Source organism: Leucopleurus acutus (assembly GCF_964270905.1).
Source record: "Leucopleurus acutus genome assembly, chromosome: 2".
Classification (NCBI taxonomy): domain Eukaryota; kingdom Metazoa; phylum Chordata; class Mammalia; order Artiodactyla; family Delphinidae; genus Leucopleurus; species Leucopleurus acutus.
The window spans coordinates 164395069-164652598 of record NC_139143.1 but is presented as its reverse complement, the minus strand read 5'-3'; the positions used below and the strand labels follow the sequence as shown (position 1 = coordinate 164652598).

Here is a 257530-nt window from a genome sequence, read left to right as displayed (position 1 = left end):
CCATGGGAAGAGAATGAATGCTATTAAATGGGGGTGGGAAGGGTGACATGGTCAGATTGGCATTTTTATTAGACCTCTCTGGCTGTTGGGTGGGAAACCAGTAGGGACTTGATTGTAAACTGGGAGACCAGTTAAAAAGTGATTGCCAACGTCCAGACAGGAGATGATGGAGGGTTAGGCTCAGGAAAACAGGCGGAGAGAAGTGGGCCACATTAATTTATTTATTTATTCAAGAAACACTGAACACCTACTATGTGCTAGGACTGAGGTGCTGGAGATTTTCAAATGAGCAAAAACTGACAGGGTCCTTATGCTCACGGAGCTTACAGTCTAGTGAAAGAAACAGACATTACTTTAATACTACAACCTGGACTCCCCTGGTGGTCCAGTGGTTGACTCCTCGCTCCCAATGCAGGGGGCCCGGGTTCAATTTCTGGTCAGGGAACTAGATCCCACATGCCGCTCTTGTGGGATCCCGCATCCCACGAGACCCCTCAGGCAGCAGCAAAGATCCCGCGTGCCGCAACTGAGACCCGGCGCAGCCAAATAAATATTAAAAATACTACTACAACCAAATGGACAATTACAGCTATGACAGGTACATGAAGGAGAAGTATGTGGTGCTGGGAGGGTGAATAATGAGGAATCTGACCTGGTCAGGGAGGTCAAGAGGAGGGTGTCCCTGAGAAAGCAATGCTGGAGTGGAGATCTGAGCGAATAGGCGTTCACAAGGCAGAAGGCTGGAATGCCGCGCAGAGAAAACAGCAGGTGCTAAGGCCCTGTGATGACCACAGCCAGTGTAGTTGGAACAGAGAGAGTGAGAGGGAGGATGCGGCCAGCGAGAGAGGAAGGACCAGACCATGCAGGACCTGATGGGCCATACTAAGAGTATGGTCTTTATTGCAAGAGCACTGGGAAGCTGTCGAGAGATTTCAGCAGGTGGGTGACACGATCAGATTGATGATTTGAAAAGATTATCAGAAGCTACCACCTGGAGAGGGGATTGAGCGGAGAAGGAGAGAGGAGTGACAGTAGGGAGTCCAAACAAGAACACCAATTCTGGTGAGACGTGATGGGCCCTCCATCCAGTGAGGGGTAGAAACCGAGAGGTAGACAGAGGAACTGAAAAAATGGGGAAAAGAAAAGAAGGTGTCAAGGATGACTCGAAGTTTTCTGAGGCAAATAAGCAGATGGATACTGGTATCGTTCACTGTGAGAAGGAGCTCTGGAAGAGACCCAGGTTTAGGGGGACAGATCATGAGTTTGACCTAGAAGTTGGTGGTGGATAACAATTTCTCCTATAGGTCTGGAGCTCTGGGAATGGGTCTGATCCCTCAGGCTGGGAGGAAGGGGCCTGGAGGCCAGGAGGGAAGAGTGCAGGGGACGTTCTAGGAGGGTGCAGTGTCCAGGCGCCTGGGGCCTGGGTCCTCTGGCACATCACGGGGGGTTGCTTTGGAAGAACTGGCCAGGCTGCAGAGAGGCTGGCCTCCTGGTCTATTTCCTGGTTTCCTGCCTGAGCTTTAGGAATGTCCGGTCTGTTCCTGAGCAAGACCGAGCAGAGTGGAGGCGGGGGCAGAAGACTGTGCTCCGGAGAGCCCTCCCTTTCTCCCGTTCTTTCCCAGCAGGGCCAGACCAAGCAGGGCCAGAGGAGGCAACAAATGCCCTTCCCTCCTCCTCCCTTCATCCCAGCCGCCACCGCTCCTGAGCGTCGGCTCTCTTATAACCGCCCAATTCTCCTGCTACTTTCTTTACCAGCTTCATGGGCGTCAGTCCGGATGGGCCTCCGTCAAAGGAGCGGTCATTCCACCCCTCAGCCTGGGCCCGGCTACGCCATGAACGGGCATCTGGCTCCCCCTCGTGGTTACATGAGCACATTGGCGAGCTAGGTGAGGCCGGAGCTGCCGGGACCAGAGGCAGGGCTGTGGCCAGGGTCCTGGCAGAGAGGTCAGGAAGTGAGTGTCCAGTCCTGGCCAGTGACTCACTCTGTAACTGTGGACTGTTCTCGTGACCTCTGTGAGCTTCTATTTCCTCGCCTGCAAATTAGGGCTAGTGATCTGGGTGAGGCATTCCTTGAGCTAACACATAGAATAAAAGAGTCTTGTTAGTTGCAAGACCCCCTCCCTAACTGGAGGGGCCTTGACCTCCTGGGGCTGTCAACAACACCTCCTGTGTACTACCAGCCCCTTCCCCAAACCACTCCACTTCGGGACAGCCTCGTTAGACATACCTCGATGTGGCCAGAGCATTGTGATACATAGGGCCATGTCCGTATTTTCAGGGTGCTCAGTCTAGATGTAGAAGGAGGCGTTGAATGCAACCTAAGAGGTCAGTGACAGAACCAGGCACAGGATGTGATGGGAATATAAAGGAGAAATATTTGATCCAGATCTCAGGGGCGGCTACCCGTAGGAGATAACTTCCGAGAAGCTCCTTTAAATTAAGGGCTGAGAACTGAGAACATTATGCCTCGAAAGGACAGCCCCTAGCACTCAGCTCTGGTCCACTGTTGCCAGGTGGATTTGGATCCCAGCATTGCTGGCAATGGCCAACAAGGGTAGAATGATGGTTTGGGTGTGCCCCAGGTGTGGGCAATAAAGGTAAAGAATTAAAGAATCATAATAAAAAAACTAAAAATTGGCCTGCTTTTTATCATCACCACCCATTGGCAATTTTAAACAACATCAGTTAAAAAATGCTTCTCCTGGACTTCCCTGGTGGTCCAGTGGTTAAGACTCCAAGCTTTCACTGCTGAGGGCTGGATTTCAATCCCTGGTTGGGGAACTAAGATTCCACAAGCCGCGCGGCACAGCCAAAACACACACACACACACACACACACACAAAACACTAATGCCCCATTCCCTCCACCCAGGCCAGTCCCCTGGCAACTAATTTTTTAAAATTAAAACACTAGCATTTCAGAGAAAACTTATCTTAAGAGCAGGATTCAGACCCTGGGCTTTAGGTGCTTGTATTCCTCAGGGTTGACAGTCTGCCCTTCTCACAATTCTGAAGTTGATCTCATCTGCTTTTGGGGCTTAAACTACTGTCTAGGTGAGAGGCTGTATGATGCGGTTAGGAGCAGGGATCCTGGAGCTGGACTTCTGGGGTTTGAACCCAGCTCTGTCATTTAGTAGTTGTGTAACCTTGGTTACATTATTGAACTTTTCCCCCTCATCGTAAAATGGCAAGAGTGAAGGAACAGGGACTTCCCTGGTGGTGCAGTGGCTTAACCAGATTCTTAAATCTGCCTGCCAATGCAGGGGACACGGGCTCGAGCCCTGGTCCGGGAAGATCCCACATGCCGCGGACCAGCTAAGCCCGTGCACCACAACTACTGAGCCTGCGCTCTAGAGCCCGTGAGCCACGACTACTGAAGCCCGCGCGCCTAGAGCCTGTGCTCTGCAACAAGAGAAGCCACCGCAATGAGAAGCCTGTGCATTGCAACAAAGACCCACTGCAGCCAAAAATAAATAAATAAATAATAAAAATACATTAAAAAAAAAAAGGCCCTGCATGAGACCAAAAAAATAAAGTAAAATAAAATAAAATTTAAAAAGAGTGAAGGCACAATACCTCATAGGGTTGTTGTAAGAAATCAATAAATTAAAGTATGTAAGAACTTAGAAGGAATTCCCTGGCTGTCCAGTGGTTAGGACTTCGTGCTTTCACTGCCGAGAGCCGGGGTTCGAACTAAGATCCTGCAAGCTGTGTGGCGCGGCCAAAAAAAAATACTTAGAAAAGTGTCTAACAGTTGATAAGGGGTAGATAACATTTTTACTGTTAACTTTTTGCTAATGACTCCCAAATAAGAATCTCCAGTCCGGGGCTTCCCTGGTGGTGCAGTGGTTAAGAATCTGCCTGCCAATGCAGGGGACATGGGTTCGATCCCTGGTCTGGGAAGATCCCACATACCACAGAGCAACTTAAGCCTTTGTGCCACAGCTACTGAGCCTGTGCTCTAGAGCCTGCAAGCCACAACTATAGAAGCCTGCACACCTAGAGCCCGTGCTCCGCCACAAGAGAAGCCACCACAGTGAGAAGCCTGCATGCAGCAACAAAGACAAATGCAGCCAAAAATAAATAAATATATTTTTTTTTTAAAAAAGAGGGCACACTATTAAAATTAAATTAAAAAAAAAAAAGAATCTCCAATCCAGACCTTCTTCCCGAGGTTGACAACATACATATGTGTCTGCTGGACGTCTTGGCTTGGACATCTTGCAGGCACCACCAATTCAAGTCCAAATCTGGACTTAGAAATATCACCAGAGAGCATCACAGGATCCACCAGCCTCTCAAGCAAGATCCCTGGGAAGTCACTCCTCCTGCCGCCTCACCTCTGTGATATCTCCTACTCCGTCCCTAGTGCCCTCTCACTGGCCCAGGCTGCCGTCATTTCTGCCATCCTAGAAACGGCAACAAGGTCCTCTCCTCCAATCCAGTCTCTTCAGAACAGCCACAGATGTGCCCACACACTCCCCTGCGTAAATCCCCTCAGGATAAAACGCGAACCCTATAGAGTGGCTTCCTGAGGGCTGCTAACCCTGCAGCTCCCACACTCTTCCTCTCTTCTCTGTGTTCCCCCAACCCTGGATTTGTGACTCCTCCCGATGAACTGTTTCCTGGCCCTGGGACACTCTTCCCTGCCTGCCCGTCTCCCACCCTTAGCCGGCTGATGACTGTTCAATTAAATAGCTCTTCTTCCAGGAGGACTTCTTTGACCCCAGAGCTCTGGACCTACCCTAGCACAACAAATGCTTTATTTCAATGATTTGTCTATTAAATGCTCCTCTGCCAGAACCTGAGTCACAGGAGCAGGGACATTTCAGTTTTGTTGTCCACCATGTCCCTCGTAGCCCCCAGTGCCGGGCACACCATAGAAGCTGTCTGTGTGCAATAAATGTCTGACAGAGAAACATGAGCGAGAGCATGGACGCCAGAACAGGTGGGAGAGTGAGGGACACTACTTGGCGGGTTGTGTTTCTGTGGTGGCGTGTCAGACCGGCTGGGATGATGCCAAGCGTCCAGGAAGATGGGCAGGAAACAGGCACCGAACGCCTTGTATCCTGATTAGCTGGGAATTTTGTTCTTCATCCCATGGCATGGAAAACCACAGCAGGGTTTTAAGTCAGGAAGTAACGTGATTGGAGGTGAAACACCAGCTGGCCACAGTATGGAGGCAGGTGGGCCAGACTGCAGGCAGGAAGACAGTTAGGAGGCTGTGGCAGTAAGATGTCTCTGGAAGGACACACAGGGAAGTGGGGAAGGGAACTGGGTGGCTGAGAGGCAGGGCAGAAGAGACATTTCATTGCATGTTCTTTTGTCCCTATGGAATTTTAAAGCATGTGACTATATCACTTGGCCAAAAAATCATTTTAGGGCTTCCCTGGTGGCGCAGTGGTTGAAAGTCCGCCTGCCGATGCAGGGGATGCGGGTTCGTGCCCCGGTCCGGGAGGATCCCACATGCCGCGGAGCGGCTGGGCCCGTGGGCCATGGCCGCTGGGCCTGCGCGTCCGGAGCCTGTGCTCCGCAACAGGAGAGGCCGCAACGGTGAGAGGCCCGCGTACTGCAAAAAAAAAAAAAAAAACAACAAAAAAAAACAACATTTTAAAGAGTGGATGAAAGGGGGCTTCCCTGGTGGTGCATTGGTTAAGAATCCACCTGCCAATGCAGGGGACACGGGTTCGAACCCTGGTCCGGGAAGATCCCACATGCCGCGGAGCAACTAAGCCCGCGAGCCACAACTACTGAAGCCCACACAGCTAGAACCTGTGCTCCGCAGCAAGAGAAGCCACCGCAGTGAGAAGCCTGTGTGCCTCAACGAAGAGTAGCCCCCGCTCGCTGCAACTAGAGAAAGCCCACTCGCAGCAATGAAGACCCAACACAGCCAAAAATAAATTAATTCATTAAAAAAAAAGTCTTTGTTGGGAATTCCTTGTTGGTCCAGTGGTTAGGACTCTGCGCTTTCACTGCTGAGGGCCTGGGTTCAATCCCTGGTTGGGGACCTAATATCCTGCAAGCCTGGTGGTATGGCCAAAAAAAAAAAAAGTCTTTGTTGTTACCTGAATTCAAATTTAACTGAACAGCCTCTATTTTATTCGGCAACCCTATACCCCAGCTTTTCTCTTCCCTCTGCCCATACTGCTTGGCCTTTCCCCAATGTTTTTTTTTTAGTATTTATTTAATTGGCTGCTCTGAGTCTTTAGTTGCAGCATGCAGTATCTAGTTCCCTGACCAGGGATCGAACCTGGGCCCCCTGCATTGGGAGCGTGGAGTCTTATCCACTGGACTAGGGAAGTTCCCTTTCCCCGATTTTTATTTTAAATCTTTTTTAGAATTTTTTTTTAATTTTTGGCTGCATTGGGTCTTCCTTGCTGCGTGTGGACTTTCTCTAGTTGCGGAGAGCAGGGGCTACTCTTCGTTGTGGCACGCCGGGTTTCTCATTGAGGTGGCTTCGCAGAGTATGGACTCTAGGCATGCAGGCTTCAGTGGTTGCTGTGCGTGGGCTCAGTAGTTGTGGCACGCGGGCTTAGTTGCTCCGCAGCATGTGGGATCTTCCCAGACCAGGGCTTGAACCCGTGTCCCCTGCATTGGCAGGCAGATTCTCAACCACTTGTGCCACGAGGGAAGTCGTTTATTTTAAATCTTGATTTGAATAATTCTTACTTTAAAAGTCACTCCAATTTATTTTAAAAATTGCCACTAGACTTTTCTGCAGTGTCCTTGTCCTCACACAGTGCCACACAGAAGCCTAGGCCGCCAGGGTCTGCCAGGGGTGGTGAGTGGGAGGGGCAGGGTGGGTAGCCCTGGCACCAGGCCCTGGGTCCTGGTGATGGGCACTGGTAATTGAGCCTGGATGCTGAGTACTGGGTTCCAAGCACCGGGCACCATGTCATGGCTCTGAGCTCTGGGCTCTGGGTCCTGGAAACCAGGACCAGGGCAGAGGCCACAAGTTCCTGGTTACTTGGCAGAAGTTATTGGGCTCAGGGGCAGTCATGAGCCTGGTGTCACTTACTGCCCCGGGGCAGGAGGAGCTGCCTAACTCCAGTTGTTTTGTAACAGCTGCTGGACTGAGCTAGAGGAGAAATTTAAGGAGCTGGGGGTGGGGAGGAAGGGATCTGTGGGTTGAGCAAGGCCACTTGGACAGGCTGACTCAGGTACCAGGCTCTGGGGGGGTGACAGCAGGTTGGAGCTCCAGGTCTCAGGGAGACAGACAGGTAGGACCCTCAGGGTAAAGGCAAGATGGGTGGTGGGAGGTGTGGGACCCTTTAGCCCCCTGTCTTTATACCCTCCCTTTTGCTAAGCTCCTGGCCCAGCTCCCAGGCCAAGGCAGCTGGAGTGATGAGTGTGGCCGAGGGAGTACGAATGCCAAAAGCTTGTCTCACGTCTCAGAACACAAGGATCCAGCCAGAGCAGATGGCATGGCTGAGAGTGAGAAAAAGAGACCAAGAGATAAACTGAGATAAACAGGGACATCACCAGAGAGAGACTAGAGAAACAGGACAGGACACAAAATAAGAGACTGAATGGCCACCCACAGAAGTGGGTTTTGTGGGGAAGGGAGGGATGAGTAGCTACCCAGCCAGCAGACCTTTCCTTTATCTCTTCCTAGACCCTGCCCTGAGTGTCTCCCCACTGTGTCTCCTGCCCTAGTTTCTCATCCTCAGCACTATTGATGTTTGGGGCAGGAAATTACACAATGTGGGATTGAGGGGTGGCTGTCCTCTGCATTGTAGGGTGTTTAACAGCATCCTGGACTCTGCCCACCAGATGCCAGTAGCACCCTTCCCCCGAAATGTGACAACCAAAAAATGTCTCTGGACATTGCCAAATGTTCCCTGGGGAGGAATTGCCCCTGACTGACAACCTTCCCTGCTCCCAAGTAGATCCATGTGCTTGAGAGCCAATTCCTGGTTTCTGGCTCATTCTGGTTCTTCCATCCAGAGCCCCCTTTGCTCCCCACATGGCTTCAACTGTCCTGACTCTGAAGCCAGGGAAACTGCGAAAGCTGCTGAGACTGAGAAGGGGTCTGAAGATCTGCTGAAGCAGCTGTGAACAAAGTACCTGTCTTCATGGCTTTTCGGGTCTTATTCCATCCAGAAGCCACCACAGGGTGTTTTGGGGTGCTCTAGGGGGTGTTTTGTGAGTGGGTATACACTCTTGTCTCTAAGGGAGGAGGGAGAGATGAGTCCCCAAGTATGTCTGGACTAGGTATTTGTAGCAAGTATTCATTTTACCCACAATACTCAGATGTAAGACATGTCATATTTATTTATTTCTCTAAATCACATTATCTGCTCCAAACCCCCTGCCAGCCAAGCTGGCGGGAAATTCAATCACTGTCATGTTTTGGGAATCCTCTACCCAGTGTTGTGCTGGTAAAATGTTTACAAACGGCTTGAGGGAAAGGGGGAGGGGTGTGTTAGGGAAAGATCTGTAGCATTTGCCAATTTCCGTGGTGTAAATACTCCCACCACCGCCAACTTCAAGCTGCCAACCTGATGTCACTGAAGGTGCTGCTGGGAAGAGGCCAGCAGCAGTGCACCGTTATGTAGCGCTTCCACCATGTAGACATGAATAACCTCAAGAGCATGTGTAATAGCAAAGTGCAGGAAAATAATTAGGAACTGACACACTTTGAATGTTATTACCTTTGAATATACTTTATTTAATTGTAAGTTTACATAATTTAATTTTTTATAATGCCCCCACCCCTCTAAAGCACTGTGTTTAATTCCTGTGTTTATCCGATCTAGAATATTCAGGGCGGGACTGTTTAATCTTCAATCAACTTTGATTTATCCTCGTGGACCTGCTTGGCTTAGCCACAGTGGTCTTTTGCTGTCACTCCCAAGCCAGCATTCTTAGTACTCACACGTACTCACACACCCATCCCCTCCCCAGCACACAGAAGCTCTGCAGGCCCATCAGAGGTCCTGGGAGATCAGAGTGGGAGTGGTGCAAAGTCCCTATTACTCAAGGAAAGACAACAGCCACAGCCAAGACACGCAGACCCCTGTTCACTTTCTCAGGCTTGGGAAAACCTTCAAACCTTTTTGGATGGGGTCACTTCCTCCCCTCCCCAGCCTGGAGGCTGGGAGTCCTGTAGTCTGGAATAACCCAGCTTCCAGTCTCCTAGAGCGGGGGCCTTAGTAAACAAAAGCCCTGCCTGGGGGATGTCTTTTGATGCCTGGCAACCTTTGACAGCCTCAGTCCCCACCCCCAGGCAAAAAGGAGGAAACTCACCCACAGCAAGGAGACCAAAATGCAAATTAGAACCTCAATGTATTTCTCTGCTGCATAGTCAGACTACTGTGGTGGCAACAACCCGCTGAGGCACTGAACTAAACAAAAGGGAGAGTATAGGCCATGCAAGGAGAGATTACAGCTAGACTTGAGACTTCTGGACCTGCCTGGAGGGAACTAAATGCAGACACTGTGAGGGTAAGTAATTTCACCTCCAGGCTGCCCCAGCGACCACTCAGAGCTGATCTGCCTCCCCCTGGCTCACAGGCTTCCTCTGATGGCTTGTGACTACCTCAGGATGAAGTCATAACAATAGCTGAGTGCCTGGACCTTGTAAGGTAGGAGTTGTCCTGTTTTACAGAGGAGAAAACCCGAGGCCCAGAGAAGGAAAGCCACTTGCCTAAAGGCACACAGCTAAAGAAGTAGTCAAAAAAAAAATTAAAAAAAAAAAAAAAAGAAGTAGTCCAGCGACTTCCCTGGTGGTCCAGCAGCTAAGGTTCCGTGCTCCCAATGCAGGGGGCCTGGGGTTTGATTCCTGGTCAGGGAACTAGATCCCACGTGCCGCAACTAAAGTTCCCACATGCTGCAACTAAAGATCCCGCACGCGGCAATGAAGATCCCACATGCTGCAACTAAGACCCGGCACAGCCAAATAAGTAAATACTAAAAAAAAAAAAAAAAGAAGTAGTCGTCAAGGCTGGAATATGAACTGAGATCTGACTCTAAAGCCTGTGTTCTTTGCCCTGTGTGACCCCCATCTCTCATCCCCACCTGACCCTCATCTACTTCTGCAGCATCCCCCATACCACAACCGCCACCCCTCACCATACAGGACCCAGGGAAAGGAGAGCAAGCACGAATCTATGGCTGAATTGCAAGACGACAGTCTTGTGTTAGTCATTGCTGACCAGACCACGGGGATATTTTAAAGCTAGTGTTACTAAACTTTTTTCTCCCTAGCAAGATGAAGAGTTTCTCAGCCTCAGCACTATTGATATTTTGGGCAGGATAATTCTTTGTTGTCAGGGGCTGTCCTGTGCATTGTAGGATGTTTAGCAGTATCCCTGGCCTCTACTCACCGTATGTCAGTAGTACCATGCCCCACCCCCAGCCCCGCCCCCAGGTTGTGACAACCAAAATTGTGTCCAGTCATTGCCAAATGTTCACCGTGGGGACAAAATCCACGCCAGCTGAGAACCACTGAGTTAGACAAAAGATAAAACAGCAGCTGTTTCAAGAAAGCAGGTCTTATAAATAAAATGTACCAGGGAGGAATAAGTCCCCTCTTCCGAAGTAGCTTGGGGGAGATAGATCACTGAGGTTTAGGCTTCTGCTTCTGATGCAAGAGGGGGCTGGGGGGGGAAGCTTCTAAGGCCTGAATCCCAGTCAGGAGCCGGGCCTGTGGTGATCCTCTGAGGCCTGACACCGACTTCCCTGGGAATAACTGGCTTTACCGGTACCCGGCTCTATCAAATCAGAATCCAGGAGGGGTCAGTGATGTTATATTTACTGCCATCCCCAAAGGGGATGCCCCAACTGCAAAAGGAAGTTGCTCAGAGCCAAGGTGGGAAAAGAGCAGCAACGCCTCTCCAATTTTACAGACAAGTCAACTGAAAAAGATGTTTCCTTTTTTTTTCCTCTAAGTGGATTGTAAAATGCATAAACCAAAGGATGCATTTTAGATGTTTGATAGAATGATTGTTGAACTAGAAATTATGTATAATAAAAAATATATTATACAGTAAAAAAAAAAAAAGCAGCGACTGGTGGCTGGTGCCACATGCTGCTGGCCCACAGGCCCTCTTCTAGGAGTCTCTTTTCCTTCTGTGTCTGGTACTGGTTCCTTCTCTAAGTGTCTGTCTCAGTCTCTTGATCAGCCCACATGAGTGGATTGAGGAGAACCGTAGTGAAGCTGTTCGTGGGGATGGGGGGATGGGGATGGGGCTATCATCGAGAACAGCCCTTCCAAGTGCCCTTGAGGGAGCACAATATTCCCTTAGATGAACCTTTCATACCTCCGCACCTTCCCACTTTTCCTGTGACACCCCTCCATCTTTCAGGAATCAGCTGAATGCCTCCTCTTTGGGAAGTCTTCCCTGCCCCTCTGAGGCTGTTGGTCACTGGAGACCCCTAGAGCAGAGATCATACTATGTCCCATTTGTATATTTTGTATCCCTTCCTAGCTCCTAAATGGGGGTAGGAATTCAGAGAAGACCTGACTCAATTTTTTTTTTTTTTTTTTACTTTTTGGCCCTGCCGTGTACCCTTCGGGATCTTAGTTCCCTGACCAGGGATGGAACCCGTGACCCCTGCAGTGGAAACGCGGAGTCTTAACCGCTGGACTGCCAGGGAATTCCCAAGACCTGAGTCAATTTATATATATTGAGAACTTCTGTGGCAGTCTCTGTGCTTAGGGAATATACAGAGGACACAGGACACAGTGCAGTCCAGTTCAGTGAGAAAACCAATGAATGGAAGCTGGTACAAATGCTAGTGCTGGGGTGTGAGAGTGATACTTACATACACCACCCCGCCCCAAACCCTGAGTTCAGACCAGCCGGTCAAGGCCGTAGGGTGGAGAGCCAAATCAGTTTTATTGCTAATTGCTTATATTTGGACCTAAACTCAAAAACTTTCCCCTCCCATGTCTAGGCCTTGGCAAGACTCACCTAAGGGACAGTCTGGGCAGGACAGACAAACCTACCCAATCCTTGGGCCAACCCTGAGAGTGGGATCAGAGAGGTAGATCTCCAGACTTGCCTCTAGAAATCTGATGGTGCCCTGGCCATGTGTTCACCACGTGGAAGGCAGGAGGAGGAGGATCTGAAAAGGGAGGGGAGCCAGAGTCTTATTTGCTTGTTTTTTTTTTTAACATCTTTATTGGAGTATAATTGCTTTACAATGGTGTGTTAGCTTCTGCTTTATAACAAAGTGAATCAGCTATACATATGTTCCCATATCTCTTCCCTCTTGCGTCTCCCTCCCTCCCACCCTCCCTATTTATTTGCTTGTTGAAGCTTCTCTCAGCCTCATCCTTCCCACTAAACGTTCTTTTGCCTTAGGGGAAGAGCAAGCGAATGAGAAAGGGTATGGGAGTGCGGGTGGGGGTAGGAATTCTCTGGGGTCTCTCTCTCTCTCTCTCTCTCTCTCTCTCTCTTTTTTCTTTCTAACTACAGTGGTTCTTTATTTTTTTATTTTTTGGCTGCACTGCACAGCTTGAGGGATCTTAGTTCCCCAACCAGGGATCGAACCCATGTCCCCTGCCATGGAAGTGTGGACTCCTAACCACTGGACCACCAGGGAATTCCCCTGGGGTCTCTTTTATAAGGGCACTAATCCCATTCCTGAGGGCTCCACCTTTAAGACTTAATCACTCCCAGAGATTCCACTGCTAGATACCAGCACTTTGGGGGTTAGGTTTCAACATGAATTTGGGATGGGCACAAACATTCAGTCTATAGAAGCCAGTATTGGGGTCTCATCCCAAACCAACTGAATCAGAATTTCTGAAGGTGAGGCCCAGACATGGATATTAAAAAAAAAAATCCCGGGGACTTCCCTGGTGGCGCAGTGGTTGAGAGTCCTCCTGCTGATGCAGGGGACATGGGTTCGTGCCCCAGTCCGGGAAGATCCCACATGCCGCAGAGTGACTAGGCCCGTGAGCCACGGCCGCTGAGCCTGCGCATCTGGAGCCTGTGCTCCGCAACGAGAGAGGCCACAACAGTGAGAGGCCCGCGTACCACACACAAAAAAAAATCCCGGGGACTTCCCTGGTGGTCCAGTAGGTAAGACTCTGTGCTCCCAATACAAGGGGCCCGGGTTCAATCCCTGGTCAGGGAACTAGATCCCACACGCATGCCACAGCTAAGAGTTCGCATGCCACAACTAAGAAGTCTGCATGCTGCAACTAAAGATTCTGCATGCCACAACTAAGACCTGGTGCAGCCAAAAATAATAAATAAATAAATATTTTAAAAAAAGTCCCCAGGTGATCTAATGTCAACTTGGTGGAGAATCTCTGCTTTATAGAAGTGTAAGCCTTGGGAATAGGAAGATGGGACCTTTGACAGTGGTTCCCAAACGTGTCTGATGTTGGAAACTTCAAAAATAGCGGGAATTCGCTGGCGTTTCAGTGGTTAGGACTCCGCGCTTCCACTGCAGGACTGCAGGCGGCATGGGTTCGATCCCCGGTCGGGGAACTAAGAACCCGCATGGCAAAAAAAAAAAAAAATAGCCATGCCTGTGTCCCACCCCCAGAGATTGTGATTTACTTGTTCTGGGATGTGGTCTGGGTGTCAGAATTTTTAAAATATCCCAAGATGACTCCAATGTGCAGACAAGTTTAGGAACCACTGGACTAGAGTATTCTCTGATGGTAGATGCTAGGCAACTGGCTAAGGAGTAACCACCTCCTGCTTAAGTTCAGCCATTAAAAGCCTCCTCTTCCCAATGATCATCAGCAAAACAAGCAACTGTTACCTTGACCAGAATGTTTGGTTTGGTTCTTCTGCAAAGCAGAGATGGAGGTGAAGGCACGTTGGTTGGTCTGAGCAACAGCAAAGGTAACTGCTCCCCTTTTCCACAGGTGGACCTTCAAGCTTAGAGGGTCACACACTGGTGCTAGTCCCAGTCTCTTCTGATTTCCCCTCCCAACTTCCTTCTCTGAAAGTCTCTTGTACACAACAGATAGCCCCAGCAGCTCCAGCCTGCTACTCATGACTCCAGCACAGAAGTGACAGATACTCATTTCAAATGAACGCATTTATTGGCTCATGCATGGAAAAGTCAAGGTGCTACTAATTTCAGGCATGGCCGAATCCAAGGACTCAAATTGGTATAGCTGAGAATTTGTCTTTCTCAACTCATGGCTCTGCTTTCCAACTCTGTTGGCTTTGTTCTCAAGAAGGCTCTCTCCAAATAATGGCAAAGATGACCATTAACAAGTCCAGGTTGGGGACTTCCCTGGTGGTGCAGTGGTTAAGAATCCGCCTGCCAGTGCAGGGGACACAGGTTCGATCCCTGGTCCAGGAAGATCCCACATGCCGTGGAGCAACTAAGCCCATGTGCCACAACTACTAAGCCCGCGCTCTAGAGCCCGCGAGCCACAACTACTGAGCCCACGTGCCACAACTACTGAAGCCCGTGCGCCTAGAGCCCGTGCTCAACAACAAGAGAAGCCACAGCAACGAGAAGTCTGCGCACCGCAACGAAGACTAGCCCCCGTTCTCTGCAACTAGAGAAAGCCTGCGTGCAGCAATGAAGACCAAACACAGCCAAAAAAAAAAAAAAAGTCCAGGTTGCTAGTCTTCTAGTTTAGCAAGCCTAGAAGAAAGAGAGGGCTCTTTTCTCAGTGTTCCAGCATAGGTCTCAGGCTGATGTTCACTCTCTCTTGTAGCCTGGTTTGAGCCACGTACCAATGACTGTGGCCAAAGGAATGAAATGTGCTCATCAGCCAGAGTGGGGGAATGAAGTTATCTCAAAGGATTATCAGAGTGTTGTTACCAGAGGAGGAGGATTGGAAAGATGCTGAGTAGGCACAGCAACAGATGGCCGATCCATCTGCTCCCAGGTGGTGGAGGAATGAGATGTGCAGAAACCACAATATAAGGTAGGATCTGACAAATACAGAGTAGATGTTGGGGTACTCCTGATGGAGGGGGACCCTGAACTCACAAGATAAGCCGTTGATAGATGGGGCCATTGAGGAGGAAGGGCATGAGCTGGCATGAGGAGGCAGGAAACCCAGAGTATGGTCAAGACAAGTACACACAACTGGAGCATTGTGTATGAAAGAGCTGAGGCTGGTGAGGACATTGAGTCTAGATGCTGGAAGGCCTTGAGCTTGCCCTTCATCCCAGTGGCAATGGAATGCCTTTGAAGGTGAAGGTGAAGCTGGGAAGATAATCAGAGGTTAGGCCACATGGCACCTTGTCGGCCACACTTAGGATTTAGGATTTGGTCTTGAGAGCACTGGAGCCAGGGCTTCAGATCAGAGTTGTACTTGAGAGATAGCACTTGGACTACCTTCTGAAAGATGGCCTGAATGGAAAGAAGCAGGAGGCAGGGAGACTGAGGAAGAGTCCTTAATCATTGCCAACACTTATATACCCTTGACTCTGGCCCAGGCCCTGTTCTAATCACTTTGCCCGTGTTAAGACATGTGAAGGCCTGAAACAGGGTACTAGGAGATTCACCAGATGTTCCGGGGACAGAATACATGGGACCTTGTGACTGATGCCATATGGTAGATGAGGTAGAAAGAGGAAGCCAGGATTCCTCTGAGATTTTGAACCTGAGCAGTCAGAAGGATAGAGAGCTCTTGTAAGAAACAGAAGTAAGAACTGAAGAAAAGTTCATACACATTTACTGCTGCCAACTCTATGCCTAGCTCACTGCCAGGCCCTAGGAAGACAAAGAACAAGCTCATTGTTGCCTTCCAGGAGATGGCTGTCTGTGGGAGACACAGGCATGTAACGGATGATTTCAATACATCGTGATGAGTGTGGGGAGACTTGTACAAGAAGAGTGGGGTAGGGAGGCAGTAATAGCACATCCATCCACACAGCTGCTCATGCCAGAAACCTAGGGGTCAACCTTGACTCCTTCTCTCCCTCTTTCATCCAATCACCAAGACCAGTAGATTTGATCTCCTAAGTATCTTTCTTTCTTTTTTTAAAAAAATATTTTTTTTTGGCTGTGTTTTTTGGGTCTTTGTTGCTGCGTGCGGGCTTTCTCTAGTTGGGGCAAGCGGGGGCTACTCTTTGTTGCGGTGTGTGGGCTTCTCATTGCGGTGGCTTCTCTTGTTGTGGTGCAGGGGCTGCAGTAGTTGTGGCTCGCGGCCTCTAGAGCACAGGCTCAGTAGTTGTGGTGCACGGGCATAGTTGCTCTGCGGCGTGTGGGATCCTCCCGGACCAGGGCTCGAATCCATGTCCCCTGCATTGGCAGGTGGATTCTTAACCACTGCGCCACCAGGGAAGTCCCCCTAAGTATCTTTTGAAACTGCTTACTTTTTTTCATCCCCACTGAAAACACACTAGATCAAACCACTGTGTCTTCTCATTTGAACTATTGTGATATACCTCCTAAATTGGTCTCCCACTTTCATTCTAGTTTGCCCTAATCCATTCTCACACTGAATAATCCTTTAAAATAGGAATTTCATTTAATTGTTTAGGAAATTTATTTAATCCTTTTTTTTTTTTTTTTTTTGGCCATGCTGTGCAGCATGCAGTATTGTAGTTCCCTGACCAGGGATTGAACCCGTGCCCCCTGCAGTCGAAGCACGGAGTCTTAACCACTGGATCGCCAGGGAAGTTCCCCTATTTAATCCTTTAAAAAAGGAAATCTGAATCCCTCCCCTGCTTATACACCTTTCAATGGCTTCCCATTGCTCTGAGAGTAAAATCCAATATCCTCAACCTGGGCTACCCAACCCAGCAGGATCTGACCTCACTAAGCTCACCGTGCTTTAGTTCCTGTTACACTCCAGAGTCAATAGTAGGCCTAACAATATTTAGGATGTGCCAAATTCCTTCAGGCCACAGGGCTTACCCGTGTGTTGTTTCTTCTGTCTGGAATGAATGCTCTTCCCCAATTCTCAACCTAGTTAACTGTAAGTTTATCAGTCAGTTCCTCAGGGAAGCCTCCTCTGACCTTGAAGTCTAGGTCAGGACCTCAGGATTCTCTGTCAAGAATCAGCAAACGTTTTCTATAAGGGGCACATAATAAATACTTCAGGTTTTGCAGGTCATAGAGCATCGCAACTATTCAACTCAGGGTCATAGCAGCCATCGAAAATACATAAACAAATTTATGGATGCTGAATTTTGAATTTCATATATACTTCTCATGTGTCATGAAATATTAGTATTCTTTTGATTTTTGTCAACCATTTAAAAATGAAAAAACAGGGCTTTCCTGGTGGCGCAGTGGTTGAAAGTCCGCCTGCTGATGCAGGGGACACGGGTTTGTGCCCCGGTCCGGGAAGATCCCACATGCCACAGAGTGGCTGGGCCCGTGAGCCATGGCCGCTGAGCCTGCACGTCCGGGGCCTGTGCTCTGCAACGGGAGAGGCCACAGCAGTGAGAGGCCTGCGTACAGCAAAAAAAAGAAAAAAAAATAGAAAAAAGAAAAAACAATTCTTAGCTTCTGGCCATAAAAAAACTGGAGGCGGGCTAGAATTGGCCCGTAGACCACAGTTTGCCAACCCTTATTCTGTGTTGTTTTATATATATATGTCTCATATAATCTCCTGTGTTGCCCTTATCACAGTAGTAATTAATTATGCACATGATAGACTCCTTAATGTTGTCTCTCCAGTTAGAATTAAGCTCTGTGGAAGACAGGGACCACATTTATTTTGTTTACTATTTTCCTCCTGAGCTTCTAACACAGGGCCTGGACCATAGTAGGTGCTCAATAAATGAATGGAGTGATAAGGTGTTCTTTTCCTTGAGAGGCACTCCAAGCTTAGTGGAGAATACAGACGTATGAACAATTAACTAGGTAATACTTATTGGAGAAAAGAGTTCAGTTTTCCGCAGGTTTGGTTTGAGATACCAGTGGGAAATCAGGGTATGGTGACAAACATCTGGAACTGAGTTGATGCTAAGACATAGATAAGGGAGTAAAATTCACAGAAGAGCTGTAAAAGCTACCTGAGTGTGCCAATCACTTAAGGAGAGAGGTCACTCAGGGAGAGAGGTTGAATGAGAAGAGAGAGAGGAGGCTGGAACTATGGGGTAAGTTTATGGGCTAGGGAAGGGGCAGAGGTAGGAGAAAGGTAAGAGATCGAACACAGAGGTGTTTTGGAAATAAAGAGTAATGACTATGTATTTTTGTATCTACCTAGTTTACCACCGTGTTCCTAGTACCTTGCACTAGGCATAGCCTATAGTAGACACTCAGAAAATCTGTGAATTGAAAATAAAATTGAAACAGAACCTTTCAAGAAGCACTACACAGCATGCAGCCTACAGGAAATGCTCAAAGAAAGAAAACAGTGTGGAAGGAATGCTGCTGAGGCCAGTAAGGGTGAGAGCTGATGTGGCACCATGTGACATTTGAGTTGAGCCTAGTGAGTTTTTCTCGCAGGAAGAATATTCAATATTTTTTTCACTTTTACTTTGTTTACATTGCCCTGGAGATGCAGAAATCCATCAAAACTGATCTTTGTTCTAAAGAGCTCACAGTCTGGTGGAGAAGACAAACACAGTTCTTGATAATTATAAGATGGAAAGGTACTGTGGGAGGACAGAGATGAGGAGAAGCTCGTAAACTTGGAAGGCTTCACAGAAGAGGTGACAGTGGAGCTCAGTCTTAAAGGTTGGCGTTCAGTAGGGTAGGAATTCTAGCGCAAACCAGCCTGTGCAAAAAACTTGATAAATGCCGTGGTTGTCAAACTTCTATGTGCGTTAAGAATCGCTGGAGAAGTCTGTTTATAATGCAGATTCCAAGGCTATACCTTCCGGGAAATTTCTCATTCTATAGGTGAGGGCATCCGCTTTAATAAGCTTTACAGGACCACACTCTTTAAAACCTCTTTATGTGCTCCCATTGTCGTTGGAAGTGGGGGGCAGCGGTGGCGGGAGATGAGAGTGGAGAGCTTTGCACACCCGGGCTTCTGGGTCTCCACAGGAGCACACTGTCACAATAAAAACAAATTCATTTTGAGTCGCGCTTTCAGGGTAGTAGCTGCTTTTGTATGCCATACTTTGTCGGAGTCCCGCAACAACTCTGTGGGGTAGAAATTAAGAGTCTCATTTCATAGGGGAGGAAGCTGAGGCTCAGAGAGGGGAAATTTGCTCAAGGTCACGAAGCGAGAAGTGGCAGGGCAGAACCCGAAAGCCAGGCTAGCAGATTCCCAGCTCAGAGACTTTCCGACTACGAAGGGAGGCCGCGAGTGGGTGGGGCTCAGGCCCTTGCTCCAGGCTGCTTCCAAAATGGTGGGGGCCTTGGCGTCAGCAACGCCCCCGCCCCTTCCGTCCACCTCCCTCCTTCTTCCCCAGGCCACCCAGGCGGGGGGAGGGGATGGAACGGAGCAGCCCACGTGACTGCCGACAACCTGGCGCGTGACGCAAAGCGGCGGGCCCGGCACTCGCCTTGCCTTGTGGGAAACGTAGTTCTACAGACCGTCAAGTTTGCCAGGAAGGCGGGACCTAGGACTACATTCCCAGGAGGCCGCGGGGCGACGCCGCAGCAGACGTCGTCGGAGAGCTGGGACGCGGGGCGCGCTGTCGGGCGGGGGGTAGGTTCGGGCCGGTTGTGCCGTTGCGAGGTTGCTGCTGCCGTCGCTGAGGTGGGCCCAGGTGAGTGAGGGCCCTTGATGGGAATTAGGGCAGCTCAGTCTGCTCCAGTCGTTTCGTCTTTTATCTTTTCTCCGCGGCCGCTGGCTCACGGTGCCCGGCAGGCCTGGCGCGGAGCTGCTCCCCCTCGCCTGCTCCTCGGCTTCTTCTGAGCGGGCCCTGCTCGCTCCGGCTCCTCCCCCTCCCCGCCCTTCAGGGCTTCCCCTCGCTCCGGCCTAGCTCCCGACTCTCAGGGCCGCGTTTCCTCCGGAGCACCCCCTATGCTTCTTTTTCTTGCTTGCAAGCTGCCAGGGAGGGGCCTCCACCTCCTCTATCTCCCCCCCCTTAGTCGGGTGAATCCTGAATCCTATTATTTGGATTTCTCTTTTTCCCGGAACTCTTGAGTGCCCTTCCCCCCAGCCTAATCTCCATTGGCCTGGATCTGTCTTCTTCTAGGGCGCGTGTGGCTGACACTCAGTAAATGTTGGTGCCTCTTCCGTTGTTTTCTGCCTTGTGGCCAGAGGAGGCATAGTCCAAATTTATCACCCACGGGAACATTGGTGCGCCCACTTTCATTTCTCTTGCGCTGGAGGTGAGGCCGACTTGTGTTCCAGTGGTAATTGGCGTGTGTTCTGCCTGAATAAGGTAATTTCCTTCATCTCCCTTAGCACCCAAGCAACTTTTATCAGTTATCCTCTTTGCCTTTCTAAGTCATAGGGATGGAGTATGGCGGCAGAAACTGGCGAGTAGCGCTGCTGCCCAGCAGTTGGAGCCATCAGTGGTAGTTGAGTATTTACGAGGAGGTTGTTCATTGGATTGAAGGAAAAGCCTCTGAGAGCGTGGTAGGGCCTGGCGGGAGAGAGCCGATGAAGCTTCTGGTGGCAGCGTAACGGAAGGATCCTGGAGCCAGCTGCCTGGGTTCAAGTTTTGGCTCTGCTAGCTTTTGGTTTCAGGTCGAGGAGCTTCACTTCCAGGTCCTTCAGTTTCCTTATCTGCAAAATAGCGGCAACACTGGTTATTTTATAGCGTAACTATGAAGGTTAAATGAGGTAAATTGAAAACCACTTAGCTCATTACCTGCCAGGTATTAAGCACTAGTATCATTATCGTCACTTTTAGAATTTATAGGTTGTAGGCCCAGACTGGAAAGGCACGTATCACACCATCTTTTTCTTTCCCTTTCGGATGGCCCTCCCTTTTCTTGTTTGTGGCAATATGGTTTGTTGTAGTTTTTTCTGTTATCTAGACAGACCGATGTGTGTATCCAGCCTGTTAAACAGCCAAAGCTGGCTGCTGCCATGAAGAACTTGTGGAACAAACTGGGCTTAGTTTGTTCCCTACTGGGAAATTAGTTTTGTGAATTAGTATACATGCTTTAGCAATATCAAAAGCAGTTTTCTTCTGCAGCTATTTAAGCTTGATTGTATTTTGTAGAAGAGTTGATTGAAGTTTCTGTTAGGAACTGTCTAACTAAAAGCCTTTACGTTCAATACAATTCCATCTCTGCTTTTTACATCTCTTAGCACTAGTGAAAGATGTCCGGTTTTGGAGACTGGTGTTTTTAGCCTGCAGATTAGGTACAGTCCAATTGTAGCGGTGGTGGTGTTAATAGTAGTCATAGCAGCAGTAGTAGTAGTAGTTCTTTAGCATATTAGTTTAATAGCATAATTAGTACAGGTTTTTTTTTTAATTAAATTTATTTTTTATTTTTAGCTGCTTTGGGTCTTTATTGCTGCGTGCAGGCTTTCTCTAGTTGCGGCGAGCGGGGGCTACTCTTCGTTGTGGTGCGCGGGCTTCTCATTGCAGTGGCTTCTCTTGTTGCGGAGCACTGGCTCTAGGCATGCGGGCTTCAGTAGTTGTGGCACACCGGCTCAGTAGGTGTGGCTTGCGGGCTCTAGAGCGCAGCCTCAGTAGTTGTGGCGCATGGGCTTAGTTGATCTGCGGCATGTGGTATCTTCCCAGACCAGGGCTCGAAGCCGTGTCCCCTGCGTTGGCAGGTGGGTTCTTAACCACTGCGACTACGCCACCGGGGAAGTCCCCAGATATACATTTTAAAATCGTTTTTGCCAGGGGTGTAGAAAATGGATTGTGGGGCTACCAGTTAAGAGGCTGTTGTACTGTTATAGCCTGGAGATGATAGTTGCCTGAAGTAGAGAGATGGAGTGGAGATGGCGTTGGTGGGAAGAAGCAGAGGGTTTTGAGATTAGGTAGTTTCAATATTCTCTAGAGCAAGACGTTCTTTCTATTTTTTTTTTTTTTTTTTTTTACGGTATGCGGGCCTCTCACTGTTGTGGCCTCTCCCATTGCGGAGCACAGGCTCCGGACGCACAGGCTCAGTGGCCATGGCTCACGGGCCCAGCTGCTCCACAGCATGTGGGATCCTCCCGGACCAGGGCACGAACCCGTGTCCCCTGCATCGGCAGGCGGACTCTCAACCACTGCGCCACCAGGGAAGCCCCTAGAGCAAGACGTTCTTAGTACGGTCCATGGACTACAGGGAGCTCATGAACTCTAAACGTTTTGTGAGGGAAGTGCATTTTCTCAAGGAGTCATTACCTTCCATCATTCATTAGAGTCTCAAAATTTAAGAACCAGTGCTCTATAGAGTTTGTAATTCAGGTTTTGTTTTGTTTTTTTTTTTTTGGCTGCACCAGGTCTTAGTTGCTGCACGTGGGCTCTTTGTGCAGGTTTATAACCCATAAAAAAGTAATTGCCCATGGCTTACCAGGAGAGTTAAGAGTCATGGGTACCCTTTCTAAAAGATTGCCTTTTTTTTAAAAAATAAAATTTATTGTATTTATTTAGTTTTGGCTGCATTGGGTCTTCATTGCTGCGTGCAGGCTTTCTCTACTTGTGGCGAGTGGGGGCTACTTTGTGTCGCAGCGTGTGGGTTTCTCATTGCAGTGCCTTCTGTTGTGGAGCGTGGGCTCTAGGCGCAAGGGCTTCAGTAGTTGTGGCAAGCGGGCTTGGTAGTTGTGGCTCATGGGCTCTAGAGCACAGGCTCATTAGTTGTGGCACACAGGCTTAGTTGCTCCACTGCATGTGGGATCTTCCCGGACCAGGGCTCGAACCCGTGTCCCCTGCATTGGCAGGCGGATTCTCAACTGCTGCGCCACCAAGGAAGCCCAAGGTTGCCTTTCTTTAGGGAACTCGTTTTTTGTTTGTTTTAAATCAGAGTTAAATGCTGTGCCATAGAAAAGTCACCTTTTAGTTTCTTTTTCTCTAGGAGTTATGGGCCGATGCACATACTGAGGAAGCTGAACATTAGTGAGCTCAGTTTCACGAAAATCCATATTCATTCCTACTGTTTTCTTCCACTGGGTTTTGTTTATAGTTCCTATTTTAGTGGTAGAAATGGAGCACCTTAGTGTGTGAAGAGTGAGATTGTTTTCTTCTTGCTTTCCTTCTAACAGTTAGGGGTTTCATATGTATGTTTATATATTTTGTAGTGTGTTTTTCAGATGATAGTGTGTTACTGGAAGCATAGGGTGTGCTTTTTCCCACACAGTTAGAGCTCTACCACTGAAAGAACCATGTATTTTTCTTTTTATGGCAGATGTTGAAGACTGAAGGCTCATGGACTAAACCCAGTCGACAGATGTGTTTTGTTTGGCTCACACAGTGTTGTAAATTTGAATTAGTTGTCAACATTGAAAAACAGGGAGAGTTCATGTAAAAATGTGGATTCAGGCTGCTTTGAAAAATCAGATCTGGCAGCCATGGACCTGTGTTTCTGCTTGCAGCAGCAGTCTTTTATAGTTGGGCATGTCCTTATATCGCCACTAAAAAATATTTTTTCTGCTGTATTTGTTTCCTTTGTTTCTTCTTTTAAAAAAAAAGGAAATTTTAGATAACTTCAGAAGAGGGAGATGGAGCAGTGCAGTGGGGAGGGGGGCCCCAAAACATTGAATTATTTTCTTTCCAAACTGAAGAAACCCAAGGGCTTTTAGAAAGCAAAAGGCATTGATCTGACCCCTGACCATGCCTTTTTAGCTGGCACGTGTGCACTGTCCTCATTTTTGTTCTGCCTGATTTGCTTTTCAGCATCTGGAATGCAGTAACTGCACAGCTTGGCTTGTTTCAGAAGATAGAAGGCCAAGCAAAGAGAAGTTGCTGAATGTCTAATTAGAAGACTTTTGGCGCCTGTCCTGAGGCAAAAGTGTGTGTGTGTGTGTGTTTAATGTATGCATTTGTGAAGTCCATCGCTTTGCTTTCAGAAATCCTGTGTGTGTTTTGGAGAGGTTCATAACTCAATTTTATTTTTGTCTATTTTAATTAAAAGGTCAGGATACATAAAGGATTTAAAAAAAAAAGTATTTGGCTGCGCTGGGTCTTAGTTGCGGCGTGCAGGATCTTCATTGCGGCATGCGAACTCTTAGTAGAGGCATGTGGGATCTAGTTCCCTGACTAGGGATTGAACCCGGACCCCCTGCATTGGGAGCATGGAGTCTGAGTCTTAGCCACTGGACCACCAGGGAAGTCCCTACAGAAAGGATTGATAGAGGAGTCATAGAGGTGAGACTGCTTTCTGAAGTTACTGTAGAGATTTCTTCACTCCAGGCCTCTCCATTGTATCAGGGCTTCCCGGAAAATGATCCCGTTGTATCTAAAGGATGTGTCCTATGTGTCCTAGAGTCTTGACTAAAACCTTTGGCTACCAGATTATGGGCTATCAGAAAAAACTTTAAAAATGAAGGAGATTGAGGAAGTTGGTCAGGCGCCAGAGTGGGGTTGCCCAACAAAGAAAAAGAATTGGGTGAATTTTTTAATGTAAAAAAAATTCTTGTTTCAGGTGTTATAAAGTTATCCTTTACAAAGCCTTTTTTTTGGCCGCACAGCATGTGGGATGTGGGATCTTAGTTTCCCCGACCAGGGAGACCAGGGATCAAACCCCACACCCCCTGCAGTGGAAGCACGGAGTCCTAAGCACTGGACCTCCAGGGAAGTCTCACTCTGACAGTTTTGATGTCCCTTTGTATGCATGTATCACATTGGAAAGTGTTCTGAGAGAGGCTTTTCTTGATGACCTTATCTATAATGGTACTCTGATCATTAACCAATACCCCTCCCCAACGCCGTGTTATTACTATGGGATATTACATTATTTTTTTTCATCTGTTGTGTCTTCACCTTTTTAGAGAGTGAAGCAGGGATTTGTTTGATTCACTGCTGAATCCCCACACGTAGGACATTCTCTGTTAAAAAGAAGAGGCTTAGTAAATATTGAGATAAAGGATGAATTAATATGGGAATAAATAGATGGCTGACTGGGTGACAGTCTCTGGAAGTGCTCCCACTATCGAGTTCTAGCTTACTCAGATTCTGTTGAAAATAATTTGTATGGCGGTTGGTGAGATTGCCAAGGGGCAAGGGGCAAGAGGGTACTTGCTGGAGTGATAAAAGTATTCTGTTGTTGGGTTGGGTGGTGTTTACATAGTATATTTTGTCAAAACTCACTGAACTGTATCTTTAAAATGTGTACATCTATTATATGAGTTATAATAATTTATAAAAATTTGTATTCAGAACTCATTCTCTAAAGGCTGTTCTGTAAAACTGAGGTAATGCGGGCTTCCCTGGTGGCACAGTGGTTGAGAGTCCACCTGCCGATGCAGGGGACATGGGTTCGTGCCCCGGTCTGGGAAGATCCCACATGCCACGGAGCGGCTGGGCCCGTGAGCCATGGCCGCTGAGCCTGCGCCTCTGGAGCCTGTTCTCCACAACGGGAGAGGCCACAACAGTGAGAGGCCCTCGTACCAAAAAACAAAAACAAAAACAAAAAACTGAGGTAACTCTGTAGGTAGGCTGTGGTAATGATTGTTTTCCTTGAATTTTTGGTAAGTTTAGCCAAGTGTAGGTGGGACAGGAGGTTTTAAAATACTCTGGAGTGAGGAGGTGCCTCAGGCGTTATGAGGGAAGGAGGCTAAGCTGGCCAGGCTCTGAATAGCCCACCCCCATTTCAGTCTGAGGTGCTGCATTGATATTTTATACTTTGGGGTTTGGTAGGGGATATTTTCTGTTCCACTTTTAGCAGAATATTTTCAGCTGTAGTGTTCATTTAATAGGGCATGGTCATGGAGTTATATGATCTGTGGTACCTAGAGACCTTGGAATGAGATGAGAAATGGAAGTCGTTTCTTATCAGAAGTTTTTTGTTGTTGTTTTTAATTAAACTGGGACCTTGGGGCAAGTTGCTTAACCCTTCAGTGTATCTGTTCAATTTCAGATGGAGATGGAAATCTCTTATCTACTTCCAACAAGGGTTATTGTGATGGCTAGATGGTTAGTCCAGTGCCAGGGTTAATAGTAGGGATTCAACAAATTAATTTTATTATATATGGAAGATGGATTGCTTGTTAGCTACTTGGGAAAGGGAAGTAGTTATATGGCATTAAATCTGAAAGGACAGTGAGAAACACCCAGAGCCCTCAACTGATAGCATATGGAAAGTGCTGAGTACATGATTAAGTTGGTGTTCAAGATTGTGAGGGAAGGATGACTTAATTATTCAATAAACAGCTCTGGAACAGTTGGCTAACCTTTTTGAAAATTACGTTAACTTGACAAAATAAATCACGTGAAAACGAGAGATACAGATTAAATCAAAAATGAAATACCATTTTTTCCCTCAGATCTCCATCATGATAAAAAAAACAATATAACGGTTATTGTTGGTGAGGGTGTGGGGAAATGGACATTCTCAAGTACTCCTGGTAGCAATATAAGGTGCTGTAGCTGTTCCAGAGAACAACACAATGTACCTGTGCTTTTAGGAATATACCATAAGGAAATAATTGCACAGGTCCTTAAAGATAAGGATAATCATTACAGTGTTACATTAAGTGAAAAATTAAAGACAACCTAAATGTACACTAGGGAACTGCTTATGTTATAGCATGTGTGTACAGTGGAATGCTAGGTAGAAAAGAGAAGTAGATGGAAGCACCATATTTGTTGACATAATACAATGTGTAGAAAAATGCCCAGAACTGATGCTTTTGTTCTGTTCAAAAACCTTTCTGTGACTCTCCATTTCCTCCTTAGTCAGGGTTTATTAAGCGTGCATTGAGCTTTAGATTCTGTTGGAGAAAAATTACCTTAAATATGTGGTCTGTGGTCTAGATCTGCACAGTTCATTTTGGTAGCCACTAGCCAAATGTGGCTAGCTTAGTTTGAGTTAATTAAAATTAAATACTTAGTATACTTATTTAGTATACTTAGTATAGTTTTCACACTAGCCATATTTCAGGTGGGCAATAGCAGCAACATGTGAATGGTGGCTGCCATTTTGAGGAGCATAGATATGGAGCATTTTCCTCATCTCAGAAAGTTCTGTTAGCGAGGATCTAGATTGTCTTTTCATGTTTTTGTCAGCATTGCTTCTGCGTATGATAGGTGGGGCCTCAGAGTGGTTGCAGTTTTCTCCCCTTAGAGTTTACAAAAGAATTTTGGACTTTGCTTTGGCTATCATTTATGCATCACCATTTTCATAATATTTAAACTCTCTTTAGCTCTTAGCCCACAATGGGTTTGTTCAGAATGCAGAGAGAATGCTACCTCTGTGGCCAAAGGGGAAAACATGGGGACAATTTTGCTAAACCTCCTAGTTCTGGATTAGAATTTTTTTTAACCTATTAGAGTTTCTGTTCTTCACTTTAAAAACAACTGAGCAGGAACTGGAATTGAGATTCATGCATGGATTGTTTTTGATGTTGTATGGCTTTTCTTTTTTTGGGGAAAGAGGGCATTAAATAGTTACTAAATGTCTGCTAAGTGCTAGGCATTTACTAAAATGAAAATAACGTGGTATACAGATCTTTACTGATTGATATTCTTTTAGGATTTAATTTCTGTCCAGGTTAGTTATTTTTTAGAAGTGGATGGATTTATTGCTTAAATGGGGGCTTCAAATATTGCCTTCAGAATATTGGTTATTTATGTTGGATGAGCTAAATCTTAATTTGTTACTTTGGGGCTAGGGTAGGCAAATATATTCCCACTGTGTTAGTGTTATTACAGTTGTGATGATCCCATTGAATGTGGCTGAAATGAACTTTTAGAAGATTTAGTGTAAGTTGGCTTTTACATTCTCTCATCCCTTTAGGCTCATGTTTCTCTTATACTGGGTAGGTTAGTTGCTCTGCATCAAGTGTTTTTTTTGTAGGGATGAAAATTTCTTTGATTTTTTTTTTTCGTCCAGTGTTTTATTATGAAAGATTTCAAGCATGCAGAAAAGTTGAAAGAATTGTGCAGTGAGTACCCATACGCCCGCCACTGAGATTCTACGTTTGTTAGCATTTTGCTATGTTTACTTTATCACATATCTTTTTTTTTTAATCACATATCTTTATACTCATCACTCCACCGTATTTTTTTTCCAGGTTTTTTTGTTGTGGCTAAATATACAGAACATAAAATTTACCATGATAATTTTTAAGTGTGCAGTTCAGTGGTATTAAGTACATTCACTGTTGTGCAGCCATCATCACTGTTCATCTGCAGAATGTTTCATCTTGCAAAATCGGTACTCTATACCCCATTAAATAGTCAGTCCCCATTCTCCCTTCCATCCCCAGCCTCTGACAACCATCATTCTACTTTGTCTCTAAGGTTTAGACTGCTCTAAGTACCTCATATAAGGGGACTCAAAGAGTATTTGTCTTTTTGTGACTAGCTCACTTCAGTTAGCATAATGTCCTCAAGGTTTATCCATGTTGTAATATGTCAGAATTTCCCTTCATAATATTCCATTGTATGTAGGTATATACCACATTTTGCTTATCCATTTATCCATCAGTCAGACACTTGGGTTGTTTCCATGTTTTAACTATTGTGAATAATGCTGCTGTGAACCTGGGTGTACAAATATCTCTTCAAGACCTCGCTTTCAGTCCTTTTGAGTATATACCCAGAAGTTGAATTCCTGGATCATATGGTAATTCTATGTTTAGTTTTTTGAGGAACTGCCATTCTCTGCCGTTTTCCACAGTGGTTACACCGTTTACATTCCCAACTACAGCGCCAATTCTTCCACATCCTCACCAGCATTTCCTCCCTCCCTCCCTCTCTCCCTCCTTCCCTCCTTCCTTCCTCCCTCCTTCCTTCCTCTTTTTTTTTTTTTTTAAATAGTAACCATTCTAATGGGTATGGGGTAGCTTTGGTTAGCATTTCCCTATTGATTAGTGATGTCCTCTTTTCATATGCTGTGGACCATTTGTATATCTTCTTTTGAGAAATATTTGTTCAAGTCCTTTGCCCATTTCCTTATTTTTTTTGAAGCATTTTAAAGTAAGTTGCAGAAATCAGTACATTTTATATTTAAATGCTTCAACATGCATATCATTAGCTAGAGTTCAATATTTATGATTGAACTCTTTTGAGTCCTTTTTTTTTTTTTTTTGTTACGCGGGCCTCTCACTGTTGTGGCCTCTCCCGTTGCGGAGCACAGGCTCCGGACGCGCAGGCTCAGCGGCCATGGCTCACGGGCATGGCTCACGGGCGCCACCGCTCTGCGGCATGTGGGATCCTCCCGGACCGGGGCACGAACCCGTGTCCCCTGCATCGGCAGGCGGACTCTCAACCACTGCGCCACCAGGGAAGCCCTATGAGTCCCTTTTTGGGGGAGGACAGGGAGGTAAAATTTACACACCTAAATGTTACCATCATTTCTTTAATTTATACGTGCTTCGATAGAAAGATTTTGAGTGCCAGTTCTTAGCTGGAATAGTTCCCTTTCCTCTGATTTAATGATGTTGGTCTCAAGTTAGATTTACTTTTATCAAATTAATATTGTGACCATATAATTTATCTTTTTGAACCAGGACACTATTGAGAGAGGGGATGCTATTAATACACTGGGACAGCAAGTGTAAACTGACTATCTTGAGCAAACCTGGATATAAGGTTAAATATTAAATAAATATTAAATAAGAACTAAAGAACTAAATATTAAAGAACTTTTATAGATTGAGATTCTTTTCAAAGTAAATGCTTATTTAAGCACTTTACATGCATTATCTCATTTAATCCTGTATATTACAGGGTAAGTGAAGAGTTTCTTGTTTTACAAATGATAAAGTTGAGGCATAAGAGATCAGTTTAGGAAGAGATAAGATTTGAACCTAGGTCTGACTCTAAACTTCCACTCTTAGCAACTGCTATATTGCTCAGAGTAAGGGTCCAGGGAGTGGATTGACCAGTAAATGAGGAGAGTCCTCACATAACAGAACATCCCATTTTGTTATTGTCATGCTTATTAGATCCAGAGTTAAATTATTTAAATTTCGCTTCAAGAATAAATGGACTTGAATCTACCAGCCGACTGCAGAGGCTTTTTGATTCGCCTTGCTGCAAGTAGAATGACAGGAAGATGTATTTCAGAATCAATAATATTTGCCTAGCTTTTCTTTTTTTTTTTGGCCGCTCAGCACGGCTTGTGGGATTTTAGTTCCCTGACCAAGGATTGAACCTGGGCCCTCAGCAGTGAGAGTGCAGAGTCCTAACCACTGGACCCCCAGGGAATTCCGTTGCCTAGCTTTTTTTTTTTTTTTTTGCGGTACGCGGGCCTCTCACTGTTGTGGCCTCTCTCATTGCGGAGCACAGGCTCCAGACGCGCAGGCTCAGTGGCCATGGCTCACGGGCCTAGCCGCTTCGCGGCATGTGGGATCTTCCCGGACCAGGGTACGAACCCGTATCCCCTGCATTGGCAGGCGGACTCTCAACCACTGCGCCACCAGGGAAGCCCTGTATCTGTTTTTTGATATGAGAAACTTAGTAGTAAGATTACACACCTTGTTCAAGCCTGCACAGTAGTGGAGTCAGGATTCTAATCCATGTCTGTCACGTTTGCAAAATTCTTGCTCTTAATCACTCTGCCTGTATTCAACATACACTTTTTTTTTTCTTTCTTTTTTTTTTAAGAAAGAATTATTTTATTTTTGGCTGTGTTGCACAACCTGCGGAATCTTAGTTCCCCAGCCAGGGATGGAACCCGTGCCCCCTGCAGTGGAAGCGCAGAGTCCTAACCATTGGACTGCTAGGGAATTCCCCTCCACATACACTTTCATATGCTTGTCCTTCAATGTGGAGTTGTTTCTTTGATTTAACCTTAAGAGCATTGCTTTATGAGTTCTATTTCAATCTTTGGAAGTTGTTTGCAAAAGTTTAAATGTGTGTGGCCAAGAAGCTTATGAGGTACGTGGGAATGCTTGTACTTTTCTGTCACTATTATAGAGAATTGTATTAATCCTTTTTTCCTCTAGAGAGGGACTGAGAAATGAAGTCTAAAGTGAGCACAACAACAGGTTCAGCATTGTACAGCATTTTTTTCATGGTTTTAAAGTATGCAATCTGAAGACATGTAGAAAGTACAAAGAATAATACTGTATAGCTGGTGCCCATGTATTGACTATTTAAGAGATCAGTTTAATAAATTTAAGAAATAAAGCTTTACCACCATAGCTAAGTCTTCTAGAATTGTTCTCCCCTTCTCCCCCAACCTCTCTTCTAACTTGGTGTTTATGCATTTTTCTAGACTTCTATTAAAAATGTATGCTTTTGTAAACAAAATACACTATTTTTGTGTTTTTAAAACTTCATGTAAATTGTTCAGTACCAACTGATACCAAGAAGTTCTTGTTTCTTTTTTTTTTTTTTTTTTAGCGTTTTTCTCCTTTTTTTGTTGTTGCTTTTTTGTAACTTTTTTTTTTAATGTTTATTTATTTATTTTTGGCTGCGTCGGATTTTCATTGCGGCTTGTGGGCTTCCCTTTAGTTGTGGTGTGCAGGCTCCTGAGTGTGTGGGCTCTGTAGCTGCGGCACGGGGGCTTAGTTTCCCACAGCATGTGGGATCCTAGTTCCCTGACCAGGGATTGAACCCTTGTCCTCTGCATTGGAAGGCAGATTCTTAACTACCGGACTACTAGGGAAGTCCCTAGGTCTTGATTCTTGAAACCAAGAAGTTGTTTTTTGTAACTTCTTTTTCTGCTCAGGCTTCTGTTTGTGGGATTCATTCATGGTATGTGTGTTCTTCATTTTCACTGTTTTATAGTATTCATTGTATGAAAGTGCCAGTTTTTATTTATCCATTTTGTACTGTATCCTGTTTGTACTCAGAGAGCGCTGCCAAGAATATTCTTGTATATATTTTCTGCTGACTTGAGATGATTTCTCTAGGGTTTATACCTAAAACTGGAATTTCTGGTTCACGGGATGTGCACATCTTTAACTGTCACATTATTCTCCAGAGGAATTATACCAGTTTATACTCCCAATATATGCATTTCTGTTGCTGTACATCTTAATGGCACATGATGTCGTTAGACTTTAAAATTTTTTGCCATTCTTGTGAGTATGAAATATTTTATTATAGTTTTAAGTTGTATTTCTCTGATTAGTAGTGAAAATGAATCTTTGCATGTGTGTATTAGCCATATAGGTTTTTTCTTTTTTTAATTGATCATCCCCTTAGCCCACTTTATTTTTAGCGTTTATCATCACTTGGCATACAGTATATAGTTACTTGAGTGTATGTCTTGCTCCACCAACCACAAGATGAGAGACTTTCTCCTTTTGTCAGTGTTGTACCTCTAGTGCCAAGGACAGTGCCTGGCATACGTAAGTGTTCAATAAGTATTTAATAAGTTAATCTTTTTTTATCTGAATAATTGAGTTTTTTGCCTTTTTTATTGATTTGTAGAAGTTCTTTATATAGAGTCTGGATTTTAATCCTTTGTTTATGTGTATTGCAAATATACTCTCCTAGTATGTGGTTTTGTTTTGATTTTCTAAAGCATATAGACATATTTATCAATCTTTATGTCTATGGTTTATACTTATAACTTATTTCAAATCCTCTACCCGGAATTTGTACAAATATTCTCCTATATTTCCTTCTAAATGTTTTAAAGCTTTTCACATTTAATGTTTGTTTATATGCTTTTTTTTTTTTTTTTTAAAGTCCACTTGGAGTTTATTTTGTGTGATGTGAGGTAGGGGTCATTGGTGAGCAGTTACATTGCTTATAAATGTTTTGGAAATAAGATGCATTTTGTGAGAAACCCTGTATTTAGGAGTGGCTAGGTGGCCTTGGGATTTTGGCATTTTGTGGGAAGAAGAGGTTTGCATCCCTAAAGGTGTTTGTAAATTGATGTTGGGTTAACATCAGCAAATTTACAAAGCAGTTGCAAATTTATTTCTAGAATTAGCAGAACCAGAATATATGTGGACATTTTGGGTAGAGTTCCAAAATTGCTGATAAGACTGTTTCTTAATTTGTTTGAAAATAAGTTATTTGGCAGTACTCTGGGAAGTAGTTTTGATCTTTGTGTCAAACCTAGTAGCTTCTTCCAATTTGTAATTTAAAAAGGAAAAATAAGAAAGAAAAAAAATCTCTGAAGGTGAATGTACTTTAGTAGGTTCTCCAGCATGACATGATCATATCCAAATTGGTTGCTGGAATAATGTCACAAATATTTGTAACAGATTATTCCGGCATCAAATTTAGTCTCTTTCCTGTTGCTTGTTTACAGATGAGATGAAATGTGGCTCATTTAGAAGTTGGTTATCCTGGTCTGATGCTCTGGGTTAAATGGGTTAATCAAATTACTATTTTGGATAAATTTTTTTAGTGAAAGTAAGCAGTTGTGGAAGATAATACTCTGAATGTACCATCCACTTTTCCAACTCTGAAATTAAGTTTTTTGGGAATTCCCTGGTGGTCCAGTAGTTAGGACTTGGTGCTTTCACTGCTGTGGCCTAGGTTCAATCCCTGGTCAGGGAACTAAGATCCGTAAAACACACAGCACGGCCGAAAAATAAATAAAATAAAATTAAGAGTTTTTTTGTGGATTGAAATTTCGTTTCAAATAGGCCTTTAGTGAATTAGATTTATTTATTTATTTATTTAGATTTACTTTTAGTTAGCCTCTCCCTGTAGCTTCCAGTAGTGTAAATTTAAGGCAAATAATAGATAATTTAGGGAAGACATTTCATAAAGCACATTTAAAAATTTTTTTCCTGTTAGATAATTAATTGGGAAAAAAAGTGAGAAATTAGAGCAGAGTGGATGAAGTTTGTGGTTTAAGGCTCTTTAACAGGTAAAAGGTAGCATGATGATGTGGAAAGAACCGGGACACACTGAGAGCTAAGGGCCTTTAGCTCTAGTTTTGCCTCATCTTCTTGGGCAAATCTCTTCCTTTTTCTGGGTTCAGGTTTCCTTCTGTGAAAAGTAGTTGTAGTTTAGATAATGATCTCTAAGAGTGCTTCCAGTTCTTAATGCTTTGTGATTCTAATTCTAGTGAGATTTGTCCATAACTCTCATATGCTTCTGGGTCAGATTGGAGTGGATCATGGTCTCTTAATCACACGACTCTCTGCTCTTTGATTAAAGCTAGCTGTAGACTGACTCAGGGCTGCACACCCGGTACATGGTCTGATGATAATGAACTTTCTCTTTATTCTCCTAGTGCTAGGAGAAATAACAAATAACTATTTACAAATAACTATTTCAGTGAGGTTTAGAAACAGAGGCATAAAAGTTATAAACGTAGGTTGGAAGTTGTATTAATACCAGGGTCTTGGCAGATAATGATAATACTGAGCAGAGATAAACTGCTCTGTTGTATTATAAGCACCTTAAAAGGGCACAGATTTTCGGATTCATCTTTGTGCTTTCCATAGTGCCTAGTGAAGGAAATTAACATTTATATTATTACTTGAGTCCTTGCTATATTACTGTGCACTGTACTATGATTTAGATGTTTTCCTCATTTAATCGTTTCAGTAGCTTATGAGATAGTGTTGCCCTTATTTTATAGGTCAGGAAACTGAGACTTAAAGGAGTCAAAATGCTTTAAACTAGTTTTTTTTTTTTTTTTTTTTTTGCGGTACGTGGGCCTCTCACTGTTGTGGCCTCTCCCGTTGCGGAGCAACGCAGGCTCAGCGGCCATGGCTCACGGGCCCAGCCGCTCCGCGGCACGTGGGATCTTCCTGGACCGGGGCACGAACCCGTGTCCCCTGCATCGTCAGGTGGACTCTCAGCCACTGCGCCATCAGGGAAGCCCTAAACTAGTTTTTATGTGACGCCAGAGTCTGTTCTCTTTATTGTCTCAGTATGCTGCCTAGCAAAGACATTATCCATTGGGTGCACTCAATGAATGTTAACTCAGTGAAATACTTGTGAAATGTTTTATGTTCATTGTTTTGGATCTTTTTTTTTTTTTAAAGCATTTATTTAGGGCTGCGTTGGGTCTTAGTTGCAGCATGCGGATCTTTTGTTGTGGCGTGCGGGCTTCTCTCTAGTTGTGACTTGCGGGCTCAGTAGTTGCAGTGGGCGGGCTTAGTTGTCCTGCAGCATGTGGGATCTCAGTTCCCTGACCAGGGATCCCCTGCATTGCAAGATGGATTCTTAACCACTGGACCACCAGGGAAGTCCCCCAACTAAGTATCTTACTAATAGGACATCCTTAAGGCAAGGCAACATGTGGTTGGCAGTTGTGTTCCAAGGTAAAAAATTAAACCTGAGAGGGGGACTGGAAGTTGAGGATAGGGAGGGTAGAAATGAGGAAGGAGACCTCTTTTCATTATGTAGTCTTATACAGTTTGAAATTTTTACTGTGCTTGTATTACTAAAATGAAAAAACTAGGTAAAAAGAATTAAACATTTTAAGTTTGCTAAGGCAAATGAAACAGTTTAAGTTAATATCTCAAGTTCTATGATTCTGTACATGTTTTTACCATTTTAAAAACTGTGTACATGTGCCACAATATGGCTGAACCTTGAAGACATGCTAGGTGACGTAAGTTAGACGTAAAAGGACAACACTGTATGATTCCACTTGCCTGAGATACCTAGATTAGTCAACTTCATGGAGACAAAGTAGAGTGGTGGTTGCGGTGATGGGGGTGTTACTGTTTAACAGGTGCGTGGTTTGTCTTGGGGAGATGGAAGAGTTCTGGAGATGGATGGTGGTGATGGTTGCATACCAGTGGGAGTGGGCTGAATGCCACTGATCTGCACTGTACGCCTAAAAATGGTTAAAATGGTATATCTTGTGTTATGTATATTTTACCATAGTAAATATAGTAATAGTATAGTATATATATATATACTATATATATATAGTATATATATATATTTTACCATAGTAAATATAGTAATATATATATATTATTTAGCTAGTATTTACTCATTTTGTTATTCAACACTGGGGAATCCAAAAAAAGGAGTTTGATCTGGTACTTGCCCTCAAGGAGCAAAATAGTCTAGTAATATTGCATGATTAGTATTTTTCAAGGAATAGATGCTTAAGTTGTAAGGAAATGGTGATAGCTTATAAAAAGTTGTAATGTGATAAAATAAATTCTGGAAAAGTAGCTGTTAGGATTTCCTGACAGTCTTACATGCTGAATAGGCCAGAGGATTCAGATGAGAAGGTTATAATTTTGCCCTGAGGCCCCTCTGCATAGCCTGAGAGCAAGATTTTAAAAATCACCTGTCCAGGTAGGAACTGTCAGGTACACAGATGGCATGTTGATCCGTCTCTCTCTCTTGTAAATTGAGAACCTGGGGCACAGAATAATGGTGTCATTTAGGGGTCAAGCTCATTCAGCCTGGAATGAAGTATAGGTTTGGGTTTGTTGCCAGAGTGTTCTGCTTCTTTAAGAGATTTGGAAGATGTAGTGTCTTATATTCTGAGTCTGCCATAAATCCAGACTCTGAATTATCAAGAGAGAGAACATAATTGTTTAATGACCTTGTGACTATCCACACCAGCTAGTTGAAGTCTTGTTGTCTTTTAACTCTGTCATTTTGACATTGGCCTGATTCATAATTATTATTATTGAGTACTAATGGTGTGCTAAGCACTTTCAGTAACTTTATGCATATTAATTTATTCAATTTTCATAACCCTTTGTAGTAAGAACCAGTTTTACAGGTAAAGAAACAGAGATAGTGAGATTTAATTAAGAAATTTATCACAGGTCTAAGTCAGTTGGTGGAGTGGGAATCAATCAAATCTAGGCAGTCTAGTTTTAGAGCATGTGTTCTTTTTTATTATTTATTGGTTAGTGCTTTGCAGATTGCTTTGGGATGATGGATTACTAATTTTATTTGCTTTACTGTAAGTTGCTGGGCATAAGTATTTAAAAATGACATTTTCTACTATTTGAGACCCTACAGTTTTGAGAATTACTGTTCATTAAGGGTTTATTCTTGTTTGGCCATTTGCACTACATGACTTTGTTAGGCAAGTTATGTAAATTGAATACAGTTTTTATAATACAGGTGTATTAGTGAGAAGAATGGGATTCTTTTGGGGGAGATAACACTTCTTTTAATTGGGGTCCATAGCAATTGATGGCAAATGTTCATCTGTTAATGATGAAATTTGTAGTGAGATTTTACAAATGTCATCTTTTTAAAAATATTAATTTATTATTTTTGTCTGCGTTGGGTCTTCGTTGCTGTGCGCAGGCTTCCTCTAGTTGTGGCAAGTGGGGGCTACTCTTCGTTGCGGTGCGTGGGCTTCTTCTCATTGCGGTGGCTTCTCTTGTTGCAGAACATGGGCTCTAGGCTTGTGGGCTTCAGTAGTTGAGGTGTGTGAGCTCAGTAGTTGTGGCAGATGGGCTTAGTTGCTCTGAGGCATGTGGGATCTATTCCGGACCAGGGCTCAAACCCTTGTCCCTGGCATTGGCAGGCGGATTCTTAACCACTGTGCCACCAGGGAAGTCCCCATATGTCATCTTTGAAAACGTTTTTTCACACAGGTCCTGCCAAATACTAATCTTAATCCATGAGCATATGATTTTTTTTCGGAGCATATGATTTTAATTGAGCATATTTATCACTTGGAAGGCTTTATAGAATTCTGTTAGATTCTTTTCTCGATATTTGCTTTTTAGCCTGCCCTTACACTGCACATTAATCATTTCCAATTGATGATTAGATGGAAGTTCCTTAGTTGTGTTTAGATGGATTTTGAAATATGGAGATTTCCTTTGCACTTGCATTGAGGAAATATAGTAAAACTGTAGTTTGAGCTAAGAAAATATGTCTGCTTCAAATTTGTGTGGGACTGGAGATCTCATTGCTTGTTTTAACGTTCGACAGTACAGGAAATGAAAAAAGTAACCAGCATTACTTGTGATTCAAACAATGTATGTTCATTTTAATTTGCTGTAGTATGTTTCCCATAGAAATGCTGTTTTGTCTTGTTAATTTTCAAATGGATTTATTAAGAGACGTTATTAAGTGTGCAGCAAAAGCTAATTTCCAAAGCCATAAAGTATTCAGTAATAGTGTTTAAGGGTGATTCGTCTTCAGACAAATTTCAAATTCAGTCTTTTGGGTTTTTTTTAGAGTATTTATTTATTTAGACTGCGCCGGGTCTTTGTTGTGGCATGTGGGATCTTTAGTTGTGGCATGTGGACTCTTAGTTGTGGCATGCATACTCTTAGTTGCAGCATGCATGTGGGATCTAGTTCCCCGACCAGGGATTGAACCCGGACCCCCTGCATTGGGAAAATGGAGTCTTAACCACTGGACCACCAGGGAAGTCCCTCAAATTCAGCCTTGAGCTTAAAAAAAAAAAAAAATCACAATAAAATTTTATGGCTGCTAAGCCATTTAACTGCTGTTTAGTAGGCAAGTCAGGATTCACCTTCTGTTTCTGACAAATTCATAGAACTGATGAATCCATTACAGCAGTGGATTGAGAGCAAATGAAGGTCACTCTTGACAATACTGGATCAATAAGCATGTGATACATTTTTTTTGCAGAATACTTGCTGATGAACAGTACAGTGAATAAACCATTTGCTTGAAATACTTTACATTTTCACAGGCTTTGTAAATTTGTCCAACTAAGCCCTTTTTTCTCCACACGTTTTTACCACCATTATTTGTGCACATCTTAGCAGATTCAAGTTAAGATTGTATTGAATTAATGTTCTCTCAACCTTTGTGAAAAGATTCTTGCCAGTGGTTGTTCCACACAGACTGTTTTGTTCATAGTGTTCAGTCACTTCAAACTTAGCGTTGACGTCACTAAACAACTGAGCAGTTTCAGTAATATCTGTTGAATCATCTAGAGCCATGGAACACCACTCACAATCATTTGCCTTTTTTTAAAAATAAATTTATTTTGAACAGTTTGATTTACAGACAGTCTCAGAAAATAGTACAGGTGTTCCTATATATACCCCCATATCCATTTCACCTGTTAACACCTTGCCTTAGTATAGTACATTGGTCACAACTAATGTACCAATATTGGTACATTGGTATATTCTTTTTTTTTTGGTATATATATATATATTTTTTTTTTTTTTTAACATCTTTATTGGGGTATAATTGCTTTACAGTGGTGTGTTAGTTTCTGCTTTATACCAAAGTGAATCAGTTATACATATACATATACATATGTTCCCATATCTCTTCCCTCTTGCGTCTCCCTCCCTCCCACCCTCCCTATCCCACCCCTCCAGGCGGTCACAAAACATCGAGCTGATATCCCTGTGCTATCTACCTTACGTTTGTTAGTGTATATATGCCCATGCTTCTCTCTCGCTTTGTCACAGCTCACCCTTCCCCCTCCCCATATCCTCAAGTCCGTTCTCCAGTAGGTCTGTGTCTTTATTCCTGTCTTACCCCTCGGTTCTTCATGACATTTTTTTTTCTTAAATTCCATATATATGTGTTAGCATACGGTATTTGTCTTTCTCTTTCTGACTTACTTCACTCTGTATGACAGACTCTAGGTCTATCCACCTCATTACAAATAGCTCAATTTCGTTTCTTTTTATGGCTGGGTAATATTCCATAGTATATATGTGCCACATCTTCTTTATCCATTCATCTGATGATGGGCTCTTAGGTTGTTTCCATCTCCGGGCTATTGTAAATAAAGCTGCAATGAACATTTTGGTACATGACTCTTGTTAAATTTTGGTTTTCTCAGGGTATATGCCCAGTAGTGGGATTGCTGGGTCATATGGTAGTTCTATTTGTAGTTTTTTAAGGAACCTCCATACTGTTCTCCATAGTGGCTGAACCAATTCACATTCCCACCAGCAGTGCAAGAGGGTTCCCTTTTCTCCACACCCTCTCCAGTATTTATTGTTTCTAGATGTTTTGATGATGGCCATTCTGACTGGTGTGAGATGATATCTCATTGTAGTTTTGATTTGCGTTTCTCTAATGATTAATGATGTTGAGCATTCTTTCATGTGTTTGTTGGCAGTCTGTATATCTTCTTTGGAGAAATGTCTATTTAGGTCTTCTGCCCATTTTTGGATTGGGTTGTTTGTTTTTTTGTTATTGAGCTGCATGAGCTGCTTGTAAATTTTGGAGATTAATCCTTTGTCAGTTGCTTCATTTGCAAATATTTTCTCCCATTCTGAGGGTTGTCTTTTGGTCTTGTTTATGGTTTCCTTTGCTGTGCAAAAGCTTTGAAGTTTCATTAGGTCCCATTTGTTTATTTTTGTTTTTATTTCCATTTCTCTAGGAGGTGGGTCAAAAAGGATCTTGCTGTGATTTATGTCATAGAGTGTTCTGCCTATATTTTCCTCTAAGAGTTTGATAGTTTCTGGCCTTACATTTAGGTCTTTAATCCATTTTGAGCTTATTTTTGTTTATGGTGTTAGGGAGTGATCTAATCGCATACTTTTACATGTACCTGTCCAGTTTTCCCAGCACCACTTATTGAAGAGGCTGTCCTTTCTCCACTGTACATTCCTGCCTCTTTTATCAAAGATAAGGTGACCATATGTGCGTGGATTTATCTCTGGGCTTTCTATCCTGTTCCATTGATCTATCTTTCTGTTTTTGTGCCAGTACCATACTGTCTTGATTACTGTAGCTTTGTAGTATAGTCTGAAGTCAGGGAGCCTGATTCCTCCAGCTCCGTTTTTCGTTCTCAAGATTGCTTTGGCTATTCGGGGTCTTTTGTGTTTCCATACAAATTGTGAAATTTTTTGTTCTAGTTCTGTGAAAAATGCCAGTGGTAGTTTGATAGGGATTGCATTGAATCTGTAGCTTGCTTTGAGTAGTAGAGTCATTTTCACAATGTTGATTCTTCCAGTCCAAGAACATGGTATATCTCTCCATCTATTTGTATCATCCTTAATTTCTTTCATCAGTGTCTTATAATTTTCTGCATACAGGTCTTTTGTCTCCTTAGGTAGGTTTATTCCTAGATATTTTATTCTTTTTGTTGCAATGGTAAATGGGAGTGTTTTCTTGATTTCACTTTCAGATTTTTCATCGTTAGTGTATAGGAATGCAAGAGATTTCTGTGCATTAATTTTATATCCTGCTACTTTACCAAATTCATTGATTAGCTCTAGTAGTTTTCTGGTAGCATCTTTAGGATTCTCTATGTATACTATCATGTCATCTGCAAACAGTGACAGCTTTACTTCTTCTTTTCCGATTTGGATTCCTTTTATTTGGTATATTCTTACTAACTAAAATTCATACTTTATTCAGATTTCCTTAGGGTTTTTTTTTTTTTTTTTTTTTTGAGGTACGCAGGCCTCTCACTGTCGTGGCCTCTCCCGTTGCGGAGCACAGGCTCCGGACGCGCAGGCTCAGCGGCCATGGCTCATGGGCCCAGCCGCTCCGCTGCATGTGGGATTCCCCGGACCAGGGCATGAACCGGTGTCCCCTGCATCGGCAGGTGGACTCTCAATCACTGTGCCACCAGGGAAGCCCCTTTTTCTTTTTTTTTTAATTTTTAATTTTTAAAAATTTTTTGGCTGTACAGCGAGGCATGTGGGATCTTTAGTTCCCTGACTAGGGATCGAACCCACGCTCCCTGCAGTGGAAGCACAGAGTCTTAACCACTGGACCACCAGGGGAAGTCCCCAGATTTCCTTAGTTTTTACCTAATGTCCTTTTTCTGTTCCAGGATCTCATCTAGGATATACATTAAGTTGTTGTGTCTCCTTAGGCTTCTCTTGGCTGTGACAATTTCTCACACTTATTTTTGGGGACCTTGACAGTTTTGAGGAGTACTGGTTAGCTGTATTGTAGAATGTCCCTCAATTGGGATTTGTCTAATATTTTTCTAATGATTTATACTAGTGTTATGGATTTGGGGGAGAAAGAACACAGAGGTAAAGTGCCATGTCGTATCAAGGAATACATGCAATCAGTGTGACTTCTTGTTTAGCTGTGATTATCTGGCTAGGTTTCTCCAAAAAATTACTCCCTCCCCTCCCTGCCACAGTGTGTACTCTTTGGAAGAAAATCGCTAGGCATACCGACGTCCACTTAAGGAGTGGAGAGTTATAGTCCACCTCCTTGAGGGTGGCGTATATACATAAATTATTTGTAATTCTTCTGCCTGGGAGTTTGGTCTTTTCTCATCCATTTATTTATTTATTCAGTCACTTATTTATATCAATATGGACTCATGGGTATTTTTGTTATAATCCAGTACTTTATTTTGTTCTAATTTTTTTTTTTTTTTTTTTTTTTGCGGTACGTGGGCCTCTCACTGTTGTGGCCTCTGCCGTTGCGGAGCACAGGCTCCGGACGCGTAGGCTCAGCGGCCATGGCTCACGGGCCCAGCCGCTGCGCGGCATGTGGGATATTCCCGGACCGGGGCACAAACCCGTGTCCCCTGCATCGGTAGGCGGATTCTCAACCACTGCGCCACCAGGGAAGCCCTGTTCTAATTTTTTGATTTTTACTATTGAGAACTCTTTCAGTTGGACGGGAGTGTCCTTTTGACATACCCCCTTTATTGTGTGTGGTGGTGTTTTTTGTTGTTGTTGTTTAGCACTTCCTCACTTTCTGGCACTATAAGATACTCCCAAGCTCATACTGTGAATCCCCTCCCCCAGCCCTAGATTCAGCCATTTCTCCAAGGGGCCCTGGTTTCTTTTATTGGAGAATGGTATTAGAAATCAAGATCTGGGTGCTAGGTGTGCACATTGCTACTGGAGGGTTATTCCTTCCACATCTTCTCAGCTGACAAAGCAAGGAAATACATCTGTATACTAACATATATTCCATATACTTACAGAAATATCTAAGTATTTCTTATTTCTACATATCTTCATTTGTATCTGTATTAAGCTGGACATGAATTACTGATATCTCCAACTCTAATCCAGTACCTCATTGATCATTCTAGTCTCTTCCTTTTTTATCTATAATCTCCCTCTCCCAACAGTGAGAAACTTGGCTCTCACCATTTACCATCCATTTACTCATTAGTTCCAGTATACGTGTAGTGTAGTGGTTTCAGGATTGTTAACCTGTACCCTTTAACAACTTTACAACTAGAAAACTTTAACAAGTAAAACACAGTGGTTATATGCAGTTCCTTTTGCTTTTTATCTTCTCATTTCACTTATTTCCATAGTTAACTTAGGTTAGCACCCTTCCTCTCCACCTGCCCTATTTTTTAATTGACTACTTATATTGCTCCCATTGTCCTCAACCCTTCAAATCAAAAGGCTAATAGTCTTAAACAAGTTCATTTTCTCGAGACACATTTTTTAGGCTCTTGCAGTCAAACATAATTTAATTAACTCACTATAGATAAACGACTTTTCTCCTTATGCTAACAGATACAACACTCAGAAACTTACTTTCGTTGTAGCCTTATTTTTGTTTATTTTGTTTTTATGAAGGTTTTCTGTTGTGATAAGATACTCTGTTTTAAATTTTTAAAAAATTTCCAGCAGTTGGTTTCCTGTGAGTTGGGAATATTGTGTGAGTGCTTAGTTTGGTAATGTCGACACATACTGTGTTCTTGGCACAGCTATGGTGTCATTTCATAGTAAACACAATGTGTTGCCATCTAATTGGATTAAAAAAAAGCACCCACGCTCCATGTGTGATATGACAGAATACATGGTACTTGAAATGCTTTTTATTTATATTTATTTATTTATTTTAAAAATTTATTTATTTATTTATGGCTGTTTTGGGTCTTAGTTGCTGCACGTGGACTTTCTCTAGTTGCAGCAGGCGGGGGCTACTCTGTTGCGGCGCGTGGGCTTCTCATTGCAGTGGCTTCTCGTTGTGGAGCACGGGCTTCAGTAGTTGTGGCTCACGGGCTCAGTAGTTGTGGCTCGCGGGCTCTAGAGCGCAGGCTCAGTAGTTGTGGCACACAGGCTTAGTTGCTCTGCGGCATGTGAGATCTTCGTGGACCAGGGCTCAAACCCGTTTCCCCCGCATTGGCAGGCGGATTCTTAACCACTGTGCCACCAGGGAAGTCCCTGAAATGCTTTTTAGTTACAATTGCTTCACCACAATTTGTAGCAGCGCAAAGTGGTGAGACCACTGCTTTTAGTCACTTTTGCAACTACTCTTCTGTTGTAGTGTGAAAGCAGTTATCTATAAACAAATGAACCTGGCTGTGTTCCAGTAAAACTTCATGGATACTGAAATTGGAATTTCATAGAATTTTCACACGTCATGAAATACTTTTTTTTTTTTTTATTTTTTTGCGGTACGTGGGCCTCTCACTATTGTGGCCTCTCCTGTTGCGGAGCACAGGCTCCGGACGCGCAGGCTCAGCGGCCATGGCTCACCGGCCCAGCCGTTCCGTGGCATGTGGAATCCTCCCGGACCGGGGCACGAACCCGTGTCCCCTGCATCGGCAGGCGGACCCTCAACCACTGCGCCACCAGGGAAGCCCATGAAATACTTTTGATATTTTTCTACCATTAAAAAAAAAAATGTAGAAATTTGGGAATTCCCTGATGGTCCGGTGGTTAGGACTCCGCACTTCCACTGCAGGGGCGCCTGGGTTTGATCCCTGGTCGGGGAACTGAGATCCTGCAAACTGAGCGGGCAGCCAAAAAAAAAAAAGATAGGAACAGTAGAAACTATTCTTAACTCATAGGTGGTACAAAAACAGGTTGGGCTGTGTGACATCATTTGCTCACCCCCCCAAGCGAAGAAGGCCCTGTATACTGGACACGTTTGGAAGTATCTGTCTTTCTCTCCAAAACCATTCATAGTAATTTCACCAGTCTTAGATTCAGTATTGGTCCCTGGTTCATACCAGGGAAGCTGCTTGGAGCAAGACATTGCACAGTTTTCTGTGGTAAGACACTAAAGGTTTATTTGCCTAGCTGTCATAATCTTATCAATTCCTAGTATTTTTTTCAATGGGGAGTGGATAAGATTAAATTTTGTCATTGGCTACTTTGGGTTAACTTGAATAGAAGACACAGCCCTCTTTTGTTCCCATTTATTTATTCATTCATTTTTGGCTGCGTTGGGTCTTTGTTGCTGCCTGCGGGCTTTTCTCTAGTTGTGGGGCTTGTTGCAGTGCGAGGACTTCTCATTGTGGTGGCTTCTCTTGTTGCGGAGCACGGGCTCTAGGCATGCGGGCTTCAGTAGTTGTGGCACATGGGCTCTAGAGCACAGGCTCAGTAGTTGGGGCGTGTGGGCTTTGTTGCTCCGCAGCATGTGGGACCTTCCAGACCAGGGCTCGAACCCATGTACCCTGCATTGGAAGGCGGATTCCTAACCACTGTGCCACCAGGGAAGCCCTTTTGTTCACTTTTATTCAACTTGATTTTGAAAGTAGACACATTAGTCCTTAAGTATTGTAGAAGCACCATGTGCCTTGTGGTCTTTTTCTTTTTTTGGCTGTGCAGTGCGGCATGCGGGATCTTAGTTCCCCGACCAGGGATTGAACCTGCGTCCCCTGCATTGAAAGGCGGATTCTTAACAGGTGGACCTCCAGGGAAGTCCCTGCATGGTGGTTTAAAGGATTAGCTTTAACCTCAGGTTCATAGGAGCAGACAAGGTCATCTTTGTGCTTCCTTATCTTATGTATTTCTCAATACAAGATTATCAGGGGTGCTTGAGGTGAGATAAAAAACATTTCAAATCTTTAACTGTAGAAAGTAAAAATGCTTTAACTGTAGGAAGTAAAAACTTAGAATGTTAGTGCTCACTCTTTGGATTTAGGAACTATGTTGTTACGTAAGGTATAGTGTATGGAACGTGGGGGCATTCTGAGCTGCACTCTAGTCTAAGCCACTGCCGTCCTTTTCCTGGATAGTTGTAGGCAATATCTAACAATTTCTTCTGCTCTTGCCCTGTTAAGGTCTGTTCTACACTCAGCAGCCAAGATCCTTTTAGAACGTGATTCTGGTCCTTACTCCTCTGCTCAAAACAGTGCTGTGGCTGCCTACATAACCTGTAGGAAAGCCAAAGTCCTTACGATGGCTTGCAAGGCCCTTTCCATTCACCCATGTCTCTGACCTGATCTTCCAGCTGTTCCCTGGAAACTGTTGGCATTGCAGCCACTCTGTTTTTCTGTCTTCCTCAGATACACCAGGCATGTTCCCTCTGCAGGGTCTTTGCACTTGCTCTTTCCTCTATTTGGCCCCTTTTGCCTTCAGATAAAGTACAGCATACTGTTTCTGTTAATCTTTGCCTTCTCTGACCACAGTACATAAAAGAGTAACTCTTATTCCTCATGTGCTCCCATCTGCCCCTTAGAATGTAAGCTCCAGGAATGAAGAGATATTTTAAAAATTTATTTATTTTTGCCTGCGTTGGGTCTTCGTTGCTGTGCGCCAGCTTTCTCTAGTTGCGGTGAGCGGGGGCTGCTCTTCGTTGTGGTGCGCTGGCTTCTCATTGAGGTGGCTTCTCTTCTCTCGTTGTAGAGCACAGTCTCTGGGCGTGTGGGCTTCAGTAGTTGTGGCACGCACGCTCAGTAGGTGTGGCTTGCGGGCTTAGTTGTTCCAAGGCATGTGGGATCTTCCCGGACCAGGGATGAAACCCATATCTCCTGCATTGGCAGGCAGATTCTTAACCACTGGGCCACCAGGGAAGTCCCTGAGGAGATTTTTAATTGCTGAATCTCTGTTGCCTAAAATAGTGCCTGGCAATGTAGTAGGTACTTAATAAATTTTTTGTTGAAGTAAGTGGACAGTTAAAATGGAAATTGTGTAGAAGGGAAAAAGATATATTGTCGGTAGTGCTGTGGTGTCCTTGCTAATATACTCTGACGAAAGGCAGGTTGGGAGAATGAGGCTGAAAAGCACGCCTATCACTGTCCCGATGACTCAAGCAGGACAAGTTTGGGGGTGCATAAAAATTGGTGGCAGGCGACTTAGGGCTTCAGGTGTCTCCTTGCTGTCATAGAATAACTAAGGGCCAGAGCCTCAGATTTGCTTCTCCACCCATTGTAACAATGGAAAATTGAAGATTTGTTGTGATGAGAAAATTCTTGCCAGTGTCGAAGAGGTTAATTAATAGGGAAGAAACATGATGGGGTAGAAAAAGGAAGATTGTGTGTGTGTGTGTGTGTGTGTGTGTGTGTGTGTGTGTGTGTGTGTGTGTGTGTGTGTGAACTGGCTAGAATTTTAAAGGTGGATGTATTGGAATAGTTCTTTAATCAGTGCATTGTAGAGTAAGCGGTTCCCAGTTTTGTAGCAGTCATCGGGGGTTCCCTCAAGCTGACCGATGTCATGAGCCCCTGTGCCTCTGCAGTTAGAAACAGGGAAAGTTTTGGTTGATGAATTCCCAGAATGACTTGCAAGAATATATGCAAAAGTATTGTGAAAGAATGAGTTTTTGTAAGTGCTGTATTTTTGCTATTTATCAACTAAGCGAATACATACCAACCTTGTCATTAATTTGCCAAATGGTCTGACTGAATAGTAATTTCATCTGGATAAGTCTTAGTTTTAACAGTAGGTTTTTGTTGCCTCTTTGTAATGTTAATTACCTGATAACCTTTGGTATAGGTCAAGAGTTTATTGCTTGTGTATTCAGTTTATTCAGTGGACACATATCAGTGTATATAGAGTTTGCAGCCTTGTGAGGTAAGTTGACATATTAACAGACATAATGATATGCGTGTAAGGAGAACCATGTCTAGGGTAACAGAGAAGCAATACCTAACCCAGCCTGGGTGAGCCAGGGACAGCTTGCTGGGGAAGGAGACCCTCGTAAGAATGAGTAGGAGTTTGCTGAGAGGGGAGTTGAGGGCTCCCCACTACTGAGAGACTGTAGCTTAAGGAAATGCATTCTCTTCTCTCCTGGCTAAATAGGCAAGGATTCAGCTATGTGCAAACCACAGGTTCAGAGAAAGCTAAGGTGGGTATCCTTGACTGAGTCAATGAATAAGTGAAAAAAGAGAAGATTAATGTCAAGACCGCGTCTTCAGATTATGTAATTTTTAGGTGCCTTCCTACTTTATAGTATTATGAATGAACGAAAAAACTTTAATCTAGGAGTGAGGATGTTAATTACATACTGAGCTTGCTGATCTTGGAACTTTGTTTTCCTGTTTGTTTGGGATAATACTACATTGCTTTGCTATATGGCCATGTTAGTAGTATTTGGATCTGGGAATATTTAAACAACTGGATCTGAAGGGTTTTTTTGTGCTTTGAGGGATGAGTGTGGGGAGTTACTTTAACTTGAAATGTATTTGTTAAATTTAGTTCAGCATACTTGAAAGTTTTTTGTTTCAAGCATCTAATTCTTCTGAAGTTATTCTCCAGGTTGAATTATGGAGTTTGCAAATTAAACTTGTATAATGCAAACCATAGCACCTGAAATATTGCCAGTGAAAGTATCAGGTTACAAGAGGAAGGTTTTAGCTTTCCATACTTTCCAACCTTACTATAGGAGGTTGGGTGGATGAAAATGAGTATGAGAGACCCTCAGGCCAGTATACTTTGGGAGAGAATCCTGTGTCCACTTGGAGTTAATTTGAGGGCTAGAGGAGAGTTTCTGCTTATAGATTCCAAGCATCTGTATTTCAAGATGCAGTCTGCAAGGTTTGGGTAGCTATTTTATCACTGCTTATTTCTTCTCATTCCAGAGTTGTATCCTGACTTTGTAAATTGGAGAAGCCAGCGCGGCACTGCCAGTATTCTTTGAGGTAGTGTCTGTTTGGGGTCTGGTGCAAGTCGAATCATTGTTCAAATAAGGTAAATGCATGGTGGTAAAAGGAACTAATAATAACTTCATTGGCTTACAGAGCCAGTCTTATGTTGTTTATCCAGAAAATTCCTTAATAGAAGTTCTGGGTTCTTATTAAACAATCTTTATCTTTCAGTTTAAAAAACTGAAATAGGCTGATAAAGTAGCCGCTCTCCTCTCTGATTCCATCCCAAGTTGTAGAATCAGCAGTTACTTTCTTATTTTAACTGACTTTTGAGTTTTTAAATAACACATGTTTATTCACTTGGACATACTGAAAAAGATCAGCCATAAACTTGACACATATACAGTCACTGTTAATAGTTTAGTGAACAGTCCCTTGTCATGCATATGTTACTCTGATATGTGTGTATATAATCAAAATTGGAGTTGTGTTTTTTGTCACTTGGTTCTTGTTAACAAGAGAAGTTTTCTCTGTTTGCATTTTTAAATGACTCATGGCATTTCATCATTGGATGTACCATATAATTCATCTAACTAGTTCCTTTTTGGTAAACATTTAGGCTTTTCTCTCATTTTTCCATGTGTTAGGTAACTGTGATGGACATGAATAAATTTATGCATACAGTTGATTTCCCCCCATAGTACAGTTTCTTCTCAAATTTTAAAAAACATTCTGTATATTTATTTAAACCTTTTTTGTTTTACTTTTTATTAATACATGTACAAAAACCCTAATACGTAGTCATGTCAGACCATCAGCTCCACAGGGCTTTTTATGAAAAACAGTCCCTCCCGCCCCTTTTTCAGTCCCTAGAAGCAATCATTTCCAACTCTTTACTGTTTCTTTTGGTATTACCTCTAAAATAATAAGCTTATTTTGCTACTTATAGATTTTTCAGTTTTGGGTATTATCTATTAACTTTCTACTTTGGATAGTGGTAGAATTCTCTGACCACCTCACATGTCCATATTTATTGTCACTCTGGTTGTAATTGAATTTTGGTTAGAGCAGTATTCACTGTTAACAGTATTAAGGTTATGTATAGCTTGTTCACAGACAAATGTCGTATGGTATGGTTATTTTTTTTTTTCTGTACAACTTTTTGTTTTCTCTGTTGTTAATAATTATCTTTTTCTGGTCTGTTTTGTTTAGTTTCTATGTTCTTATCAGTAATTTCTTTCTAAACTCTACCCAGAAGTGTAAATTCTTCCTCAATACTTTAAGCATTTTGGTTATATTATAAATTTTATCTTAGATATATATATATATTTTTAAATATTTATTTATTTATTTGGTTGCACCTGGTCTTGTGGCAGGCGGGCTCCTTAGTTGCGGCTTGAGGGCTCCTTTTAGTTGTGGCTCACCAGCTCCTTAGTTGTGGCATGCGAACACTTAGTAGCGGCATGCATGTGGGATCTAGTTCCCCGACTAGGGATTGAACCCAGGCCCCTTGCATTGGGAGCGCAGGGTCCTAACCACTGCACCACCAGGGAAGTCCCCTTAGAGATATTTTCTAATCTGCTTCATTCTGAACATGTGCTCTAGGCAGCTGGGATGTTGTTATCACAGCATCATCATCCTGAAGATTTTTCCTACATTTTTTTGGTTTCGTTAATGGTAAGAAGAAGGAATCTACCATTTTGTATTAAGTCATTAATCAGTTGTCCCAACTATTCACTAACAGTGTTTTTATTATTGTTGCCTTATTTCATCTTTAAATACTTAGTGATAACAAGCGTTTCTTTCTCCAGACTCAGCAAGCAAAATATAGTTGATATTTCCATACTTCTTATTTTTCACCATGTGGAACTATGACAGTTCTTCAAGAGACTTAAGTATTGGAAACTAGAAAACAAAGACTAGAAGGACATGTACATAGGAAGCCAGTTGCATAATTTAAAAAATAAGTATACTGGATTTTCCCCTCTAAGATCCTTTGTCTTTTAAAGCTGCTTTTGATTTTTTTGATTAATTCAGTCAGTAGACGCTTGAGTGCTTGTTACTGTGCCTGTTCTCTGTTGCTAGGGATAACCGGCAATGAGCAAGACAAACAGGACCCCCATTCTTTTTTTTTTTTTGCTGTACGCTGTTGTGGCCTCTCCCGATGCGGAGCACAGGCTCTGGACGCACAGGCCCAGCGGCCATGGCTCACAGGCCCAGCCGCTCCGTGGCATATGGGATCCTCCCGGACCGGGGCACGAACCCGTGTCCCCTGCATCGGCAGGCGGACTCTCAACCACTGCGCCACCAGGGAAGCCCCAGGACCCCCGTTCTTGAGGAGCTTACATTCTAGTTTGGGAAGGCAAATACGATAGTTTCATATTTCCTAAGTGTAGGAAAGAAGTTTGACTACAAGATAACAGTGAGGTGTCATTAGGTAGAATGCCAAGGAATAATACCTTTTCGAGTTAGGTGACAAGCTGAGATCTGAAGGATGAGAAAGGAGTCAACCATGCTTTAGACTGCAGAAGGGTGTTTGTTCATGTAGTGAGAACTGCAAGTATAAAGGTGCTGAGACTATAAATGCTTGTAAGTGTTCAAGGAACAGAAAGAAGGCCTTTGTGACTCCGGTAGAGTGATTGATTCGGGAGAGAGTGGTTTGAGATGATGTTGGAAAAGTAGGCAGGAGTCAGATCATTTAGAATGTTGAAATTATGGCAAGCTGGAGCTTTCATATATAAATCTGATGAATTCAGTTTTGTTCCTTTAAAAACAAACAAACAAACAAATACAAGATGTTACAGAAAAGAATCAGACCTATTTGTCTATGTAGTTAATATTGCTGTTCCTTACGAGCCAGAGAGGGGAGTTGCACTGATCATATGTATCTGAACTGAGTTCTGGTTCAGTGTCTGGATCTATCTGCGCTTGGGGTAGTTGAGTGGTCTCTAAATTTAGGTAGCTTTGAATAGTGCCTTAATGAATTCGTTTTAGATTTAGAAGCAAAAGGTTGGGTTCTTGATTTCTTTTGTAGACTCAGGTGACTGGTAAGGTCCAGAATGATAGCAGATCTTGAAATTATTTTTGGTTTCTTATGTAGAGTTGTGTGCGTATTTAAGACATCTCTTTTTTTCCCCTTATCTGGTAAAGTGTAGATATAAATGGAAAGACATCAGGTGGTTATCTCAACAGGAAAGTCTTAGTGGATGAAGACTAGAAACTGCAAAAATAAATGATGAATTTAAAAGTGACTAATATTGGATAAGGTTCAGAACTTGAGCATTTGAAAAGACATAATCATTGTTGTCCTTTAGGACAGTGCTATCCAAGAGAAGTCCAGTGTGAGTCACATGTAATTTCAAATTTCCTAGCATCCACATTAAGAAATAAAAAGCAGATGAAATTTATTTTAATGTAATTTAATATATCCAACACATTCTTATTTCAACATGTAATTAATATTAAAAGTCCTTAATGAAGTATTTTACATTCTGAGTTTTGTACTAAGTCTTTGAAATCCTGTATTTTATACCTACAGCTCATCCCAGTTCAGGCCAGCCACATTTCAGGTGCATGGTAGCTACATGTGTATGGGACACTGCAGCTCTTAGGGTTCATACTTCTGAAGGAATGGATAAATAGATACGATCTAGTTATTGAAAGTTATTGAAAACCCTGCCATGTTGTGAACATCATTCAAAGCAGTGATAGTTTAACAAATAAGGAAATAAATTTAAAAACATATATTTTTCCCTCTTCTAAACCTCTGTGTGATAGACTTGTTTGGGGAAGCTCATTTTATCCCCAAAAGGCTAACGTCTATAAAAGATGTCAAACAACTTATCTCCTAAGAGAGTTGTAAACAGACTTTATGTAGAACAAGCTTTATGTACAACTCCGCGTAAGCAGTGGCTTTCTGTGTATCGATGGTGGGATGAAGAGAGAACACAGTCCTAGTCCTTGGAATCTGTAAAGAATGTCCGTAAACCAGTGGATCGGAATTCCTGTTCTGGTTTCCTGAATAAGAATCTTGATAGATGGACTTTTTAAAAAGCTCTGTAGGTGATTGCAATATATACCACTGGTTCAGCCCAAGGTCTTAGTAATAATAACTTAATTAAAATAGTTGTGTGATGATTGGCTGTTAAACTTAGTTTTTAAAAAGGTTTATCATAATGAGAGCTGGAAGGAGGCCATAGGTGATTAGTTAACATAGCCTGTAGTATCTTTATTAAGTCAGGAAAGCTGAGAGTTCCTCTAAAAAATGGGAAGGATATATTCCCCAATGGTAACACATTTAAAACAGTAACTAAAATTGCCGTCAGCCTACCCTAGGGATATAGGAGAGGAGCCTCTGGGGTGAATCGAAGATTATTTAAGTTGCTGTCTGTGCTGTTCATTCTATTTCTCTAATGATGAAAGGTTAATTGCATAGATGATCCTGAGCCTAATAGACACCCATTGAGCAAATTCTCAGGAGAAGATACCACAAGTTGCCTACATTGGGAATATTAGATGAGTAAGTTCTAAATGAAAGGCCCCTCAGTTTGCTGTTGATTTTTCCCTGCTACCATCCAGCAGCAAAAGGATTTATTCTACAAAGGTCAGGACCCTAGAATTTGACCTTATTTTGCTTTTCTGCACCTCTTCAGTGCAACACATGCCAGTTTAGCTAATAAAGTTATAAAACACATTATTGTTCTGTGTAGGAAGCTATCTGATTGCTTACTAATAGCAGGAAAATAGAATCAGTGGTGAAATCTGTTTGCTCTCAGAGAAGTTCCTAAATATCTCCCTCTCACCACTCTAGGGTTGTAGCTAAACATAGCTTAAGGTGTGAAGTCACATGTTGAATGACAGGCAGTTTATGTACACTTTTTAATTCCTGTGGCGGTCTTATGAGGTGTAGGTCATGTTTGGAAGATTGAGAGAGTAAGTATCTTGTCCAGCTAATGGGTGGAGGAGCCAAGATTTGAACCCAGTTATCTTTTTGGTGCCAAAGCCACTACTCACTGCAGAACCTAGCCCAGTATTATAAAGTGACTCTCTAAGGTTCTCTTCCTTTGGGACAGGGCATTTCAGAATGATAATTTGCTTCAGCATATTCCCTCACTTATACCCACTTTTATATGCCCATCTTGAAATAACATTATATTATGGAAAACACTAAATGAAACCTGGATTCTAGTCCTAGCTGTTTGCTTACTGTGTATTGGGATTATGGATTCTCTTTCCGCTGAGCAGGGATTTCCCAATTATCTATCTACTTTGGTCTTCTCGTAATTGTGAGATGTGGGCACCATTACCTCGTCTTTTTTTTTTTTTTAATAAACTTTTTGTTTGAGAATAAGATTTACAGAAAACTGCAAGGATTGTACAGAATTCCTGTATTAGTTTGCTAGGGCTGCCATAACAAAGTATGACAAACTGGGTGGCTTAAGCAACAGCAGTATATCACCCCACAGATCTGAAGGCTAGAAGTACAAAAATCAAGAGGTTGGCAGGGGCTTCCCTGGTGGCACAGTGGTTAAGAATCTGCCTGCCAATGCAGGGGACACGGGTTCGAGCCCTGGTCTGGGAAGATCCCACATGTCGCGGAGCAACTAAGTCCGTGCGCCACAACTGCTAAGCCTGTGCTCTAGAGCTTGCGAGCCACAATTACTGAGCCCATGTGCCACAACTACTGAAGCCCGTGCGCCTAGAGCCCGTGCTCTGCAACAAGAGAAGCCACTGCAGTGAGAAACCCGTGCACTGCAACTAAGAGTAGCCCCTGCTCGCCACAACTAGAGGAAGCGCGTGCACAGCAACGAAGAACCAATGCAACCAAAAAAAAAAAATTTATATATATATAAAAAAAAGAGGTTGGCAGGATTGGTTCCTTCTGAGACTTGTGAGGGAAGGGTCTCTTCCAAGGTCTCGCTCATCGACTTGTATTAGATGGCTGTCTTCTATTTCTCTTCATATCGTCTTCTCGCCACGTATCTCTGTGTCCAGATTTCCCCTTTTATAAGGATACCAGTCATATCTGTAAAGACCCTGTCTCCAAATGAGGTCACTTTCTGAGGTGCTTGGTGTTAGGACTTCAGTATATACATTTTAGGGTTAGGGAGACACAGTTTAACCTGTAACAGTCCCTATATTCCCTATGCCCAATTTCTTCTATTGTTAACATCTTACATTAGAATGGTACATTTGTCACAATTAATGAACCAGTATTGATACACTATTATTAACTAAAGTGTAAGCCCTATTTTTTTTTTTTTTTTGTAAGCCCTATTTTTAACACATAAAACTTCAATTCAGGGAGGGGATATGACTTGGAAAAGATTTCAAAATTAGTGACCTCCTTTCTGACTTTAGTACAAGCAAAAGAAAACTTCCCAAGTCACATTATGAGCCTGAAAAGATATTTTCTACCTATAATTACAACAGGATTTTCTTGTTTTCTGCATCCAGCAGAGTACTTAGCATGGAGTAAGTATTCATTAAAATCTGATAGAATGAACAGAAACATGCTCTCGGTACTTGCTGGGCCATGATATTTTTTGCGAGAGTATACTCAACAATAATCTTACCAAAGTAAAGTACAGAGATTGTGAAACCTGCTTTAATGAGAAAGCAAAACTATTTAAAAAATTGTGAAATGATTGTGTATTTACCGTTCCAGTAACCAGCGCTTGGTGCGAAGTCCTATTTATGTTTATGAAGCCCAGTCTACTAAGCTGAAACTTTGTTTGTTTGTTTGTTTGGCTGTGCCAGGTCTTCGTTGCGGCATACGGGATCTTTCTTTTTTTAGTTGTGGCATGTGAACTTTTAGTTGCGGCATGTGGGATCTAGTTCCCTAACTAGGGATTGAACCCAGGCCCCCTGCGTTGGGAGTGTGGAGTCTTAGCCACTGGACAACCAGGGAAGTCCCCTGAAACTTTGGAAGTTAAGTTGTGTGTTCGGTATTAACCACCTTTAACAAATGAATAAACTGAAATCTACAAAGACTGTTACTTCCTTAAAGTCCCCTAGAATGCCTTTCTTATTCCAAGTCACTTCCTTTTGCTATTAGATAAACCGTATATTTAAAACACGGTGCAGGCAGATGAAGTTGAGTTTACCACCTTCTAGGAGGTATACTTATAATAGAAGAAATAAGTGTGTAAAGTTGCTTGCATATATTTTCTTTTACTAGCTTTTTTCAGACTGGTGGCTTGAGACCTAAGTTTATTACTTGTGTGTATTTTTCAGAATTTTCCAGCATTGATCGATTAAATTATGTTGCTTTCTGTGACTATTACATAATATCCCAGCTATCTTAAGATTTTCATATGTTTTTCTTTCTGATTGGGGGAGAAACAGCAGTTTGATGGAAAGAATGAATAAAGGGGTTTCCCAGCAAAGGTTTGTCATTTTGATCTTAAATTATTCAATCTTTTCTCTGGTGTTTTTTACAAAAAACAAAACACAAAGAGAAACATTTATGAAACTCTTGTTCCTTTGTGGAAATCAGGCCTGAAATAATTAGTGGCATGCTGTATTCTGTGCCATATGGAAAATAGCTATGTCACTGAATTTTTCCTGCCTTTCCAAGTTACTGAGAAGTAGTGGTCCTGTTCCTTTAAAAAATGAAAGATGGAAGGGGTGGAGTTTGCCATGTCTTTGGGACAGAGAAACTATTCAGTCTCTGAAGAGCCGGAAGGAAATGTGACCTCTTGCTGGCTGTGTGATGGAAAGAAGCTAGCGGCAGTGTCCCTCAGCCTGACGGAGTCTGTTGCAGAGCCCTGACTCTCGCTCTGGAAACTCTTCTTTCCCAAGTGAGGTTGATGCTGCCTGAATTTGGTGTAGGTGAACTGCCCCCATGCAAGTGATAGTTTAAGTACAGTCAGCAGGTAAGTAATCAAGTCCCTGGTCAGCTATTCTCAGGCAGATGCACTGGTTTTTATAAAGCGGTAGAATATGTTATGAATCTTAAATGATTTCTTCTACAGTAAATTTCAGAATTGATAGGATGGAAGTGGAGGGATGATTCTTTTTTAAAAGCAAAAAAATTTTTTTAAAAAATAAATTTATTTTTGGCTGTGTGAGGTCTTCGTTGCTGTGCACGGGCTTTCTTTAGTTGTGGCGAGCAGAGGCTACTCTTCATTGTGCACAGGCTTCTCATTGCTGTGGCTTCTCTTGTTGTGGAGCACGGGCTCTAGGCACGCGGGCTTTGGCAGTTGTGGCATGAAGGCTCAGTAGTTGTGGTTTGCGGGCTCTAGAGCGCAGGCTTAGTAGTTGTGGTGCACTTAGTTGCTCCGGCATGTGGGATCTTCCCCAGACCAGGGCTTGAACCCGTGTCCCCTGCATTGGCAGGCAGATTGTTAACCACTGCGCCATCAGGGAAGCCCTAAAAGCAAAAAGTTTAACCCTCGGGCTTCCCTGGTGGCGCAGTGGTTGAGAGTCCGCCTGCCGATGCAGGGGACACGGGTTCGTGCCCTGGTCCGGGAAGATCCCACATGCCACGGAGCAGCTAGGCCCATGAGCCATGGCCGCTGAGCCTGCGCGTCCGGAGCCTGTGCTCCGCAATGGGAGAGGCCCACGTACCGCAAAAAAAAAAAAAAGTTTAACCCTCACCACTTAATTCCATTTTTAGGACGTGGCTGAAGTAAGGATGAGGAATCTCCTGTTTGTGTAAACGCATTAAGTTTTTTTTGCCATTGGTAGAGCTGTTCCAAATCCTCATTTTATTGACGAAAAATAGGCACAGAGAGGTTAAAAACACCTTCAAATAAGGGGTTTTGCGTTTATTAGGAGCATAAATTTAGTTTTGGTAAATTTCTCTCGTTTAAGGTGCCCATTATTCATTTACTTATTTTTAGCTTTTCATTGCTCACCAGTGGCAATGAAGAAGATCACTTCTGCCCTGATCAGAGGTCCTGATAGGAGAGGGAAGAAAGCAGTTTGCAACAGCCAAACAGGAGGCTAGAATGACATCTGTTATTTATTAGCTGATGACTGGTGCTTGGGCTCTAAAGGAGGGAAGTCAAGAAGACTCTCTCTGAGGTAGGATGGGCACCCTGCTGGTTAGACAGGAGCCCACAGTCCCCACGCCCACCCACAGAATACAGGTATCTGGTGGCTTTTGGAAAAGAACTCTGTCAGAACAGGTCTGTTTTGCATTTGGGAGCCCAAAGCATCCAACATAAGTAGCAATACTGTTAGAAAGGAATTACTTATTTTCCTCAAGTTTGAAGTGATGGCAAAGAGTCCTCATTTTTTCCTGTTTTTGCTGTGCAGTTTATTACGAATTTTCTGAGACAAATAACACAGTGCTCCTGTTTGCTGTCCAGAGAAATCAGGGCTGGCAAAGGAAGGACAGAGATTGACTTTTGGAGGACTTGGAATTGAACCTTTGTGGATAAGAGCTGGCTTATCCATCTGGCCAGTACTTCCCACACTGGCAGTATTCTTGACCTAGGGGGAAAAAGCTCTTTTATTATTATAAATTATCCATGTGTATTTTTATGTGAGGCTTGCCATTCCTTAATTGATGTACTTTTAAACTATTGGGTTGGCCAAAAAGTTCGTTCGGTTTTAAGTACACTCTTCATTTTCACCACCAACTTTATCGAACAGTTTATTCATTAACTGAACGAATTTTTTGGCTAACCCAATAAATGCTTCAGAGGTTACCCTCAGGGAAGCTTCTTAATACTCACTTAGAAAACACTTAGAAAAATTATCTGTGTCAATGGATAACTAACATGAGTTAGTTTTTTTTACGTAGTGAAAACAGTACACAAGAGTTGGGCCTTTTGTTGCTGTAGTTACTTGACACAAGAACCGGAGGCCAGATACTGTTTCTCTGAGGGTGTGGGCTTTATTGGCTTCCCTTCACTCTCCAGTTTTTGAACACAGGGGTCCCTGTGCTGAATTGTTTCTGTGAAGTTTTTGGAGCTGGTTCCTCTGAATTCTTTCCAGCCTGACAACAACCAATAGGAAGAACAATTGAGAATTTGTTTTGTAAACACGTCCATTATTAGCATAAGTTAACTAAAATATATGCTGTCATTAATAAAAAGGTTATTTTCAGGGAAGTTGATAGTAAGGCTAGGATGAAAGCACACTGGTAAACAAATTACAGTGTCAGATAATCCCCCAAATGCCAAGTAAACGGTTGAAGTGAGCTCTGAATTTTCACAGTGGCTTCCGGACTCCACAGAGGTAGAAGCTTTAGCTTTTTTTGCTTGCTAACCCCAGAATATAGTTTATGAATGTGTATTTTCTCCCCTCTCATAATAATTTCTCAGCTGTTATGAAGTAGTCACACTTCTAAAAACAAGCTGCTGAAACAACACACAGTGGGAATGGTATTTTGGACTACTCATGTCCTGTAATTAGGAGGTAGTTTAAGATTGCACTTTGGAATTTACTTTAAATGTGTTTGAACTGAAATCAGTCATTGTTATTTGCTGATAAATGATTCTCCTTTTAGACTTATTTGCAGAGCACACATGGAGAAGCATGTAGAGGTGAGCCTTTTGGGTCCCCTCATTGCATGTCTGGATTTTTTTTTTTTTTTTTTTTTCCACCGCTCAGCTTGCGGCATCTCAGTTCCCTGACCAGGGATTGAACCCAGTCCTCTGCAGTGAAAGTGCCAAATCCTCACTGCTAGACCACCAGGGAACTCCTGCACGTCTGGATTTTTTAATGGAAGGATTCTCTAATTTTTTTTTATGGAAAAGGTATGGGGAAATTGCTGCAGAGACTGGCTGTATCCACCCAGACTTATTAGGATTTTGACCATGAATTGAGCCCACCTGCAAAGAGCTGATAATTTTTTAAGCTGGAAGACAGATGTACTTGGGTTCCTTACACTGTTCTTTTCTACTTTTGTCTATGTTTGAATCAATGCCTCCATAATAAAAACACTAAAAAAAAAAAAATAGAGCCCAGCTGGCTATAAGGCTGGCCTTTCTTAACCTTCTTTAAAGTCATAAAAGAGGGGAAAAATTCCATTGTAATAAAGTTTTCCTGAAATGGACTTTGAATAAAGTACAGTTTTATTTATTTAGGGTCTTGTGGAAATTACTAGGCTAGATTTTTAAAATATCTTAGAAGAAAGTAGGTAGATGTTTGATTCCACATTAAAAGAATTAACACCATTAATGCTATGAATGTCAACAACTTTGTAAAAGACTGTTAGGGGGAAGTCACCTGTAAACTCACTAGCTGAAAATATTTATATGTAAAGTAAGAAGCACATGCTCTTATCCTGTCTGCCCCATTTCACGTCTTTCCCTTCTCCTTCCCCCTTCCTCTTCATGTCTTCCTTTCTGCTCCAGAGGTAACCACTATTAATAGTTTGCTGCATGTGCTTACGTAGATATGTCTTTTTTTTTTTTTTTTTGCGGTATGTGGACCTCTCACTGATGTGGCCTCTCCCGTTGCGGAGCACAAGCTCCGGACGCGCAGACTCAGCGGCCATGGCTCACGGGCCCAGCCACTCCATGGCATGTGGGATCTTCCCGGACTGGGGCACGAACCCGTGTTCCCTGCAACGGCAGGCGGACTCTCAACCACTGTGCCACCAGGGAAGCCCAGATATGTTTTATATGTACATCTGTACCTACATATTACTCATTTTAAAAACAAGTTCTACCAAATTACATAGAATACAATGTTCAAAGTTTAAGAATTTTAGTGCTAAACTCCAGAATAGCTGTGGTTTTATAACATAGGCAAGGGCAAACCTTTTATTATATCCTTAAGTTGTTTAAGCAATAAAATTGCCATTCTCCCCAAAGGACCTTCCTCTCCTTTAAGGAGGGTGCTCAGCGCACATGTGGGTATTTGCCTCTGTGAATTTTAAGACCTCAGAAATTAGTGTTATATTTATGGATTTACTTAATAGTTTAAGAGAGCTGCTTAATAGAGTAGCTGTCAGGAAGGGGTCTCTGATTTGATTTCTTCAGGGATGTTGAGGGGCGGGGGTGAAGTCTTCGAAAAGTGTTTCCCTAGAGGTACCTACAGCTGCTCTTGATTCTGTTTCCCTTTTCCTCCCTCTTTCGCTCAGGAGAGGATAATCTCCAGAGGAAAGCATAAAATAGTAAACGTGTTTAATATTTCACCTGAGTTCTGCTTTCCTGCCCCTAACTATCCAGAGGCACACAAAGCACACAGTCAGGCCCCTCCTTTGCCTACAGCCCTTTATGAATGGTGAATTTCTTTCTTGGCTGATTTTTGGATCTGTCTCTTCTTCTTTTTTTTTTTTGCGGTACACGGGCCTCTCACTGCTGTGGCCTCTCCCATTGTGGAGCACAGGCTCCGGACATGCAGGCCCAGCGGCCATGGCTCACAGGCCCAGCCGCTCTGCGGCATATGGGATCTTCCCGGACCAGGGCACGAACCCATGTCCCCTGCATCGGCAGGCGGACTCTCAACCACTGCGCCACCAGGGAAGCCCTGTCTCTTCTTTATTTCAGTCATTTTGTTCACCAAGAATTTTCTGCTTCTTGCCTTCAGTGACTGTTGAGAGCAGGGCTGTCTTGACTGGACTTGCTGGCGGTGGAGTTTCACTCTAACCTGGCACTGCTAAATGAAGTGTGTCTCCCTAACATTGAGATCAGTTTGGCCTTCTCTGCCTTTGAGGAAAATGTACAAGGAATACGAATGAGCTCAACTTTTAGTTTAGCTGTAGTGATTAGGACTGTGATACGTACTTAATTTTATTCTTGGATTGTATTGTTAATATCTGGTGAACTAATCTTTTATTATTTCTGCTTGTGTGATGAAGAGAAAGTGTGAAAGAGCCTGTTCATTAGCACATACCAAGTGTCCATTCTGTGGCTAAGCACTGTGCAATAAAATGGAGAACAAATCAGACGTGATCTCTTACCAGGCAATTTTGTCGCTTCTTGGGTTTGGTATCCTGAATTGTTAAATTTATTTGGTTAGCACTCTTGTGTTACCCAACAGTTACCAAATATAGTGCCATCTGATCTGGAAAAGTATGCTGTCCTCTTGGCAGAGCAGAGACAACAGTCCTGGGGCCTGGGCAAGGGACAGGGAGTGCAGGCCTACATGGGGTCAGTCCTCAGAGACTCTTCCTCTTCTATTAAGGTTATGTTAGGGATCCATAAACAGGGAAAAGACCAATTTTAAGACGTATTTTAAAAACAGGTGTTAAATGGTAGCTGTTGAAAATCAAATAATGTAATACAGTAGAATAAAGGACCAAAGCTACTTGATCATCTCAATAAATACAGTAAAAAAAAAATCCAACACATTTTCATAATAAAAATATTAAACCAACTAGGAATAGAAGGGAACTTCTTCAGTCTGATATTAGACATCTGTGAAAAACCTACAGGTATCATTGTACTTAAAGGTGGAAGGAAGACTGAATGTTTTCACCCTAAGTTCAGGGACAAGAGAAGAATGTCCACTTCTGTCATTTCTATTCAGCATTGTACCAGATGTTCTAGCCAGGGCAGTTAGGCAAGAAAATGAAATAAAAGCCATCTAACTTGGCAAGGAAGAAGTAAAACTATCTTTTTGGCAGGTGATATGATCTTATGTAGAAAATCTTAAGGAATCCACTGAAAACTACTAGAACTATTAAATGAATTCAGTAATGTTACAGGATACAAGATGAATATACAAGAATGAATTGTATTTCTCTGGGACTTCCTCGTGGTGCAGTGGTTAAGAATCGCCTGCCAATGCAGGGGACACGGGCTCAATCCCTGGTCCGGGAAGATTCCCACATGCTGTGGAGCAACTAAGCCCGTGCACCACAACTACTGAGCCCATGTGCCACAACTACTGAAGCTTGTGTGCCCTGGAGCCTGTGTGCCACAACTACTGAACCCGAGTGCTACACCTACTGAAGCCTGCGCGCCTAGGGCCCATGCTTTGCAACAAGAGAAGCTCCTGCTTGCCGCAACTAGAGAAAGCCTGCGTGCAGCAACAGAGACCTGACGCAGCCAAAAATAAATAAAATTATTTTAAAGAAAGAATGAACTGTATTTCTATACACCAGCAGTGAGCAATCAAAATGACATAGAAAAACAGTTCATTTCCAGTAGCATCAAAAAGAGCAAAATACTTAGGAATGAATTTAACAAAATGAGCACAAAATTTGTACTCTGAAAACTACAAAACACTGTGGAAAGACGTCCCATGTTCATGGGTTGGAAGACTTAATGTTAAGATCGCAGTTTTCTCCAAATTGATCTACAGATTCAACACAATTTTTGTCAAAATCCCAGCTGGCTTTTTTGCAGAAATTGATGTGCTGAATCTAAAATTCATATGAGGGACTTCCCTGGTGGTGCAGTGGTTAATAAGAGTCCTCCTGCCAATGCAGGGGACATGGGTTCGAGCCCTGGTCCAGGAGGATCCCACATGCCGCGGAGCAACTAAGCCTGTGTGCCACAACTACTGAGCCTGCGCTCTAGAGCCTGCAAGCCACAACTACTGAGCCCTTGTGCCACAGCTACTGAAGCCCGTGCACCTAGAGCCCATGCTGCGCAACAAGAGAAGCCACCGCAATGAGAAGCCCGCGCACCGCAACAAAGAGTAGCCCCTGCTCACCGCCACTAGAGAAAGCCCGCGTGCAGCAACGAAGACCCAGTGCGACCATAAATAAATAATTAATTAAAAATATAAAATTCATATGAAAATGTAGGGGACTCAGAATAGCCAAAATTGTCTTTGAGCAGGAGGAAGTTGAAAAACCTACACTTTCTGATTTCAGAATGTACTACAAGGCTACAGTAATCAAACTGTGGTTTTGGCATAAGCATAGACATACAGATCAATGGAATAAAATTGAGAATACAGAAATAAACCCTCACGTTTATGGTCAGTTGATTTTTTTTTTTTTGACCAAGATGCCAAGACATTTCAGTAGGATAAGACTAGTCTTTTCAACAGATGGTACTAGGACATCTGGATATCCACATGCAAAAGAATGGAGTTGAACCCTTACCTCGCACTATAACATAAAATTTAAATCAAAATGGATCATGGACCTAAATGCAAGAACTAAAACTATAAAATTCTTAGAAGAAAACCTAGGAATAAATCTTCGTGACCGTGGGCAAACCCTTCTTAGATATGACAGCAAAAGCACAAGGAACAAAAGAATAAGATAAATCAGACTTTATAAAAAAAACTAACAAAATCCCTTTTCTTTAAAGGTCAGAGTCAAGAAAATGGAAGAACAACCTACAAATTGGGAGAAACTTCTTGCAAAGTATATGTCTAATAAGGGATCTATATCCATAATTTAGAAAGCCTTACGACTCAAAAAGACAAATAATTCAACTTAAAAATGGACAAAGGATCTGAATTGATATTTCTCTAAGATACACAAATAGCCAATAAACATATGAAAAGATTGTCAACACGGTTAGTCATTAGGGAATTACAAATCAAAACCATAATGAGGGACTTCCTTGGTGGTCCAGTGGTTAAGACCCTGCGCTCCCAGTGCAGGGGGCCCAGGTTCCATCCCTGGTCAGGGAGCTAGATCCTGCATGCTGCAACTAACAGCCCTTGTGCCGCAACTAAGACCTGGCGCAGCCAAATAAATATTAAACAAAAAACCATAGGGCTTCCCTGGTGGCGCAGTGGTGGAGAGTCCGCCTGCCGATGCAGGGGACACGTTCGTGTCCCGGTCCGGGAAGATCCCACATGCCGCAGAGCGGCTAGGCCTGTGAGCCATGGCTGCTGAGCCTGCGCGTCCGGAGCCTGTGCTCCGCAACGGGAGAGGCCACAACAGTGAGAGGCCCGCGTACCACAAAAAAACAAAAAAAACACCATAATGAGATACCACTTCACACACACTAGGATGGCTATAATAAAAAAGACAATAATAAAGTGTTGGAGGTGTAGAAAAATTGGAACCCTCTTACACTGCTGGTGGGAAAGTAAAATGGTGTAGCTGCTTTGGAATATAGTCTGGCAGTACCCTACAAAGTTAAGCATAGAATTACCATGTGACTGAGCAATACCACTCCTAGGTATGTACCCAAGAGAAATAAGAATAAATAAAGTAAATAAATATTATTTTAAAAATAAGAAGATGATCTACTGTTATTATTTAAAAGAAAACAAAAGAACTTCCCAGCCAAGCTGTAACAGTTTTCAAAGAAACATTCAGCCTTGCGTTGTCTTGGTGGAAGATTATGCGTTTTCTTTTGACTAATTCTGGATGTTTTTTGTTGAGTGCTGCTTTCAGTTGGTCTAATTGGGAGCAGTACTTGTTGGAATTAATCATTTAGTTTTCTGGGACTTCCCTGGCGGTCCAGTGGTTAAGACTCCACCCTTCCAATGCAAGGGGCACGGGTTCAGTTCCTGGTCGGGGAACTAAGATCCCACGTGCCATGAGGTGCAGCCAAAAAAAGTATTTTATTTTTAAATTTTTGGCTGCATCGGGTCTTTTGTTGCGGTGCACGGGCTTCTCTCTGGTTCTGGTGCGGGCTCAAGTAGTTGTGGCACGTGGGCTCACTTGCCCCACGGCATGTGGGATCTTAGATCACTGACCAGGGATCGAACCCATATACCCTGCATTGGAAGGCAGATTCTTTACCACTGAACCACCAGGGAAGTCCTCAAAAAAGTGTTTAAAACAAAAATCGTTTGGTGTTCCAGAAGGAGCTCATAATAGAGGATTCCCTTCCAATCCCACCGTATACACAACATCACCTTCTTTGGATGAAGACTGGCCTTTGGTGTGGTTGGTGGTAGTTCATTTCGCTTGCCCCACAATCTCTTCCATTCCACATTATTGTACAGTATCCACTTTTCATCGCCCGTCATAATTTGTTTTAAAAATGGAATGTTTTCCTTATGTTTAAGTAGAGAATTGCATGAGGAAATACGGTTAAGAAGGATTTTTTCGCTTAACTTACGTGGAACCCAAACATCAAAGCGATTAACGTAACCAAGCCGGTGCAGATGATTTTCAGCACTTGATTTGGATATTTTGAGTATGTCGGCTATCTCCCTCGTGGTATAACGTTGATTGTTCTCAGTTAATGTCTCGATTTGATTGCTTTCCACTTCAACTGGTCTACCCAACTGTGGAGCATCGTCCAGCAGGAAATCTCCAGCACAAAACTTCGCAAACCACTTTTGACATGTTCGATTAGTCACAGCACCCTTTCCATACACTGTGCAAATCTTTTTTGCGTTTCAGTTATGTTTTTACCTTTCTTGAAATAATAAAGCATAAGATGCTGAAAATATTGCTTTTTTTCTTCCATCTTCAATATTAAAATGGCTACACAAAAGTTCACCAATTTTGATAATTTTTTTTTTTTAATGCACACTGATATGACAGCTGTCACATGCAGTCTAACAGGATTGTCCTGAATGAAGTTAAAGACAACTACGTGGGGCTTTCCTGGTGGCGCGGTGGTTGAGAGTCTGCCTGCTGATGCAGGGGACACGGGTTCGTGCCCCGGTCTGGGAGGATCCCACATGCCGCGGAGCAGCTGGGCCCGTGGGCCATGGCCACTGGGCCTGCGCGTCCGGAGCCTGTGCTCCGCAACGGGAGAGGCCCGCGTAACGCAAAAAAAAAAAAAAAAAAAAAAAGACAACTACGTGCTACTAGAGCCATCTTTCGGAAAAAACCGAACGAACTTTTTGGCTAACCCAATAGAAGGATCTTTGATGAACGTATTCTAAAATACAGAGCAAGAGAAGCTAGACATTCTTTTTTTTCTTTTTTTTGGGGGGGGCGGTACGCGGGCCTCTCATTGTTGTGGCCTCTCCGTTGCGGAGCACAGGCTCCGGACGCGCAGGCTCAGCGGCCATGGCTCACGGGCCTAGCCGCTCCGTGGCATGTGGGATCTTCCCGGACCAGGGCACAAACCCGTGTCCCCTGCAGGTGGACTCTCAACCACTGCACCACCAGGGAAGCCCGGGCTAGACATTCTTAAATAGTAAGTCCATCAAATCAGGGTAGCTGAGTTGTCCTCCTTGAAGAAATGATGAGTCCTGGTTTTTCAGGATAGTCCCAATTTATTGATAAAGTCCTGTTCCCCATTGTCAAGCCAAATATCCTGGAAACCTTAAATTGCTAGATACAAATGTCACACCCCCACCCCTAGCCTGTCTCAGCCAGAGCAGGGCAGTAGTCTTTTATTGGACTATATACACTGTATGTTAACTTTTATTTTATTTTATTTTCATTATTATTATTTTTTTTTGCGTTATGCGGGCCTCTCACTGTTGTGGCCTCTCCCGTTGCGGAGCACAGGCTCCAGACGTGCAGGATCAGCAGCCATGGCTCACGGGCCCAACCACTCTGCGGCATGTGGGATCCTCCCAGACCGGGGCACGAACCCGTGTCCCCTGCATCGGCAGGCAGACTCTCAACCACTGTGCCACCAGGGAAGCCCTGTGTTAACTTTCAGATTTGAACTCTCTGGTCCCCCTACTTCTAGGTGGATATTTTTTCTTTAAGTAATTGTTTCGGGGAATTCTTTGGGGGTCCAGTGGTTAGGACTCCATGCTTTCACTGCCGAGGGCCCGGATTCAGTCCCTGGTCAGGGAACTAAGGTCCCACGAGCTGCGAGGTATGGCCTAAATAAATAAATATATGTATGTATGTATGTTATAGTCATTAAATCATAGCCTTTTTTTCCTCTGAACTACAAGAAGACGCAAATTCCCATGCTTCATTTTCCCCGTCAGTATTCATTCATTACTAAAATTTGTGTGTTTATAAAATCATGTCATAGATGTTATACATTTCAGTATGTCAGTGTATCTTATGGAATTTTACATCTTAAATTAGGGACTTGCCTAAAAGGATTCTAAGTCTTATGGTGAGATTTTTGCATTTTTTTTTGGAAGGCTATTTCTTGGGAAGATTTCCATAGTTGATTGTTCTTATCCATTGTTTTGACTATTAGTTTTTTTTTTATTTTTCATTTTTTTAATTAAATTTTATTGGAGTATAGGTGCTTTACACTGTTGTGTTAGTTTCTGCTGTGCAGCATACTGAATCAGTTATACGTATACATATATCCACTCTTTTTTAGATTTCCTTCCCATTTAGGTCACCATTTAGTTAACCTTTAGAGGGTGGTGTTTAGTGATCCTGTCCTGAAATTCTCTAGGCTTAGATCTTATTTGGGTCCTGTAACCCAAATTAAACAGATTAAAATAACTGTTGTTCCTTTGTAACACTCCTTCTTCCTTGAATTAGTCATGAGTCCTTGGAGTAAGAATTAGTGATGAAAGTTTCATGATGTTAATATATGTAAGAAAATAAGATAGAGGCAACTCTTATATACACTACTGAATGTAAAATAGTTAGCTAGTGGGAAGCAGCAGCATAGCACAGGGAGATCAGCTCAGTGCTTTGTGATGACGTAGTGGGGTGGGATAGGGAGGGTCAGAGGGAGGCTCAGGGGGGGAGGGGATATGGGGATATATGTATGCATGTGGCTGATTCATTTTGGTGTACAACAGAAACTAACACAGTATCGTGAAGGAATTATACTCCAATAAAGATCTTTTTTTTTTTTTAAAGAGAGGCAACTCTGTATGCTTCATTGCTGCAGGGAAACAGGTGGTGCCAGAGAAAGAGGTTGGTGCTTAAAAGAATGCCTAGTACTTTGTTTGGTTTTTAAATTGGTTATGATGTGGATATTGAAGTGAGAGTTAAAACCATGAGAAATGCTGTGATTATGCTCTTTAAGGTGCATAAGATTCTTGAGAAATTTGAATATCCTGTGAGATAGTAAGTTTGATATTAATGGAAATGAGAAAAGGAAAAAAAAAATGGTTTGCTCAGCAAAACCCTGTACAGATATTAAGTTACAGCAGTGGAGTCATTCAAAACAGTTAGGTGTAGATATCCAGAGATCAGACTGTTCACCATATGCAATAGTTCCCTGGCCCAACTCAATTCCTGTGTCCTTTCATGGGTTCAGAGAGCTTTAAAGGACTTAGTTTTGAATTGGTTTTATGTATTAGGAAGGCTGTGGGTGTGTTTTGTATGTGTGTGTGTGTGTGTGTGTGTGTTTTGTGGGTATGTTTTATGTTGTTTTGTTTTCAGGTTATAGTATGTTTGCCTTAAAGTTTTATTTGCTTGATTAGTAGTAAGTCCTCTTTTCTATGAAAGAAAATAAACAGTAACATCTTTTTTTTATTTCTCTCTTTATTAACTTTTTTTTAAACATCTTTATTGGGGTATAATTGCTTTACAGTGGTGTGTTAGTTTCTGCTTTATAACAAAGTGAATCAGTTATACACATACATATGTTCCCATATCTCTTCCCTCTTGCGTCTCCATCCCACCCCTCCAGGCGGTCACAAAGCACAGAGCCGATATCCCTGTGCCATGCGGCTGCTTCCCACTAGCTATCTACCTTACGTTTGTTAGTGTGTATATGTCCATGACTCTCTCTCGCCCTGTCACCCTTCCCCCTCCCCATATCCTCAAGTCCGTTCTCCAGTAGGTCTGTGTCTTTATTCCTGTCTTACCCCTTGGTTCTTCATGACATTTTTTTTTCTTCTTAAATTCCATATATATGTGTTAGCATACGGTATTTGTCTTTTTCTTTCTGACTTACTTCACTCTGGAGAAAAGGGAACACTCTTGCACTGCTGGTGGGAATGTGAATTGGTTCAGCCACTATGGAGAACAGTATGGAGGTTCCTTAAAAAACTACAAATAAAACTACCATATGACCCAACAGTCACATCTTAACGGAAGATCCGAACGAACTTTTTGGCCAACCCAGTAGCTTGACCATTTAGGGCTGCCAAGGTTGGAGCCCCAGGGCAGCCCATTGAGAAGCTGTATTTGGCACTACTTAGTTTTAGGAGCTCAGTCTCCTGCCAAATGTAACCTATCCACAGCGTTCCAAACATGGGGCAAACAGTATTAAATTTAACTACCGAAGTGTTTCTTCTGGTGAATTCAGCAAGACACCTACCATGTGCCAAGCACAATGCTGGCATAGTCACTAGGGACACTAAGAAGAAACTTAACAATCTGGAGTGAGAAGGGGAGAGGAGTAATTGAATTCTTTCTTATCTTTGAGAGTCTTTGATTTAGAGAAGCTTGCTTTGGCCCTCGCTGCCAATATTATTCTTGTTGCTTGGAGTTGAAAAATAAGATCTGTATTTTCAATGACATAAAAGCCATGTAATTATATACCTTAAGGCCTTTGTTTTGTTTTACGTTAAAATGTATCTGCTCTTGCAAGGACGAGTGGCTTGGTGGAGAAGGCTTGGGCTTTAAAAAGGGTGGTGGGTCTGGAAATTACCCTCTCACGTGGCTCTGCAGAAGAGTTTAAAAATGAACCCTTCCTCCAAGTGACAGAATTATATCTGAAACCATTTCAGAAGGCTGTTTGAAATTCTACACTTGGGTTTTAAATAAAAAGGGGGGAGGGTAGAACAACAGTAGTATAAATACAAGATGGAGGAGGAGGATATCTTGCAGCTGAAGAAGGGTTTATGAGAAAGGATTTGAGGGCCTAGTGACTCATCTCACTCTGAATCAACATGTGGTGTGGCTGCCAGAAAGCTTAGGATGCATTAGTAGTGTCTAAATAGTTTTATAATAGGCCAAATTTGGTGAATTACATTTAGTTCTGAGTATCCCAGTGAAGGAGGACAAACTGGAATTGATTCAGTGGCAAACAGGGTGATAATGTGGATATGAAACCATGTCATCTGAAGGATGTTGGAAAGTTGAGGGTATTTGGATCATACCAGCCGTTAACTAGAAGTTTAGGAACTGGATCCTATATTTCTGCCTGCTAACATGCTGAGTACTACTGGTTCAATAGGTGGATTCTTTTATATTGCTGGTGTAGGAACATCGCTGTTTTATTCTGAATGAAACAGCATGTCCAGGAAGAGTAGGCTGAAGTACTGCTGAAGAAACAAAACTTCCTTTGGGGGAAATTTTAATTTGAACAGAAACCAAACTTCTTAAAGAAAAACCGGAACGAACTTTTTGGCCAACCCCATACTTGTAACATGTAAAACGTGCTAAGTTGATTTTCAAGGTGATATTTGTCTGTCGTACTTTCCATACTATTTTTAGAGCATGGACATGGAAGAAATGTTAGAAATGGGAAAAGCTATGTGTAAACACAATGAAGTTTTAAAGGTCTTCAAAGTAGAACTGTGAATTGTTTTGAATGAATTTTGGTAATTTAATCAGATAGCTTTAGTTACGGTTGTCCCTACCTTACACTAAAATGTTTGTATAAAATGTTTATATACATGATATCTATTTATGTATATCAGGAGAAGACACTTCTTGGTCTTTTGGACCTTTTCCTTTGTTGTGTGACTTGCTGTTTCATAGTCTTCAAGTGACAGCTTAAATGCCACCTCTGGACCATCCTATCTAAATAACTCACTACCACAATTCATAAATTTGCCAACATTATGCGCTATTTGCCTTCTTCCTAGTACTTACCAGAATATGAAATTACATTTTTGCTTGCTTGCTTGGTTATGATCTATCTGTAATTCTAGATTGTAAGCTCCATGGAGGCAAAGACCAAGTCTACTTTAATTTACCATTGTTTGTCCACTCTCTAGAGTTCTCTTGAATGAGTTAAGATATTCATTGATTTATTTCCAGCTCTGGTTTTGTATCATCCAAAGTTATTCCTCTTAACTCTCAGGGAATAGTGATGTTTTAAAATTAGTTTCAGTTCACATTACAGAAATTCTAGGAGTGAGGGTGTGTCACAGTATTGTGACTCTTGAGTACGTTTGTCAATTCTAGTAAATGTAATATAGGTAGAAGTGTTACATTTGGCTGTATTTTTTTTTTTTTTTCCGGTATGCGGGCCTCTCCCGTTGTGGAACACAGGCTCCGGACGCTCAGTCTCAGCGGCCATGGCTCACGGGCCTAGCCGCTTCGCGGCATGTGGGATCTTCCCGGACCAGGGCACGAACCCGTGTCCCCTGCATTGGCAGGCGGACTCTCAACCACTGCACCACCAGGGAAGCCCACTATCTGTATTTTTAAAAAATACTTTGCCTTCTTTCTATTTGTTCATTTGGTTGTGTCGGGTCTTAGTTGCTACCAGTGGGCTCCTTAGTTGTGGCACATGTGCTCCTTAGTTGTGGCTTGCAGACTCCTTAGTTGTGGCATGCGAACTCTTAGTTGCGGCATGCATGTGGGATCTAGTTCCCTGACCAGGGATTGAACCCGGGCCTCCTGCATTGGGAGTGCGGAGTCTTAGCCACTGGACCACCAGGGAAGTCTCTCTATCTGTATTTAGATGACGACCTTTTCTTCCTTTTCGTGAAAATTAGGTTCTTAATTTTCCAGTGACTTGGAGTTGAAATGAGTAATTCCTTTTCTACTGACTTGTTCCCCCTTCTCCTTTTTTTTTTTTCCCTTTTTCCTGCCGGGCAGCGCAGGCTTGCAGGATCTTAGTTTCCCGACCAGAGATTGAACTTGTGCCCCCAGGAGTGAAAGTGAGGACTCCTAACCACGGGACCGCCAGGGAATTCCCTCCCCTTTTCTTTTAAAGTCTGATATTGTCCACCCATTGTGTAACTGATCTAAAAGGGTATTTATTTCTAGCCTAAGCTAAATTGAAGACTGGACAGAGAAGTTGCTAGGCAAAGATACCCCAGACTTGTAACAGAAAAAAGCCATTTAGCAAGAATGAACCTAGAGAATCCCCAAATGTGCTGAAGGCCAACCAGAAAAACAATGTATTTTCAATATTCAGTTTCTGTAAATTGCTTATTTACACCTCCACCTCATATCTCCAAATAACTTATTCCTCTACCCTGACTTTGTATAATGACACTACTTCCAAAAATCGGTTCCAAACTGAAACATCTTTGACCTTGCTAAAGCATGTAACAGTTTGATCCTTTTGGCAGGATCTAGACTGTAGGTCTTTGGTATCCTCATTTAGCAATCTCTTACTCATCACTGTTTGTCTCTGGCTTCCTAGCAGTTTCTCAGTCTTCTTCTAAATTTATGTCTCGGAGATTATGGTTATTTCCCTTACGAGCTGGAGCTATAGCAGCTTCTTGGATTTCTTTGCCTTTCCAAAAGTTCTTAAAATTCAAGTCTAAAACTTGAACATAGTAATTATAAACAGATACCACCTTTCAGTTTGTCTCTGTCTTGCCCTCTTTACCAGATCCTAAACTCAACAGGAGTGGAGACTTGAATTCATTTATTCATCCCACAAGTCTCTGCATGCCTTCTGTGTGCCAGACACTGCTCTGGCGAGGCTGTATAATGGTAGTTAAGAGCACTGGTTTAGAGCCAGGTCACCTGGGTTCAAATCCCAGCCCTGCCACTTAAAGCAGCGTGCCCTTGGGCAAGTTAGTTTACCTTCTTTATGTCTCAGTATCCGCATCTGTAAAAAGGGATGTAATAATACCCTCCTCGAGGATAAGTTAATAAAAATACTGTTTAAGTGTTTGCTGTTCTGGGCATTGAGGATACAACAGTAAATAAGAAAGATGAGATTTCTGCTGGTGGGAGCTTACATCCTACTTGGGTAGAGGAGGAAAAACAAAGTAAACAAGTACAAAGTAAACAAGTTTCAAGTACTGGATTTAGTGCTGGGAAGAAGAAAACAAGGTACTGGACTAGACCTTAGAGAATGACTGCGTGGCTGCTTTTGATTGGGTGGCCAGGGCAAACCTCTGGGGAGATCGCGTTTGAGTTGGGATCTGAATAACAAGAAAATCTGAGAGGTAGGGGAGGGTGAAATGTTCATTGATTATTGTTTTCCCTTCACAAGCCAGGCACAACATTACATAAAAGAATCTTTTGTTAAGCAGTGAGGCAGCGAGGTGTGATAGGATAAGTCCTGGAGTTCTGGTCTGGTTTAGGTATTAACTAGCTTTCTGATCTTTGAAAAAAAAAGGAAAAAACAATTTTGTTTTTTTCATGGGAAAATGACCCTGAAAGAAGGTTGACTCTTGAAGCTAGTGATGGGCTAGAAGAAAGTAGAGGTTCTTCTCCTTATACATTACTTTAGTCCTATGTTTATGGATTAATATCCTGTATTTTGGGACTTCTCTGGTGGCGCAGTGGTTAACAATCTGCCTGCCAATAAGGGGACGTGGGTTTGAGCCCTGGTCCAGGAAGATCCCACGTGCCGCAGAGCTGCTAAGCCCGTGCGCCACAACTACTGAGCCTGCGCTCTAGAGCCCGCGAGCCACAAGTACTGAAGCACGCACGCCTAGAGCCCGTACTCCGCAACAAGAGAAGCCACGACAATGAGAAGCCCGTGCACTGCAACAAAGAGTAGCCCCTGCTCGCCACAACTAGAGAAAGCCAGTGCGCAGCAACGAAGACCCAACGCAGCCAAAAAAAAAATCCTATATTTTACAGGATGTAGTACATCCTGTTGTGGTATTACAATATTTGAGAATATTCTGTTACACTTTTTTTTTGAGCACAAATAAACAGATTTTAATTCTTTGATAAGATAAATAATATACATAGGTACTTGGTAATACTGATAAAAAAGAAGATAAAAGTTAGAAAAATACAAAATGGAAAGCTATAACTATAGATGTAATGAGCAGATGTATGATTATAATTATAGGTGTAATACATAATTTTAGGTGTAAAGGAGATTACAGAATCTCTCACACTTTAAACCTTTTCCTTTGAAGTAAATATTAAGGGTATGCCTCATGGATTCAGGGTCCAGGAAGTAGGGAAATGATAAGATGTGCCACAAACTCTATAACCAAGATGTCATTGCGTAGAGTTTCTTCTGTGAGGACTGGGAAGCCTGTCAGGTCATCTCAGTACTTTTATTAACAGTTAACTTAGTTTGCAAAACTTGTCTGCTTATTGAGAAAAGACTATGTGCCCCAGGTTATCAATAGCTCTCCTCATTTTTGTCTGTGTTTCATGGTGTCCCCCAGTTAGAGTTACAGGTCAGGTTTTCCATTTGCTGCTGTGGGTTGGTACGTTGGGAATTGTACCGCTTAGAAATCCCCCTTGGTAAAAGGGCAAAGAATGTTTTGTTTGGTTTGGTTTTAGCAGTCATTTCATCTTTTTTGTTTGTTTCTAAGTGTCCATAAAAGTTCAAGGGACTCACTCATTTGCAAAGGGGCTCACTCATTTGTTTGATTCTGTTTTTTTACATTAGGTGTAATTGAAAAGCGACCCTCTCTTTAGAGATGTCAAAAACAAACAAATCTAAGTCTGGATCTCGCTCTTCTCGATCAAGATCTGCATCAAGATCTCGTTCTCGTTCGTTTTCGAAGTCTCGGTCCAGAAGTCGGTCTGTCTCTCGTTCAAGGAAACGCAGGCTGAGGTAAGGGGGTGTGATTGTATAATGAGATGATCATTGATCAGTCAGTATAGGTCTCTGAAGATCTTTTGTTAGACCCTTTCTGTGAGTGTCAAACGGAGGTGCGGGGTTGGCTTGAGGTGGCGTGTTGGGCGGTAAGATATTCCAGGTCTCTTCAAATGTTATAAATCCAAATCATCTTTGATTGCCATGCTGTTGGCCTAATTCCTTTTCTTTCCTGTCAGCACATACTGTTTTTCATCCACTGTGGAAGAAAGAGCATTTTATTTTTATTTAAGCTACTTGCTTCAAATCTCTACACCTGATTATTTTTCACTGAAGTATTTTTGGAGGCTTGGACCAAGGTTTATTTGCATCATCAGCAAAGACAAGATAGCTAAGAGGATTAATAGTATGATCAACATTGCAAGGAAAAGAAACCTTAACTCACTAAAATAATTAAACCTTAAAAAACTTAATCAGGAGTCCTTTGTATATATATACCTGATACGCCAACTACTAACAAGCTGCATCTATTTAGTAAAACACATCTTGCAACTGCCTAAAAAAATCACTATTGTAGACATCACTTTGCCTTAGTAAATATGCAAATAATTCTTTTGAATTTATTGCCAGTATTCTTTAATTTAGTCAGTTTCTACACCTTTAGTTGGATTATTTCCTATTTCAGCTGTCTTGGAATATAATGCCAAACTTCCAGCATCTTTCGTCTTTTGTTGTGTTATGAGTTCGGTTTTTCATTCTTTAAAACTTTCTTTTGTGAGTAGATAAGAACCTGTTAGTAAATATAAGTTTCTATATGTGTGTTAGAGAAATATTGATGTATCTAAATGTTTAAATACCAAAAGGGGATCTTTGTACAATTTCATTCTTTTTGTCAGAGCTGCAGTAGGCAAGGAGACAATTTCTCAGTTTTACCACTTGGCGCCCCTGCTCATTATTTTAGATGAGTATCTAGAGCCCTTCTCTTAAATGAATTATGCAGTTTAAAATAAACTCAGGAATGGTTGTTATTAATCTTTACTGATGGTTTCCATAGTCCTACTCCTAAAAGAGTCTGTAAACAAATAGTTGGTAGGCTCCCCCCCACCCTCCCAACAAGAATAAGTTAATTCCTTTTTTAAAATACATTTATTTATTTCTATTTATTTATTATTTTTGGCTGTGTTGGGTCTTCGTTGCTGTGTGCGGGCTTTCTCTAGTTGCAGGGAGCAGGGGCTACTCTTCGTTTCGGTGTGTGGGCTTCTCATTGTGGTGGCTTCTCCTGTTGCGGAGCACAGGCTCTAGGCATGCAGCGTTCAGTAGTTGTGGTTCGCGGGCTCTAGAGCACAGGCTCAGTAGTTGTGGCGCACAGGCTTCGTTGCTCCACGACATGTGGGATCTTCCTGGACCAGGGCTGGAACCCGTGTCCCCTGCATTGGCAGGTGGATTCTTAACCACTGCACCACCAGGGAAGCCCAAGAATAAGTTAATTCTTAAATGGAATCTGTGAGAAGCCTGTCTGAAAATTAATTTCAGAGCAGAGATTGAACAAAAAATAGGTGTGCATAAATGTTAATGACTTCCATATAGTGTAGAACAGGAAGTTATAAACTTTGAGTCTCTCACTCAAAAACCCTTTTTTTTTTTTTTTAAGATAACATTACACCTCGAGGGTAACCAATCCTAACTTTATTTTTCTCTCCCATGTTTCTTGGGCACACATTTTTATACCAAGCTTTGTTTGAGGCCTGTGCTAGATAGAGTCTCTCTGTTGCCCAATTGTGTCAGAGTCTGTATGTAAGTAAAATTCTCTTTTATCTTCTCAAACCCCACCCCCATCCCCACCCCCACCCCCCCAAAATGAGGGAAAGCCCACTAAATATATCTACCCCAGGAATTTGCTATCAAGGCCATAGGACCGAGCAGAGACTCTTAGTAAACTCCTACCTTGCGCCCAGAGTCTTTTGATCTGGTTTGCTTAAATCTCAGTTTCAGCTCATTTGGTTCTTTAAAACTTAATCTAGTAAATGGAAACTAAATAATTGGTTCAAAAAGAAGAGGCTGTACAACCAAAACTGAGAGAGAAAATTGAACTGACATAACCCAAATTGAAAAATGTTTACCAGCTCTGAAGTATTGTGATAGCTACAGTTCTGGGTGGATCTCTCTGGACAGATTGCTTCTCCTTATTCTACAGATCATTTGGCATGGTCATCAACTTGGCAAATGAGGGAAAGATACCTTATGCAGGCAATATGTGCCGGGGTAGGTCTAGAGCCACTCCATGTGCTGTCCTAATACCTGTAAGATTATTTTGGAGGAATATCTCCACTAGAAAACAAGTTTTTATATTTGATTCTAGTCTGACTTCTCTGCTTTTTAGAAACAGATAAATTTGCCACTGGATGTTCAATTTTTAATTCTGGCTTATCTGTTTCATGATTTTTTCTTTTGTTTTCCCTCTCCTACAAGGAAAGTATACTGTCCAGAGAGTTTGAGAAACCATACCTTTAAATTAACTTAACTGCTGAGTTCTACAGAATTGGAGAAAATTGGTTGTTTCCTTGTATTTCACAGACTGTTGTATCCTTTTAAATGACTTCTCATAAATAAATTAATTTGCAATCTGCAGAGACTCATATTCCTGCATCCGTGCAGTGACTGCGGGGTTTGGATGCAGTATGCCGCAGGGCCCTCACTAGTAATTGGTGACAGAAGCAGCAGTAGCCTCTGAGGATGGGAACATGAATAAAACCCTCCTTAGTGCTGGTGGTGCATCACCTCCCTCAAGTACAGCCATTAAATTGGGTCATATTCAGTTTCATAGCTGCATCTGCCTCTCCCTTCTTTCTTACATTGTTCTATTTTCGAATGAAAAGTGTGAAAGGTAAGTTTGTTTTTTTAAATTGTACTTAAATAGCAACCATTAACAACCATCACTATGCTACATCTTCACTAGTTCCTTTGTTCTTGGAGTAGATAAAGAACCTGGGTAGTAAGTAGTGGGAAGCCAATCCCACTCTATCTTCTAAGTGTAAGTTTCTTTCTAAAAATAACATTCTGTTTAGTTGTTAAAACCTGTCACATTTGCATCTGTTTCCAGTTAGGTCTGATATGAGAAGTCCTGCTTATGAACTGAAGGGTTTTTATTCTATATGTAAAGAAAATATTTTTGGAGTTTTCTAGTAATTTTACATATTTCTAGTTAACTACTTAGGAGTAGTGACTAATTAACGCTCTATATCATAGTTGACATGACAAGTGGTATCAAAGAACGCCACTGGATTTTCCACACCAACAAATACAGTTTTTGGCTTTTTGATGGAAACAGCTCCCTGTCATTGACAAGCCTGGCATTTGTGAACATGTAATTTTTACAGAGTTAGGTTACTGTTGAATCCCCACCGGTCTGGAAATGTACCTTTGCTAAATTAGAGTTCTGTATTGTTAAATGAAGAAGAACACCACTAGGCTTTAGGTTGACCTTAAAGATGTGCAAGTGTGGGGCTGTTTTTGTAGTTCCTCTTTGCTACCCTCTTGTGTGTTTTGATGTCTTATGGTCAGATGGTGCCCTCTTGTGGCACCTGGGTAAGACCTTGTAGTTCAGCCACAGAAACTTGACCTTCTAGATAATGAGACCATTTCCAGATTCCCAGTTTAAAAAAAAACAACAATATTTGTATGCTTTGCTGCTGATCTGATTTCAGTTAAAATTCTTTTAAGCTTTGAACAGATGAGTTCTCTAAGTCCCTATTTAAGCATTCTTTGGTTTAGACCTGTTGTAACTTTCTTTTATACAACCCCAAGTCTTAGTGGAAGCTAAGAAATTAGCCCTGCACAGACAGAGAGAGATGGATAGGATGGGGAGTAAGCAGTGTGGGGCCAGAGGATCTGAATAGTTACCTGTCTGGGTACCACAGCATGCAGGGATCACTTCCAATGACCCAGGGACCTACCTGTACAATCCTCTGTGCCTGTGAAACTCTTAGCAAGTAGTATACTATATTAAAATGGTGTTTGTTTAGTTTACCACATTAGAAACATTTTTATATTCTCTCAGTCACTATAGAAATACATCTCCATTTAGAATGTGCTACAGTATTAATGAAGCATCTCAGTGTCTCATTTGTTAAAGTGCTTCTTTATTTTTGTACTTAATGTGGCCATAAGAGTAGAATTAATTATTTAAGTTTGTACCTTTCGTTTGAAAACACTGAAGTTAAATGATGCATAAGAAGAGGGATTTACCTCTTTGTTGGCAGGTTTTTCTTGAGTAAAAATGCTTGTGTCAAAAATTCAAATATTTCTTCCCTCCCCTGCCCCTCTTTCAGTTCTAGGTCTCGTTCCAGATCATATTCTCCAGCTCATAACAGAGAGAGAAATCACCCAAGAGTATATCAGAATCGGGATTTCCGAGGTCACAACAGAGGCTATAGAAGGCCCTATTATTTCCGTGGGCGCAACAGAGGCTTTTATCCATGGGGCCAGTATAACCGAGGAGGCTATGGAAACTACCGCTCAAATTGGCAGAATTACCGGCAGGCATACAGTCCTCGTCGGGGCCGTTCCCGATCCCGGTCCCCAAAGAGAAGGTCCCCTTCACCAAGATCCAGGAGCCATTCTAGAAACTCCGATAAGTCTTCCTCTGACAGGTCAAGGCGTTCCTCATCCTCTCGTTCTTCCTCCAACCACAGCCGAGTTGAATCTTCTAAGCGCAAGTCTGCAAAGGAGAAAAAGTCTTCTTCCAAGGATAGCCGGCCGTCTCAGGCTGCCGGGGATAACCAGGGAGATGAGGCCAAGGAGCAGCCGTTCTCTGGAGGCACCTCTCAAGACACAAAAGCGTCTGAGAGCTCAAAGCCATGGCCAGATGCCACCACATACAGTGCTGGTTCTGCATCACGGGCCTCAGCCGTGTCTGAGCTGAGTCCTCGGGAGCGAAGCCCGGCTCTCAAAAGCCCCCTCCAGTCTGTGGTGGTGAGGAGGCGGTCACCTCGTCCTAGCCCTGTGCCCAAACCTAGCCCTCCGCTTTCCAGCACATCCCAGATGGGCTCAGCTCTGCAGAGTGGTGCTGGGTACCAGGCTGGGGCACACCAAGGTCAGTTTGACCATGGCTCGGGGTCCTTGAGTCCATCCAAAAAGAGCCCCATGGGTAAGAGTCCACCAGCCACTGGCTCCACATATGGCTCATCTCAGAAAGAGGAGGCTGCTGCTCCAGGCGGAGCAGCCTATACAAAGAGGCAAGTATCTTGTTTCCCCTGTCTGGTTGTTTTTATCTCACCAGCCGGCAGTTTAGTTGTAATGTGATCTGTAGAGCTCTGATTAATGGTAATAAGGTAATCGCGTTTCCTCAACTTTTCATTTAGCAAACTTTAAAGCATCACCCCAGGAAACCTTTAGCTTAACTCTAGTTTTCCTACCTTCCTGAATTTGTATTGCAGCATAAAGTTTCTTTAGACTATTCTGCAATGATGTTTTCACATTTAAAGTTTACCTTGGATTCTACCAGTATAAGCCAGAGAACAGTAGAGATTTGTGGGTCAGCCATCAAAAAATGTGGTCTTTACCAAAATGAATGGCTGTTGGAGCTGTTAGACCCTCTAGGACCTACCATCTCCTGTGATCGATCTGCGTCAGTCCATCATGGTGAAGAGCTGCACCCTCACACCCTCCAGTTGAGGAGACTGGGCAGAATGGGAAAGTCCAAGGCTTAGTCCAGGAAGACCTTGTTTTAAAATCACAAAGTGGGTGTATGTCCCAGTAGAAGCCAACCAGGCTGTGTGTTAGGAGAGGACATAACAGTGTCTCTGTCTTTCTACCCTGGGGGACACACTGAGTTGGAACTTGAATCTTTTTTATGTGGTTGGATGGATTGGGGTGGCAGAGACATAACAGGGAATTTGTACTGGGACCAGGTTGTTAAGAGGGCTTTACAGAGCAGGTGGTTCCCCTCCTGCCCCCACCTTTTCCTTTTATTAGCATATTCTTTGCTGCCCTGCTGTCCTTTGGTTCTTTTTTGTCATATTAATGCAACTATAACATGATCAGACTTTTTCCATTCATGGTACAAATGAGACGTTCAGAATCTGTACTTTGCAGCTTTCAGTAAGTCTGCTTTGAAATACAAGTTTTGTTCCTTGCCAGGACTATGAATCTCATTAGAACACTTGGGCATGAGCTCTGCTTTTCCATAAGAATGCGTAGGATGATTTTTGCCCCCTCCCCCAATTAACATGTATTCTGTTTTTATTTGTGTTTGCAGTATATTTCATACTTAGATCTTCTAGGTGACTTGAAGCAAATTTGAAGTCTCTTTTGAGACTTGTATTTCCAAATGTGAGTTGTATAAAAGCAAAACAGTCCAAGGTTGAACATTCTATGTTAACTTTGCTGAAAGCAGATTTTAAGTGACTGAGTGAAGGTTGGATAAGACCTTAAGTTTTTTTTTTCCTAGACCACTTACAGGTAAGTAGGTTTTTGTTTTTCAGTATCCTAAAAATTGCCTTTGCTATTTTCTTTTTGTTTGTTTTTCTAATACACAACTCCATAGACCATATAGTTTTCTCTTAAATGCCAAGTTCATAGATCTGTGAAGAGCAGTTTTTTAGAAATTAATAGAAGGTAACCAAGACTCCTTTCGTAACACTGGAATCCACAAGACATGCTTATTAGAGAAGCAGAATCCTAAGACCGTATGCACATGGTGCTAGTTTATTTTAGATCAAGTTGCTTAAGAAGCCTCTTGTGTGTGTCTCCCTTGTGTTTTCATAACTAGGTATCTAGATGAGCAGAAGACAGAGAATGGAAAGGATAAGGAACAGAAACAAACAAATACTGATAAAGAGAAAATGAAAGAGAAAGGGAGCTTCTCTGATGCGGGCTTGGGTGATACAAAAATGAAATCTGATCCATTTGCTCCCAAAACTGATACTGAGAAGCCTTTCCGGGGTAGCCAGTCTCCTAAAAGGTATAAGCTCCGAGATGACTTTGAGAAGAAGATGGCTGACTTCCACAAGGAGGAGATGGATGATCAAGATAAAGACAAGGGTAAAGGAAGGAAGGAATCTGAGTTTGATGATGAACCCAAATTCATGTCGAAAGTTGTAGCAGGTGCAAACAAAAACCAGGAGGAGGAAAAGTCAGGCAAATGGGAGGGCCTGATGTACGCACCGCCAGGGAAGGAAAAGCAAAGAAAAACGGAGGAGTTGGAGGAAGAGTCTTTCTCAGAGAGATCCAAAAAGGAGGATCGGGGAGGACCCAAGAGAACCGAAAGTGGGCACAGGGGATTTGTGCCTGAAAAAAATTTCCGAGTGACTGCTTACAAAGCAGTCCAGGAGAAAAGCTCATCACCTCCCCCGAGAAAGACCTCTGAGAGCCGAGAGAAGCTAGGAGCCAAAGGAGACTTTTCCACGGGGAAGTCTTCCTTTTCCATTACTCGAGAGGCCCAGGTCAATGTCCGGATGGACTCTTTTGATGAGGACCTTGCCAGGTGAGCTGTAGTCCATCTTGACCCTCAGGGTTTTAGTAGCCTAACCTCTCTCCCTGAGGTCATTCTGGAACGAGGACAGGCCCCTCATGTATTTCCCCGCTGTCTCATTTTCAGTGTGTATACCCTCGTGTCTCTGTTTTCAGTGGAGAAGTGTGCATCACTGAGCAGTTATATGTTGGGGGCAGTATCATAGCAGTGGTGAAGCATCTTTTTACACTATAGTGACTGGCTTTTTTGATGCTGGGTCCCCTCTGCTGCTCTCTTGCACTCTATTCATCACATTGTAAGCTCCCCTGCCGGCCCCATTCCACCCCCGTCCTGTTGCCTTCCTAAATGTGCTTGAGATGTCTTTTGCCTGTGGAGCCATGCAGGGTCCATTTTTCCATTCTTAGCTAAGTCACAATATCTATTTTTACAGGTCTTCATGAAATAATGTAACAGTTTTAAAGTTGGGGCTGGGGGCAGGAGAACTTAAGGAAAGAGTGATGAAGCCCAGGCTGCTTTTTACCTGGTGTAAAAACTGCAAAGCCAGTTGGACGTCTCCTGAACAGCATTGTAGCCACATCCCACTCTTGCTGCATTGTGTCACTTCACTGAGTGGCCCTGGATGGCCAAACTAGTTGGTCTTTTAAAATACCTTCCTGTTTGTCATCTGTTAAAACCAGCAGAGACCCCCAGAACAGAATCACTGAGGTTTAATGCTTCATCCTACCCATTTGTTCCTATTAAATTCCAACGGGGAAAAGGGAAGAGAGAGATCTTAGATGCCTTTTCCCATAGTTATGGTGCATTGAAGTTACTTTTTACTTTGGTAGGAATTAAAAAAGGAACTTTACAGATAAATTTAACTCTTTTAAAGCACGCTCTTCATTTTTAGGATTTAAACGTTCTGACTTTCTGTGTATCTTGTTACATTGGGCCTCCCTGTGTTTCTTTTTCAGACCCAGTGGCTTATTGGCTCAGGAACGAAAGCTTTGTCGGGATCTAGTTCATAGCAACAAAAAGGAACAGGAATTTCGATCCATTTTCCAGCACATACAGTCAGCTCAGTCTCAGCGGAGCCCTTCAGAACTGTTTGCCCAGCATATAGTGACCATCGTTCACCATGTTAAAGGTGAGTCCAGACCCCAGCCTGCTCAGGGTCCCTTTCCACGTGCTTAGCTTCCTCTCTAACAAGCAGAAGGATGAGTGGGGGAATGGGGGAGTCTATCAGGGATCTTTATCTCATTGATAGGGGCCTTTGAAGCTACGGGCTAGCTTGAAGGAAATTTCTTCCAGGGAGAAGTTTCCATTTTTTAATTACAGAGATGAACATTATGAAATGCTAGTGGTAACCTGTGATCATGAGAATAAGTAAAATCCTTCATGTGAAGGTTTAAATTGCTTGAAAAGGAGGTATGAAGGTGGCTTTCTCAGCCCCTCTGTCTTTTCCTGTCTAGTAGCTAGAATCCTCTAGAGGCTTCTTGAAGATCTTGGGGTATGGATATCTTCCCCACATTATTTTGCCATCTCCTGGGCAAATGGAGGTGGACAGGCTGGGGAGTGTCATGTAGAATCTGGGTTTGGGCCAGTTATAGGTTCCATCTGAAATTGGAACTCAAGCAGGAGCTGGTGCTCTGAATCAAAGGATAGTAAGCTCTAGTTTCTCTCTTTGTATCCATGTCCTACAGTGGAAATCAGACATTGGATTTTGTCTGAACCAGCCATTTTTCCTTCTTCTTCCTAATGTTTTTTATATGGACTTGACTACTTTAGTCACATCTCTGTGGTTGTAGGTCCATGCACACGAGTTGAATGTTGGGTGTGCCTTTGATAGCCTGATATGTTTTTCTTTGACTCCCCACAGAGCATCACTTTGGGTCCTCGGGAATGACATTGCATGAACGCTTTACTAAATACCTAAAGAGAGGAACCGAGCAGGAGGCAGCTAAAAACAAGAAAAGCCCAGAGATTCACAGGTGAGGACCTCAGCCTTACAGTAGAGGTGGTCATAAAAGTCTGCTTATCAGATAATAAACTCGTCTTGTTTTTGCAATTTGTTAGTTACATTATCAGCAGAATTTAAGGTAGTGTCCTCCAGGCTCTAGGATAGTGGTTGTTTGTAGTGGAAAGGGTATGCTTTGATGACTATAAGTTTCTCACTTTGGGCTGGAGGAAAACAGCCCTTTTGGTATAAGTGAACCTTTGTATTCTTGGGAGCTGGCAGACAGTAACCCAAGATCACTGTGAGCTTTCTTTATATAGAGTAGATGTTGTTTCTTTTTTTTTTTTTTTTTTTTTTTTTTTTGCGGTACGCAGGGCTCTCACTGCTGTGGCCTCTCCTGATGTGGAGCACAGGCTCAGTGGCCATGCCTCATGGGCCCAGCTACTCCGCGGCGTGTGGGATCCTCCCGGACTGGGGCACGAACCTGTGTCCCCTGCATTGGCAGGCGGACTCTCAACCACTGCGCCACCAGGGAAGCCCTAGATGTTGTTTCTTTAAGCATCCCATGTATTTCATATATTAGTCCTTCCTTTGGAAGAATTTGCAGCAGGTGGGGGCTGGAGGTGGGAGTGCTTATAGGATTATGTCAAAGGGTTTAAAAGCCCAGAGGTTTAAACATTCGGTTGTTGGAGACTATTCATTCAGCAAATAGGGACTTTGTCTAGAAACAAAGTTGGTCTTTAATTATATAATAGTCAGCTCTTGAACCTTTGCAGGAGGTAGGAGGACCATGTTTGCACAACAGTCTTGGATTTAGGGTCTTTGGGGATTTATGTCATGCCAGGCAGTTGTTTCTCACTTGGACCTCATCCTATTGGTGAATAATGGGCCATTATATTTTATTTTATTTATTTTTATTGTATTTTTAAAAATATTAAATTTTATTTTTTTGGCTGCGTTGGGTCTTCATTGCTATGTGGCGGGCTTTCTCTACTTGTGGCGAGCAGGGGCTACTCTTAGTGCACAGGCTTCTCCTTGAGCAGTGGTTTCTCCTGTTGCAGAACACGGGCTCTAAGCATGCAGGCTTCAGTAGTTGTAGCTCATGGGCTCTAAGCACGCGGGCTTCAGTCGTTGTGGCTCATGGCCTCTAGAGTGCAGGCTCAGTAGTTGTGGTGCATGGGCTTAGTTGCTTCATGGCATGTGGGATCTTCCCGGACCAGGGATTGAACCTGTGTCCCCTGCATTGGCAGGTTGATTCTTATCCACTGCACCACCAGGGAAATCCCAAGGACCATTATATTTTAATTTCCAAGATGAAAACTGCTTTTTGAAGTTAGCAGGGCATAGATAATCTTGATGTGAATTTGAAATTATAGGCACGGCTGTAGGTGAGTCTGTTTTCCTGGCTGTAATGGTACTGGGTGGAATAAGATGTTTTTTCTGTTTGAGTTTGGAAAGTTGGGAGAGAGAGAGAGAGTGTGTGTATATGTGTTGTGCATGCATACACGCGCATGGACATCTATGGGAGAGTGTAAGTATATAAGCAAACAACATAAGTGTAATAAAAAGGAATGCCTATGATTTGCACCACTCTCCTTACGAACTGAGGTGCTATATTCACACTATGGAATGTTAAACAATTTTTGTGTTTTCAATTTTAGGAGGATAGACATTTCCCCCAGTACATTCAGAAAACATGGTTTGGCTCATGACGAAATGAAAAGTCCCCGGGAACCTGGCTACAAGGTGAACTGTTGCTTTGATCAGTAATTCCAACAAAATGAGTGCGTTGGGCATGAACTTGACAGAAATGTGTTTGTTTAAATTACTCTCTACTTAAGTTTGTGTTTTTCTTTTAAGGATGGGCATAATTCTAAAAATGAACTACAAAGGGTTAATTTTTATTAAATGTATCAACAACCTTTGTGAAGTGGTTAGAATATGGTAAATGACCCCAAAGTCTATTGAGGTGAGCTTGAGAAAAAAAAGAGAGGAGTTTTGGAACAAGTGCCCATGATGAGAGAAGAAACTTTTTGTGATATTTTTCTGCTTGTAAGTATTATCAAATCAACTATATACATGCACTATTTCCAACCATGATTTCAAAAAGACATGCATGTCAGAGAAGAGTGAAATATTCATATCTTAACTTAGTAGACTGTTTTAAGCAGCTAGTCCAGATTTTTTTCTAATATTGTACCATATCTATCATCTGTCGATTACTGTTACTTTAAAGCTAAACATTGCTTTGATAGCCCAGCTACATTTGTAATGATGTGCACGTAAACACTGTTATTAAGAGGTTAAAGCTTGTGTGCAGTCTTTTACTATGAGGTACTAGATTTGGGTTCTTAAAAATCTTAGTATTTCTTGACCACCATTCCCATATAGAGTTGTAATTTAAAATTAGAGATGGCTCTTCCGATGCTGCTGAAACCTTTTCTAAAAGTAGTAATTTTTAAGTTTTCCAAGTAAATTTGTCTTATTGGTTGAATGTAATGAGAGGCACTCTTGTACAATCTCTCTTCTCTCCCATCCCCCTTTTCTTTTTCTCCAAGTACCCACCGGCTTGGCACTAACCATGTGAAATGCAAGGTTTTGAAACATCAGAAGAGATTCCGTCCTCTCTGCCCCACATAGCCTACTCAGTAGAGGTGCTGTGGGCACTGCCTAAGGGAGCTGCAGCTGCGTTTTTCTTCTTTTTTTGTCTTTGGAGGGTACAGAGGCCCCATTCCCTCTGTCAAAAGAAAACCATGTGATAAAATAAACCAACTTACTACCTACCACTCCTGTTAATTAAATTATTTCAACAAAAAGCTTAGTTGTTTGTATAAGTAAAACGTTAATGCTAAGTGAACTACTCATCGCTTCCTCTTTTTAGGGAGTTTTTTGTTGTGTTTTTTTGTTTTTGGCTGCACTGTGCAGCTTGGGGGTCTTAGTTCCTGGACCCAGGGATTGAACCTGGGCCCTCAGCAGTGAAAGCATGGAGTCTTAACCACTGGACCTCCAGGGAAGTCCCTAAGGAGGTTTTACTTCCATGAGACAAATCTTAGTGTATAATGTGCCTGAAACCACATTGCACCTCTGCTCACTGAGATTCTAAAGAGCTGTCGAAAGCCCTTGGCATGATAGTTTGGGGTAGAAGGCCGCTGTTGTTGCTGGGCTCATGCTGTATCTGCAACATACATACCCTGATAGGTTACACTTCCTAGAAAGTTAGCAAAGAAAGGTTTTCTTTTTCTCTTTTCTTCCTTCCTTCCTCCCTCCCTCCCTTCCTTTTTTTTTTAATAAACTTTGACTTGGTATTGCCACATTATGAATTCATTATGCTTTTTGATATGCCTTTTCTAGAGAAATTTAATACAATTAAACATTTTGGAAGGCTGATTGAGTCTCCCATTGTCTGTCATTGGACTCAATACTGAGAGAGAATTCCAAGTAGAGGATAGGCCCAGGGCAGCTGCCACAGTGTAGGTAGGGGAAGATAACAGCATTTCCATTCTTCATGGTGACTAAGCCTGAGCCAGCCTAACCAACACCTTCCAGAGTTGATTTTGGCCTTCTCAACTTGTCGGCTAGCCCGTCTTTACTGGGCCACAGAGGGAAACAGCGAAGTGAGGTGCGTGTACGTGTGTGTAGCATATGCAGAAGGTCTTCATCATTATTTTAGAGAACTGGTTTGGGCTCTGTAGGATCCTCATGAAGCGACTTCTGTGGACCATCCTGTATCCCTCCTGAGCTTGGGCGAGGTGCCTCACATTCCCAGTGCTTCCTCTGCACCACTCCAGTGGAGTAGAAGCCACAGTTCGTGGGGTGGTTGAGTTGGTAGCCCTGAATCCCCAAAACCTAAATTTTGATTTCTCTTTTGGCAGGCTGAGGGAAAATACAAAGATGATCCTGTTGATCTCCGCCTTGATATCGAACGTCGTAAAAAACATAAAGAGAGAGATCTTAAACGAGGTAAATCAAGAGAGTCAGTGGATTCCCGAGACTCAAGCCACTCGAGGGAAAGATCAGCTGAGAAAACAGAGAAAACTCATAAAGGATCAAAGAAGCAGAAGTACGTAAGCCCCTGTCACCTCATTCAGACTCCTGAGTGGATTTCTTTGTCTGCCCACCATTAGGCTATATGGCAGACCCTCCAAGCCAGAGAACTTGGGGTTAGGAACGATGGCCACTTGTACAGTGTCTTTTTTTTAACTGTCAGTTAAGGTCCCTAGATTGAAAATAGAACTTTAGCATGAAAGTAGGCATGATCCTTGTCTAAAGGAGGCCTCCTGGGAGATGGGCAGTTAATTTGGCTCTAGGGACAGTGTGGAAAATCATAGGGGAATTCCTTTTGCATTTGTTTTGGCCATGTTCTTTGACATGTCCTTTCTCATCACAAATCTTCTTGGGAAGGTTATGTTTTAGAAATGGCTCAAAGTTGTTGTCAGGTAATAATACTGTTTGGTCAGAGAAACAGGGTGGAACTAGATAGGACAAGATTGTTGATTGCCTTTTAAACTGGTTTCACAGACACTTCCAGGAGAGGTGTTACAAATATTCTTTAAACAAAGGTAGCATTGTTGAACTTCATAAGGCAGTATTTATGCCAAGGTCTTATCTCTGTTTACATTTTTGAATGTTCCATGATTTTTCAATCATGTCTCATTAAAGGTAGCACAATTGAAACCCCACACCTTCCTGTAAGAAGCTACACCACTTCTGTGTTTCTGAACTTTATCTAGCAAGCACTTTCATATCCATTTTCTGATAACAGTCCTTTGAGATAAGTTGGATAGTTAGTAGCTACCTGTTTTGCGCATTTGAAAGATAAAGAAGTAAGCTCAGAACGATTTGTCTAAGATCACACAGTAACAACTGACATCAAAACTCAGATCTTCTGTTCCACTTTGTCTACTCTTCCACTCAGTTACTTACACATTATGAGCCTTAGCAGCTTTCAGGGCTGCCCACAGATAAAAATCTGATAATCCTCACCAGGGAATGGAGGTGGGGGTATAGTAGCCTTCAACACTGTCACTGGTGGAAAGGGAGCAGAACCCCTCAAGCATTTCAGGGTTGGACTTGGATGACTGATCCTCATTTCTTTCCCTGGGACACATGCCTCTACCTCTGACTTGTTGTGTAACCTTGACCAAGTCTCTTGCAACCGTAGTATTTTGTGACTGGGGCAAGAAGAAAAATGATAGTTATGTCACTTTTCATTGTATATCACACTTCAGTTTAGAAGAACTTTTTCTCATATGACTGAAGAGTGGCTCACCCAAGATCACACAACTAATAAAAGGCAGTGTTGGGACTCAAATATGGGGCTTTCTGGAATCTTAGGTTTGAAAACCTCTTGAAATGACACTGATTTCTAGGAGTCAAACATTTGAGTTATAAGAATCCTGTGACAATAACTTAGATTTCCTCCTTTTTAAGAGTAAATGCTAGAAGGCACCAGTAGGATTCAAACATGTAAGTCTTTGATCTTCTCGAATGTTTGGGGGTGGGCTGGGGGGTTGCAAGGTACTTTCCTCCGTAGTGGAGGAGGGCAGTGATCGGTTACTGACACAGGCTGGCTTCTCCCTGTAAGTCCTCCTCTACTCCTGGGAGCCAGCCTTTCTGCCACCTTAGACGTGGTTGGTGCCCTTCTCCAGCACCACATGGCGGACTGGCCCCGACCTCTAGTACACAGACCGTGACTCGTCATATGAGTCTGATTTACCCCAGTCTGTAATTTCCCCCAGATGAAGGGAAGGATGGAAAATAACTCTGAGAAGAGTTTCGACAAATCCTGTGCTTAATGACAAAAGCTGTTTGAGCTCACTGGAAAGTGGGGAGGTGGATTGTGGAGTAGTGGTATAATTAGTCGGAGCCAGGTTTGAATCCAGGCCTACTCAGCTCTGTCACCTGAACTTCCTATCTATAAAATGAGGGAAATAATACAGAATGATCATAATTGCCATTTACTATATGCCTGCTGTGTCAGTGTAGAGTTTTTAATTAAGCACATTGTTTTTTTCAGTCTTTAGAGCGCTGTCCCAAGACAGGTAGTGTTCTTCTTATGAGAAATAGAACTAATGTAAAGCCGAAACAGATGGTAATATATAAAGCCTGTCCTGGTACCAGATACTCCGTGACTTTCAGTACAGTGTTAGTTTCCTTCTGCCTTTCTGATTCGTGCACAGGTATTAGGCTGAGCTGCCAGAGGCCACAGACTATGTTTTGTTGCTCCTTCTATGTATGTCCCATGTTCATCACAGGCTCGGACATAGATATGTCACTCAGCATGACTGACAGAATTGGGAGGAAGCTCCCCAGGTTCCCTGGGTGTGTATGTTGGGGGTGAGTTCGTTTTTCAGGTTACTAGCCTTCAGTGTTTTCATCACAGACACACTCCTGATTGCCCTGTGCTGATTATCCATGAGCCCCCAGCCAAAGGCTGTACCCTAGAGGCTTACTGATCTCCCTGCCTCTTCTATTTTCAAAGGAAGCACCGGAGAGCACGAGACCGGTCCAGGTCATCATCCTCTTCCTCCCAGTCATCCCACTCCTACAAAGCGGAAGAGTACACTGAAGAGACAGAGGAGAGAGAGGAGAGTACCACGGGCTTTGACAAATCAAGACTGGGGACCAAAGACTTTGTGGGTCCAAGTGACAGAGGAGGCAGAGCTCGAGGGACCTTTGTAAGACCCTGCCCGCTCTCCCTTTCTCTAAGCCCTTACTCCCACCAATTCTAATTATGTTCTTATCAGAATACTAATTTTGTTGCCCTTGATACAAGTAATTCAGTCTAAAGACCCTAGAATCTGTGGTTTCCCAATCCCCAAGCTTTCCATTTTTAGTGTTTTTGTTTGTTTTTTTCCTGTTCATAATTACTTAGCCAGAAAGTCTCTTAGGGCTTCTCTTCCGAACTTCCTCACTTGTCTTGACTCCTGTTGTGTGTAGGGAGGCCCTTACGCCATTTTGTCCTCTGTCTAGGCTGTAGACTTGAGATGAATGGAAAGGGAATGACTAGAAACCAAGTTGACCAGCATATTGATTGGAGGACCGTTGTCTGTTTAGTGCCAGAAAAGTGTTTGAATAGAAGGCAAGGAATTGTTTTTCTCCATTCCTTACATGGTCCCTTTGTTCCTTTCCCCTGTTTATTGCCACAGCAATTTCGAGCCAGAGGAAGAGGCTGGGGCAGAGGCAACTACTCTGGTAACAACAGCAGCAGCAGCAACAACGATTTTCAAAAGAGAAACCGTGAGGAGGAATGGGACCCCGAGTACACACCCAAAAGCAAGAAGTATTACTTGGTATGGGTCTGGGGACAACCGGGAAGGGCCAGGGGGCCTTTGGCACACACAGTAGCTGATACAGAGGCCTTAATTGGTCTTTCCAGAACTGTGATTAAATATGTGTGCAGGCGCTGCACTGGGTACATGCGTACTTGTGGGATGGCATAGTGCTGGCAAGATGAGTTCTCTAGAGAGGTAGTCCTGACCTTGAGAGAGCTATCTAAGACGTTTATGGATCCCAGGGTAAGCGGGGAAAGGTTCCTCTTGCCTTTTTAGTCTGTGAAATTGTTTTACTGCTCACCCACCCTAACCTAAGCCTCCCTCCAGCCTTTATGCAAGGGATAGAACCATAACCTTCCCCTGAGGCTGCAGTTCCACCCTGTCGCTCCCCAGCACAAGATTGACAGGAAAGACAGCTCAGGATCTCTTTTTGAGGAAGGGGACCTGCCTCCAAAATGAAACGCCACTGGGGCTTCTCTCTTCTAAGCTGTTGGTCATTATCAGGTACCAGGCACCATCTGAGCCTCTCTGCCTCTCAGATTAGGGCTCTTCTAAGCTGAATCACCTGGCCAGTGAGAGAGCTCTTTTGGCTTTGCTCAACAGCAGGCTCAGATCCAAGCAGACGTGACTCTTGAGTGTTGTAACCAAGGTCAGCTTGCAGCTGAGTCTCTTCATCACCCCTGAGGACTGGCATGGAAACAGGAAGCTAGGAAACAGGTTGCTGTGTAAATCACTGTGTATAGCCAACTTCACTTTTCTAGGGCTGCTGGTAGCTACTTTGGGACTCCTAGAGGACCCTTGAACCTATATCTAGGGAAATGTTGCCTGGGCCCAGGATAGGTACTGGAGTGGGGCTGCTTAAGGGAAGGATTAAAGGCCACACAAAGCCCCTTTCCCTGCCCCATCTGTCCCCTGAAGGAGCATTGCCAGCCTGATTCATTTAGGCTAGTGAATAAGCAGCTGGCCCTTTAGCTGAGCTAACCCCTCAGGGGCCTAAGGCACTACTTGTGTGGGTGGAGGATTTAGACTCTTTGAAGCCATGGGGCTGATAGGTAACAGTGACTTTTCAAAATGCTTTGTCATTTCATTCTTTTTCATTGGATCCCTTCTTCTCTTCTCATGTGATCATCAGACCAGGGATTGTTTGAGTTGTAGGTTTTGTTTTTTCTACTCTGCCACACTGCCTCCTTGCATAAAACTAAAGAGGGGAGGGATACAAGACGGGAGGCTGGGTTCTGGTCCTGCCTTTGCCAATAACTGGTCTGAGACCATGAGCAGATCATTTTCCCTTGGTCTCACGGCCTGTTCTTGGCTGCGGGGGAGGTTGGGGAGAGCTAGAGTCCTAACTATGTGTGTGTGCTGTGTTGCTGCATCTCTTACCATCCTGACAACTCAGATCATAGTTTCACGTTTAGGGGTGATTTGCTTTCTCAAACCCACTCTTTGAGAGACAGTGTTCTAAATAATATGGAGTTACTTAAAGTTCCTCTGCCTGTTTTCTCATCTGTGTAGTGGAGGGTGATAATGATAGGGTAGGGTAGATGTGAGGATTAAATGAGATAATGCAGGAAAAGGTCTTTGAAGATTTTATCATCATCATCATTATTATAATGCCTAAACTACTGCCTTAGAATTCAAGGAACCCAACTGAATATTCTCTTAGATCTGAATCAGTAGCATTTTTAGAGTGGGGAACAGGGCATAGGTTCATTTGAGAAAGTCATATTTGGGTGGGTTCAGAGGAGAGGGTTCTGGCTACTCTTGTTCACTCTGGCATTGATGGCAGTCTTCTTTCCTTTCAGCATGATGACCGTGAAGGTGAAGGCAGTGAGAAGTGGGTGAGCCGGGGCCGGGGCCGAGGAGCCTTTCCTCGGGGTCGGGGCCGGTTCATGTTCCGGAAATCCAGCACCAGCCCCAAATGGGCCCACGACAAGTTCAGTGGGGAGGAAGGGGAGATCGAAGACGACGAGAGTGGGACAGAGAACCGAGAAGAGAAGGACAATTTACAGCCTACAGCTGAGTAGAGGCCACCTTGATGGGAGCCCCTGCCCAAGGGAGAGAGGCGCTGGGAAGATGGCTGGTGAGGAGCTAAACAGAGGAGCCTCGAGAAGATTCTGAAAATCCCACCCCTACCCCCCACCAGCCATGCAGAACTCCTACTACAGCCGAAAGCATCCCTGGCGCTGTGTCCCGCCAGAGGCAGCCGGCTGTGGGGCCTGGGGTCAGGCCCAGCTCTTGAGCAGAACACACCTTGTTGGGCTTTAGCTGTGTGGTTCTCATTTGTTGCTGTGTGGGGTGGGGCTGGGGTAGGGAGGGCAGAGCGATACTTGGATTTTGGTTTGTTCCCTATTAGAAACCAACAGTTTTATTCTTCATTTCATTTCATTTGGAGCTAAGAGGACTAATTTGATGATTCTCAATCTCTTCTCCCTTATCCTGATTTTAAAAGCCCCCCCCCCTTTTTTTTAGACATATATAGTAACATTAGCGGAAAGATTTAATTTGGGCAACTTTGATTCTTAAAAGAGAAAACAAAGCATGTGAATAAACATTGAAGTGTTCACCTCAGTTTGGGACCAAACTGCTTGGATCTTTGTAAAAGTTGGTTTTGTATGTCGAGGAGGAGTTCAAGGCCTTTCTGACCACCTTGTGTTCCCCTTTTCTGCGCAGCCATGTATGACATGGTGTTGTTCCTAACCACACCCCATGTGCGCACCTCCCCTCCCCGCCAATATTTTCTGATTTCTTCTGGGCTGGGCTTCCCCTTCTCCACCAGCAGCTCCAGTATCCCAAACTTTCTAGTCGTGCTGATCCTCTCAGCAACAGGGGTGGAAACTGGATGTGGCAGTTTCTGGTCTGTTTTCTAAGAAACTTCTGACTTCTATTATCTTTACAAATATAAGATGAGAAAATAATTTTTTCAATATTTTTTATTAATCTTTTTATAAAATGAAAAGAAACTCCTATGATCGATTAAGGAAGGTGGTTATGGCTGGGTGGTTTGTGGGGGTTTTTTGTTTTGTTTTTTTCTTTTCCTTTTTCTTTTTTTAACCTTAAGCTTTAAGTTGAAACATTCTCAGATGTTTGGGGGGAAAACATCCTCTTAAAATGGGTCCTTGTGCTTGCCTTCTGGGGAGGCGGTCCTGAGCAGGTGAATCATATGGCATTTATGCATATGTTATATGCGGGCTGCACCCACCTCTCCCCCCCTCCAACCTTTGCCTCTTGGGTTGTTATGCTACTTTCCCCTTACTTTGCTACATTTCTATAGTTAAGTTGGTTTTACTTGAATGATTCATGTTTAGGGAAAAAAAAAAAAAGAAAATACCCTTAAAATTTGTTTCAACTCCTCCTGCAAATAAAAAAATAAATGAAGTGGCAGATGTAAATGGGCTCTGGTCATTGTCACCCTGAGTGTGTGTGTTGGGGGGGTGTCTCCCATAGCAGCTTCAGGGAACCTGAAAAACCAGGTGTCTGGGGGGGCTGGGCCCAGACTTGCTCAGCTCCATCCTCTCCAGCCCCACATTTGGTTGTTCTAGGAGGACCTCAGCCAATCCTGCGTTGGGTAATAGCTCCTCTTTCCCTTTCCAGTGATTTTGCTTCATATCCTGTACCTTGGACACCCTAGGAGAACGAGATTTTTTTCACTCTGGTGTCGTAAGCAAGGACTTTGGCTTCCAAAGTGGTGGGGCAGGGGTCAAGGGGTGTGGATAACAGGCTTGGCTTTCTTTTTTTCTTGAGGCTCACAGATTTTTTGAAAAATATCTTTTCATAAAGCTACTTAAGTCACTCCAGCTGCTGTTCAATGCAGCACAAAAGTGGGCTCCATGCTGCAGTGAAGAGTCTCCATTAACCCGGGGTAGCAACAGATGAAGTGGTTGCAGGGCTCAGGTTCGGCTTTCTTCGTTCGCCACTAAGCAGGAAGATGACCTGAAAGTTAACCTAGCCCACGTGGGACTGGCAGTAACCTTCAGCCTTTGCCAGCGTTGGCCTTGGTTGCAGGAGAGCAGGAGCCTTGCAAGCTCCTGAAGTTCCCTTCTTCCTGTCTTCTCCCTGGGAAAATCCGGGCATGTTTTCTGAAACCAAATGAGGCCCCCTTGGCCTGAAGAAAGGGTTTCTGTGCGCTTCCTCTTCCCTTGAAGGGGGTCCAGGGAGGAATATGCCTCCCAGGGAAAGCAGCAATAGGTTTGTGCGCACAGAGCAACCACCCCGTCCACCCAGGACCCGCCCGAGAGCGTTTGCTGCCTGCTGGTTATGTGCCTCTTCCCACTTCCCCTGCAGCTAAAAGCTTGTCAGCCCGGAGAGGGTAGGCCAGTAATGGTGGGTGGGAGCCTCAGGGCCAAGGCTGGGAGAAGGAGGGAAGGTGGCTAGACTGAAACTTAGGTGGCTAGGCAGACAAGATCATGTCGGGGAGCTGTGACCCCAGCACTGGCCAGAGATCCCAGAGTCCTCACTCCCGGTCTGGGGACCGAACCTGCCGAACTGGGCCGCCCCCTCTCCCATACGCACTCCTTGCACCTGGAGCCCGACCTATCGGCTCGCGTCTCCGCTTCCTTGGCTTCACAATCTCGCTGCTTGTCCCACCCTACCTGGACCTAGTGTTGGCTGCGAACGCGACTGCACCATCCTTCTTGCTCGGCTCCGGAAGGCGCCCCGGAAGCCATGGGTATGTGCAGAGGGTTTGGGTTAGCTCTTCTATGCAACTGCGTGGAAATAGCGATAAAAGCCTACACCACCACCCCGCTCTCCCGCTGTCCACACGGGGCCTGGGACTCGCGCCATGGCCAGTCGGCCCTGAATGGGGTCTTCTGAGCCGCGTGCCAGCGCCATCCTCCGCCCGCAGAGGTGCTGGTCCTGGCCGGATACAGCGCGCAGAAAAAGGACGAGCTGAGCCTGGCGCACGGGGACGTGGTCCGGCAGGTGTGCAATGGGCCCGCACGGGGCTGGCTGCGTGGAGAGCTGGGGGGCCGTTGTGGCCTCTTCCCCGAGTGCCTGGTGCAGGTGAGGCCGGGCCGGAGGTCGGGCGGGGGGTGGGGTGGCTCTCAGCGCGCGCCCCCGGGAGCTGAGAGCCCCCCTGCCCGTGCGCTCATTCGTAGGAGATCCCTGAGACTCTCCGCGGCTCGGGGGAGGCGCCGAAACCGCGCTGTGCGCGCCGCCGAGGTGAGAGCCAGGGCGGTGGGCGAGCGCGCGCAGCACCCCCAGCCCCACACCAGGTCTTTCCAGCTCGCCGAGACGGGCGCGGCTCTGGGCGGGACTGCGTGGCCTCTGTGCGTCCCGTGATTGGTTCTCGAGTACAATGCTCCGCCCTGGGGCGGGGCCTGGAGGTACAAGGGGGCGCTCGCGGCCCGCCCCTGCCCCCCTCAGAGGACTGGGGCTCGAGGCTCCAGCGACCTCCCTCTCGTCCGACCCCAGGTCACCCAGGTCGAATCTCCGGGCCGCCAAAGATGGTGCAAAGTGAACTTCAGCTACAGCCCGGAGCAGGCTGACGAGCTGAAGCTGCAAGCTGGGGAGATTGTGGAAGTGATAAAGGAGGTGAGGGGATGAGATGATGAGAGGGTTTGGGGGGAGATGATGGAGTATGTCTCCGGATGAGGGGACATGGGTGCAGTGAGGGTGTGGATGATGGGACTGATGAGGGGCACAGAAATGGGAAAGTGGGGGAGCAAGAGAGGAGAGGGGTCATCGGGCAGAATCGGGAGAGGGGGGTGAACCAGGGTTTAAGATGCCTAGGGAGCCCCTTGGGGCAGAACCAGATGCCCCTTCGTCCTCCCCCCTCCCCAGATTGAGGACGGCTGGTGGCTGGGGAAGAAGAACGGGCAGCTGGGAGCCCTCCCATCCAACTTTGTGGAGTTGCTGGACAGTGGGCCCCCAAGTGAGACCTGGACCCTGTGACCCCGTGAACCCCTGTGACCAGACTCTACAATCTTCAGTGACCCTCCCCAGTGGCCTGAACGTGTGATCCTCACATCTTGCCCCATCACCCGTTTGACCTCTCTCATGACCTAAACTGAATTAGCACCCGCCCCTAACCTCACTATCCCCCACCAGGCCTTGGTAACCCAGACATGCCTTCAATCAGCCTTGGTCCCCAGCGGGCTCCCAAGGTAAATTGGGTGGAGTGGGCAAAGAGGTGGTGAGTTCATCTTGGCTGGGAGGGGCGGGGGTGTTGGGGGGCTCAGCTTGTTCCTCGCCCTTCCCCCACTAGCTGAGCAGCCTGACCTATGACAGCCCTCCAGACTACCTGCGGACAGGTGAGCATCCAGCCAAAGGGTCCTTCAAATCCTCCTCCCCAAGCTACTCTGACTTGGGGGGAGGGGGAACCCAGCTAGACTGATGGAGGAGGGAGCCGATGAATGGTTCGGGGAGGGGGTTTGGCTTCAGTGAACTGACCTCCCTTCAGTCTCCCACCCTGAGACCTACAGGGTCCTGTTTGACTATCATCCCGAGGCCCCAGATGAGTTGGCGCTGCGGAGGGGGGACGAGGTGAAAGTACTGAGGAAGGTGTGAAAGGCACAGGGCAGGGGAGGGCACAGGGACGGGGGTGTTGAGAAGGGTGGGCTTGGGGAAGGAAGGAGCGTGGGGATCTGGCTCACCTCCCCACGGCATCTTGCTCTCCCAGACCACAGAGGATAAGGGCTGGTGGGAAGGAGAGTCTCAAGGCAGAAGAGGACTTTTCCCAGATAACTTTGTGCTCCCACCACCCCCGGTGAGTATGAAGCCAGGCACTCAGGTGGCAAGGGGCAGGCTACGCTGATCAAAGTTGGGGGTTGTGGCTCTCACGGGACACAGCTGGAGGGCCACCCACAAATGAGGGTGGACCTAGAAATGTGAGGGCTCCTCTTCAGATTCTGACACTTCTTTTCTGCATAGATCAAGAAGCTGGTCCCACGGAAAGTGGTATCCCGGGAATCAGGTGGGTGCCCGGGAAGCCTGGGATTGGGGGGGTGATCTCTGGGAGACGATCCACCAGTCCAGTTGCTCATAAACACCCATAGTTTCCCAGTGGTCCAGTACACCCTCTTAGGAGGTACCTCCCCATGGGACTGGTAGGAATGTATGTGGTCAGTGTTAGGAATGTGTCACTTTGTGTGTGTTAGTATGTTCCTGTTCTTCTCTCCAGAGAATGTGGCTGTCATTCTCATGAATGAATGTGTTTAGGTTTGTTTCATTTTGTAAGGAAATGTATGGATCAGTGTATCTGTTTCATTTTGTAAGGAAATGTATGGATCAGTGTATCTGGGTCTTTGAGACTGTGTGTTCATGTATCAAGTGTGTCAGTGAATAGTTCTGTTTATGCATCACTGTATTCGTGGGATGTGTCTTTAATTTATGTTTTAATGTAATATTTCACGTAATCAAAAACTATACATAATATATGTGTTTTCAAACTTAATAATGAGTGCCCATGGTCTGTCACCCAAACCCAAGAACTAGAAATTGCTAGTGGTTTGTGTGCTTCTCTCTTTCCCTTCTGCTACTTCCCCCACATCAAAGGTAACCCTAACCACTACCCTGAATTTTGAATAATTCCCTTGAGTTTTTAAAGGTACTCACTTTGGTATGTGCCTAATTTATTTTTGTTTGTTTTCGAGGTCTATAAAAATGGCATCATATGTTTATGGTCTTCTGGGACTTGCTGTTTCCAATCAACATTATGTTTCTTAGATTCATCCATGTTGTGTGTAGATGCAGTTCATTTCTTTTTCTCTGCTGTATACTATTCCTTGTGGGACTGAACGCAAATTATGTATCTGGTCTATTCCTGATGTTGGACATTTTCGTTGTTTCTAGTTTTTATTTTTATTTTGTTTTATTTTTTAATTCATTTATTGTTGTTTGCTAAAGCCAAGTAGAAAACGGCAATACTAGATGTTTAATATGTTTTAAACACAAACATTTGGTAAGATACCAAGTGAAAAATGTACATTTATAAAACAGGAAACAGAAAATCTCCTTTATCTTTCCAATATGAACCAGTAGCCACTGCTGGCCCCAGGTCTGCCTCAAGCCTTCAGTCCCCTGGGAGCTGCTCTCTGGATATGGTGTGTGTTTTCAGGGACTTGCCCAGCCTCTGGCAGCAGGACTCCTGTTGCAGGAGCTGAGTAGTAAAGACAAGAGGGGCTAGGAGGGCTGTGATGAGGTTGCAAGGCTGGAACCAGAAGCAGCAGGGCTCTAGTATTTACTATTACAAATAGTGCTGCCATAGACTCTATCATGTGCCTGTCTTCCAGTGTGCAGGTATAATGTTTCTCTAGGATATAGTCCTAGGAGTGGCACTGCTAGAGTGTAGGGTATATAAATGTTCAGCTTTTATGAGGTCAAGTCACATTGGTTTCCAAAGGCATTGTACACTTTTACCACTACACCATTGGTATATAAGAGATCAAACTGATCCAAATCCTCTTCAACACTTGGTATTACCAGATTTCATTATTTTCGTGAATCTAGCACAAAATAGCATCTCATTGTGGACTTCATTTGTATTTCCCTGGTTAGTAATAATTGTGGAAGTTCTTTATATATTCTGAATTACGTGTTATACATGTTATAGATACTTTCAGTTTGTGGCTTTTCTTTTTTTTAATGAGGTTTTTGATGAATAGGAGTTCTAAATTAAAAAAATTTTTTTGAAGTATAGTTGATTTACAATATTATATTAGTTTCAGGTGTACAACATAGTGATTCAAAATTTTTACAGCTTATACTCCATTTAAAGTTATTGCAGAATATTGGCTATATTCCCTGTGCTGTACAATAAATCCTTGTAGCTTCTTTATTTATTTATATATCATTTTAAAAAATTAGATTCCACATATGAGTGATACCATATGATATTTGTCTTTCTCTGTTTGACTTACTTCATTTAGTGTGATAATCTCTAGGTCCACCCATGTTGCTGCAAATGGCATTATTTCATTCTTTTTTATGGCTGAGTAATATTCCATTGTATATATGTACCACATCTTCTCTATCTGTTCCTCTGTTGATGGACATTTAGGTTGTCTCCATGTCCTGGCTATTGTAAATAGTGCTGCAGTGAACATTGGGGTGCAGGTGTCTTTTTGAATTATGGTTTTCTCCAGATATATGCCCAGGAGTGGGATTGGTGGAATATACGGTAGTTCTATTTTTAGTTTTTTAAGGAACCTCCATACTGTCCTCCATAGTGGTTGTACCAACTTATATTCCCACCATGTAGCTTATTTATTTGTTTGTTTGTTTATTTTTTAAAACTTATTTTTATGTGGGATCCCTGACCAGGGATTGAACCCAGGACCACGGCAGTGAAAGCACCAGTGAAAGCACCAGTCCAGTGAAAGCACTGGACTGCCAGGGAATTCCCATTAATTATTTTACACAGAGTAGTTTGTACCTTTTAATCCCCTACCCCTATCTTGCCCCACCCGCTTCCCTCTCCCCACAGGTAACCACTAGTTTGTTCTCTATGTCTATGAATCTGTTTCTATTTTGTTATAGTCATTTGTTTGTTTTGTTTTTTAGATCCTACATATAAGTGATAAGTACATATAAGTGATAACATACAATATTTATCTAGGAGTTAATTTTAATGCAAACATATCAATCTTATCTTTAATAGTTAGCAGGTTTTTTCTTGTTTAAGTAATCCTTCCTGCCCCAAATTCAGAAAAACAGTCCATTTATATTTTCTTTAAAACTTTTAAAGTGTTGCTTTTCATTTTTAAATGCTTTTATCCATGCAGCATTGATTTTAATAAGTGATCTAATTATACGTTTTTCCATATGGACAGTCACTTGTTCTAGCACCATTTATTATTTCTGCATGTAGTTTTATTGTGTCATTTTAAAAATTAGATATCCTTTTTATTATTTTTACAGGACTATAGAAATGCACTGATTTTTGTATATTGATTTTATAGCCACCCATGGTGCTGATAATTTCAGTAATTTATCTGTAAATCCTTAATAGGTTTTCTATGAAGACAGTCATTTAATCTGTGAGTAATGACAGTTTGGCTCTCTCCTTTCAACATCTTATATCTTTTAATTTCATTTTCTTGTTTTACTCTAGTGGCTAGGATCGCAATACAATATTGAATAGAAATAGTGATGCTGAACATCATTACCATGCTCCTGATTTTAAATGGAATGCTTCAAACTTTTTCCCTTTAACAATGATGTTTGCTTAGATCTTTTGTAGGTATATTTTTGTCTGGTTAAGGAAGGTCTTTCTGTTTCTTTTGCTTAGAAATTTTATCAAGAATGGGTGTCAAGGGCTTCCCTGGTGGCGCAGTGGTTGAGAGTCCGCCTGCCGATGCAGGGGACATGGGTTCATGCCCCGGTCCGGGAAGATCCCACATGCTGCGGAGCGGCTGGGCCATGAGCCATGGCCGCTGAACCTGCGCGTCCAGAGCCTGTGTTCTGCAATGGGAGAGGCCACAACAGTGAGAGGGCCACGTACCGCAAAAAAAAAGAATGGGTGTCGAATTTTCTCAAATTGTTTATATGAATCTTTTGAAATTATTATATAGGTTTTCTTCTTTAATCTGTCAATGTAATAAAGATATTTGTAGAATTTTCTAATATTAAGCCACCCTTGTATTCCTGGGATAAATTCAAATTGGTCATGGTTTATTATTTTTTCATATACTGTTGGGATACCTTCCCAGTTTTTTTTCTTTTCCTTCAGATTTTTGCATTTGTTTTTACTGTCCTCATCTGATTATCAGTATTATACTGGCCCCATGAATGAGTTAAGGAATATGTTTTTTTGTTTTTAAAATATCTTTTAGATCTTACATAAGATGGGAATCATCTTTCATTGTAAGCTGGTAAAACTTACTTGTACATTCATCTGGTCCTCTTTTCTTCCATTATGGGAAGATTTTAAACTACTTCAATTTCTTTATAGTTATAAGCAAGTCTGGCTTCTGGCTAAAATTCTTTCTTTCTTCCTTCCTCCCTCCCTCCCTCCCTCCCTCCCTTCCCTCCCTCTTTCCCTCTCTCTCTTTTTTTTTAAAGTGCATAGTGTTTTTAATATATATATATATATTTAATTGGGGTATAGTTGTTTTACAATGTTGTGTTAGTTTCTACTGTACAGCAAAGTGAACTAGAGTTCCCTGTGCTATACAGCAGGTTCTCATTAGTTCTCTATTTTATACATATTAGTGTATATATGTTAATCTCATTCTCCCAATTCATCCCACCCCCTCCTTTCCCCCCTTGGTGTCCATACATTTGTTTTCTACATCTGTGTCTCTTTCTCTGCCTTGCAAACTGGTTCATCTGTACCATTTTTCTAGATTCCACAAATATGCGTTAATATACATTTGTATTTCTCTTTCTGACTTACTTCACTCTGTATGACAGTCTCTAGATGCATCCACGTCTCTACAAATGACCCAATTTCGCTCCTTTTTATGGCTGAGTAATAATCCATTGTATATATGTGCCACATCTTTATCCATTCGTCTGTTGATGGGAATTTAGGTTGCTTCCATGACCTGGCTATTGTAAATAGTGCTGCAGTGAACATTGGGGTGCATGTGTCTTTTTGAATTATGGTTTTCTCTGGGTATATGCCCAGTAGTGGGATTGCTGGATCATATGGTAATTCTATTTTTGGTTTTTTTAAGGAACCTCCATACTGTTCTCCATAGTGGCTGTATCAACTTACATTCCCACCGACAGTGCAAGAGGGTTCCCTTTACTCCACACCCTCTCTAGCATTTGTTGTTTGTGGATTTTCTGATGATTCCCCTTGTAACTGGTGTGAGGTGATACCTCATTGTAGTTTTGATTTGCATTTCTCTAATAATTAGTGATGTTAAGCAGCTTTTCATGTGCTTCTCGGCCATCTGTATGTCTTCTTTGGAGAAATGTCTATTTAGGTCTTCTGCCCATTTTTGGATGGGGTTGTTTGTTTCTTTAATATTGAGCTGCATGAACTGTTTATATATTTTGGAGATAGTCCTTTGTCCGTTGATCCATTTGCAAATATTTTCTCCCATTTTGAGGGTTGTCTTTTCGTCTTGTTTTTCATTTCCTTTGCTGTGCAAAAGCTTTGAAGTTTCATTAGGCCCCATTTGTTTATTTTTGTTTTTATTTCCATTACTCTAGGAAGTGGATCAAAAAAGATCTTGCTGCGATTTCTGTCAAAGAATGTTGTTCCTATGTTTTCCTCTAAGAGTTTTATAGTGTCCGGTCTTACATTTAGGTCTCTAATCCATTTTGAGTTTATTTTTGTGTATGGTGTTAGGGAGTGTTCTAATTTCCTTCTTTTACATGTAGCTGTCCAGTTTTCCCAGCACCACTTATTGAAGAGACTGTCTTTTCTCCATTGTATATCCTTGCCTCCTTTGTCATAGATTACTTGACCATAGGTGCGTGGGTTTATCTCTGGGCTTTCTATCCTGCTCCATTGATCTATATCTCTGTTTTTGTGCCAGTACCATATTGTCTTGATTACTGTAGCTCTGTAGTACAGTCTGAAGTCAGGGAGTCTGATTCCTCCAGCTCCGTTTTTTTCCCTCAAGACTGCTTTGGCTATTCGGGGTCTTTTGTGTCTCCATACAAATTTTAAGATTTTTTGTTCTAGTTCTGTGAAAAATGCCATTGGTAGTTTGATAGGGATTGCATTGAATCTGTAGATTGCTTTGGGTAGTATAGGCATTTTCACAATATTGATTCTTCCAATCCAAGAACATGGTATATTTCTCCATCTGTTGGTATCATCTTTAATTTCTTTCATCAGTGTCTTATAGTTTTCTGCATACAGGTCTTTTGTCTCCCTAGGTAGGTTTATTCCTAGGTATTTTATTCTTTTTGTTGCAATGGTAAATGGGAGTGTTTCCTTAATTTCTCGTTCAGATTTTTCATCATTAATGTATAGGAATGCAAGAGATTTCTGTGCATTAATTTTGTATCCTGCAACTTTACCAAATTCATTGATTAGCTCTAGTAGTTTTCTGGTGGCATTTTTAGGATTCTCTATGTATAGTATCATGTCATCTGCAAACAGTGACAGTTTTACTTCTTCTTTTCTAATTTGTATTCCTTTTATTTCTCTTTCTTCTCTGATTGCCGTGGCTAGGACTTCCAAAACTATGTTGAATAATAGTGGTGAGAATGGACATCCTTGTCTTCTTCCTGGTGTTAGAGGAAATGCTTTCAGTTTTTCACCATTGAGAAATGTTTGCTGTGGGTTTGTCATATATGGCCTTTATTATGTTGAGGTAGGTTCCCTCTATGCCCACTTTCTGGAGAGTTTTTATCATAAATGGGTGTTGAATTTTGTCAAAAGCTTTTTCTGCATCTATTGAGATGATCATATGGTTTTTATTCTTCAATTTGTTAGTATGGTGTATCACATTGATTTGTGTACATTGAAGAATTCTTGCATCCCTGGGATAAATCCCACTTGATCATGGTGTATGATCCTTTTAATGTGTTGTTGGATTCTGTTTGCTAGTATTTTGTTGAGGATTTTTGAATCTATATTCATCAGTGATATTGGTCTGTAATTTTCTTTTCCTTTTTTTTTTTGTGTGGTACGCGGGGCTCTCACTGCTGTGGCCTCTCCCATTGCGGAGCACAGGCTCCGGATGCGCAGGCTCAGCGGCCATGGCTCACGGGCCTAGTCGCTCTGCGGCATGTGGGATCTTCCCGGACCGGGGCACGAACCCGTGTCCCCTGCATCAGCAGGCGGACTCTCAACCACTGCGCCACCAGGGAAGCCCTGTAATTTTCTTTTTTTGTAGTATCTTTGTCTGGTTTTGGTATCAGGGTGGTGGTGGCCTCGTAGAATGAGTTTGGGAGTGTTCCTTCCTCTGCAATTTTTTGGAAGAGTTTGAGAAGGATGGGTGTTAGCTCTTCTCTAAATGTTAGATAGAATTCGCCTGTGAAGCCATCTAGTCCTGGACTTTTGTTTGTTGCAAGATTTTTATTCAAAGTTTCAATTTCATTACTTGTGATTGGTCTGTTCATATTTTCTGTTTCTTCCTGGTTCAGTCTTGGAAGGTTATACATTTCTAAGAATTCGTCCATTTCTTCCAGGTTGTCCATTTTATTGGCATAGAGTTGCTTGTAGTAGTCTCTTAGGATGCTTTGTATTTCTGTGGTGTCTGTTGTAACTTCTCCTTTTTCATTTCTAATTTTATTGATTTGAGTCGTCTCCCTCTTTTTCTTGATGAGCCTGGCTAATGGTTTATCAATTTTGTTTACCTTCTCAGAGAACCAGCTTTTAGTTTATTGATCTTTGCTATTGTTTTCTTAGTTTCTATTTCATTTATTTCTGCTTGATCTTTATGATTTCTTTCCTTCTGCTAACTTTGGATTTTGTTTGTTCTTCTTCCTCTAGTTACTTTAGGTGTAAGGTTAGATTGTTTATTTGAGATTTTTCTTGTTTCTTGAGGTAGGCTTGTATAGCTATAAACTTCCCTCTTAGAACTGCTTTTGCTGCATCCCATAGGTTTTGGATCATCATGTTTTCATTGTCATTTATCTCTAGGTATTTTTTTATTTCCTCTTTGATTTCTTCAGTGATCTCTTGGTTATTTAGTAATGTATTGTTTAGCCTCCATGTGTTTGTGTCTTTTGTGTTTTTTTTTTTAATTTATTTATTTTATTTATGGCTGCGTCGGGTCTTTATTGCTGCACACAGGCTTTCTCTAGTTGCGGCGAGCGGGTTTCCCATTGTGGTGGCTTCTCTTGTTGTGGAGCACAGGCTCTAGGTGCACAGTCTTCACTAGTTGTGGTGTGCGGGCTGAGTAGTTGTGGTGCTTGGGCTTAGTTGCTCTGCGGCATGTGGGATCTTCCCTGAGCAGGGCTCGAACCCGTGTCCCCTGCATTGGCAGGTGGATTCTCAACCACTGAGCCACCAGGGAAGCCCTATGTTTTTTTCCTGTAATTCATTTGTAATCTCATAGCGTTGTGGTCAGAAAAGATGCTTGACATGATTTCAATTTTCTTAAATTTACTGAGGCTTGCTTTGTGACCCAAGATGTGATCTATCCTGGAGAATGTTCCATGTGCACTTGAGAAGAAAGTGTAATCTGCTGTTTTTGGATGGAATGTCCTATAAATATCACTTAAATCTATCTGGTCTATTGTGTCATTTAAAGCTTCTGTTTCCTTATTTATTTTCATTTTGGATGATCTGTCCATTGGTGTAAGTGAGGTATTAAAGTCCCCCACTATTATTGTGTACTGTTGATTTCCTCTTTTATAGCTGTTAGCAGTTGCCTTATGTATTGAGGTGCTCCTGTGTTGGGTGCATATATATTTATAATTGTTATATCTTCTTCTTGGATTGATCCCTTGAGCATTATGTAGTGTCCTTCCTTGTCTCTTGTAACATTCTTTATTTTATTTTATTTTATTTTTTATAAATTATTTATTTATTTACTTATTTTTGGCTGTGTTGGGTCTTCGTTTCCGTGCGAGGGCTTTCTCTAGTTGCGGTGAACGGGGGCCACTCTTCATCGCGGTGCGCGGGCCTCTAACTGTCGCGGCCTCTCTTGTTGCGGAGCACAGGCTCCAGACGCGCAGGCTCAGTAGTTGTGGCTCACGGGCCCAGTCGCTCCGCGGCATGTGGGGTCTTCCCAGACCAGGTCTCGAACCCGTGTCCCCTGCATTGGCAGGCAGATTCTCAACCACTGTGCCACCAGAGAAGCCCACATTCTTTATTTTAAAGTCTATTTTATCTGATATGAGTATTGCTACTCCAGCTTTCTTTTGTTTTCCATTTGCATGGAATATCTTTTTACATCCCCTCACTTTCATTCTGTATGTGTCCCTAGGTCTGAAGTGGGTCTCTTGTAGACAGCATATATATGGGTCTTGTTTTTGTATCCATTCAGTGAGCCTTTGTCTTTTGGTTGGAGCCCTTAATCCATTCACGTTTAAGGTAATTATCGATTTGTATGTTCCTATGACCATTTTCTTAATTATTTTGGGTTTGTTTTTGTAGGTCCTTTTCTTCTCTTGTGTTTCCCACTTAGAGAAGTTCCTTTAGCATTTGTTGTAGAGCTGGTTTGGTGTGCTGAATTCTCTTAGCTTTTGCTTGTCTGTAAAGCTTTTGATTTCTCCATCGAATCTGAATGAGATCCTTGCCGGGTAGAGTAATCTTGGTTGTAGGTTCTTCCCTTTCATCACTTTAAGTATATCATGCCACTCCCTTCTGGCTTGTAGAGTTTCTGCTGAGAAATCAGCTGTTGACCTTATGGGAGTTCCCTTGTATGTTATTTGTCGTTTTTCCCTTGCTGCTTTCAGTAATTTTTCTTTGTCTTTAATTTTTGCCAATTTGATTACTATGTGTCTTGGCGTGTTTCTCCTTGGGTTTCTCCTATATGGGACTCGCTGCGCTTCCTGGACTTGGGTGGCTATTTCCTTTCCCACGTTAGGGAAGTTTTCAACTGTAATCTCTTCAAATATTTTCTTGGGTCCTTTCTCTGTCTCTTCTCCTTCTGGGACCCCTATAATGTGAATGTTGTTGCATTTAATGTTGTCCCAGAGGTCTCTTGGGCTGTCTTCATTTCTTTTCATTCTTTTTTCTTTATTCTGTTCCACAGCAGTGAATTCCACCATTCTTTCTTCCAGGTCACTTATCCGTTCTTCTGCCTCAGTTATTCTGCTATTGATCCCTTCTAGTGTGATTTTCATTTCAGTTATTGTATTGTTCATCTCTGTTTGTTTGTTCTTTAATTCTTCTAGGTCTTTGTTAAACGTTTCTTGCATCTTCTCGATCTTTGCCTCCATTCTTTTTCCGAGGTCCTGGATCATCTTCACTATCATTATTCTGAATTCTTTTTCTGGAAGGTTGCCTATCTCCACTTCATTTAGTTGTTTTTCTGGGGTTTTATCTTGTTCCTTCATCTGGTACATAGCCCTCTGCCTTTTCATCTTGTCTATCTTTCTGTGAATGTGGTTTTTGTTCCACAGGCTGCAGGATTGTCGTTCTTCTTGCTTCTGCTGTCTGCCCTCTCACCTTTGTCTTTTTACTCTAGTTTATCAGTCTTTTTCTTTGGTGATAAATTGATGAGTTTAGACTATATTGATCATAATTATTTCACAATATTTTTAAATGTTTATTTTCTCCTTTTTTTCTTATTTCACTTTTTTCATTAATTTAGAATTAGTACACTTTATTGGTATTATTTTAGTGGTTGCTCTTGAAATTTGCCATGTATATTTAACTTAACAAGTCTAAATTCAAAGTCTTAACCTTTCTCCTGAACAAAATCTCCAACTATTATTTTTGAATTATTTCTCCTTTCAGTTCTGTCAGTGTTTGCTTTATATATTTTGAGGCTTTGTTGTTAGGCACATGTATATTTGTCATTGTTATCCCTTCCTGATGTACTTACCTGTTTATCATTATAACCTCTCCCTCTTTGTCTTCAGTAATTTTTCTCATCTTGAAGTTTGTTTTGTCTGATATTAATATATGGTTATTATTATAGTTACTATTTATGTGATATATCTTTCTCCAGTCTTTTACTGTCAACCTATTTGTGTCTTTGAATCTGTTGTTCACAGTATATAGCTGGATCTTGCTTTTTAAATTCAGTTTGACAATCTCTGCCTTTTATTGGGGTGTTTAGGTTAAGAGTTAGCAAATTATGGTCTGTGGGCCAAATCTGGCCTGCCATCTTTTTTGGGGAATGGAGGTTAACAGCTTTATTGAGATATATTGACATACCATACAATTCACTCATTTAAATGTACAATTCGGTGGTGTTTAGTAGAGTCATAGTTGTGCAACACCACCACAATGAATTTTAGAATGTTTTCGTCACCCACTGTACTCTTTAGCCATTACCCCACCAGTCTCCCTATTCTCTCCTCCTCATCCCAACACAACCACTAATCTACTTTGTCTTGATAGATCTGCCTACATTTCATATACATGATATCATACAATATGTGGTCTTCTTAATGGGCTTCCTTCACGTCAAATAATGTTTTCAGGGTTTATCCATTTTGTAGTATGTGTTGTACTTCATTCCTTTTTATTGCCCAGTAATATTCTATTGTATCACTTTTTCCATTCATTTGTTGATGGATATTTGGATTGTTTCTACTTTTTGGCTATGAACTTTATTAGTGTACAAGATTTTATGTGGATGTGTTTCCATTTCTCTTGGGTATATACCTATGAAAGGAATTGCTAGGTGATATGATAACTCTGGTTTAACTTTGGGAAGAACTGGCAGACTGTTTTCCAAAGTGGTTGCACCATTTTATATTCCCACCAACAGTGTATGAGGGCTCCAGTTTCTCCACATTCACACCAGTACTTGTTATTATCTGTCTTTTGATTGTAACCATCCTAGTGGGTAAGTAATGCTATCTCATTGTGGTTTTGCTTTGCATTTCTTTGATAGTTAATGATGTTGAAAAAATCTGAGTCCTTTGCCCATTTTTTAATTGAATTGACTTTTTTTCTTTTCTTTTTTTTTTTTTTTCTTTCTTAGCGGTACGCGGGCCTTTCACTGTTGTGGCCTCTCCCGTTGCGGAGCACAGGCTCCGGACGCGCACGCTCAGCGGCCATGGCTCACGCGCCCAGCCGCTCCGCAGCATATGGGATCTTCCCGGACCGGGGCACGAACCCGTGTCCCCCGCATCGGCAGGCGGACTCGCAACCACTGCGCCACCAGGGAAGCCCTGAATTGACTTTTTACTGTTGAGTTGTTGGAGTTCTTTATATTTTCTAGATAAAAGGCCCTTATCATATGTATGATTTGCTAATATTTTCTCCCGTTCTTTGGGTTGTCTTTTCACTTTCTTGATGCTGTCCTTTGTGCGCAAAAGTTTAAAATTTTGATGAAGTCCCACTGACCTATTTTTTCTTTGGTTGCTTGTGCTTTTGGTGTCATATCAATGAAACCAATGCCAAATCCAAGGTTGCACCCCATATTTTCTTTTTTAATGCAAATGGTCCTGAGAGATTAAACTGTTGATTTGATGCTTATTCATACACACGTGTAAAGGACTGATGAGGAAGCCTTTCTTTTTTATAAATTTATTTATTTATTTAGGCTGTGCTGGGTCTTCATTTCTGTGTGAGGGCTTTCTCTAGTTGTGGTGAGTGGGGGCCACTCTTCATCGCGGTGCGTGGGCCTCTCATTGTCGCGGCCTGTCGTGTTGCAGAACACAAGCTCCAGACGCGCAGGCTCAGCAGCTGTGGCTCACGGGCCCAGTTGCTCCGCGGCATGTGGGATCCTCCCAGCCCAGGGCCTGAACCCGTGTCCCCTACACTGGCAGGCAGACTCTCAACCACTGCGCCACCAGGGAAGCCCTGCACCCCATATTGATTGAGTTCTCTTCAACCATGGCAGTAAAGCTGTTCATCCTCCACCTATCCCACCCTGCAGAACATCCACATGGACCAAGGCAGTAGGGGGTGGGGGAGGGATGGGAGCAGGCAAGAACACTGTCAAGCACAAGTGCTTCTGCAATTATTTTATGTCTTTGGTCAGTATCCAAGCACTGAAATGGTTGTTTTGCCATTTTTATCCAGCTTTATAGTTGCTGTGTGGACAGAGTATTTAACCACCACCTACCTCACTCGGCCATAGTCAAACCCTGCTTCTATTACCTCTTCCTTTGAACATTGCTTTCAAATTTTCACTCCTTGTCTCATTCTACTTCTAGTTTACTAATTCTCTCTCTAGATTTTTATCTAGGTTTAATCTGCTGTTTAACCTACACATTGCATTTTATTTCATATATGCTATTTATCATCTCTAGTAGTACAGAATTCTTTTTTTTTTTTCCCTGTAAAATCTTCCTGCTTATTCCTAATGGTCCTTTTGTTGCATGCTCATCCTTTATTTCTTCAAATATACTCTATGTAGCTATGCTGTGTTCTTTTCCTGACACTTCCAGTATCTGCTGTGTGTTGCGTCTGCTGACTCCTGCTCTCAGTGGCCTGCCCTCTCGTGTGTTTTAGGATCTTTGTGTATGATCTCAGTGTGGGGGAGTTCTGTACACCTCTGTAGGGGACAACTTCTTCCAGCGAGGACTCGCTTTTACTTCTGCTAGTAGCCAGGGGGCACCAACCACCGGAGACCACTTCCGCCGTCTGGAAGAAGGTGGTGCAAGGCTCTCGCTGCTGTCTGGCTACCGAGCTCTGGGCCTGTGATGAGCCAAAGGAGCAGAACATGGGGCACCTGCTCCTCATCACTGGCCCCAGGCTCTGTAGCCGCAAAGTCGTGCTGCCCTCTCACTTCCTTTCTGGCCCCAGTTCCTCCCTTTTTTGTGGGCTTCTCCTGCCTCTTTTATGTCCAACAGTGCCTTAAAATTGTATTCTAAGCAGGATATAATTGCTCTCTAGTGGGAGGCCCCCACAGAGCACCTGATCAGCCACACTACAAGAAGCAGGAGTCAAAGTTAACATTTACTGAGCTTTGACTATATGGCAGACGCTAAGCACCTCACGTGGATTAAGTCACTCAAACCTCACAACAGCCCTACGGGATGTGTATTCTTGTTATCCATGTTTTATGGATGAGGACATGAGGGCACAGAAAGGTTAAATTACCAACCAAGTTCTCACACAACTGGTGAGTAATAGAGCAGGAATTCCAAGTCTGCTGTCTGGCTATAGGATCCATGCTCTCGCCCACTGCGACCCACAGTCAGGGGATTTTGTTTGTATCTGTGTGTGATATTGTGTGTGCAAGTCAATTTCAGCATGTGTGCGTGTGCCAGAGTAGCTGTTCCTGTGTCCGTGGATATGAATGTCACTTGTGTGACTGCCTTCAGATGCTCACTCTGATGTCGCCTTCTCAGGACCATCTCATTTAAAATCATACATTCCCCTGCTTATTCGTCCTCTGTACTACTAATAAATCCCTAACACACTACACAGTTTACTCCTTTTGTTTATGTCTGCTTCCCCAGTAGAACATGAGCTCATTCTGGCTGCTGTGGGGAGAGCACACCGTAAGCAGGGTGGGTGCAGCCCAAGCCCAGGTGGGAGGCTGCTGCGACAGTCCTAGTGAAGATGGTGTGACTCAATCTAGAGTGCTTAGTGGTGGAGGTGGGGATGAGTGGCTGGATTCAGGATGTGTTTAGAGCAGACAGGACTTACTGATGGTTTGCATGTGCAGCATACGGAAATAAAGGCGTCAGGGAGGACTCCTCACTTTGTCGTCTGAGTGAGTGGGCGAGATGGGGAGCAGTGGGAGAGGGGCAGATTCTGAGGGCAAGGAGGTTGGGAAGCAAGAGTTTAGCTCTGGCTATGGTAAGTGTGTGATGCTAAGTTAAGCGGAAATATTGAGAGGGCTGTCGGGTATGAGTCTGGAGTTCAGAGAAGAGGAAGGGGCTAGAGATGAAAATTTAGGAGTTGTTGGCTTATTGATGATAATAAAACCCGTAAGACTGGGTGAGATCTCTTAGGGAGTAGATGTGATAGAGAAGACGGAGAAGGGAGTGTGGACTGGAAGGGGGAAGGACGTTGCCTTGGTCCAGGAAGGAGAAGCGTCTGAACCAGCCATGGGCACTAAGCTGAGTACAGGTCTTTGAAAAGCACGGATTAAAAACTGGCAGGATTCGGAGCCATCTCCCCACGAAGCCTTCCCTGATGACTCTTTGGGGTGCTCCCATGGTCAATGTCCCCAGAGCTCCCAGGAGACAGGGTCAAATATAATTCATCTGCTGTCACTAGTCCCCTGTGCACAGCACAGTGACTCTTAGATGAATGGATGAGTGAACAAATGCCCCACTCCCCTCTCCCCTCCCAGCTCCTATTAAGGAACCCAAAAAGATGATGCCCAGAACAGCCCTCCCTACGGTCCAGAAGCTGGTGACAGCCCCGACTGGGCCAAGCAAAGCCAAGTAAGGAGCAGGGTGGCGGAGGGGGAAAGAGGAGGGTACAGAAGAAATGCTGCTCCCTGCCCCCATCCCCGGTTCTGATGGAGAAATGTTTCAGGCCATCTTGGACACCCAGCGGAGACAGTCAGAAGTGCCCTTCCCGAAACTGCAGTAAGTGTCGATGCCTCCCTGCAGTGGGTGAGGCCTGGGGTGTTGTGCTGAGGGACAGAGATGGGGAGAGGCTTGGGGTCCAAGTAGGCCCGGGCCCCTGAGGGTCTGCTCTCACAGGCTCCAGCAGCAGTTTCCTCAGTGGGTGTCCAGGCCAGAGTGGCAGAAAGCGAGCCCAAACCCAGGCTTCACAGCAACACTCTGCAGCCGGTCAGGTGAGAGGCCTAAGACATGGGAGAGTGGGGATCTTGGGCAGAGTCTGGTTCTCAGGGGTGTGGTGTGAAGGATCCCAGGCCAAGGGGAACCAGACTCAAAGTGTCCAGGTACCCAGCCCTCGGCTGAGACCTCACCCCCATCCCCACAGGGCGAAGAGCAGAGCAGCCTTACAAAGGCCCCTCGTGTGAATAAAACCCCAACTCTGGACAAGACCCCCAGCCTAGAGAAGACCCCATCTCCGGATAAGGCCGGCAGCCCAGAGAAGACCTCACCTCTGGACAATGCCCGCAGCCCGGAGAAGACCTTGTCTCCAGATAAGGCCCCCACTCCAGAGGAATCCCTAACTTCAGATAAGGTCCCTATCCTAGAGGAGACCTCAACTCTGGAGGACAAAGCCCCCAGACCAGATAGGGTCTTTTCTGTGCATCAGGTCCCGGTCCCAGAAGTCCCACCTGGTCCAAAGATGGCCCCTCCTGGGGACGAGGCCCACACCCTAGGAAAGGTCTTGACCACCAAACAGGTGCTCTCTGAAGAGGCCTCCACCCGAGACAACACTCAGTTCCATCACTTCTCTCCGGAGGAAGCCCTGCTAAACGCCAGGTCTCTTGGGGCCAGTGGGGCTCAATCCCAAGAGGAGGTTCACATGCCAGAGGAGCATCCCCTCTGCACGGTGAAACGTCCCCTGGATAAGAGGGACAGCTCCCCTCTCCAGTCCGAGTCCGCGTCCAAGTCAGGGTCTACGCCTGCCCTTGAGAAGGCCTGCCTCCAGGAAGAGGCTACCACTCTCCTGGAGGAGGCACCAGCGAAGGATGAGGCTACCCCCAAAGAGGAGGTGTCCCCCGAAGAGGTATCCCCTGCTCAGAAGAATCCACATCCTATCGTGCTGACTCCAGAGCCCCAAATGACTCCCACCCTCCACCCCTCGGCCCCGCAAAATCTCACAGATAGCAAAAGTGACAGAGACGACATGATGAGGATAAAGGACGAGGTGGAGGCTTTAAGGAGGTCGCTGGAGCTGATGGGGGTGCAGCTGGAGTAAGTGGGTAGGGGTGAGGAGAGGGGTGCGGGCTCTAGGCCTGCCCGGCCCACCCCTTCCCCTCGGTCTCGCGTCCGCAGAAAGAAGCTGACTGACATCTGGGAGGAGCTGAAGAGCGAGAGAGAGAAGCGCGTGTTGCTGGAGGTGGGCGGGGTGCGGGTCCCCTGCGGGGCGGGGGTGGGGTGGGGGTGGGTGGCTGGCACTCCCCAGACGCCCTCTCTCCACTAGGTTCAGATGACACGGAGGACCCAGGAGTCCCGGAACCTGGGCTCCATCCACGCGCAGACGCAGACGCACTGAGGGTGGGCCCGGGAGGGACTACGGCGGGACCTGGAGCGAAGTCGGGCTCCGGCCACCCACGTCCTTGCACACGATTTTGGGAAACGCAAGAAAGTAAACTCTGCTGTGTACGCGCGCCACGCCTCCCTGGTCCCTGCAGGGCGGGGTCTGCGCAGCGGGGCGGGGCTGGCGTTCTGCGCTCCCGTCCCTCCGCTTTCCTGGCAGCCGCTCCTGGGCACATCTGGCCAACATGTGGCTTCCATTACCGTTCCCAAGGCCTGCGCATGGCTATTTTTATCCACCGGATGGCGAGGGGGGAGGGTGTCTCCTTCGGACGCTAGTCCCCGCGCTGGAGAAATGGCCGGCAGGAGGGGCCCAGGAGGGGTCGGGCCTCTGCCCGGGGGCCGGATTCCAGAATCCAGCTGTGCGCCAGGGGAGGGGCCGGGCAGGCCGGCTCTCCAGCCCGGAACCCTCCCAGTGGCCTTCACTGTCCGCTCTGGAACGCAGTGACACACGAACTCCACAGGCCAGCTCAGGCACCCCAGGTTACATTGGGCGTAATAGCGCCTTAGCGTCAAGGTTAGGGTTCCAAGGCCTTGTGTGCGTGCGCGCGCGTGTGTGTCTGATTGCAATGATGCAGAAAACTAGGGCATTTGTAGGGACAGGGGCAACGTGTACCCGGGCGTTTGACGGTAAGGAATGCAGTTGTAAGGAATGCGGTTGATTTTTGTGTGTGCGCCTGTGGTGAGGCGGTGGAGTGTGGGTGCAGGAGTGTGTTTTTGCCATGTGTGAATTGAACGCAAGCATGTGTGCTGAGGCGTCGGGTGGGTGGAAGGAGGTGGTCAGCCTGGTAAAGGGGTCTCAGCCCTGGGGCCCCCTGCATGGCAAGAGCTTGGGAGTCATTAGGGGGAAGGATAACAGAGGGAGACTGAGTCACTGAGAATGCAGCTTTCATTGGTCACGTCACCTCTTAACCGTCCCCCAGAGAGGGGATGGGGACCCTGCGTCCTGCCCTACCCCCAGGGCCTTCTGGCTGGACGGGGGAAGGGTGTCTCCCAGGGGACGGGAATCCAGGCCCAACAGCACCAGGGGAGCCGTGGGGGCGGGGCCTCCATAGCACCGTGGGCAGGGGCAGTCCAAAGGTCCTGGGGCAGCTCGAAGCCCCTGTGCATATCCAGTACGCTCTGGGGGCCGGTCAGTAATAGTGCATGCGGCCCAGGGTGCCCGTGCCCGTGGGGCTGGGCCCCAGCGTGCCGGTGCCCAGCAGGTCTGGCTGTCCAGTGCGCCAGATCTCCCGCAGGATCCGTTCCCGCTCCTCTAGCCGCTGCGCCCGCTCCAGCTCCTCCGCCGAAGTGAAGACGTTGACGCTCAGGGGCCCGTCGGGCTCCGCGGACACCTCGGGGCCCGGCCGAGTCACCGTATCCTCATCGTCGTCGTCGTCGTCGTCCTCGGCCTCCAGGGTGCTGCTGCGGGGGTCCCGGCGCGGAGTGGGCCCTCGGGGCCGCGGGCGGGGTGCACAGGAGATGCTGATGACTAGTAGGCACAGGGTGAGCAGCAGGCCAAAGCAGACACCCAGCACGAAGTAGAGGCCGAAGCTCTCGGGGTTAGCTGGGGGTCAGAGGGCAGAAGTCACGGAGGGGGCCTGGCGCGTGGGAGTCATCCCATCTCTAAAAGACTCCAGGTTCTAAGTTTGGGGGGCAAGGACAATACCCTCTATTTGAGGGACCTTAGGTAGCCTCCATCGGGAAGTCGGGGGAGTGGGGGGCGGTTTGGGAGTAAGTGACTGGTTAAGGGTGATTACATGGCAGGGGCGTGGAGGAGGGGAGGGAAGGGGTGGAGTGGGGCCTGAGGAGGCAGGGAGGGGTCCAGGTCCCGGGGTCTGCCCTCACCGCGGATGTGTGCGTAGGCCGCCAGGCTGTTGCTGAGCAACTCCATGTCCCTTCGGGGGGCATCCATGCTTCTCTGGGGGAGCACCTCCCCTGTCAGCCTGCGAGGTCAGCAAGGTCAGACCCTTCTCCCCCTCTGGAGCCGACCCTGACCCCGCTTTCTCCTCGGGGCAGCTCTGCTCCCTGGAAGGGCAGCCCCAGCCAGGCTCCACCCTGGAGAGAGCGGCTTCCTAACTTCGTTGCCGACCTGGGCCCTGGCTGGGGGACCCTTCCTCTGGGCGCAGACGCCCCAACACCTGAGGGTCGGGGGAGTGAGCCGCAGGAGGCTCCGTCCCCTGGTGGGTTCCCCAAACGAGGCCCGCTTTCGCCGTCCGGGAATCGGGATGGAGGAGAGAGACGCGGGCGCCTTCCTTACTCCCTGGGCGGGCTCCGGGAAGGGAAGCCGCCTCCTGCTCCCATCCCGCCCGCCCGGCGGGGACCCCCGGGCCCGGAGGCCCGGGCTCACTCACCGTCAGCGCCCCGCTTCCCCGCTGCCCGGCCCCGGCGCGTCCGGCGGCCGCAGACACCCGGGGCCCGGCCGCTCCCGCCCCGTCCGGTCCCGGTCACCTGCCCGCCCGGCTCGGATCCCAGGCCGCAGCAGCGCGGGCCGGACAAGGGCCGATGGACCAGCCGGCGGAAAGTTTCCTCCGAGGAAAGAGGAGGGACTGGGCGGGGCGGGGCGGGGGAGGCGGGGAGGAAAAGGGCCGGGAGAGGAAGGGGAGAGGAGGGCTGCAGGGAGGAGGGGTGGGGTGGGGCCGAGGCCTGAGGGGCCGTCTGCTCCCCGACAGGAAACCGCTGGGGAGGCCGGTTGCAGGAACCCGCCCCCAGGCTGCTAATAACAACAATAATAATGAGGATGGAGTTCTCCGTAGGTGCCAGGCAGTGTTAAATCCTTTACAATATTTTTTCATTTAATCCTAACAACCCTATAACGTTGGGACCATTATCCCCACTTGACAGATGAGTCAACTGAGTCACAGAGGGACTGAATAACTTAACCCAGACGGTCAGGATTTGAATCCACTGTTCTCTGACCATGGGCTCTTAACCCCTTCCCTAAACCTTGCTCTTCCTCCCAGGAGGCCCCCTCACCCAGGGAAGACTGCCCCTTTCCCTAGCTCAGATTCCAACCCTCCCCCAGACCCTCAGCCACAATCCAGGGCCGGGGCTCTCATCCCCTCCTCCCAGGGCCCAGGCAGTGAGTGTGGCCAGCTGGCCCAGCTCTGGTCACGCAGGGTTAATGAATGTTGGACTCTGGCTTCAAGCCAGGCCCAGGCCAGCCTTGCAGAACCGAGCCCGGGGCCTCCGCTGGCCCCTGTGCTCTTCTGCACCGGGGCAGAGGTGTGTTTGGTTCTGGGCTAAACCTGCTGGTGCACGTGCACGCATTTCCACGTGCACGCATTTCCACGCAGGCTCAGGGCTTGTGCCTGCAGTGTGTGTGTGATCAGCATGCAGCCGGGTCTTCTTCCTGCCCAGACTCCCAGGCCCCCGCTTTTGGGCCCCCCTTCCTGCGCTGGGATGGGGTGAGGGGGAGGCCTTCTTGGCAGGAGCCTTAGAGAGGAGGAGGGAAGGAAGGGGGAGAGGAAATTGCAGACATATCTGAAGGCACAGCCTGAGGCCTGTGGGCCAGTGACCCCCTTCTCTGTCCAGGCTGGAGACCCCCCACTCCCAGTCCTAAGACTGGGTTCAAGCAGAGGGCAGATCTGGTTAGGGAAGCGACTAGGATGACTCCCACGGGGAGGGGAAGGGACTCTTGATGTCTCTGTGACTGTTTAGTCTGTTTTGTGAGCATGTGTGGAGGTGTTTCTACCCATATTCGTATATTTGTGTCTATCTTCGTGTTGTATCTGCTTGAGCATTTTTGTGGGGTGGGTATGTCTGTGTATAAATCCATTCAGCCACTAGTCAACAAATGCTAACTGGTCTGCTTAGCACTTCCTGGTAATGGGGTTCAGCAGTAAACAGAACAGACACAAATGTTTGCCCTCTTGGAACTGACGCTAAGGCGGAGAGACAGTACGGGAAGAAGATGGTCTTGGGTGCTCCTAAGTGCTCAGAGGGCGATGGAGTGGGGGAGGGTGATGAGGAACACCTGGGGCAGCTCTCACAGGTGACACGGGGCAGAGGCTTGAATCCAGAAGAGCGGGCAGCTGTGCCAGGATCCGGAGGAGAGCGTCAGGGCAGGAAAGAGGCCGAGGGCCCTGAGGTAGGAGCGTCTGGGGGCACCTCTCCTGGGGCAGCGAGGCACGGGGACGGGTGATGGGGTGATTGTGAAGGGGCCGGTGCGCCTGCGGAGGAGCTTGGATGTTATCGCAAGTGTGCTTGGGGCCCCTGGAGAGTTTCCGTTGTGGCCCCTGGAGAGTTTCCATCAGGACGGCGTCATGGTTCTGTGATGCACTTCGGAGAGGTCCCCCTGGGGGCTCAGGGTAGGATGGGGCTGCAGGGGAAGAATGGAAGCGGGGAGAACAGTGAGCAGGCTGGCAGCCATCCAGGCCAGCAGTGGCCGAGGGCTTGGACCAGGATGGCCAGCGGAGGAGGTGAGCCAGGCTGAGATTCTGAAGGGAGTGGCAGCAGGACTCCCTGGATTGCATGAGGATGTGAGGGAAGCAGGAATGTAGGACAGCTGCTTGGTATTGGGCCTGAGCACCTGAGGAAAGGTCAGGTGGGGAGCAGGATTTAGGGATCCAAGTCCGTAAGTATCTGGGTGGAGCCGTCAGACACGCAGGCGCAGTCCGGAGGAGTCTGGCCTTGGGAGTGTGTTTGCGAGTCCTCAACACAAGGTGGATTGAACACCGGGGAGTGGCTGAGGTCACCCAGGGGACAGGAGAGAAGAGAGTTCTGGATGCTGTACTGCAGGTCTCCTGCAGGAGGCGTCAGCCGGGAGAGACCGGGGAGGTGAGAGGAAGACCTGGCCAGGACTGCAAGGGGAAGCTGAGGCTGGAATCTGACCACTGGCTGTGGGTTTCCATGGGTTGCACTGTGTTGGATGCCTGCCCGTCCACATGGACATCAGCGTGTGCGGCGGCTGTGCGTGTATAACTGACCCTGAGTGTGAGGATGCTGTGCGTCGGTTTGTATGGCAGATACCTGTGTCTCCGTGTGGGTCCACGTGCTTGCCTCTCTGAGTAGGGGCTCTAAGATATTGGATGTGTTTGTGTTAAGCTGTTTCCGCGCATCTGTGCTATGCAGATCTCTGGGTATCGCTACCTATGGACAAGGGTGTGCCTGTGTTTGGGTTGGCGTGTGACTCGTGTGTTTGGAGTGGGTCAGGTGTGACTCAGCCCTGGTGAAGCAGATGGCTGGGTTGGAGCAGGGTGGGGCTTGAGATGGTTGCTGGTCCCTCAGAGAGAGCTACCCAGAGGGCTGCCTTCTCCAGGGGGATGCACGTGGCCAAGCCAGGCCAGGTGGGAGAAGTGGCAGCCTTGCCCTGGAGGGTTCAAAGAAGCTGGGGGCTGCTCCTCGAGGCCCTGGGAGAGGGCCTGAAGCCTTTGGTCCATGTGGGCCATCCCCCCTCATCACCCCCCATCCCCATGCCCTCCTGGCCACCTGCCTATCCGCTTTTCTGTCTGCCTCTGCCTGCCCACCAGCCTGTCTGTAGGTCTGCCCAGCCACCTGCTTTCTGGTCATGCTGGCTGGGATCTCTCTGCATATATGTCACCTGCCTGCCTGGCTTGCGTCCCACCTGTCCACCTGCTGATTTCCTCCTTGTCTGTCGGCCTGTGGCTGACCTGCTGCCTGCCCACCTGCCCATTTGTTGGTTGCCTTTCTGTCTTCCTGTCTGCCTGTGTGACTAAAGATTTGTCACCTTGGGAGGTGCAGAGTGTTCCTAAGATGACATACAGGAAAGACAGGTATTAATGGGTGGTCAGAAGGCTGAGAGATCCAGAGTCTCTGGGAGGGCCCTCGGGAGGCCTGGCACATTCAGGGCTCAAGGCAAAGCCTCAGTCTGCCCCCTTCCCCAGTGGCCCAGGTTGGGGCTGGCCCTGGCTGGTCTGCTCCGCTCCTGACACTGGGGCCTCACCCCACCTGGAGGTCAGGGGCTGCCTAGGTCTTGGGTGGAGGAGGAAGGGGACTCACTCAAGGCCTCCCAAGACCTGCGAAGTCCTCTGACTGCCCCCTCAGCACCTGGGACAGCTGCTGGGAAGAGGCGCTGTGAAAGTCTGCGGAACAAGTAAATGACGGTTACGGGTACTGAGTATCCTCTAGGTACCTGGCACTTTGCTACACGCCGTGCTCGTCTCAACACTTCAGATCCTCCCACGAACCCTGTGTAGTTTGTAGCATGACTCCCGTTTTACAGAGAAGTGTGAGGCTCAGAGAGGTCAAGTAGCCTGTGTGCAGTCACATGGACGTAAGTGGGAGCGCCTGGATTTGAACTTCAGAGCCATGTTCCCTAACAGTCTTCCACTGGGCAGCTCTAGGCCATGGTTCTCCATCCTGTCAGACCCAAAGCTGCCTTTTCACGATATTTTCTTTCTTTCCTTTTTTATTTTTGGCTGCGCCGTGAGGCATGCGGTATCTTAGTTCCCTGACCAGGGATTGAACCTGTGTCCCCCGGAAGTGGAAGCGCGGAGTCCTAACCACTGGACTGCCAGGGAATTCCCTTCATGATATTTTCTAATTGCTTCTTGTATGCTCCTGAAATGAAATTTATGGCTAATAGACCCACCTCTAATTAAAATTAATATATAATTAAATCGAACAATTATATAATTGAATTAATATAGATAATATAATTTAAAAATGTACATATCTTTTTGTCCTGTAATATAAAAGAAATACAGGGCAATGCTGTGTGTTTGTGAAGTCATTAATTGTCAGGAAGGTGACAGCTACAAGTGCAGACCGATGCTGGGATATATTATGTCAGCGTCTGAAACTGTGAACTCTTGGTAAAGTTCTGAACAAAACAAAGTACAAATTTCCTTCACTTTACACAGTAGTTGCCTTCCCAGAAAATTCAGTGTACGTTATGTGTATACACAAGTGTCTACACAAGTCCTCTGTGTTTATGTATAAAATGGAGTTAGAGTCTTGGCTCTGGTAATTATAAACACGTTTTTCACTCACGTCGAGCAGGATGTAGAATCTGTCCTCCTTCTGGGGTTGTCTGGAGCCTTGGCCCGCGCCCCCCAAATGCCAGCAGCACCCCCCGACCTCTGTCATTGTGACGACCAGCCCCCAATTCCCCCCCCACCCCACCATGGACACACGGAAAATCCTCCTGCCCTCGTGGAGCTCAACATCCGAGTAGGGGAGACGGATATAATCGATAATCACACATGCCTTGTAGTGTCAGGCTGTGATAAGCACAATGAAGGGAAATAAAGCAGGGGAAGGGGCTAGGGAAGACCCAGTGGACGTGGCCAGGGACAGCCTGTCCGAGGAGGTGAGATTTTGAGCCGAGGGAAGTGAGCCATGCACATATCTGGGGGAAGAGCCTCCCAGAAGCAAAAGCTAATGCAAAGGCTTTGAGGTAGAAGCTGCTTGGCTCCTTTGGGGTCAGCAAGGAGGCTGCGTGGCTGGGGACAGTGAGGGAAGGGAGGGCTGAGAAGTCAGACGGGGCCTGGTGGAGAGTGCCTTCTAAGCCACACACAGGCCTCTGGCTGTTACGCTGTGTGTACAGAAGCCATGGGGGGGGCGGTGTTAAGCAGGAGAGGGACAACACTGGACTTTTAAAAGGCTCGCTCTGGCTGACCTGTGGCCCCTGGGCTGCTGCAGGGGAAGAGGGGGAGCAGGGAGAAGAGGGGGCTCAGACAGGGTGGTCGCAGGAGCTGTGAGGAGTGGTCAGGTTTTGCCTGGCTGGCCAGCAGGCTCAACAGAGGGTTGGACACGGGGTACGAGAGGGAAAGAGGCAAGAAGTCAAGGCTAACCTGGCTTTGGAGGTTGCACAGCTCAGCCTCCGAGCCTCTGTCTCCTCATTTCCTTTCCCACGTGAGACAGCGCCACAGCTCCAGGCTGGCTTCTCTCTGAAGCTGTTCTCCCTGAGGACACTGGGGACAAGGCGGTGGGTGGCTAACACTGGTGGAAACATCTCGGTTCTTGTTTGACTCCTCAGGACCAAAGGAGGCTGTTGCTCACACCCGCCTTTCTGGTACTTTCCCCTTGCTTTGCTTCCAGGGCTCATGAGAAAAACTGGTAAAGGGCAATCTGAGAGGTTTAGATCAATGAAGCAACAGTTCTGGCGCGACAGCTGCGCATCCAGCCAGTTCTAGGTGCTGAGGACACAATGAGCAAAACAAAGCCCCTGGCCGCATGCGACTTGCTGTCTTGGGTGTTGCTGAAGTTAAGCCCGACACGCAGGCGCCCGCGTGACACCTGTGTGCAGAACAGAGGCTGATCGGGTCGGGGGCACAAGAGGGAGGCCGAGATGGAGATGAGGCCCGGGGGCGTGGCTGGTGGAGCAGAGTGTGGCCCGGGTGGGCTGGGAGTGGGGCAGTGCCACAGATAAGGTAACAGGCAACATTTGTACAGGCTCGGGAGTGGCCAGGAAGATAGGGGCCACCTGGCTGCTGGGGTAGCTGTGGGAACAGGGAGGGATGGTGGCCCCGGGGCCCGCCCTGAAGAATTTGCAAAGAATCAGGGCCTTCCCACAGCTTGGGGAGGCGCCACCCCCTCATGCTGTGTGGACACCTGCCAGGGAAGGGGGTTCTCTGGCACGGATCTCTGCTCCTTTCGGGACCTGGGCCTGTGTGGGTTCCAGCACAAAAGTGGGTCTGCCTGTGTGCCGTGGTGTGCTGGGGACAGGGCCAGCCCACCTCTAGCTTCACTGCTCCAGTGCTCAATCTGCAAAGTCTAAATTTAGGCGAAGGAAGGAAGGAAAGAAGAAAGGAAGGAAGGAAGCCCCCTTGGTTTCCTCTGGAGAGGAGGGCGGTGCAGGAAAGGGCCTGGGCTGGCGCTTCTTACCCCAGCTGCCCTGGATGGGCACGTGGGCACACGGGCAGTCTGTCTGGCTAGGGTTCCCCCATCCCAGATGGCTGTTTGGAGGGGAGAGAGGATCCATACCCTGATAGTGGCAGCTGCTCTGGGACGCCTCCTTCCTGCGCAAGTCTGCAGGTCTGGGCTGAGCCAAGCAAGCGGGGAGTTCCCCCTTGGGCACTTGGCGGGAGGCTGGACCAATGGGGCCGGGAGACTGCTGGGAGGTTCCGGCCCCCTCCCCCATTCAAGACAGTGACGGCTGCCAGGGTGAGGGAGCGCCCGTCCAGGGCAGCTGGTGGCAGAGCCAAGAGCTACAGGAATCCTGCGTGGCCTGGCTGGGTGGGAGAGATGGAGACGCGGCGAGGAGGGTAAGAGACGACACAGGCCACGCTGGCTCCAGATCAGGAAGTTTTATTGCTGACATGCAGGAAGAGTCCCCATGTAGTACAAAAATATGACTTTATACAAACTTTTTTGTGACTTTTCCCGTTTTGCTTTTTTACAATAGGACTTCTCTCAGCGTGTGACCCCCAGTGAGGGCAGACCCAAACTCCTCTCATTTGCTTTGCCAGAAATTAACCAGACACGTGGGCTGACCTTGGAAGGGACCAGTCTGTCTGACAGGCTTTGCAGACCTGGAGGATATTGCTTTGAAAAGGAGAAAGACCACCAGGCAAGCAGGCCCAGACGGTCTGGGCAGGCTGCCGGACAAGGGGCTCGGGTGAGGCCCTCACGGGAGGACAGTCACAGGGGCTGGGAGCCCTGGGCCGGACTGCATTTCTACTCCTTCAGGAGACTTCTTTTTGAAATAAATATAGAAAAGAGGGCATCCCGCCCCCCGCCCCCGCCCCTCCCCACCCCAGCACGAGACCCTGGCTCTCAGCAGCTGGACGGCTGAGGCAGGCTGAGCCGGTGCTCAGGGGAGTAAGTGCTGGGCTCAGGCGGGCTCCCACGGACCCACTGAGGCAGAGGCGCGAAGCGCCCACGTGCTGGGATGGGGGCATAGGGAGGAAGGGGCGTGGGCGGCCCTGCTACTGCTGGCAAGAGGTGGCCCCATTTTTTCCAGATGGGGAAACTGAGGCACAAGGAGGTTTGGGACCTTGCCCAAGCCACTCACAGTGAGTCAGCTTTTGGGGAGGGGGCAGCTCACACCCTGGGAAACAAGGTCACACAGGCCTCTGTCACCTCCCCACTGGGGAGAAGGCAGGCAGGAAGGGCCCGAGGGCCCAGGGCTGCCTGAAGGGGAACGCTCAGCTGCTCTGAGGGGTCTGGGGAGGGCAGGCCAGGGGAAGGTCTTTGCTTGGCACTGGGCAGGGCCAAGTCCAGTGTGGGAGAGCAGGAAGGAGGGCATTCTGGTGAGAACAGCGTTTCTGGCAAGACGGGCATCCACTTCAAAATCTCGGCTCAAAAAGGGCAGCAGGGCTGTTCTCAAGCCAGGCTGGGCCCCCCAGTCCCTACGATTCTCCCCACAAGCCCTGCAGCCCCCAGGAAGGACCCTGGCGCCCCTGGTGGTCTGCTGGAGAGACACCACCTCTATTACGAGGCAGGGGCGGGAGAGGAGATGCCCCCACGGTTCTCTGAACACAGAGGAGTGAGGGGAGCGAGACGGTGTGCAAACAGGGCCGCCTGTTCACAGCTGGACCAGAGCACCCCTCACCAGCCCCCCACCAGGCACCCTTCCCATCCATGTCGGCATCACCTCAGTACCACGGTGAGGGGTGGAAGAGGAAACCAGGGCTGATGCGGGTGTACAGCACCTCAGAGAAGCTGAGATGGGACAGAAAGAACCAAGTGTAGAAAGGCCTCCGCATCACCAGAAACAAGGAGGGACTGGTGGGCTGGAGGTGGAAGGGGACCGGCCAGAAGGGGCTTCTGAGCCTGGGGGCGAGGAGGGGGCCCCTCGGGGGCTGTGGACTCCCTGCTGTCCAGCCAGGCTGGGGGCAGGGAGTGGCATGGGCCGAGCCACCTAGAGATGGGAGAGAAGTTGGTTTCAGTACAAAAATAAATACATTTGAATTCTGCTTAAGATGAGGTGACAGTTTTCCAAAACTTGGACCGAGGGGCCTGGGGTCAGAAGGGGAGGGAGGAAAACAGACTGCGAGGGGCCTGGGAGGGCGGTGGGGAGCGGGCATTCATGTTGGGAGCCAGCAGCGAGCTGCACTTTCAGCTTATGTGGACTGTGGGGGGCAGCTGCCCCCAGGGGTCAGTGGGTCGGTCGGGCCCCGGGCGGGCGGGCTCCCTCCTCCTCCCTCTCACTCAGTCCAGAGACAGCATGGTTAAAGAGACAGAGGTAGATTAAAACGTCATGATTAAAAGCAGATTAGTTATCTAGGCTTCTCAGATTAAAAAACCAAACAATCAAGCAATCATTCCAAAAGGTAGCTTCGTGGTACCTCTGCTGACCCCATGTGTGACCTGGGCTGTCCCTGCCCCGTCCCCGGTGCGGTCCAGGAGAGAGTTCAGCACTACGGGGCCCAGCCGGGCAGCCAGGCTGTCGGCTGGGGGCCGGGAAGAGGTGGTGGGTGGTGCCGGTGCCCCTGCCCGAGGCTGCTATTTCCGCAGGTAGCGCTGCGCCAGGATGGCTGCGTCCAAGGGGTTCACGGGCTGCGCGTCGTGGCCCAGCCGTCGCACGGGCGGCACGCTGCCCAGCTGCCGCCTGGGCCCCCAGCTGCGGGCCTCGTGCACGGAGCTCTTCTCCTCGGCCAGCAGCAGCTGCTGCCGCATGTAGTTCTCAAACTCGTACTGGGAGCACTCCTCTGTCACCTTCGCCTGCGCAGCAGAGAGAGACCCACAGAGCCCGGCAGAGAGAGAGAGAGCGAGCGAGAGAGGCGGAAATGCAAGAGGGAAGAGCGGGGCAGTGTCAGCTGGCCGCCTCAAGGGCCTCCCTCCCTAGGCACCACACTCTTGGGCCGGATCTAGTGGCCCAGAGTGTGGGTCCCGGGAGCCCTCCAGCCAACCTGGACCTCGCCTTGCTGGCCACCCTGGGCGTCACTCAGACCTGTGATCTCCCGTAACTCACTGACCTTGGAAGAGGTCCCTCAGAAGGCTTAGTGTCCCACCCACCTCCGTGAAATGGGGCAGTAGTCTCCCCTCACAGAGGCTCTCGAGGGACCGGGGCAGGTATAGTGTTAAGAGAGCGGCCTGGGGCTGGGGTGCTAGCACCTGGGCAGCCCTGTTTCTCCGTCTTGTCCCAGGCTGAGCTCCCTGGGACAGCCCAGGCACAGTCACAAACTGAAGTGGGCGGTGCCTGTGCTAATCATCAGGGGGGAGAGCAGGGCTGTGGAATCAGACTTGGGTTCAAGGCTCAGCCACTGCTTCCAAGCTGTGCGACTTGGGGACAATTACCTCTCTGAACCCGTTTCCTCTTTAGTGAAATGAGATAAGAACACAGGACACATAGGCCTGTAGTGTGGATTGAATGAGGCGTACTGGGGGGGCACTCACTACATGCTAGTGATGATTATTTTTAGCTGCTGAACAGCCGTGGGAGGGGGTGGGAGCTGGGGGGCAGGGCCTGGAACTCTCTCTTCGAGGGCCAAGAGGCTCTGCTGTAGTCCCAGGCTGGCTCTGTCCGGTCCTTCCTGCCCAGTGCTTGCTGTGGGACTCCAGGGTGGCCCAGAGAGGGAGGGTCCTTACAGTTGCCCTCCCCAGGCTCGGCCAAGCCCTGCCCTCCAGGACGCACCCTAAGATCACCCGCTAGCTGCTGCCTTGCGCCCTGGTCTCCGCCCTGACCCCGGGCCCAGCACTTTCTCCAGTGCAGGCAACAGGGGAGGAGAGAAAACTGGGAGAAAATGAATCATCTGAAAAACTAAAAGCAGGAAGGGCAAGAGAGAACGCTGTGAGTCAGATGGGCAGACCAGTGTGACCGTTTAAAGGGCCGGCATATGGCAGACCCAGGGCCTGGGCAGGAAGAGGAAACCGAGGGAGGGCCAGGCTGAGCTGCCGTGAGGCCTCCCCACCGTGGGGCCTCCTCCTCGACCGCCTCACAGCCCTTCTCTCAGGCCACGGAACTGCCAGCTGAGCCAGACCCAAGGCAGGCCCCAGGCAGCTCAGGCTGAGGACTTAGGCCTGTCTTTCCCAGCTCCAAGGGCTGGGGAGAGGCCAAGGAGGCCCTGGCTGGGAAAGGGGCCGAGGGGGCCCTGCAGCCCTGCCCTCCCCAACTCACCTCCTGGGAGCTGTCTGCGTTGCTCATTTGGTCATCGATGTCAGGAACCACCTGCAAAGGCCCGCTCAGAGAGGACAGGGACTGCCTGCAGGGGAGGCAGGTAAGTCAGGCTGGCTCCAGGTATATAGATACATACACACACACACACACACACACACACACACACACACACACACACATATTGGCCGCGAGGCTTGTGGGATATTAGTTCCCTGACGAGGGATTGAACCCAGGCCCTTGGCAGTGAAAGCGCAGAGTCCTAACCACTGGACTGCCTGGGAATTCCCTCACCCAATAAATGGGGAACAATTTCTACCTCGCAGGCTGTGGTGAGAACTCAGTGAGATAACACCCATCCCATAGTTGGCATGGACTGGCACGCAGGAGATGCTCAACGCTGAGTTCTGCCTGCACCCTCCCAACCCTGCCTATCAGGAGAATCTGGAGATCTGACTCTGACTGGAGGAGAAACAGGCCCAACCTCAGGCTACTTTTCTGGGGGGGCAGGACAGTTCCTACAGGTGGGCAGCACCCGGCCTTGCCCCTGCCCACTCACCAAGACGCAATGATGGCACTGAGGGCCTCCAGGACGTCGGCAGCAGCCAGGCGCTGCTGGGGGTCGAGGACCAGCAGTTTCCGGATGAGACACACGGTGTTCTCAGAAACCCGTCCGTCCCTGATGCAGGAGAGAAAGAGGGAGAGGCTCAGGCGGGGTGGGCTGGTGCTGGGTCTTGGACCCAGGACTCTAAGCCTCACTGTGTTGTTTCCAGCCCTCAAGCCTGAAGGGCTGGACTCCAGGGAGGGAGGACTCACTCGGGGATGGTGTACTCGGCGGCCTTGATCTTGCGGAAGAGCTCCTGCGGGATGCTGTCGTAGAAGGGGAACTGGCCGTAGAGCATGGTGAAGAGCACCACGCCCAGGGCCCACATGTCGCTCGGCTTGCCCCGGTACGGCCGGCCTGCAGGGCACACGGACACACGCACACTCAGCCCAGGGCTGGTGGAGAACGGCCCTGGCACTCCCTCGGCTAACTGGCTTCGCGCCTGAAGTCCCACCCACAGGACCCCTCCGCCTTGGCACCCTCACTTCCAGTCAACCCCCGCCCCATGCGTCCTCCCAGAGCAAAGCCGCACGGGCCCAGTCCTTGAGCTTCCGCCATGCTCGTTCCTCCTCCGCTCCTCAGGCTGGTTCCCGCTCGTGCTCTGGAGACCCAGCTCCACAGGGGGATGCCCCGCCTTGGCGTGACCCCTGAGGGGAAGGGGTCACACCTGGCCTTGTGCAGCCCACCCTCCTGGGCACATTTCACGCCTCCTCCTCACAGCACCAGCCCTGCTCTACTGACTGCTAGCTCTCGGGCGCTGGTCCGGCCTCTGCAGCAGACGAGCTCTCCCAGGAGCTCTAACTCTCCCAGGAGCTTTCCCTGAGCTTTGACTTTTGAGGGGACAGTGAACTTCAAGCTTTCCTTTTGGTAATGACAATGCCAGCTACGGTTTATTGAGCCAGACACTGGGTTATGGCCTTATTTAATCCCACAGGGACCTAGTGAAGTAGGAGCTATTATCATCCCGATTTTATAGATGAGAAAATAGAGGCCCAGAGACGTCAGTGCCTCTCCCGAGGTCACACAGGTATTAACAGACTGTGAACTGTGAGGGCAAGGCCATGGCTGCCGTTTCACAGCTCCATGCCCGGTGCTGAGGCCTGTGCTTGGCACACAGTCAATGAAAGGCAGACCTGGGATCAAAACCCGCTTGAGCCCCCCCACTTCATCCTCTTAACAATGTTGGGAGGCAGGACTGTTTTCAGCTTTTAACCCACAAGGAGACTGAGGCTCAGAGTTGGGGGGTGAGGGCCAAAGTCACACAGCTGGGTATTAACAAGGCCAGTCCCAGAGCCCGGGTCTCTGGTCCCTCAGTCCAGGTCTCTTTCTGATGCAGGGGGTTCCTCTGTTTCATCCTTCAAGACTGGCATGAGTCTGGACGAGCCAGAGAGAGAGGCCGAGGGCAGCAGGTGGGAGTGACTGCACGTGGAGGCCACCCCAGCCTGGTACTGCTGAGGAGGCCCGACCAGAAGCAGCCCATCCACCCCCAGGCCTGCATACAGTCACAGACCACACCTCTGACACAGCTCTGGCTCTGTCAACTAAAGGGATGCTTTCGGGACTCTCAGGGAGGGTATCCAGGCTGGGCTGGGCTGGTGGGGGAGGGGTGCTCAGGGAGTTGGGATGCGACCCTGGCACCCAGATCCTTCTAGCGGAGGCCACAGGGACTCCACCCCAAATCCCCAGGCCTGGAGAGTGGCACCACTGCCCTCTGCAGAGGTAGCCCTGGGAGAGGCCTGATGCTCCAGCAGAACCCTCAGCTGGGAGAAGGCCTCCAAGGAGATCGCAAATGCTCGTGGCAAGTTAGAGCAGCCTGCTCCACAGGAAGACACGTGACAACTCGGGAAGAGGCTGCTTCTGCCCCTGTGAGGAGGGAGGCACACGTGTGAGTGCTGGGGTAATGGGCCCTGTAGACAACCCTGAAACCTTCGCATCGCAGGGATGGGAGCGGATGTGAGCCCTTGGTCCCTGGAGGGATCAGGACAGAGAGACGGACCCCAGTGTGGCAAAGGACAAGCAAGAAAGGAAAGAAAGCCTACGGTGAGACAGAAGCGTGGGCTTGGGCAGGAGGCAGCCCTGGGATCGAGCCTCCTGCTTTTCCGTTTACTATCAGCTGTGACTTTGAACAAGAGGTCTGGTCTCTCTGAGCCTCAATCTTCCCACCTGTAAAAATGTTCCCTCACAGGGCAGCTCTGTGGTTTTATACAGATGATGCCTGTCACACGCTCAGTACAGCACCCAGCACTAACAGCTCATCAGAAGGTGAGAGCTGCATAATTGACTTATTTGTGCATTACCTGTCTCAGCCCCACTAGAAAGTCAGCTCACCATCCATGGAGGCAGGATGTTTGTCTGACTGTTCACTGCTGTATCCAAAGTGTCTAGAACAGAGCCCCGTACGTGGCAGGCCCTCGGTAAATACCAGCAGAATGAATGAATGAATGAACAAACGAAGGGAGTGATATCTTTGAAATGCAAGTCTCATCACGGTAGCCTCAGTGAAGACCTTTTCAGCGGCATCCTCTCGCGCTTGAATTAAAGGATGGCGTTTCTCAACAGGGCCTCCATTAGGCCTTGCGCGGCTGGACCCCCACCCACCTCTCTGGCCTCCCCTGAACTCTCTGAGCGGCAGCCTCAGGGGCCTTCTGTGGTTCCTCAACGGTGTGGCGCCACCGTCGCCCAGTCACACCCCTCGTGGGCTCCCATTTATTCTCACCACCTCAGCTCGGACGCCGCTTCCCTGGGGAGGGGCTTCAAGCGCCCATTCTTCATGCTCACAAAAATCACGTTTCTTTCCTTCCAAGCACTAATCTCAGAGAGTAACGAGTGTAATGATTACCATCTTCTTCCTCCACGGGACCCCACATTTTGTACCTGGAGGGACAGTACTGGTTTGGGCCACCACTGAAGCCCCAGCACCTAGCCCGGGGCACACCCATAGATAGTTTGTTGACTGAATGAACGGCTGCAGAACCCGGCTGTGTGAGGCCCCAGGGCCTGCTGCCTGGCGGCCTGCACATACCGCTGAGCACGTCTGGACTGATGTAGGCGGGGCTCCCCCTCTGGTCCTTCAGCAGGTCCCCCTCGCTCACGAGATGCTTCCCGAGGCAGAAGTTGGTAATGGTTATCCGATGAGTTCTGGGGGCGGGGGGCAGAGAGTGAACAAACCTCGGTGTCTGTACCCACGGGCGCCCCAGCTGTCCCCACCTCTCATCCAAGGAGCAGAGGAATCACACCCACGTCCTTTTCTTCTCCATTGGCCCTCCCAGCCTCCCCACAGCTGCGTGGGGAGTGCCACTGGGGGTGCTGACACAGGCCAGTCACCCTTGGTTGCCACCTGCTGAGCTGTCCCCGCAGGGATCTGAGTCACTCTGACCAGGGGGCCCCAGGGTGCTCCCCTGACCCTGCGCCCTGGCTGAGTCTTGGGGCTACAGCTTAGGGCTTGGAAGAACTGCAGAGATTTCCTCAATCTCCACACACATAGTATCTACCGGTAGACTGGAAGGACCTGGAGACCAAGTCTGGTTCCCTCATTTACACAGGAGGAAGAGGAAGCCCAGCAGAGTCTTGGAGGTCTTCCTTGAGTGCCTCCCTTCAGTCCCCCAGTGCTGATGCCTTTGGTCATCACTTTTATTACTATCGCAGCAGCACCAACAGTACTAATAACTAATGCTGGGTCTTCCCTGGTGGCGCAGTGGTTAAGAATCCACCTGACAATGCAGGGGACACGGGTTCGAGCCCTGGTCTGGGAAGATCCCACATGCCGTGGGGCAACTAAGCCCGTGCACCACAACTACTGAGCCTGAACTCTAGAGCCCGCGAACCACAACTATGGAGCCTGCGCCCAACTACTGAGCCTGTGCTCTAGAGCCCGCGAGCCACCACTACTGAAGCCCGTGTGCTTAGAGCCCATGCTCCGCACCAAGAGAAGCCACCGCAGTGAGAAGCCCGTGCACCACAGCGAAGAGTAGTCCCCACTCGCCGCAGCTAGAGAAAGCCCACGTGCAGCAACGAAGACCCAATGAAGCCAAAAAAATAAATAAAATAAAAATAAATTAAAAAAAAAAAAGGAAAAGGAAAGAAAGTTTAAAAACACCCCGAGGGGCTTCCCTGGTGGCGCAGTGGTTGAGAGTCCGCCTGCCGATGCAGGGGACACGGGTTCGTGCCACGGTCCGGGAAGATCCCACATGCCACGGAGTGGCTGGGCCTGCGCATCCGGAGCCTGTGCTCCGCAACGAGGGAGGCCACGGTAGTGAGAGGCCCGCGTACCACAAAAAAAAAAAACAAAACCCGAAAAACCTAATGCTTAGTAAGTGCAGACCCTGGCTTAAGTGCCCAACGGGGACTGTTTTCATTCACCTCTCACAACGGCCTACAAGGGAGACTTTCTCATGGCCCACTTCACAGATGATGCAATTAGGACACAGAGAAGTGGAGAGACTTGCCCAGGGTCACACAGCTAGTGAGGAGTGGAGCAGGATCCCACCCAGGTCTGTCTGACCTTGGACTCCGCACTCTGAGTGACACCAGTGGGGTGCCCACTGGGTCCCGGGACAATGCCCAGCACCTGGCTTTCCCTTCCGTTCCACCCAAGCTGACTCCCCCCTTGTCTTGTACAGCAGACTGCACTGGCTAGAAAACCACAGACTCCCATCTGAGAGAGCCGTGGTGAGAGCAGCTTTGGGCTCCAGTCCTTTCTAGGAGGCTCACAATGAGAACAAAAACCGGCCCAGAGAGGACGCCGTATGCCACCCCCAGGGACGTGGGGTGAGGGTGCAGAGCCTCCTCGGCCTGTGCTGGGGGGCACAGGGAGGAAGGGCCCCTCTGCCGTGTCAGCCAGCTGGCTGGGCGGAGAAGCCTGGGAGGACGGCAGGAAGGGAAGCGCCACGAGGGGCCTCGGGCAGCCTCTCCGTAGAAGGGCCTCCAGGGGGAGAAGAGGTTGGCTCAGAGGCACAGGTGCGTGTGGCTGTGCTCACGAGGCGCCAAGAGCCCTTCAGCTTTCTGGGGGAATTCTGCGGGCAAGGGCTTGGTGCAAAACAAAGGCCAGTCTGTCCCTGGCGTTCCAAATGGCAACGCTGGCCCTTGCCTTCCGTACAGGCCTGCCCTGGCAGATGCCACGGAAACCTGCCTGGTGGCCCCCAGGGCAGTTAGAGTCTGAGAGGGCAGGCGAAGGGTCTCGGGCAAGGATCACGTCAAGAAGTGGGCTGCTCCCACTCAGAACCGCCCATGTCGCTGAATACGGCCTGCTCAGGCCTCCTGTCCACGAGGGCCCCACAGAGCAGACGCACTGCATTTTCTCGCCTGGTCAGAGCTGGCCACGGCAGCTGGAGGCCTGAGACGCTGGGAGGAGGACCGCTCAGGGGAGAGTCTGGTGGGCTTGGGAGTCAGATCCCCGGGTTCTAGTCCTGGCTCTGTCACTTCCTGGCTGTGTGTGTGATCTTGGTCAAGTTATTTAATCTCTGTTAAACCTCAGTTTCCTCATCTGTAAAACGGAAAACATTAGCACCTAACTCCCAGGGCTGTGTTAGGATTTAACAAGATAAGAAGATAATCCCAGGGAAAGCACTGAATCCAGGGCTTGGCAAGCAGTGACTGATTACTATGGGCCAGCTCGGATTATATCTCCTCCTCAGACGGTGGGCACAGCTGGTGGGGGTTACCAGTGGACACCCCAGGGAAGACAGCGTGCTGAGGTCGCGGGTGAGAGGAGCCACCCTGTGACGACAGGCCCTGGAGCACACGTGCCCGCGCGCTGGCCTTCCACTCCACTCTGCCAGCAGGACCTGCCAGCCCTCTGCCCGTGGGGCTCGAGAAAAGCTCGGCCGAGACTCTGCAGGGTGGGCGGCAGGACCGGGTTGGAGCCTCTCCCACAGGAAACCGCACGGTCAGCTGCCAGCCCTCCCGAAGCCTGGCGATGCTCCCTGCCCACCACCATTGCCCCAGTCGGCGCGGTGCACAGATCCCCGGGAGTCCAGACCCCGCAAGCTGGTCCTGGCAGGAGGGGCAAGGGCAGCAGGGGTGCAAGGAGAGAGCTCCGCGTCAGGAGGGCCCGCTCAGTGAGTCACTCTTCAGCTATGGCCCTCTGGGCTACCACAGTGTGTCTGCTTTTCTAGGAACTGGGCATGCAACGTGCCCACGCGGAGAGAAAGAAGGACAGAGAAAGAACCCGTAGCCAACCTCAAAAGGGGATTTCAGATGGCAACCCTTGCTCTTTATCCACAGCAGGGGGACTTGCTGTAGCAGCTGCCTTGCAAACCCTTCTCCCTGTTTCCCTCCCTGGGAGCGCTCTGTCCTGCTGGGAGCCTCCAGCTCATCTGCTGCCTCTCCAGCTGGACTCAGGGCCTGGCCTGATGGGCAGGAAGGGGCTGGAGCTCCTCCAGGTCCCCCCTTGACTTCACAAGGATGAAAGCGAGGCCCCAAGAGGGGAGGGGTGCGCGCGTGGACACGTGGGAGCAGGCACTGGGCGGCTAGTGTGGGTCCCTGCAGCACACCTGGCGCCTTCCTAGCACCCGTGACTCAAGTGAGAGGCGGCCAGAACCTCTGTCTGCCCAAGACAGACAGGGGATGATATGCTTAAAGGATGTGCAGCCAAGACCAGGGTCTGAATGAGGTGTGGGTGCTCTGCAATCCCAGGGAAACACACCCATGCATGCACATGCACGCACACAGACACAGACACACACACGCACGGACACTCATGGAAGAGCTGCTATAGCTACGCTGGCGTTACTCAAGAGACGTGTCATCCTCGGACTACATTCCCAGAACCTAGGGGGGCCTGGGGAAGTGGGAGCCAGAAGCTAAGCCGCCACAGAGACAAGGAGGCCTGGGGTGCTGGCTGGTGAGCAGCGCAGGAGCCCCTGATGGTGCATGCCCGTAAGCACCCTCGGGATGCTCGCTCAGAGCCAGTGAACGGCATGGAAGCCCGGGAGACCATGGGCTCTGCAGCCAGACGGACTTTGTGAACCGTGAGCCTGCAGCCCAGAGTGGGATGGTGACTGGCCCAACATCCCACGGAAGGCCAGGACCTGAGTCTCCCGACATGAAGACAATACCCTCTCAGGGCCAGGATGGTCTGCACTTTCCGACACCTCCTCTCCTTGTGCAGTTCAGAGCTGGGGCTGGGGTGCCTCGGGACCTGGCCACTGGCATCCTCGTCGGCCACTCACCACACAGCAGGCCTCATCTCCCGAGGGAGCGAGCATACAGGCCCTGCAGGCCCGGCTGGCTAGCACAGGGTGCGCTTATGAGGGTCAGTCTCTGCAGGAAGGCATAATCATCTCTGCTTTCACAGATGAGGACACGGAAGCTCAGAGGAGTGCTTGGTACCACAGCAGCTTCTCAACACATGAATGGCTTAATCAACAGGTGAATAATCAAAGGAACGAGTGCTCACGGTCTCAAGGGTAATTAAGAGGCAGTGCTGTGCTGTGAGCCAGGTCTGACCCCCAGGGCCCACTCTTCCCTGGCTTTCTTAACTCTCTCTCGGCTGGTCAAGGGTTCAAGCAGCCCTGGAACTCCTGTTTCTTTCCCTCCTCCCCATGCAGCACGACAGGACCAGGTTTTAACCACTTCACTTTTCTCAAGCAGGCAAATCTTTTTTCTTTTTTTCTTTTTTTTTGCGGTACGTGGGCCTCTCACCACTGCGGCCCCTCCCGCCGCGGAGCACAGGCTCTGGACGCGCAGGCCCAGCGGCCATGGCTCACGGGCCCAGCAGCTCCGCGGCACGTGGGATCCTCCTGGACCGGGGCACGAACCCACGCCCCCCGCATCGGTAGGTGAACTCCCAACCACTGCGCCACCAGGGAAGCCCCAAGCAGGCAAATCTTTACTCATCCTTCACGAACTGACTGAGATGGCCAGAGTCTCTGCTCCCTCCGTCCTCTGCACATTGGCCCTCATACAGTGATAGCTGCCCTCCAGTCGCCCCCAGGTGGCAAGCTCTGGGAGACTGTCTGCAGCACCAGTGCCGGGTGGGGCTGGGGACGTGCCGAGCGCTGAGGGGCAGCAGCATCTTCCCAGTGGCATCTTGGGCTGGCACTGCAGGGTCGGGTGCCCCATGCCCCTCCCCAGAGCTCCTTCCCAGGGATGGTGGGCCCAGGCCCCTCCAGGGCGGCAACCGCGCTATGGAACAAATCCCCACCACACCACTCCTGCCATGAGGCGTGGGCTGCCTGCCATTTGCAAGCCCTCTGACCCACTTTCACACCGGGAGGTGAGAGAGAGGTGAGGGTGAGAGGCCCAGGGAGAGCGGGTGGGAGGTGTGCCCTTCCCGGCCCTGTACTGCTAGGATCTTGGTGACACACAGGGTGGGCTCTCCTCCCATCGGTCCTGGGACCCTGCATGGTTGGTGTCCCTCTACCACTGCCCCAGATCACTCAGAAGGGGCCCAGACCCTCTGCCTGAGTGGGGTGACAGCCTGAGGCAGGAGCCTCATGTGATCTCCCTCTGCCACTGGCTCACCGAGGATGCTGGGGTGAGCCGCCCAGATCCCCTCCAATATCGAGGTGCTCTCTCCCTGCTGCTGGGAATGTTGGCTTCTGACCACTCACAGCTGTGTCCTTTTCCAGGAAGTCCTCTCAGCCAAAGGAAGCTGCCTTGCCCAAAGCTATGCCCCCGGGAGCAGCCTGCATTCAGTGGCTGGTCACAGTCGGGATACAGGGCCACACGGACTTGATTTGGGGCATCTGAAGGGCCACCTGGCTTTCCAGGCTGAGGCCCCGTCATGACTGCCCAGAGTTTAGCTTCTCCCTCAGCCCAATCCTGCCCCCTTCTCCCCGAGAGCGCGCCTCAGTAAACTTCCTGCACGTACATCTCAGAGTCCATTTCCTGGGAACCTGACCCACAACAAAGCCTGTTTTGCTCATCTGCCATTCTGTCATTCTGTCACCTATTGGTCTATTTTTTTACAGTCATTTACTGTGCACCCACTGACTATGACAAATGAATGGACCAGGGGGACTGCTGAAGTCCTTCCCAGAGCTCCCTTTCTGTGGCCTTTAAGGCTCCCCTTCTTAGCAATCACCATATTAAGAGAGAAGCAAGCACCCCGTCCCCTGGCCCCATGAGTCAGAATCCCCATGGGACGCTGCAGGGCTCTGGGCAGCTGCAGCACGTAGCCTGTCCCAACCCCGAGGTTACATCATGAAAGAAGAAAAGCGAAGCTTACCTCTTATTGAGCACCATGTTCCCAAGCTTCAGGTCTCTGTGCACAATGTTTTTCTGGAAAACAACAGGCACATGGTCTGCACTGTGAAGGTGAGAGCCAGGGTCGGCCCAGCCTGTAAGAGGTGGGCTCTCCAGGTGTTGGGGAAGACATGTCTCTTTAGGCTTGGGCCTTGACTTGCAAGCCACAGACAGATCCGGACCACTTAGGGCCTCGTTAACCATGCGGACGAACTGGGTAACGTGCGAGCCCGGGCAGTCTCTGCCCCACACAGGGTGTTTACCCCAGCTCTTTCTCCCCTTAGGGCAGCAGCCAATGGAGAAAACCACTCCTCTCTCTGCCTCTACCAAACATCCCACCAAAAAACCAAGAACCAAAACAGCAACGAAAAAATCCCAAGCACCTGCCTAGATCTGGGGTCAGAGATGAATTCTCATGGTTCTGATGACCAAGTACTGCAGGCTCGGCCCACAGAAGCTGTGTGTCTGGAGGAGGCCCAGGCTCTCCTAACCTGTGCCTCGGGGTTCCCGACACCCCCAGCGCTAGGAAGAGCTCAGAGACAGGCTGTGGCTGCACCCAGTGGGTAGCTCCCACTTAGCCTCGACTGCTGGGGCATTTCTGCGCGGGGCTCTGCTGGGCTGCCCGCACCTCCCCAGGGCCGTGGGCTGAGGTCTGTAGCACCGTGTCCTCAGGTGTGCGTGTCATCCGGCCACTTTCCTTCTGGATGTTCCCAGCTGCAAAGCACACCTGGGTGAGGGTGGGACAGAGCTGCTTCCGCTGAGCAGCAGCAAGAAGGGCGGCTTTCCATGGAGAGAAGGTGGGAGCCGCAGGGGCGGAGCCTCACCTGGTGCAGGGCCTCCACCACACGCACCACGTCGTAGAAGATGACCACGGTCTCCCGCTCGCTGAGCCTCTTCTCCTTGATGACGTAGTGCTGCAGGTTGATCAGGTCGGCGGTCTTGTCGCTGAAGTCGTGTGCGCAGAGGCAGTCGAGGACGAGGCAGATGCGCTTCTTCATTTTCTTAACCATTCGGCTGGATTCTGCGTCCTCAACAATTTCACAGGTGCGGTCCTGGGAGGAAGGGGGCAGACCAGGGCTTGGCTGGGGGCCCGCCAGGGCCAGGGCCAGGGGCTTGGGGCTCTCTTCTGGAGCCTGGAACAAGACTGCACGTGTGAGAGCGGCGGAGGCCTGAGCTCTGGGGAGCATGGCCCATGGGCCGCTCAGCACCGCCCTGCTTCCCCCGTACCAGGCCCAGCCAGTGGCTCGGGGTGAAGCAGCTCTGGTTCAGACTTCATGCTTTGATCCTACTGCAAAGCGTTTGGATCAGGGCTGGGCACTGAAAGCCAAAGGGCCCTCTGAGCTCAGTGTGGAGGCAGCACACTCAGGGCTCTGGGGCATCCTCCCCTCCTGGCACTCCCAGGGATTCTGGCAATGACCGATGTAAACTTCCTTCCAGTGTCCAAGATGGGGGAAGCTAAGTGTCGTGCGCGTCCAAGACAACTGCTGCGTCCCGTGCACGCAGGACTTCCGGGAAGCTGTGTAACGGTGGTTAAGAGTACGGCTCTGGCCCCTGACGGCTGAGGTCACGCCCTGGCTCCACCTTGTCCTAGCTGCGGGACCTGGGGCGGCTCACCTAAGCTCTCCAACCCGGGTTCCTTGTGTGTGAAAGGGAGCCAGCAACCCCTACCTCACCGGTTGCTGAGAGAAAAGACAACCATGCCAAGTGCTTAGTAAGCACCTGGACTTGGTATCGGTAAGCCAGGGCTCGGTAAGCGGGCACCACTACCAACCCCAAGGTTGGCAGTTCCGGACCCATTTTCCTTGCTGAAAAGGTATTTCGAGTAAGAGAAAACACAGGTGCAACATGAGGACTTTGATCCTCCCAGCTTGAGGAGGCCCTTGGTGCCAGCCCCAGCAGACTGGGGGACTCCTGGGGACTGAACGCCACATTTCTCCTCAAGAGCAGGGTCAGACCTCTCATCCTCTCTTCCCCAGAGGCCCAGCACAGTGTCTGGCACACAGAGGACTCTAGAAACACCTCTAATCGCTCCGGTTCTCTTATCCAAAATGATATACACCAGGGCCAAGCTCTGGAAGCTACCAGAGATGAAATACTAAGAAATCATAATCACCCCAGATTTGATTTCATGTTTAAGGGACACTCTAAATTTCAGAGGTGCCTCTCATTGCACATCTAAGAATAAAGACCTCGGTGGGATCTATGTGTGGGGCTGGGAGGCATTTTCCCCTTATTTTCCCTCAAGAAACCAAGCTGACAAGGAGTTCTTATTGCCTGATATAACAACGGTGATGAGCACGTATGTCCCGGGACAGCTCGGTGCTTTATACCCTCTCATTCACCTTCCCACCACCATACGTGGTAGGCACGGTTATCATTGCTCTCATTTTGCACATGAGGAATCTGAGGCTTAGGAAGTGACTTGTTCGAGGTCACACCACCTGAATCCAGGACTGCCCGCTCCAAAACCTGTGTGCCCTCCCTGACACCAGGCTGCCTCTAGCGTACCAGGTCCATCCAAGCATGAGTGGGCCTGGCCAGCGCATCTGGCTGAGGGCGGTGCAGAAGCTCCACGGGGGCCTCAGCAGGAACCCTCCCCCACCCTCCAGCATTCTGAACCTGGTTCTTCATTTCTGGAGACGCAATTTCAGTTCTGTCCCGGGCATGGCTCTTTTCAGAGTACCAGTCGCCAATCAGCACCTTTGCTAACGGACCTGGAACATCTGAGTATGGGGTTCAGGGACCCTTGCCAGAGAAGCTGAAATGCCTGGGCAGGCAGAAGGACTGGTACCAAAGGCAACTGTGGAGATCCACAGTGCCCCGGCGCCCATCCTTCTTCATTGCCCTCCCTTCCACCCTGGCCTGGCTGATTCCTAACAACACAGCTAGAAAGAGCCCGTGCCTTTAAATAACTTCATACTTTCCTCTTTTCTTGGAAAAGCGGCTCTTCAAAGAAAGCCTGCAAGCTGCAAACCGGGTGCATTCCCGCTAGGCTGCCACCATCAGAGCAGGAGCTCGCTGGCCCAGCCAGACCTCCAGGCCACCCGCCAGGAAGTCCCGCTGCTCCGCATGCAGGAAGACTGGGGGGTCCTGTGATGTGGCCCCAGCAGTGCCAGCCGGGGTGGGGACGGGAGAGGTGCCACTCACCTGGAAGAGCCCGTGGTGGTGAACCACCCCATCCTGCGTGTGGAGGAGGGAGAGCAGGGAGTACTCGGTGTGCAACAGCATCTTGCCTTGCCTCTCCTCTTGGCTTTCTATTCCTTGGTCGCCCCTCTCCTCAAGTGTAAGGATCTTCAGGAAGGCACACACACAAAAACAAAACCCCACAACCCTTACTTTTCCAAGCAGAGTGACTAGAACAGGAGGAGCAGGGTTTCACATCCTCCCACGCAACCCTGGCACACGCACACCCACACGTGCGTGGACGAAGTGAAACGGTCTTTCCCAATGTGACAGCAAAATGACATAAGCACAGACAGAGCTCCCCGGGAAGAAGTGCACTGCTCTTGTTCACAAGTGGTGCAGAAGAAGGTGGGAGGAGGGAGAAGCCGGGCTGGTAGCATGTCCCGGGGGTCCCCAGCCCCTCACGCCTGGTGCCTCACTTACCTTCAGCTGATAGAAGTCATCTGTGCCATCTTTCCTCGCCAAACACTGCACGATGCTTGGCACTGGTGAGTTGCCCAGACGGGGACCTATGGCACAGACAGCCGCCGGCTTACTTCTCAGTAGCCTTGTCTACCATGGCACCGTGGGGCGCTGTGCCACCACGTGGGCTTTTGGCTGGATCTTCTCTCCGGGAGGGCACCGAACTCAGGGTCTCCCCTCCAAAACTGGAGCAGTACGTGTGCATCTGCCTGAGTACACCTGGCTTCTACAGGCACACTTCTCAAGAGGGCCTCTCAACACGGGGTGCATGCTGGAATCTCCGAGGAGTATGTGTTAAAGCAGAGATCCCAGCTGCAACCTGGGCCCTCTGAATCAGCAACTCCAGGGTGAGGAGCCAGGAAACTGTCCCTTTAACAGGTTTCCCTGGCGGTCTGATACAGCCACGTATCAGCTTTGGGGAACTTCTGTACTTTTAGAGATGCACGCGGCTTGATGTCCTGTGACAGCACCCGGAGCTTTCAGAGCATAAATCAGGTAATGTCACGGTGTCAATGCACTGCTAAAAACCCTCAACAGCACTCCACTGCTTTTAATGTGCAATCAAAATTCCTCTTTTTGGCCTCCAAGGTCTCGCATGATTTGGTTCCTGTCCAGCTTTCAACTGATCACGTTTCCTCACCCCTCCTCACCATACTCCAGCTATGCTGGACTCTTCATTCCTGAGATGTTGAGCCCTTCCCTGCTTCTGGGCCTTTGCACCTGCTGTTCCTTCTGTCTGGAATGCTTTTCCCCTGCTTTTCACATGGCTGCTCCTTCTTATCCTTGGCTATCAGAGCAACTGTCACTTCCTCATACAGAACCTTCCTTGTCTACACTCTCTCTAGACCCTTCTTCCTCTCACACCATCTTGTTTACTTCCTTCAAGGCCCTTACCCCTCCCCCCACCCCCATGATGATCTCGTATGTTGTTTACTCTCGGTTTCTTTTTCTAACTAGAATGTTAAGTTCTGTGAGGGCAGGAACTTGTCTTTTTTTTTTTTTTTAACTTAATGGTCTTTATTTTTAGCTTTAGAGTGTGTCTCTCTGTGTCTCCAACCAACTGTCCTGCCCAAAGCCCAATTCTCTTTTTTGGCCGCATCCGGCAGCATGCAGGGTTTTAGTAGTTCCCCAACCAGGGATCAAACCCGCGCCCCCTGAAGTGGAAGCATGGAGCCCCAACCACTGGACCGCCAGGGAACTCCCCAGGAACTTGTCTGTCTTAATCACTGCTGCGTCCCTGACAAACAGCACAGGCCCAGCAGGTAGCAGGCTCCATGAACTGTTTGCTGAGTGACTGGAACTGGAGCTATCCTGTACTCGTAAGTCCAAGATGCTGTCCCAAAGCAAAAGTCACACCTAGTCTCTGGCTGCTAGGAGAGCTGGGGTCCTCAGCTGCAACCCTACACATGCAGTCTAGACTTGCTGGGCTTCGAACTTCATGCAGAAAGGCCCCGCTGCTCCTCCAGACCACTGGGAACACCCAGTTCTACAGGATTTCGGGGCCAAATCTGTAAGAAGTTTGCAGCTGTACCAAGCACTTTGTGAACTTAGCTGTGCCCTCCAAGAATGGTCCAAGAAGTGCCTTGGACGATGTACCCTGGGTTCTAAGGCAGCTTATCTGCTTCCTGTGGGTGATGTCCTGGGGCCACACATAGGATTCTCTGGGGGAAGAGGCAGTCTATCTCTCAGCTGACATTAATCTAAGGCTGGCGCGGCTACAACAGAAACAACTCTTGGTGCAGAGCGACCTTCCCCTCTCATCAACAGACTCCATTTAAAGTGGCCGAGGGTTGGTCAGGCTCCCACGCTGGGGTGTTCGAGGCGCTGCACCCTGCGTGTCTGCAGGTCACACTGTGCTGCCCCGGCACCCCACTCACCCGGCCGTCAGAGGCTTACCCAGGATGAATGGTCCAGCTCTCTTTGCATTATTTCCAGAAATCCCACTTCCTAGAGCCTTCGCCCTGGCCGACGTTTCCCCAGCTCCTCTGTCTGATGCTCTCCGCTTCATTCTCAGCTCTAGACGAGACAGAAAAGAGCCTTCTCACTGAGCAAGTCAGCGAGTTTCCTTACGCTAACCCAGCCTGCGAGTCTGACTTGAGGACGCATCACACAGCTGCCGCTGCCACCTCCTCCCCCTCCCAGAGGAGCGTGGAAGGTTCTTGATAACAAAGGACCACGGCTCCTTTACTGGGGATTAATTAGGGGCTCAAGCTGGATGCACTGGCTACAGAGGTGGGCAGCTGGCTCACCTCAAAGGGACCAGTCAAATGCAGACAGAAGGACACAGAGTTTTGTGCAGGTGCCAACTGGGGTCCCCTGAGACAGACAGCTGGCCCTGGAGCGACTGTTCCCAAAGTGAGGCCTTCTCCCCAAATACCCCTTTCCCCTAAAAGGAAAGGGGACACAGGAGCCAGATTCTAGAAGACGTTAACCTCTAGACCTGGATTTAAACAAAACAAAAAGGAGTTGCTCCTTTCAGCTCTCTACAGTTCACGCCTCGGGAAGGCAGTGTGCTGGAGGTGGGGCGAGGAAAGACACGTACACAGAGGAGCGCCACACACGGAGGGCAGAGGGTCATAGGGATGCCCGGGGAAGGCCAGCTGCCCAATCCCAAGGCCTCTGGCCCACAGTGGGTGCAGGGGCTCAGGGAAAACTTCCCTGAGGAGGTGATACTGGAGTGGGCCAGGCAACAGGCAAGGTCATTCCAGGCAGAGGGGCCTGGGTGAGCAAACGTACATAGTAAGAAACGGCACGTAAGCAACTAACTCCAAGTAGTCTGTGTCGCTGGAGTGTACAGCGAGTGGTGACAGGTGACCCACAGAGGGGAGCAAAGGCCAGATCTAGGGGACCTGATGGCCACGTCAGGAGTGTAGACTTTACCCTTGCACAGGGGGCTTGGGAACACTGAACCCTAAGCTTCTATAATTTTTTCTTTTTATAAAAGTAATTGGCATTTCCTGCAGAAACATGAGAAAATACAGACATGCAAAAGTAAGCAAATAAGGTACCCATAATCTTAATATTCAAGCAGACTTTCCTGTGTGTCTCTGTGTGTGTGTGTGTGTGTGTGTGTATGCTTAGTTCTCGTTGTTACAAAAATTCAGACCACGCTATGATACCATTTCCAAGCCTCCTTTTCTCCCACCTAAAATATATTATGAGGGTGAATTTTATGGTATGTGAAACATATCTCAATAAAGCCGTAAAAAAACAAAACAAAAAAACACATTATTAACGTCCTTGCACGACAATATTCTTTTGTAGCGTCACTTGAAATAGCTACAGTCTCCTTGGTAAGAAGATAGCATGATTTATCAGACCACACCCCTATTCATGGACATCGAGATTCTTCCCACTTTTTATATTTTTTATTAGCAGTTATGCACACACATCTTGGCACACTTGCCTCTCTCCCTCAGGATAAACTCCGAGAAATGGAACTACAGGCTCAAATGGGGCACACATTTTTAAAGGTGTGTGACATACACTGCCAGGTTGCTCTCAGGAAGGCTGTGCCGATTTATATATTGATACCATCAGCAGTGTGGGAGAGTAAGTCCCAGAACCTGCACCAGGAATGAGTATTTTTAAAAGCTGCTGACTTGATGAGTAATAAAAAGTATATCATTGTTTAATTTCATAATTCCTTAATTATTCATGAAGTTGGACTTGTTTTACATGCTTACTAGCTATATGTATTATTTCTTTTATGAATTTCCAGTTCACATTCTTTTTCTATTTTTTTTACTGCTTTGTGTGTATTAGTCTTAGTGATTTTTTAGGAGCTCTTTATATATTAAGGCTATAACTGACAGAGGATGTAGCTTTTCTTAATCTTTTAACTTTTTTTTAATTAAAAAAGACTAAATGTCTATGTAGTCAAATAGTCTTCTTTTCCTTTAGTTTGTTTTTGCTCTTATGCCTAGAAGGTGTCCCTACTATGATATCAGGTGTGTATTCACTAGTTAGCTTATAACTTCATATGCTGCCATTCTGGCCCTTATTCTAAACCCCGGGAGACTGACTCCAGGCAGTGAACTGGAAAGTAGGAGAGATGGCCTGATGCCCTTCTAGTCCAATCTACCAGGTTTGACTCCCATCAAGCCCTAATTTGTCTTCAGAGCTGTGCCACCGAGGAGCAGACCCATGATTTCATCCTGAGAGTAACTATGATCAGGTAACTCTGTAGGCCCTGACAGTCCCCAGACAGAGCAGAGGCCATGGTTAGGCTCAGCTGTGACTTCTGCCAAAGAGGCTCATGCTGGAAGTAGATTCAGTCATTCACACAAAAGCAGGGAAGAACACAACTGTTTCTAGAAAAATCCTAAAAAGCTCAGCAGTAATGTGTCTAGAACAGTGTTTCCACTCTTTGCCTGGCTAACTTCTACGCATCCTTCTCAATGTGAACGTCACTTCCTCAGAGAAGCCTTCTTGACATTCCCAACACCAATGGGTCATAGTCTCACTCGGTATCCTGTAATTTTCATTCATAGCACTTTCCATATTTTGTGATTATGTATTTATTTGTGTGCTTATATGCTTAATGTCCTTTCCCCACTAGTAGACTAAAAATCTCTCAGAACTAGAAAAAAAGAAAAAAAATTACATAAAACCATTCCCCCCAGTGCCTGGTCCAGCAGATACTCTCTGAATGGCTGGACGCCTTCCCTCCAGTTGCTGATGGTTCCTATTGGGTCAGCAGCCCTGTGCTGCAGCTGCCCTGCCCTGGTAGATGAGTTGATTTCATTACCATTCTGGTGCTGTTCTCTGCCTTCCCTGGAGCGCTAAGACTCCTCTCTCTTCCCAGTTCCTAGGAGAGCACCACGTGGTGTCACCGTACCTGTGTAGACGCTGCCTAGGTGCCCACGCACAGGCATGGTCTAGACAGCAGTTTGCCGGGAGCAGCTGCAGCACAGACAGTGAGGGGGCTCAGCCTGACCCCACCCACCCCACTAAGGATTCAACTCAAGCAAATGGCATGGGAGTTGCTCCAAAATGTAGGCAGACAGAAGGATGAGAGCAGATGGGCAGGGAGAGGGAAAAGATGCTGGCAGGCGAAGTGGCAGCAAGGCTGTTTCCCTTCCTGAACATCCCTTCACGCCGCCAGAGCTGGTGAAGGCGATGCAAGCAGTGTGAGGAGGCAGTTCTGGGTAACTGGAAGCTGCTGCGGGCTCGCGGGTGGGATGAGCAAAGACAAGCCCCTCCTGTCCCCCCAAATCATCCTGATGTGTCCCCCTCCAGAGACACACCTTCAAATGGCCCATAGATGCTCCCACGGGGAGGCTGCTCTGAGGGATCCTGGCTTCCCAGTGAGATCTGTGGTGTGGAAGCTCTGGCTACCCTGGTTTCAGAAGGGCTTGGGGCCAGGCCCCTCCAGAGATGCTGGTCCTCAGGCTGGGGTGAAGGGCCCTGGCCCAGCCTGGCTAAGGGGGAGCCATCTGCCTGGTGTCTCCTGGGCCCACAGCTCAGCTTGCCAGGAACTCAGCAAGCCTGGTTTAGAAGTCTCTGGAACTTTAAATCTGGCTACTATTCCACGTGCTGTCCTCCCAAGTCAACGCCAGTTTCTTTAGAACCTGGATTCAACAGGAGGCTCAGTGAGGCAACAATGGGTGTGAGGGGTGAGGCCAGGAGGGAGGCATCCCCGCCCGCAGGCTGCGCTCCTCCACCCTGCAAGCAGGAGATTCCCTTTGCTTGGCCTAACCTGGGGAGCAAGTCGTGGGCCTCTGCTCTGTGTCCACCATCACAGCATGCCCAGAGGAGAGGATGCCGGCCCTACCCCGTCAGTTTGCTGTTAAGGTCATCCTGCCCCACAGCGGCTGGGCGATGTGAGCCCAGCTCTCCCAGAAGGAAACGAAGGCGGGGCCATCAGCACCACATAAGGTTCTAAGGCCCATCGTGCCCAGTCCAGTGCTGTAGTGTGACAGGGTACAGGACAGTTGGGCAGGGCAGAGCTAGGCAGGGCACCCTATAGCAGGGTATGGTTCAACACGGTAGACATATCACCAACCCCCAAAGGAGGTGGGCTGCAAAGAGAGAGGGTACTGAGGCATTCCTGGCTCAGTCTGAAAGCCTGGCTGTAGCCTGACTGAAGGCTCAGTCTGAAGCCTGGTCAAGGCAAGGAGGGGCCCACTACTCGCACCCAGAAGCATGCCCACAGGCCTCCACACAGGAGGAGACGCGCGGGCCCAGGCGGCGGACACTCACAAGCGCAGAGCCAGCGTGAGCCCCCAGCCCCCAAACACGAGGGGCAGCACGGGGCCTGCACACACGCGCAGAGAGTTCTGCACTCATTCTTGCTGTAGGCTTCTTGCTGCAACCTCGGGGTTCCTGGAGAGATGGGTGACCTTGCAAAGCGAACAAGTGCAGGCAGCGCGCAAGGGTGGTCCCCGCAAGGAGCAAGCAGCAGACCCTGGCCCGGTGCGCTACGTCTGTGTACGTGTGTGATGACCCCACAGCCGGCAGCCACGATTTGTCAGCAGCTTCTAATGCCTGCTAGGAGCCTAAGGACTTGTCTACACTGCAGGGTCAGGCTGAGCCGATGGTGTCAGGATTCAAGCTGTCCCTGTCAGCAGTCCCTATCCCCACCCCATGTTTCCTGGTCTGTGAAAACAAAACAAGTAAAAAGGTCCTGAGCTGTGTAGGCCTCTGTCTTCTGGACTTTATCTCTGGTAGTGTCTACCGAAGGCAGGGACCTCGCCCCTCTGTCCAGCCCACCCGGCACGCGGAAATGAGCACAGATGCTCCCACCCATCCCTGGCCTCAGTCCTATCTGCCACACAGGAGTTAAGGGTCTGTGTGGCCAGACCCGCACCAGGCCCCAGGAGGGAGGTAGAAAGGGGTCTCTGTCCATAGGACACTCAGGCAGCAGAACAATGTGGTCAGAGCAATGCGTCTCGGTCTTTCCCATGCCACAGTACAGACAGAAACATCTGTACAGCACTTGGGGGTGAAAGGCCTGGGGACACCGGCTGTCCTCTGCTTAGCCCAGTCATTCTTGGGCTAAAGGGATCACCATCTTGACCTGCATAACCCATACTGGCTGGGAAGCTCGGAGTCAGAGCAAGGGCTCTGGAGTAAGCCAAACCTAGTTGCAAGCCCAGCACCATACCATCACTTAACAATGATGAGATCTCAGATGAGATACTTATTCTGTACCTACACAACCCAGAGTACAGCACCCACCTTACAAGGCTGGTCTAAGGATTAAGTGAGATAACCCATGCGAAAGGGTTAGCAAGAGTACCTACTGGCATATCATAGGCCACAATTTGATAAATTGTGCTTTTATTAGCCTAAACACAGTAGCTTTGAATTTTTCTTCCTGCCCAAGGAGAAAGGGATAGTTAGGCACTGACTCGGGGTGGGGGGCAGAAGAAGGACGGTAACCAGACTAAAGGCTTAAGAGACCTTGAACCTGCCATCTGTCTGCTGGCCTGAGACTACAGGTGGGGTGGGGGTGGGGGTGGGTGGCCTGATGGCCAGCCTGAGTAACATGTTCAACTGGGTGTGGGGAGGACAGGAGGCCTGGGGGTTGGCTGAGCTGCTGAGGAGGAAGAGGGGTGCTGGGCAGTACCAGGTATAATTCTGTAGTGGAGGGCAGAGTACAGTTGTTTTGCGGGTCAAGGGGAGGGCCTGTTCTTTCAGGCAGAGGCACGCAGCGTCTCATCCTCTTGTTCTGTTCACTGGTTTATGGGGGAGCAGAGGCTGGAGCACCAGCTGGCAACTATCAACTCAAGGCGCAGTAAGGGACAGTCCAGGATGATGGGGCCAGACCGAAAGGGTCCTTCACCATGATCAAGTTGGGGGGCAGCGAGGAGTCTGCAACTAAGACCTAGTGCCTCTAGTCCAGGATCTCTTGCAGAGGATTGTGGGAGGCGGACAGAGCACACATACCGGGCTGTAAAACTTCTACTATCAAAGGACACAACTCTGGGTATGTGCATTTGTCAAAATGACTGAACTGTTAAAGGACCTGTGAAATTCACCATGTGTAAATATACCTCAATTAAAAAAAAAACCAAACAAGCTGCAATCTTAACCAAATAATCAAAGTTATATCACTAATAACAGAACAAACTGACATCGTGTTACTCCTGATATGATGCAACCTCAGTTATTTATTTGTTTTTTGCCAAAAATGCATAACCTCAATCTGATCATGAGACAAACTAAAATTGAGGGACATTCAACAGAACAGGCCTGTATGCTTCAAAAACATCAATGTCAGATAGTTAAAGAAAGGCTGAAGAACTAGTCTCACTTAACGGAGATTGAAGACGGGATGAGTAAATGAAATGGGTGATCCTGGGAGGAAGAAGTTATACAGAACATGCCTGGACAATTGGCAGAATCTGAATATGGACTGTATATTAGATAATACGACGTTAAATTTCCTGAATTTGAAAACTGCATTGTGGTTATACAGAAGAATGTCCTTGTTCTTAGGTGACAGATGCTAAAGTGCTTAGAGGTGAAGGGTCATGATGTTTGCAATTTACTCTCAGGTGCCCGGAGACAGAAGAGAAAGTGCAACCTGCTGGAACCGCTCCCAAGACCCTGGAGGAATCTGTTGTCCGGATTTACAGGTTCATAGGGATTTCTTGTGGGTACACAGCTCACAGTGGCAAAATCTGGAATCTCATACTTGTTGGGCGGAGCCAGCCTGGCGCGAACAGGAGTTCAGTTTTCAACGCCCCCCTTTCTCCAGGCCGAACACTGTGCTAAAGGAATGCGGGGAAAAAGAAATGAGGTCTCTGTGCAATCTCCAGGTCTGCCACCTGGTGGCGTCTTTCTATAGCGCATCTTCTTCACAGGGTTTCTCTCTGCACGCGCTGCAAGATGGTGGGGCACTGCTCTTCACCAGGCTGGTCAGGAAGGATGCAGGAGCAACTCCATCAGAAGACCCCCACCTCAGCTGCCTGTGGAACTGGGGCTGGACAACATGCCAGCAGGCTACTCTTTCTCCTCTGCTCGGGGACCTGGGCCTGCAGTACCTCCATCTGTCTCTGCTGTGGGGGTCCTCCACTGCTTCCTGTGGTCTTTAAGAAGAAACCCAAACTCCTCAGGGAGCCTGGCCAGACCCAGGCTACCTATCCAGCTTCACTGCCCTTATATGCCCCATAAATCCAGCCACACCAAACGACTCACAGTTCCCTGAGTGCGCCATAAACACGCTTGCCCTGACCTCCTCTCCCTGGTTGGCTGGTCCTTCTCCCTCAGTCCTCACTGGTGTCACCTTCTGCAGCAGGTCCTTTTCTCCTCCGGCTCCCAGAGCACATTCTGTCCACTCCTACCGTGCCGTAGCCATTGTCTGACTCCCCTGTCCCCACCACTCTCCAGGCTGAGCAACCCCAGTTCATCTCTGCTTCCCTGCACCCACCCAGTGCCTGGCAAACTGCTGAATGAGAAAACAGAGAGTGTAGAACTGTCTGTTCTGCACCCAGAAGGCACTAAAGCCCACATTGGGGCAGGGGACACAGAGGACCCAACGAGAAGCCAGGCGCTGGATCGGGACCCAGAAGAAAGTACGGATGGTCCACCAGCCTGTGACAGGAGCCAGACTCCAAGACCAGAGAGACAGGGGGTCACAGCTGTAGGTAACTGGGCTGCAGTGGTGCTGGGAATAGTCTGTCCAGGAAAAGTCCCAGGTCAGAAATGCCTGGATGCCCGGGGCGGGGCGGTTCTGGGCTGATAGCCAGGGGTTGTGCTTAGACAGTGTTGGCTTCGGGAGGGCAACCTCCCCAAGGAATGAAACCCATTCGCAGCATGCCTGCAGCCTCGAACCAACCCCTCACTCACTGGCGAGTCCAGCAAAAAAATCTGCTTTCCTGCAGCAAAGTGTGGGAGTGTGTGAGTGACAGCCTGGCCTGCCCCTCAAACCAGGGACAGGTCCTCTGGGCCACTCAAGGTTTGTAGTGTGAAGGTCCTTCTGCTGGTCAGAAAAATTCCTGCCACTCGTTTCCCTCAGACCTTCTGGCCCAGCTATGCATTTAGCTGACTACACCTGGAAAGAAACGACGGGACTGGGGGTGAGAAATCTCAACACACGATGCAGCCAAGACGATCTGTGGTGCCGCAGAGGCTGGGTTACTGAGACCCCCTCCCACCAGACCACAAGGCAGTGTACCCCACCCCTCCCTGACCCAAGCACTCGGGGAGCCACCCTCACTGCACCTCAATACTCACATGTATGTGCTGCCACTAGTGGCTCAGCTTCCCTACAGGCTTGCTCTTCATCCACAAAGTCAACCCAGGGAACCAAGAGGAATTCGCAGCCCATGGAACCAGGTGTTTCAAACCATGGACCAGCTACCCAAATGCCAGTTGGGAGCGCAAGATGGATTCTGGGGTCAGGTAGGCCTGGGTTCAAACTTCAGCTTCCATCACTCACTAGCTTTACGACCCAGAACTGGTCACCTATCCTCTGTTTGAGTCATTTACTCTCTGTGGGCCTCAGTTTCATCATCTGTAAAAGAGGGGTGTCTCGAGGTCTCTGCTGGATGAAAGGTGAGCGTTCCCCACTCCTTGCTGAGGTAACCTCCCTGGTGACAAGTCTCTCCAGGTGCATACCTTTTAAACTAGCATTTGATGGACACCTACTGCTTGCCAGGAACCGTTCATTCTTAGTGTTTCCTAGATTTTCTTTAATTCTCACAACTTTATAAAGTAAAGATTTCCCCTTTTTTTGGTTTGCTGACAAGCCAAAGCCTAGAGGCCTTGGCCCAGCTGACTGGGCCAGAGGAGGCTGCCTGTGGCCTGTCCTCTTCTACTCCTGCTGGCTGGCTAGAAGGCGGCTCTGTTTAAGGGCTTTTCCTTTGAGTTTGAATGACAGCCATCCCTGAAGCAGGCATGGACCCTCTCCCTGGGAGCCTGAAGGCCGCAAGCAATCTCCCTAGGAACCCACTGGAAGCCATAGGCTTCCGTGCTCAGGATGGATGCTGGGGGGATGGGGAGGTGGATTCGTAAACCCTCAGCTTTAGCCAGGACTCCCTGATGACAAAGATTCATGCATGTGCTGTCATCTCCACTGTTCCAAAACAGAGTGATGATTTTGTTCATTTTAAAATGCAGGATATGTATAGCTCCAATCTGTCAGGAATACATACCATCACATCCTTCTCTAAACGCTTGCCTGGGGGTGACAGGTGAACTGGCTGCTACTAACCGGAGCTCCTCTCTTGCCCGGGATGAACCTCACCCCCGGAAGGCTGCTGTGCTGGGTGTGTGGGAGAGTACCTGCAGCGCCAGAGAGGAAGTGACTCAGCCCAGTGGGAAGTGGGAGGGGCGGCCAGACTGAGGGCCCAGTGGCCAGCCTGCTCCCCCTCAGCACATCCGCACCAGACCCATCTAGAGCTCGGAGGTCCAACTCTAGTCTCCTCCAGAAGGCAAGATTCACACACAAGGAGATTACATAATCAGTGGTGTCCCTCTTCACCCCCTGCCCGGAGCAAGCCCCACTGGGCTCCTCCGTGGCCTCCATGAAGGCTGAGGGGAGAGACGGGGAGGGGAGTGGGCCTGAAGACCCCGGGCTGGGAGGATGTATCCCGGAGTGATCCTGGGAGAATTGGCTCCAGGGCTGTGCACACAGAGGTGGACCTGGAGGCCCCTCTGGGGAAAAGATAAACAGAGTAAGAAACCAGTCCCTGGGACGGGGTAAAGGGCTTCAGCAGCAGCTTTTCTGAGAGCCAGCAGAGAGAATCCAGGGCAGCATCGCCAGCCCTGCCACTAGCTCACCCCTCCCAAGGGCCTCCGGAAGCAGCTGATGTGACAACAAATAATCCGTCACTGTGTGTGGGTGTTGGAAGAGGAAGGGACAGACTTAATAGCTCTTTCTCAGGCTGTGCTGCCCTGGTATCTCCTATTTAGAGAAGTAGCCAGGGGAAGCGGCCAATACCCTGGCTGGGAGACCTTCCCGGTGGTCCCTCAGCTCTGTGGGGGGGGCCTCCTGCCATGTGCAATGATGGGAGACTGAGTCACTGACAGCCCTCCCCTGTCGTGCCAGCCTGCCCTGCAACAAAGGGGACCCCTCCTCAGCTCAAACCATCAGTTATTGCTCTGTTATTGCTTTGCTCAGTGGGAACAAGGCCCGCCACAGGTCCCTCATGGAATTCAGGTTCTTTTTGTTTTTAACATTTCCTTATTTATTCGGCTGCACCGGGTCTTAGTTGCGGCACTCGGGATCTTTTTTTTTTTTTTAAGTTGTGGTATGCGAGAACTTTAGTTGCGGCTTGTGGGATCTAGTTCCCTGACCAGGGATCGAAGCTGGGCCCCCTGTATTGGGAGCGTGGAGTGTTAGCCACCGGACTACCAGGGAAGTCCCGAATTCAGGTTCTTGACACCCAAGATGGCCCAAGTCAGGCAAGGAGAAGGCAGCAAGTGACTAAAGAAGGGCTGGCTGAGTCTGAGAGCACCTTCGTGTCCTACACATGTGTCTCTCTGCTCCACGGGGTCCTCACCCAGAGGAGAGGGACAGTGTTGTACCTGCCCAGGGTTCCCTGAGGACTGCGGGGAGCCAGCGTGTGGGAGGCACTAGGTAAATGTTACGTTTCCTTCCTTCCGCCTCAGATTTCCAGAGCGACAGAGGGGAAAGTCTGGGCCAGGGCCAGGTTCATGTGATTCTCCTTCTTTATATGGTTTTTAACAGCCAAAGTCACTACAATCATCCCGTGAGAAAGGTAATTTGGATTGGGGCCAGCAAACTACCCTTCTTTAACTGCCTCTATCAAAAACGAAATTCAATTAAATTTCACAGCCTTGCGAGTGAACAATACAGTTCACTTTCTGCACTTTTACTGAATGCTGCGGGCTGTGGCTGCTTGGTGGGCAAGATTACAGAGGCAGACAGCAGGCTTTGCCACCTGAGTGGCCCTCAGTGGGCCGTTCAGACAAGTGGACCCACACGAGGGCCTCACCTGCTCTGAGGTGCTGAGGCCAGCCACGAGCCACCTCTGACACATACTCTGCTCAGGGGTGGGTGAGAGCATGCTTGCCTGTGTCTCTCCAGAGGGTGAGCTCCTGGGGGCAGGGCCTGGGGCCTTGACCGCTTCAGAATCCCCTGGCCAGGCCCCACAGGTGTGCAGAAGACAAGGGGAAACCACAGCCAGCAAAGCAGAAGAAAATGCCTTTGCCCCGGGCCCAGCACATCCAGTTCTGGGGATTTATCCTCCAGGTTCACCCACACAAGTTCACCAAGATGAATGTGCTCAACAAGGGTCCCTGGAGAGCCCTGGGTAGCAGGAAAAAACACAAAGACAAAACCACAAATATCAAAACGCACACACATCTCCCCCCGACAGGAAACAATCTAAATGTCCGCCAAGAGAGGACTGGTTCACTCCATCATGGTACGTCCAGACGGGGGACTACTACGCAGCCTTGAAGACTAGGCCCACACCTGCTGGTAGATGAAGGTGTCTAGGATACGTTACATTAAAAAAAGCAAACTGCAGGGGACTTCCCTGGTGGCGCAGTAGTTAAGAAACCAGCTGCCAATGCAGGGGACATGGGTTCGAGCCCTGGTCTGGGAAGATCCCACAAGCCGCAGAGCAACTGAGCCCGTGCACCACAACTACTAAGCCTGTGCTCTAGGGCCCGCAAGCCAAAACCACCACTGAGCCCACGTGCTACAACTACTAAAGCCCGCGCTCCTAGAGCCCGTGCTCCACAAGAGAAGCCACCACAATGAGAAGCCCGCGCACTGCAATGAAGAGTAGCCCCCGCTCGCTACAACTAGAGAAAGCCTGCGCGCAGCAATGAAGACCCAACGCAGCCATAAATAAATAAATAAATTTATGAAAAAGCAAAAGCAAACTGCAGTACTATTTGTATAAGATGATCCCATTTGGGTAAAAAAAAAAAAAGATGATTATACACACACTTGAATATGCATAGGAAATTTCTAGAAGAAACTTAACAGTGGATACCTCCAGGTAATAGAACTAGGGGCCCAAAGGAGATGGAGAGTTTTATTTTATATTCTTCTATATTGTTTACCTGTTTCATTGTAGGCTACTATAATAATTTTGAAAAATCTAAAAAAGTTTCTGAGCCCATTAGAATTATTAAGAGTGGTAATGGAATCAGGGGAGGCTGGTCTTAGGGAAGGCACACTTGAGGGAGTATGGCATGCGAATGCCCCAAACGTGTGGGCCTGCATGTTGATGCAAGGCTGCATCAGGAGAGTGGGGGACAGAAGGGACAAACCACCACTCCAGGTACACTGAAACTCTCTCAGGTAACTTGTAAACTTGCCTGTAAGGAACTTCCTGTTCACCACCCAGTTTCTATAAAAGCTGGGAAGACCATCAAACTGTTCAAACTGGAGACCTGGAAGCTGGTTCATAACACCTCTTCCGGGACACTCAGGCCCACCAGCAAAGAGCTCACCTAGGCCTCACCGGAGCCAGCCCCTGGGTCCTGACTGCGGGCCAGGCACCAGGCCGAACCTGCCACAGACAATAACACCTTGTGTTTAATCCTCATTACTACTTTGGAGGAAACTGGGTTTGGAGATAGGAAGTGATTTCTTCAAGGTCACTCAGCTAGCAAGTGGCAGAACTGGCTTCTGAAGCCAGGTCTGATCTGAGCCTTAAGTGCTGGGCGACATGGCTGAAGGTCTCCTTACCTACTACTCACGGGGCAGGAGGGGAAGGACTTGTCTCCAGGCAGTGGCAGTTTCCATTCTTCTAGGAAAAAAGAAGGGACTGCTTCAGCTTTGTCAAGGTCCCTTCCAGCTCTACGGCTTTATTCCATGTGGCCTGGGCTTCCTGGGGCCAGAGCCTGGCCAGGATGGGGGAATGGGATGGCATGGGCTCTACGGTCACGCGAGTGTGGGCTGGAAATCCGGCTCTGCCCTTGCTGGCTGAGGGTTCCTTAACCCCTCAGTGTCCGATGGTTCTCTGTAAAACAGAGTCAAGCCCTCCTTCCTTAGATTGTGAGAAGGCCTCAATACATATTGCAGAGTAGTTAGCAAAGGACCTGGAAGGTGGTGGGGATCCTTCTTTTGTGGCTGGTTTCCTTCCTGTTCCTTCAGGAGGGACCACCTTGGGAGCGGAGTTGGAGGAGAACACAGCCATGGAAGTCACACAAACGTGGTAATGCCAGGGGCTCCATGTCTACTACAAAAAGGGGCAGGATTCCTGCTCTTCCAAAGGTGGCAATGCCAGCAGTGGGGCTCCAAAAGTCCCACAGGATTTTGGGCTATGCCAGTCCCAAGGTCTCCCAAGAGGCTTAACCAAGCCTCTCCCCAGAGGCACCTGCTATCCCCTGATCACACCCCAAACCAGCTCTGCCCTAAACCCAAAGACAGGCGCCAGGCACACCAGTCCTGCTCTCGCCGGTTCCCTCTGCCATGTCCAGGCTACTTTCTCTTCCGTCTGGACCCTTGGGTCACGGACTCCCTAAAGCCACAAGATCCTTGGTCTCTTTGGCCAAGTAGGTGATGGTCTGTAAACAGATGTAGAGGGGACAGCTTCATCCTAAATGACAAGAGCCCTTCTCAGTTTCTCTGGTGCTTTCCAACAACTAGAGTTTCTTTGAAACCACCAGACCTGTAGACTGCTGGACTGTGTAAGCTCTAGGGAACCCCAACTCACACCAAGACAGACTGCCAAGAGCCAGAAAAGGGTGACCGCCACTGGGGTTCTCAGTGCCCCTTGGGAAGAGGGATGTCAACCCAAAAGTGTATCTTTGCTGGCTGAGGGAAAATCAGGCTTCTCCAGTTCATTAAAAGGGGGCCAAGAAATTACTTTAAAAATAATGAACATGAAGGATACTCTTTGAAGCAGCAACTCCTCTTGGAATTTATCCTGCAGATACCTGAGGTGGGAAAAACCACACATATGCAGATAGTCACTTCAGCTTTGTTTGGAGAGCAAAAGGCCGAAAATAACCTAAGTTCATCAGCAGAGAGTCTGTTGAATAAATTACACAAACAATGACACAATATTGCCAAAAATGACCCAGACGTGCATGAGACAAAGTGGAAACATCTCTAAGACAGTAAGTAGATCAAAGCAAGCAACACCACCCTTTCCCTTCTCGGATCTTGATTACAGATCCCGAGAGGAGATGCGGGGCTGCTATGGGCCCGGGGCCACCTTCAAGGCCACAGTCTCACCTGAGCAGGTGGAGGAGGAAGAAATGCCCTTGTCTCAGGCCACTTTCTCTTCTACCTTCTTTACACCACAAATGCAGGGACAAATCCTGCAAAAATCTCCCCAATTCCAAAGGGCCTGTTTGAAGCCCCATCTACCAGCACATCCCTCTCTGCAGCCCAGTCTGATTCAGGCCTAGCTCTGCACTCCCGTAGAGCGCACGGGGATAAGGGCACAGAGGCAGCTCCCTCTCACTTCCCTGATGGTTCTGAGTGAGTCCCAGGTGGCCTGGGGCAGACATCTCTCCTTCCGGAGAAGAGGGACTGAGTTGGCTGACCCAGCCTCTGGAGTAAATCCAACCTCAAGGTCTCTTTCTAGATAAGATCTCCCCAGGAGCACTGGGAACGGCCATCTCTCCCCTGAGGGCATGCTGCTGTCCAGGACCCATCACTTGCTGAATCAGTGTGGACGGCACCCGACTGAAGGGCTGCCCTTTAGGGCCATCTGAGGGCTGCGGAAGTCACAGAAGTTTTGCAGACTCAGCCACTTGAGTTTCTGAAATACTGAAGAAGTTCACCTTCCTGGGCAAATCTGGGCAGGGGGAAGATGAAGGACGGGAAGCTGCCCTTTTCCCAGGCGCTGACGCAGGCAAAACCAGAGAGAAGCCTGGCCCGAAGCTGGACAGAGTGCCACAGACTTTACAACTGACCCTCTCCCATGAGAGAGGGCTTACTGAATGGAGCTGGCGGATTTCACTGGCCATTATCTTCTGCCGTCTCTATATCTGCACTATCGTTCACTCTGTCAGCCAAATCGGGAAGCTCGAGGTCACCTGCCATCATTGTTCCTCCCTCAATCATCACTGCCAAACACTCCCGGAGTCCAGTTGATTTCCCCCAAAACAGCTCTGATCTATGCCCTTCCTCCGCATCCCAACTGCCTCTACCCTGATCCAGGCCCCCACCAGCCCTTACTTTGATTACTGCAAAAGCCTCCTACGGAGACTCCAGACTTGTTCTATCCCCAGTCCATCCCCCACCGCCAGCCAGAGGGCTCCTGGCAAGATGCAGGTCTAACGGTGTTTCCTCCCTTAAACCAAAGCATCCCATCACCAACAGAATAAGAAGTTCAAGCATCTTAGCACTGATGCTTACCTCTCCAGCAGGTCCTAAGCCAGGTCCCTTCACGCCCTGCGCCAGAACCTCTTGTGGTTCCTACAGTGTGCACACACACCAGCCTGCATCCATGCCTGTGCCTTGCTGCTCCCCTGCCTGGAGTGCTTCATGAACCCTCAGAAAGCTCTATTCATCCTTCAAGATTCAATTTTCATCAAGATCCAGCTCAGGTTCTAAGGGCTCTCCAAAGTTCTCCCCAGTCACCTCCCCATCCCCCAGGAGAAGCACTCCTTCATCTCACTCCCATTACATGCTGCACAGACTCCTATGAGACACTCACCAAACTCTATGCAAATGTCAGTTGGTTAGAAGCCTGCCTGGTCCCTGTTAGACCACAAGCTCCGCCAGGGCAGGGCGTGCCTCGCCATTCTCATTCTGCACCTGGCACCCAGCACATCCTCAGCCACGCTTGGGAGCTCATGTGTGTGGAACAGGGGTTCCGGATTTTAAGTCACCACACACATCAATGTCTGCTTCCTGATGGTACTAATTCAAATAACAGACTAGGGTCACTAACAGGGACACACATGGAACGAACTCGAAATACTTTTTCTCCTAGTATACTTTAAAACATGATTTTTTTTTTTGTTCCTCAGCAGTCCTACTTCTATTTTAAAAAATGGTTCTTTTAAAGAGCTGAGCTGAATCATCTGCATGGCTCCCATACAGACTCAGTAAATTCCCCACAGATTTCTTTTTTGGAGAGAATACAATAAAATTCTGTGGTCTTGTGATCCCTCAGGACATTTCTGACAGCTCAATGGGACACAGTTTTAGTTGCCATTAACTGCTTCAACTAATTCTTAGAAGTCCTTTCCTGCAGCCTGCAGCAGCAGCTAACATTTACCAAGCATTTCTTACTCAGTGTGTGCTAAACGCCCAACCTGCAACATCTTACTGAATCCTCACAACTGCCCTCAGATGAGAAAGCTGGGAACCGAAGAATAAGTAACCTCCACTGACTGGCAGGGCTGGGATCTGAACTGAGATTCTGTCTGACAGCAGAACCAAATAGGCTCTTAGCCGCTACAATCTGCTGCCTTTTCCCAAAAGGCCAAATTAAAAGCCCCAGGGAGCAACTGACCTTACAACTGACCTGAGAGGACAGCCTCACCAGCCCAGCTGCTCGAGTGACCTGCAATCTCAGGAAGAGAGGGGCACATGTGCCAGGCACTTCTGGGGCAGGCAGAGCTGCCCAGGGCAATGCAGGGAGCTTGTCACCTGCCACCAGTTGCATGTAGTGCTGTCTCGGCAAAGATCCCCCACCCCACGCCATCTCTCTTCTCTCAGAGGCCTGCAGTAGCCTCTGAAGAGGTCTCTAGTGCTTTAATCTCTCCTCTCTTCTCCCTTCCCTCCTGCTGAGGCTCCAGAGAGAGCATTCTAAAACACAAGTCTAATCACGACACTCCTCTGCTTAAAACCTCTTCACTTGCTCCCCACTGCCCTTGGTACAAAGTCCCAAATTGTTAATGTGGCATTCCCCTGTCAACCTGTACTGCTTTACCTGGCACCAGGTTGCCTTTCATACCACCATACTGAACAATCTGAGGTTTCTGGAGAAACTCTGAGTTGACATGTCTAAGTGGAGTACCTTGCCCCTTTGTTCTCACCTGACTGAGCCTTCCCATCCTTCTAGACACAGCTCCAGCATCATCACTGCTTCCAAGCCTCCCCAAAACCTCCCCCCACCCCGCCCAACTCAGGCTGAGCTAGAAGCTTCCTTCCATGGGCTCCCACAGCCCTCTGTTCTTGCTGTTACTAGTTTTTCAAGACTACGTTTCAACTATTCATTCACAGGTCAGTCTCCCTTAACCAGACTGTGAGCTCCTTGAAATAAGAATAAGAATAGCTAACATTTACTGAACTCTTATTACGTGGCAGACATGGTTCTATGTGTTTTACATGTGTTAACTTTTTAAATCTTCACAACAACTCTATGTTATCACCCCTGTTCTATAGCTCAGAACACTGAGGCACAGAGAGGTTAAACAATGTGCCCAAGGTCACACAGCTACAAAGCTGCAGAGCTAGAATTTGAACTCAGGAATTCTGGCTCCAAAGCCCACTCTTAACCTCTATAATATAGGGTACTTGTCTCTCCAGGCAAGGACATTGCTGCTGTCACGTGGGGAATGAATGAATGAATGAATGAACGAACGAGGGCTATCTCCACTCTGTCTAGATCTAAGGGACAAACAACTGGCACAGCAGGGCCACCAAGCACTGGCCCAGCTCACAAGCACTGTTTACAAACAGGGGTTCTTTGGGCCTGACGATTACATATCCTGCTCTTCCTTATCTCATGCAGAGCTAAGCCAAGACGAAAGGCGCCCAGCCCAGAGTGACTACCCTCTTCTTCACTGCTCTCAAAACCAAGCAAAGCCAACCGGTTTCCTCCAGTGACTTAATACAGAGCAAAGTCTATCTTGACAGCGAAGGCGGCTGTCATCTCTTTCTTCCGCCAACAAACGGGGATCAAACCTAGGAAGCGGGGGTGGCTGAGTACTCGGCGTCGGGAATCCCGATGCCCCCATCTACTGGCTGGAAGGTGGTGCCAAGCGGGGTGGGAATGGGAGGGCCTGAGAGGGCACAGCAGGTGAATCAGTGACCATAGCAGCAGGCTCTCTCCTTGGAAAAGGCCGGCCAAACGTAGCACCGGCAAGCAGAGAGCTCTGACCCGCACCTGAACACCTCCCGGGATTCGAAAATTCCCCAGCAGCGATGGTGCCCGTGCCAACGGGTGAGGGCTCCTGGAGGAAGCCCGGGCTGGTCCTATCTGGGGACTCGTTTCAACTTTCATGTCACTCTCGGGATCAGGAGGGCAGCGTGGAGAGGCAGAGGGTGTCTCTTGGGAAAAACCTGGCTGGTTCAAATCCGGCGCCTTCACTGACTGGCCGAGTGACTCCTGGCAAGGCTGGCAGTGCCACCTCCCAGGGCTGCTGTGGGACCGAGACTCCCCGCAGCCACCGGGTACCCGGCGCGCAGGAGCCCCCGCCCCCGCCGCCCGAGAAGGGCAGACCACAGCGGAGGACGGCACAGTCGCTGTTGCCATTTCTGTCGCAGCCGGACGGCCTCAGGCTGTCACCCCGGTCCCCAAGCTACAGCCGCTGAGGCCCGCCCCACCAACCCGCACCCCCGGCCCGGCTCCCCGCTCCCGGACCCCTGCCCTCACCTTCCCCCGGTGCTCAGCGCTGCTCGCCCATAGTCCGTAGCCCGGAGCCGGGGCTGCTCAGCGCTCCGTCCCGGGGGGCCGGGGCCGGTCCAGGGGCGTGGGAGCCGCTCACCGTCGCCTCCCGGTGCAGCCGCCCGAACCTCCGCCGTCGCTGCCGCCGCCTCCCTCCATGGCTGCGGCGCCGCCACCTGACAACGGAAGTGACGCACCGCCCCCTCCTCCCGGACGAGCTGCATCCCCGCCCCTTGCTCGTATCTACAGCCCACGGCGCAGGGATTGGGAGCCATCTTGACAATGGGCGGAAGCCTTCAGGCAAGAGGCCAGAATCCGATTGAGGATTGGTTCAGGGTAGGGTCCGAGCCGATATCTGGGAAACTATTGGACACAGAGAACTTAAGGGGCGGTACTTACTGCTTAGCTATGTCTGCGGTGAGGTGGGGCCGGAGGCACCGCCCCCGCCCCTACTCCACTGAGCCTCGCGTGCCCTACCCTCGCCCCCCCGGGTCTGGAGACGTCTGCAGCAGTTGAAAGGTCGGCCAGTTGTAGTATATTTCTCAGAAAAGTGGCTCTTCCTTGACTCCCATTTCTCTCTTTCTGGAGCTTTGTGCGGCGAGCGCTGCCGTGAGGCTCAATCAATGATAGGAATTCCTGTCATAGCCCTCACAATTCATTTCCCTTCGGGGCCCTCGCTTTTGTAGAAACCACGCTTCAGTCTGAAGATCCCTAGAGTCTCGACCAGGGAGGTTAACAGTGAAGAGTTCCTGTTAGCGATTCCAGCTACCTAACCTCAGCCCCTCCTGCTGCAGTTTCGGTCCCTTTCTCCTCCTCCTCCAGCAACCACGCCCTCCATGAATCAGCTTCTTGCACCAGCAGATGAGCCCTTTAAAGGGATTGCATCAGGCTGGTGACTCACTGGGGCCCTCTGAGAGCCTGGCTTCCCTCCGCTGGCATGCAGAAGCAGCTAGAAGGGCTCCGTGGTGGCAGCAGCAGCCACCATGGACCCACTCCTTTGTCTCCCAGGTGTGAGCCAGGGTGCTTGCTGCATATGACTGTCTAACCCCCGGGTGTCTTTCCAGCTGTGTCATTCTGTATCCATGTGGGCACTTGTGTCCAAGCCTGTGTGCACACTGCTGGATTTCCTAGGGTGTGTGGCCAGGCACTTACGTGTATGCACGCATTTGTCATCTCCACACAGGCAGTGCCAGGACGTGAGAGTTGGTGTGAGTCTTGCTGCTTCCTCCTGTGTTCATCTCTTTGTCTCTGAATGCCTAGTGCACACTGAACTGATGGGACTGAATAACAGTAGTAATCGAAACAGCTCCAGTATTATGTCACACACTGTGTTAAGCACTTTAGAGACATCAACGTTAAGGAGTCTGTTCACAGATGAAGCAGCTAGAGCTCTGAGAGGGGAAGTAAACCGTCCAAAGACACATACAGCTAATAATGGCAGGGCTGTGATTTGAACCAAGTCTGGCAGATTCCAAAAAGGCTGGATTTGAGTACTTGCTGTGTCCCTTACAAGCTGAGTGACTATGTGCAAGTTATCCCCATCTGTCAACATAGGGATAACACTTTGTGGGATCACTGTGAGGATCCAGTGAGTGTGGAAAGGGCTTTTCACGGGACCTGGCGAATAAGAGTGCTCATACTTCTCTCAGTTACCGAGCTTCAATGCAGTGGGGGACAGAAAGTCAGGCACAAAGAAGCGGGACCCAGCCCCCCAAGCTCCTCTCTCTGACAAAGTGAAAAGCCTAGGGATTCCGGAAGCCCTGACTGACAGGAATGAGTGTTGGGTTTTCCAGAGCTCTAATTATCAGCTAGATGAATCACTTAGAGCTGACACCACCATCCCCACCCTCAGGAGGCTCTCAGCCAATTCAAAATACAGAATTTTAACAAAGAGGAGGAGGAAGAGAAAGAGAGGAGTAGGAGAGGTAATGAATAGAAAGGAAAGGTGCCAGCCAGAGGAAATGAAAAACTGTCACCAGGACACCAACAGGAGGAGACCGCTGCATCACACACGTGTGTGTGTGCACATGCGCGTGCGCGCACACACACGGTGACATACTCTCCTGCTGGCTCTCCAACTCTGGGCATGCTGGCAGACGGTGCTGCCATAACAAAGTGACGCCTGTCACAACAGCATGAGATGGTTGCTTGAGGATGTACCAGCAGATCTGCCTATTACAGAAGGAGAGGGGGAGACCTTCAACCCTGGGGAGCTTCCTCAGGCTCCTGGAACCCAGCGAACCCTTCCTACTGGCCGACTTCTGACTTCTCTTTGTGGCCAAGCCCCTAGACCCAAGGTATGGCAAGTTCCGAGTGCCAGGCCCACACCTGGAGGCTGGGTACCACCACTGTGAGCAGAGGCACCGCTTATCTTACCCGGTTGCCAGCATCGGGAGGGCTGGGAGGCAGAATAGTGTAGTGCAGTAGTAAATATCATGGAGTTTCAGGCATACAGACCTGAGTTCAAATCCCCACCCTCCTCTTCACTGGCTCTTCGACGTTGAGCAAGTCACCTCACCTCTCTGGGCCTGTTTGTTCATCTGTAAAATGGGGCTACTAATATAAACCTCCAGGGTTGTTGTAATGATGAAATGAGATGATTCATTCATTCCACAAAGATTTATGGAGTGCCTGCTGTGTGCAGAGCACTGAGCTGGATGCTAGAGATCCAGTGGGACCAAACAGACCACAGTTCTGCCCTCCTGGAGCACGTAGAGCCCCTGGCACAGGGCCTGGCACACAGTGAGATTCAACAAGCAGTCGCTATCTGTGATGACCATCTTGGCATTCTGCCATTACCTTAATCACAGGACCTGGCAGATGCCTCCAACTTCCCCCTGAGGAAAGTGGACCTCAGTTTCCTCAACTGTAAAATGACAGAGTTGGATTGGATCAGTGATTCCCAACCTTCTCACCTTGAAAGCTTCTTTTAGCATTTTCCATCCACATGAGCCTTGTATCTGATAAGATTTTGTCTCCCGTACAGCCTGCATCACGTCATTTCTTCGTTTTTATTCATTACAGCCTCGCATTACTGCCATAAGAGCTTGTGGTCAGACGGAGCAAGCCAGTGTGACCACCACGCAGTTGGTATAACTCCAGCCCGAAGCGGAGACCAAGCTAGCTTGGGTAACCTTCACGTACTATGTGCTGTTTCTCTGGGTCCCTCTGGAACACTGATAAGAACTCAAGGGACTCCTGCTGCCCTCAGGGACCCTTCAGTTGGGGATGCCAGACTGGAACTCACTGAACTGGATGCTCTCCTGCAAGTCCCATCCAGCTGAGAGCTGGAGATGTCACATCACTCGTGTGGCCCCCGAGGAGATCTGAACTTCAAGCCATAGGCCACCCAGCTCTCTTCAGAGCCCTGGGAGTCTCCTCCCAGGAGTCTCCTCCCAAATGAGAGAGCATCCTGTACTCTTCTCTCCAAGGCCTGGAGGGGAGGGAGAGGAGGGGGCATGCCATCCCACCTGAGCACTCAGAATTCCGGGGGGCTCAGTCAGCAACTGGGATCCCCACATCGGTGTATGTGCGGGCTTGAACAAAGGCTGCAGCAATGAGCACAAAACCCAAACTCCGATGGGACGATGACATTTTGAAATGTGTTTTTCATCTTTTCCTTGGTGTCCCTCCACCCTTCCCTTGCGCAGGTAGTTAGGACACTCTGCATACATTATGCCAGGAAACAAATGATACGACAGAATGCAGAGTTCATTTTTTGCTTCTGAATTCCAAGAGGCTTGCCTTCAGGGAGGAACGGAAAGAATTATCTGTGCAGATCCAAATTTAGAAAACTGTAACAAGGGGGATCTGGGAGACTGAGACATTAGGGGGTGGTCCCTGAGAATAGAGAAGCTTCTCCTCAGCCTCTGAGCTAGAGGGCATCAGGGCCCGGGAAGCAGGAAGAGTTGTGCCCCTTTTCTTGGTGGAGCACCAAGAAGTAATAAAACCCTCTGAAGAAACAGCTGTGCGCTGCACTGGGGCAAACGGCGGGGCCTAACTAACCCAAGACCCTAGGAATTTCCTGGGCCTGAGTGGCCTGGAAAAAGTAGAGTAAGAATCTGAATACTGAGAGGGGGATGGGTCAGGAAGGAGCAACTCAGCAGCATCCCGAGCAGGCTGAAGACAGAAAACCAGTACGAAACTAGGACATCTCAGGGGATGCTAGTGTGACTGGACCGGACACCATCAGATCAGACTACCCTGCCCAAGCTTTGGCATCTTCAAAGGAAGTGCCCTAGAATTCAACCAATTCTGAGGAAAGTGATGGGGAACTCTGAATTGACTGCAATTAAGTTTCTGCCACTCTGGCTGAGTGAAGCCAAATATGAATTCAGTTGAGTTAGAGAACATTCAATTTATATTTCTTACACACCTGAAATTGGAACCAGCTATACTCCTTAACCACAAGGCCCTGTATCATTTGCCTCACCCCCTTCCCATTTCTCCTGCCTCCCTCCCCTCTGTCAACAGTCACAAGGGTATTCTGTTATTGCCCCCAACCCCCAAGCTTTCTCACCTCAGGACCTTTGCACAGGCGATTTCCTCTGCCTTCCCTTGGCTGTTTAAATGGTACACTCCGTCTCAGTTTTTTGTTTTCTTTTTCTTTCTTTTCTTTCTTTTTCTTTCTCTTTTTATTAATTTTTATTAGAGTATAGTTGCTTTACAATGTTATGTTAGTTTCTGCTGTATAACAAAGTCAATCAGCTATATGTATACGTATATCCCCTCTTTTTTGGATTTCCTTCCTATTTAGGTCACCGCAGAGCACTGAGTAGAGTTCCCTGTGCTATACAGTAGGTTCTCAGTAGTTATCTATTTTATACATAGTAGTGTATATATGTCAATCCCAATCTCCCAATTCATCCCACCCCCCCTTCTCAATTTAACTTCTTCAGTCCATACTTTCTGAAATAAAACCGCCTATTTTCTCTCAAAGGGCCCTGTTTATCTCCTTCATGATGCCTATATGTTTACTTTTGTTAGTCTCCCCCTCCAGAACATCAGCTCCCTGAGAGCAGGACCTCTGTCTTGATGTTCCCTCAGCAGCTAGCACTGTCACTCAAATTACTTGTGGAATGAATGACCCGTGGCTTGCCATAGCTTGGCGGGCCCCGAGCTCCCTCCACCCCTACACCTGGGCCCCTGCCAGCCTTTCCCAGCAATCCAGGACCAGATGCCAAGACCCATAACCTTGGGGCTTGAACACTTAGCTGTGCTCTACCCCAGGGACTCATCATGAGTATGTCTCAGTGGACCCTGGTTCCCTCCCTCCCACCTGTCCTCCCAGTGCCTTGCCTCAGAACCATACAGACCCACGGGCATCTGTACACAACGCTTATGGAACATGTCCAGAGCCCCTCTTCCCAGCAACCCGTGCTAGCCCTACCACTCTGCTCTCTGGCCTGGGGGCTCTTCCTTGCTCTGCTCCCGATGTAAAAGCCTCAGACCTAGACCTCTCCTCCATCCTTAGGCCAGACTCCCAGCATGAGACCTCTTCAAGTTTGGGGGCATCTGCAGACACGTGGGAAATGTCTGCAAGGGAGGCTGTGTGCGGACTTCCCTCCGGTTCATCATTTACCGGAAGGGGTGGCTCTCTCCCCACTGGCTTTGAGAACATGGACGTTTCCACACTGAGGAACCCCTTTCTGTGCCTGCCCTCTGGTTTCTCTTACCAGCAGTCTTCTTCTTGTGCTGCTCCCCTTAACTCTAGCTGTCAAAGGGGCCTGGAAACTCAGAGAAGTGGTTTTCTCCCTGCTAGGACCCAGTGTTCTCTCCGGAAGGCAAAGGGCAGAGTCTAAGTGCCTTCTGGGGCCTCTGGGAAATGAAGTAAATACAATAGGCAGAAGATTCATGGTGGGTGGGTGGGTGTGATAATGCAGATTCTCGGGTTCCAGGTTCTGTTTCAAATCTGGGGAGCCAGGAAGGTGGCTCTTCTAGACACACCTCAGTTGGTTCTGATGAGATGGTCCAGGGACAACACTTGGACAGACTGGGCTAGAATGTGAATGCAGTGACCATGGGCTGCCAGCGCCCAAATGAACACTCCTCTCCAATCTCCCTCAGGAAATGATTACCTCCGCTGCTAGATTCTAAGCCCCTCTCCAGAAGGGACCAAAGCTTATTGGACAATGTGTGCTCAGCAGAAGGCCTGGCACATGAAAGCTGCTGTGGACGTTTGTTTGATGAAGACAAACTCTCTGGTTCCAGAGGACAGAGCCACTTCTACCGAGATGGTGGCAGGGCTGGTACGGCTGCAAGGCAGCTACAACGAAGGCTGGGGTTCTAACCCCAAGAACGCCTTCTTCCCTGAAGACCCAATGACTCTCAGAATCGGAGCCTGATTTCTTGCTGTGGGATGAGCTCCCACACTTGAGGGGAGGGCCCAGGATTACTCCAGCCTCTCCACCTCAGGAAAGACCAACGAGACTAACAACCTCTTCAACAGGGAATTGGAACAGAAGAGCCGCTTTCCCCCTGACCAGACTGAAGGCCTCTCCTACATTCTTTGCTGCATATTCGTATCACCTGGGAAACTTAAAAAAAAATCCCACTGCCCAGGCCACACCTCATACCAAGTAAATCCAAATAGGTGAGGGTGAGATAGGTGATTCCAATGTGCAGTCATGCTTGCGACCCAGCACCCTACGACACAGGACCAACAGGGAGCCCAGCGCAGAGGGAAAAGCACGAGGCACAGACTTGTTTGCATCCCATTTAGTTTTGTGAGAAAAAAACCACAATTACAAGAGAAGTGGGGATGCTCAGGCCGAGCACATTTAACAATCTTCACTGGGAGAGGGCTGAAAGCTATCTGACACATTCCCTAAACCAGTAAATCAGAGATTCAGATAAATAATGATCCAAAGGGGGGACTGTCATCTACCCCAAGGCCACAGACAGATAACTAGAATTCTGGGTCCCAGGGTGAGTCTGGGAGTGGGACCCTGTGAAAGGCAGCTGTGACAGGTGATGTCTGTCAGACACCAGCTTCTGGACTGGCCCTCCTCCCTTCCCAGGTTCTGGGCGGGGAGGGAGAGCAGGCTTTGGCTCAGTAGAACTCTGGAGGAACCTGAGTGGGGACCAGGGCTGGCTGAGGGGACAGGCTCACTTATAGCTCTTGGAGGGAAATTCCCGCCGGCCTTTCCCCTTGCCGCCGAAGTTGCGCACCCGATGGATGACCTGCAGCTGCTGCTCAATGGTCGCGGTGATGTTCACATCATCGGGGATGTGGACGTAACGGACATTGCGGCCTGTCACAAAGAGGTCATCCAGCTCGACCTGATGCCCCCAACGGTCCGTGTAGGTGACCTGGGCCAGGCGGATGTTCATGAAAGCATCGACGTTGTCTATGCGTCCGCGGGCCATGCTCTCATCCCGCAGGTCCACGGTGGTGACCTGGCCCTGGAGGCCCTGCAGCAGGATGATCAGGCTGTTCTCGGAGATGGTCCGCTCCTTCACTGAGTGGCTCACTGCCATTCTTCCACACTGCGGCTGCTCGCTCTGGGAGGGGCACACAGAGGGGAGCTGTGGCAGGCTAGCGGGTGCAGGTGCTAACTCACCTCCACCAGGTTTTAGCACAAAATCCCCAGCCCAGACATTCCCAAGTCTGCCCACCTCCCCAATTTCTGTGTCTATGGAGCACCCTTAGGTGCTTCATGTACACACCTCATAGAATCCTCACAACACCGTGCAAGCCAAGGATCACTTATACGCACTTTATAAATGAGGAAAATGTGGCCGGGAGAGGTTAAGTCACTTGCCCAAGGTCACACAGGTGATAAGCGGAGGTGCTGGGATTCATACCCATCTCTGCCTGACTCTAAACCCCACACCAGTGGTTCTGAACCCTCACTGTATGTTAGAATCATCCGCTGAGTTTCTACCTGGGTGCCACACCCCAGAGGTTCTGATTCATTTGGTCAGGGGTGGGTCCCAGGTATCCTATTTTTTAAAAGCTCCCCAGGTAATTCTAATGTGCATCTGAGTTTGAGAACCACTGCTCTCAAGTGTAGTTTACACCCTTGCTACCCAGGCACTTGTTAGAAATACAGAATCTCCAGGCTTTCCCCAGACCTACTTAGAGAATCTGCATTTTAACGTGACCCCAGGTGAACCACCAGTTCTCAAACAATCGCCTGCATCAGAATCACCTGGAGAACGTGTTAAAACACAGATTGCTGGGCCCACCTTTCAGTTTCTGACTCAGTCGGTCTGAGGTGGGGCCCAAGAATGGGCACTTCTAAAATATTCTCAGTTGATGCTGATGTTACTGGCCTGGGGCGCACTGAGAACGACTGGTCTACAGGATGCTGCCAACATGTAACCAGAAATTTAGTTAATTGATTGAAAACAAGAAATGGTAGCATATACAGCACATATGTTTTGAAGGTAGAGAAACGGAGGTTCGACTCCCCATTCCACCCACACTCTGTAAACATAAGACAGTTACTTAACGTCTCTGAACCTGTTTCCACGTCTATTGAACCATAGGCTAAATGAGGCTAACAAGCTCTCACCACACTGAATGTATTTTCCTTTGCTTTCGATTATGCCCTGATGCTGTATTAATGTAACTTTGTCGTATCTATCCTCCATTTTCAGACCCTGAGTGCAAGTTGGTGGAACTTTCTTTTCTTTCCTTAAGACCTCACTCAGGATACTGAAAGGGCTGTGCAGGGTGGCATTAAGTGTGGCAAGCTACCCATACCACTGACGAGAGGCTAGGAGCTGGGCCGGCCGACTCTAACGACCCCACCCAGGCTTCACCAGGAGTACGTGTCCAAGCAAGGGTTTGGGGCAGCACAGTGACTGCAAAGAGGCAGGTCTGGTCTGGAGGACGGGCTCGGCCACTTCCCAGGAGGGCGACCTCGAGCAAGCCACTTGGCTTCTTCAAGCCTGTTAGCCAATCCCTAAAAGGGGGATGGTGATCACCCTTTACTCACAGAGCGTGGGAGTGGGCTTGGGTGAGGAGCTACGCTCAGCAACCGGGAGGAAAACGCTGGCCCCGCTCCCGCCGCCTCCGCGGCTCCTGTTCCCCAGCGTTCCGCCCCTGGCTCCCGGACCCACCGCGCGCGTTCCTTCCGCTGTCCCGCTGCGCGTCGCCGCCGAAACTAGCGAGCGCCTAGCCGGGCTGCTTCTCTCCCGCGGCCGAACTCAGAAGCCATGGCAACCGACGGGCCGCTCTGCCCTCCCGGAGCATCGAGAGCGCGGCTGCGCGCAGGGCCCGCGACCCCGCGGTGGGCCCGGAACTACAATCCCCAGAAGGCCTCGCGGGCGCGTGACTCGCGCTCCTGCAGCCGCGGCCTACGTCACTGGATTCTCTCCTATTTTGGAGTCATTCTTCCGTTCAGCGAATCCGGTCGCCCCTCCTCGGCAGTTAGTTCCCGAACCCCCGCGAATACCGAAACCAGGGATGCTCAAGTCCTTTCTATGAAGTGGCGTCGTATAGGAGGGTTCCGCATTCGCGGATACGGAGGGCCAGCTGTATTCATTGAACCTTCACCGTGTGTCGGACACTTTCCCAGGCTCTGGTCGTAGGGGTGACCAAGGAGACAAGCTTCGTGATCTGATGACCCGACCCTTAAATCTACTGGGGCGGGGGGAGGCGGGGGAGGCGGGGGAGTCGCCCATGAGAAAAAGAAAATTATGATAAAATTTCTTCAGAGAATTAAAACGGGTCAATGTTATAGTGACTGGGTGACTTTTTATTGGACGGTCAGGGGTGTCCTGAGAAGGTGACATTTGACATCTGAGTTGAGATGAATTACATGAAGCCAAGCTTGTGAACGCTAGGAGAAGAGCATTGCAGTTAGAGGGAACAGTTTGTGCAAAGGACCTGGTGCAAATGAGCTTGACAATTTGGAAAAGCGGAAAGGCCAGTAAGACTGGGAAGAGTAGTGTGACAAGAAGTCGGAGAGGAAGGCAACAGCCAGGGTATTTAGGATTTTGCAAGCCAAGGTAAGGCGTTTGGATTTCTGGATTAGGAGTGCAGGCTCTGGAGGCTGTGCCTGGGTTTAAATCTGCCCCTTGTTAACTGTGTGACTTTAGACAAGTTAATTATCCTCTTTGTGCCTCAGGTTTCCTCATCTGTTACTGGAAGTGCATCGATAGGCCATCAAAGGAGAGTGACAGGATCTAATTTACATTTAAAAGGTCATTCTGTATAGCCTTGGAAAAGCTGCTTATCTTTCTGCAGCCTCAATTTCATTAGAAAAAAACAAAACATAATGACTAACTCAGAGAATTGTTTTAAGGTTTGAGTGACCTTCATTAATGTGTGAAAGCACCTGGCACACAGGAGCTCAATAAGAGTTAGGTTTGTGTCATTCCTTTATCCTCTCATTCACTGGTTTCCACCTTCCCCAGGAGCCTTCTCTTTTTACCAGTCATCTCCAGTCATCACAGAGACCTCTCCTTATCCTAAAAATTGAAATTGTGTTTCTCCTCCATGCATGCTACTCTTGTTTTCCTACCTTCCACAGTAGAACTTCTCAGGAGAGGCCTCTATATCAGTGGTTCTCCAGTTGCAGTCCCTTTTCCAACCTTACTTCTGTGTGAGACTGGATTTTTCTTCAGGTACTTCAGCCGAAACAACATAGCACAATGGGCTGAATGCAGAAGCAGATATGAGAATCCGACTGTCTTCTATTGTGATAGACATTAAAGAGATTTGCAAAACTATGAAGCAGTGTCACTCTTCTCACCATATTTTTTCTTTTGGAAAATATAGTTATTTTAAAATAAAAATATGTTAATGGGTCTGTTGTTATTTAAAAGAGAATTAATATTAAAATTTTAATTTCATAGATATGTGATTACCATATATGTATACACACACACACACACACACACACACACACACACACACATATATCCCCCACATAAACAAACACTTTTGGGGGTTTTCAATAATTTTTTTTTAAAATAAATTTATTTATTTATTTTTGGTTGCATTGGGTCTCCGTTGCTGAGTGTGGGCTTTCTCTAGTTGCAGCGAGCGGGGGCTACTCTTCGTTGTGGTGCGTGGGCTTCTCATTGCGGGCTTCTCTTGTTGCAGAGCACGGACTCTAGGCGCGCGGGCTTCAGTAGTTGTGGCACGTGGGCTCAGTAGTTGTGGCTCACGGGCTCTAGAGCACAGCCTCAGAAGTTGTGGCACATGGGCCTAGCTGCTCCGCGGCATGTGGGATCTTCCTGGAACAGGGCTCGAACCCGTGTCCCCTGCATTTGCAGGCGGATTCTGAACCACTGCACCACCAGGGAAGTCCCTTCAATAACTTTTAAGAGTACAAAAGTGTCCGGAGACTGAAAGTTTGAGAACTGCTGCTCTATCCTGAAGGCTTTCACCCACTCACTCACCTCACTGTAATCTGGCTTCTTCTCGAGTATTTTGAGTTCTACTCCCATTAACTTCTCTGAAGAAGGTTACTAATGATTTCCTTGTTCTTAAGAGAACCTCTATCTCTTTCTTAGTCCTTACTTCCATGATCCTTCTCAGTGATTGACCATACTGACCATCGTCCTCCTTGGTAATTTATTTTCCCCCTGGGGCTTTGTATCACTTGGTTTCACCCATTTCTCTGATTGTTTCTTCTCCATCTCTCTTTTTTTAACCCCACTTCATTCTGCTCCCTAAACATGTGTGCTTTTTCTGGGGCTGTATTCCTGGCCCAGCTCTCTTCTTGGTCGAGTATCTCTTTGCCACCTACTACTATATGCTGAATTTCTGTCTACATCTCTAGCCCAGAGTGCTCCACAGAAGACCTCCATTTCCCAGCTGTCTGTTGCTTATTCTCACATGTGTCACTGGTACATGGAACTCAGCATGTCTATAGGACAAGTTCATCAAGTCCTTCCCAAATGAATTGCTACTCTGAATTTTTCTATTTCTGTGGTTGCTACCACCATTTTTCAACTACCCAAGTTGGGCACCTTGAATAAGCTTGACAACTTCTATCATTTCCGGATTCACCCACATCTGTCACAGTCACTGAACTCTGAAGATTCTTTGGAATTTGTCTCCCAGCCTTCACTTGCCTTTTTATTCTGACTGCCACCATTCTAGTTGAGACCCTCTTTTTCTCATTTAGTTCATAATAAAAGCCATCTTACTGGTCTTTGTGTCCCATGATCCTTTGCGAACAGATTCAAAGTACAGTTATGATCTTACTTACCTGCTAAGAAAAAAATCAGTTCATTAGCAGAATAAAGTTTCCAGTGCTGACATTGATTTGATTCCAACTTACCTTCCAGCTGAATCTCCTTCAGGTTCTCTACCCAAACTCTCCAACCAGTGTTTCTTAAAGTGTGGTCTGGGAACCAGTTGCCTTAAAGTTATCTGGAATGCTTGTTAAACCCAACCCCACACCTACAGACTCAGGAGTGGAGCTCGGGGATCTGCACATCTAACAGTGTACACTACAATTGGAGACCTGCTGCCCTCCTTTCTAGTCAGACTCAGCAACCCCCAGACAAGCCCTGCACTCTTGTCTCTGCCTTTGCTGTCCTGCTCCATCTGCCTGGGATCTTCTCTTTTTATCTATAGATGTTAAGTCCAATCCCTCCTTCAAAGGCTGGCTCCATTGCTGTACCTTTCTGAAGTCTTCCCTGATTACCCCAATTGGGAGTGACGCTGATATCGTATTGCTTGGTATATGTTTGCTGGTTGCATGCAGTTTCACCATAGTTATTTACGTAAATCTTGTTTCTCCTGCTCATCTCTTGGGTGTTGAGACAGGGAGAAGGTCCTAAGAGGCACAAGTGCTTCACCCTACAAATAGCAGTTGCGGGAGGGACTGGTTTTATGAATGTGGTGAGAAGGTGATGGGGATCTGAATGAATTGGTGGCAGTGGGGTGGAAAGAAGGGATGAGTGTTACAGACTCTGAAGAGAGCTAATCAGAATCCTTGGGGGCTGATTAAATCTGGAGCGTGGTTTGCAGAGGGGGAATCAATGATTTAAATTTTAACACTGTGTATCCAGAGAGGTGGTGGTCCATTGATAGGAATAAGAGGGTTGGGGGGTCATGCCTGTGGAGGGTATCTCAGTTTTTGGCTACTCAGCCACCGAACTCCTTTCCCATTTGGGGAAATCTGACATTCTGTGAATTTCAGTGGGAGGTGAGGTTCTGCTTCCCACTCCAGATGATTTAAAGGCCTTGTCAGGTATGGCCTGGGCTTGTGACATAAACTCAGGCATTATCAGATTCTAAATCTGGAGCAAGTGACATGAACCAGCAGGAACTGTTTAGGCTCCGTCCTGGTTTCTGCGTCATCCAGTGCCTCATTCCTGGGGGTGCTGCTGGTGCTGGAGTGCTTTCCTATGCTGCCTGCCCTTCCTCGGTTCCTGGCCATTTCCCATGGTCCTTCAGTCTTCCTGACAACTGTGAGTTGCCTGAAGGCACTTTCAGTAGATTCCTTCTCTACCTAAGTAGCCAGAATTACTTCCAATTTTTTTTGCAACCTCAAAGCCAGACAAGGGTCCACTTGAATTGAGTTCAAGAGCCTTGAATTTCCCTGTTCCCTTTAGATGAGCTCTGTTGCGGTTCTGTATCCCTTTGTCAGAGGATCACAGAATCCTGAGAGTTAGGGCGATTCCCAGGTCACCTGCTCCAACTTACCACCCAGGGTCCAAATCCCCACTTCACCCCCCGACAGATCCCCCTGTAACCACTGCCCGAGACTCCAGTGACCAGCAGCTCACTCCTGTGCCAGCTGTTTTACTCCACTGTTGAGAAGTTTTGGGTAACTTCTACCCATCACTTCTGGTTCTTTTCTATGGAGAACTGTCTTATTTCGTATTATATTTAAGAAGTTTCTTCATGCCTTTCAAAAGTGAAATAAATGTCCTGAATAAATAAAAATGACGTCAGTGTTAGACACTAAGCTTAGGGTGATGGAGCGTCTCAGGGAAAGTGAGTCTGCAGTCAAGGTGAGGTGGGGGATACAGAGATTTGTGAGTTAATAGTACTGGTTGAAAATAATGTCCTCTCTGAAAAAAGGGATGCAAAACAATTTGCAGAAGAGTGCAGACTGAACACTGCAGGGCACATGAAACATTTGGTCAGCACGGGGCAAGAGCACTGGGGTGAGGGTAAGGGACAGGGTGAAGGTGAGAAATGGAGTGTGCGAGACAGATGAGGTGACAGTGAGGATGGGGGTGGGGGAAAACGCCAGGGATGAAATAAGGATCCTCCAGCAGTTGCCCTGGCCGTTCTGACAGACTTAGAAACAGCTACATTAATGCCTGCATCAAAGACGGGCCATCCTCAATCAGAAGCCACCGGGGGAGAGAGGAGAAGTGTGGTCAGAAATCACTAAGATCTGGGACTTTCCTGGTGGTCCAGTGATTAAGACTCCGCACTTCCACTGCAGGGGGCACGGGTTCGATCCCTGGTCGGGGAACTAAGATCCTGCAAGTGGGCCTGGCGTGGCTGGTGGGGTGGGGGAAAGAAAAGAAATTAGTAAGATTGGAGCCCCCGAGGCAAGGGTGAGAGAGTTTTAGGAAGAAAAGGGTCTTGAGCAGGGCCAAGGAGAATGGGGAGCAGAGAAGGTGGTGGGGGGTCCAGCAAAGTTGAGGCCTGGAGACTTGAGAAGGGACCTACCTGTGTAGTGGCAGGAGCTATGGGGGGCAGGAGGGAGGAAGGCGAGGCAGCTCAGAAGACTGTAGAGCTGGTGAGTGAGCTGAGGAGGCCCTGGAGAAGCAGAGGCCGTGCTGCGTGGGAGCGGCTGGGACCGAAGAGCTCCCCGGCTGCGATTTGGTGAACTTTTTAAAACATTTAATTAATTAATTAATTTTTGACTGCGTTGGGTCTTCATTGCTGCACACGGGCTTTCTCCAGTTGCGGCGAGCGGGGGCTACTCTTCGTTGCTGTGTGCAGGCTTCTCATGGCGGTGGTTTCTCTTGTTGCGGGGCACGGGCTCTGGGCACGGGGGCTTCAGTAGTTTTGGCTCGCGGGCTCAGTAGTTGTGGCTCGTGGGCTCTAGAGCGCAGGCTCAGTAATTGTGGCGCACAGGCTTAGCTGGTCTGAGGCATGTGGGATCTTCCCGGACCAGGGATGGAACCTGTATCCCCTGCAGTGGCAGGCGGATTCTTAACCACTGCACCACCAGGGAAGTCCCTGGTGAACTTCTGAGGTGCAGAAAGGGGTCTGGGTAGGGAAAAAGAGATAAAAGATGTGGTGAGGTAGAGAGGAGAGGCGAGGGAGGGCATCTGACACAGGTATTATCTTCTCAGTTGTAACTGAAGCTGAGAGGCCTTCTGGATATCCAGAAAACCCAAGTCAAGCATCCTTGACCTTCCCCTTGAATACTTGAAAAAAAAGTCAGCCCCTGGGGAATTTTATAAAGAGCAGGAGGGTGGAGTGATCTGAAGCCAATGTGCACATCTAGGATTTAGGAGTCTTGGGTCTGCCCCGAGCTCTATAAAGCTTTGTTTATAATACTTATTTTATCCTTTGTGTGTTTTAAAGTTGTATGTATCAAGTAACCCTAAAATAAAGAAACAATATTTGAAGTTTATAGACAGTGGTTTTGGATGAATTATGTAAGAGATGGGAATTTAAACAACTTCCTTTATTGTAATTTCAGCTGTCTCTGTGACTTTCAAGAAGTCACTTTTCTTTTCTTCCTCTTATTTTTCTCCCAGGATACTGGGACTAGTGTCAATGACCCACCCTGGCAGGTCCTTCACCTTCATAATGAAATTAAAAAAAAAAAAAAAAGGCCACACCTAGTGGTGTGGCCTCGCTACGCCTCAGGCAGCTGGGGTTTCCTGTGGTTCTGGGAACTAACAGAGAAGGTAATGTTATTTTTTTTTTTTTTGGTAATGTTATTTTTGACATCAGCGGAGCGACTGGCCAGAAACAAAAAGAACACAGAGTTGTGTATGTGGGGTGGTGGGGGGTGTTAAGGGGATCAAGTAATTCAGAATAATCTCCATCGGCCCTTGGAAGGCATCTTGACCTTCTCATCTGGAAAGAGGTGGCTATGATCTGAGAATTTGCTTCAGGTCGAATCATGAAACTGGGCAGGGAAGATTCAACTGTGAAGAGGGTTCTCCAGCCCAGTCCCTTGAAAACACTTCTTTTCACTCCCTCTGCTGCCAGCTGTCCAGGAATGTGGCAGCTGACGAGGAGTTTTCCAGGGCATAATTCAAAGGGAGGAAGGGGGAGGTAAACAGTGTATCAGTTTTTGGATTTTAATTTGGGTCTTTACGATTCGGTATTATGCTAATATATATATATTTTTTCCGCCTAAGATTTGCACTTGTCTTTCTGTGGTTTCCTGAGGCTTGAGTTGGTCTCCATGGATGTAAACCAGAGTGACAAAACAGGTGGAAGAGGATGAGGGAATCTGATCCTGTTCAGACTTGGGGATCTCCAGGATCTGGTTATGATGTTTGAATTTGTTTCTCGCCTACCAGGATCTGGATCAAAGGAAAAAAGTGAGTTTATCTTTTAAAATTGTTACATACTTATGTGGACTGCATGGGATGACTTTCATCCTGGAACTAAGGGCTAAATACATTTCCTCCTTTTTTTCTTCCCCTTCACTCTCAATTTTTATTACATCTTTCTTCTGGGAGACATTAAAGTACTTTTGTTCAGAAGGCTTTTCTAGAGCTTTGCCTTGCATGTTCTACGGGGCCTTCCAACACTATGATAAGAACAAGAGCAGGACAGTTTAAAACTTAGTTGAGAAGTGGTTAAGTCACAGAATTGCTGAAAGAGAGCAGATATACTCCCAAAGCATGGAGTGGGGTGGGGGAGTGCGGCGTGGGTAAAATTCCAGTTCTCAGACCCCACCTGGGGCAGGGGCTAAGAATCTGTAAACTCAGCAACTTAGCTGGGGCAAGCTGGCTTTGAGTCAATGAACTAGTTCTTTTCCTTTCTTACAGATGAGAGAACTGAGGCTCAGTGAGGGTAACTGCCTAAGACGCCGTGGTGAATTCGGGGAAGGGATGGGGACCACGGTGTGCCTCCCCTCGGAGCGCACTGGGCACTGTTGTGTGACACCCTCAGGCCCCGTGGCCTGGTGTTAAATGAACAATGATGCCTTGTCAGCACTCAGGCCACATTCTTGCCCGGGTAATCCTTGCCTTCTCTTTCCTTTGCTCCCTCCCGACTCCCCTGCTTTCTCTGGGTACCCGAATCACCATGCAAATAAACTTGTTTTTCTCAACATTTGTGCAAGTCTAGAGACATGAAACCCGAAGACTGCCTCATCACCAGGCTGCCTTACCAGAGACCTGTATCTTGTTTATTCACTGAGAGAACAGATAGGTTTGAAATCGTCAGCACAGCTCTGGGATAGGTGGAGGCAGGAGGCTGCTTCTCAGCAGCCCGTGGCCCACCTCCAAGGCCCCAGGACAAGCTCGGAGCAGACAGTGAAGTTCAGGTTTGTGGCAGTGCGGTGGCAGCCAGACCTGACAGAGCCTTCCCCTTCACTTGTCCTCCAGTCAGGCCACCCCAACCGGTGGCCAGATTGCTTAAAAGAGACTAAAACAGTTTGAAGGCACTTGGTAAGCCTGTAAGAAGCAGCTTACACAGCACGGTGTGCTTCTCCTCCTCAGCGGACCTTTTGGGGGCTTTGGTGGGTAAGAAAGAGTCACTTTCATGGGTAGGAAGCAACTTTATTGGGCGATTTACCCTTCTGTATTCAAACCCTATGCCTTGGGTAAGCTAAAGGACAGGCACCCTTGCATTCCAGAAATATGTTCGCCTCAACTCTTGCTAAGGTGCCAGGGTCCCGAGTGGTCCTGGTGGCTGTGGCTCAATCTCAGGCAATGAGCAGCTCAGCTCAGTTTCTCTCCTACCGTCTGCCGTCCTGGATATTTGCTTCCACGGGACTGAATGTACCTTGGCCTCTGGATATTGGCTGATCCCGAGCCCGCCAGTTAGTTACTCAATTCAGGATGAATACGAGGTGGAGGGCTGACCCTCCTTCCTGAAGCAATCGGGGCAGCCCTGGCCTGAGACAGTTCTCACGGAGCCCAATTAAGTCACTCATCTGGTGCACGGATGGGAAAGTGGTACACCGTGTGCACCTCCCGTACATCAAACTTAAGGCTCTGCTTGGCCGCTAATGGCGAAGCAGAGGAGACACATGTCATGACACATCATGCTGGGTGTCTTTAGAAGGCAAGAACACTAAGTGGCAGAGGAAGACTCTGGGGGTAAGGAGGACGTATCATTCTTAAAAAGCAAACTGTTTCCTTGGTACACATTTCCATATGGGATAAGTCCACACTACATATGGATAGAGAGACGTGCGGAGAACCACAGACACCCACACGCTCTGCGCGGGGCCTGCCTGAGGCTTCCCCGTCACGGCCATGCTTCCTCTGCCTCTGAGGTGACAGTTCCCAGTGTGCCAGGGAGAGGAGGGCTGTATAAACTGGGCCCCGACTGCTTGAGGCAACTGCCTTCTCCACTTACGGCAAACTCACAAGGCAGAATACATCCGGGAAAGCTCCGAAGTTTTGTGATGATTCACAGGCATCTGTGAGCGGTAGGTCCCCCGGGCAAAGCTGTAATGAAAACGGCAACAGGAGCGCCCTCTTCCTGACTCTCAGGCGTGACCCTGTGGCTCCGGAGGCTTTGATTGCCATAAAACGAGCAAGAACATGGGAAAGGTCCAGTTTAAAAGCCAGAATATATTTTGCTGAAAATATGAATGTGTGTGTGCCTTCCAGAGACTGTGCTCCCTGAGGGAGACCCGCACAGTTCGTTCGGACATCAACAGGAACAGGAGGTAAGGAAGGGCTTCACTTAGTAGAAAACTAGCAGCATCACTTGGCTCCCTGGGGACATCCCCCAGGGTCCTCATCAAGCAGCCTCTCCGCAGGGGGAGGGTCGTGCCTGGTCAGCACAGCTATAACTCATCCATCATGGCAAGCAGGTCATCGCCCTTGCTGGCGCTCCACCTTGGCTGGTCCAAGATCTCAAACTCCCCCATGATCCGAGCCAGCTCTTCGTTCGTCTGCTGGTCCTGTGAGAGAAATGAGAGGTGGAAGGGAATGAGGAGGATGTGTGGGCACCATGGCCTCTTCGTGCAGTTGGTAGTTAATTTTCCCACCACTGTGACGCATTTCAGTTCCTCACCTGTTTGTCAGAATAGGGACTACATTACGTGCGGATTAGAGAGGAGAAGGAGGGCCTTTGAAGTTCAATGTTATTATAAGATGAGGAGGGGAATAAGATTTGACTTGTGTAATCCCCTGCACACACCTGAGTAGCTTGGATGTTGATAACTTCATAGAATAACTCTTCTGGCCTGGTTAGCGCTGCCTGTCTGCACAAGATGGTAGAGAAATGGGTCAAAGGTTAGGGTTTTCTCCCTGCTAGTGTGGCAAACTGGCCCTTGATAATTTGGCAACCTATTTTTTCTGCCTCACCTTCTGCCCTTTCCATTCCACTTTCTGCCCTGTCCCCAACCAGTGCACCCTACACTCCAAGAAGTCCTTTTATGTCTCTGTGCCTTTGCACGTACTACTGCCAAGAACGTTTTTCCCCTTCCTCTGCTTGGCAAACTCCAAGACCCAGCTCAGTTGCCAACTCCTTCAATCCGCGGGTGCAAAGTCAGTCGTCTTGTCCTCCACTGGAGTGTTTATGACATGGCGCTCGAGTCACTTGTGCACGTGTTCGTGCTCCTACGACACTGGGAGTGCCTGAGGACAGGTCCCAGGCCTTCCGCTCCATCTGCGGGTCCCCACACGTACCACAGCACCTGCCACTTCAGGGGAGAGGGAAATAGAAGGCAGCCCCCATCCCAAATATTTGGTTGTGAGGAGCATCACATGAGATCATGAAGGCAGAGGTGCTCTGTAAACTGTAGAGCACTGTGTCAGTCTCAGTGAATTACCACCACCATTGGTTCTGGGGGAGGCTGATCCCAAAGATATCACGCTCCGACCTCCTTCTGGTTTACTGGTCTTTTGTTAACATGATTATCTTGACTTCCAATTCTCTCACTGAGTTGTACTTTGCTAAATGAAACATTAGAACTGTTTTTTGAATGAATCCACAAAGTTCAGGCTATTTAATACTGGTGGATTCTTCTTTAACTAGGTTATTGAGTTTGCTGGTATTTCATTTGTGGTCTTTACATCTGCGTTTATAAGTGTCATTGGTTTATAACAGTCATTTTTCGGTTCTTATCACACTTAGGAATTTTATATAGGTCTTTAAAGAAACAGGCTGAAAACATACTCTTCCTCTTCGTCAGTGGTGAAGAGATTCAACCGGAATCCTGGCTCAGGGCCACTGAGTTTCTTAATCTCCATGCCTCCTATCAGCCTGGCCAAGAGATTCAGCTCTTCTTTAGCAAGAGGGTTTGGAGCAATGCTTTCCTGCAGAAACAATTTCATGATTTTTAGCCACATGAAGGAGATCACATTTTCTGCTGAGACCCCAGAGCCCCGGGGTGGTATTATATAACAAGGCAAAACGATAACAGTTTAAATTACTTCTGGGAAAGACTGGGTCCAAATGAAACATAGAAAACAGGCTTAACCAAGAGAGAAATAACCTCTGTCAGAGGCAGAGGGACTCTAACAAGGCACAAACCAGAGATTCTCAAGATGAGGGGAAGGCCCCAGGGACCCCCATTCTCCTCAAATTACCTTCCTCCTTGAAGGAGAACGTTGCTTCTCCTTCAGGCAATCTAGTTCCCCCAGCCTTTACAAGTAGGAGGCTCCAGGTCCAAGGGCACTCATTCCATGGGAGTGACCACACTGTGCGCAGGTGGTGCCCGTGCACAGTCCCTCCCCCCGTCCCCCCACCGAATCCCTTCCGTCCTGTGGCTTCCACTCACACTGCCTGGTCCCACTGCAGCCTTCCCCCCTCCTCCTAACCGGCTCTCTCTAACCCAGCCTTTCGCTGCTTTGCCTCTTGAATCAAGCCCCATGTCCCTGCCCAGGCGAGTCTCTGACCACTGCTGCTATCGCGTTATGATCTAGCCATGTGGGAGAGATGCTGCCTCCCCGCTTCCCCCAGCACTATGCCTCTGGGTACCTTTGCTCATGCTGTCACCTGGGTTTGTATGCCTGTTTCTCCCTCTGGGCTATTTAGTATCTTCTTCACTCTACAGCCTCGCTTGAATGTCTCCTCCGCTGAAAAGCCTTCTTGTTCCCTGTCCCCCGCTTCCCCCCCCCCCCCACAGGACATGTGTTCTGACACAGCTCTTTACTCAGAATGCTCAGCGAGCGTCTTTCGGCTTCCGCCGTGTTGTAGTTATTTGTTCCATCACCGTCTTTATAAGCCCCTTCAGGATGGGACCACATCTAAGCCAGCTCTGTGTCCTGGGAACCCAGCCCATAGACGTAGTTCAGTAAATGTTTACAGAATAACTGAATATTCCATGATTTGTCCTATAGCTAGCTGGTAGCTAGTTCAGTGAAAATTTGTACAACAGAATTCAGAGAACCAAAAACCCCATTTTCAACTTAGCTTCCACATCATTACACAGGAAAGCATTGAAAAGGGATGTTTTAAGGATCAGAATACACACAAGTGCTAAACTCAGCAACCACAGACCTCGTGACACTGGTACAATGCTATTTCACATGTCCTGGTGTGTGGTTCCTGCTTAATTATGGGGGGAGCCAAGTTTAAAATTACCTAATTAGTCAGATCACTGGAAGTCTCCATGAGAAACTGTAATTAAAAACCTGTGTGATGGGGACTTCCCTGGTGGTACAGTGGTTAAGAATCTGCCTGCCAATGCAGGGGACACGGGTTTGAGCCCTGGTCCAGGAAGATCCCACATGCTGCGGAGCAACTAAGCCCGTGCGCCACAACTACTGAGCCTGCCCTCTAGAGCCCGTGAGCCACAACTACTGAGCCCATGTGCCACAGCTACTGAAGTCCATGTGCCTAGAGCCCATGCTCCACAACAAGAGAAGCCACCGCAATGAGAAGCCCATGCGCCTCAATGAAGAGTAGCCCCCGCTCGCTGCAACTAGAGAAAGCCCGTGCACAGCAATGAAGACCCAACGCAGCCATAAATAAATAAATAAACAAATACAATTTAAAAACAAAAAACCTGTGTACTGGTAAGGCGGAATGGAGAAGATTGCAAACAATGAGGGAAATGTTGGCCAGCTCTGAAATCTAGAGATCCCTCTCTCTCCCCATCCAGACTCTTGTATCTAGAAATAAGCTATGAAGGTAAACAAGGGAGGCAGAAGCTTACCTGTGTCTGTGCAGCTAAGTTCTCTGATGCTCCAGACATATGGGTTTCCACGGGCCGGTTCACACTGTACCTGGTGGCAACAGAAAACCACAAAAACATTGTCCAGCCCTTTTACCCTGACTTCCTTCTAACTCATAAATATAGTGCATAGTTTTTATTTTGAGGCATTAAAAAGTGTCCAGAAAGGTGCTGGGAATACAGAATACAACTAAGTGGGTGTCAACCACTCAAATTTTGCTTCTTCCCCAAACAAAATATCTGGGAAGCTGTGTGGAAATTTTTTCTCTGGCAAAATAATGTGTATCGCTGAAAAAAACATGATCGGTACGTGAAGGCCAGGCCCTTTTGGATCGCCACTGCAACAAAGGTTTTGGCTAGCTCTCTTGCGTGGCTATTTAACATTATTTATCTTTTCAACTTGTTAAGTTACCTTATGTTGGGAAATCTGAGGTGCCCTTTGGAAACATCGGGGCTCTGCATGCCGTATATCTAAGGGGAAATTCCTCCAATTGTCAGCAGGGATTTTTCATAGCAGAAGTCAAGCTGATTTTTTAAGTGAAGGGACCTCCGTTGGACTTGAATTCATTTGGGGAAGGAGGAATTTGCTTACATATTAGTTCCCAGTTTCAGGACTCGGTCTCCATAGAGTTCAAAAGACCCTTCTTTGGGGGCAGCGACATAGCTCCCGCCGTGCTTGAATTCTACCTTCCTCACTTCTTCGCCTTTGTTGTTGAACGTCCTACAATACAAAGTAGGACGTGATGACGTGTTCTCCAAGCTTGGAGAGTCCCGGAGGCTTCTTTAATCTTGGTACTATGGGACCAAAGGGAATTCACACACTGCTTCAAGAAAAAGATGCTGGTTGATATAATGATAGTAATATACTACTACTAATAATATTTATTGAGTACATGTTATGTGCTGGGTGCTGTGTAGCACTTTAGAGCATTACGGTATTATCTTATTCATCCTCACAGTAAACGTTCAATAGATGAAGAAATAAATCCTGGAGAACTGGGTGGTTTGTTTCAAGAGTCTGCGAGGTGACAAGCTGGGATTCAACCTCACCTCCTCACTGCTGTGCTCAACTGAAGAAAAGGAGGGGCCCCAGCAGGGCTACATTCTACGTGGTGGCCCACATACTGGTTTCCCAGCACCCCAAACACTGGTCTGACAGTTACTGTTGAGAATTCACCTGATGAGTCCGGGAACTTTGGTTCCCCAGGGAAGAGGCCCAGACACTGGCAACACAAAGCGACCGTTGGAATTCTGAACTTTGTCCTTTAGAAATATGGACACCTGGAAAAAAAATACTTATTGTCATTTTTCTTGGTATATTTCCATAGACATATGCATTCTGAGGATGGAAAGTGTGTAATTGCTTAAGAATGCTACCTGAGAGAGAAAAACTCACCGTAACTAACACCTGCAGAGGTGTAGTGTTTTTACACAGAACTTCTTTGGTGCCACACATCAAATCTTCCAGGTGAGTAGTGCTACCCCCCTGCCTTAATGAGGAGGCTGAGGTTCACAGAGTGAAATGACTCGCCCAAAGAGAACAAAAAGAGGCAGGACCAGGATTCAAAACCAAGGTTGACTCCAAATTCCACACCCATTCCTTGGTTCCTTGCAAACTTTCCATACAGCTGTGAGGCTTGAGCTATAAGAACCTCATTATCTCTGTTTTACAGATGAGGAATTGGTGGCTCAGAGGTTAAGACACTTCCTCTAGGCCAGCCAGCTCATAAGGGGCAGGGCTGAGGATTCAAGCCCTGGTGTTTCTGATGCCAAGCTCTCAGCTATGTGCTGGACCGGTGGATCCAGCTGGCATTAGAGTCTGAAGGTCTCCTCTGTGCCTGAAAACCCCACGTGATGCTTACTTCTACCCCTTGCTTTGTGTGCTCTGTATTCAGGTCTTGGGCAGGTTAAATCCCATCAAGATTGTAGCAGTTAATCAATTTTATTGGGGAGTTCCCTGGCTGTCCAGTGGTTAGGACTCGGTGCTTTCACTGCTGTGGCCTGGGTTCAATCCCTGGTCGGGGAACTAAGATCCCGCAAGCTGTGCAGCACCGCCAAAAAATAAATGAATAAATAAATCAATCAGTTTTATTGGAGCTTAGCTTCCTCATCTGTAAAGTGAGATACATTTGAAGGTCCCTTGAAACTCTAAAATTCTACAAGATTACATTAGTAATATCATCAAGAATAAGCATCTGTTGCATGCAAGGCAGTGAAAGCGCCAAGTGGTAAGGATTTGTATGCTGGCGGTCGGGCCTGCCGACGTTAGACTGCCCAGGCTCACAGCTCAGCTGGGCCTCTCCTTGGCTCGGGGTTTTTTGGTAAGTTATACCACCTTTCTCTTTGGTAAACTGGGGATAATAACAGAACCCATTCAATGGGTTAGTTGACCACTATGTCAGATGATGAACAAAAAGCACTCATCACAGAGCCTGACACATAGTAAGTGCTCAATAAGAGATAACTAATATTCTCAGTATCACAGTCTAATTGGGCACAGGACACAGCATAGAATGGAAAAACGACGACACTATAAAACACGATACGCTGAATGGAATATGCAGATGAGCCCACTGAGGAGAACGACCGCAGGCAGAGGGGGTGGGTAGGTGCAACTGCGGGTTTCGAGCTGGGCCTGGAGGAGGAAGGTGGGTGTGAAGACACTTCAGAAGCAGAGATGGGCAGGCACAAGGCATGTTTTGGGGAAAGTGTGTACACTGGGTTGGTTGGAAGGTTTGGCTTTAAGGAATTCTTAACCTTGAGATTCTGTGACCAAGGGATATGGATATAAGCATGGAGAAGGAAAACTTGGAGAGAGAAGTGAGATCATATGTAGGTACTGGACTCTCTGTTAGCTAATTCTAACAGGGTTGACTATATCATAGATCTGAAATGTACAAATTTAAGTCAACTGTGTGTTTGACCTGAGAATCTGTCCTTGGCTGGATGGGACTTTGGGGTCTGCCTGCTTGCCCAGCCCCTCTGCTGGCCCTCAGCTGTAGGTGTGACTCTCCCGTGCCCTGTTCCTCTCGCTCCACCCTTTTTATTCCGAGGTGATCTCATCTACACCCACGTGCCAGTATTCACCTCTGCGCTGATGGCTCCCAGGTCTGGAGCTTCCACTCAGTCTTCCCCGCCGGGCATCTGACCCATCTGCCCCATTGCCTATTAAACGTGTCCACCTATGGGTTCCATGGGATGCACCTCCAATTCACCCTGCTCAGAACAGGGCTCAAGCTGTCTTCCCTAACCTGATCCCAGTGAATGACACCATCAGGTCACCAACTCAGCAGTCTGAGTCCCCTGCCCACCACCTTCCCATGGCCCTTCAGTCGCCAAGCCCTGCCCACCTGGTGATCACTTCTGTGTCTGGCCCCTCCTCTCTACCCTGCTCCCTAGTGCAGACCTTCATCACCTCCAGCCTGGCCTCCACACTGGTCTCCCTGCCTCCGCTCTCCTCTGTGTTTCATCCATCCTCCACTTTGCTGTTAGAGAGACTCTTCTAAACTCCTATCTGACCGTGTCCCTCTCCTGCTTCACTGGCTCTCTGCTGCCTGGCAGATAATGTCCAGTTGACCCTTGTTCCTCTCCACAGCCACGCTCCTCCCTGAACCCTGTGTTTTCGCCATACTCCATTGCTTGCAGCCCTCTGGCCCCCCGCGCCAATTACACCAGGTGGTTACATGCCTGTGCCTTTACTGAGATGGTGTCCTCTTAACCCCTCCTCCTGTTTTCCCATGGTCCTGGTGAAAACCTATTTCTTTTCTTTTGTTCTTTCTTTTTGTGGCCACACCACATGGCTTGTGGGATCTTAGTTCACCGACCAGGGATCAAATCCGAGCTCACTGCAGTGGAAGCATGGAGTCCTAACCATTGGACTGCCAGGGCCCCCAAACCTATTTCTCTTAAAAGCTATTGAATCCTCTATGAAGACTCGCTGATGCTCTTGGGTAGAGGTGGCCATGGCCCAAGTTGTGTCCTCTCTCTTCACACTCTTCTGGGTCAGAACCAAACATACCCAAGGTACTTAGTGCACTTTCCCTTCTCTGATGAGGTCCTGAAGCCAGGACCCATGTTTCCTATGGAAAGAGGGAATGAAGGTCACGGAGCTGTGGGGCTGGAGTGCTGGAAGAGACATCTCCATGAGCACCCACATTCCACAGGACGATGGTAGGAGTCAGGTGGCCAAGAGGAAGTGAGCCAGGGATGTAAATGCTTGGTGAATGTGGGTGAGTGACTTGGCAGTCGGTTTCAGCAGTGAGGGATGAGTGCAGGGCTTTGGATGGTGTAATGGTTGCTGGACTGGCCTTACAAGAGGAGGGCTAAGTTGGTGAGGGCAGGAAAATAATGATCGGAAGGTGAGGGGGAGAAGCTGGCAGAATGACTGACTCTGCTTCTCACATCCTGCCTGTGGATGAGGGAGAATGACCGGCCTCCTTCAGGTGGCCAGAAGACTTCGCACACCGTCTCTCTGCTGTACGCTGAGGATTCCCACATTTACGTCTCCAGCTTGGCGCTCTCCTCTGAGCTCCAGGATTAGGTATTCAACTACCTACTTGACTCTGCTACTGGGAGAGCAAATCCAATTTAAATAGAATTGATTATTTTTTCTACTCAAATACACTTCCCTTCAGCCCTTCCCCCACTCAGAAAACGGCACCAGCCACTTAGGAGTTTCTCTTTCTTCTTCTTCCCCTCATTCCCCACATCTAATCTCTTAGTAAATCTTACTGGCCCTGCCCCGAAGGTATATTCCATATGTGTCTCCACTGCTGGCACCTAATCCCAGTGCTTTCATTTTTACCTAGATTTTGTAACCGCTGTCCTACCTCTACCCTTGTCCCATTTAATTCATCTTCCAGACACAAGTCATGTTACCACTCACCTTAAGATGCTCCAGGTCTCTGTTTTACTCTTAGAATAAACTCCTTTACTAGGGTCTAAAGCTAAGTCAACTGGTAGGTAGGTACCAGTTTATTCATGACTGGCATCTCTTCTGATTAGTTAGTGCCCATGCTGCACAGGTGGTTAACTTTATTTTAAATATCACCCCTGCCTAGATATGCTCCATCCTCATTGGCTTTCGCTCTGTCCAAGGAGCATATCATGCTTTTTCCTACCTAATGGTGTTTGAACCAGCTGTCCCTTCAGGTTAGATGCTCTCCCCTGAGATCTTTGTTATTACACTCTCAACTGAAATAGTTGTCCTCAGAAAGGCTGTCCTTGCCTCTATCGTCTACGGATGTACCGTCCAGTAATGGTAGCTACCAGTTAAGCATGACTATTTAAATTTAAATTAAATCAGTAATTCAGTTTCTCTGTCGAACTAGCTATATTTCAAGTACTCAACAACCACATGTGGCTAGTGGCTCTCATATTGGATAGCACAGATACAGAACATTTCCATCACCGACAGGAAGCTCTGTTGGACAGTGCTGGTCTAAGGCAACATCCTGTCCCAGTTGCCTTCTATAACTTTACTGTATATGGCCACCTTCCTAAGAGTTATCAGAGCCATAACACGATTTACGTGTCCCCCTTGTCTCTACCTACTAGCACGGAACCTCCTCAGGGCAGGGCCTCTGCCTCGTTCACTTCTGTATCTCAGGACTGAAAACTGCCTGGTGTATTTGTTAGACGGACTAGTTTTCCAGGGATGAACTGTTTCCAAGTGGAGTGGATAATGGAGTGGAGGTGTAAGGACCATGCTGTGAAGAGGCGAAGATGGAGTTACGTTTTCCAACAACTGGAAGAGTGGGAGTGCAGGAAGAAAGTCCATGATAGAAGACGCACGTGTGGGAAGGAGCATTCGGAACGGGGTGGGTGACCTGAGGCCCACCTTTTAGGAGGCAACTCTGGAGGGGCTCTGGAGAGCTGAAGGGGGTTGGGACTGGAGATGGTTGTACATAACTGCTCACGACTCCAAATGAAATCGGTCTTTGTGCAGCCTCTGGGGCCTGGGGCACAGGTCAGGCCACTTCACGTTGTTTTGTGATATCACAGAAAGCTTTGGACATGAGGGTGAGGAGTCTTGCATTTGCTTTGGTTAAACAATGAGCAAGGGAGTTTTCAGAGCTGTGTTTTCTTGATTTAGTTAGTTTTGCTAACAAAATCTAAAAGCTATGAAGGTTGTTTTGAGCACAGAGAGAATCTGTATAGGCAATCATAACTTGCAGCTGAGCAGAAATACCATTGAAGACCAGATTTGGAAAAGCAGCCGGATGTTACAGACCAGTGGCTGAGTAACGTCAGGATATGTGATTCCGATTTCTCTTGAACATTCTGATGTTTCATTGCCTGCCCATTTAGCAATTAAAGCTTAATGTATTTTGTGGTTTAATATATTTTAATGATTTTGTTATAGGCTTATTATTAGGAAAGTCTTTTTATCATAACGAATTTTATCTTGCCAGAACTGAGAAATCAATAGGCTGCTCATATTACTACAGTCCATAAACTAATGTCCAAATATGCAGTCTTGACAACCATATGATGCAGAGTTTTTAATATTTAAAGCAATGCGAAACTTAATCTTATTTGTACTTTCATATTTTTAATTTTAATTGGTGACTATTACAGATCTTAATTTATATTGATGTTATTATTGCTCCATCCATAGCAAATGAAATTATTCATGGGGGTTAAAAATAAAATTGGCCTCAGCGTTGAAATCTATTTGTCTTTCCCTGTCCACAGGAGGGAAATAACAATCAGGTTCTAAGCATATTCTATTTCTTCTTTTTTTGAATTTTATTTTGTGAATATGTTACACATGCACATATACAAAATTTAAAAGGTTCAAAGGGTGGGAATCCCTGGCGGTCCAGTGGTTAGAACTCTGTGCTTCCAATGCAGGGGGCATAGGTTCGATCCCTGGCCAGGGAACTAAGATCTCACAAGCCGTGTGGCACGGCCAAAAAAAAAGAAAAAAGGTTCAAAGGGTACACGAGGGAAAGTCAGTCTCTCTTGTATCCCTGTTCTCCATGCAGTTCCCCACTCCCAGGAGCCAACCACTGTGACCAGTTTCCTGTACATCCTTCCAGAAGCATTCTATAGTGTATACATATATATACAAGCAAATACATATATATTACATGTGATGGTTCACTTAATCCTCCTGAAAAACCCTAAATTAGGTACTATCATTTCCATTTTTCAGATGACGGAACTAAGGCGCCAGGGAAGTAATTTGCCCAAGGTCATGGAGCTGCGCTGTAGGTGGGATTCAAGCACAGGAGTGCCTGACTCCCGAGCCTGGGCTCATTTTGCTGTATCACCCACCCTCCCATACCAGCGTGTTAAATTCTGGGAAGGAACAAAGTCCTGTGCAAGAGACAGGCCCCAAATTCAGAAGCTCAGAAATGTGTTTTTCACAGTTAGGGTGTAGAACTGTCTGGAGGAGGCAGGGTCAACTGGGAGGCGAGAGCCAACAAGAAGTATGAAGGCCTGAGCTGGGCTGGTGGCGACAGGAATGGAAAGGAGGGCGTGGAGAGTGAAAAGGCAGACTCGATGGGCCATAGAAGCAATTAGAAGATCAGAGAAGGGAAATCAAAGGTGTGATGCTCTGGTTCTGAGCCGAGTGAGTGAGGGAATGGTGGCGCCCTGAAAAGAAACCGGAAGTTGGGCAGGACTTGAATTGTGGAGACTAGTTTAGCTACAGACACTAGGTTGTGGGCATGGGGGAGTGTCTCAGTAAGCGGGTGGAGATGTGGGTCTGGATGGCAGGGCTGGGGCAAGGGTTGGGTAGAGGTTAGATGTAGGAGTCATAGGTGGAAGGGTCAGTCGGCAGCCAAAGTGGGGAGGAAAGCGATTCATCACGAGCAGGGGGTGGGTAGAGGCAGAAGGGGGAAGGTTTGGAGACAGGAGGAGGGGGAGGAAAGAGTGAAAGACAGAGAGATGGGAGAGGTAAGGGAAGGCCAGGACGGTATGGTGCCAGGAAACTCCATGAAAGGCGACAGTTTCATGCAGCAGGAGGGCAGCCTCCTGACAGCTCAGACACTGGAGAAGTCAAAATGATAAAGGCTTGAGAAAAGGTTTTGGAATTGAGATCAGGCTGGTGGCCTGGGAAAGCAAGGGAAGAAGCCACATTTTAAAGAAACACATAAGGTAACTGGGAGGGAATGGTGGCATCACTGTCTTCCTTGGTCCATTGAAAAACTGCTGAGATTTGCTATGAGCATGGAGCCAAACACCGAGGATGTTGCTAACTGGGCAGAATCCCAGCCTCATCTGCCCTGAAGACTTGCACCCTGTCTCCCCAGGACAGCAGCGGCAGGGTGCTCCCAGGCCGCCTACTCACTCACCCTGATGTGCAGGTCCTGGAAGAAGATAAGGAGCGTCTGCCGGATCAGCTGGAACTCCCCCGCAGAGAGACCCCCGTATATCTGCGGAGGCAAAGCAGATAGAGGCATTCCACTTTCAGAAGTGAGATGGAAAGTGCGGACAGGCGGGGGTGGGTGGGTGCCCAGGGATGGGAGCCAGAGAGCAAGGAGAGGACTCAGCTGCTGGGCAGGCGGGGCAGGAGGGCCAGCACTGCACCCTCGCCTGAGGGACAAGCCCCACGGTGGCACACTGAGCAGCGTGCACTTTACCTCCCCCGTTCCCCAAGATTCTATAGAACATCCACCACCAACTCCCCTTCAGAAAAGTTAGGCGAGAACAGCTATGCTCTGTATCATTGCTTCCCCAATTATGAAGGCAACAGCGAAAGGGTATAAGATGATAATGTCTCTTGTGTTTCCAAAACGGATACCTGTAGAGTTTGAGAGTTTTCTGGGAGAGGCAGGTTTTGTCATTCCTCACCCTGTTCTCTTTGTCATAGAATCTGCCTGTCCTTAACAGAGGGATGAGAACAAGTATTGGGGCTGAGAGGTGATAAACTGACGATACGCTTACTTCAGTCAGCTGCTGGAAAGTCTCATCCACTTGATGCAGGATGGTTGGGGAGTCTCGGATGAATCCCTTGATGGCATCTAAATGATTGAAAGTGACCAGCAACACATCCTTGGGACGAGGACACAGCAATACTTGATATTTGAAAGCCATTGTCATCAGGTCATAGAGCTGCCAACCCATACATGAATAAAAGAAATAGGACCATAAAGGCAGACATCAGAACCTCAAACGATGATTCAGGCGGCACTTACCGGAAACCAATTCTGGGCTTATCATGCAGCTCAGTGACCATATCTAGTCATCATTCAAACCAAGACACTGTTGAGAGTAAAAAGGGGTGATAGTAATAATTAAGCTGGGACAACAGGAGTAAACCAGGATATTCCTGGGCAAACCAGGATTTCTGGCCAGCTTACATGTATTGTTGATGGACCACACGTGAAACAGTACGGGCAGCCGGGGGGCCCTGGACAAGGTGCTGGACGTGGAGAATGAAAACCCAAATTTAAGCCCTCCTTGCTGCTGACTTGTTGGATGGCCCTGGACAAGTCTCTTCGCCTCTCTAAGCCTGAGTTTTCTCATGCGTAAAAAATGTTCCTGGGACTCCCCTGGAGTCCAATGCAGGGGACACGGGTTTGATCCCTGGTTGGGGAACTAAGATCCCACATGCCACGGGGCAACTAAGCCTGCACGCCAGATCTACTGAGTCCGTGCACTCTAGAGCACATGTGCCACAACTAGAGAGCCCGTGCGCCACAACTACTGAGCCTGTGTGCCACAACTACTGAGCCCGTGCGCTCTGGAGCCTGTGCGTCACAACTAGAGAGCCCATGTGCTGCAACTACCGAGCCCGTGTGCTCTGGAGCCTGCACGCCACAACCAGAGAGCCCAGACACTGCAACTACTGAGCCCGCACGCTCTGGAGCCCGTGCACCGCAACTGCTGAGCTCGTGCGCTCTAGATCCACAACTAGAGAGAAGCCCGCGTGCTGCAACGAAGATCCTACATGCCGCAACTAAGACCCGATACAGCCAAATAAATAAATAAATATTTAAAAAAATACTCCCTAATTTCCCAACAGAACAGCTGAGAGGAGTAAATGAGAAAACACATGTGAAAGTGGCAAGAATGAAGTTCCACGACTGTATGAGATGAAAAATGAAACTTAGTAAGAGATCAACAAGCCCCAAGTATGGTATGACCACCTGTGAAGATCAGAGGTGAGACACTGGTGAGGACCAAAGTGGTCACGATAGGCTTTGTGGAAGAACTGGGCCTGCTACAGACTCAAGGCAAGGTTCCAGCTGGCTGAGGGAGGGGAAAGGCACTCTAGTGGAGGGGAACAGCATGCGTGAGGGTCTGCAGGCAGCCATAGCCATGCTATTTTCCTGGGAGAAAGAGTAGAGCAGCCTGACTGGAGGGGATGGTTTGTGTTCGGGGTGGTGGGAAATAAAGGTGGGTACGGCAAGGTTGGAATGTTAGAGGTTTTAGAAAGATGGACAAGATAATTTAGACTAGATGTGGTAGGAATTAGGGGGCTACTGAAATGCTCTGTGCTGATGTGATAAAAGTAGTAATTAAGTGAGACTGGTGACTCTGGCCATGATGAGATGCGAGAGAAGGGAGAGACTGGAGTGGGGAGGATTAGCTGGTGCCTGGCTCCTAAGAGGGTGGCAATAACATCTACTGATTGTATGAATGAAAAAAATTTTGTTGGAGTGACCCAGATGGAAGGCCTGGAATAAAGATGGTGGGGATGGATAAGGAAGGGAAAAGAAGAGCATGTGACCCTCAGGTGAAAGCTGTCAGTACATGGTGCTCGCCTGACTGGATTCGGGAGACGATCTGAGGGCTGTCCAAAAGGACCACAGCATTTCCAACTTAGTCCCTGGGAGATACATGATGCTACGATGGAGGCAGGGGAGTTTGGGAGAGAAGGTATGGACACATCTGAGGTGGGCTTGGGAATTAAACTACAGCCACCTGGGTGCTGTGCGAGCACGTGGATATGCATGGCCTCAACTGATCCCCTTTAATTTCACAAGAACTCTATGAGGTATGTATTATCCCAAGTTTAAAAATGAAGAAGCTTGCCTAATTTCACATAGCTGGTACTTAGTAGTAGGGTGAGATTTGAAACTAAAGACGGTCAGATCCTGAAGCACGTGCTAGAACCCTCTACACGATCCCCTTTCTCCAACATGCAGATGAACATCTCGCTTAGAAGGTGGCCTATAGCAGGAGCAGCCTTGTGTGTGTGTGTGTGTGTGTGTGCGCGCGCACACACATGCGCACGCGCGTGTGCGTGTGCACACACGCAGATGTGTCTGATACTGGAGATGTAGATTTAAGACTCTCCATCATCATCATCAAACATTAAGTACCTGGGACGTCCCTGGCGGCGCACTGGTTAAGAATCCACCTGCCAATGCAGGGGACATGGGTTTGATCCCTGGTCCAGGAAGATCCCACATGCCGCGGACCAACTAAGCCCATGTGCCACAACTACTGAAGCTTGTGCGCCTAGAGCCCGTGCTCTGCAACAAGAGAAGCCACCACAGCGAGAAGCCTGCACACCGCAACGAAGAGGAGCCCCTGCTCGCCGCATCTAGAGAAAGGCCACACGCAGCATCTAGAGAAGGCCCGCACGCAGCAATGAAGACCCAACGCAGCCATAAGTAAACAAATAAATAAATTTATAGAAACCAAAAAACATTAAATACCTGTTGTGTACAGGGCACTGTGCTAGGAATAAAGGATAAAGACAGGTATAGGATGAAGAAATGAAAGTTCAGATGAGTTATTCAGTCAATTGCGTCTCAAAGCTATTGGTAGAAAGAAGACTTGACCCCAGGGTTTTTTATTCCAAGTTCTGTGTCCTTTCTCAGTGGAAACCTAAACTTTCTTAAAGGCAGAGGGAGAGGAACAAGCAGAGAAGAGAAGATACCGAACATTTATCGAACATCTATGTGCCAGGCCTTCTTGTGTCATTATTATCTATGTTTCTCACTTAATCTTCCCACTAACTGATGAAGTAGCTATTATTATCCCCATTTTATAGATGAGAAAACGGAGGCTCAGGGAAAGCAAGTAACTTTCTAAAGGTAAGTGGCAGAAGGTAAGAGGGCATGGTTAAAGGCAGTCCGTCTCTCTGAGGTCTCCAGGTACCAGCAATGAGGCGGCGCTGATTTTTGCACACCTGGCCCCCACTGTCAGTCCTCATGATTTATAAAAATTCACATAATGAAGGGACTTGAAAGGGAATTACTATTATCATTATTTTAAAAACTAACTGAAGTCCATGTATTATTCAGATTTTATTAGTTTGCCCTAGTGTCTTATTTCTGTTCCAGGATCGCACATTATATTTAGTCATCATGTCTCCTTAGGCTCCTTTTGGCTGTGACAGTTTCTCTGGCTTTCCTTGTTTTTGGTGGCCTTGACAGCTTTGACGACTGGTCAGGTATTTTGTAACATGATCCCCGAATGGTATTTGTCTGATGTTTTTTTCATGATCAGCCTGGGGTTGTGGGTTTTTGGGAGGAAGATCACAGAGGCAAAATGTTATCCTCATCACATCATATCAGGGTACCACCACATGGCTTATCACTGTTGATGTTATCACCTGGTTGAGGTAATATTTGCCATGTTTTTCCACTGAGAAGTTAGCTGTTTTCCCCCTCCTTTCCATACTGTCTTCTTTGGAAGGAAGTCACCAAGTGCAGCCACATTCAAGCAGTGGGGAGTTATGCTCTCTATTCCTGAGGGCAGAGTATCTATATAAGTGTTTGGAATTCTTATGAACAGGAGATTTATCTATTCTCTGCCATTATTTATTTGGAATTATTCCTTTTAAAATCAGAGTACCCAAAAATTGGTTTCGCAAAGAAACAGATATGTATATATTATAAATATTGGGTTGGCCAAAAAGTTCGTTTGGGTTTTTCTGTAACATCTTACATCTTTACATCTTCCGTAACATCTTTGGGAAAAACCCCAACGAACTTTTTGGCCAACCCCATAAAGACCGAGCAGTTTTGAATTTGCTTTTCAAAAAAAAATGCCTGGTTTGCAGAGCTGAGCTTTGTTAAGGAAGAAGCAGAATTAAAGCTTTTAGGGTTGGGTGCTTGTATTGGGTTAAGGTGTTCCTAAACATGGACATGCAAATCAGCACACTCTTTGGGTGACATAATGGAATAAACAACACAGGGGTTGGTGCAGATGACTTCTGAGGTCCTTTCCACTTGAAACTCAAGAACAACCCATGTCTACATGTGCCTGTCTTTTGCCGGGCACCACTGCATACGTCATCTCATTTGATTCCAGTCTGTGATCGTCCACAAGAAATGCAGCCCAGGGGGCAGAGGCACCTGTCTGCTCACCTTATCCATGCTGGCCTGGTTTAGTCTCATGATGGAGGCGTGAGCCAGGCGGTCGTAGACTGTCCTCAGGGCCTTTTTGGAGTAGAGCTCTTGGGGTTTGAACAATTCCTCCATAAACTTTCGATTGAACATGGTTGAGATGATGTCATTCAGAACTGTAGAGACAAGAGAAGATGCAGCTGAACAAGGTACTGGCGGAAGCTTTATTCAGGAAATGCTCCCTGTGTATGAATGGAATGGAGGAGCTGGGCCTATGTAGGGTGGGGATGTGGATGTGTTTGGTGAGATCTGCTCCCTGGGGAGAAACCACACAGGTGTCCCAGTAGAAAGCAGGGTCAGGAGTGCTTTATGAGACCATCTCAGGGCGAACATACATGCGACAACGTACAAATACGCTGTGCTTCAACGGCTACAAACCACTTGTACATACATTATCTCACCTGGTGATAGGGGATAAGTTTCTTCTTTCTTTAAAATAGATTCCTATTAGAATCTTTAAAAAAGATTCTTTTCGATTAGAGCTCTACCTTAAGATGATAAACAGCATCATGCTGTTTTGTTTGTTTAGCAAGTTTATAACATTTTTACTTAAAATTAAATTTTATAAAAATGGGACCTATAATGGTAATTGACTCTTTTTTGTTTTGCAAAACAGTTTACAAAAATAGACACGTCTACCCACTGGTTAGAGATTAAAACTTTTCTAATGTTTCTATAAGATGTGTACTTCAGATAAACGTTTTAGGATGCCTTAATTTCTATATATGATTTATAATATTGATATTATACTGTAGTGATATGTCTCATACTGTTGTTCAGATGGAAAATGTCCATACAGTGAGAATAAAAGGTCCTAAGGCACGTGCACACCGAAGTTTCTACAATTCTAGTTTTTCATTCACTCATTCATTTAGATATTTTGTGCTACTCAAATAACATTAGTTGAGGGCTAGGAAAACCCTTTGGTACAAGAAATAAGAACGGGTATGGTTGAACCCAGATTATTCTTAATTAAGCCAGATACATTCCTGCCTAAAGGTGAGGGTATATGGATGCTGAGACTATACATTCATAGTAATTAAAGTTTGAAAGAAAACTTGTTACTTAACATAATTATAGAAAATCAATTATCAAACATGGGTGATTATTGCTGAAAGATACAGACGCCTCTTTCTCTTGCCACACAGAGGACACACCAGGTGACTGGCTGTGGCCTTGTATCTTAGAGAGTGAAGGCAAGGTCATGATTTCGGGCACCCTCTCAACCTGTAAGTAACTGATAGACGTACACTGAGGGCTCAGGCCAGCATTTTAAAGTATCTCAAAGGGCAGTTTTGGGGAGAAGCGGGGAGCTGAGGGCTAGTCGTACTTAAATCTTAAATGGAAGGGCTACAGAGAGAGGGGAGAGGGGGAAGGGAAACACCTCCCTCCCCACTCCCCTCCCAAGACACAAAAGAACGAACCGACTCTGACTCCTTCCAGAAGTGTTGAACTCACACTTGACCTCTGGATTTTACTCTATACTCCATCCCATTAGTGAGGAAGAATCACATCCATTACCAACACAGGGCATCCCTCACACTGGACAGTTCCAACCCAGGGCAGCTTACCCTCGGTGTGCACTAACATTTCCCCATTGTCCCCCTAGAGACAGATGAACTCTCCTGGGTTTGCCTCAAGCACAGCCTTTTGCCTTTGACCTGACCAAGCAAGGACCTGCAATAAATTGGGCTTTCTGACATTTTTCTTACCACAGCCTATATAACATGTAGAATTTGCAAGGAAATAGCTACAAATGGAAAGACACGTATAAAGCCTCAGAAGAGAGAATCTGAAGAATTTTCCATAGGTGTATGTAGGCCAGGGAGGAGTGCCAAAGAGGAAGAATTCAAGTTAAAGAATCACACCAGCTCTGATTATGTTCACGCTTACAAAGAGCTCCCATTCCCCTAGGGGCTGAAATATGTCCCTAGGGTCTTTGAGCCTTTAGCAGAACCTAGGAAATTAGCTTAGACTCAAATAAATCAGCTCTAAAGGAAAGACAATCCCAAGGTGATTGTTAGCCACTCTGGCAAAGTAAAAAGCAAAATGAAGCCTTTCCCCCGGGGGGGGGGGGGGGGGGGGGGAAGTGAACAAGCTATGTATCACCATGGCTCCTTGCAAGAGAACTTCCAGAAAGTTCTCCTGCTGGAAAGAGAGCACAACAGGCCCTGTCCCTGTGGGCAGAGCACTGAACACAAATGTCCCCAAGAGGAAATGGCAGTTTTACTGTTGGGCCCTGGCACCCAGAGTGCCCACCTTTCACTTAATTCTTTGGGGGCACAAATTACCATGCTTATATCTCACAGTGTGCTTCACCTGGCACTTGGTTGATGTGGGCCTGCTGATATCAGACACTGAGATGAACAGCAGGGCACAAAGAGGAAGTAAACTTTGTCCTTGCCCAAGAGTAGCAGCCCGCACCGTATTCAAGTTAAACCTGAGAAATAGTTTTAACCCGATCTGTCAATTGGTGCCGGTGGTGGTTTCTGGCACTCTCATGAGCTCTGCATACTTTCATGAGGCAGGAATGTGCTAGCAGCCAGATTTCATCAGGAGATTAAACCCAGGGGGTGGGGTGGTTTTTCACAGGTGCACTGAAAGGGTCAACAACTGAGTTCTTCACATAACAGGCTTCTAATACCGGGGTCAGATTATGAAGTCAGGCTCTGCTTATTATTTTTAGATGCTTAAGTTAAGATAAATTCCAGTGATTCAATTACTTACATGAAGAGTCTTCAAAATCCATGCTTCTCACCTGAAGTTCTTCTGCCGTGCATCAAGAGGTGGGCCAAAAATTGCTCAAGAGAAGTGGTGAAAGATGGTTGTGAAATATCATAAAAGAGTATCAACCACTTCGATTGGGCTTTTCTTTGAGCCTGGCCTGATGAAATAATTCTCTTGATGAAAGCAACTGAGTTTTTATCAGCTACCTCTGCTGCAAATTTTATTGTTTATGGGAACATACAACTTGGAACCAAGGGTAAAACAGAGAAGCTACTACTTCTGGATGATTACCATGTTTTGAAGCCTTATTATGTTCCAAGTACTGGGCTTAGAACTTTCCATGCATTATCTCATTTAAACCCCAGGACGGCTCTGAATTATTATCCAATTCTGTCAAGGGGGAAAACTGAGCCTTAGAAAGACTGAAGTCCAAGATGACACAGCAGACGGTGGACTTGAAATTAGAATGGGGTTGTTTGATTTTAATGCTTGTGCTCTTAAATATTATATACATTAACTCCTCAGCATACTTGGTGTGGGGAGAGCACTTAAAATATCGAGGACGTTGGCTATGACGTGCATAAACTATACCCAAATGTCAAATGATGGAAGATATTCGTGACAGTTAAAGGTGAGAAAGGCTAAGGTTTTATTCTGAGGAATAGACAGCTTTTTCAGGTTTGCTGCTAGTTGTAGGTGAAGAGGAAACTGAAGATTTGGCATGATAAGGCCATAGTGCGTGCGTGTCATGCCTTCTGCACGCAATCCCGGCGGCCATGCAGCCATAGGCTTCCATTTTTCTCGGTTGTTCAACAGATATCTCCGTGTGCTAAGCAGAACAGCTCTTAGGCTACACGATGCTATCACAGAATTGTTTTAAGGATGACTAAATAGGACAGCCTATCCAGAAATATAGCTACTGCTCCAGCTATCCTTGCAAAGCTTGGAACTGATGAAAAGGGACAAATACCTCAGGTGCAATATGGTCCTTTGGCCAATGTTTCCTTGGTTTTCATCTTCCACTCTGTATTTAGTTAAGTAAAAGGTTCAAATGTATAACCGATGTCTCAGCTAAAGAGAAACTCACACCTATTCTTTTATTTGGAAATATTTAGAGTGGTCCCACTTTAAGCCCCGCTGATGAAGGACTGGGTGAACCTGTGGATGCAGACTGAACACATGCAGCCCCGAAATAGCATACCTCGTTTTCTGTCCACCTCTGTCCATTCATCTACATGAAGCATATAAAAAGAAAACACCAGTTCATGAAGCAAGAACGTTATTTTCAATGAGGCTTTAAAAATACCAATTCCAATTACCTGGCTTATGAAACTTTAGTTTTCATGTTTGCATTAACGTTTAATGCAAATGCTCTGCCTTCCATTTGAAACTCTTAAAAGGATGATGGTTAAACAACAGGTTCCAAAAAAGCCCTAGGGGGGCTGTTATCTTACAGAGGGTGGCTTAGGAGGAGAGGAAGCTCAGGAGGACTAGCTACCCTGGGGTTTATCTTGAAAGGCTCAAGAAGTCATCCCCTCTAACACTCTGAAAATACACATCATTCAATACAAGGCTTTTAAAAACACTAACTTCCACAAGGAAGAATAACCCCAAGAACAGGGAGAGAAAGGATTTTCTTTCTTCACAACCAGATTTTCTTATTACTGTAAGATTTTGCTTTCTAGAGTACAGACAGAACTGCTCAAATTAAAAAAACTTGAAATGTGAATTAATAGGGAAAAAAATCTATTTGTTTCTGATTTACTTTTTATAGAGAGAGGCATGACTTCCATGTAAAAAGGGGAAATAACGATGTACAGAAAGCTCCTGAGGACAAAGGTAGTCAGGGAGATGCCAAGAAGAGACCAAATAAGGAAAAATGTACTTGGCTAGAGAAACCTGTGAGAATCAAGACCCTTTATGGGTTGAGACCTGGCTCTACCACTTACTAGCTAGATAACTTCAAACAGCTTGTTTAACCTCAGTTTCTTCAACTGTGAAAGGGGGATGATAACTGCACCTACCTTGTAGGGTTGTTGTGGGGATGAAACAGACACATCAGGCACTTAGCTGGCTTCTCTCCTAATTCTGCTTTCTCTACTGCAGAACTTTGGACACCACCCATAAAGGATGGTGATTTTTTTTTCCCTTAATTTTTTGGGAGAGATTACAATCTAGAGAAACCACCCACAGATAAACAGAGCTCCACACACATCCACATTTCAAAAACATTTTGTATTTTGGTGTAGTTTGGAAACATTTGCACTAGATTGTTTGAGAGGTGATTTCTGAGGTTATAAGCAAAGCATATATGTGCCTTCAGTACACAATACCAACAGCTTCGAAGAGACTGGCCTGAAAGCACAGCCAGTGCCATGTCCTAACTAACTGCAAAGGGTTCCCACTGCAATGTCAGACTCCGCTGGGAAAATTCATCATCTTTCTCCCACAAGAGTCACAGAATTTAGGAGAGAAAACACTGGGGAAGCAGCACCAAGAGTCTGGCCTTCTTAAAGCAGATGCTGGCTTCTTTGGCATAATGTCCGCATCTTCTATCATTTCATGGCATTTATTTTACAGGCGGTCTTGCCTGATAGGCTCGTGGGAATTCAGAGAGATAGAGCTGCAACCCTCTTGAAGGTGTGTTTGGGAACAAAGGGGCTGCCAGGGGCTCACCTACCCTAAGGGACAGTGATTACCTGCTGCTGACAAAACAGAGCTGGCTAACACATGCCCAGGGCTACCAGGCACTCCCGCAGGCAGTGACAATCAGCTCCAGCAGAGGTCTCTGTCGTGCTGTGTGCTCCTGGCCCACTTCCTCCTGAGGATCCGGGGAAGGTAAAGGATGCCCTGTTTTTCTATTATTTCTCCAGATGACTTGTTTGTGACAATTCCACTTTACTTATATTTTGAGTGGGAGGTAGGCCCAAGGATATCCAGAGCTGCCTGTTAAATTGGAACTAGAAAAATAAAAACAGAACCTCACGGCATTCGGTTGCTGTGATCTACGCTGTGATCTGCGCATCTTGGGAAAATCACTTAATGGCCCCATGCCTCAGTTTCCCCTTGTCAGCTGAGGAACGTAGACAAAACGTAAGAGGGTCTTACTGATGAGTATCTTTAAGAGGGTGGGAGTGAGGCGAAGGCAGCTTTTATTATTCTCGCGATTGCTTAAACATGGGACCGCATTCAATATGCAACACTCAAAAGTTGCCCCACAGAGAGAGCACTTCCTTTCTGTTGAATTCTAAACTAGAGGCTGCACTGTGGGGAAGAACTGCAAGATCTGCACTGGCCTTGTGGGAGCAGGATGGCCTCCAGGAGACCAATTAGTTGTATAAGGCAGTGAAAACATCTAGAAGAAATACGATTTCCATTCAAAGCTTCAGTGAGGACTAGTTTACCGTGTCTGGTGTTTTATAGGCCTCTGTGCAGGGGCATTTGTCACAGAGGCCCCTGCTCCTGCAGCTACGCCAACTCTAAGTGGTGGAAGAGATGAGTGTTTCTCGATGTTTTGAATCCCGCGCTCTCTGCCCTGCTTTCTTGCTCTGTCTTCTGCAGGTCCTCATCAACTAACTACTTTCTGTCATTTCTTTTACAAAATCAGTGGTTATACTGTATTTTTTTTTTCAAACCTCTCTGTCTCCTCCCAATCTTCCAGTCCCCTCCCTACCCCACTCCCCCCACAAAGATTCTGACACAGTCTCCTCGGGTATGGAAGTACAGGGCAGCAGTTAAGGATACGGGTGAAGAGTATGAGCTCTGGAGCCTGATGACCTGGGTTTAAATCCTTTACTCTTCCTCTTACCAGCTATGTAACCCTGGGCAAATTAGCCTACTTTCTCCATCTGTAAAATGGGGACAGGACTATTACCTATATGATAAGATAGTTGTGGGGATTAAGGTGTTTAGAGACGTCTATGGTACATGGTAAGTGCTTAATAAATGTTTTTTGGGGCTTCACTGGTGGCGCAGTGGTTAAGAATCCGCCTGCCAATGCAGGGGACACCGGTTCGAGCCCTGGTCCGGGAAGATCCCACATGCCGCGGCGCAACTAAGCCTGTGTGCCACAACTACTGAGCCTGCGCTCTAGAGCCCGTGTGCCACAACTACTGAGCCCATGCACCTAGAGCCCGTGCTCCGCAACGAGAAGCCACCACAATTAGAAGCCCGTGCACTGCAATGAAGAGTAGCCCCCGCTCGCCGCAACTAGAGAAAGCCCGCATGCAGCAATGAAGCCCCAATGCAGTCAAAAAAATAAAATAAATAAATTAAAAAAATGTTTGTTGTTGTTGTATTAGGAAGACATATCCCCCAGGTTTAGAATCAGTTACTGGACAGACTGATCAAAAGCCCTACCTCCAGTGGATGTGCAGAAGGGCTGCATCAGGCTCCACCCAGCATCTCACATGGCATCTGACACTCAACCCAACTGTGGAAGGAATGAGTGTGTGAAGGTGAATTATGAAAGGTGGCTGAAACTCCCTGAAGCTGTATCTAGCAAACCCAGAAGGACTGCAGCTCCTGAACACAAAGGAAGCCAGTCCCCTAGTATTCACAGGGTCTTGCCCAGACTGCCTCCTGAAAGACTGCACCTGCTACTCATTGGGTTAAACGTGTTAAATACATGACCTCATTCGATCGTTACAAATTCACTGTAAAGTGCATATTATTATTCCCCTTTTATGGAGAAAGAAACAGGCTTATAGAGGTTACACTCCAAGGTCACACAACTAGTTAAATGGCAAAACTGGAATTGGGACCCATATCTGTATGACTCCAGAGAGCATGCTCTTAATTGCTAATTTACACTGCCTTCCAAGATGTAGACTACCAGTCCAAGAACTACCTGTCAGCTCACTAGTGCCAATAGCCCAGATGAAATCACATAACATAGTGCCAAGGAAAACAGAACCCTTTTGAGGAAGAAATGGCAATGTCATACAAAACAGCAGTTCAACAAACATTTACCGAGCACTGATTTATTCTGTTGCAGGCATTATGCTAGGTGCTGGAATACAAAGATGAATAAGACAATCACATGGGGGAGACAGACGCATATACAGACCATTTCAGTATAATGTGGCCAGCGATAAGGTAGAGAGGGACACACTGGGGTGCTATGGGAGTATGCACAGGCCCTTTCCCATGCGGAGATGAGAGGGAGATGGTTCTTAAGCTGAATAATGCAGGATGCAAGGGGATAACTAGCATGGAAATGGGAGGTGTGGGGTAGAATGGGAATTACTAGCATGCAAACACGAATGAACATGCTTTAAATGGAGACCTACAAGCAGTTTGGTATTAAGATACACAGTAGGAGGCAGGCAGTGGTGAAAGGTGGGACTGCAGAGGTGGACAGAGGTCAGATCAGGAAGGGTCCTGAAATGTCCTGCCAAGGACTTGGCCTCCATCCAGAGGGCAGTGGAAAGCTGACAAAGGGTTTCAAGTAGCAGGAAGTGTGGACGGATTTGCAGTTTAGAAAGCTCACTGGCAGCAGCGTACAGAATGAATGGAGGAGGTATGCTATAGGGAGTTCTTTTATCTCTTTATGCATGGACTTGGACTCAGTTGCACAGATACAGTAGTGAATATCTAAATATATATGCTTAACATCTGAATTTGTATGTTTAACATCAATGGAGCATACAGAAACTGTTGGATAGAATAAATGTTTTAACCAGCGGCTATGTCAGTTACCTTTGTACCAACTTTTCTTCCTCTACCTTGAAATATAATATCTCCTTCATAGTTAATCCAGGAAACTTGGTGAAAACAGTTGTTGGTTGAGAAGAGGGGGAAAAAGGGAGAGAAAAGGGGTGGCAGAGAGTTCTGGGTGGACATTCCTCTGGGGTTAGATGTGCTGTGCACGGGAGGCACATTTTGCACTTTAGAAGCTCTCATATCATTACTTCCACAATTGCATTCTCTCCAAACAATTGTGAAGGGAAAAGATTTACAACTTGTCTTCTATTTTCTTATTTATCTATGTTACTTCAGAACCTCACCTTTCGAGAAATAGCTTCTGAACTTAGCAAGACTGGCCTCCAGTTTATGAAGGAGGATACCACACAGAGGAATGGAGGCTCAGAAGCTTCCCTGGGGGGAAAGAAGATGCTCGGACTAGCAGAGTGTGTCGCCAGGTGGTGGGCCACTGGGACTCCCACATTTGGGAGGGACCGGTTGTCAAGAGAGATTGGGAAATCATCTCCAATTTAAGGGGATGAGTAAATGGCGGGGGGGGGGGTCAGGTTCCCTAATAATATCCAACGGGGGTATTAAATCCCTCCGCGGTGAAACGATCTTTTGGGGACTTTGCTCATGAGGGCTCTGCCTGGATGGGGCTGTGGGTTGTGAAAGAGGTCCATGGCTACGAGAGAGCAGGGTGCAGGGGTGTTGGTCAGTCTGTAAAAGGGCCTGGCTGGGGAGCTCTGGCTGCGAGAGCGGGGGCGGGGGCTGGCTGTGCGGGCCTGGTCCCTCTCACCTTTTCGGGCCTTGTCTCCCGGGATGTTCTGGGCTCGCAGCCGCTGATCCAGGATGTAAAGCATCTCCCCACCCAGGTTCAAGAAGAGCAGCGGTAGCGTCCGCACCGACATGGTGTCGGAAGCGAACGCAGCTGGTACAGAGCCCGGAGGTTTGGTAGCCAGAGGCCCGGAGGCCCGTCAGACGCATCCTCGAAGCCCGGTTGCTAGGCAACACGGCGGACGGCAAAGAAGAGCCAATCAACAGGCCGCTTGTTGGGAGGAGCCCGGGGGCGGACGCGTATTGGGCGGGGCGGCGAAGACCTACAGGGTAGATTGGTCCGAGCCGGAGGTGGGAGCGGCTTGGGCCTTAGGCCCGCAGCGCCTGTTTTGAGTTTCTTGAGCCCTGACGGATGGGTGAGTACCTGGCAGGGTTGGCGGCCCGGCTTTCACGCAGTCACCCTCACCCCGCCGGCCCGCGTGCTCACGTGCCCACGTGCCCACGTGCCCCTGAACCAAGGAAACCCAAGCAAAACTCCTTTAGAGCAGACTCCGGGCAGACAGACCTCGGTTTGAATCCCAGCTCTGCAGTTTCCTCGCTGTTTGACTTGGGGCAGGTGTTTTGAGCCTGGGCTTCCTCATAGGAAAATGGAGGGGACACCCACCTCCCAGGGTTGCAGAGAGGAGTTATTGCCATCACAAAATGCCACGAAAGCACTCAATAAAATGGTAACTGACTTTTAGGTGGGGGAAGGACCTATTTGCATTTCCTCCCTAAAAGCTACTTGGAGTGTAGCCCCTCCTGTTTCACACACCGGGAAGCAAACCAAGCCTGTTCACGTCTGTCCCGCTGTCGGAAGACGCGTGCTGGGGGCTCTCCGAAGCTACCCCCCACGCTGTTAAGCAGGCCTGGCATCCAATTCTCCGCTTTGAGGGCAGTGACCACATACTTCACCCCCATCTTGAGCTCCAGGATCACATTTCATCACCTGTTGCACATTTTTACTTTGATGAGCAACCATTTCTGTAAATTTCAATACTTCTATGACCTACTCATCATCTTCCCCTCCAGCCAATCAGACTTGAAACCTTAGCCTTGGTTTCCAACTCCCTCCCCCTGGTCCTCTTATGTCACCAATTCTGCTTTTTCCACCAAAATCTTTCTCAAATTTACCTCTTCATTTCTTTATATCTGCATTACTGTTTCTCCATATTAATTGCTCTCTTTTCTTCTCCACGGGCCTGGCTGCTAGGCTAAATTTCAGAAGACACCACTTTTAGTATGACATCCCTTCAGTGGCTCTCTACTGGCCAGAGTGGACAGCCTTGAATGCCATACAAAGGCATTTCACCTGTGATCTGCCAAACAGTAGAGAGCCACTGAAGGGATGTCATACTAAAAGTGGTGTCTTCTGAAATTTAGCCTAGCAGCCAGGCCCGTGGAGAAGAAAAGAGAGCAATTAATATGGAGAAACCAGGGAAGCCCAAAGCCGAGTTTTAAAAAGAGTAGTCTAGGGACTTCCCTGGTGGCACAGTGGTTAAGAATCCACCTGTCAATGCAGGAGACAAGGGTTCGAGCCCTGGTCTGGGAAGGTCCCACATGCCACGGAGCAACTAAGCCCGTGCGCCACAACTACTGAGCCTGCGCTCTAGAGCCCACGTGCTGCAACTACTGAGCCTGCATGCCGCAACTACTGAAGCCCGTGTGCCTACAGCCCGTGCTCCGCAACGAGAAGCCACTGCAATGAGAAGCCCGTGCACCGCAACGCAGAGTAGGCCCCACTCCCAACTAGAGAAAGCCTGCATGCACGCAGCAATGAAGACCCAATGCAGCCAAAAAATAAAATTAAAAAAAAAAAAAGAGTAGTCTACACTCACAACCTGAATTTCCATAACATCCTCATTCCCCACCTCACTACCACTGGATTCAGCTCCCTCCACTCTACTGAAACTGCTTCACCATGAAGACTTTTTGGTCCTTAACTGACATCTCAGCATTGGATACTATACAGTAATTGAAAGCCGGCAGCCCAAGGCTTTGATTTGATCTTGCCTGGTCTGTGCACAAAAGGGAATATAACTAGGATGGGAATGTAACAAGCAGCTTAGCATCATTATCTTACACCTGGCCTTCATGCATTATGCTATCTGCCTGGTTGCTAAAGGCTTTTGAGTTTGCTACAGTGTAATTACCAGAGCTTCTCAGACCACTTTTTGCCCTAGGCTGTGTGATAATAATGAACAGAACATGGGCTTTGGAGTCAAGACAGATGTGGGTTTGAATCCTTGCCTGCCCCTAACCAGCTGTGTGAATTTGGACAAATTACCTAACCTCTCTGAGCCTTAATTCTCTCACAGTAAAATGAGGATAATTATGCCAATATGGTGAGGGGGGCAAATAGATAAAGGCAGCTTTAAAGATGAAATGAGTTAATGTGCCTAACACAGCACTTAAAACAATGCCTTTCCCGAAGCGCCTGTTCCATGAATGTGCGAATGTGTTCCTTTTCTTGCCTTCTTTCCACTAGCCCCCTTACATGTCAGCACCTGGCCCTCCACACAATACCTCTCAAGTAGCTGTGAGTCCTGCCCCATAGAAGGCCTTCCCTCTTGTTCTTGAGGTGGTATTTGAGCAGCTCATCTTCAGTTCTGACCCTCTCATCTCATTTCTGATTCTGCAGGATCCCAGGTCCTCTGTTCCATCCTCACTTCACCTTCCCCTTAACCTCGGCTACTCCTCCTGACTCAGGCTATGCCCTCAGAGATCATTCTTCCCATCCAGACATGGTCCTTTCTTCTTTGTTTACATTCCCTCCCTGGGCAATTTCACTCACACCCATGGCTTGGGTCACTTTAAACATAACTCCCAAACCTGTCTCCAGCTGCTCTTTGGACATCACTTTAACACACCTTCCTTCCTTTCCGGCTTTCCTCAATGGCAGGGGTATTGGTGTTCAGATTGAGAATCAGATAAAAGCTACAAGTCCTGTCCCTAAAATCGCACACATACAAAAAACATGGCTTATAAATTCTGGCTTCCTTTCTCACTCAGAATGAAGTCTAAGGTCTTCCCCACAGTGATATGGACTGAATATTTGTCCTTCCCAAATTCAAATGTTGAAGCCCTAACCCTCAATGTGATGGTATTTGGGGGTCTTTAGGAGATCATGAGAATTAGGTCGCAAGGGTAGAGCCCTCATCATGGGATTAATGCCCTTATAAGAGGAAGAGATTCACTCTCTCTCCCCGTCTCTCCCTCCTTCCACATGTGAGGACATAGTCAGGAGGCAGCCATCTGCAAGCCAGGAAGAGATTCCTCATCAGAAACCAAACAGACCAGCACCTCGATCTTGGAATTCCTAGCCTCCAGAACTGTGGGAAAATAAATTTGTTGTACAAGCCGCTCGGTTTATGGTATTTTATTTATTTGACTGCACTGTATCTTAGTTGTGGCACACTGGATCTTTTAGTTGTGGCATGCGGGCTCTTAGTTTTAGCATGCAGGATCTAGTTCCCTGACCAGGGATTGAACCCAGGCCCCCTGCATGGGGAGTGCAGAGTCTTAACCACTGGACCACCAGGGAAGTCCCAGTTTATGGTATTTAAAAATGGCAGCCTGAACAGACTAATACACCCCACAAGCTTCATATTACCTGGTTTCTGCTTGCTTCTCGGACCTCCTACTCTTCTCTTTGCTCACTCAGTTTTGGACACACTGTCTTCTTTGGGTTCTTCAAACATGCTAAGCATACTCAGGCTTCAAGGCCTTGGCACTTAACTTGGTGTAAGTGGGTGGGCTTTGTGGGGAAGGGCTTATCCATGACACCCCAGAATTTATAAGCAATGTATGTACATGTGCAGTCTTAGGGACAGGACCTGTAGCTTTTACCATTCTCAATCTGAACACCAAAACCACTGCCCCCCAATCAATCAATCGCTCTGATCTCTCCCCCTCCCATCCACCTCCACACTGATGCTGCTTAACTATCAAACAGCCTTGTTACCATCACCACGCCTTTGGTTTTCAAACCATAACTGTCCCCTCTCCGTAGAGGACCGTGTACAGTCTCCTCAGCCAGCATATGAAACCTCTGATATCCCAGCTTCAGCTTACCCGTCAAGCTGTATGTCCAGTTCTGCTGCTCTCTGAATGCAGCATGCACCTGTACACTTCTTTGCCTCTGCACCTGCAATTCCTTCTGCCCGGGGTGCCCTCGCTCCCATTTCTGCCCGGTGAACTTCCACTCATCCTATACGGCCCCATCTAGAAGGGAGTTCGTATGCTGGCCTCCTCACGCTTCCTCTGTGCTGCTGTGTGCTCAGTCTTGCCTCCACTGAACGGCCCCTGGAGGACAGGGGGTTGTTTCTGTGAGTGTGTGTGAGGTGCGTTATGAGAATGCATCCCCTGGCATGTGAGGGCAGGGACTCTGCCTCAGATATCCCCAGGACCCCAGAGTTCCATGATGGAATGAATTCTTCCTCGTCCTCAGGCCACTAAGAGCCCCACCTTGTCTACTGTTATTCTTTAAGGCAGCAAGACATAATTTTAACATTTATTGGTTTCCTTTGATTGCCTCTGGTCCAGTTTTGGAAGGCCTCTCTGGGTTCTTCTGGCGCTGCTTCTGGCTGCTGCTGCTGCAGCTGCAGCTTTTAAGGCCCTTTTTTGCTTCTTCAGCTTTTGAGCCTCTTGGAAAACCTGGGGATGAGAGAGGGCAGGAAAAAACTTTGTAATGCTATGCAGAACCTCAGACTTCGAGCATCTGGGGTGGGAAGTGACTCCCCCAGATGGTCACCCTAGCCTTTCTGTATGGGCTTCGTGCCCTGGGAGCCACCTCAAAGCCTCGGGGCCAGCTCCACGCCTTGCTCAGAAACAGACGACCCCTCCCTTATGCTCTCCCCACCACGGTCCTGGAGTGGGGCAACCAAAGCAGCAGTCCCGACTCGTACCCGCATGCACAGAGCCTTCTTGGCCACCCAGCGGCGGTGGGCTTTTCGGTAGCACAGAGGGGGAAAGGTGTGCCCAATCCCCAGCTCCCTGCATGTCTTCTCAAAGACGGCATAGTTGGTCTTGCGGAGGTTTTTGAGCATCTTTTTCCTCTGGTCAATGCTCATCAGTAGATAGCGCTTGTGGGCTTTGTCCTGTATGAGAGTTGGTATTACTTTGAGTATTATGTAAATAAGTGCTGTGCCACTTCACAGTAGCAAAGGATGGTCATTTTACCCTGGCAATGAAACTTCCCCACAATCTTAGGCAAATATTAGTGCAACTCTGAGGTAGGCAGTGTTACTGTTATTCCCATTTTACAGATGGGAAAATAAAGGCTCATAGATGTTAACTGATTCATTAAAGGTTCTAGAACTGCTGGGTCGGGACCTTGTGTTAGACCTTGAATCCAGGTCTAGTGGTCTGACTCCACATCTCATGCTCTTTCCCCTGTACCACCCACTCAGCCTCTGCACAGCTCAGCAAACTATCAGCTGGGGTGGAGAGGAGGGAAGGCTTAGGAAAACCCCTGCCCTCAGCCAGGCACTGCTCCCTCAGTGGGGCTGGCATTCCATACTCCAACTCTGATCTCCAAGGAACAGCTCAACTAGCTTCAGGGAACACTGAGGTGCTAGGTGTGGAGCTGGGCCAGTCTGTGTTCACAACTGTGTGTTTATTAAAAATACCAGCAATAGCCTAATTATAGCAGCTCTGTGTCCGACACTGTGCTGAGATCCAGCAGAATGGTTAGGAGTGTGGGCCCTGGAGTAAGATCACCAAGTTTCAAGGCCTAGCACATCATTTCCTAGTGGTGTGCCTGTGCCTGGAGGGATAACTTCATTACGCCAGCCTAGCTCATTCTTCTGTACAATGGGATACAAAGATAAGTATAAGGGTTAAATGAACTGATGCATGTAAAGTATTTAGCATGAGGCCTAAATACTTTATATGCGTCATGTTGGCTGCCATTACTTCATACAGTCCTTGCAATCCTGTCGGTGAGTACTATTATGATCCCCGTTTGACAGACAGGAGAATTGAGGCTTGGACATGTAACTTCCCCAGGGCCACACAGCCAGTTAAGTGGCAGTGGCAGAGCTGGGATTTGAACTTGGGGCAATCTGACTCCATGCACGCATTCAACAACTAGTTATTGAGCGCCCACTATGTGCCATACGCTGTGCCCTTGCTTTGAAGTTTGTGTTCTTGACCATTAGTGACACTCAGCACTGTCCTGTAAGGCTCCCATTTCACCCCTGGAGGTGGAAGGGAAGTGTTTCCCACCGCAGCTAAGGGGTGGGTGCTCTGCTGCTCTAGCCGCCTGGCTTCTCAAGCTGTTTCTCTGGACCCAGAGCCCATCAGTGCTCAGGCTCCTCTCCCCCAGCTAGCCGTGAGTGAGGCCCAAGGGTTACCTTTCGATGTTTCTGCATGTGTGCTTCATAACTGTGGATCTTCACAGTCAAGGCAACAACTGAAACCACAAACCACAGAGGATGAGAGCCGGGCACAGAGGAAGGAAGAGCCAGACCCTGGTTATGTTTTAAGACCTCAAGGAAGGGCTTCCCTGGTGGCACAGTGGTTGAGAATCTGCCTGCCAATGCAGAGGACACGGGTTCAAGCCCTGGTCCGGGAAGATCCCACATGCCGCGGACCAACTAAGCCCGAGCGCCACAACTACTGAGCCTGTGTGCCACAACTACTGAAGCCCCCGTGCCTAGAGCCCGTGCTCTGCAAAAGAGGGAAGCCACCACAATGAGAAGCCCACGCACCGCAACGAAGAGTAGCCCCCGCTCACCACAACCAGAGAAAAGCCCACGTGCAGCAACGAAGACCCAACGCAGCCAAGAATAAATAAAATAAAATAAATTAAAAAAAAGAAGACCTCAAGGAATAACAATCACCAAAGCTCTTGTACACCTCTCTATCACTCCCAGAGCACTCTGAACTTCAAGATCTCAAAAGCCTTTGGATTATCTTTCCTTTAGAAAGCAAAGTATAAGGAAGGGAAGTTCCTTAATCTTATGGAGGTATCATCCCCAAACCCCAAATCCCAAATTAGCATTCTTAATGGTAAAACTTTAGAACATTCCTGTTAAATTCAGGAATTAGTCTGGGATGGCTGCTGTCACGGTTTATGATTCAATACTGCCCTGGAGGTCCTCACCAATGTAATAATTTAAGATCCCAAGACTGTCAAGGGTCTCCTCCTTGCCTCTTCCCTTCCAGCTGCCATCCTTATCTCTGTGTTTTCATTAATGAGTTTTCAGAATTATCAGCTCCCACTCATCTCCTAAAGCCCCAGAATATTCTTCCCTCAGCTATCCTCTTATTTAGCTCAAACCTATATTGCAAAGGCAAAAGCAGAAGGTGGCCCCAAGGAGAGGCTGTCACTACAGCAGGCCCTTGCCGTACACACACTGAGCTCTGGGAACACTGCAGAGAGTGCAGTGGGAACGCTGGCCCTGACCCCATGCCCTTTCACACCACCTCAGCTGCAGAGTGGAGACAGAGACAAGCTCTGGTTCCTGAGGAGCTTGGCCTGAGCTCATACAGAGGTAGGTACGAGGCAGGACCTGACTACAGCATCATGGATAGAGTCCAGTTTTCACTGTCCTTGGTCCTTCCCGTCTCTCCCTTTACCAAGCCACATCTAATACCAGCGTATCTGCAGGTGAGGGGCCTGGATTAAGTACCAGCTAGCAGACTCCCCTGCACCCCGACCCCCCCAGGGCCCCCCGACCAACTTCGAGCCTCCAGGGAGCCGGTGTCCTTAGGGTTTTCCACGACCTTGTTCATCAGCTGCTCTTTCTTGACTTTTAGCTTCTCTTTCTGTTGAAGACAGAGACCGAGAATCTGTGAGGTCTGCCACGCTGTAAGAACTAGCCCTCATACCTCCAGGGCCAGGGCCACAGTCATAGCAACTAGGCCATAAGGCTCAGGGCGTGACTTTACTCTGCTCATCAGGGTGTGGCCTCTGGCCAACCACATGGTTGTTCACATCTAGGTGAGCCCAAGGCCAATGCCACTGACAGAAGAATGCTGGATGAATGTCCCCAAACCGTGCTCACTCATTCAGGCATTGGCTCTTTATCGAGTGCCTACTGTTTGTCAGGTGCTAAGGGTACAATGGGAAACAAGACAGTCCTGGCCTTGGAGGTGCTCAGTCTGGGGGTATTGACAAGTGGATATAGAATGAGAGTGGGATAAGTGCTGTGACTTGAGAAGCATGGGCTGGGAGGTGTTACCAGGGTAGGAGGGAATCTCAGAGGAGAGGACTGAGAGAGGCCAAGCCTTGGCAAAGGCCACTCACCTGGTTGGCCATTTCCAAAGATAAGAGTTTTTTCACGACATCATCAACCCTGTGGAAAAACCACAGCAATGAGAGACAGGTGTCGGCGGGGGTGGTGGGTGGGAAGAAGGAAGGGGAGCAATGCTGTTTTCATTTTAGTTTGAAAACCAAGGATGAGTGAAAATTTCTTTTACAACATGAGTCTCTCTGGAAGCGGGGTGCCATTTCTCAGGGATTCAAAGTCAGCACGGATCTGATTTGCTGGGCTGTGAACACGGAATGATGTGATAACTACAGAAAATTGGGGCTGTCAGCTCAAGTGTTTCAGGCTTGTCACAGGGAGAGCAAAAAGAGGATTTCCATTTTAGCTGGAATATGGTTCAGTCTCTCTTGAGACACTTCAATTCTACAATCATTGTTTTTTTCTCATGTCACACTGCACAGTGGGAGGGACTTGGAGGGACTGCCCAGCTCCCACTGCACAGGACAGGGGCTGAGCAGAGGATCCTGGTTTTGGTATCTTTCACCCCTGCATTCAAACTCCAGCTCTGCCCCTTAGGAGCTGTATGACACTGGGCAGTCTGACAATCTACAAAATGGGGACACTATTTCTTCCCTCACAGATCAAGAGATGAAAGATTTCTACAAACACCCGTGAGGCACGGTGCCTCCTTGGTATCTCATGGTAGAGGGTCTTTACCCAGAGCACAAAAACGGCAAGCAGGTGTGCTCCATGTGCCCCTGCTGCCCACTCATCCTCACCATTCCTGGGCTTCTATAGTTCTCTGCCCTGTTCCATAGTCAAGCTGCAGATACATCAAGCATCTACCTCGAAGCCCCCTCCTTGCCAATCCTCCCAGGGCCCCCTGCCTCATCAAAGAGATTTCTTCCTGCTTACTTCTCAATTCCGGGGATGTCCTGGTAGTCCTTGAGCAGCATAGAAGGGGGTGGGTCATCTTCATGGCTGGGCTGGACTGTCAAGTGGAGGGATGGAAAACACCCAGAGTCAACTCTCACTGCCCATCCTCCCAGACTTGGCTCTTCTCACCAACTTTGTCAGAGACATCCACGGTCTCAAGCAAGGCACTGGGTAACCCCGGGCTCAGTTTCTCCTCTGCAAATCCTGTGGGCCTCTGCCTTGATATTTCATGCTGGGAGTAGGTGGCCTTTCCCAAGACCCTGTACTGTGCCTGCACTTCTCACACACCTGTCTGGCTCTACAGTTATCAGACGTCCCGCTAGGATGGGTGCTCCTGTGGACGGACTGAGGTCGACTCCCTTTGAATCCCCCACGTCTGGTCTGCGGCCCAGCACAGCATAGACGCCCAACTAATGCTCGCTGGCTGACTGCATGAATGAAATAAGGAGCTTGAGGAGGGACCCTGAACTTTAAGATGCCTGAATTGTAGACACCAAATAGAGATCAAAGGAAACCCTCAGGCTTGGAGTGTGCTTGTAGGTGAGGGAGAGGCATGGGAGACAGAAATTTGTCTTCTCCAGTCAGCCCCTGCTCTGCCGCTATGCAAATAGTACTAACTAAATAACACTAAGATTTAGTAAGAGATCTGAACAACTATGCAGACTGCCTGGGAATGGGAAACCGGGCCCTCCCCCTCGGAAGGGCGGACACGAAGCGCTATATCCCACTCTCCACCTCCCCTCCTCTTGCCTTCATGCAGGCTCCAGGCCCACGGCTTTGTCATAAGGTGGACGTGGGCTTCTTCGCAGGACCTCCGCCCCGCCCGTCACCCGCACCCCCCTCCCCCCCAGTGGCTCCACGTAGACACCTCTGTCCCCTTGGCCACCCCAAGCTTTCCAGACAATCTAATCTCTCTTCCGCCCCAAATCCCACCCAAGAGCTCCTACCTGGTTTCTGGGTGGCATATCCGCGGGCGGCCCGGAGGATGAAACCTACACGTAAAAGGGGGGGGGGGCTGAGAACATTCTCCTTCAACAGTCCAGCCTCGATTCTCGTCTACGGCCCTTGCGTTACCCTTCTTCCAAGGTCTTGGCCCCTCTGCGAGGACCACAGTCCCATTTCTTCCGCACCCCGAATACCCCATGTCTCTCCCACCGCGCCTTACTTATTCCCCACCCACCACTCTTTCTCCTGCCGCTACACTCCGCCCCCCCTCCCCCCTAACCTCTTCCCGCGTACCCTCTATCTCCGCCGAACCCCATTTCCCTACTTCCGCTGTCCGGCTTCTCAGCTCCTTACCTCCAGGACGTGAGGGAAGGTCCCGCTGGACGGAGAGAAGCTTGGCGCACCCTCCGCCCGGCAGCCCGAGGACTGGGGCCTGGGTCACTGCCTGGGTCCGAATCGAACTCAGCGCCCTCCACGCCGCCCTCAGCATGGTACCTTCTCACCCCCGAGGGGCCCGCCCCACGGCCGCCGTCGCCTTCGCGGTACGGACTTGGTTTAGGGCGCCGCCATATTGGCTCAGGCTCGACCAATCGAGTGCAGTTGCGAGACCGGATGAGCAGATGAGGACCGAGATGATGGATTGGCAGGCGGGACTCAGTGATCACGCGAAGTTGGGTCGAGGGGAGACGTCTGGTTAGCTGTAGCGCGAGATTGAGGGAGCTTGGTCGTCGCCTGACATCGTTAGTGGCGTGCGGTGCTGTATAAACTCTTAAGATGCCACGTTTTCTTGAGCATGCCTCCCGCCCTTAATCCTACTCCATGTTCCTGACCTTGGGCCCCGATTATCTTGGGGGCTTCCCTGGGGCCTGTCGTGTCTTCTTCCCCCAACCTAGCATTTCCACCCCCTCTCCCTCCAGAGTGCAGGATGGACCCCTGTAAGAACTACTAGGTTTCAGCCTCTTCTCTGGCAGTGTTGCAGCGTGGTGATTAAGGTCGCTGATTTTGGACAGCCCTGGGCTGGAAGCCTAGCTCAGCCGTTTACTGGCTGTGTGATTCTGTGTGCAAGTCGCTCAACCTTTCTGGGCCACAGTGTGCTTACTCAACCATGAAATGGGAGTGGTAATAACCGTGTCTTATCTTTTAGGTTGTTAGAGGATTAACGGAGGCAGTTGTGTGCAAAGCACCCGGAATATAGTTAAGTATTCAAGAAATACTAGCTTTGATATTTGTGAAATGAGGGGTGTAAGGACAAATGCCAATTAAAAGTAGGAAAAATAAATCTTAATTTTCTCTGGTGCAAAAAAGGGAAAGACTCTTCTGCCCCTTGCTTTTCTTAGAGCATTTACTTTAGAATACCTGTAACTGTGAGTTCTTTCTCTGCCCTTTTGAGATGTATGTAAATCTTTTTAAAAGCTAAATAAGCCTCTTGCCAGTTTTACAACCCAGGAATGTGTTTTTCAAGGACCTGGGAGCCGGCTCTTTGAAATATAATCATTAAGAAAGATAGAGCCCCTGTCTCCCAGTTTCTGCTGGAGGGTAGGAGCCTAACTTCAGCAGGTGCCCAGCTCCAAGTTGCAAACCTCCCTCCTCTCATAAAGATATGAGAAATTTATTTTTCCTTTGGTTAATGGCAATTAGCAAACCCAGGTGGCTACCCCATTTCCCAGCTGAATTTAGGATGACCCCTGTGTGACAAGTAGTGCTGTCAAGTCCTCTTGCTTGAGGACTAGTGATTATCTTGAGAAAATGTATGCAATGAGTTGTATCCACTTGGCTGTGTAAACAGATACAATTTCTCTTCATCTTTGCAAACTCTTGAGCTGATTGCCTGTGACATTCTGGTTTAATTCTCATCCAATTAAAAAAAAGTTTTCTTCCTCTTCTACCCTTGTGGAGAGGTTTTCTAGGTTGGGAGGAGATTTTGTTTTTAATTACATTTCTGCAACAGGGGCTACTCTTTTCTGAGGTCTGTTCCCCATGTCCCACAGTTCTCTGTGACTCCCTCGGTGACCCTGGCCACCGTGCCCTAATGGTCATTTCTCAAGTCTCCATCACTAGAATGGGAACTGTTTTTTTTTTCCTGGCCTCGCCGTGCAGCATGCGGGATCTTAGTTCCCCCACCAGGGATCGAACCTATGCCCCCTGCAGTGGAAGCGCGGTGTCCCAACCACTGGACCGCCAGGGAAGTCCCTAGAATGGGAACTCTTTGAGGATGGACTGAGCCTAGTCATTTTGGAACCCCCGCTGCCAGCACAGGGCCTAGATGCTAGGTGAGGGCTGGCTGAATGAAGGAATTAAGGAAAGGATAAATAAATGAATGATTCTAAGGAGTAACCCCCCCCCCCGCCCCGATTTCTAGGGTTCTGAAAAGAAAAAGAACAGAGATTCAGGCACACTCAAGAGTTTCTCAAAACGAAGCCAAACCAAATCAGACCATAAACCAGTTTAAGAGACTGAAATTATAGGAAACAAGTACAAAAAGCTAGTGGGCAGGGCTTGAAAAAACATTCTCTGGCCTTTGAAGTGGGAGGCCCAGCCCATGGAAATTGGGGGGATGGGGGAGGGATGCTAGGGGCCAGAGATAGGGGGACACTGGGAGACTTTCTGCCTTTCCTGGGGCTGGGGGTTTTTTAGTGAAGGGCTTACTGACCTCCTCTTCTCTGGATAGTCCAGGGTTATCAAGAAGCAGGCCGAGGTGGGGAGTTCTAGGAAGCCCTAGAAGCCCCCGAGACCCTCCACCCCACTGACCCGGAGCCCCTGCAGGAGAGGGAAGTCAAGCAGTGGCTCAAAGATACAGTCATCCTCCGGGTTTGGGACTAGGGGCTCTGGGGTCCCCAGGGGGCTGGTCTGGAACCAGAGGTTCTCATAGGACTTGGGGCTGGGGGTGAGGCCCCCCAAGAGGGGCTGAGTGGAGTCGCAGCGGAGGTAGTGCCCAGGCTGTGGGCCTGTGGGGCTGCCCAGCACCTGCACGTAAAGGACCTGGTCACTGGTGCCAGACTGGGGCTGGGGCTGGATACGAGGTACTCTTGGGTCCCCCTGGAGCACATAGGCCTGGACCAGGCTGGGGAGGCCACAGGTCCCTGAGCTGTCATTGGACTCCCAGGGTCCTGGCTTCTTCTCTTCCTCCTCCAGCACCGTGATCTTGGTGATGGGTGGCATGCTGGAGTCCCGAAGGCTGGGCAGCTGGAAGGTATCCTGGACATAAGGATGTGGGGTGAGGGCCTGGTTCATTTCAGATATCTGCCCCAGACACTTCCTGCTGCTCTTTGCTGAAACTCAAAGGGTTACTCAAAGGATGCAAAGCATCTCATATGTTCCTGACACGTGTTATGTGCTGTTTAGACGTAGCCTAGTGAATCTCCCCAACGCTTCTGCATGGGATTAGTCCCATTTCACAGTGAGGTGACTGAGGGTTTGAATGGGTAGAGCAGGGATTCGCACTTAGGTCTGCTTTGCTCCAAAGAGGTGAAGTGATGGGAAGGCCTGAATACTCATCCTCAGAGGGGTATCCCTTCACTTTGAGCCTGGGGTGGGAGCCTAACCCCCAGCCCCATTTCCCTCTCCCTCCAGTGTTCTCACCTCCGTTGTGATGGTAGGCACCCAGGAACCCAGGCTGCTGTGGGCTGGGTCTGGAACACTTGGCCAGAGGGGATTTTTCCTGCTGGAGAAGGGGGCAGGTGAAGGCTAGGTCAGGCATGCCCTCCCATCTTTCCATCCTTTCTCCCACCTACTCAACAGCAGCTGAAGGGACGACCCCTTCATGTAGAGAGGAGAAGGTGGAGGGCCCGACCCCCAGACCTGGGTCCTGAGGCCTGGCAAGGCTGAGATGAGCCTAGACCGGCTCACTCAGGCCTGCACTTCCCTGCAGGCAGGGTTAGGTGGGTGTCAGGCCTCTCAAAAGGACTCACCTGGGTCTGCAGCAGAGCTGGGTAGCCCCACAGAGGCAGATGAGCAAGACCAGGAGGCCGAAGAGGCCCAGGAGGATGTGCAGCTCAGCCTCCTCTAGAGTGAGGGGAAAGCCCGAAGAGGCAAGAGTGCACGTAGGTAAGGCTGGGCTTCCTCCCTCAGACTGGGGTCCAAGGGCAGGGCTGGGTCTCCTCCCTCAAATCAGGGGATCCACGCAAAGCTTATCTACTTGCAAAATGGAGATCCTTTGGGTGAGGCACCCTCCCACCAGCCTTGTCCTGCCAGCCCCCTTCTCCCCTTACCTAGGGCCAAGGTCATCAGGGTGAGGCTTGTACTGTTGGTGGCCCACGCCTGGCTGGCAGCCATGAGGTGGACATGGTACAAGCTGGAAGGCTCCAGGCCGCGGAGGACAAAGCTATGGGAGGAGGCGTTCAGGACAGTGGCTGGGAGGAGAGGAGAATGGTGAGTCTGGGTTGGCTGCTGGGCCGCCCCAAGGCTTCTGAACCCGCCTTCCCTGGCCTTCTGGGGCTGTGGGGCACTGAAGATAGACTCACAGAAGGACCGGTCCTGAGCATTGGTCCAGAAGATAGTGTAGTGGGTAAGGGGGCTCCTCCCCAGCTCAGGGGCCTCGGGCGCCCACTCCAGCTGGGCCCAAGTCTTGCCAATGTGCCTTAGATGCAGCTCTGGGCCATGGGAGGGGGCTGCCGGAAGAGAGAGGTACAGGGACTGACAGGGAGCGGGGCGGCGGGGAGAGCCCAGTTGGACTTCTTGTGGCTCCCCAGACCCAAGAACTGGGACACTTTGTGGGGGTGGGTGATAGGAGAGAGTCCAGGGGGACTCATGTCCAAGCCTCATTACCCCAGGAACTTTCCCTGAATCCCACCGACTGCTAATAAGTGGTTGAGCTGGGATTTGAACCTGCTCCTCTTTGACTCCAAAGCCTTGCTACCTGATTTCTGCCAGGCCTGATTTTGTCTGGTTCATTATTTCTGCCACTGACTCTCTAAGTTTATGCCAGGCCCTCAGTTGAATTTCTATCACACGTGACACCGGATCAGTTTTTGCCAGACTGGCTCCCTGAATTCTGCCGTGCTCACTGCCCAATTTCTGTTACCCCACTACCTGACTTCTTTCTAGCTGCAGGGGTCCAGTGTAAGCCAGAGGTAATCTTAGGATTGGGAGACACCTTCTTCTGGGCCAGAGGTAGGGGAGGAAGAAAATGTTCCCTCGTATTCCTGATTTTGGGGGCCTAGACAGGCCTTGAGAGAGAGGAGAGGATTCTGAGAAAAGGCTTTGTGGCTGACGAACCCATCTCTTGGGAGTAAGCATAGATGTGCTGGGAGGGTCCTTTGGTGTCCTGGTACAGGGGGGTCACAGTGATCTCGTAGAGCTGAAAGGGCCTGATGTTCTCTGTAGAGAGAAAACAGGGGCACCGTGGTTAGGGGCTAGCCTCTGATGATGGTCAGGGGCTAACCTCAGACTTCAGGGGTAACCTGGGCCTCATTCTGCAGGGCTGGCCTCTGCAGTCTCTTCTTCAGACCATTTGGTGTGGGTAAGGGGCAAAGAGTGGAAGAGAGAGCTAGGAAGGTGGCAGAGTCAGGGCTGGAAACAGAGGATCCAGTTAGACTGCAGGAGGGACTTCCTGATTCTGAGGATGTGAGATGAGAACAGTGAAAGAACAGGAAAGACTGGGGAATCTGCGTCTTTAGGGTGGTTCAGCTCGCCCTTTGCCTACTGTCAGGCAGGTAAAATGTCCCTCCCTCTCCTGGGCCCTGCCCACCTGCCCAGCCCCCCAGGCCTGCCTCACCCTGCAGCAGGGTCCCTGCAATGCTTCCATTATGCTCCATCCGCCACGTCTTAGGGCTGCCGCTGGGGCTGGGGGGACCGAGGCCCCACTCAATGACATAGCCCCGAGGCTGAGGGCTGGGGGGCTCCCAGCCCACCCAGAGGCTGTGAGGGTCTCGAGCCACGGTGTGGAGTCTGCCCAGGGGTGGGCCTGGAGACAGAGTAGGAGACGATGACATGAAGATGAAAAGAATGCAGGCCCTGGAGCCAGATGCCTGGGTTCAATCTGGCCTTTGCTACTTACAAGCTGGGTGACCTTGGGTAAGTCAACATCTGAGCCTCAGTTTCCTCATCTGTAAGTGGAAACGATGATGAAAGTTTCTACCTCGTAGGGTCGTGGTGCAGATTAAGTGAGGTGGTACCTGAAACAGGCCTGGCGCGGAGTAGCGCTCGGTGATGAGGAGAGCCAGCCCTGTGTGGCTCTCGGGATGTATCAATTCACGGAGTCTGCTGACAGTCCCATTGTGGGGCACAGCTACGGTCCCCATCTTAGCAATGGGAAAACTGAGACAGGGAGGTTAAGTAACTTGCCTAGGGTCACATGGCTGGGAAATGGGAATATTAGCTATTGTTATTGTGAGTCTCACTTCATGAGGACCCATGTTCAGGGGCACCTGGGCTTGGTAGTGGCTGATCCCCTGAGGATGAGCATTTCACCCAGGGACTGTGTTCGAGCTGGAAAAACTTCGGGCTTTCTTTCCCATTTCCTCAGCAGAATAGACGGTGTGTGTGTAGGCACCACCACCGGCTTCACCTGGTTCTGGCTAATGATAATAATAATAGCTAACACATACGGAGCAGTTACTTTGTGCCAGGCACATGTCTTAACTCGTAATCTTCACAGCGATGCTTTGAGTTAGATACTGTATCATTCCCATTTGCTAAATGAGTAAACTGAGGCCAGAGAGGGTAAGTAACTTGCCCAGATCACATTGCTAGCAAGTGACAGGGCTAGATTTGAACCCAGGCAGTCTAGCCTCCGAATTTACATGCGTAACCATCATGCTCTGCTAGCTGCTGGCCCCCTTTACCTCCGCTCTCCAAGAAGACCACTGGGGTGGGATGAGAGGTCCCAGCTGTGTTATAGGCCTCAAGGATCACCTCCCGGGCTTCTGAAGGCAGTTGGAAGGTACAGTTTAGCTCCGTGGTGTTGCAGAGCATTGGGTCTGCCCCAGCCTGGTCTGAGGGTCTCAAGGAGACCAGGTACCCTTGGATCTGCCCGCTGCCTTCCTCCAGGGGCACTGGCTGCAGTGGGCATAGGAGGAAAAAGATAAGGGGATGCCCAGCTCATCTGGAGTGGGGGAGAGCTTCTAGATGGGGTGGCCATGTCCCAAGAACTAAGCCCCCCAGGCTGGGAGCCAGCCCTCCTCCCTCTGTGCCAGGTCCTAGGAGGGAGGGAAGGAAAAAGCAAGTCGGTGTATGCAGCAGGCAGCAAACTAGATGAGTCCTCCACTGTAGTCTCTCCAGAAGGGCCCCACCCAGCTTCCTACCCAGGCACATGCAAAGTGAGTGCAAATCACCTACAAATGCATCCAAGCCTCCGAAACCTGTTGGGGTCCTGAGCCCCAGCTTGCAGGGGTCTGTTTGGGTTGAAAGAGGTGGAGGGATGGCCTTCAGAGGGGGTTACCTGCCAGAACAGCTGCACGGCCACCGTCCTGGGGTCCAGCTGCCTCTGCCGCCACCATGTGTCCATTCTGACAGTGGGGGCTGTGGGTGGAGCAGGAAGAGAGGGTCAGGGAGGGCCCTGGAGGCCAGACTGGGTCCTGATGGTCGCTCCCAGCCTGTCACCACCCACTTACCCCGTTGTGTGGTGGTCAGCTCCAGGCTGGGGCTCCAGTTGCTCCAGTGGCCAGGCAGGCGCCAGCGGGTGCAGCGCATCTGCAGGGCGTAGGCTGTGGATGGGAGGAGCCCGCATAGCTCATACTGGAGGGTCCTGGAGGGCAGGGCGCCCACCTGGTGTGGGGGGGGTGTGTGGCTCTGAGCCTGGATCTCTGTGCCCTTCGGTGCCAGCTCAACTTACCCTGCCCTCAGCCAGCCCCACCCCAGCCTCCTGAGGTTGCCGTCCGCCTCACCAGGTCCCAGCTGGCTTCTCCAAGCAGAGGCTGGTGGCGCAGCTCACACTTCTGATCTATGTGTAGGCTTGGCTTCCAGGTCTCCCAGCGCAACCTCAGGCAGCCTGGCTGGGGCGGGGCCACCTCAGGGCTGGGCCCCAGGGCCCACAGTGTGGGGGGCTCCAGTTTCACTGCAAAGAGAGGTATCGTCAGACCCTTTCTCTGATCAGTCCTATCGGGCTCTATCCTAGCTTCCACTTGTCTCCCTGTCTGTGGTTCCATTTCTTCTCTGGGTCTCCATTTATGGGATCTCTGTGTCTTTCTGTTTCTCTCTGTGTCTCTTCACCTCTGTGTCATCCTGTTTCTGCAGGTCTGTCTCTGTATATGTGTCTGTTTCTCTCTCTGTTTCATACTCTTGCCCCAGGGCCTTTGCACTGGTTGTTCTCTCTGCCTGGAGCACTTACCTTCTGGATATCCAGTGGCTTGCTCCCTCATTTCCTCCAAGGATCTTCTCAAATGTCACCTTCTCAGTGAGGCCTTCCCTGACCACCTTCCTGAAATAGTAATAGCCCCCTCTCCCCGTCGCGTCCCCCTGCTCAATTTCCTCATCATGCTTGCCGTTACCCGACATTCTATTTTGTTTATTTTGCCCACTAGAATGTAACATTTCAGGGGCAAGATTTTTGCCTTTTTGTTTACTGCCGTATGCCCAGCACCTAGAACAGCGCCTAGCGCAGAGTGGGCACTTCAAGAAATTTGCAGAAAGAATTAATGAGTGTATCTCTTTGCCTCTGTGTTTCTTCCGCGTCCTTGTCTGGGTCTCCACAGCTCTGTCTACGACTGCATCCACTTTGTTTTTCTCTCTCCTCCTCCTCTACCTCTAGATCTTGCAGCGTCTCATTGCCTGTCGCTGGGTCTGTGTTTCCCTCCCCGTGCCTCTCTGTGTCCGCCCATGGTGGGGGCTGCTCCCCTCCCCCACACTCAGTGTCACCCACCGACGTCCATGGGGACAAGGCACAGCTTCGGGGACACGCTGGTTCCCAGCGCGTTCTTGGCCTGCACCCAGATGCCCATGTTCTGGTACAGCTGTAGGTGTTTGCGGGGGATGGAGCAGTGGCTCTGCCCGTCCTCAGGCACGCAGTCGGGGATGGAGTCCTCCCGGCTCTGACAGTTGCCCCGGCTCCTGCCAACGGGCCAGGCTTGGGTGTCAGGCGGGGGAAGAAAGCGAGGCTCCCTTCTCCCTCCCGTCTTTGGCTCTCGCTCCCCACCCCTACAGTCCTACCCATGCTCTGTCCCAGGACCCAAAGGAATGGGGGCTGGCGTAGAGAGCCCTACTCACTTGAAGCTCTTCAGGGTGAAGTTGGTGGACAGGTGGGTGTTAGGGCCTGGCTCCCACTGGCAGGTGAGGCTGTTGGTTGTGAGGTTCATGAGGCAGGACAGGTTGTGGGGTGTGGCGGGAGGGTCTGTGTATGGGGTGGGGAGAGTGAGGGCTTCAGGTAAGACCACTCAGAAAACTCCTACTGGGACCACTTGGCCTCGTTTCCTTGCCCTGGGTCATTCCCTTGTCTCCATGCAGGGTGACCCCAGAGGGGCAGCCCTGGGGGAAGCTAAGTTACAGGCACATACAGGGATAAGTACCACAGAGTCTCCAACCCTCTCAACTCTGCCCCCTTTGACAGTAACAGTGTAGCATCTGGTTTTCATCCTGGTTCTGCCATTCATTAGCTGTGTGATCTTGAAGCCACCTAACGGCTCTGTGCCTCAGTTTCCTCATCTGAAAAATGGGGGTAATGGTAATGTACCTACCCCCTAGGGTTCTTGTGAGGGCTGAGTGACTTACTATGTATACAGTGCTCGGAGCAGTGCCTGGCATATAGTGAGTGCGCTGTAGTGTTAGCTTTCACTGTTGTTGATTCTTAAATGAGAACCTTGGTCTTTCTTTGTTTTTAGTTATGCATTGGCTTGGCCCAAATCCATCCTTCTCAGTTTGAACAGAAGGCTGAGACTGGGGTAGGGGAGAAGCTGGAGCAAGCCCAGCTCATAGAGAATATCCTCCCTGGAGACACTCTCCTATGGCTGAGGGCTTGGGCTTACTCGGCAGCCATATGGAGTCGTGGTTACTATACTGGCTTTCGAGCCACACTGCCTGTTATAAATCTTGGCTGCATCCTTATTAGTTTGTGACCTTTAGCATGTCACTTACCCTCCCCAAGCCTCGGTTTCCCCATCTGCAAAATGGGGCTAAATAACACTACCCACTGGTAGGGACGATGACATGATATTGTGCCTTTAAAGTGCTTCTTGAGCAAGAGATTAAGAAAGAATAGTTGGCAGGAGGGCATTGGAGGCAGAGTGGGTGGATGGCTGCAGGGACTCACAGCCTGCCTGTAGCTCAGCCTGGTCCAGGATCTGCAGGCTGTTGCCCCAGTGCAGGCAGCAGGAGAGAAGGGCCCGAGAGCGGTTGAGGTGGGGCAGGGTGATGGTGGACTGCAGGGTCCCATTCGGCAGGTACTGCTGCCTCTCCCCGCGCTGCAGCTCTGCTTCCAACTTCCATACAATGTGCGATTCCGAGTCCAGGCGGCTGCAGTTCTGGCTGATGGTGCAGGAGGCTGTGATGGGATCCCCCAGGCGGACGATGGGGGCTGAGAGGCTGATGTGCCCGCACTGCTCCAGGCCTGGGGTGGAAGAGAAGGGGCCGTAAGTGACTCCTCTGCCTGGCAGAGCTGGGCTCCTAGACTCAGTACCCCTAGACTCTGTGCCGTTACCTTCATGCTTTACCTCCCAAGACGTGTCACTGGAATGGGGAGGATGTGTATGGGGACCGTGAGAGGCTCTGGGGGTGAGATCAAGATAGCGGTGTGTGGGTAAATGTTTATCAGCTGGCTATACAGAGAGAAACAGATCCTGGTTTGTAGCCTGGGCTGCTTTCCCTGGTGTAAATATTCCCACCGTGGCTGATTGCAAGCTACCAGTGTGACATCACTGAATGTGAACCCGGGAAGAGATGTACACAGTCAGTGCTTGCAAGCCAACCCCAGCACGCCACCAGATGGGAGATTAGTCCCCTCCCCAGCAGTGGTGAAACAATGGTTAGAATGATAAGAACCCCACAGCCACAGCAATCTTTTCAGATTTCAAATCTGTTACCCCATCTTGATTATAGCACTTCAATGGTACGTTATTCCTCTGAAAGGCAGTATGGTATGTGGGTAAGAGCATGGATGTTAGAACTAGACTGCCTAGGTTTAGAGCCTGGTTCTATTGCTTATTAATTATGTGACCTTGATGTGTCACTGAGACTTTCTGTGCCTCAGTTTTCTCATCTGTAAAATGGGGATTAAAAAGTCCCTACCTTAGTTTTGCTGGAAGGATTAGATGTGAGAACACGTGTAAGGCACTCAGAACAGTGCCTGTCATGTAAATATTTGCTGCCGTGATTAGGATAAAGACTCAGATCCTTCTCACAGCACTTGTGGCCTGGCCCCTGCCTAGCCCTCCTTGTTCCAGCTCAGACCATCCTTTTCCAACTCCCATCACTCTGGCCTTCTTGCTATTTCTTGAAAGCGCCATGCTCCCTCCAATCTCCGGATCTTTGTACCTGCTGATCCTTTTGGAGGTGCTCCTTTGCTTGTCTCCCACCCCTCCTTCACCTGGTTAACATTTAGGCGTCTTGCGGGGAACCAGACCAGGTTCTGACCAACCAGACCAGGCCAAGCCCCTTGAACTTTCCCAAAGCTCTTATTGTCCTTCATAATTATGTAGTCATGTGATTATTTGCTTGTTTGTCCCCCAAACTAGACCATGGGTTTTGTGAGGCCAGAGACCTTGGCTGTTTCACTCATTGCTGCATTCCCAGCACCTAGCACAGAGCAGGCCCTTGGTGGATACGTGTGGCATAAACGAGTAAGCACTGCACTTTGCCCACGATGCCTTCTCTCCTCTCCCAGGTGTTCTTCAGCCCATTTTGCTGATGGGGATGCTGAGCCCTTAAGAGGAGGAGCAATTTGTTTAGGGTCACAGAGCAGGTTCATGGAGGCTTGTACTACTCCACAGACTCAGAATTTCAGACTAGAAGGAACCTTGCCAACTGTTCACTTCAAAACTCCACCTGATACTGAGTCCTCCACAGCAGGGCTAGGATGGCCTAGTTTTGTATGGCCTGCCAGCTAAGAACATTTTTTATATGTCTAAAGGGTTGAAAACCAAACCAAACAAAAACCAAACAAGAACATGCAACAGAGACCATATGTGGCCTGCAAAGCTGAACATTACATCAAAGTTTGCCGACCCCTGCTGTGCCTTGGCTTGCATACCCCCAGAGATGGGAGGCTCTCCACCTATCAAGATAGAGTTTCCATAGTCTGGAGAGCTCTACCTGGGATTCTTTTTATTTTATTTTATTTATTTATTTTTTGGCCGTGCCATGTGGCATGCGGGATCTTAGTTTCATGAGGAGGGATCAAACCCATGCCCCCTGCAGTGGAAGCGTAGAGTCCTAACCACTGGACCGGCAGGGAATTCCCTGGGATTCTATATTTCAGGATTAAAGCTGCCTCCTTACGTCTTCCACCCTGATCCCTTTGCTGCCCGTGAAGGCTGCACAGGACTCAGGGGTTCCTTCTGACAACACGGCACAGATTTGCAGGCAAGACCTGGGTCTACCCCACCTTCTCCGGGCTGGCCAGCCCAGGTCCTCTCACTTTTCCTCAGAGGTGGTGGTTTGCCTACAGAGGTCTATGCATGGGAGCCTGGCTACCCCACATCTGTGGCCCAGTTGATTCTTTTGGGGTTCTCTGGGAGTCCCAGGAGCACTGTGGCAGTGCTGGGAAATGCCTCCCTCCTCCACCCCCAGCATCTCTCCCTGTGCTCCCCCCTCCCCTCGGCACCCTCACTCCTGGCCACACTCACTTCTGGGGAGCAGCAGGATGATCAGAGCAGCTCTCGCTAGGTTCCAGGCTCCCAGCCCCGCCATAGTGCCGGCTTGGTGCTCACCTGGAGGCAGAGGGGGATGGTTAAGGTCACGGGCTTTGCAGTCAGAGCTGAGCTTAGTCCTTGCTCTGCCACAGTGTGGCTTCGGCCAGGTTACTTGATCTCTCCGAGACTAGTTTCATTGCAAATTTGAGGTAACAACAGCCTATACTGCATAGGGTTTTGGGAGGAGGACCCAAAATGATACAAGTCAAGGGCTTCACGCAGGGCCTGGCACATAGGAGATGACTCTGTAAGTGACAGCCGCTGTTATTATTCTATTTGCCTTCCAGGAGAGAGCAGGGAAAGGAGCCGCAGGGAACAGTATTCTTCTCCACTTCTGTTCTGTCTTAGCTGGGTTTCCCCCACAAAGCAGAGGCTGAGATGAAGGCTTGCATGCAGGGAGTTTCTTTTGGGACGGTTCCAGGAACAGAGTGAGGGAGTGGGGAGAATGAAATGGGTAAGGAGGGAAAGCCAACACAAGGGTTCGTCATCAAGCCAGTCACATTTATGGACAACTGGGGCTCAGTCCTGCTGGAACCTTCCAAGGAGCCATGTAGAACACGCCTCAAGAACTGTCCACCCAAGGGACAATTCATCCCTTGGCTGGCTGAGAGAATGGGAACATTTATTCACCAGTTCCTGCCCCCCGTTGGTCAAGGGCTGTCCCTTGGTGTATTAATTCTCTGGCATGTCCATGTTGCACATGCATGAGTACCAGGCAGGTTCTCCTGGGTGAGCCATGCTCAAAGTCCTTTCCTCTGACGCTGGTGAGTATCAGAGACGCTCCCTGGCAGAAAGGGACAACTCCACAGAGTAGCTGAGGACAGGTTACACCTTGGGAATCTGGCTGCCGCAGAGATGGCTAAAGGGAAGGTGGGCTGGAGGATACCCCCAATTCTGGGCACAGACCTCTGGAGGCCTTCTGGGGCCAGGCATCCTGTGGTCATGGCGACAGTGCCCAGATGGAGGGAGCATTAGTTCCCTCTAATTAGTTCATTAGTCTCAGGAAGTATGCATGGGTTTCTACCGCTGGGGTGGGCTTCCAGCCTTTCCACTCTGCTCCCACTGGGGTCTTGGGGCCAGACACCTGATCCTCCAGCGCTAATTGACGCTCTTGGCGGCAGGTCAGTGGGAATCACCAGCCTGTACATACATGAACACATACATGTACGTGGTGTCTCAGCTGATCCCTTGTGCTCAGAAAGAATTAAACTCCTCTCCCTTTTCTCTCCCTCCAAGACAGAGGTGGGAATAAAAAATGCCCAGATACCCAAGGCTATTCCTGCCTGCCTGGGTCTTACTTAAACCCCTGGTCTGTCCTTATGTGTTGCAGTATCAGGACACCAGGTGAATGCTAGCCCATAAGTCACCTTTTTGCAAATCAAGAAAAAAGCACCCCTTCCTCTGGATGAATGCAGCCCCACACTAGGACCTGGCAACTAGAGAACAGGCTGAATTTCAACCTCCGCTTGCTGGGCAGCTTTGTGCAGTGAGAAACCTGCACAACTGTTCAGAGCACCCCAGTCTACCAATCAGTGGTTGGCAACTTTCTTCTTACAGCATGCCAGTATGATTATCCACCATGCACAATTGTTGGGGAAGATTTAGCCTCTTTGGCCCAGATTTTGGGACACTGGTGCCCATCTCCATGTATTTTTGATCATATCCCAGCCCTCCTGCCCAGCGAATTACCACTTCATCCCTCTCCATTGGCTCCTGTCCAGAGTGGGCAATGCAACCTCAAACCCCCAGGGGCCCAGGCATCCTCTCCCAGGGTTGCCAAGGGTTGGCACGTTTGGCATCAGTCCCTGGTCCCCCACGGCAGCCCTGGGTGCTCCCTACCCCAGCTGAGAGGGATCTGGGGGCAGGTAGAGCATGGTCTCACTCTCTGGGGGCCCAGCACTGAGTCAGACCACCTGGTCTGAACCCCGGCTCTGCCACTTACCAGCTTGGTGACCTTGGACAAGTTACTTCACTTTTCTGAGCCTCAGTTACCCCATCTGTGAAAGAGGGATAACAATAGCACTCACTTCTCAGGGTTGTGGTGAGGATGAAATGAGATGGTCCCTGATAAAAGCACTTAATATGGAGCCTGCATAGAGGAAGCACTTAATAACCATGTTATTTTCACATGCCATAAAGCGGGACACCGCCTTGTGGAATCAGCATGGTTTAGTGCCTCCCTGCCCTGCTTACAGGCTGCGTGGTCACAGCCTTCTAGGACTGCCACCTTGCTTTTGTCCGTGTCGCACTGCATGTTCCAAAGCCCCATTTCTGAGTCGCCTGCTCCTTGGCCCCCCAGTCTCCCCTCTTGCTCCAGCCATCTCGGCTCACTCTCTGGCCTCTCTCTGAGTCCCAGCACACCACGCTGGCCCCTGGGGTCACTGCATCACCCCCCACTCCTTTCTGCTTTCCTCTCCTTTCCCTCCCATCACATTCAACCTTCTCCAGTTCACACCCCTCTCTCGCCTGTCCTTTCTACTCCCCTTCACGTGGATTCTTTCCATGGGAAGAGGGTTGGGGGGAGGAGGAGGCTGGCAATGAACAAAGGGAGAGGACTTCCCAGATGTGGTTCAGACAGAGGGAGACGGGCGGAAAAAGTAGGAAAGTGAGATACACAGACCAAAACGATGGAGAGAGACTCACAGAGATAAAGACTGAGGCAGGAGAGAGAAAAGAGCCGGAGACAAGAATGCTGATACACAGAGACCGAGGCACTCAGAGGCCGAGAAGCAAGAGATACTCGAGATTTTAAGATTCAAGAGACAAAGGGAACCATGAGAGACAAAAAGAGAAGCACAGAGAGACTCTGAGACAGACAGAAGCTCAGAGGCATGGCAAGCCAGAGAGGGGCTGAGGAGGAAAGAGAGATGGAGAGTGAAATAGACAGGGATGGAGAGTGAAATAGACAGGGATGGAGAGTGAAATAGACAGGGATGGAGACCGGGAGCAGGTAAGACATAGGTTCTGAGAGAGAGACGGGAAGAGGGACAATGAGTATGCCCTTCGCCGAGTCCAGCCCTTTCCTGAGCCCAGAACAGTGTCCTCAAAGAGATATTTGTCTGTGATTCCCCCAATGCAAAGAAAATTAGGGGCACCCTGGGAAAAGTAACTCAGTGTCCAGGGCTCTTGATACCAAGGGACAAATCCTAAAGGCAGGAGCTCTGCTCCCAGGCCCCCTGCATACGCACGCCCTTGACAGAGCTGGGGGAGCATAACTGGGACTCCAGGGTCCCCTCGAGCCCAAGGCCTAGCCCTCCCTGGGGCTCCCCTACTCACGTTGGAGCCTGCGGCTGGGCGCCCGCCTGGCCTCCCTGGTCTCTGCTCTCCTCTTCAAGGCAAGTTCCTGAAAACAGCCACAGCCCGGCTGCTCTCCCCAGCCCTGTCGTTAATGGCTCGGCCTCTGACAGGCGCAGGGGCTGCGGATTGCAACACCTGCCCAGCCTCCTTCCCGCCCTTGCATTGTTGAAGCTGGCATGGGCAGCCCCTTCCTCCCAGGAAGGAGCCTAGGAGGGAAGCTGGTGGGGCCCGGGCAGCCTTCCTGCCTCGGGGGTCTTAAAGGGGCAGAGGGATGTGGCAACGTTGTCCCCCTCCTCTGCCTCCGGATTTCCTGACCTCAAAGCTCTGAGGCTGGCAGGGCCCAGGCTCCAACCCGCTTGGGTGCCATTCCCATGCCCCCGCACCCCCCTGCCCTGGGGGAGCATCACTTGGAGACAGACCCTGGCTCGAAGGCTCGTTTGGCCCTAAGCCTCTTTTTAGCACTAGCCTTGGGGCCCTGATCCTCCCAATATTCAGAGGGGCGTCCTCCAGGTTACAGGGAATTCTGTAACACAGTACCTTCCTCCCCACTCCCTCTGCATGGCATGTTCCTTACTGTTGCCCAAAGGCCACACAGACAGAGGAATGCGGACTCTGGGGACGAGGCAGGGAATTGCCTGTGAGGCTCTGGTCTTCACAGCTCACTAGAGATTAGTAACATTAACTCACAGTGATTCTGCCAAACTGAATATTTTTTCATTGAGTGAAACAGACTACATTTTATGTCTTTCACAATTCCTCTGCAATTGTTTACAAATAATTTTCTGTGCATTTTCCTAAAGAGGGTTCAGACTGTTCACAGTTTATTGGGTTTATGATGCAATAAAGATTAGGTACCAACAGACTAGCAGAGTGTCTATAACATATGATCCTTTTTAGAAAAAGTGGGTTTCTGAGTCTGTTGTGATGGGGCAGACCTGGGCTCCACTTCTCGTTCCAGTACGAAATATCCAACTGTCTGTAGCAACCTCCCGGAGGTGTCCCAGAAGGCTCACATGCTCAACAAATCCCATTGACTCTTCTTTCAAAATATAACTAGAATCTTGGGTAGATAGGTATTCACTGTAAAGTTCAACTTGGCCATATGTTTGGATATTTTCCTGATGAAAAATTGGAAAATATAAATATCACTTAAACCAGTACCAGCCAGCTCTAAGCCATCCTTTCTCTTACCTGATTCGTTGCAGTGGCCCCCTCCCTGGTCTCCCACTTCCATTCATCCTCATCGCCCCGACCTGTCTGTTGTTCCTTCAGCAGCCAGTGTGGTACTTATCAAACAGAAGTCAATTCATGTCATCCTCTGCCCCAAACTCCCAAGGGCTCTCATCTCACTCAAAGTCAAAGCCCTTTCAATGACCTACAAAGCCCTACTCAACCCGGGGCCCGTTCCCTCCCTGGCCCCTCTCCTGTGATTATTCTCCCCCTTGCTGCTCTGCTCTAGCCACTCTGTTGTCCTTGTTATTTCTTGGACTTGTTAGGCTCCCTCATGCCTCTGGGCCTTTGCACTTGCTGTTTCTTCTGCCCGGACTCTTTTCCCCCAAATCACTCTATGGGTCACTCCCTCCCCTTCTTTGGGTTTTTTGCTCAAGTGTCACTTTCTCATTGAGGCCTTCTCTGACCACCCTTTAAAAAAATTGCAACCACCCCTCACTCTCTAGCTCTCTTTCCTCCCTAATATTACCCTTTTCACCATCTGACACTGGCTGCCCCCAGCCCCACCTCCCACTAGAATGGAAGCTCCATGAGGGCAAGTGTTTTAGTCTGTTTTGTTTAGAACTTTATCTCCAGGGACTTTCCTGGTGGCGCAGTGGTTAAGAATCCGCCTGCCAATGCAGGGCACACAGGTTCGAGCCCTGGTCCAGGAAGATCCCACATGCCACGGAGGAACTAAGCCCATGCGCCACAACTACTGAGCCTGCGTGCCTAGAACCCATGCTCCACAACAAGAGAAGCCACTGCAATGGGAAGCCCGCACACCGCAATGAAGAGTAGCTCCCGCTCACTGCAACTAGAGAAAGCCCGCGCGCAGCAACGAAGACCCAATGCAGCCAATAAATAAATAAATAAATAAAATTAAAAAACAAAAACAAAACCAACTTTATCTCCAGGGTCTTCAACACTGTCACATAGGGAGCCCTCAATACATAATATTCGTTGAGTGAACGATTGAATGGATGCATCTTCCCTCTACGTCACCAAACCTGTCCCCAATCCCTGCAAACCTCATCTTTTTTTTTTTTTTTTTTGAGGTATGCGGGCTCTCACTGTTGTGGCCTCTCCCGTTGCGGAGCACAGGCTCCGGACGCGCAGGCTCAGTGGCCATGGCTCACGGGCCTAGCTGCTCCGCGGCATGTGGGATCCTCCCAGACTGGGACACGAACCCGCGTCCCCTGCATCAGCAGGCGGACTCTCAACCACTGCGCCACCAGGGAAGCCCTGCAAACCTCATCTTGGTAAATTATATCACCCCCAAGTCCCCCAACCCAGGGACCCAGGAGTCATTCTTCACGCCCCTCCCCCCCACTGTCACATCCAGTCAGTTCCTAATGAAGGAGAATGGGCCTTTTGTTCATCATTCAGAAAACTCGTTCCTCAAGTAGGTGGCAGGGGCCTGATGGTGAGCAAAAGCAGCCCTAGCTTCTGCCTTGATGGAGCTCAGGCTTATCAAGAGCTCAGAAATTCATCTCATCTCTGGGTCAGGTGTCCCCAGCCCTCACCTGGACACATTGCTGCCTCCCTCCGGGGCTGAGCCCCCGTCACCTCCAGCTGGCCAAGTTCTGGCTCTGCTGCTGCTTGGGCACCTTGCCTGCCCTGAGCATCTCTCCGGGCTGGGTTGGGTGCCTTCCCTCCTTGGTGATGCTGTAATGCTGCAGCGGCTGTTGGCTGTCTGCGTCCTTCATTAGACTGTGCGCTCCTTGAGGGCAGAAACCACGTTCCCTTCTCTGCCTGCAGCCTCAGCACAGGGCACCCAGAATTCTCAGTGCAGATCTATTGGACTGCGGACTTTGGAGAAGCTGTTTACCCTCTCCAAGCCTCAGTTTCCTTATCTGCCACAGGGGTAATAACTCCTTCCAGGGGTTTTGTGAGGATTAAATGAGCTATGGGAGGTACGGAGCCTAGCATGGTAACGAGCACGTGGTAGGTGTTCAAGAAAATTCCTTACTTTCTTTCTGCTCTGCAGAGTTCAGTATGTCAGAGCAAGGCTCTACTGTTGCTCCATTCTCCACTGAGGACCTGCACCAGGCAATGGAGCTGCCACAGCTGAAATGAAAATTAGATTTAAGGAGAAACTTTCCTTAGGTAAGAAGCATTAGCAGATAGAGAGGCTAAGAGCAGAGGGTGAGGAGTAGACTGCTTCGACTTCCCACTTAATGCCGTGTGGCCCTGGGCAAGTTGTTTGACCTCTCTGAGCCTCCGTTTCATCATCTTTAAAATGGGGATAATGTTAGTATTTACTTCAGGGGATCCTTGAGAGAAATCAGTGAACTAATGCATGTGAGGCTCATGGGCCAGAGCCAGGCTCACAGTAAATGCTCAATAAATGTTTACTCTGGTGAGCTGGAAAGCACGAGACAGCTGTGAAGTCAACCCCTCCCTCTCACCTAGTGTCTGCTTTGTGGATACTTCCTCCTCCAGCTCTCCTGCCCCGCCCCCTCCTCCCTCAGACTGGGTGGCCTCTGGGGGCTGGAAACCCCAGTCAGGGAGTTCTGCAGTGGTGGGGAACCCCATGCTCGGCAGCCCTACTGCGGGTTGGGTGGTTTCAGTTTCTGCAGGCAGAGGCCAGGTGGACCAGCCAGGGTGAGTGTCCAGAAGCGGAGGCTCTGCTCATCCGCCTGGGGCTGGTTTGGCTGGAATACAGCAGTCGGCTGAGATTGTGCAAACAGGTCATTGTGCAAACACGCCCCCGTGTGTGACCTCGATTGTGCAAACAGGTGTTTACTGGAGGCTGCCCAGCTTGGGCTGCCCGCTTACAAAAAGCGCCTGAGCTGTTGACTCAGAAGGAACCAGAATCTGGACACTCATTCTTCCTTGAACACACCCTGAACTCTCTGCCTCCCAGGCTTGGCTCGGGCTGTCCTCCCTTCCTCGAGTGCCCTCCTCCACCTCCATCTCTGCTTGTTGAAATTTTACCCATGCTTCAAGGCTGAGAGAAAATGCCACTAAGTCTTTCTCCATAAACTTTTCCCTCATTTGCTTACTCTGGGAGCATTTGCATACTCTGATAGACCTCAAAATTCACAGGTCATGTTTTCCCTTATGGCCCTTTCTAGACTCTGAGCTCCCTGAGGACAAGGACCTTTCCTTATTCTCCTCTGAAAGGTTAGGAAGCTGAGGCCCAGAGAGGGAAAGTGACCAGCCCCATGTCACACAGCCAGCTCTCTGCAGAGCTGGGCTCTAAATCAGGTCTCTGCATTTTCTGCCACACTCACTACCTCTCTTTCGACCCCCACCCCACCTCTGACCCTGGATCTTTGCTGCAGCCCCTGGGTTGTAGTGGAACTCCAGCTGGAACTTAAGGGATGAGTGGGATTTGTACAGAGGAGGGAAGGGTATTCAGGGCAGCGGAACAGCAAGAACAAAGGCATGGAGGCTGGAATGGGAAGAGTGTGTTGAAGGCTGTTAAAGAGGTAGGAAGGGCTTCCCTGGTGGCGCAGTGGTTGAGAGTCCGCCTGCCGATGCAGGGGACACGGGTTCGTGCCTTGGTCCGGGAAGATCCCACATGCCGCGGAGCGGCTGGGCCCGTGAGCCATAGCCCCTGAGCCTGTGTGTCCGGAGCCTGTGCTCCACAACGGGAGAGGCCACAACAGTGAGAGGCCCGTGTACTGCAAAAAAAAAAAAAAAAAAAAAAAGAGGTAGGAAGAGGTAGCACACGCCTGGGAATGGTGGGAGATAGTGGTGGGGTTAGGGCTGCATCCTAGACCTGGAGATGACATTGACTCTGCACCACCTCGGGCAGCATCTCACGGTCCTGCCTCTCAGACCCCCATCTCCCCCTGATACTCTGCAGATGCCCCAACTAAACATGCCCCCACGTGAGCTCCTCCACTTTTTCTCCTGAAAACCTGCTTTTCTGTCCAGGCATCCGGAAACCTGGACTTGGCCTGGACTCCTCCCTGCTTCTTACACCCCACATCTGGCCTGTCACCCTCTCCTGTGGGTTCTGCCCCTTCTCTCCCACCTCACTGCCATGGCAGGAGTCAGACCACCATCATTACTCTTCAGAATGATGGCAACGACCTCCTCCCGGTCTCCCTGCCTTCGTTCCTGGGATACCACCCTTTTTATACTCATCTGGAGGGCTTCTTCCAAAACACAAGTCCCAGCATGTCACCGACCAACTGAAAACCCTCCATTGGTTCCTCGCTGCCCATGGGATAAAGTTCCAAGTCATCCTCATGGCCTTTGAGTCCCTTCGTCGCCAGCCCCTAATCCTCCCCGATGCTGGAGCCTCATCTCTTCATACTCCCTTTCCCAGCCTCCTCCTCCCCTTAGGGGCCTGAAACCCCAGCCATTCCATTTACCATCACTGTCCAGTCATGTGCTGCTTTTTTGAGGCTCCAGGGCTTTCCAACACTCTTCTCTCTGCTCAGAATGCCCATCCCCCTTATTTTTATGTCTGAAGAAATCCCTTTCATCCTTTAAAATCCAGCTGAAATGTCACCTCCTCTGTGAAGCCTCCCTGGATTTTCCAGGCTGGGTTAGGTGCTGCTCATCCGGGTTCCCAGGTGCTCTGTGAAGCCCAGGACTGGATCTGTGACCCCAGTATCCAGCATGGGCCTGGCATGGAGGAGGTGTCTGTGAAAGGGTGCTGAGCAGTTTGGATGTTGGACTGGGTCTTCAGGCCAGAGGGATCACCAGTGGCCATCAGTTTACCTGCCAAGGGATCTGGAAGAGTCTTTTCCACCCAGTGGCAGCCCATACTGCACTCTCCTGCTCCCCTGGTGTTCAGATTGGCAGGATTTTCTGCCTTTGATGGGCGCCCCAAATGAGAGATAAATCAATTAGGACATAATCAATGCTGAATGCTGGAGGGCCATATGCAGGGCCCCAGCCTGCCACGAGGCTGGGATGGCTGTCCAGATGCTCTCCTGGAGGGCCTGCTTCTAGGGAAGGAAGCAGAATTCTAGCTTCGGGTGGGCAAAAGGGAAGACGCCCCCCTCCCTCCCCGGCCCCATCTGCCGCTTGTGGTCTGCTGGCCAGGAGGGCCTTATCTCTGCTCTCCCGGCCTTAGCCTGCCATGGTGTGTCTGGGTGGGGGGTATGGTCCTGGTGGTGGTGGTGGAATCAGAGGCTGAGGTGAGATAAAGCTCAGATGCTTATCTTGGCTTGGAGGAAACCTATCTGTTCTGCAACCCTGTGGCTGGCAGAGAGTCCCCAGACAGGGCCAGCTTCTGCCCTGATCGTGGGCTTCCTTAAATGAAGTAGCTGGATCCAGGCAGCTGGTTCACGTCCCCATGCATTGGGGTGGGCAGGTGGAAGGGAGAAGACAGGGACATTTTTCCTCAAAATCTTTCCAGGAGGAGTAGCCAGGAGAAGTCAAATAACATGGTTAAGGCAAGAGAGAGGTGAAGGCAGGTCCATAACTTCTGTGATGAGAACCTAGGGTCTGCATTCTTCTGCTGCTTCCTGAGGCACCTGGCCTGGATCCTGAGAGGGAAGAGGTGTCATCAGATGTAGCCAGTCTGTTCCCTTAGTCCTGTGTCCTCTGTCCCTCCAGTCTAGACTCAGGGGCTTTTGCCCCCGGGTGAGCCTTTGGGCTGGGGGCCCCCAGGGAGTAGAGGGATGGTGGCTTTTGCAACCTCCTGTGGTTATAGCTGTTCTAATGAGTGGTGTAGACTCCTGGGGCAAGGCCTGGCCTATTAGCTCTGTCACCTCTCTGACCTCCCAGGCTGTTCTGCTATGTTTCCTGGAACGTCCAGGTCATTCAATTCATTCACTTATTTATTCACATCCCCCTGCCACCACCACGCACGTCCCACCATGTCACTCTCCTTTCCATTCATCCTCTCACTCACTGGTCCATCCATCCATCCATCCATCTATCCATCCGCTCACTCATTTATCCACCCCCTCATCCATCCATCCACCGTCTATCCATAACACCCACCCATTCATTCACCCATCTGCCCACCCGCTCATCCATCCAGCAAATATTTTTTGTAGAAGCAAAACTTCCACCCCCTTAGGCTCTTCACAGAACCTCTGCCCGCCTCCCATCCCTCCCACACGTACGAAAGGAGGCAGCTCCTTCTCCCAAGCTCCAGGTGCGACAGGGGCCTCTACCTTTCACCCTCTACCTTTCCCCGTTCGTCTCTTCTACTGACCTCCGCTCACTCGTGGCCTGGGTGCCTGCCTCATGGTCTTCCTCTCCACGGCCACCCTGCCACCACCTGGGGGCGCCTTATCAGCCACATGGGTGATGCACCCACACCTGGGTTCTTCAGTTCCTTGACCAGTCACCTCGTGGCTTTTCCCTTTTAGCCACCAATGCTGTGGTCACATCATGGACCTCAGTGTCACCTGGAACTGCTCAACCTCTAAAACCTCACACTCCATCACCTGTCTCTACCCACAGCTCTCCCTCCATCTAGCTCTCTCCACTCCCCCGTAGCTCCTGCACTCTGAGCGCAGAGAGACCTCCAGGCCTTGGTTCCTCCGTGTCCTCATCTGTCAGCCTCCTCCTCGCCTTTCTTCCTTTCCTTCTCCCTCAGCAGCCCAGCAATAACTCACTGATGACTCTCCGACCTGTACCCTCAGTGCCTTTGCAGCCCTGTCCTCCCTGCTCCCTGGTCAGAAGAACCTCATGGGTCGTGCTGTCATTGGCTGTCTCCCCCTCCCTAGCCTGCCCTGTCCTGGTGGCGGGCCTGGGAAGACGCTCATGGAAGATCAGGCAGGAGCCTGGTCCTGGCTCCAGTTTCTCCTGGGCCCTTAACCATCCCTCAAGCTCTGTTCTTGTCCTCTGTCCCCAAACTCTCCCTTCGATGCTTTTGGTCCCTTTGCAAGAGTTTCCCCCACCAATTCTCAACTGGTCAGTAAGAGAGTCTAACTTTGTTTTTTTTTTTTTTTTTTTTTTTTTTTTTGCGGTATGCGGGCCTCTCACTGTTGTGGCCTCTCCCGTGGCGGAGCACAGGCTCCGGACGCACAGGCTCAGCGGCCATGCCTCACGGGCCCAGCCGCTCCGCGGCACGTGGGATCCTCCCGGACCGGGGCACGAACCCGTGTCCCCTGCATCGGCAGGCGGACTCCCAACCACCGCGCCACCAGGGAAGCCCAAGAGAGTCTAACTTTGATTTTCTGACCCCCAAACATGCCTATCCTGGCCTTTTCCAAAATGAGGAATCTCTCCCATGGTCCAAAACCAACTTCTCCTTCCACCCTTCTTCCACGTTCCTTTCACTTCCGCAGCGATCACCACCATTTCTCCCCCTGCTTTTGTACTAATAATAACTACCGCAACTTCCTCTGCTGAGTGCTTCCTGGGCGCTGTGCTCTGCTTTAAACACTGCATTCATTAACGTATCCAATCTTTATGGCTGTTCTATGGGGTAGAGTCTGTTATCACTATCACCCATACCAAAGATGGGAAAACTGAGAGACAGCTGGCAAATGGCAGAGCTACGATCTGGTTCTGAGCCCTGGAAGCTTGACTCCAGATCCTGTACGCATGCCCACTATGTCTGCACTATGCTGCTTCTGGGCTTTTCTTGCTGCATGGCTCTGCCAGCAGCACTGCACCATGATCCAGTTTCTTCCATTCCTTCAACATAATTTCCTTTTTGGTACTACCCTATCTTTCTCCTGCCATTCACAGCCAAATGATCGTAAAGAGTTGTCAGCATTTGTTATTTCCACCCACTTCCTTACTGCCCAGCTGAACCCGGCTTCCACCCCATCACCCCATAGGAACGTCTGTCTCCAGATCACCCACAACCTTCTGATCACCAGATTCTTCCCAGTCCTCTCCTGACTCAGCTGCGCTGCTGGATTTGCCAACATTAGCCTCCTATTCCTTTTGACTTAACGGATTTTTAATTAATTAAAGTTTTAATAAATTTATTTATTATTTTTGGCTGTGTTGGGTCTTTGTTGCTGCGCGTGGGCTTTCTCTAGTTGTGGCGAGCGGGGGCTACTCTTCGTTGCAGTGTGCAGGGTTCTCACTGTGGTGGCTTCTCTTGTTGCGGAGCACGGGCTCTAGGTGCAGAGGCTTCAGTAGTTGTGGCACACAGGCTCAGTAGTTGCGGCTTGCGGGCTTTAGAGCGCAGGCTCAGTAGTTGTGGCGCACGGGCTTAGTTGCTCCATGGCATGTAGGATCCTCCCGGACCAGGGCTCGAACCCGTGTCTCCTGCATTGGCAGGCGTACTCTTAACCACTGCGCCGCCAGGGAAGCCCCAATCAATTTTTTAAAGTAAAATTTTAATTGAAGAATAACATATATATCATTGCAAAATTGTAACTTTTAGCCTTATTGGTAGTATATATAATTATATATGCATGTGTTTTTAAGTTCTTAATTTTGAGATCATTTCAGGCTTGTAGAAGAGTTGCAAGAATAGTACAGAAAACTTCTGTCTCTCCTTCATCCCCTTAACATTTTACCAAATTTGTCATCTATCTAGCTATCTATTATGGGCTGAATTGTGTCCCCCAAAATTCATGTCTTGAAGTTTCAACCCCTAGCAGAGAGTGACTGTATTTGGAGATTAGGGGCTTTAAAGAGGTGATTGAGTTAATATGAGGCCACTATTAGAGGGCCCTAAACCAGTATGACTGGTGTCCTTATAAGAAGAAGAAGAGACACCAGGGATGCTCACATACAGTGAAACGACCATGTGAGGACACAGGGAGAAGGCGGCCATCTGCAAGACTAGAGGAGAGGCCCCAGAAGGAACCAACTCTGCCAAAACCTTGATCTTAGATTTCCAGCCTCTACAACTATGAGAAAATAAATTTCTATTGTTTCAGCTACCTGATCTGTGGTATTTTGATATATACATGCATATACACATGCGATTTTTTTCCTGAACCATTTGAGAGTAAATGGCACATGATCCTGCATTACCCATAAGTACGTCCCACTGTGTATTTCGTAAAAACAAGGATATTCTCTTGCCTGGTCACAGTATGATGATGAAAATCAGGAAATTAACATTGTTAGAATAATATTATCTACTCTACAGCTCTTATTCAGATTTCACCACTTGTCCCTAGATATGTCCTTTAAAATATATCATGTAATATTTGATATGTAAGAATGCTTGAAAATTATGTAATAATAAAATAATCATCCACCAATCAATCACCCAACTAGAACAGGGGTCTAGAACAGGGGGCAACAAACCCCATTTGGTCCAGCCTGTTTTGGTAAATAAGGATTTAGTGGCTCACAGTCACATCCACTTATTTACATATAGTCTGTGGCTGCCTTTGAGGTACAACGGCAGAGTCGAGTAGCTGTGATAGAGCGCTATGTTCTGCAAAGCCAAAAGGTTTACCATCTGGCCCTTTACAAAAAAGTTTGCCAAACTCTGGTCTAGAACAGAGGTGTCCAGTAGAACTTTCTATGTTGATGGAAATGTTCTGTAAATCTGTGCTGTCCAGCAGAGTAGCCACTGGCCACGTGTGGCTGTTTAGCACTTGACATTTGGCTGGCATGACTGGAGGAACTGAATTTTAAATTTTATCTAATTTTAATTAATTTAAATACAAATCAAAATAACCACGTGTGGTTTATGGTTACCGTATTACTGCACAAATTGGATATGGTTACTGTATTACTGCACAGATCTAGGACATCACCCATGTCTTTTCATCCGCTTGTGAATTTCTTCCTATTCTACCTCCCTGTCTCCTCAGCCCCCAGAGGTAACCATTATCTTGAGCTTTGTTTCTATTATTTCCTTTCTATTTAAAAATATAGTTATCACATATGTATGTTTCTATAAACAATATATTATTTGATTTGATTGTTTTTGAACTTTATAACAATGCTATCGTACTGAATGCAGTCTTCTGCAACTTGATTTTTTTCTCTCAACATTATGTTTCTGCCATGTTGCTATGGGTGATTGAAGCGTTTTCATTTTTTTACTATGTAGCTATACCAAAAATTAGTTTTACCCATTTCTTATTAGATGTTAAGGTAGTTTCCATTTTTTTCCCACTAGGGATATTCTTATATATCTCTCTTGAGGCATAAGTTCATGAGTTTCTTTAGAAGAATTGCTGGGCAAGTAGGATATATAAATGTTCAAAATTACAATTGGCACAATCTTGTTTTCCAACGTGCTTGTACTAAGTTACGTTCCCACCAGCCGAGTGTAAAGGTTCCTGTTGATCCAGATCCTTACCAGCCCTTGGTGGTGTCAGACTTCTTCATTTTTGCCAGCATGGTGTAAAATTGTAGTTCATGTTGTCTTAATTTGCATTTTACTGATTATTAATAAGGTTGATCTTCTTTTCATACGTTGATTAGTCTTTCATGGTACACTTCTGAGAAATGCCTGTTCATGTCTTTTGCTCATGTTTTTAACTGGGTTGTCAGCTGTGTGTGCTGCAAATAATTTCCCCCAGTTGGTGGCTTGTCTTTTCATTTTCTTTGTGATGTCTTGATGGATGAAATTTCTCAATTTTAATGTAATTGAATTTATGAATATTTTCTATTGTGGTTGTTGCTTTTTACCTTATTGAAGAAAGCCTGTCTTGTTCTGAGGTCATAAAGATTCTGCCTTTAGTAAACAATGTTATACATTGTTTAAAAATTTAGCAACGGTGTTGCTAAAAACCTCTTTTTCTAACACGTCATTTGTAGATTTTTGGGTTTTCTTTGTAAATAAACATGTAATATGTGCATAATACACATTTCTTTCCTTCTGATCTTTATGTGTTTTATTTCATTTTCTTGTCTTACTACACTGGCTAGGACTACCAGTTTGGCTTTGAAGAGAAGCAGTGATAGTGAGCGTCTTTGTCTTATTTGTTATTTTAAAGGAAATAGTAATGTTTCCCATTAAGAATAAAGTTTTCTAAAGGTTTTGGGTAGATAACCTTTATTATTTAAAAAATTTCCAGGGGAAATGGAGGAAGACAGTCAAAAGGTACAAACTTCCAGTTATAAGATAAATAAGTACTAGGGGTGTAATGTACAACACATGATGACTGTAGCTATATATATAGGAAATACATAGGAAAGTTGTTGAGAATAAACACTAAGAATTCTTATCACAAGAAGAAAAATTTTCTTTTTTTCTTTGTGTTACGTGGGCCTCTCACTGTTGTGGCCTCTCCCGTTGTGGAGCACAGGCTCCGGACGCGCAGGCTCAGCGGCCATGGCTCACGGACCCAGCCGCTCCGCGGCATGTGGGATCTTCCCAGACCGGGGTACGAACCCGTATCCCCTGCATCGGCAGGCGGACTCTCAACCACTGCGCCACCAGGAAAGCCCCTCTTACTTTTCTTTTTATTGTATCTATATGAGAAGATAAAATTATCTGAACCTATTGTGGTAATTATTTCACATTATATGTAAATTAAACTGTCATGCTGTATGCCTTAAACTTATACAGTGATGTATGTCAATTATTTTTTAATAAAACTGGAAAAAAAGAAGTCTCCCTTATAGCCCTAGTTTAAGAGTTTTAAAAAATCATGAATAACTTATCATATCCAATGTTTCCTACTGCATCTATTGAAAAGATAATGTAGTTTTTCTTGATTAATTTGTTAATGTGATGAATAACATTTATAGATTTATAATATTAAATATATTTGCAATTCTAGGGTAAACTCAAATTGGCTATAATATATTATCATTTTTATGCACTGCTAGATTTAGGTTGTTATACCCTTTTTAAGGATTTTTTTGCATCTGTGCTCTTGAGTGAATTCCTTTCTCATACCCTCCTTGTTAGGTTTTGGACTCAAGGCTCTACTGTCCCCATAGAATGAGCTGGGAAGTGCTCTGTCTTCTTCAGTTCTCTGTAAGAGTTTGTATAAGTTGGAATGATCTGTTTCCTGATACAGAGTTGTTCATAATGTTCACTTTCTGTCTTTCTAATCTCTTCTGGATTTGTAATATGTTCCTTAAAATTTTTTTTAATACAAAATTTTGGTGACTTCTGTCTTTTATTATTGATCAATATTGCCAGAGATTTGTCTTCTTCTTTTTAAATTTCTTTTTCTTTTTATATTTTTTGGCTGCACTGGGTCTTCATTGCTGCACGCGGGCTTTCTCTAGCTCCGGCGAGCAGGGACTACTCTTCGTTGTGGTGCACGGGCTTCTTATTGCGGTGGCTTCTCTGTTCCGGAGCATGGGCTCTAGGCGCGGGCTTCAGTAGTTGTGGTATGTGGGCTCAGTAGTTGTGGCTGTCAGGCTTAGTTGTTCCGCGGCATGTGGGATCTTCCCGGACCAGGGATGGATCCCGTATCCCCTGCATTAGCAGGCGGATTCTTAACCACTGCACCACCAGGGAAATCCCGAGATTTGTCTCTTTATTAGTCTTTTCAAGATACCAAGTTTTTATTTTTTTTGCTTTGCTTTGCACTAATTCTATTTTCTTTACTTTGATTTAATTAATTTCTCTTCTTAGCTTTATCATTACTTTTTTGGGGGTTTTGTTTTCTTTGGGTTTATTCTATATTCTTTTTATAACTTCTTAAGTTGGGTGTTTAGTCCATTAATATTTTGTCTTTTCATCTTTTCTAACAGAAACTTTCAAGAATCTCCATTTTACTAGAAATATTTCTTTGGCTCTGTCCCACAATTTTGATAGGCACTGTTTTCACTAACATTCTGTTCTAAGTGTTTTAAAATTTCCATTATGATTTCTTCTTTGACTTTTGAATTATTACACTTAGAAGAAAACTTTAAAATTTCCAAATTAATGGGGATTAAAAATTTTTGTTTCTTATTGAATTCTTTTTTTTAGGTATGTGTAATTTTTTTTAAGCCATGTATAATTTAATATTCAGTCCATATACAAAAATCCCCAATTGTCCCAAGAATGTCTTTTATGGCTATTTTCCCCTCCTTCCCCTCTTCTCTCCCCACCCCCTCTCTTCCTGTCTCTGTTACTGATCCAAGGTCCTATCAAGGTTAGTGAATTCCACATGTTTTTTATGGCGTTTAATCACTTTTAACCGATTAAACAACAGCCCCTCCCACCTTTTTGTTATTCTAACACTGACCTTTTTGAAGAATCCAGGCCAGGTATGTTACAGGTGTCTCACATTTGGGATTTGTCTGACTTGTTCTTTTTTTTTGAGAACTAGGTTTCTCTCATTTATTTATTTATTTATTTGGTTGCGCTGGGTCTCTTAGTTGTGGCAGGCAGGCTCCTTAGTTGCAGGAGGCAGGCTCCTTAGTTGCAGCTTGCAGCCTCCTTAGTTGGGGCTCACGGGCTCCTTAGTTGTGGCATGCGAACTCTTAGTTGCAGCAGGCATGTGGGATCTAGTTCCCTGAGCAGGGATCGAACCCGGGGCCACTGCATTGGGAACGCGGAGTCTTATCCACTGTGCCACCAGAGAAGTCCCTGATTTGTTCTTCTTGATAGCTTTTAATTTGTTTACATACAGTATTGTCTTTCCGTAAACCCAACATTAGATCTAGAGGCCTGATTGAATTTGGTTTAATCATTGGAAGCAAGACTATGTCACAGGAGCTGTTTGCTACCTTATATTGGATAACGACACAAGGCTTAAAGGGTCAATAGAAGGTCATAAAAGGTCCATGTGTCTCACCATTGCTGATGCCAAATTTGATCACTTGGTTAGAATAGAGAGGATCAGATTGCTCCATGTTGAAATATATTCCCCCCTTTGTAATTACTAAGTAATTTGTTTGGAAACAGTATTTTCACAGTGTGCCAAAGAATGAACCCACAGATTAGCTAGTTATTGAATTCTAATTTAAAGGCATTGCACTTAGAAAACGTGATCTGTGTGTTGTTGATTCTTTGGAATTGAGACTTGCTCTATAACCTAGTACGTGGCCAGTTAAAATAATTTTTAAACATTTGTGCTTGAGAAGTGTAGTTGGATGCAGAGTTCCGTAAACTTCCATTAAACCCCACTTGATATATTGCTCAAATGCTCTTTGACTTACCAGTAATATGTATGTGACCTACCAACAATGGAGAGGCGAGTATTCAAATCTACCCCCATGATAGTGGGGTTTTCTATTTTGCCCTGCAGTTCTGTCAATTTTGCTTTCTATTTTTTGAGGGTATTTTATTAGGTACATGCAGATTTAGAATTGCTGTGTCTTCCAGGAAGAGTGAACTTTTAATCTTTATGTACTGACCTTTTCTATCCCTAATAAGGTTTGTCATCTTAAGTTTGTTTTCTTCTTCTGATTTTAGTGGAGCTGTCCCAGCTTTCTTTTGATTAGTGTTTGTATGGTCTTTCAACCCATCTCCTTATGTTTTAGATGTGTCACTGTAAACAGCAAAGAGCTGAATTAAAATCCAATCTAATACTTTGCCTTTTAAACGGCACATTTAATCCTTTAAAGTTTATTGTGATTATTGATATCTTTGGACTTACTTTTGTTTTCTTACTTATCCTATTATTTCCCCTATGCTTTCTCCCCTTCCTTTCTTGCTTCTCCCCACTTTGGATTGATTGAGTTTGCTTATTGTCTTATTCTATCCTTTTCTACTCCCTTTATTGATTTGGAATTTATACACTCTACCATATTTCTAGTGGTTGCTTTTGAAATTCTATCCCACATACCTAATGAAGTCTAAGATTATTAGTATTTCTAAACCTCTTTCCAAACCTTACAAAGAGCTTTGAACCCTCAACTTTGATCTCCTGCAAAGGGTTTACATACTATTTCTGTGCAGTATTTTGGTTCTTTCCTCTCCTTTCCCTTATGTTGTCATTATTTTATACCATGTCTCTGTAGACTTATCTACATGTTTATCAGTTTCTTTACCCACCATTCTTTCTTCCACACAGAGTTTCCTTCTAGGATAATTTCTCTTTTTCTTATAGCACATCCTTCAGAGGTTCCTTTAGTAAAAACTTGTTGATGGCTAACTCTTTTTGCTTATCTGTAAAAAAAAATCTCCATTTCACCCTCAGCCTTGAAAGATAGTTTTTCTAAGGTCACAATTCTAGGTTGACAGTTATTTTCTCTCAGTGCTTTGAAGCTATTCCCTGTCTTCTGATTTTCACGGTTGCTGTTGAGGTGTGTTGCCTAATTATCCTTCCTTTGTAGGTGCTACGTCTTTTCTACATAGCTGCTTGTAAGATCTTTGTCTTTGGCGTTAATGCAGTTTCAACACACTGTGCCTAGATGTGGATTTCTTTTTATTGAGCTTGTTAGATATATGTTATGCTCTCCATATCTGTGAAGTCATGACTTTCATCAGTTCTGGAAACTTCTCAGCCATCGTCTCTTCAAATATTGCCTCACCTCCCCTTTTCTCTCTGAGACTTTCACTCAATCCACCATAACTTTTCAGTCTCTTTTAGATTTTCCATTTGCATGTCTTTGTGCTGAAATCTGTGTAATTTCTTCAGATCTACCTTCTAGCTCACTCTTTGTCTCTTTGGTTGTGTCTAATATGCTGTTGAACTCATTCGCTGAGTTTTCTGTTTCAACAGTTATCATTTATATTTCTAAAAGTTCCATTTTGTTCTTTTCCAGATCTGACTCGTCATTTTTAAAATTTGTCTCTTCTTACTTAATTACTTATAATTTCATCTTTATTTCTCTAAAAATTTTAATCCCTTATTTCATATACTATAACAGTGACAATTTCTGACATCCTTAGGGATCCAAATCTATGGTTTGCCTTTTCTGTTCACTCCCACCTTGTGTATTTGATTTTCTTTAAATTGTGGGTTTATATGTATATTCCTTGGGAATTCTGAGTATCTAAGTTGAGGATGCTGTCCTCCAGAGAGGATTTTTGCTTTTGTCTGGGGTCAAGGGACACCGCTGACCTGGGATCACTTTAGCCTCTGTTGAAGGTCCTGGGCTAATGTTGAGGCAATGGCCCCCGTTTTGAATCTATCCCAGTCTTGGTCTCCTGACAGTAGAATTTGCTCTCATTCCTTTGTTTTCTTACAGCTCCCTTCCCATCCAGATGGGAAAAACTCAGGTTTTTTTTCTATTTCTCTGCTGTTGGAGCTGGTGGGCTTAGAGCAGTTCCTTGTTCCCACATGCCTAGCAATGCTTAAAAATTTTTTTTCATTTTATTGAAGTGTAGTTGATTTAGAATGTCGTGTTAGTTTTAGGTGTACAGCACTGTGATTCAGTAAACAGCCTAGCAATGCTTTAAAAGCCACTTTCTTTCCAGGAGCTGGTTATATGTAGTGTGAGGACCCGATATCCACAATGGTGCTGGAAGAGGTTTTCTCCTTTTCGTGCAACTCCCTACTCTCTCTCTATGACTTGCATGTTCTTCCTGTCTCCAGGTTATTAAACCTTCCTCTGTATTGATGCTAGAGAGTAGTTCCCAGAGCAAAAATATGATCAAGTCGCTTCCCTGGTTAAAGCCTTCCAGCTATCCCCACTGCCCTCAGGATAAAGACCAAGCTCCTCAATCTTTCCAATCTCATCTTCATGGCTTCTAGCCTCAAACTGCATGCTCTACTAACTTCTCTGTGGCTCCTACCCTCTCACTCTAGCCCTTTTCCATGTTATTTGCCTATTTTCTTGCCTTAGCTCAAGCTCTTTCTACTGACTGAAATTCCCTTTCTCTCCACTATTTTTTCCCACCTGGATACACCTTACTCAACCTATAAGATGCATCTCATGTGCTGCCTTCTTCCAGAAGCCTTCCCTGATCCTATTCCAGGTTGGAGGACTCTTCTGTCCTCCAGGGAAGACTCCACTGTCTTCCCCAAACCCCTGGGCTTACCTCACTCTTAGCATTCGTCAGATCATGTTGAAAGTTACTGTTTGTATATCTCCTTCTCCACCAGACTGGGGGTGCTTCTGGAGGTCAGGGATGGCTTCTCACTGTTTGGGTATTCACACTGCTTGGTACAAGTCCTGGCTTGGAGAAGTTGGTCCATAAATGTTTGTTTCATTGAACAGAGGCCCTTTTTCCCATCCTGAAATTTCTCATGCCTGAAATTACTTGTTGATTTGGAGCATTTTTGTATATGAAGACATCATCTAATGTTGTTGACGTGGCGCTCTCCATCAGTGCTCGCAATAAGGAAGTTCCTTTAACCAGATGAGGTCTTTTGGACATGCAGAGGCTGATGGGTCTTTGGCCTCCTTGTTTGGGCATGTGCCACCGTGTGGAGTCCAGTACTTTGAGCTTGGCAATAATAATACTTATTGTATAGGTTTGTTAGAAATATTAAATGAGATGTTATATGCAAAGCACACATCTCAGTGTTTGACATATAGTAGGTATTAAAAGGAAATTTTTTTTTCCCATTAATGATTGAATTCCTTGCGGTTAGGAAACTTGCATATTTATTTCACTGGTTCTCACTCCACCAAGAGCAAAACCTGGCACAAAAAAGACACAATAAGTATCTGATAAATGAATATGTGCTTGAAGCCTCAACTTTCAGAGAAGAACTACCCTTCTTGGGCATCTCTGGTTTTCATAGCCTGTGGCTCTGCCCCACCCTCACCCCATAGTACTTTGGGACCTTTCAGAAAATCAAATGCAGCTTTCAGTTCTCAAAAGACAAAATCCAACAATAGCTGAGACACGTGGGGGGAAATTCTAGATTTTCTGAGCTCTAGCCTACAGTCAATCCACATGCTGGAACCCCTAAGTCTGCGGTTTCCAAGATTGCATGATGCCCTCTCTCTTCATACTAAAAGTTCTCCGTCTGCTCTTGCGTCATTTAGAAGATTGCGTTTTTATTATGTCACATCATGTCCCTGACATGAGGCCCCATATGAGAAGCCTCTTTCGAATTACTTCCTGGAAATATCTGTCCCTGTGGAGGAACTGATCTGCTTCCTCCTTTCCGATAATAAGAGTGTCGGAACTCAGTGTTTCGTTTTTTGCCCTGGCTGCCAGGAAGCGCAAAACCAAATTTCAGGATCAATCACAGCACCTATGACAACCCTTAAGATCATTGTTGTTGTTGTTGTTTTTCTTTCTTGAGGAATATGAATCTGTTGAGTGAATTAATCTTTCCTGTTATAAAGCCATCTCATGTCCTTTTGGGAAAAAGATGAGACACACGTGAGTTTCAAAACTATGACAGCAGCAGTAGCAACAACAGCAAGAGGATGTGGGGGGGCAGGGGAAGAATTGGCCATCAATGGAGCCGTGTAGGATGCTGGTGAGGAGTGGGGGTTCTGGAACCAGGCTGCTTCCATACAAACCTTAGCTCTCCTTATCACTTGCTCAGGACTCTGGTACAAATTACATAACTTTTCTGAATTTCCTCAGCTGTGAATAAGGATCTTCATTGTATCTACTTTAAAAAATCACCATAAAGATTAATGAACACCATTCCTGTAAACTCCGTAACATGGGGTCTGCCCCAGAGTAAATGTTCAATACATGTGAGCTGTGTTTTTTTAAAATTTTTATTGCAGTATAGTTGCTTTACAATGTTGTGTTAGTGTCTACTGTACAGCAAAGTGAAACAGCTATACGTATATATATATCCCCTCTTTTTTTGATTTCCTTCCCATTTAGGTCACCACAGAGCATTGGAGTAGAGTTCCCTGTGCTGTACAGTAGGTTCTCATTAGTTATCTATTTAAAAAAAAAAATTTATTTATTTAATTCATTTTTATTTCTGGCTACATTGGGTCTTCGTTGCTGCACGCGGGCTTTCTCTAGTTGCGGTGAGCGGGGGCTACTCTTCGTTGCAGTGCGCGGGCTTATCATTGCGGTGGCTTCTCTTGTTGCAGAGTATGGGCTCTAGGCGTGCGGGCTTCAGTAGTTGTAGCACACGGGTTCTGTACTTATTTATTTCATACATAGTATCAATAGGGTATATATGTCAATCCCAATCTCCCAATTCACCACCCCACTTCCCCTTTGGTATCCATACTTTGGTTCTCTACGTCTGTCTCTATTTCTGCTTTGTAAATAAGATCATCTATACCAGTTTTTTTTTTCAGATTCCACATATATGCGTTAATATATGGTATTTGTTTTTCTCTTCCTGACTTACTTCGCTCTGTATGACAGTCTCTAGGTCCATCCACATGTGAGCTGTTTTGAAAATAGCACGGAGCCTGGGTGGCTGGACAAAGAGACAAGAGCCTCATGGAAAGAATGATTTGGTTTTAAGGGACTCATGATGTTGGCGGTGGCTGGGAACTTTGTGTAGAGTTTCCTTCAAGGCCTCACCAGCCTGGGAAGGTATCAGTGGAGTCACTTTAATAGACACGACCTGTCCTTGGCTGACTTCTATTCCCATCTGTTCACCGGGATTTCTGGAAGCCTGCAGTTCTTGTCCAGTTATTTCTGGAAGCCTCCAGGGGAGTTTGCATGGTGTTCATAAAAGAGCCAACTAACGTGAGTTACCTTGTGGCCTCCACTGTGTCCTCTGGATCCTGCTTCTGCTCCCCACACCCTCGATGTCCACCATCTGTGAGGTGGCCTGAGACCGCCTCATCGCTCACAGCTGCCAGGGCCCTCTGAGGGGCACCTATGCCTGCCGTGCCATGGGTGCTTCCCCTGGACACTCCCCAAAGCCAGAGTGGCATCAACCTTCCTGCAGACTTCAAGGCATCAAAGTTATATTGAGCTCCTTGAAGAAGTAAGGCGCCTGGCCCTCGCCCTGGGTCTGGGTCACACCTTGTTGCATGGGTGCTAAAGCCAGGCTGCTTCTGTCCACGCATATCACAGAAATCCTGGAGAAAGTTGCGCTGTTAGTAACCCTTGCGGCTGCTCTCAGCTCCGATGTGAGTCCCTGGGACAGACCTGGGGACTGGCAGGCTCAGCGTGACACCCCCCAGAGGCCCCTCTCTCCTGCAGCCCAGGTTCATTCTGCTCCACGCACGTGTCTCAGGGCGGCTTCCCCCTCCCTCTCCCCTTGGGAACCCTCAGATGCATCTGAGCCCCAGGGGAGGACTGAGCTCAGACATAAGCCAGTGTTGGTTACTACTAACAACCCCAAGGCCAGGAAGAGGTGACTTCAGGAACGACCCAAGGTCAGGGAGAGTAAAGAACTGGGGTTGAGCTTTGGGGACCCTTTGCCCAGAGGGAGGGGCTGAAGGGAAGGAAGTGGATGGAATCAGTGGGAGAGAGAGGAGCAGAGTGTGGCTCCATGATCCCTGGGCAAGACCCAAGGAAAAGTCTGTGAAGGAGACAGAGCAGTAGCAGCTGGGGAGGTGGGGGAAACCAAGGGAGAGCTGACCAGCAGAGGGCAAGGGAGGAGGGAATTTGAAGGAACAGGTGGTGGTCACCTTGTCTCACCTGGTGGATAAAGCCTTTGGGGCTGTGCAAGTGTCCGGGGGACCCCAGCTCTTTAGCTAATGAACCAGGGGGTCCACGACTAGTTGTAGCTCTCTCTGGGCCTCAGCTATTACATCTGTAAAATAAGTGCATAGAATTCTGAAGACAAGCATAGGAGAATAAAGACAAGGGCTGTTTCCAGGCATGGAAGAGAAGAGGAATCCCAGGTCAGGGGGCTGACCTCTGGGGTTGGGGAGGAAGGGGAGAGGAGGGGGAAGAGAAGAGTCCAGAGCTCCTGCTGGGTGGGGCAGAGTGGAGGGTGGGCCCTGGGAGTGAACTGCACTTTGTGACTGGGTCTCTCTCTCTCTCTCTTTCTGTGCGGGGGGAGTCCTACTGATGGAGGTTCCACCCAGAGTCACACCCCTCATCTTGTCCTGGGTCTGGTCTTTGGTGGCAGCACCAACAGCTTGTTCAGCGGTGTTTCCGAGATATGTGGAGGTGAGGGTGAAGGGGATGGATCTGGGAGAGCAGGTATGTAGAAAGGTGGAAAGATAGTCATTGCCTTTGAAGGCAGCTACTGGGCGATCTTACTGGGCCAGACACGCAGTCACAGGAGGAGCACGCGTCAGGTGCCGTAGGCTGAGTCCCTCAGTGTCCAGGGGGTTTGGGGGAGAGGAAGCAGCTGGCAGAGCTGGTTTTCTCCAGGAAGCCTTCCAGTGGAGGTGATTTCGGAGGTGGGAAAGGACATGGGGGAGTAGAATGAAAACGAGTGGTCCATGTCAGGCTCAGAGGGGACAGAGAAGCTGTGGGTGATGGGGACAGCTGACCTGTTTCAAGGGCAGTTTGGGTTGTGGCCCCAGTACAGGGCTCTTCCCTCCCCCACATGGGTGTGGCCCAGAGTAGGCCCCCGGCAAACCTGGCTGAGTGCTGAGATGGAGGAGGGGGACCCCCAGGAGCTGGTTGATTTATTTATTTATTTATTTACATCTTTACTGGAGTATAATTGCTTTACAATGGTGTGTAGAAGGATTGCTGGCAGTGAGGAGGGGGAGCTGAAGGCTGATGGAGAGGGTCGGACCCCTGTCTTTGTGCTTGTGCTTCATTAGTCCCCAGCCCAACCATACTGCCGATGTCCCTGAAGCACTGGGACAGCCAGAGGTGTTCACTACTAGGCCCCAAACTTTCCAATGGCTCCTGTGGTCTGATGGCCGGATGGGGTCCAGGAAATCCAGCACAGCCACTGCTGTGACTGGTAGCATGGGGACTGAGAAATCCAGCTTAGGATCAGGAATCCCTTTGGGCACAACCCTGGTACTTAGGATGTAGAATTTTCCCAACAGGTGATTGTGGGGACTGAAACAATCAGAGAGGTCATTGCCTGGGACAGAGATTGGATGCTCCAGGGCCGGCCAAAAGGGGCGAAGAAAGCGAGCTGGTGTCAGAGTGCATCTGAGCAGGAAGGCCACTGTGAGCCACTGCCCTGCAGAAAGGGTATGAGGTGGAATCTGGGAAAGGGGATAGAACAAGAGGGGAACTTCAGCCCTGGGACTTGCTCAGAGAAATATGGGGGCAGGGATACCATAAGAGCTGTTACCATCTGGTTGGACTTTTCCATAATATAAAGCTTTTTGGAAAGAAGAAGTGCACAGTCGTTTGGCTACAATCACTCAGGTATTATTGCTGGGCCCCGAGACCTTCCATCAGCCTCCAGAGTGTCCTGGGGCAGCTCCCTGTAGTATCTTGGTAGCCTGTCTGTCCCAGATGGGGTTCAAGTCCTTCCTCTGGACCTGGATCTTGAAAAGTGTCTCCTTGGCACAGAGAAGGCCTTCCTAAGCAAGGCACACAGCTCAGAAGCTGTAAAGGAAAACACCGTGAGGTTTTTGCCCCATAAAAGTAAAAATCTCCTATAAAACAAATGACATCATCAACAAAATTAAAATGTAATCAAGAGACTGAGAGTTGAAGGGGAAAAGGAAAATAGTCTCAACATTCCCTCCAAACGTCTCAGTATCAGGAGGGAAGGCAGGAGGAATGAATGATGTTTCTGAGGCTGCGTCTTGGTGCTGGTGTCTACCCAGTGGGCTTGACTCTGAGAAAATTTTATCAACCAGAGATGAGATCACCCTAAGAGAACTGCATCAACAGGGAAGAGTTTGTAGTTCATTTTCACAGTCCATTAAATAGATTCGTGGGTGGGCCAGTAGCCTGACACACCTCACATGAGGCCCCATGCCACGAACCACACAAGTTCCCCCTAGTTCTAGTTGAGGTTTTGAGCTGTCTGTCTCCTCCCCTAGCCTTGATCCTAACCAGTCGGTTCCCCACCACCAGCAGAGCATGAATGGCACCAACCCCATTCCCTGCCCCAGTCTCCTAGCTTGCAGGAGGCAAGGAGGACGGGAGAGCTGTGACTGGGTCTCTGCTGGGGATGCTAACGGGCAGGATAAGGGGTTGCAGCAAGATCTTCATGTTCATGGTAATTTGCATGGGTCCAGGTACCAGAGGCATCCAGCCTCTCACCTGGCTCAGGTGTACTAACAGCCGAAGTCTGGGGCCAGTGATGGATCCAGGGGAACCTCCCCCATAACCATCCTGCCAAGTGGCCGCTGATACCCTTAGAGTTATGAGCACCCGAGGAGTACCACAGGGTGTCCTCTAGGGAGGACACAGAGCTTAAGAAGCAGAGATGTGACAACTGTGGATTCCACTCAGGTGAGGTCTAGAACGATGGGTGGGTGAGGTCTCAAAACATGGAAGGGTGATGGGCCCACTCACGTGATGGGCAGCCTGAGACCGAGGTCAGTTCTATGTCCAGCAAGTTCTGGGCTTTCAAACATGTTGAAACAAGTTCAGGAATGAGTATGCTTTGTCCTGAGGGAGACAGAAGTGAGCCCCAGGGTGAATGGGACCCTTGAAAGAGTGGGAGTTTCAGAGGTGCTGAGGAACAGCAGCTTTCCACCACGTGGTGCCCAGGCCCTTGTCTGCACCTTCCTTCTAGGGGGAGGAAGGAGCAGTGGGCTGATCAGGGCCCTGGTTGAGAGTGGGGGTCAAAGGGAAGAACAGGGGGCCTGGCTGGAAGGAGCAGGACGCTCCCCAAGGCTCCTCTGTGTTGTAGTGGGGACTGGGGTGGGCAGACTCAGAAACCGCCAAGGGCAGTGGAACCGTCAAAAAGACCTGGCTGCCTCCAAATACTGCCGTTTGCCCTTCTGAGTCCTGCAGGATGGTTTTTTTTTTTTTGCGGTACGCGGGCCTCTCACCGTTGTGGCCTCTCCCGTTGCGGAGCACAGGCTCCGGATGCGTAGGCTCAGCGGCCATGGCTCACGGGCCCGCGGCATGTGGGATCTTCCCGGACCGGGGCACGAACCCGCGTCCCCTGCATCGGCAGGCGGACTCTCGACCGCTGCGCCACCAGGGAAGCCCATGCAAGATGGTTTTGACCACCTGAAGAGGGACAGAACTCTAGTTAGTAGGGCTTGGTTTTTCTGGCCCAAGAAGGCAGAGGATGTCAAGGGCCCAACGGGAAACCTGACTTCTGCTGGAGGAAGCCTGC

General features: G+C 47.8%; 8 protein-coding genes across 22 annotated transcripts; 2 read left to right on the top strand and 6 right to left on the bottom strand.

Moving 5' to 3' along the window:
• The first annotated feature begins 19464 nt into the window (after positions 1 to 19464).
• Positions 19465 to 94826, top strand: THRAP3 (thyroid hormone receptor associated protein 3). 5 transcript variants are annotated; one of them, XM_082834534.1, is made up of 12 exons: positions 19465 to 19555; positions 48351 to 48410; positions 74471 to 74638; positions 78949 to 79854; positions 81390 to 82103; positions 83045 to 83217; positions 83950 to 84061; positions 85689 to 85773; positions 87900 to 88087; positions 90509 to 90704; positions 91176 to 91319; positions 93104 to 94826. In XM_082834534.1, the coding sequence occupies exons 3-12, from the start codon at positions 74502 to 74504 to the stop codon at positions 93323 to 93325; spliced, it is 2877 nt and encodes a 958-aa protein (XP_082690660.1). In that variant the 5' UTR covers positions 19465 to 19555; positions 48351 to 48410; positions 74471 to 74501; the 3' UTR covers positions 93326 to 94826. The 5 variants fall into 5 exon arrangements, with proteins under 5 accessions (XP_082690660.1, XP_082690657.1, XP_082690658.1 ...); XM_082834531.1 differs by having other exon boundaries at positions 48351 to 48459; XM_082834532.1 differs by having other exon boundaries at positions 19524 to 19545; positions 48351 to 48459.
• Positions 94827 to 95893: 1067 nt separating this feature from the next.
• SH3D21 (SH3 domain containing 21) lies at positions 95894 to 115104 on the top strand. 4 transcript variants are annotated; one of them, XM_082832826.1, is made up of 16 exons: positions 95894 to 95967; positions 96145 to 96302; positions 96398 to 96568; positions 96714 to 96833; positions 97083 to 97173; positions 97350 to 97405; positions 97507 to 97552; positions 97702 to 97802; positions 97921 to 98007; positions 98172 to 98214; positions 113033 to 113126; positions 113221 to 113273; positions 113391 to 113485; positions 113635 to 114521; positions 114603 to 114666; positions 114751 to 115104. In XM_082832826.1, exons 1-16 carry the CDS (start codon positions 95964 to 95966, stop codon positions 114820 to 114822), a joined length of 2142 nt encoding a protein of 713 aa, XP_082688952.1. In that variant the 5' UTR covers positions 95894 to 95963; the 3' UTR covers positions 114823 to 115104. The 4 variants fall into 4 exon arrangements, with proteins under 4 accessions (XP_082688952.1, XP_082688951.1, XP_082688953.1 ...); XM_082832825.1 differs by having other exon boundaries at positions 96398 to 96625; XM_082832827.1 differs by lacking the exon at positions 96398 to 96568.
• A 672-nt stretch (positions 115105 to 115776) lies between these two features.
• Positions 115777 to 117358, bottom strand: EVA1B (eva-1 homolog B). 2 transcript variants are annotated; one of them, XM_082833737.1, is made up of 3 exons: positions 117197 to 117358; positions 116691 to 116788; positions 115777 to 116409 (listed from the first exon to the last, which is right to left on the bottom strand). In XM_082833737.1, the coding sequence occupies exons 2-3, from the start codon at positions 116755 to 116757 to the stop codon at positions 115997 to 115999; spliced, it is 480 nt and encodes a 159-aa protein (XP_082689863.1). In that variant the 5' UTR covers positions 116758 to 116788; positions 117197 to 117358; the 3' UTR covers positions 115777 to 115996. The 2 variants fall into 2 exon arrangements, with proteins under 2 accessions (XP_082689863.1, XP_082689864.1); XM_082833738.1 differs by lacking the exon at positions 117197 to 117358 and having other exon boundaries at positions 116691 to 116843.
• Positions 117359 to 124570: 7212 nt separating this feature from the next.
• Positions 124571 to 161838, bottom strand: STK40 (serine/threonine kinase 40). Of its 3 annotated transcripts, none has more exons than XM_082862141.1 (11): positions 161683 to 161838; positions 143138 to 143257; positions 141203 to 141288; positions 140744 to 140887; positions 138421 to 138648; positions 137580 to 137632; positions 131433 to 131548; positions 128623 to 128767; positions 128366 to 128485; positions 127810 to 127894; positions 124571 to 126413 (listed from the first exon to the last, which is right to left on the bottom strand). In XM_082862141.1, exons 2-11 carry the CDS (start codon positions 143247 to 143249, stop codon positions 126195 to 126197), a joined length of 1308 nt encoding a protein of 435 aa, XP_082718267.1. In that variant the 5' UTR covers positions 143250 to 143257; positions 161683 to 161838; the 3' UTR covers positions 124571 to 126194. The 3 variants fall into 3 exon arrangements, with proteins under 3 accessions (XP_082718267.1, XP_082718268.1, XP_082718269.1); XM_082862142.1 differs by having other exon boundaries at positions 161795 to 161817; XM_082862143.1 differs by lacking the exon at positions 161683 to 161838 and adding an exon at positions 155865 to 155891.
• Positions 161839 to 168455: 6617 nt separating this feature from the next.
• On the bottom strand, positions 168456 to 170882 carry LSM10 (LSM10, U7 small nuclear RNA associated). Of its 2 annotated transcripts, none has more exons than XM_082834824.1 (2): positions 170640 to 170882; positions 168456 to 169197 (listed from the first exon to the last, which is right to left on the bottom strand). In XM_082834824.1, the coding sequence occupies exon 2, from the start codon at positions 169171 to 169173 to the stop codon at positions 168802 to 168804; it is 372 nt and encodes a 123-aa protein (XP_082690950.1). In that variant the 5' UTR covers positions 169174 to 169197; positions 170640 to 170882; the 3' UTR covers positions 168456 to 168801. The 2 variants fall into 2 exon arrangements, with proteins under 2 accessions (XP_082690950.1, XP_082690951.1); XM_082834825.1 differs by having other exon boundaries at positions 170764 to 170873.
• Positions 170883 to 180566: 9684 nt separating this feature from the next.
• On the bottom strand, positions 180567 to 206544 carry OSCP1 (organic solute carrier partner 1; the record flags this gene model as incomplete). 2 transcript variants are annotated; one of them, XM_082833447.1, is made up of 11 exons in its annotated part: positions 180567 to 180683; positions 180923 to 180986; positions 181904 to 182043; positions 183888 to 183957; positions 184498 to 184626; positions 185083 to 185186; positions 192209 to 192289; positions 192801 to 192968; positions 197183 to 197337; positions 201150 to 201179; positions 206433 to 206544. In XM_082833447.1, the coding sequence occupies 11 exons, from the start codon at positions 206542 to 206544 to the stop codon at positions 180567 to 180569; spliced, it is 1170 nt and encodes a 389-aa protein (XP_082689573.1). The 2 variants fall into 2 exon arrangements, with proteins under 2 accessions (XP_082689573.1, XP_082689572.1); XM_082833446.1 differs by lacking the exon at positions 201150 to 201179.
• Positions 206545 to 210753: 4209 nt separating this feature from the next.
• MRPS15 (mitochondrial ribosomal protein S15) lies at positions 210754 to 217247 on the bottom strand. Its single transcript, XM_082832824.1, is given in 9 exon segments — positions 210754 to 211040; positions 211043 to 211105; positions 211357 to 211548; positions 212806 to 212864; positions 214138 to 214222; positions 214704 to 214752; positions 215581 to 215656; positions 216549 to 216593; positions 216901 to 217247. Coding segments are annotated over 9 exon segments (783 nt in total). The 5' UTR covers positions 217037 to 217247; the 3' UTR covers positions 210754 to 210962.
• Positions 217248 to 218974: 1727 nt separating this feature from the next.
• Positions 218975 to 232695, bottom strand: CSF3R (colony stimulating factor 3 receptor). 3 transcript variants are annotated; one of them, XM_082832525.1, is made up of 17 exons: positions 232599 to 232695; positions 231265 to 231319; positions 229257 to 229340; positions 226727 to 227023; positions 225688 to 225811; positions 225344 to 225531; positions 224370 to 224539; positions 224097 to 224250; positions 223925 to 224004; positions 223329 to 223542; positions 222260 to 222448; positions 221761 to 221862; positions 221007 to 221153; positions 220755 to 220895; positions 220455 to 220548; positions 220126 to 220207; positions 218975 to 219741 (listed from the first exon to the last, which is right to left on the bottom strand). In XM_082832525.1, the coding sequence occupies exons 3-17, from the start codon at positions 229318 to 229320 to the stop codon at positions 219262 to 219264; spliced, it is 2526 nt and encodes an 841-aa protein (XP_082688651.1). In that variant the 5' UTR covers positions 229321 to 229340; positions 231265 to 231319; positions 232599 to 232695; the 3' UTR covers positions 218975 to 219261. The 3 variants fall into 3 exon arrangements, with proteins under 3 accessions (XP_082688651.1, XP_082688652.1, XP_082688653.1); XM_082832526.1 differs by having other exon boundaries at positions 220126 to 220204; XM_082832527.1 differs by lacking the exons at positions 229257 to 229340; positions 231265 to 231319 and having other exon boundaries at positions 232599 to 232638.
• Positions 232696 to 257530: the final 24835 nt, after the last annotated feature.

Excerpts from the sequence above, each read along its gene's own strand:
- LSM10 (XM_082834824.1), bottom strand. The coding sequence starts at position 169,173 with ATGGCAGTGAGCCACTCAGTGAAGGAGCGGACCATCTCCGAGAACAGC.
- STK40 (XM_082862141.1), bottom strand. The coding sequence starts at position 143,249 with ATGAAGCGGAGAGCATCAGACAGAGGAGCTGGGGAAACGTCGGCCAGG. Across the intron at positions 137,633-138,420 it reads TGGTGGAGGCCCTGCACCAG|AAAAACATTGTGCACAGAGA; the intron begins GTGAGGCTCCGC and ends GTTGTTTTCCAG. Across the intron at positions 128,486-128,622 it reads GCCGAGTACACCATCCCCGA|GGACGGACGGGTTTCTGAGA; the intron begins GTGAGTCCTCCC and ends CTCCTGCATCAG.
- EVA1B (XM_082833737.1), bottom strand. The coding sequence starts at position 116,757 with ATGGATGCCCCCCGAAGGGACATGGAGTTGCTCAGCAACAGCCTGGCG. Across the intron at positions 116,410-116,690 it reads GGCCTACGCACACATCCGCG|CTAACCCCGAGAGCTTCGGC; the intron begins GTGAGGGCAGAC and ends TCTGACCCCCAG.
- CSF3R (XM_082832525.1), bottom strand. The coding sequence starts at position 229,320 with ATGGCGGGGCTGGGAGCCTGGAACCTAGCGAGAGCTGCTCTGATCATC. Across the intron at positions 224,251-224,369 it reads GAGAAGCCAGCTGGGACCTG|GTGGGCGCCCTGCCCTCCAG; the intron begins GTGAGGCGGACG and ends CCCCCACACCAG. Across the intron at positions 219,742-220,125 it reads TGCCTACCATCACAACGGAG|GATACCTTCCAGCTGCCCAG; the intron begins GTGAGAACACTG and ends CCTTATGTCCAG.
- SH3D21 (XM_082832825.1), top strand. Across the intron at positions 98,008-98,171 it reads TTGTGCTCCCACCACCCCCG|ATCAAGAAGCTGGTCCCACG; the intron begins GTGAGTATGAAG and ends TTTTCTGCATAG. Across the intron at positions 98,215-113,032 it reads AGTGGTATCCCGGGAATCAG|CTCCTATTAAGGAACCCAAA; the intron begins GTGGGTGCCCGG and ends CTCCCCTCCCAG.
- THRAP3 (XM_082834534.1), top strand. The coding sequence starts at position 74,502 with ATGTCAAAAACAAACAAATCTAAGTCTGGATCTCGCTCTTCTCGATCA. Across the intron at positions 82,104-83,044 it reads TTTGATGAGGACCTTGCCAG|ACCCAGTGGCTTATTGGCTC; the intron begins GTGAGCTGTAGT and ends TTTCTTTTTCAG. Across the intron at positions 91,320-93,103 it reads AAAGCAAGAAGTATTACTTG|CATGATGACCGTGAAGGTGA; the intron begins GTATGGGTCTGG and ends CTTTCCTTTCAG.